The sequence below is a fragment of the Hemitrygon akajei genome, chromosome 5, assembly GCF_048418815.1.
Source record: "Hemitrygon akajei chromosome 5, sHemAka1.3, whole genome shotgun sequence".
Taxonomy (NCBI): Eukaryota; Metazoa; Chordata; class Chondrichthyes; order Myliobatiformes; family Dasyatidae; genus Hemitrygon; species Hemitrygon akajei.
In genome coordinates, this window is record NC_133128.1 from 34,913,093 (window position 1) to 35,201,450 (window position 288,358).

The window sequence follows — 288,358 nt, forward strand, 5'->3', positions numbered from 1 at the left end:
TATATGAATAAGGCATCATTTAAGATCCAGAGAATGACTGAGAGAAAGGAAAAATTGGATGGACATTAGCATTCTTATTACAGTAAAAAAAAAACTTGATGTTGCTGAATTGGAAGCTCAAATATGGGAGTTGAGACCTGACTCTGTTGAGTTAAACAAACAAGTGAAAATTTAACTGAACACGTGAAAAAGGAATAAGACAACTGTGATAAATTGCAAAATCAGTATGCCACAGACTTTAAAAAGTTTAAATTCAGATCATAAATAAAGTAGTTTCTGCAGATGCTGGAAATCCACAGTAGCATATACAGGCTGAAGGGTGTCTGCTCCGAACATTGCGTGTTTATACGTTTCCATAATCTGCTGAGTGCCTCCAGCATTTTCTATATGTTACAGTAACACCCTGGGAGAGGTTTCACCACTAATGCAATGGTCTGTCTGTAGAAGCAGTATTTGTGTTATGGTTAGAGAGAAGGGGTGCTATGGTATGTGAGCCGAGTCCTTCCTTCAGCTGGAGATGAAAAGGGAAGACCCTGCAGAGAACTGGCGGCAAGATTTGATCCGTTGGAGAAGGTGCCGCAGTCCATTTCCTTTTGGAAGAATTGAGCTCCAACTTGTGTACATTTGTCTGTATAATTATAACGGGCCAGTTTAGTTTTTTACTTTACTAATCCTTTAGTTAAGATTCATAAATATAATGCCTTTAATCGTATGCAGCGTACTGTTATTTCTTAGCACAGGGTAGCAAATTACACAGCATCCATAAAAACCGGGGTTTGGGGTGGGGGGGGGGGGGCATTTCAGTCTCGCTGGTTTGGCGGAACCGGAGTGTGTATTCTGTAGACTTACGCAGCCAAGGAAACCAGCGGGGTTTCATTTGTCGGGGTATCGTCCTGGATTGATTTTGTTGGATGCTGTGTGGTTGCTCTGAGCATTGATCCAGTTTAAGCCTCTGTATTGTCCGGTAAAGTGATTAAGATAAAAGGTTATGGACGCTGCAGAGGTTGAGCGTGGTGCGAGTCCATGGGGTTAGCGGTAACAAATGCGTGTACATTGAGTGGGGTGGACATTCGTAGTCCGAATGAATTGTTAATTCATACTTTAAGTGCCGTTAAAGCTATAGGAATAGTTACGGTCATGGAGTGGAGGTTTGACAAAATAGCGGGCAAAGACTTTGTTTTAGTTCAGATAAGCGCTCATGAAATGGCGGTGGATCTGCCTGGTATTATTGGGGTCCCGGTGGGGGGCAGAGGGCTGTCTATACTTGAGGAGGGGAGTGCAGGTGAGCATGCCGAATCGGAAGCCAAGTTTCCCATAACTGGGGCAGAGAAGTTGCTCTTTCTGCAGAACGAGGGGAAGATCTGGCCTGATGTGAAAGGTGTAATGAGTCCTCCAACGAGGGCTGAGTATTCTGTGTTGGAATCGCAAAGTGCCCAGGTTCGAAGTCCCAGTTTTCGTCGGCTCAACATGTTCTCGAGAATGAAGCCCAACCCTGAAGTGGACGAAGAGTTATGAGACTTGGGTGGAGCAGACTTCTCGGATGCTGGATGAGTGACAGTGCTTTGATGATGTAAGAAGACAGCGGTTGGTGGAGTTTGCGGAGGCTGGCTGCTGACGAATGAGATCCTTAAAGGTACAGAACCCGTTTGCTACCTCTGCAGGCTACATGCATGCAAGAGAAAATGTTATTGGCGTGAGGGGAAACCCAATGGAGCTTATGACAGGGTTTCAGAACATGTTTCAGGAGAAGGGGGAGAAACTTTCCTCCTACAATTTTCGGCTAGAGAGGCAGCTGAGTTGCTTGCGGCACAGGGGTGTGAGGTGGGCATTCAAACGGCTGAGGTGACTCAGTTAAGAATGGACCAAGTGGCGAAAGGCACACAGTCACAGGATAGGATTGCTTGGGGTCTCCCACTGTCCCGTAAGACACGCTCCACTCCCTCGTTTCTTGAGCTGATCGGAGAAGTAGGAGAGGTGGAGAATGCGACGGTGGCGCGGGAGGTCTCAGTCCACAGGGTACAGTCTTCAGTAGTCGTCCTCTTGGCTGAAGTGGGCACTGATAGCACACCCCGGGGAGTGGTAAAAAGCTCATGGCAGAGCTTTGGACTGGGATGTCCCGGTTGTTATCGGCGGTGCGGCCATCCCGCACGACAAAGTCGACAGGGAGTCGGACTCTTAATGGGACGGACAAAGCAGAGGCTGCAAGTGAACAGGGTCCCGCGAGAAGGGGAGCGACCAGTATTGTCTGTTATAACTGTAGGGAAGAGGGACATTTCAGGCTGGAGTGTGTAGGACGGGAAACCCTCGGAGAGTGGGCTCCCGGGTACCTCAGTGGAGAGATCCAATGAGGGAATGACCTGGCGTCTCGGGGAAGATGTTCCCAGCAATATAACAAGGAACACTCTAAAGCAAAAAAAAAATATTCCTGAAGGCGTAGTGGGGCCAAGCTCCAGTGTATTGCCACGATTTAGGGTATTTATGCTAGAGCCATATTTGACACCGGCTCTCAGGTTACTCTGTTGCACCGTTCGTTTTATACCCGGTATTTGACGCGTTTACCATTGATGCCACTCAGTGCACTAGAGATCTGGGGGCTTAGTACGGGTGACTATCCGTATGATGGTTACTTGTCGTTGACGCTAGAGTAATGGGAAACCCCAAATCTCCCAGAATGCCTCATGCTGAGGCCCTCTTGGTGGATGCTCTGGAAGACCAAGAAGAGGAGTCAGGCTTACCTGCTGGGGTACTGGTGAGGCCCAAACTGCAGAAGCCCTCTGTTGTACAGGTGAACAGGATGACAGTGATTGTCAAGTGCACTTCGGAGAGGGAGGTCAGCCTCAGACAGGGGATTCCAATGGCGCACTTCTTTCCAGTGACAGTAATGTCTAGTGCCCCTGTGAGACAGGCTGGGGAGAAACTCTCTCCTAAAAAGGGAAAGTTGACTGCCGAGCAGCTCAACTTTGGAGACTCACCGGTACCTGGAGGCTGGAAGAGAAGACGTTGAAGCTGGAAGATGTCTTTTCTACTGACGAGTTTGCTGTGGGTTGTTCCAAGGGTATATGCCACACCATCCAGGTGACAGAGGAAGGTCATGGCATCTAGCGCCTGCAGAGGTGGAGGATGTTCGGCGGCATCATGGGGAAGGCAGAAGAAAGGCAAGAGCAGAATCGAGCAGCAGATCATTTGGGAGCTTCTAAAGGTGCCATTCCACAAGCTTATTGAAGCCTGACTGCTCCGAAGACAAAGCAGTTACCAGAATTGTGGCAGCCGCACAGCAAGATGATCCTTGTGTTGGTACTGTTTGGTTAGCGGTTGCAAAAGGGGACATGGCCCAAGCAGACAAGATGGAACACTTTGCTCTGTCTCTACTGTTGCGAGAGTGGCCCAGATTGGAGTTGAGGAGCCAGATCCTATACCGGGTCACGTTGTCTCCAGACCGGCCTCGGCGTTCCCAGATGCTTCTGCTTGAGAAGTATCGGAGGATTGTGTTGAAGTCACTTCATGATGATTCCGGGCATTTGGGAGTTGACAAGACCTATGGATTGCTCAGAGATTGGTTCTACGGGCCCCGAATGAAGCCAGAGATTGAAGAGTACTATACGTAGTGCATTCGATGTACACGGAGGAAGATGCTGCTGCAAGGACCGCTTAGTTGTTCCACTTGCAGAGTGCGGGGTCGCTTGACCTGGTGAGTATGGATTTCCTGTCAATAGTAACAGATGCCCGCAACGTGGCGAATGTTTTGGTTATTACGAATCACACCACCAGATAAGCGCAAGGCAAAGATCAGAGGGTGTACTCCATGGCCAAAGTGTTATGGGAGAAGTATTTCCTTTATTATGGCCCTCCCAGCTGAATACATAGTGAAAAGGGGTGGGATTTCGAGAGTAGGCTCATACATGAGTTACTGAGCATGCTTTCTGGAGTCGAGAAGTCAAAGACTATGCCTTATCACCCACAGGGTGATCCCTAGCTTGAAAGGTTCAATCAGACCTTGCTATACATGCTCAGAACCTTGGAGATTAGTAAAAAGAACAAGTGGAGTCAACATATTGAACATCTGGTCCCCTGCTACAACGTTACATAGAATGAAGCTACTGGGTACTTGCAGTATTATCTGATGTTTGGGCATGAAGTGGGGTTGCCCATTAACCTCTGGTTTGGGACTGGTGGGGAAGATCTACAACAGAAGGCTTATTTGAAGTATGTATCTGACATGAGAAGGGAGGTGAAAAAGGCTTATGAACTAGCTAAGTCTCGGCTACCAAATAGAATGAAGGAATAAGAGGAGGTATTGTTGTTGCGTGAATGAAATTGCCGGAGAAAATTACTGCTGGATACAAAGCTTCTTTATTCAACAAAGCAAGGTACAGCAGGCATCATATGGAGATGCTTTCAGTGGAAAGGTCTGCTGGCCCAACATGGGGCTCAATATTTATGTGCTAAATACAAAGGTCAATTCCATGTTTACAAAGTATAGACAATGCTTTCTTTTGAAACTACATGCAAACTTCACACCTTCTGATTCACATCCACCCCACTGACGCCAGCATCGTCTGGACTGGGATTCACAGCTTTTAGAAATGCATTGTTCCAAATTATATCCACAATACATTTTGAAGGAACAGAAGACTGGTAGTCAAAACCATTTCTAAATGTAAATAACCTAAACCCAAAAATCACTCGTAACAGGCCCTCCTGGACAAAATAAATGAGTACCAGGAAAGGCCAACCTCGGAGGACCTACTCAAATAGGGCAGCAAAATGCACTGCCTTGAAATTCCACCGCCCCCCCCCCCCCAGTTTTGTGTGCCTCAATATCTATTCTAGCATTCCCTAACTGCTCCCTACCAAATGCTAAGCAGAGAGGACATTTGAACAAGTCTTCTTTAGTGTGCCTGTTGGCTCTTCCCCCGCAGGCCGATTGTAGCTTAATCACATTCCTTGTCTTCACTCCTTCATTCTCTGGTCGCTAAAACTCTCTCTTTCCAGGGGCACCAGCAAGATAAGTGCACTAGGCTCACAGGCCCTCTCATCGATGTACAGGATGGGGGTTGGGGTGGTCTCTACATCAATGTGATCTGATCGGCAGTCAGATTGGTCACACCGGGCACCAACGGGGTGAGAGTTGGTGTATGTGCTGAAACATTCACCTGTTTTTCTTTCCTTTTTTTTGGACACTGCTTCTAACCATGACCCAACAGGCCGCACCCAGAGCATATCAATCCTTTACCCTCCCACGTCTTTTCCAGTAGTTCCTTGCTTCATGTCCTGGTTGCCGGCAAACAAAACAAACTCTCTGGGACATCACAGCAGCTGCATCCACTTCACCATCTCTCTTGCACTTTCTTCGGTCTATCTCACTGGCCCACGAAACTAAGCAGTGTAGGTCGACCCCACCATTATGTCTACATCTAAAACTTCCTGGTGGGCTGAGCTCAGGCCTTCCTTCAACATCTTCAGGAAGACTTGGTCATTCCCTCCCTGGATTATCCAACCTGGAATACTTCTCATAGGATCGATATTTACTTTATGCATAATCCATGGCTGTCTCATCTGCTTCTTGATTCACTGCCATTATCATTCCCCAGTTACTCTCACCTCCCCCCAGTCACTGCCTCACTCCTCCTTCAAAACGATATCTTTATTCATTGCTGGTGTACCCGGTAGTTGCCCAGGTACCATCTCGCACCCCCGGGCCATCCTGTCCCACGTATTCCTCGGGCATTTCGCTTTTACCAACACGTGTATATCTTTAGGTTGCATCTGGTGAATTTCAACCATTTCCTCAAGCTTATGTCAGAATTCCAAATTCCCACATGTGACTTTAAGTGAGGGCAACTCTGACAAAATTCTCTGATTCTCCTCGGGGGTGAAGGGCTTATGAATGGTCATAATCAAGGTCAAGGTCTGGCTCCGATCATCAGGGTTCTCAACCTGACGTTGCCTGACCTCAATAGGTGCCATTCTGGCAGATATTTCTGAGTAAAACCTCTCCCTGAGATATCTCCACACTAATTCCCACACTATACAAATATAAAATATAAAAGACGGGTACCAGTTAAGCAGCACCTACTTAAAACTGCAGTCTTAAAACAATCTGTCACTTTTGAGCACCTGAACTCATGATGCCTGCGTTATTCCTTTGCATCACACTTGCAAAACATGTACGCTTAAAATCCCCAAATGAGTATACACCCCCGTCTCCAGTGTCCCGAACCGTCGGTAACCACCCTTAGTAACTGGTGGCTCCATCTCAGCAAATTAAAACCAAAATTTCATCTCTTACGTAACCACACATGCACACGCACACATTACTTTTATATTTACCAGTTCAGCTCTCCATGTTCGTGATACCTCGTTTTCCTGTTTACCACCGACCCGAACAGATCCAAATGTAAGTGCTATTTTAGAAAATACTCACCCATTTAGACTGCTGAGGTTGCTGGCCACACAATGGGTCACGAAGTCATCCCACTTTTGTTCCCGAATGCTGTTGTGTGAATGAAATCACTGGAGAGAGATATATTGGTAGATACAAAGCAGCTTCTTTATTCAACAAAACAAGGCACAGCAGGCATCATATGGAGATGCTTTCAGTGGAAAGGTCTGCTGACCCAATGTGAGGCTCGATATTACGTGCTAAACACAAAGGATAATCCCATATTTACAAAGTATAGACAATGATGCTTTCTTTTGAAACTATCAAATTTCACACCTCTTGATTCGCATCCATCCCACAGACGGCAGCATCGTCTAGTCTGAGATGCACAGCTTTTAGGAATGCATTGTTTCAAATTATATCCACAGTACATTTTCAAGGAACAGAAGATTGGTAGCCAAAGCCATTGACTAAATATAAATAACCTAAACCCAAAAATCATTCTAACAGGATGATCAAAAGGTTAGGTTCTCCCAACTAATGCCTGGAGAATGAGTCATAAGGAATTTGGGGCTACCTGGTAGCATAGATTGGCTAACCACTGGGCTGCTACGCCTGATGTAGTGGAGATTTATAATGTCCAACATACCAGTTTCCTGGGTGAAACCAGAGGATGGGAATGAGCTTGTCAAGATTCTCCATCAGAACCAACTTCTACCTCTGGGGCAAGAGGTACATGTTGACCCAGAGCCTGTGTGTGACCCAGAATCTACACCTAGTAAGAGGGCTCTGTGGTGATGTGGAGCAGCCAAAGGACCAGCAATGGGAAGGATTAGACTGGACCCCACCCCTGAATGAGATACGGGCTCGAATGATGAGGAAATGGGGGTGTGGCATATGCCGCCCCTTTGCAAACACCCCAACAACTGATGGAGGTTCCCAACCCTTCTCACACTGACGCAGGTGAAATGAAACAAACTAGCAGTGGGCAGGCAGGTTTATGGTTAGAAAATGATGGGAGGCTGGACTCTAAAGTAACTGGGCATGAGGATGAGCTCAGACAAGTGACGAGGGAACATGAGTTGTCAGGAGGCATGAGTAATGGACAGGCAAGGGTTTCCCCATGTGGGTAGGAAAGAGAGTCTGAAGCTGAAGAAGTCGATAAGGGGTAAGGAGGTCCCAAAGAGTCAGGAGACCCCCAGACAGACTGGTCTATGTTGCACATGGGGAAAAGTGTGTGGTACATATCTCCTTGGGGAGCTATGTCGCTACAATTTGCACCTAGATTGGACTTTGTGCTTTGAATGAAGGGGTGACAAATTATCTCAACGTCATGAGGACATGACTAATTTTGGTTCGGGGGGTGGTGGTGTAACACCCTGGGAAAGGTTTTACTGATAATGCAGTGGTTTCTGTGTATAAGCGGTGTTTGGGTTATGGTAAGAGATAACGGGAGATTTGGAATGTGAGCTGAGTCCTTTGTTCGGCGCGAGATGAAGAGAGAAGATGCTGGAGAGAACCAGTCATAGGATTCGACCTGGTGGGGGACCGTGATTCAATGGAGAATGTGCTGCAGTTGACTGAGGATTGGTTAATATTACTTTTGGAAGAGTTGAGCTCCAACCTGTGCACTATTTACTGTTTAATCATACAGTAATGGGCCCTTTTTTTGTTTCTTTTTAACTAACCCTTTAGCTAAGATTCATAAATATAATTCCTTTAATCGTATGCTGCGTACTGTCTGTTATTTCTTGGCACTGAGTTGCAACAGGGTAGCAAATTACACAGCATCCACACAAACCGAGGTTTGGGATGGGGCAGCCATCTCAATCTCATGGGTTTGGCGGGACGTAGATTTATTCAGCCAAGGAAACCAGCAGGGTTTCATTACTAAAGTACAAATGGCTGCATTAAAAGAGCAAATTAGAGAATAACAGGACAAGTGCAATCAGATTTAAATGTAGGTGAAGCAGTACCAGAAAACATAGCAGGGACCTCCTTTGGGTGATCCTGCCAGAGAATGTCCACTTTGGGAAATGCCCCCTACATCATACAGTACTCCAAAGCACCGCCAACATCTGAACTCTGGAGGAATTATGGGATGGGTGTGACTTGAGCTCTACAGCGACCTCCAGTAACTCGAGTGAGGATGGCAATGATGAAAGAATGTGGTTGGCAGCCATGTCACTGCTTGCCAAATAAAGACAGAGGAAGCAAAGAAATGCAGGACTGGAAATAAAACCTATGAAAGGAGGCAGATGGCTTTCTACTAGCCACCTAAACTGGAAAAGATTGATAAAAGATTTCACATTCTAAAAAAGGAGTTTTAAAGATTTAGGCTGAATTTAAACTTAATAAGAACATATACAACCTACACCCATATGATGGCATCCAAATTTTGGCTGCTATGCTGGCTCAATATGTCATGGTCTAGTCCATGAGATCCGGTCCAGGTTCCTTATTCCAGGTTATCCGGGTTTCCCCAGTTTCCGGTAAGGCAGCTGATTCTCGTTTGGGCTGGCTTCATAAATAGCTTCTGGATTCAGCCTCTGACTGCTGGATTGTTCCTGTCCAAACCCCTTGTTTGTATCCCTTTCTGCCTGGAGCTGTGCCTTGCCTTGCTTCGCCCTGCCTCTGCCTGGAGCCTTGCTTTGCCTCGCCCTGCCTCTGCCTGGAGCCTTGCCTTGCCTCGCCCTGCCTCTGGAGCCATGCCTTGCCTCACCCTGCCTCTGCCTGGAGCCTTTCCTCGCCCTGCCTCTGGAGCCATGCCTTCCCTCACCCTGCCTCTGCCTGGAGCCTTGCCTCACCCTGCCTCTGGAGCCATGCTTTGCCTCGCCCAGCCCAGGAGTACCTTGCCCGGCCTGGTGCTGGGATTCTCTCGTCCGGTGCTGGGGTTCCCTTGTCCTGTCCGGGTGTCTCACGTCCAGTCCTGTTGCTTCTCCTCGTCATGTATCCAAGTCTTGTCCTCGCCTGGTTCTGGAGTCCGGGCCCGAGTCAAGACCCAGGTTCCGGGTCCTTGTCCAGTCTCTGGCTCAGAGTCCAAGCCCAGGATCCTAGTTCTCAGTTCCATGTCCTCATTCCGCTATCCTTGTCAAGTCCTAGCCCAGGCCCAGATTCTTTGTCTCGTCCGGGGCCTGTGTCATGTCCAGCTTCCTTTCTTCCTCACTTCCCTTGCTTCCTTCTCATGCCTAGTCCTGTTCCTGGTAGTCCAGTGTCTGTGTCTTGCATTTGCGTCCTCTCCCAATGCCCACCCTATGACACAACAGCAAATCAGGCAGTTTGTTCGTGGAGTTGATGACAACATAGGAAATGATAAACAAGAACTACAGGGTGGCTGGGATGCTATTAAAAGCTGGATGGAAGAACAGACTCTGATAGAGACTGATTTGAAATAAGTGGCTGAGTGCATGTAAAAGACCGGAGGATGTTTCTTAACATCTGGAACGCTGAATATGAATGTGGTTGAGTTACTCAGGAGTTCCAGGAATAGATAAGGAAACATGGAGGAATCTACATATCGTACCTTGAAATTAGCTTTTATATACTTCTGGAAACCAAGATGATTAAGCTGACAAAACTGAATTGGAATTGAGCTAGCATTCCATATAGTGAGTTAGTGTATGCTGCCAAGCAAGTGGAGCAAGATATCAAGCTCCAAGAAAGATTATTACATGTGGGATTGTTACCTGTTGATTAACAACCAATGGTTGCAAGCTAACAGCCACATTTATTGCTGTTGAGTCAACAGCCATTACCTGTTGATCAACTCATTGTGAAAAAGCAAGAGTGGTGTCCACCATGTTCCTTGCAGCAACTTCAGTCCGAACCACACTGCAGAGACCAGCCCCTGAAGTAATATATTAATATTGTAGTAATAGAGAACATTATAATAGAAGCTGTGGCATAGGAAACAAGATGGACAACAGAGACAGGCTGAACGATGAATTTAAGCAGCTGCCCATGAATGTTGGGAGATCCTAACCTGACAACATGGATTCATCAAGCAGTTTTGGATGTATTGTTGAGGTTAAAGATGACTAAGCCCTTCCATGCAGCACCTACTTGTCTTGACAAAGCAAAAACCAGATGGCTTATGTGTTAACTTACTGATTAGAAATGAATGTGTTGAATGCTTATTGGATGCAGAAACTGACATAAGGTGCATATCCAAACCTATTATCAAAAAGTTCAAAATACCAATAACTAATATCTCCAAATGGTGCTGAAGAGCAGAAAAATATGCTAATCAAAAGCTAATCAGTTGAGGTACAGCTTGGTCCTCACCTATGGGAAATTCAGTTCTAGTTAGGAGATGTCTTGCAACCTCTTCCTAAAGTAGATGTCTTGTTAACTTTAAGCTCTACTCTTAAGTTTATGGAGGGTAAAGTCATCTGGAAATTTATGCAGTTGACCACATCTGAAATAACCATTCATCCCACATGATTAAAAGATGAAAATGACTGTAGTCTGAGTCTGCTGAAAATAAATCCTTTAAACTTTACTGGGAAGATGCCACCATTATCCTCTGAGCAGTACAACTGGAGAAGAAATTTTACCTATTGTCAACAAGGGTTTCTTAATACAGTCCATTGAACAGTCTTGTCTGGCCTGTTAAGGAAGTGAAATGCACCAGCATGAACATGAATGTGCATTATTTAATCCATTATCTATTCTCCAATGGTCACAAAGCAAATTTGGGCAAGGCACAATTGGAGCAAAAATAAGTTTTTACTTGCTACAGAAAATTTCCCAATGTAAGCAGAAAATCACTGAGAATTACAGGGTTGCTAATTAATGTCTCAGCATGCTATCTACTCTAGTGGCTGATCCATCAACCATTTTCAAAGCACTGAAGCTGTCACACAAGTAAGTACATTATAGTTGTTGATATGACCAATTGATTCTGGTCTGTACTACTGGTGGGTAAATGTCGACTGTGGTTGTCTTTTACAGCTAATGGGTAATAACACCTGTGGTTGAGGCTACCACAAGGGCTTGACAACAGTCCCACTGTCTACCACATAGCTCTGAGACAACATCTGATGGACTTACCAACTGTTAATTCAACTATCATACGGAATGTGAATGATGTCTTGATTGCATCTAAAGTTGTAGAACAGGACAAACATGATTTGCTATTAAATCAGCAAAAGCACCTGCAACATTCCAACAACTCTGATTATTTCTGGGTTTGTGTAATTACAATAGAGCATGTGTCAATTCATGTACTGAACAATCTGGGCAGTTTTGGGTGTAGTACTTAAATGGTGGCATCCATCAGTCTCGAGAGACCATGGATCTGCGCCTGGAGTTTCCAGGGCGCAGGCCTGGGCAGGGTTGTATGGGAGATCAGTGGTTGCCCAAGCTGCAGGCCTTCCCCTCTCCACGCCACCGATGTTGTCCAAGGGAAGGGCTCTAGGACCCATGCAGCTTGGCACCGGTGACGTCGCAGAGCAATGTGTTGTTAAGTGCCTTACTCAAGGACACAAACACGCTGCCTCAGCTGAGGCTCGAACCAGTAACCTTCAGGTTACTAGTCTGATGCCTTGCCCACTAGGCCATGCTCCAACACATTGTACTTAAATACCTGACAAGTTTGATCATGTTGATAAAGAAGCAACCAAGGTACATCAATCTGATGGAGGGGATTTATTTGACTGGATTGAATTAAAGCTAGGAAGCCGGGGATACTTGATATAATGAGTAATAATATTTATCCTGAGGTAACACGAGTGAATCTGCAGATGCTGGAAATAAATAAAAACACAAAATGCTGGCAGAACTCAGCAGGCCAGACAGCATCTATGTGAGGAGGTAGTGTCGTCACTACCTTCTCCCATAGATGCTGTCTGGCCTGCTGAGTTTTGCCAGCATATGTGTGTTTATATTTATCCTGATATGCCTTATCATAAATTATATTGCAATTATTTGTATAAGGCTATGGAAACATGTATTGAACTTTGTATTTTTTGTAACCATTTGATGTGAGGAATGGAGTTGCACAAACCCCAGAATGCTAAACAGTATATGTATTGTTTGTGGCTACAAGAAACGTACTTACTAGAATATGTGATTGCAAGCATGACTGAACATTGTGCAAGAATAAGGAAGCAGCAGAAGTCAATTAACCACAGATGACAGACTACAACAAATCTGTCAGAAAGTCTGAGCACGCTAGAAATAATAACTTTGTCTCTATGTATAAAAATGCTTCATAAACAGTGTGTTGGAAGTCCCTTATCATCCCTGGTGGGTATGGAGGTGAACTTTCCCCTTGCAATTATTTAAGGCACTTGATAATGATCCACTCGGTGGTCTTGTGTTTGTGAGATTTTGGGGAGAAATACTTGACATGACCGTCATTAATAGCCCAAACTCCTGTAGTGTACCTACTTATAAGGACAATTCAGCTGAGAATGAGAAAATCCTTTGAATACATTTTGATGTTTTCATACCTTGGGATGAATTTTTGGTTACTTTATATCTAATGCAGATACTGCAAGCTTCTCTGCCTTTGAGTTTTCAGATATAATGACTCTAGATGTATGATTTAGAATTGAAAGGGCACATGTTGGATTACTGCATAGAATTGTCATTTTTCTTGTAATTTAACTTCCCCCTGCTTGCTTGTATTTTTATATAATCACCTAAGTAAATTTAATTGTTCAGAGAATTTTCCAGCATTTACAGTATAGTTGCTTCTGTATTTTTCTAGAAACTTCTTCATTGTCAGTAGCAGGTATCACTACTTAAATCTGACTATTTTATAGGTTAATTGTTATCACTGAAATTTTTATCTCTGGTTTGAGTATGAGATGACCATAACTCCATAACTACTTTTTCCCTGATACATCTTTGTTCTTTCAGCTCTCTTGTTTGCTTTCTTGCTTGTAACATTTAATAATGTGGTCATAATCAACAACTTTTATGCCTCAAACTTGACTTCCAATGAACCTTTGGATCACAAAAGTATCAGTATCCTCATATCCATACTAGATCTTTTTGACCATTTGACTCAGTTAGTTACTCAGGAACTCTCATCTTTATGGTCTGCAAGCAAAATGTAACGACTACAGAGAAAATGCCGTGCAGGTAAACCATAAGGTGCAAGATCATAACAAGGTAGATTGTGAGGTAAAGAGGTCAACCTATTGTACTAATGGAAGTACTATTGGTACTAATGGAAGAACTATTTAATAGACTTCAAACAGTGGGATAGAAACTGTCATTGAGCCTGATAGTACGTGTTTTCAGGCTTTTGTATCTCCTACTGATGGGAGAGGAGGAAGTGAGAATCTCTAGGGTGGGTGGGGTTTTTGATTATACTGGCTGCTTTACTGAGGCAGTGAGAAGTATAGATAGTTAACAGAAAGAAGGCTAGTTTGCTTGATATGCTCAGCTGTGGCCACAACTCTCTGCAGTTTCTTGGGGGATATGTTCAGAGCATTGACATTCCAAGCTTGCCCCAGTAGTGTAAAAACAGGTCTACCATATGCTAACATGAGAAAAATGATTCTGCTTTTAATTTTTATCTATCTTTACACCTAGTTCATACAGTACCTGTGTGCTGAACAGCAACTTCGATATCAATGTGATCCTTGAGTTTGATGGTCTTTAGCAAGAGTTGAAATATCAGGTTCAAGTTGTGACAGCAAACACCTTAAGTCCCCGTGCATAATAATGCCCTAGCCATTTCTGTTTTTGTGAGTATGTGGTTCACTGCACTGAAGCCTGTTTTGACAAGGTAGGAGATGGAAATGCAATGAAGAGCAGTTTGGCTCTTCATCAAAGATCAAGAAACTTTATATGACAGAGTAGCCACATACCACAAATCTGACATTTTTGAAAAGCATTTTTGCTTCATGATTCTGAATTTTGACACTTTTAGCAAGCTCTCTTCTTATTCTTCTGCCTTGCAAATAAATGGGTTAATTACCTGGTCTGGAATTTCAAATTCCATTTGACCATTCAAATGGAATCCTTGAATCGATTCTGAAAATCCTTCTTTGGTGACTCCAGGTGTAAGCAGTACTCTTGCAAATCACCGCCTGTGAAAGAGAGTGTCAAACTTTCCATGCAGGGTAACAGTGAGAACATTCTTCTCCCGATGTTTTGTTTATATATTTCTAATTTTTCAATAAAACTGGACATTGCACCTTTTGTCTGATATTAAATTGAAATTCCCACTCTGCAAGTTCATATTTAGAATGTTCATTTTGTCATTCAGATCAGTTAGGCATGACACATTTCCTTTTTTTGTAATTTTTTTATTGAAGTACATCAAACAAGCATTTCCATAAGATGTATTTCAGACATTGTACATATATATCATATAATCATATATATCACAAATCTCCACAAAGTATTTATCTGGGGTACCACTCAGAGAAAAGAGTGGAAAGAAAAAACAAGCAAAAGGAAAGAACTTTGTATAAGTAGGGAGTGATCTTTTTTTTTACAACAGATTCATTGATTTGTGAGAATAAAATCAGGCCTATGAGTATGAATCAAATTGTTCCAGTTTATGATTAACAGACGCTGTTATCTTCTCCATTTTGTAAATGTCCATTGTAATTTACATCCATGTATTTAAAGTTGGGCTCTCCTGTGGTAACCATTTCCTAGTAAGAGTCTTTTTACCAGCCACTAACAGGATATTCATTATTTATCTCATTTCAACCATTCTTGAGGTATATATCCAAAATATATGGTATTACTCACTAAGGGTATTTCACATTCAAAGATGTCTTGTAGGACATTGTGTATCCCCCTCCAATATTTTTTGATAACAGGGCAGTCCCAAAAAATATGATAATGATTTGCATTTTGATGTCCACAATTTCTCCAGCAAACAGGGAGGTTACTATCATAATGGGATTTCTGAGAGGGTGTAATAAAATATCTTATCAAGTTTTTCCATCCAAACTCCCTCCATTTCTGTGAACTGGTACACTTCCATTGATATCTCCATATTGTTGTCCATTCTTCCTCAGATATAATTATCCCTCCTTCCTTCTCCCATTTTGTTTTAATGTATGAAGTTAAATGTGTTTTAAGATTTGACAACCCTTTATACATGAAATGAAATGATTCTAATACCATTATCTGAATTATATGCTTTTCTAAAGAGCTCTATCAAGCATGTATTTGCCTTAGTTACATTTTTAAGCATCTTATTAACATATTGTTGCATCTGTAAATACCGATAAAAATCTTGTTTTTCTAATAAGTGTTTCTCTTTAAGCATTTCAAAACTGTACAGTGTTCCTTCTTTCATTATGTTGCAAAGAACTGTTATTCCTTTAGCTGTCCAATCCTTAAATCTAGCATCCAATTTATTTGGTGTAAAATCCGAGTCATATGCACACCATGTAATTATCAGCCTTTATATGAAAAATTAAGGAAGATGTGGCAAGATGGAATCTGATTTATTTTTATAATTTTTTTAATTGAATTTTCAGATAGGTTACAGAAAGAAAAAAAAATTATCAACCCTTCCCCCCTCCCCTTAACCCCTACTCTCTAACATATCCCTATAGGAAAAGAAAGAGAAGAAAAAAGAAAGAAAGAATGCCTAGATATCGGAAGATCACCACATGCTCCATGGAGTTCTTAATAGCTTTAATATGTATATTTATTTCTTTCCCCAGATAACCAATAATTTTATGTTTGGAGCACCTATATATTTAATCCTATCTTTTGTAAATAAGGGAACCAAATATTCAGAAATATTTCATATTTATCCCTTAAATTATGTGATATTTTCAAGTGGAATGCTGCTAAAAATTGCATTCTTCCAACGATCTATACTTAAGTATGAATCCGATTTCCAAGTAACTGCAACAGCCTTTTTGGCTACTCCCAATGCAATTTTTATGAATTCTTTCTGACATTTATTCAATTTGGATTTTGATTTTATCCCTTCAATATCGCCTAGTAAAAATAATGTTGGATAATGTGGAAGTTGTATTCCAATAATTTGTTCCAGTAAAACTCTTAAATTTGTCCAAAAAGGTTGAATTTTAAAACAAGACCAACTAGAGTGTAAAAAAGTACCAATTTCTTGATTACATCGAAAACATTGATCAGATAAATTTGAGTTTAATCTATTTATTTTTTGTGGTGTAATGATAATTGATGTAAAAAGTTATATTGTACTAATCTTAGTCGAACATTGATTGTATTTGTCATACTGTCAAGACATAATCTTGACCAACTTGTTTCATCAATTTTAATATTCAAATCAGTTTCCCATTTTTGTCTTGACTTATGAATTCCTTGTTTAATTGCCCATTTTTGAATCAAATTATACATACCAGAAATATTTTTTAAAATTTTTCCTTTATGAATTAAAGTTTCTATTTCATTAGGTTTCGGCAATAACATTGTTTGACCCAGTTTTTCTCTTAAATAAGCCCTTAATTGGAAATAACAAAAAAGAGTGTTATTTGATATTTTGTATTTATTCTTTAATTGGTCAAATGACATTAATATACCTCCTTCAAAACATTCTCCTATATATCTAATCCCTTTGTGAATCCAGTTATATAAAAGTTGATTATGCATTGTAAAAGGAATAAGTTTATTTTGAATTAAAGTTCTCTTTGCTAATAAAGATTTCTTTATCTCATCATCAACATTTATCTTATTCCATAAATCAATCAAATGTTTTGGTATAGGAGATTCTTTCTTTTCCCATATCCATTTAGATTCACATTTATATATAAAATCTTCTGGTATATTTTCTCCTATTTTATCTAATTCTATTCTAATCCATGCCGGTTTATCTTCATCAAAAAAAGATACAATAAATCTAAGTTGACTTGCTTTGTAATAATTCTGAAAATTTGGTAATTGTAACCCTCCTAGGTCAAATTTCCATGTCAATTTTTCCAACGATATTCCTGACATCTTACCTTTCCAAAGGAACTTCCTCACACATTTATTTAACTCTTGAAAAAACTTCTGTGGTAATTGTATTGGTAGTGTTTGGAATAAATATTGTAATCTAGGGAATATATTCATTTTTACAGCATTGACTCTACCTACTAATGTTATTGGTAACATCATCCATTTGTCAAGATCCTCTTGAATTTTTTTTAATAATGGCAAATAATTTAGTTTATATAAATTCTTTATATCATTATCAACTCTTATACCTAAATACTTTATACCATTTATCGGCCATCTAAATTGAGTTATTAATCAACATTGACTATAATATCCTTTAGTAAGGGGTAGAATTTCACTTTTATCCCAATTTATTTTGTACCCTGATATTTTCCCATATTCTTCCAATCTAGAAGATAATTTATGCAACGAATGCAATGGGTTAGTTAGTGTTATAAAGGATGAACAGCTCTGATGGGCAGAAGGGTGCAGAGTTGCCCATGTTCTGCCCCCCCCCCCCGGGAGAATCACAAACCGTTACTGTTGCTATACTGCTAATGAGAGAGAGAGAGATGTAAAAGAAAACATACTGGAACATCTGCTACAGATAAGAGAGAGATAAAGCAGGGGAGTAAGACTTGTTGATTCACCGTATTATGACTTCTGAGAGACTCATGGCTTCTGAGAGGGTTATTTATCTTATACCATTCTGTTCATTAACATTCCTCAGTGGACAGCCGGAGTGGGCTGGTTTGATGGACACAGCCATTCAAAATTGATTGACAACTGAGACCCCGTGAGTAGGGATAAAAGTGAGGTCTGGGGAGTCACCCCTCAGACACACCAGGAGACGCACTATTGAGCACTGATTGAGTGTTGGAACCCATGGGAAGGTGTGGGGCATCGGAGACCGAAACAAAGAGATCGGTCAGTTTAACTCACAGTGTTATAGCAGGGCCGGTGGGGGCTTGTGTGTGTGTCCACTCACGCCAGAGTGACGAGTCCACCACAGAAGAACAGTCTAGCTGAAGGACAGAGGAGTCATACCTGAATGGCCACAACAAAACGACGGATCAAGTACGTAAAGGAAGGTTTGCCTGCCGGTAGCTGTTACCTCTCTCTCTCTCTCTCTCTGTCCAATGATTACAACACAACAACCAACATCTACCTCAGCACGTATGAACTGAACTGAACTTTATACTTGTATATGACAATTCATTATCCCCTAGACATCGATAGAGCTTGTTTATTATTGCTTATTATTATTCCCACACATTTAGGTTTATTATTGCTAACGTGTATTATCTATATATTTGCATTATTGAGATTAATTTGTGTATTTTACTAATAAACACTTTTGAATATAGTACCACCAGACTCCAACAGATTCTTCTATCTTTGCTGGTTAGACACCCAGTTACGTGGTAGTTAACAAATTGAGGCCTCGTCTTTCGGGATTTGATTACCAAATTGGGGGGCCAGTGAATTGGGCTATAAGTCCATTATCTGATCTGGTTGCGTGGGTAACCAGATGGGAAACCAGCAGATAGGAAATAGACAAATTTATAGGAAAGCCAACTTTGAAGGCGCTAGGGGGTGCCACAAAGACGTTCTTGGTGGATGTTGCGAAATGATTAGATCTCTCAGAGGTGAAGTCATCAATGAAAAAGTGGGAGATACAGAGGGCCATAGCCCAGCATTATATATTCGAGGATGTGTTCACGCCTGATGCATTGAGCCTGTTCCCTGAGAAGAAACCAGTTGATGGGGCAGCTCAGTTCCAGTTGGAAAAATTACGGTTGGATTATAAGATCCAGCTAAAGGAGTTGGAGGTGAAAAGGGAACAGGAAAGAGCTGAGTTGGAGGCATGGATGGAAAAGGAAAAAGCTGAAAGGGAGGAAAGGGAGAAAGAACGGCAGGAAAGCGAGACCAGCAGGGAAGAGACCGGCGGTAGGCTCAAGTGAGGGGTTCCAGATTGGTCGGGAGATCCAGTTGGTACCTCCATTTGAGGAGACGGATGTCGATAAGTTCTTCCTCCATTTTGAGAAAGTGGCACTGAACCAGAACTGGCCTAAGGAGAAATGTGCCATTCTGTTACAGAGCGTACTTAGGGGGAAGGCTCAGCAAGTGTATTCGGCATTGACCATGGAAGAATCTAAGAATTATGAGGAAGTAAAAAGGGCTGTATTGAGGAGTTACGAGTTGGTGCCAGAGGCATACCGGCAGAAGTTCCGGAATTTGAAGAAGTCCTGGAACCACACGTATTTAGAGTTTGCCCGTGAGTTAGAGATGTGTTATGAGCGTTGGTGCACCTCAAAAGGGGTTGTTGGAGATTATGATAAACTGGTGCAGTTAATGTTGATGGAGCAATTTAAAAGTTGTATCCCTGAAAATATGAAGACGTACTTGGATGAGAAGGAGACGGAGACTCTGTCTGCGACTGCCAAATTAGCAGACGAGTACGACCTAACCCACAAGGCAAAGTTTTCCTCAAATAAGAGTTACCAAAAAGACCGTAGGGATGGTAGAGAAAGTCCACCGGCTAAGGTAGAGAATAAGCTGGGAGCTAGTGGTAAAGGTAAGGAGGAGGAAAAGCAGGCTGGCAGGAAGGTTCCTAGCTTGACCTGTTACAATTGTGGATAAGTTGGTCATATTGCATCTAAGTGCTTTGCTCCGAAGAAGGAGACAGGAAAAGGGAAAACAGTGATCCCTACAGGTTGCTTTGAGTCGGTCAGCAGATCGATGAGGGAGGCCAAGGCAGATAACGAGAGGGGCGTGAGAAATTTATTTCGGAAGGGACGGTGTCTGTGAAAGAAGGAGAAACCACAGTTCCAGTGAAGATCTGGAGGGATACTGGGGCTGACCAGTCATTGATCCTAAGTGAGGTGCTAGATTTCGGTCCTGAAACTGGAGAGGTGGTATTAAGAGGCATAGGAAAAGGGACAGAAGCTGTACCTTTGCATAGGATCATTTTAAAATGTGACCTAGTATCTGGACCAGTCGAAATAGGGGTGTGGTCAGAATTACCGAGAGACGGCGTGGACGTCCTGCTTGCTAACGATTTAGCAGGTGGTGACGTGTGTACAGCAGTGAAATTAACAAGCAAGCCCGTGAGTTTAAGATCTATCCCGCATGCGCAATCACTCGCAGCATGTCGAGAAAGGCGGCTGAGAAAGGAGACAGTTTAAATGAGTCCAGTGTTGATTTGGCTGAGACGTTTTTACCAACCCTGTACCAAGAGGGGTTAGGGGATGGCAAAGCGGAGAATAGGGAGGTGAAAGAGGGTAAAGGAGAGGAGGTAGATCCACCCTTAGCCAGGAGGGAATTTATAGAGGCACAGAGTAAAGATGAGAAACAGATGAGGCAGTTAGAAGGTCCAGGGTTAGACACGGATGATCTGTCTGGCTTGACAGAGCAGTTTGCAGTTGAAGAATTTAAATGTGTTCCCGATAATGATGTAAGGGCTGTCCTAGATTAAAAGGATGCCACTACCTTGAGGGAGTCTGCTGGGTTGGCAGACGAAGTTGTCTTAACCCGCAGGGTTGAGTTTACTCCAGATGGGAGTTGCCCAGAGAGTAACTGGGAGGATGAGGGGAACTTGGAATTTGAAAAAGGGACTGGTATTGAAAGCCTGGAAGAGGTAGATGTCCCGTTTGAGTGTGTTCAGGATGTGGATGCACAGGGTGCTGAACCTAGTATTGAAACTCAGGAAAAGTCTGAGGTATCTGATTTAGTTGAAAAGGTATGCAGTCCTTTTGAGTCAAATGGACTTGGTTCAGTGAAGAAAGGGTTAACCTCAGTACCAGTGGAAAGTGAGAATTCTCAGTTGTTTGTGTTAGAAGGGATGTTAAAAGTTAGTGAGGAGATGAAAGCTGGTGATGTGAATATTATTGAAGGAGAAGGGAAAAGTGTTGTTCCTAAATTGAATAAAGAAGATTTAAAGTTTGAATTGGTTTTAGAAGAATTGACAAAAGGGAAGTTTTTGTTAACAGTGGCTTGTTAACAAGGTGCCTGTGAATCAATTACAGTTTGTTTTGGAATTTAAAGGTAAATAACTCGCTGATGTTATTCAAGGAGGTGATTTGGAGAGACAGAACCAAAAGTGTTGTTTTGACAAAGAGGGATCACTTGCAGATGTGAAACTGAAAACAAATAGAATGAAAGATCCTGAAGATAAAATTAATGACTTGTTTAAAATTAACGAATTGTGTGGAAGTTCAGGAAATGGGCTTAGTTTGGAAAACATTGGTGATAAGATAACTCCTATGAAAGGAATCTGTGAGGGCCTATTCCACACTGGTGTGCAAACTAAACACGTGAGAGTTAAGTGGAAAAGGAACAAAGGTTGACCAAATGCCACATTGAATAACAGGATCTGGTTTTGAGGGAATTTGACAAAGCATGTGAAAGATCAAAACACCATGGAAGATTGACTGTTTGAATGTTAAGTTTAAAAGTAAAATAGAGATCAGTATTTGCACAAACTTTTGTAATGTACCACAGTATAATCACACATGTATTGGTTCACACTTTGTAATAGACACCTAAGCTAAGAACACAACCCTTTAGTATTTTTTTTACCGAAAAGAAAAAAAAGGTGGTTATTAAATTGGAGTCTGATGCTACAGGAATTTGATATTAACATACAACATATTAAGGGGAGTGACAATGTAATTGCTGACTGTTTATCTAGATGCTAAGTTGAATGTATATCTGTATTATCTTTGTAGTTAAGAACACTTATGTATTTTGTTAGATTCTGTAATTCTGTAAGATGCTGTATTAGTTCATTTTCACCTTGGTGAAAATTCCCAGAAGGATGGGGGTGTTATGAAGGATGAACAGCTCTGATGGGCAGAAGGGTGCAGAGTTGCCCATGTCCCCCCCCCCCGGAGAATCTCAAACCGTTACTGTTGCTATGTTGCTAATGAGAGAGAGAGATGTAAAAATCTATATGCTCAAGCTTTTCAGTCCACTGTAAGTCATCCCTACAATCGCCAACATCCTTTTCCATAGTGAATACTGAAGTAAGGTATTCATTAAGTACCTCTGCTATTTCCTCCGGTTCGATACACACTTTCCCAATGTCACACTTGACAGGTCCATCAGAAGTCCATGCAAATATCCCCTGAATGTTTGCCGCATTTCTTCTGTATATTTCTGAGAACATCTGTTCCCAATTTATGCTTCCAAGTTCCTGCCTGATAGCCTCATATTTCCCCTTACTGCAATTAAATGCTTTTCTAACTTGTCTCTTCCTATCCCTCTCCAATGCTATGGTAAATGAGATAGAATTGTGATCACTATCTCCAAAATGCTCTCCCACTGAGAGGTATGACACCTGACCAGGTTCATTTCCCAATACAAAATCATGTACAGCCTCTCCTCTTGTAGGCTTATCTGCGTATTGTGTCAAGAAACCTTTCTGAACACAGCTAACAAACTCCACCCTGTCTAAACCCCTCACTCTAGGGAGATGCCAATCAATATTTGCGAAATTAAAATCACCCACCAGAACAACCCTGTTATTATTACTCCTTTCCAGAATCTATCTCCCTATCTGCTCCTTGATATCCCTGTTACTATTGGTGGTCTATAAAAATCACCCAGTAGAGTTATTGACTCCTTCCTGTTCCTAACTTCCACCCACAGAGGCTCCGTAGACAATCCCTCCATGACTTCTTGGATCCCATTGTCTAAAAATAGCTTTATTATGGTAAATAACTCTATCCCACTGTGCAGTAAAATGGGTGATAGTTAGAAGAGCAGGAGATACATATATAAGTAAGCCCTCAGCAGTATCATTGATATATACATTCATCTGACTGGATGGTTGTACAATTGGTTTGGGTATACTTGCCCAGCTAAAGCTAAGTTCCTCAAAACACTGGAATCCACAGCATTAGAGTTAATCAAAATGCAAACTGAAGATCTATTCTTGTAATACGTGCTTCAACTAGCAATGTAATACATAATACTTACTAAATAAAATTCCAGTCATGTCCTGTTATTGAGAGGCAAAATAGATACCTATAAAATAAAAACCTATCTAACTGTATCTTAAATATATTTAGTGAAGAAGCCTCAACTGCTTCCCTGGGCAGAGAATTCCACAGATTCACCACTCTCTGGGAAAAACAGTTTCTCCTCATCTTCGTCCTAAATCTTTTCCCCTGAATCTGGTCTCCCAACCAGAGAAACACCCATTTATACCAACTCTCTGCCTTCTATTGGTTAGCCAATCCACTATCCATGCCAATGCACTTCCTCTGACTCCATGCATCCGTATCTATTTATAAGTCTCTTGTGTGGCACTTTATCGAACGCCTTCTGGAAATCCAAGTATATAACATCCACCTGTTCCCCTCTATCCACTGCATTCATTCTGTCCTCACAGAATTCCAGTAAGTTTGTCGAACAGGACCTGCCCTTTCTGAATCCATGCTGCACCTATCTAATGGAACCACTCCTTTCTAAATGTTTCACTATTTCTTCCTTAATGACTGCTTCAAGCATTTTCCCAACTACAGATGTTAAGCTAACTGGCCTATAGTTGCCCATCTTTTGCCTACATCCTTTTTAAAAAAGTGGCGTGACATTTGCTGTCTTCCAATCCACTGGGATCTGCCCAGAGTCTAGAGAGTTTTGGTAAATGATTGCAAACGTGTCTACTATAACCTCCGCCAATTCCCTCAGCACCTTGGGATGCATTCCATCAGAACCAGGGGACTTATCTATCTTCAGGCCCTCTAGTTTGCTCATCACTATCTCTTTAGTGACAGTGATTTTATCAAGGTCCTCACCTCCCATTTCGTCCATAACATCATTCTTTGGCATATTAGACGTGTCCTCCACCATGAAGACCTACACAAAATAGTTGTTCAATGCCTCAGCCATTTCCTTATCACCCAATATGAATTTCCCATTCTCGTCTTCCAAGGGACCTATGTTGACTTTAACCACCCTCTTCCGCTTTATGTATTTATAAAAACTTTAGCTCTCTGTTTTTATATTTTGTGCTAATTTACTTTCATACTCTATCTTCCCTTTCCTTATTTCTTATTTAGTTGTTCTTAGTTGCTTTTTAAAGTTTTCTAAATCCTCCAGTCTCCCACTACTCTTTGTGACTTTGTACACATGAGGTTTTGATTTGATACTAACTTATATTTCCTTAATTATCCAAGGCTGGTTCTCCCCACACATACTGTCCTTACTTATGACTGGAATATACTTCTGTTGAGCACTGTGAAAAATCTCTTTGAAAGTATTCCGCTGTTCCTCAACTGTCCTACCAAATAGCCTGTGCTCCCATTCCACATTAGCCAATTCCTCCCTCATCCTTTTGTAGTCTCCCTTGTTCAAGCATAATACACTAGTTTTAGATCTAACTACTTCATTCTCTATCTGTATGCAAAATTCATTCATACTATGATCACTCTTTCCAAAAGGATCCCTGGCTACAAGATCGTTCATCTTACCTGTTTCATTGCACAGGACTAGATCTAAGATAGTATTTTCCCTTGTAGGTTCACGAACATGCTGCTCAAGAAAGCCATCATGGATGCATTCTATGAAGCCCTCCTCAAGACTTCCTTGACCAACCTGATTCACCCAATCTATGTGGAAGTTAAAATCCCTCATGACAACTGCCGTTCCATTCTTACAAGCCTCAGTTATCTCTTGATTAATCACCTCTGCCACTGCAATGTTTTTATTAGGTGGCCTATAGACAACTCCCACCAGTGATTTTTTTCCCTTTACTCTTCCTAATCTCTACCCACATGAACTCAACACTCTGCTCTGTAGATCTAATAGTCTATCACAATCGCCCTGAGCTCATCCTTAATTAAAAGCACCATCCCACCTCCTTTGCCTTCCTGCCTATCTTTCTGTATTACCTGAAACCATTGTATATTAAATTCCCAGTCCACTCCACATTGCAATCAGGTTTCTGTAATGGCCACTAATTCATATGCCTTGGTACTGATCTGATTTGCAAATTCACTAACCTTGTTTCTAATACTACAAGCATTTAGATAAAATGCCCTTATACTCATTGTCCTTTTAGAATCTAGTGAACTATACTTTTACTTTTTTCTTCACTAACTCTAGCTTTGGTCTCTGCATCACTTCCCTCTTCTTTTCTGCGTGGGTTCCCATCCCCCTGCCATATTAGTTTAAAGCCTCCCCAACAGCACTAGCAAACAATCTCCCTAGGACATTGATCCTCGTCCTGCCCAGATGTAACTAAACAAACTCAGAATGTGTTGACACATTCTTTACTAAATCATCTAGTCAAACCCAATATTTTCCTTTCTGATGACAGGAAGCTGAATTTACTCCCTTTGTGGATCCTTGCCACTCAATAGCATTAGTAAGTGAAATCCAATTTCCTTGATATTTCCCAACATTATGAACCATGTAGAGTGTGTATGTTCTGTTGTCACAATGGTAAGGTATAGGAACAATAGCTCTAACATACAGTAGTCCGGATCCTTTTTCACAATTTCCTAGGAGGTGATTTGTCAACATGAATTTCGGAATGTGACATCCTGGTGTTAGTACCAACCTATTACTTTAATTGGACATCTGAAATCTAATGGGGAACTGTATGGCTCTCTAATTGTATCATGTTAACGTCATCAGGAAGTATAGATTGTACAAACAGCATGTTAGCGTGTCAAGTAGTTTCATTATTGACTCTGTCAAAAATTTGGTTTGTCATATCTCCCAAGGGTTGTAAAATATGGAGCGTATCTGAAACTGCATTCTCTTGTGGCTTACCTAAGGTCCTGTCCTCAAGATCCTGATTTACAATTTCTTTCATCTCTTGCCTCAGAGAATTCAATTGAGAGTTTACCTCCACAATATCTAGTGTATTTACGGTGGAAACACCTACAGGGTAACCCAATCCCATAAGTTTAATAAGCCCCCTTCTTTGTCTCTCTTGTGTTATTAATTCAGAATGGTTAAGCTGTTCAATAATAAATGTTGGAAATGTTGGAAAATGTTGGAGGCTTATTCCATTCCAGCTAGGAATTTGGAGTGAGGTAAAGCTGAGTAACAAGGGCACAGGTCTATACATGTCTGAGGTTCTAAACTGGAAAAAGGCCAAATTTGAAGAAATGAGAAAGGATCTAAATAGCGTGGATTGGGACAGGTTGTTCTCTGGCAAGGATGTCGTTGGTAAGTGGGAGGTCTTCAAAGGAAAAAATTTGAGAGTGCTGTCACGTACCCTGTGACCGGGTTTAAGAACTAGCTGAAATGGAAAACACACTAGAGTCTGGTATTGCTATAAACTAATAGTGTTTATTAGTAACTAAGCAATACAGTAATATAAATGCAAATATATTGAACAGGTTAGCAATGATATATAGTGTTACGTACCCGTGACATGTGACAGTGGTACCCTTGTCATGTGACAGGTGTTGAAGCTATACTGGACTTGAGGTAATGGTCTTGTGATGGTGGAGTGACATCATTTTCCTGCCAGTGGAGGTCATGTGACAGGTTTTTTTTACAGGGTATAAAAGGAGGACCCCTCCCTGTGAGGAGGGGCAGTTCGTGGCTGGATTTGCCATGTTGACTTCATGCCACTGCGTGATTTAATGTTATGACGCAGTTTAGTTGAAAAATGAAATTTTATCTAATGCCTAAAGTTTAAAAGGTCATTGCCAGCAGTTTCTTTATAATACTGCTAGTTGAGAATCAGTGGAGAGTGAAGATTGGAGTTCGGGAGTTAAAAGATCGAGGAGAATTGATTTCGACGGTGAAACAGGTTCGACCTTGTTTGATCCTCATTCGGAAGGAATTCGTTGACTGTCCCCATGTTAATCCCTGTGAATAGCAGAAAGGATTGGGAACAGTTTTGTAAAGGAAAGGTCAGTGCCTTTAAGCCGTTTCATTTCATCTTCGTGGGAAAAGTGTGGTTTAACTGGGAATCACAACAACACGATGTGAAAAAGAATTTTAAATCATCTTAAAAAGTCTCTCCCTTAAATGGACTGTAAACATTTTGAACTTTTGCAATACTACTTTGAAGAACTGTTTTTGCGACATCGCTTTAAGAACTGTTGAAGCTTCATTGCTTTAAGAACTGTTCAAGCTGCCGCACAGCAGCTGATTTCCGGTTACGTGAGTGGTTTGTTTATTTTTGGGGTTTGTTTTTCAGTGTTTAATAAACGTGTTATTTGTTATAAAAACCCCTGCCTCACTCATATATTTATTGTTGCTTGAATCTGTAACAATAGATATATATGTGTGGAAATACGAACAAAACTAGGCTCTTTCAAACCTAGGGGTAAATAAGTAGAGTCTTACAATAATGGAGAGAGTTCAGTTCAGTTTGAGATAGTCAGTTGAGTAACGTTGGAGAGAGAGAGGTGAGAGGTGATGCCATTGATCTTCCCGTTGTCTTCCGAAGTCCTGTTGTGGTCACTGACTATGACCATGATACGTACGACCATTCTTCACTGGTGGAATTATCACTCAGGCAAGGATGGACACACGAATAATTCCCCACCAGTTGCACCTTTTCACACTGTGAGCCACTGATCGATTTCCCCAAATCGATCTTCCAAAACCCCCACCTTTTGGTGGGTGGAACAAAGCTCATTCAGTGTCCGAACTGTGTGTCTCGTGGTGTGTCTGTCTGTGTAACAGCGGACCTGGCTTTTATCTCTCCATGTTGGACACCAGCTGTCCATCAACCTGCTCCGCCCTGCTCTCTCTGCAGGAACTTTAACAAGCAGGCAAGTGACCTTGGGGAAAAGGTAAACACGCTGGCAGAGAAACCATAACATCAATCTTTTGAGCAGCTTCTGTCTCTCTCTCACTGCGCTGGACGCCTCCCTCTCTCTCTCTTAATAGCAGAACAGTTCATAGGTTCTATTCTGTACCCCGTTTCAAACTAGATTTTCCCATGACAGTGCAAAGTTTGCATGTTCCTGTCAGGATTAAAGGCAAAGTGAATAAGAATAAGGAACCTTGGTTCTCGAGGGATATTGGAACTCTGATAAAGAAGAAGAGAGAGATGTATGACATGTATAGGAAACAGGGAGCAAATAAGGTTCTTGAGAAGTATAAAAAGTGCAAAAAAAATACTTAAGAAAGAAATCAGGAGGGCTAAAAGAAGACATGAGGTAGCTTTGGCAGGCAAGGTGAAGGATAATCTAAAGAGCTTCTATAGGTATATTAAGAGCAAAAGGATAATAAGGGATAAAATTGGTCCTCTTGAAGATCAGAGTGGTCGGCTATGTATGGAACCAAAAGAAATGGGGGAGATCTTAAGTGTTTTTTGTGTCTTTATTTACTAAGGAAACTGGCATGGAGTCTATGGAAATAAGGCAAACAAGTAGTGAGATCATGGATCCTATACACATTGAGGAGGAAGAGGTGCCTGCTATCTTGAGGCAAATCATAGTAGATAAATCCCTAGGGCCTGACAGGGTATTCCCTTGGACCTTGAAGGAGACTAGTGTTGAAATTGCAGCGGCCCTGGCAGATATATTTAAAATGTCGGTATCCACGGGTGAGGTGCCAGAGGATTGGAGGATAGCTCATGTTGTTCTGTTGTTTAAAAAAGGCTCTAAAAGTAATCCGGGAAATTATAGGCCGGTAAGTTTGACGTCAGTAGTAGGTAAATCACTGGAAGGAGTACTAAGAGATAAGATCTACAAGTATTTAGATAGACAGGGACTTATTAGGGAGAGTCAATACGGCTTTGTGCGTGGGAGGTCATGTTCAGCAAATCTATTAGAGTTTTTTGAGGAGGTTACAAGGAAAGTGGATGAAGGGAAGGCAGTGGATGTTGTCTACATGGACTTCAGTAAGGCCTTTGACAAGGTCCCACATGAGAGGTTAGTTAGGAAGATTCAGTCATTAGGTATACATGGTGAGGTAGTAAATTGGATTAGACATTGGCTCAATGGGAGAAGCCAGAGAGTGGTAGTGGAGGATTGCTTCTCTGAGTGGGAGCCGGTGACCAGTGGTGTGCCACAGGGATCAGTGCTGGGTCCATTGTTATTTGTCATCTGCATCAATGATCTGGATGATAATGTGGTAAATTGGATCAGCATATTTGCTGATGATACCAAGATTGGAGATGTAGTGGACAGTGAAGAAGGTTTTCAAAGCTTGCAGAGGGATCTGGACCAGCTGGAAAAATGGGCTGAAAAATGGCAAATGGTGTTTAATACAGACAAGTGTGAGGTATTGCACTTTGGAAGGAAAAACCAAGGTAGAACCTACAAGGTAAATGGTGGGGCACTGAGGAGTGCAGTAGAACAGAGGGATCTAGGAATACAGATACAGAATTCCCTAAAAGTGGTGTCACATTGAGTAGTAGATTGAGTAGTAAAGAGGGCTTTTGATACATTGGCCTTTATAAATCAAAGTATTAAGTATAAGAGATGGAGTGTCATGGTGAGGTTGTATAAGGCATTGGTGAGGCTGAATTTGAAGTATTGTGTTCAGTTTTGGTCACAGAATTACAGGAAGGATATTAATAAGCTTGAAAGAAGGCAGAGACAGTTTACAAGGATGTTGCCGGGACTTGAGAAACTAGGTTACAGAGAAAGGTTGAATAGGTTAGGACTTTATTCCCCGGAGCATAGAAGAGTGAGCGGAGACTTGATAGAGGTATATAAAATTATGATGGGTATAGATAGAGTGAATGCAAGCAGGCTTTTTCCACTGAGGCTAGGGTAGAAAAAAACCAGAGGATATGCGTTAAGGGTGAAGGGGGAAAAGTTTAAAGGGAACATTAGGGGAGGCTTCTTCACACAGAGAGTGGTGGGAGTGTGGAATGAGCTGCCAGATGAAGTGGTAAATGCGGGCTCACTTTTAACATTTAAGAAAAACTTAGGATCCTGGACTTCCGGGTCATCAAGGGAATGGTGGTGTAGGGAGAGGTCTCTCGACAAAAAAGAAGGTAAACTGCCCCAAAGCTGAAATTAGACAAATACTTAAAATTGAATAACTATATTAATAAAAGGGGCAAGGATGTTGTCTAAGAACAAGAGTAAAATGTCCGCTCAGAAGGTTGATAAAAACAAAGAGGCGCAGCGAGACGACAGGCCTAGCTCCCCCACGGCTAGCCTAGATGGAGATAATGAGGAAGAATCAGTGAATTTGACTTTGATTCTCAAAGAGATTCACGAGTTCCGACAAGATAACAGCAAACAGTTGGGAGATATTAAAGGAGAATTAGTAAACACTAATTTGAGGTCAGACGAAGCTGAAGCGAGGATTGTAGCAACTGAGGAGAGGCTGCAAAAAGCAGAGGAAGTGATAGAAATAATGCTAAAGCTGCGAGAGCAGCTCCAGTGGAAGCTAAGGGACCAAGAAAGCCGTTCAAGAAGGGAAAATGTGAGGATCTACGGAGTTCCCGAAGGAGCTGAGGGTAAATCCGGATTGATGATTCCCTTCGTGGAGAAGCTGCTTAGAGAGAATCTTGATATACCGGATGCAGAAGACCTACAGATAGAAAGGGCTCACCATGCGTTAGCTCCTCTGCCCCCAGCAGGCGCCCATCCCAGATCAATTGTAGTCAGATTCCTCAGCTACAGAATGAAGGAAGAGGTGTTTAAACGTGCATGGCAAAAGAAAGGTTTCATGTTGAGCAACTGTAAAATCAGTTTAGATGACGATTACACACCGGAGATCCTTGCCAGATGGAAGGAATATGCGGAAACACGGAGAGTCCTGAAGGAAAACAATATCAGATTCCAGACCCTGCATCCAGCTCGGCGATGCACCATCAATAACTCTCGGAGATGTGAGGCGAGAGATAGGCTTTTATTAGCTGGAAGAGAGCACTGTCAGCAGAAAGAGACCATCACACAACATCCTGGAGACTGAGGGAGGAGCTGTGCCTCCAATCGCCTTTATACAGGGGTCTGTGGGAGGAGGTACGGGACAGTCAGCGGGGGGGCGTGTCCAGACAGGTATATGTAGTTCACCACATTCACCCCCCCCTTTGTTTTAAAAGAGAGTCCCCATGGGGCGAAGTTTCTTACAGGTATATTTACAGGTTAAGTCTATCAGGTGATTGAATCTGTTGCTGCGATCTACGTAGCACCGGCTGTGATTGCACAGGTGACGGTGGTGATTGCACCGGAGACGGTGGTTGTGCTGGTTCTGGCCTGACTGGAGGTGTCAGCCCATTAGGCGTCAGTGATCCCTCATGCGTGTGCGAGGTGCCCAGTATGGGAGTGTCGTGAGGAGTCTGTGTAGGGCTTGGTGTGCGCGGTGTCTGGTGGGTATACACCTCGGGTACAGGGTTCATAGTTACCATGGAGTGTTCGGGGTAGTGGTCTGCTGCTCCTGTGGGCGCCAGGTTGCGGATGGAGACCGTGTCCTCCCGCCCATCATGTAAGACCACGTAGGCATACTGGGGGTTCGCATGTAGAAGGTGAACCCTCTCGACCAGCGTTGAGTATTTATTGCTCCTCGCATGTTTCTGGAGCAGCACTGGCCCTGGGGACGTCAGCTAAGCTGGTAGGGTGGTCCCAGTGGCAGACTTCCTGGGAAAAGAGAATAGGCGTTCGTGAGGGGTGGCATTGGTGGACGTACATAACAGGGAGCGGATAGAGTGGAGTGCCTCAGGGAGAAACTCCTGCCAGCGAGAGACCGGCAACCCCTTTGACTTAAGGGCTAAATGTGTGGCCTTCCACACTGTGGCATTCTCCCTCTCCACCTGTCCATTTCCCCGGGGATTATAGCTCGTGGTCCTACTAGTAGCAATGCCCCTAGCCAGCAGGTACTGGCACAGCTCATCACTCATAAAGGAGGACCCTCTATCACTGTGGATATAGCAGGGATATCCAAACAGAGTGAAGAGCTGGCGCAGGACTTTTATGACGGATGTGGCAGTTGTATCGGGGCAGGGGATGGCAAAGGGGAACCGCGAGTACTCGTCGATTATGTTGAGAAACTAGACATTGCGGTCAGTGGAGGGAAGGGGGCCCTTAAAGTCAACACTCAGTCACTCAAAGGGGCGGGTGGCCTTGATAAGTTGCGCCTTTTCAGGACGGTAGAAGTGCGGTTTGCACTCAGCGCAGACTTGGCAGTTCCTGGTCATCAACCTGATGTCCTCAAGGGAGTAAGGCAGGTTCCTGGCTTTCATGAAATGGTAAAGTCAGGTGACCCCTGGGTGGCAAAGATCTGCATGGAGGGCGTACAGCCAGTCGAGCTGTGCGTTGGCACACGCTCCCCATGATAGGGCAACAGGGGACACATTGAGCCTTCCAGGCCAGTACAGAATGTCATAGTTGTATTCTCCACCTCAAAATTATATCAGTTTTGATTTTGCCCCACTATTGGTTGCTAAACATGAACGCAACTGAGCGCTGGTCGGTCAGCAAGGTGAACCTTTTGCTGGCGAGATAGTGCCTCCAGTGCCTAATAGCTTCCACTATGGCCTGGGCTTCTTTCTCCACCGCGGAGTGCCAAATTTCAGGGCCCTGAAGGGTATGAGAGAAGAATGCTACCGGCCTTCCTGCCTGATTGAGGGTAGCAGCCAGCGCGAAGTCGGAGGTATCACTGTCTACTTGGAAGGGAATGGTCTCGTCCACCGCATGCATCGTTGCTTTGGCAATGTCACCCTTAATGCGGCTGAAGGCCGCACGGGACTCAGCAGAGAGGGGAAATGCGGTGGACTTGACCAGGGGGCGGGCCTTGTCTGTGTAGTGAGGGACCCATTGGGCGTAATAGGAAAAGAAGCCCAGGCACCGTCTGAGGGCTCTGAGGGTGGTGGGAAGAGGGAGTTCTAACAGGGGGTGCATACGGTCGGGATCAGGGCCAATGACCCCGTTCTCCACAACATACCCAAGGATAGCGAGTCTGGTGGTTCCGAACACACACTTGTCCCTGTTATAGGTAAGGTTCAGAGCTTTGGCCACTTGGAAAAATCATTGAAGGTTGGTGTTGTGATCCTGCCAGTCGTGACCGCAGATGGTGATGTTATCCAGATATGGAAATGTGGCCTTCAGTTAGCACTGGTCCACTATCTGGTCCATTTCCTTCTAGAAGACAGAAACACCATTCGTGACACTGAAAGGGACGCGCAGGAAGTGATAGAGCCTGCCGCCCGCCTCGAAGGCGGTGTAGGGGCGGTCCTCCGGGCGGATGGGGAGCTGGTGGTAAGCGGATTTCAGATCTATGGTTGAGTACACCTTGTACTGAGCTATCTGGTTGACCATATCCGCGATGCAGGGTAGGGGGTACGCGTCAAGCTATGTGAACCTATTGATGGTCTGGCTATAGTCCACAACCATCCTATTTTTCTGCCCTGTCCGAACAACAAGCACCTGGGCCCTCCAAGGACTTGTGTTTGGCTCAGTGATCCCCTCCCTGAGCAGCCGCTGCACCTCAACTGAATGAAGGCCCTGTCCCCCGCGCTGTACCTCCTGGTTTTAGATGTCACAGGTTTACAGTCGGGGGTCAGGTTGGCGAATAGCAGTGGGGGAGTGATCTTGAGGGTGGAGAGGCTGCAAGTGGTGTCAATAGCGTGGCCGTTGGCATGGTGCTGGGTGGGATGTGCGGGTCGGTGTGTGTGTGGTCAGTAGCAGGGTATATGACGAAACCTCACAAAACTGAGGATTTCTGACAGTGATTGGTGTGAGGGGCCCGTCATATGCCATAGTCACACTTTTTAGGTGGCTCTGGAAGTCGAGCCCCAATAGCACAGGGGCACACAGTTGAGGCATGACCAGTAGCGCAAAGTTCCGATATTCTGTGTCCTGCACCACCAATGTCGCTACACAACTCCCCCTCCCCCGGGTGCCTGTGGAATGCGACCCAGAAGCCATGGTGACCCCCTGGCTTACCGGCTGTGTCACGAGTCTGCAGCATTGCACTGTGTCCGGGTGAATAAAACTCTCAGTGCTGCCCGTGTCAAACAGGCAGCTAGTCCTGTGCCCCTCCACCAGGATGTCCATCATTGACCTTGCAAGCTGATGTGGGGCACTTTGGTCGAGGGTTATGGAGGCCAGAGTTGAATCGCTGTCTTTGTGCCTGGTAAGAACCCGTGGGTTGGAGGCGGGGCGAGGTGGCGCCAACAAAGATGGCTGCCCCCATGCCTCGCACGAGGCGGGCAGGCAAGATGGCGGCGACTAAGATGGCGACCCCATGCCTTGCATGTGGCGCTTCTCGACCCCGCTCATGGTTTAGACTTACAGACCTTGGCGAAATGGCCCTTCTTTCCGCAGCTGGAGTAGGTAGCTTCTCAGGCCAGGCAGTGTTTTTGGGGGTACTTTTCGAGTCCGCAGAAGTAACACTGCGCGGACTTGCGACTGGCAGCAGCTGTGGTCGATTCGTCAGAAGGTTGCGGAGAGTTCACGGGCTCATGAGTGGCAGCAGCTGAGGTCGATTGGCCGGGTGGCGGGGTCTGCGGTGTCCACAGGGCCGGTGGGATATCGCGCGGCTGTACGGTGTCAGTGTTGTGCAGAGCAGCCATCAGTGTGTCGGCCAGCTCGATTGCTGAGCGTAAGGTAAGGTCGGCGTTTTCCAGCAGCCGCTGGTGCACGTACACTGACCTGATCCCCGTAATGAAGGCGTCTCATACCAGGAGCTCCGCATGCTGTTCCACCATCAGTCCCCTGCAGTCGCAGGCCCGCATGAGTGTCTGTTGGGCCCGGACAAACTCGGCGCTCGACTCTCTGGCCCGCTGCTGCCACGTTGCTAAATGATGTCTTGCATAGACGGTGTTCACTGGCCGAAGGTACTGTCTTTTGAGGGCGTCCAGTGCCCCTTGGTAGGTTGGCAGGTCTCTGATGAGGAAGTATACCCTCGGACTGACCTTGGAGAGGAGGATTTTGTGCATGATAGCAGGCTCAGTCACGGGAATCTCTTCCAGATACGATTGGAAGAATGCAAGCCAGAGTTCAAAGGCAATTGCTACTTCTGGAGCTTGAGGATCAATGTCCAATTTTTCTGGATGTAAAATATTCTCCATGTTTTAAAATTCCAGCTAATAAAATTGATGCACCATCAATAACTCTCGGAGACGTGAGGCAAGAGATAGGCTTTTCTTTTCTGGAAGAGAGCACTGTCAGCAGCAAGAGACCGTCACACAACATCCTGGAGACTGAGGGAGGAGCAGTGCCTCCAATCGCCTTTATACAGGGGTCTGTGGGAGGAGCCACAGGAGCAGTCAGTGGCGGGGGGGGGGGGGTGTCCAGACAAGTATATGTAGTTCACCACACTCGGTTAAGAGTCTTTTACAATGAAGGGATAAAAACCTATGCTACAGTAGAAGAGGCAACGATGGACATGGCGGACTGAGGACTACCTATAAAAGTTATCACCCAACCGGAGTCGTTACTGGAGAGGATTCGGCAAAAGTCATGGCAGCCAGCGCGGGGAGGATGCTACACGAGAACCAGAGTGTCAAATTACAAGGAAAAGCTGCAAATATCCAGACACGAATGTACAGAGAATATAGATTAATTAAGAGAAATGACAGAAAAGAGTAAATCGGACTTGAAGGTAAAGTGAAAGTTGGTAACTGAAAATAAACTAGACGGAATAACTTGAATATAGCAATACGGTCAAGACATAAAAAAGAGAGAATTCTCTATGATTATTCACACTGCGGAGGGCCCTCTAACACAGGGTGAAGATAGAGGTATTCCCTCTGAACTGAGGCGGGTTGGTGCTCAGGCCTCATTGTTGGAAGTCGGGAAAAATTTCAAATGTTATTTGTTCAAAAATGTCTCGGGTGTGTTTGTATGTTTTGGTTTATTGTTGACAAGGGATTGCTTACTGTTTGGTTATAAAAGGAGAATTTTTTTTATTAGAGAAAAATACAAACTGCACTGGTAAAAATAATTTCCTATAATGTTAATGGGGTTTTGAATCCAATTAAGAGAAATAAGATTATATCTAAACTGAAAAAAGAGAGGGCACAAATAGTTTTCCTTCAGGAAACACACATGAGCCAATCCGAACATGCAAAATTAAAAAGAATGGGTTTTAAACATGTATTTTTATTCATCATATAAACTGAGCCACAAGAGAGGGGTAGCAACTTTAATATCAAGTGCTCTTAATTATGAACATATTTCAGAGACTAAAGACAAGGATGGACGATTTGTAAAAATTACAGGAAGAATAGAAGATACAGAAATAACACTGCTGAATGTTTATGCTCCACCAGGTTGTGAATGGTCCTTCTCTGGGCACATTTTTGACCTAATGGTCAATTCTCAAGGAGTAGTAATCTGTGGAGGGGATTTTAATATTAGGTTTAATCCTGCATTAGATTCTTCAAGAATAGTCACTCAAAATAAACCTCTGACTAGGAAAGTGAATTCATTGATAGAGAAGTTGGGAATTATAGATGTGTGGAGGGAATTACACCCCACTAATAAAGATTATACACATTACTCTTTCTCTCATTCAGTTTATTCAAGAAAATACTTTTTTTTATATTTAACATAGATAGACTCAGGATAAAAGACTGTAATATTGCAACAATTGATTTGTCAGATCATAGCCCAGTCTCTCTGTCCCTAATCCTGGAAAGGACAATGAGGAAAACACTATGGAGATTAAATTCACATATACTCAATAATCCAGAAGTAATGGAGAGATTAAGGGGAGAAATTAAAGAATACCTAGACCTTAATGACATGGGGGAAACATCACCAGTGATTTTATGGGATGCATGAAAAGCTGTACTGAGAGGAAAAATTATTTCCATAACCACTCACGTGAAAAAATTCAATGCACAAAAATTAGCAGACCTTCAAGGAAAATTAAAACAACTTCAAGTTGTAGATAGCAATAAAATTAATTCTAATTTAAAACAGGAAATTAAGAAATTGCAAAGTGAAATTGATGATATTTATACATTGGAAACTCAAATAAATTTTCTTTATTTGAGACAAAAGAATTATGAAGTAGGAGGTAAATCAGCTAGATTATTAGCATATAAGTTACGTAAACAACAAGCAGATAATACAATTTACAAAATGAAGAATCCAAAAACAAAGCTGTTGGAGAGCACAATAAGGAAAATTCAAGAGAGTTTGGAAACATATTATCGAGAACTGTACTCTGAACCCCGGACCTCAAATGAGCCCTATATAGACACTTTACTGAATTCTTTAGATCTACTCAAGCTCACAGATTTACAAAACAAATGCCTATTAGAACCAGTAACTGTCAAAGAACGGAATGTGGCCATCTCTAGATTAAAGACTGGAAAGTCTCCAGGTTCTGATGCGTTTACCTCAGAGTGGTACAAATCGCTGAAGTCACAGTTAGTCCCATTGCTACATAACACCTTTAATTGGATATTACAGAGAGCAGAAGTTCCACCTTCCTGGAGAGAAGCGATTATTTCAGTTATTCCTAAAGAGGGTAAAGATAAACTAGAATGTGGCAATTACCGGCCAGTCAGCGTTCTTAATTTGGATTACAAATTATTTACATCTATATTAGCGCGCAGACTGGAAAAGTTTTTACCTGGCCTCATCCACTTGCACCAGACTGGATTTATTCAACAAAGAAAAACTCAGGACAACATAAGAACTTTACACATACTAGAACAGGTTACTAAGAGTGGGACAGAGACAATGATAGTGGGGCTAGATGCTAAGAAAGCTTTTGATTCAGTTAGTTGGGCATTCCTATATAGAGTGTTAGGAAGATTTGGCTTTCAAGAAAAGTTTATTAAAGTAATCCAGACTTTATATGACAGTCCCACAGCTTGAATTAAGACAAATGGGGTCCTCTCTGACTCCTTTAATTTAGAGAGAGGAACTAAACAGGGATGCCCAATTTCTCCTCTCCTTTTTGCGCTATACATTGAACCACTTGCCCAACTAATAAGACAGGGCAAAATTGTAAAAGGTATTCAGGTGGCAGGGATTGAACAGAAAGTGGCGTTATTCGCAGATGACATTTTAGTCTATCTGAGTGAACCAGAAAAATCATTTATAGGATTGTTTACACTGTTGGATGAGTTCAGGAAAGTATCAGGTTATAAAATAAATGTAAAGAAAATGCAGGTTATGTCCCTAAATTATACAGTATCCAAAAAACTGCAGGATACATATGATCTTGAGTGGGAAGCTAAATCATTAAAACATTTAGGAATAACCCTGCCAAAGGATCTTTCAACATTATCACAGGTAAATTATGGGCCATTAATTTCAAAGGTAAAAGCAGATATACATAGATGGAATATTATACCCTTTTAAAGTTTAAATTCAAGGATAAATACTATAAAAATGACCATTCTCCCTCAGTTACTCTATCTTTTCTGGTGGTCCTGTGCTGTGTAGCCATTTTAGCTAACATTGTCTTTAAAGTCATGTTCATCTGATCAACAACTCCACTGGATTGGGGTTGATAAGGAATATGGGAACTTCCTTTTACCCAAACAGTTTCAAGAAATTTTGCATCACCTGAGTGGTGAGGTGAGGAGCTTGATCTGATTCTAGACTCCTTTGGCAATCTCTAATGGGTAAAAACCCTCTTGAACAAAATTCTGTCTGTAACCTTAGTAGTGTTATTTAAGATCTAAAACTGCCTGAGTGTGTTTTATTTATCTTATTTATAAGTCTCTTGTGTGCCACTTTATCCAATGCCTTCTGGAAATCCAAGTATATGACATCCACCTATTCCCCTCTATCCACTGCACTCATTATGTCCTCACAGAACTCCAATAAGTTTGTCAAACAGGACCTTCCCTTTCTGAATCCATGCTGCGTCTTTCTAACGGAACCACTCCTTTCTTTCTTTCTTTTTCAATATTTTTATTAATTTTCACATATAATAGAGTACATAATATATATTATGAATAAAAAATAGAATAGTACCGAATACATTATATTTAAATCACACTTGCAATCGCAGTACCCTATATTCATAATCAAACACATACATTAATTAAATTGTAATTTGAACTGTAATAATTTTATTATTAAAAAATCTAAACCCACTACCAAAGTCTAAGCTGTTTGGTAAAGAAAGGCAGAAAAAAATCCTTATCACATAGTGACTTATGTTATTAGTAAACATTTGTACTTTAACACCAACTCAAAGGTTTTGTAAGTAGTTCAAGAATAGTCCCCACAATGTTTGAAAGCAAGTAGGCGGAGCAACATCCTTCCATTTAAGCAACACCACCTCCTAGCTATAGGAGAACTAAAAGCCAATATATGCAAATCAGATATCTCCAAAGTTATGCCTTTTTCTCCAACAATACCAAACAAGGCAGTCAAAGGGTTAGGCTTAAAATTTACTTAAAAAAGTACAGAAAAGGTTTGGAATACTTCCTTCCAGTATTTTTCAAGACTTGGGCATATCCAAAACATATGGATTAGTGAAGCCTCTCCATTGTTACATCTATCGCAATAGGGAGATATATCCAGATAAAAACAAGATAGCTTGTCTTTGGACATATGGGCCCTGTGGACCACTTTAAATTGTAGGAGGGAGTGGCAAACACATAGTGATGAAGTATTAACCAATTTAAAAATTCATTCCAAGTCTCCTCAGAAATTGAAATCTGTAAATCTGTGAACCAAGCATTTTTAGTTTTGTCTAAAGGAGCCTCTCTTATTCCCAACAACATACCATAAATATTTGATATTGAGCCATTGTGAAAAGATTTTAAATTAGAAATTATATCTAACAGGACTCATAGGAAATCTATGTAATTGAGATCGCAGAAAGTCTCTAATTTGTAGATGTTGAAAAAAATGGATTTTTTGGTAAGCTATATTTAGCTCACAGTTGCTCAAAAGAAAGGAGACTTCCTCTACAAACAGATCCTGGAAGCATTTAATACCCAATCTATCCCATTCTTTAAAAATTACATCGGTCATAGAAGGTTTAAAAAAGCAATTAGAAAAAATGGGACTAGAAAGAGAAAATCTCAATAATGTGAAGTATTTTCTAAATTGTAACCAGATCCTCAAAGTATGTTTAACTACCAAATTGTCAGTTTATTTAAAGATAACAGAAGTGAGGATCCAAGAAAAATGGTTTGGCACAGCCAAGAAGGGCCAGAAGGCCTGTTTCTGTGCTGTAATGTTCTATGGTTCTAAAATCAGGCAAAACAATAGTGATAGGAGATTCGATAGTTAGGGGAGTGAACAGGAGTTTCTGCAGCTGTGAATGAGAAGGCAGTTGCCTCCCAGGTGCTGGGGTTCAGCATGCTCCAGAGTGGCTGCAGAGATTTTCAAGAGGCCATGATGCAGATTGGCACCAATGGCATGGGTAGAAAAGGGAAAGAGGTCCTGCGCAGTGAGTATAGGGAGTTAGGGAAGAGGCTGAAGAGCAGGACCTCCATGATGGTAATCTCTGGCTTATTCCCACTGTCATATGCTAGTCAGAGCAGGAACAGGATGATGGTACAAATAAATATTTGGCTGAGGAAGTGGTGTAGAGAGCAGGGTTTCAGATTTGGGATCTCTTCTGGGGAAAGTATGACCTGTACAAAATGGATGGGTTACACCTGGGGGGAAACAACATTGTTGTGGGCAGGTTTGCTGGAGCTGTCGGGGAGGATTTAAATTTAAGTTTACAGGAGAATGGGAGCTGGAGGGATAGGGCTGAGGATGGGCAGATGTTATACAAGTAGATAAGATAAAACATCATTTATCCTAAAGGAAATTATTGTTGCAAGTTTGCTCAATCGGAAATATGCATTGAGTAGCAAGACTGAGGATGGACAGGCTGATAATAGGGCAAAATTGTTGTCAGTGAGATGAGGTAAAATGTAACCTGGGGGAAAACTCAAAAAGGGTGATGAATACAGGACTGAACGTGTTATATATGAATGCACGGAGTTTTTGGATAAGGTAGATGAACTTGTGGTGCAGTTAGAGATTGAAATGCATGGTGTTGTGAGCATCATTGAATTATAACCGAAAGAAGATAATAGTTGGGAGCTTAACATCCAAGGATACAAGGACAGGCCGATCGGCAGAAGGGGTGGGGTGACACTGTTGGCATAAAATGAAATCAAATCCATAGAAAGAGGTGACATTGTCTCAGAAGATGTAGAATCCACAGTAGCCAGTATTTGGGATATAAATTTCAGTGAGAAAAAGAAAAGGCATGTAATAAGGGCAATATTATGGTAGTCATTGGGATTTAAATACACAGGTAGTTTGAGAAAAATCAGGTAGATGCTGAATTGCAAAAGAGGGAATTTGTACAATGTCTCTCAAATGGCTTTTTAGGGCAGCTTGTGGTTGAGCTCACAAGGAAGAGGCTGTGGTGAACTACATATACCAGAGTGATTTGCTCCCAACAGACCCCTGCTGACTGCTCCTGTGACTCCTCCCACAAACCCCTGTATAAAGGAGAATGAGGCCTGAGGCCAGCCCTCATTCTCCAGGATGTTGTGTTGTTCATTCTTCCAGTCAATAAAAGCCGATAACTCACTTCTTACGTCTCAGAGTGAGTTATTGATGGTGCATCAATTTTATTGACTGGAAGTTTTTAAGCATGGAAACCGTTTTACGTCCGGAACGATTGGATCTGGATCCCCAGGACCCTGAAGCGGCTCTTGCCTTTGAACACTGGCTTGCATGCTTCCACTCATACTTGGAGGAGGTTCGTGCAACTGACCCTGCTGTTAGGCACAGGATTCTCCTCTCGCGAGTCACCCCAAAAGTTTATTCCTTCATCAGGGACCTCTCGACCTACGACGGGGCTCTGGCCGCCCTCAAACGACAGTACCTGTGGCCAGTGAACACCGTCTACGCAAGACATCGTTTGGCTACCAGACGGCAGCGGCCTGCGGAATCGTGCGCCGAATTTCTCCGAGCCCTACAGACACTCGTGCGTACTTGTGAATGCCAAACGCTCACGGCGGAACAGCATGCGGAACTCTTGGTACGAGACGCCTTTGTGACGGAACTGAGGTCAGTGTATGTGCGGCAGCGTTTGCTGGAAAATCCCGACCTCACCTTACACTCGGCGATCGAGATGGCCGAAACACACGAAGCTGCTCTACGCTATGCTGACGCCGTCCAGCCGCACGATTCCCCGTCGGACTCGTGGACACCTCAGACCCCGCCGCCGCCGGTTCCCACGAGCGAATTCGCCAACGCCGCTGCCAGTCGCGATTCCACGAACTCCCCGACTCCGTCCGCGTCCGCGGCGGCGTCCCGGCAAACGCCGGGGCTCTGTTATTTTTGTGGGCCGGAGAAACATCCTCGAAAACGTTGCACAGCCCACGAAGCGACCTGCTCCAGCTGTGGAAAACGGGGTCATTTCGCCAGAGTCTGTAAGTCTAAATCGAAAGCGGAGTCGAGCTGCGCTGCGTTTGAGCCGTGGGGGCCGCCATCTCGCATGCCCGGACGTGGGCGGCCATCTTTGCCGGCGTCACCATGCCCTGCCCCTACCTACCCGTGTGAGACGTGGGGGCCGCCATCTCGCATGCCCGGATGTGGGTGGCCATCTTTGCCAGCGTCACCGAGCCCCGCCCCCGACCCACCGGTGTTTACCGGGCACCAAGACGGCAGTTCAACTCTGGCCACCATAACCCTCGACCAAAGCGCTCCACACCAGCTTGCCAGGTCAATGATGGACATCCTGGTGGAGGGCCACAGGACTAGCTGCCTGTTTGACTCGGGCAGCACTGAGAGTTTTATTGACCCGGACACGGTGCAACGCTGTGGACTCGTGACATGGCCGGTATGTCACAGGATCACCTTGGCTTCTAGGTCGCATTCCGCAGACATCCGGGTGGGTTGTGTAGCGACATTGGTGGTGCAGGGCACAGAATATCGGGACTTTGCGCTACTGGTCATGCCTCTACTGTGCGCACCTGTGCTATTGGGGCTGGACTTCCAGAGCCATCTCGAAAGTGTGACTATGGCATATGACGGGCCCCTCCCACTGCTCACTGTCAGGAATCCTCAGTTTGGTGGGACTACGCCATATACCCCGTTACTGCACACACATACACACCGAACCACACGTCCCGCCCAACACCATGCCGATAGCGGTGCTACTGACACTACTTGCAGTCTCTCAACCCTCGATCCCTCCCCCATCGCTGTTCGCCAACCTGACCCCCGACTAAACCGGTGGCAACTAAAACCAGGAGGTACAGCGCAGGGGACAGGGCCTTCATTCAGTCAGAGGTGCAGCGGCTGCTCAGGGAGGGGATCATCGAGCCAAGCACAAGCCCTTGGCGGTCCCAGGTGGTGGTTGTTCGGACTGGGCAGAAAAGTAGGATGGTTGTGGACTATAGTCAAACCTTCAATAGGTTCACGCAGCTTGACGCGTACCCCCTACCCCGCATCGCGGATATGGTCAACCAGATAGCTCAGTACAAGGTGTACTCGACAATAGATCTGAAATCCGCTTATCAAAAGCTCCCCATCCGCCCAGAGGACCGCCCCTACACCGCCTTCGAGGCAGGCGGCAGGCTCTATCACTTCCTGCGCGTCCCTTTTGGTGTCACCAATGGTGTCTCGGTCTTCCAGAGGGAAATGGACCGGATGGTGGACCAGTACAAACTGAAGGCCACATTTCCCTATCTGGATAACATCACCATCTGTGGTCGCGACTGGTCAGATCACGACGCTAACCCCCAACGATTTTTCCAGGTGGCCGCGGCTTTGAACCTTACTTATAACAGGGACAAGTGTGTGTTCAGAACCACCCGACTCGCTATCCTTGGGTATCTCGTGGAGAACGGGGTCATTGGCCCTGATCCCAATCGTATGCGCCCCCTGATAGAACTCCCTCTTCCCACCACTCTCAAAGCCCTCAGACGGTGCCTGGGTTTTTTTCCTATTACACCCAATGGGTCCCCCATTACGCCGACAAGGCCCGCCCCCTGGTCAATTCTACCACTTTTCCCCTCTCTGCTGAGGCCTGTGCGGCTTTCAGCTGCATTAAAGGGGACATTATCAAAGCAACGATGCATGCGGTGGACGAGACCATTCCCTTCCAAGTAGAGTGTGACGGCTCCGATTTCGCGCTTGCCGCTACCCTCAAATAGAATGGCAGGCCTGTAGCATTCTTTTCTCATACCCTTCAAGGCTCTGAACTTCGGCACTCTGTGGTGGAGAAAGAAGCCCAGGCCATAGTGGAAGCTGTTCGGCACTGGAGGCACTATCTCGCCGGCAACAGGTTCACCTTGCTGACCGACCAGCGCTCGGTTGCGTTCCTGTTCAGCAACCAACAGCGGGGCAAAATCAAAAATGATAAACTTTTGCAGTGGAGAATGGAACTCTCCACCTACAACTATGATATCCTGTACCGGCCTGGCAGACTCAATGAGCCCCCTGATGCCCTATCCCGGGGAACGTGTGCTAGCGCACAGCTCGACCAGCTGTATGCCCTTGATGCACATCTTTGCCATCCGGGGGTTACCCGATTTTACCATTTCGTTAAAGCCCGGAACCTGCCGTACTCCCTGGAGGACATCAGGACGATGACCAGGGACTGCCAAATCTGCGCTGAGTGCAAACCGCACTTCTACCGTCCTGACACGGCGCAACTTGTCAAGGCCACCCGCCCTTTTGAGCGACTGAGTGTTGACTTTAAGGGCCCCCTTCCCTCCACCGACCGCAATGTCTATTTTCTCAGTATTATTGACGAGTACTCGCGGTTCCCCTTTGCCATTCCCTGCCCCGACACCTCTACCGCGTCCGTCATAAAAGCCCTGCGCCAGCTCTTCACTCTGTTCGGATATCCCTGCTATATCCACAGTGATAGAGGGTCCTCCTTTATGAGTGACGAGCTGCGCCGGTACCTGCTAGCTAGGGGCATTGCTACTAGTCGAACCACGAGTTATAATCCCCGGGGGAATGGCCAGGTGGAGAGGGAGAATGCCACAGTGTGGAAGGCCACACTTTTAGCCCTTCAGTCAAAAGGGTTGCCGGTCTCTTGATGGCAGGAGGTCCTCCCTGAGGCTCTCCACTCTATTCGCTCCCTGTTATGTATGTCCACCAATGCCACCCCTCACGAACGCCTATTCTCTTTTCCCAGGAAGTCTGTCACTGGGACCACCTTACCAGTTTGGCTGACGTCCCCGGGGCCAGTGCTGCTCCGAAAACATGTGAGGAGTAATAAATACTCCCCGCTGGTAGAGAAGGTTCACCTTCTACATGCAAACCCCCAGTATGCCTACGTGGTCTTACCTGATGGGCGGGAGGACACGGTCTCTGTCCGCGACCTGGCACCCGCAGGAGCAGCAGACCACTACCCCGAACACTCCACGGTAACTATGAACCCTGTACCCGAGGTGATACCGCGCACACCGTGCCCAGCACAGACTCCTCACGACACTCATGTACCAGACACCTCGTACGCGTATAGTCCGGATGCCTCGCACACACGTGAGGGATCACTGCCACCTCCAGTTAGGCCAGAACCAGCACAACCTCCGTCCCCTGAGCTATCACCACCTCCGGCATCTATGCAATCACCACCTCCGGCACCTGTGCAATCACAGCAGGAACTACGCAGATCGCAGCGACAGATTTGACCACCTGATAGACTTAACCTGTAAATATACTTGTAAGAAACTTTGCCACCTGGGGACTTTTTTTCCAACAAAGGGGGGGGGGTGAATGTGGTGAACTACATATACCAGAGTGGTTTGCTCCCAACAGACCCCTGCTGACTGCTCCTGTGGCTCCTCCCACAAACCCCTGTATAAAGGCGAATGAGGCCTGAGGCCGGCCCTCATTCTCCAGGATGTTGTGTTGTTCATTCTTCCAGTCAATAAAAGCCGATAACTCACTTCTTACGTCTCAGAGTGAGTTATTGATGGTGCATCAGAGGCAATTCTGGATTAGGTGTTGTGCAATGAACTAGATTTGATTAGGGGGTTTCAAGTAAAGGAACTCTTGAGAGACTGTGATTGTAATATAGTAGAATGCAGTTCAAGATAGAAAAGATAAAATCAGATGTATCAGTGTTACAGTGAAGCAAATGGAATTAAAGAGGCAGGATAGAAGAACTGGCCAAAGTTGATTGAAAGGGTACATTAGTAGGAGGTGATGGCAGAACAGCAATGGCTGGAATTTCTGAAGACACCTTGGAAGGCTTAGGATAGATTCATCCCAAAGATGAAGTATTCTAAAGAGAGCATGAGGCAACCATGGGTGACAAGAGAAGTAAAGACAGCATAAAATTAAAAGAGAGGACCTGCAATATAGCAAAAATTAATGGGAAATTACAGAATTGGGAAGCTGTTAAAAACCAACAGAATGAAACTAAAACCTATAGAGAAAAGATGAAATATGAAGGTAAGCTAGCCAAAAATATCAAAGAGGATATGAAAAGCTTTTTTAATTATAAAAATAATAAAAGGTGAGAATGGATATTGGACTGCTGGAAATTGATGCTGGAGAAATTGATTGCTCATTGTGGCCAAAATGTTCTATTTTAACTTCATCAGTCCACAGGACTTGTTTCCAAAATGCATTAGGCTTGTCTAGATCTTCTTTTGCAAACTTCTGACACTGAATTTTGGTAACAATGAGCAAGGTATGTTTGGAGAAAAAAGGGTGCAGAATTTCATGAAGAGAACACCTCTCCAACTGTTAAGCACGGGGGTGGATCGATCATGCTTTGGGCTTGTGTTGTAGCCAGTGGCACAGGGAACATTTCACTGGTAAGGAGAAGAATGACTTCAATTAAATACCAGCAAATTCTGGAAGCAAACATCACACCAATTGTAAAAAAGCAGATGACAAAAAGAGGATGGCTTCTACAACAGAATAATGATTCTAATCACACCTCAAAATCCACAATGGACTACCTCAAGGGGTGCAAACTGAAGGTTTCACCATGGTCCTCACAGTCCCTCGATCTAAACATCATTGAAAATCTGTGGCTAGACCTCAAAAGAGCTGTGCATGCAAGACACTCCAAGAATCTCAAAGCACTAGAAGTCTTTTGCAAGGAAGAGTGGGTAAAAATCCCCCAAATAAGAGTTGAAAGACTCTTAGCTGGCTACAAAAAGAGATTACAAGCTCTGATACTTGCAAGAGGGTGTTACTAAGTACTGACTATGCAGGGTGCCCAAGCTTTTGCCTCAAGCCCTTCTTTTCCTTTGTTATTTTGAAACTGTCACAAGGGGACATGGAGACTGGACCCAAATGCAGGACACAGGCACTGAAGTACTAGGGGCAGGACAGGAACAACTAAGGGATAGAACAAAATGGGGAGACCATAGCATGCAAAGGTGTTCCTGGGGTTCAGAGGGTTCATGGCAAAGGCAGGACCCTGGCTAGGCTAAAGGATGGGTCTATGGGACAAGGAATGCTGGGAGGATAGCCCCCTGGGTAGGCCACATTACATCTGGGCAGGGCCCAGCCTCCCAGGCAGGAACACAGGGGCCTGGGTAGGATGTAGGGCACAACCTATCAGGAGAGAGGGGTAGGAAAGTGCCAGAGTCCCCCCACCAGGCAACAGCAGTCCAGCCTGCTTACCCAACAGAGACAAGGGATCAGAAGGGAGCTCAGTCCAGGGTGACTACAAGAACAGACTTACAGAACTAGCTGATTAACAGTGGGTACTCCAAGCCAGGGTCAAAACAGGGTAGCCAGGCAAACCAGACAGGACAACCCCCAAGTAGACTCAGTCTCAGTCTCAGAGCCCCTTATATCCACCTGCAAGCCGATAGGTCTCAGGTGCACCTCCTTAAGCCAAGATGATTCTATTTGCTTAAGGGTGAAAGGAGGGACGGCTACAATACCCGGAGTCCAGAGTCCGCAGACCAGATCAAGACCCGGAAAGCAGGCTCCGGACCGGACCATAACAGAAACTGTAAAAGATGGAAATAAAAAAAAAGTAATCTTGCTTAAAACATTAAAGAAATGTGTCATCTTTAACTTTATCCCTTTTGGAAATCAGGTCATCTTTTACTCACTTAGCTATTCACAGTAACAGAAATTTTGACAAGCGGTGCCCAAACTTTTGCATGCCACTGAAGACAATATTAGAAGGGAAGTAAGAAGAACAGATAAAAAAATTACCTCAAATACCTGGGGTGCTCACAGGTGCACCTCAGGTACTTGTAGGTCCTCACCACATCATCGTTCTCACCATCAATAGTAACAGGGAGCAGGGCAGGCGTAGTCATCCTTTGACATACTGATGCTGAGCTGCAGATGATTCAGCTTGTACCATTTGACAAAGTCCAGTGCCAGAGCTCTGTATTCATCTTCCTGTCCTCCCTTTATATACGATCCAAAAAATATGATCCTCACAGTGCTGTCCTGCTTATACAAATGGGAGTAGGCTCTGTTCAGCAGGTAGATGACAGTATCGTTGACTCTAATGTACTCCCGGTAGACGAAGTGAATGGGATCGAGGGTTGATCTGCTCAGGGGTCAGAGATCAGCCAGGACCAGCCTCTCTAGGGTCTTCATGATGTGTGAGGTCAGGCCCACTGGATGGTGGTCATTCGAAACTTTCGGTCAGCCCTGCTTGGGTACTGGGATCACACATGATGTTTTCCACACAGCTGGGACCCTTTCCAGGCTGGGACTCAGATTGAGAATGAGTTGGAGAACTCCACACAGCTGCTCAGCACACTCCATCAGAGCCTTGGGGTTCACATCATCTGCTCCCAATGCCTTGCCATGTCTGAGTTTCCCCAGAGCCCTTCTCACCTGCTAGTAGTGAAAGTGAGTCCATGATGACCGGGGGGAGGGGGGGTGATAGAAGGTGGGGGCTGGGGAGGTGAAGAATGGGACAATAGCAGTTGGTATGTGGAGGTGTGGGTGGTAGGTGCAGGGGAAGGAGGGGATGTAGACAGTGGTACCCTGTGTTGTGCATCCATGTGTTGAACTGGAAGTGGGAGGAGGGAGGAGGGGAAGTGTTGGTACTGACGGAGGAGGGGAGGTGTTGGTACTAAGGGATAATTGGGTGCCTCAGAACCAGGACTGGTGTGCTGAGGAGGTGTGAACAGGAGGGCAACAACTAAAGAATTGGTTTAATTCACTAGCCCATTCACGCTGCATTCTGAGGCTCCACAGCTAGGTTGATTGATGACAGTGATGTTCTTCATGCCTCTCCATGCTTCCCATGTGCTACTCTGTACAAGCTTGTTCTCCAACTCTCTCCTGTATTGATTTTTAGCCACTTTAATCTTCTCCTTCAACACTCCCTGCACATATTTCAATTCCTCCATCTATCTTGATCTAAAGGCTTTTTTTTGTGATTGAGAAGAGCCTTCAGATCACTGCTGACCCATGGTTTGTTGTTGGGAAAGCAGCAAACAGTCCTTAATGGCATTTCAGTGTCCACACATGAGTTTACGTAGCCAGTGATGCAATCAGTAAGTCCGTTAATGTCCTCCCCATAAGGTTCACAAAGCACATTCCAGTCAGTAACCTTAAAGCAGCTCTTCAAGGCCTCGATTGCCTCTGGAGACCATTTCTTTACTACCTTGATAGCAGCTAGCAGTTGCAGTACTTTGGGCTTATACAAGGGCATGAAGAGAACCGGAATGTGACTTGTGACTGTCCACTTGTTGGAAACACCTGCGTACTTCAGCCTTAGAGATGACTAAGCCGCAGGTATCTTCAACGGCTCTCCTCGGGAGCTCAGTGTTGGCAATATCGAATTGAGCACAAAAGAGATTTAGCTCATCTGGGAAAAAGGCAGTGGATTTTGAAACTCCACTGGATTTAGCTGTGAAGTCTGTGATGGTGTGCAGACCCTGCCATAAGCTGCGTGTGTTGTCGGTGGAGAGTTGTGTCTGGATCTTGTCCCTGTATTGTTGTTTCAATGCCTTCATGACTTTGTGCCGATTGTAGCTGCATTCCTTGAGTTCCTGTTGGTTACTGACAATGTAAGCTTTGTGTCGTTTGATAAGTGCTGCTCACACATAACTGTTCATCCAGGGTTTCTGGTTTGGATAGACCCTGACCAATTTCTGGGGGACAACATCCTCGATGCACTTCTGGAAGAAACTCATGACCCCTTCCGTGAACTCAGAGACATCCGCATCATGGAAGACATTCCAGTCGATGTCATCAAAGCAGTCCTGTAGCATGGAGGCTGATTGTTTGGACCAACAGTGAATGGTTTTAACTGAGGCTGCCTCTTGTTTCAACTTCTGCCTGTACATCAGCAGCAGCCGGATGGAGGAGTGATCCAACTTTCTAAACGGTGTGTGGAGGAGTGCTTTGAAAGCATTGTGGAAGGGAGAGTAGCAGTGCTCAAGTATGCTATCTCCCCGTGTTCTCACCTGGATATGCTGGCAAAACTTCAGAGAGACTTTATTCAGTGTCACTCATTTAAAGTCACCAGCGACGATGAAGGCAGCTTCTGGGTATGCAGTCTCCAGGGTTCTGATGGTCTCCTACAGGTTCGTGAGAACCATGTCAGTATCAGCATGTGGTGGAATGTACACAGCTGTGATAATAACAGCCGAGAACTCCCTAGTCAGCCAGAAAGGTCCATCTACACAGTAGCACAAGGTAATCCAGATCCAGGGAACAAAGGATTTGAGGGCATGCACATCTGGGGGTCACACCAAGCAGTATGGACCATGAAACATACCCTACCTCCTTTACTCTTCCCTGAAAGGTTTTTAGATCTACTTACCCATAACAGGAAAAACCCAGAGGACTCGATGGCATGATCCGGGATCTCATCCATCAGTCAGGTCCCCATGAAGCAGAAAACGTTACTTTCTTTTGTTTCCCACTGATGGGAGATTCTGGCTCTCGGTTTGCACATATTATTGTCCAGGGAGTGAATGTTAGCCAGGAGTAGGCTGGGGAGCCACAGCCAATTAGCACGCCACCTGAACCTCACCAGGACGCCGGACATTCTCCCTTGCCTCCGGCGCTGATTCCAAGGTGGTGGCGGTGTAATAACTGAGCTTCCCATTGATCGCGCAAGCAGGGATCCCAGTGTAGAAAACGCATCACATGGTGGGTAAATGCCGTCTTCCTGATGTTCAGAAAAGTCAGTTTATGATATCTGATGTGACTATCAGCTACCTGAATAAGAAATGCGAAGGAAATCGCAGAAATTAGCGTACACTGTAAAGTTGGAACGGGGCTCGCAATACGACCACCATACGCAGCGCCATCTTGAATGATAACATTACAGATCAGTGATTTGAAGTTCCAATGTGGGGTTGGGAGACTGTTTCCTATCACCTCTGGTAGCAAAATCAACATGCTGGTGGAATTTAGGCAGAACTGTCTTTAGGTTCGCATGGTTAAAATCACCAGTTTTATTTGAAAGTCACTGATGGCACCGTAGACCTCATGCAGTGCCTCGTCAGCATTAGCGGGGGGGGGTGCGGGGTGGGGGGAGGGTGATATATACAGCTACCAACATAATTGCAGTGAACTCCCTTTGTACTTCACAAACATAAAAAAATGTCGAAAGTGTGACACCTTCCACTAAAACTAAGAATTTCTAAAAAAAAACAGAAGCAACTGTACCATAATTACTGGAATATTCACTGAAAAATTCAGGTATATATGCAATTGACTTGTGGACAGTCTCAGGAGAGACGAAGGCTATGGGAGTAAACCAAGACAGTAAATCTGGAGTGGAACCCCTAAGGTGGCTAAACGTCCTTCCGGCAGCTCCTGCGGCCAAGCTGGTGCCAAACGTATTGCTTCATAAGCTTTCCTTTGGACTACACCGGTGAGACTGAGAGAGGTATCTTGACGAGTGGGGATCACAGGATCTCCATACCTTCCACCCAGGCTTGTGATGATGATCGTCATCACTCATTCTCCTTTGAGACAGACAGATGCCAACCAAACATATGCAATTAGAAAGAAACACAAGCAATCGTAGGGAAGTTAGGTTAGGAATTCCAATTAGGAATCAGATGGCAGAGGAGAAGAAGATATTCCTGAATCGCAGAGTCTGTCTCTTCTGGATTCTGCACCCAAATCAAACATTGTAGAGGTTAGTTGCTTCCATTTAGGACAAATTAGACTCTTGCTGGTACAGATCCTTCCCCTTGACCTCACTGCTCACTGATCCAGCCATGACAGAAGACTGCAGAGATGAAGAAAACAGGAGATTACTGTCAATCAGAATAACAAGTGATGTTTGGTTTCAGAATGACAAGGTATGTGGATCAGATAGGGGCTGGGTAGGATAGGGAAGCCTGTCTTTGTTAACAGCTACCCACAACCGCATATTTTCCTTGCTACTCTGTCCAAGCGTGTTCTCTAGATCTCTCCTGTATTGATTTTTAGCCGATTTAATCTTCTCCTTCAACTCTCCATGCACATGTTTCAATTCTTCCCAGTCTCTTGATCTAACGCAAAACAGAAAAAATACTGGTGGAAAACAGCAGGCCAGAGAGCATCTATAGGGAGAAGCACTGTCGACATTTCGGGCTGAAACGTCGACAGTGCTTCTCTTCATAGATGCTCTCTGGCCTGCTGCATTCCACCAGCATTTTTTCTGTGTTGCTTGAATTTCCAGCATCTGCATATTTCCTCATGTTTGCTCTTGATCAAAAGGCTTTTTTTTTGTGATTGAAAAGAGCCTTCAGATCACTGCTGACCCATGGTTTGTTGTTGGGGAAGCAGCAAACAGCCCTTGATGGTATTTCAGTCCATAGAGAAGTTCATGTAGCCAGGGATGCAATCAGTAAGTCCGTTACTGTCCATTAGTGTCCTCCGGATAAGGTTCACAAAACACATTCCAGTCAGCAACCTCAAAGCAGCCCTTCAAGGCCTTGATTGCCACTGCAGACCATTTCTTTACTACCTTGATAGTAGGTAGCAGTTGGTGTACTTCGGGCTTATGCAAAGGCATGAAGAGAACCGGAATGAGATCTGATCTTTCAGTTATGGGAGGATTGTGGTGCTCTATACATCTTTAGAATTGCATACAAGAGAGCAGATGTTTTATTTCCTTTTGTATAACACTCAACAATCTGATGGAATGTGGGTAGGGTTGTTGTAAGAGAGACATGGTTGAAGTCTCCTGATACTGCAATGAACACAGTGGGGTTTAGTTTCCAGAGTCTTGCAATGGTATGAAGGTGATATTAAGGGATTTGGTGACGTAATCCATGATGTGAACTCTCAGGAACTTGGTGCACTTAAGTCTGTCCATGGAGGAGCCATGTATTCACAGAGGTGGATGGATTATCTGCATCTTCCTGAAGTCCACAATGATTTTTTTGTTTCTCCATATTCAAGATTTAGTCATTCTTCTCGCACCAATCCACCAGCCGCTCTACTTCCTCTCTCTACTCCAACCCGTCAACGTTCTTGATAAGGCCAACCACAGTTGCGGCATCCACAAACTTGATGACACGGTTTGAGCTGAATCCTGTGACACAGTCACATGTCAGCAGTGTGAACAGCAGTGGGCTGAGCACACAGCCTTGGGGAAATGCCGCCAGTGCTCAGCGTAAAGGAACAAGAGACATTGCTGCCCACAAGGATGGACTGTGGCCTAACTGTTAAGAACTTCAGTATCGAATTGCAGAGGGGGGGGGGGGTGTGTTGAGAACCAGCGAAGGCATTGTCCCCACCGGTTTCTGGTGTATGATGGTGTTGACCAGTGAACTCTAGTCTATAAACAGCAGTCTGGCATATGAGACCCCATTTTCCAAGTGGGACAGGACAAATGGAGGACAGAGGCTACTGCATTTTCAGGGGATCAATCTGAGCCATAGGTGAACTTGTAAGGGTCCAGTGTAGCCAGGAGAAAAGCTTTAATGTGCTCCATGACCAGCCGGTCAAAGTAATTGATAATGGTTGACGTTAATGCCACTGGACGACAGTCATTTAGGCAGGTTACTGTTTCCTTCATTGGCACTGGAATGAAGCTTGCTGCTTTGAAAAGCATGGGACAATGGTCTGTTTCAGAGAGATGTGAAATTTATCCATCAACTGCAGTGCGCAGTCTTTCAGAATCCAACCTGGTATATTATCAGCCCGCAGCTTTGCAAGGGATGTCTCTGGCCAGGGTCTTCCTCACCTCAGTTTCAGCTGGACAGAATATCTGCTCCCCTGGGGAAGGGGTGCCTTCCTCGCCAGCACTTTGTTCTGTACATCAAACCGGGCGTGGAAGACACTCAGCCTTTCAGCGAGTGAAACTTACTGGACACTGGCGCGCAGAGTAGACTTGTAGTCCGTAATCCTGTGAATTCCCTGACATGTGCCACACGAGACTCAGGTATTGCAGAAGTGGTTGTAAATTCTCTGAGAATGCTCCCATTTTGCCTTCCTGATGGAGCGGGAAAGCACAGTTCTTCCTTCAATGAGAGATGTCACATAGCAGTCTAACAGCAACATTATGATCTCTCAGACATGCACAGACCCCTGCATGGTTTTTCACTTGAGCTCACCCATATGCGTTTTGTGATGGTAGCATCCACAGTACACTTCTCTATGTAGCTGGGCACAGAATCACATATTCCTCGATGTTAACATGGTTGCCAAAGGTAACAGCCTCCCTGAATATTCTCCAGTTGATATTATCGAAGCTGTCCTACAGTGAAGAGACTGCACCCTCAGGGCAGGTTTTCACCTCCTTTAGAACTCATTTGACCCATTTGATCACTGGTTTGTATGCTGGAATTATTGAATTGAGTTGACTTTATTACTTACATCCTTCATAGACAAGAGGAGTAAAGATCTTTAAGTTACATCTCCCTCTAAATGTGCAATGTGCAATTTATAATAAATTCTATTACAACTGGACAGTCAATATAACAGAGAAATATTGTTGTATCAGCATGTTAATCATTCTGATGGCCTGGTGGAAGAAGCTGTCCCAGATCCTGTTGGACCTGGATATTATGCTGCGGTACTGTTTCCAGGGTGGTAGTAGCTGGAACAGTTTGTGGCTGGGGTGACATGTGTCCCCAAAGATAGTTTTTACACACCTGTCTTTGTAAATGTCCTGAATCATGGGACATTCACAACTACAGATGCGCTGGGCTGTCCGCACCACTCTCTGCAGAGTCCTGCGATTAAGGGAGGTACAGTTTCATACCAGGCAGTGATACAGCCATGTCAGGATGTTCTCAACTGTGCCCCAGCAGAAAGTTCTTAGAATTTTGTGGCCCGTACCAAATTCTTCAAATGCCTGAGTTGAAAGAAGTGCTGTTGTACTTTTTTCACCACACAGCCACTATGTGCAAATTACGAGATCCTCGGTGATGTGTATACCAAAGAACTTAAAGCTGTTCACCCTCTCAACCCCAGATCCACTGATGTCAATAGGAATTAACCTGTCTCCGTTCCTCCTTTAGTCCACAACCAGCTCCTTTTGTTTTTGCGACATCGACGGAGAGGTTGTTTTCTTGACACCACTGTGTCAGGGTGATAAATTCTTCTCTGTAGGCTGCCTCATTATTAATTGAGATCAGACTAATTAAAGTAGTATCATCTGCAATTTAATTAGCAGATTGGAGCTGTGAGTGGTGACACAGTCATGGGTACACAGAGAGTAAAGGATGGGGCTTAGGACACAGCCCTGAGGGGTAACTATTTTGAGAGTCAGAGGGGCAGAGTTGAGGAAGCCCACTCTTAACACGTGTTGGCAATCTGACAGGTAGTCCCGGATCCAGCTGCCCAAGGCAGGGTGAAGGCTGAGGTCCCTGAGCTTCATGTGGAGTCTAGAGGGAATTATGGTGTTGAATGCTGAACTGTAGTCCAAGAACAGCATTCTCACATAAGCATTCTTCTTCTCCAGATGTGTAAGTATGGTGTGTAGAGCAGTGGCTATTGTACTTTTAACCTCTACCAGTACATCACTAAGACCTGGACTGATGAGAACATCCCACAGCAATGGAGAAATGCAAATATTGTTGTCATTTTAAGAAAAAGGGTGACAAACTCATCCGCGACAAAAGTAGGGGCATATCACTCCTTTCTCTTGCTGGAAAGGTCCTGGTGAAGGTGATGCTTCACAGGCTCATTATCAACCTCACCGAGTCAATACTGCCTTAAATGGCAGTGTGGATTTAGGAAGAACAGGAGCACGATGAACATGATCTTCACAGCCCGGCACCTTCAGGAGAAGTGCTGTGAGCAACGTCAAGACCTGTTTATGGCCTTTGTCAGCCTCTCCAAAGCATTCGGCAGTGTGCAAAGAGAGCTTTCTCCTCTTTCCTTCTTCGACACTGGAATGATGTTCGCTGCTTTGAAAACTGAGGGGACAATGCATTGTTTCAGAGAGATATTTAATATATCTGATTTGGTCTCAGCCATTTGTGTTTCGTGATGGTAACGTCCTCCATACACTTCTCTATGCAGCTGGTCACAGAATCTATTTATTCCTCCATTTTATAATTGTTGCCAAAGCCGGCAGCCTCCCTGAACATGCTTCAGTTCATATCATCAAGCACTTTTAGAAATAGTTTGACTACTGGTTTGTGTGGTGGAATTTAGAGATAATGATCCGAGATACAGATAGGGGATTGGGAGACTATTTTCGATCACTTGGTATGTTCCTGTAAACCAAGTCGAGTGTATTTTCATCTCTGGTAGCAAAATCAACATGCTGGTGAAAATTAGGCCGAACTCTCTTTAGGTTTGCATGGTTAAAATCATCCATGATAATAATGTTGAACGCTGAACATAAGGCTATAAACAGCATTCTGGCTTATAAGACACCATTTTCCAGCTCAGACAGCACAAAATGGAGGGGAGAGGCTATTGCATCATCAGGGGATCAATTTGAGTGATAGGCGAATTGGTAAGGGTCCAGAGTAGCCAGGAGAAAAGCTTTAATGTGTGCTCCATGACATTAAAGCTCCATGCCGGTCAAAGCATTTCATAATGGTTGATGTTAATGCCACTGAATGATGGTCATTTAGACAGGTTACTGTCCCCTTATTTGGCACTGGAATGACAAGCTTTGAAAACCGCAGGGACAATGGACTCTTTCAGAGAGATGTCAGCTGTGATGCACAGTCTTTCAGAACCCAACCTGATATATTTTTGGCCCCACAGCTTTGCGAGGGTTGACTCTGGCCAGGGTCTTCCTCACCTCAGCTTCAGCCGGACAGAATCTCTGCTGACCTGGGGAAGGGGTGCCTTCCTCGCCAGCACTTTGTTCTGTACATCAAACCGGGCGTGGAAGACACTCAGCCTTTCAGTGAGTGAAACTTCCTGGTCACTGGCGCGCAGAGTAGACTTGTAGTCCATAATCCTGTGAATTCCCTGCCACGTGCCACCTGAGACTCTGGTATTTCAGACGTGGTTGTAATTTCTCTGAGAATTCTCCCATTTTGCCTTCCTGATGGAGCAGGAAAGCTTACATCTTGTTTCACTGAGAGATGTCGTATATCCTAGTCTAAAAGCAACCTCACGATCCCTCAGACATGCACAGACACCTACAGTAAGCCATGGTTTTTGATTTGCGCTCACCCGTTTGCATTTTGTGATGGCAACATCCTCAGTACATTTCTGTATGTAGCTGGTCACAGAATCACATATTCCTCGATGTTAACAAGGTTGCCAAAGGTAACGGCCTCCCTGAATATTTTACAGTTGATATTATCGAAGCAGTCCTGCAGTGCAGAGACTGCACCCTCAGGGCAGGTTTTCACCTCCTTTAGAACTCGTTTGACCCATTTGACCACTGGTTTGTATGCTGGAATTATTGAATTGAATTCACTATATTACTTACATACTTCATATACAAGACGAGTAAAAATCTTGTTGTTACATCTCCATCTACCTATGCAATGTGCAATTTATAATAAATAATATTACACCAGACAATATAACAGAGAAATATTGTTGTATCAGCATGAGTTAATCATTCTGATGGCCTGGTGGAAGAAGCTGTCCCGGAGCATGTTGGTCCTGGATGTTATGCTGCGGTACTGTTTTCGGGATGGTATCAGCTGGAACAGTTTGTAGTTGGGTTGATTTGCGTCCCCATTGATACTTTTTACACACCTGTCTTTCCAAATGTCCTGTATTATGGAACGTTCACGACTACAAATGCGTTGGGCTCTCCGCACCATTCTCTGCAGAGTCCTGCGATTAAGGGAGGTCCAGTTCTGATACCAGGCAGTGATACAGCCATGTCAGGATACTGTCAACTGTACCACTGCAGAAAGTTCTTAGAATTTGGTGACCCATACCAAACTTCTTCAAATGCCGGCATTGAAAGAAGTGCTGTTGTACTTTTTTCACCACACAGCCAGTATGCAAATCACGAGATCCTCGATGATGTGTATATCAAGGAACTTAAAGCTTCTCACGCTCTCAATCCCAGATCCATTGATGTCGATAGGAATTAGCCTGTCTCCATTCCTCCTGTAGTCCACAATCAGCTCCTTTGTTTTTGTGACTTTGAGGGAGAGGTTGATTTCTTGACACTGCTGTCACAGGGTTATCACTTCTTCTGTGTAGGCTGCCTCGTTATTAATTGAGATAAGTCCAATCAATGTAGTATCATCTGAAAATTTAATTAGCAGATTGGTGCTGTGAGTGGCGACACAGTGATGGGTATACAGAAAGTAAAGTATGGGGCTTAGGACACAGCCCTGAGGGGCAACTGTTTTGAGAGTCAGAGGGGCAGAGTTGAGGAAGCCCACTCTTACCAACTGCTGGCAATCTGACAGGTAGTCCCGGATCCAGCTGCCCAAAGCAGGGAGAAGGCTGAGGTCTCTGAGCTTCATGTGGAGTCTAGAGGAAATTATGGTGTTGAATGCTGAACTGTAGTCCAAGAACAGCATTCTCACATAAGCATTCTTCTTCTCCAGATGTGTAAGTACGGTGTGTAGAACTGTGGCTATTGTACTTTTAACCTCTACCAGTACATCACCAAGGCCTGTACTGATGAAAACATCCCACATCGTTGGATGCAAACATAGTTGTCAATTAAAAGAACAACGGTGACAAGGCCATCTGTGGCAATAGTAGGGGCATATCGCTCCTTTCTGCTGCTGGAAAGGTTTTGGCTAAGGTGATGCTTCAGGGGGTCATCATCAACATCACCGAGTCAATGCTGCCTGAATAGCAGTGTGGATTTAGGAAGAACAGGAGCACTAGCGACATGGTCTTCACAGACCTGCTGCTTCAGGAAATGTGCCCAGAGCCATATCAAGACCTATTTTCCGCCTTTGTCAACATCTCCAAAGCATTCGACACTGTGCAAAGAGAGCTCTTATGGGATGTCCTCCTCAGGTTTGGCTGTCCCATTAAATTTGTTACCATCCTCCGCCAGTTCCACAGTGGGATGACTGTTCGGATGACCATAGGAGGACAAGAGTTCGAGCCCTTTATTGTACGCACATGGGTGAGTCGGGGGTGTGTGCTAGTGCCAGTTTATTTAACGTCTTCCGCTTGTGTGTTACCACAAAGAAATTGAGTATGTCACTGGACGTCAGATTAAATGGCAACCGCTTTAATATCAGGATGTTCCACACAAGCACCAAACGCCATAGAGAACGGGTCCTGGAGCTGCAGTATGGCCCACTTGTGGCCAATATTGCAGAGGATCTTCAGACTGTCCTTGCTGTGGTGGTGAGAGCGTACAGCAGGATGGGGCTGACTGTCAATACCACCAAGACAGAACTGGTTTGTCAATGGAGTACTAATGTCCCACCCACCCTACCTGCCTTCACTGTTGGTGATGAAAAGCTGTCAGTAGTGCCATCTTCCGAATATCTGGGGAGCATTCTCTCTGAGGAGAAAGACATTCAAAGCCGCATTAAACAGGCATCAGCTGCCTTTGGGAGACTTCGGCGTAGTGTCTTTCAGAACAGAAGCCATGGTCCCTCCAGAAAGAACGCCGTATACCAAGCGGTCCATGTCACCGCCTTCCATTATAGCTGTGAAGCTTTGGTAACCTACATCCGTCACGTCAAATCCTTGGTGCGCTTCCACATAAGCTGCCTTCAGCCCATCCTGGGTATTACCTGGCATGAGCGATTGCTTCATACTGAAATGCTTGTAAAGACCAACTTCAGATGTATTGAGGCCATGATCACCCAGCGGCAGCTGTAGTGGCTAGGGCACGTGATAAGGATGCCCCTCCCCCCCCCCCCCCCGCATGCCGGCTACCCCGTAGAGTGTTATACGGCCAGCTACATTATGGTCGACGCTCAGCTGGAGGGCGGAAGAAGCGCTATGAGGATCAGATGAAGAATGCTTTAAGGGAGTGCAAGATCAGATCCGAGGACCTGGAGGATGTTGCTGCTGACCATAACACTTGGCGGCAGCTGTGTAGGGACGGGGTTCGTATTTTGGAGATGGAAAGAACAACCAGAAGACAGCAGAAGAGAGCCAGGAGAAATGCCGCCAGAGTTACCATCATCACCACCACTACCACATATACATGTCCCATTTGCAATAGAACTAGTGGGTCGAGGATAGGACTCTATAGTTATCAAAGGTCTCACCGTTAAAGGAGTGGACGTCGTCATCGGATTCCGAAGGACAACCGAAGAACGTGAAGGCTTTTGTGTCATCTGTTGATCAGTTTTGTTGAATTGTTGGGAGTCCAGTGTGGGTGGTAGCATGCTGCAGATGTAATCAGCAAGTATTTGCTTATTATTGAGGTGAGTTCCACAGTACGCCAGACGCTCAGAGACAATACCTTGCTGTTTTTTAGGAAGAGGAGCAATGGTGGAAGTTTTGCGGCAGAAGCGCACTCTACACTGGGAGGCGGAGAGAATAAAAATGTCTGTAAACACATCTACCATTTGTGCCGCGAACATCCTGAGTACCTACCCTGGGATGCCGTCTGATCCCATAGCGTTGTGACTGTCTACTCGTTGGATACTCCTGAGTACATCAGCCTCAGAGATGACTAAGCAGCAGGTGTCTTCAGTGGTTCTGCACTGGGGCTCAGCGTTGGCAATATCCGATTGAGCACAAAAGAGATTTAGCTCATCTGAGAAAGAGGCAGTGGTTTTTGAAACTCCAATGTATTTAGCTTTGAAGGCTGCGATGGTGTTCAGACCCTGCCATAAGCTCTGTGTGCTGTCGGTGGAGAGTTGTGTCTGGGTCTTGTCCCTGTATTGTTGTTTCAGTGCCATGATGACTTTGCGCAGATCGTAGCTGTATTTCTTGAGTTCCTGTTGGTTACGTACAATGTAGGCTCTGTGTCGTTCGATAAGTGCTGCTCACACGTAAATGTTGATCCGGGGTTTCTGGTTTGGATAGACCGTGACCGATTTCTGGGGGACAATATCCTCGATGCACTTCTGGATGAAACTCGTGACCCCTTCCGTGCACTCAGAGACTTTCTCATCATGGAAGACATTCCAGCCTCCGGGTGTGCAGTCCTTTATTCTTCCCAGAAAGGTTTTTTTGACCTTGTTGCCCGGAACATGATGAACCCAGAGGACTCGTGGCTTGATCAGATATCTCATCCATCAGTCAGGCCTCCACGAAGCACAACATTTTACATTCTTTTATTTCCCACTGATGGGAGATTCTGGTTTTCAGTTTGCACAAATAATTGTCCAGGGAGTGAACGTAAGCCAGGAGTAGGCTGGGGAGCGGCAGCCCATTAGCACGCCAACCCAACCTCACCAAGACGCCGCCCTTCTCCCTCGCCTCCGACGCCGATTCCAAGGTTGTGGCGTTGTAATAACTGAGCCTCCCATTGATCGCGCAAGTGGAGATCCCAGTGTAGAAAAGGCATCACATGGTGGGTAAATGCCGTCTTCCTGATGTTCGGAAGATTCAGTTTATGATATCTGATGTGACGATCAGTTTCCTGATCAAGAAATGCGAAAAACATCGCAGAAATTTGCGAATTTAGGCAGAACTTTGTTTAGGTTCGCATGGTTAAAATCAACAGTCTTCTTTGAAAGTCTTTGATAGCACTGTAGACATGCAGTGTCTCGTCAGCATTTGCGGGGGGGGGGGGCGGGTTGGGGAGGGTGATATATACAGCTAACAACATAATTGCTAAGAACTCCCTCTGTACATAAAACAGCTCGTACTTTACAAAAATTAAAGAAATGTCAAAAGTCCGACACCTTCCACTGAATGTATGGCTTCCTTGAAAAATCCAGAAGCAATTGTGCCATAATTAGTGGAATATTCACTTAAAATTTGACGTATATATGCCGTTGTCTTGTGGACAGCCTCGGGAGATACGAAGGCGATGGGAGTGTTTCAAGACAGTAAATCTGGAGTGGAACCCCTAAAGTGGCTAAACGTCCTTCCGGCAGCTCCTGCGGCCAAGCTGGTGCCAAACGTATTGCTTCATAAGGTTTCCTTTGGACTACACGGGTGAGACAGTGAGAGAGGGATCTTGACGATTGGGTACCTCAAGATCTCCATACCTTTCACCCAGGCTTGTGATGATGATCACCATCACTCATTCTCCTTTGAGACAGACGGATGCCAACCAAACATATGCAATTAGAAAGAAACAGAAGCAATCGTGGGGAAGTTAAGTTAGAAGAAAAATATCAATTTTCAGAATCAGAATCAGGTTTATTATCACTAGCATTAGTCGTGAAATTTGTTAACTAAGCAGCGCAGTGCAATAGAATGCTTAATAAAGAAGAGAAAAAAACAATAAAAAACAAGGATATCAGTTCCAGAACACGTACATGTAATAGATGAAAGATCATGCAAAAAACCAGAAATAATATATATTTAAAAAGTGAGGTAGTATTCAAGGGTTCAATGTCCATTTAGGAATCAGACGGCAGCGGGGAAGAAGCTGTTTCTGAATCGCTGAGTTTGTGCCTTCAGGTTGCTGTACCCAAATCAAACATTGTAGAGGTTGTTTGCTTCTATTTAGGACAAATTAGACTCTTGCTGGTACAGATCCCCCCTTCTTCACCTCACTGCATACTTATCCAGCCATGACAGAAGAGTACAGAAATGAAAAAAAAACGGGAAACTACTGTCAATCAGAATAACAAGCGATGTTTGGTTTCGGTATGACAAGGTATGTGGATCAGATAGGGGTTGTGTAGGAATGGGAATCCTGATGTTTGTTAACAGCCACCCACAACCACACATTGTCCTTGCTACTCTGTCCAAGCGTGGTCTCCAGTTCTCTCCTGTATTGATTTTTAGCCACTTTAATCTTCTCTTTCAACTCTCACTGCACATGTTTCAATTCCTCCCCTGTCTCGTAATCTAAAGGTTTTTAGTCATTGAGAAGAGCCTTCAGATCACTGCTTACCCATGGTTTATTGTTGGGGAAGCAGCAAACAGTCCTTGATGTTATTTCAATGTCCACATAGAAATTTGTGTAGCCAGGGATGGAATCAGTAAGTCCATTAATATCCATTAGTGTCCTCCGGATAAGGTTCACAAAGCACATTCCAGTCAGCAACCTCAAAGCAGCCCTTCAAGGCCTTGATTGCCACTGCAGACCATTTCTTTACTACCTTGATAGTAGGTAGCAGTTGGTGTACTTCGGGCTTATGCAAGGGTATGAAGAGAACCGGAATGCGATCTGATGTTTCAGTTGTAGGGGGGTGCGGTGGATGTGATGCTCTATGCATCTTCAGTATCTGCATACAAGAGAGCAGGTGTTTTATTTCCTCTTGTATAACACTCGACAATCTGATGGAATGTGGGTAGGGCTGTTGAACCAGAGACATGGCTGAAGTCTCCCGATACTGTAATGAACGCATTGGGGTGTAGTTTCCAGAGTCTTGCGATGGTATGAAGGTGATATTAAGGGATTTGGTGAGGTAATCCATGAGGTGAACTCTCAGGAACCTGGTGCACTTAACTCTATCCACGGAGGAACCATGTACTCACAGAGGTGGATGGATTATCTTCACCTTCCTGAAGTCCACAATGATTTATTTTGTTTTCTCCATATTGAGGATATGGCCAATCTTCTCGCACCAATCCACCAGCCGCTCTACTTCCTCTCTCTACTCCACCCCGTCAACGTTCTTGATAAGGCCGACCACTGTTGCGGCATCCACAAACTTGATAACACGGTTTGAGATATATCCTGTGAAACAGTCACGCGTCAGCAGTGTGAACAGCAGTGGGCTGAGCACACAGCCTTGGGGAAATGCCGCCAGTGCTCAGCGTAAAGGGACAAGCGACATTGCTGCCCACAAGGATGGACTGTGGTCTTACTGTTGAGAAGTTCAATATCTAATTGCAGAGTGAGCTGTTGAGACCCAGCGAAGACAGTTTCCCCACTGGGTTCTGGGGTATGATGTTGTTGACCACTGAACTCTATTCTATAAACAGCAGTCCGGCATATGAGACCCCATTTTCCAAATAGGACAGGGTAAATGGAGGGCAGAGGCAGAAGCAGATGTAAGGGCCCAGTGTAGCCATGAGTGAAGCTTTAATGTGCTCTGTGACCAGCCGGTCAAAGAATTTCATAATGGTTGTTGTTAATGCGACTGAACGACGGTCATTTAGGCAGGTTACTGTCCCCTTCTTTAGCACTGGTATGATGCCTGCTGCTTTGAAAACCGAGGGGGCAATGGATTCTTTCAGAGAGATGTTAAATATATCCGTCCGCTACGGTGCGCAGTTTTTCAGAATACAACCTGGCATATTATCGGCCCCGCGGCTTTGCGAGGGTTGACTCTGGCCAGGGTCTTCCTCACCTCAGCTTCAGCCGGACAGAATCTCTGCTCCCCGGGGAAGGGGTGCCTTCCTCGCCAGCACTTTGTTCTGTACATCAAACCGAGCGTGGTAGACACGCAGACTTTCAGCGAGTGAAACATCCTGGTCACTGGCGCGCAGAGTTGACTTGTAGTCCGTAATCCTGTGAATTCCCTGCCACGTGTCATACGAGACTCTGGTATTGCAGAAGTGGCTGTAAGTTCTCTGAGAATGCTGCCATTTTGCCTTCCTGATGGAACGGGAACGCACAATTCTTGCTTCCCTGAGAGATGTCGCATTCCCAGTCTAAAAGCAGCATCACGATCCCTCAGCCATGAACAGACCCCTGCAGTAAACCATGGTTTCTGATTTGCCCTCACTCTTGTTTGTTTTGTGATGGTAAAATCCTCAGTAAACGTCTCTATGAGGCTGGTCACAGAATCTACATATTGCTCGATGTTAACAAGGTTGCCTTATATAACATGCTCTCTGAATATTCTCCAGTTGATATTATTGAAACATTCCTGCAGTGCAGAGGCTGCACCCTCAGGCCAGGTTTTCACCAACTTTAGAACTAGGTTGATCCATTTGACCACTTGTTTGTATTCTGGAATTATTGAATTGAATTGACTTTATTACTTGCATCTTTCATATGAAAAAGGAGTAAAAATCCTGACGTTACATCTCTATCTAAATGTTTAATTTGCAATTTATAATAAATAATATTGGACTGATGAGAACATCCCACAGCAATGGAGAAATGCAAACATAATTGTCACTTTAAGAACATGGGTGACAAAGCCATCTGCAGAAATAGTAGGGCATATCACTTCTTTCTGTTGCTAGAAAGATCCAGACTAAGGTGTTGCTTCAGAGGCTCATCATCAACCTCACCGAGTCAATGCTGCCTGAATAGCAGTGTGAATTAGGAAAAACAGGAGCACGATCGACATGATTTCCACTGCCCGTCGGCTTCCGGAAAAGTGCTGGGAGTTACATCAAGACCTGTTTATGGCCTTTGTCGACCTATCCAAAGCATTCGACACTGTGCAAAGAGAGCTGTTATAAGATGTCCACCTCAGGTTTGGCTGTCCCAATAAATTTGTTTCCATCCTCCGCCTGTTCCATGATAGGATGACCGCTCGGGTGACCATAGGAGGACAAGAGTCCGAGCCCTTGTTTGTACGTACAGGGGTGAGGCAGGCGTGTGTGCTAGCGCCATTGCTCTTTAACATCTTCCTCGTGTGGGTTACCAAGCTTCTCCACAACGAGATTGAGTACAGCAGCGGAATGGCAGTGGACGTCAGATTAGATGGCAGCCTCTTTAACATCAGGAAGCTGCACACAACCACCAAACCCCGTAACGAACAGGTTCTGGAGCTGCAGTATGCAGATGACTGATCTTTGCGGCCCATACTCCGGAGAATCTTCAGACTGTGCTTGCCTTGGCGGTGAGCGCACAGCAGGATGGGGCTGACTGTCAATACCACCAAGACAGAAGTGGTTTGCCAATGGAGTACTAGTGTCCCACCCACCCTACCTGCCTTCACTTGGTGATGAAAAGCTGTCAGTAGTGCCATCTATCAAATATCTGGGGAGCATACTCTTGAGGATATCGGCATTGACAACGACATCCGAAGCCGCATTAAACAGCCGCCTTTGGGAAACTTCGGCGTAGAGTCTTTCAAAACAGTAGCCTTCGTCCCTCCACAAAGGTCGTTGTATACTAAGCGGTCTGTGTCACCACCTTCCTTTATAGCTGTGAAGCTTGGGTAACCTACAGTTGTCACATCCAGTCCTTGCAGCGCTTCCACATAAGCTGCCTTCAGCACATCCTAGGAATTACCTGGCGTGAGCGGGTCCCTCACACGGAAATACTTGTAAAGACCAAATGCAGAGGTATTGAGGCCATGATCATCCAGCGTCATCTGCAGTGGGTGGGGCAGGAGATATGGATGCCCCCATGCCGGTTACCCCGCAGTGTTATACGGCCAGCTACATCACGGTCGGCGCTCAACTGTAGGGCCGAAGATCCGCTATAAGGATCAGATGAAGAATGCTTTAATGAAGTGCAAGACCAGATCTGACGACCTGGAGGATGTTGCTGCCGACCGTAACACTTGGCGACAGCTGTGTCGGGACGGGGTTCGTATTCTGGAAATGGAAAGAACAACCAGAAGACAGCATAAGAGAGCCAGGAGAAATGCAGCCATGGTTGCCATCACTAGAAGCACTACCACATATGCATGTCCCACCTGCAATAGAACTGGTGGGTCGAGGATAGGACTGTATAGTTATCAAAGGTCTCACCGTTAAAAGAGTGGACGTTGTCATCGGATTCCGATGGAAAGAAGAAGAAGAAGAAGAAGAAGAAGAAGAAGAAGAAGAAGAAGAAGAAGAAGAAGAAGAAGAAGAAGAAGAAGAAGAAGAAGAAGAAGAAGAAGAAGAAGAAGAAGAAGAAGAAGAAGAAGAAGAAGAAGAAGAAGAAGAAGAAGAAGAAGAAGAAGAAGAAGAAGAAGAAGAAGCTATTGTGTCTTCTGTTGATCGGTTGTGTTGAATTGTAGGGAGTCCAGCGTGGCGTAGCATGCTGCAGATGTAAGCTGAAAGCATTTGCTTATTATTGAGGTGAATGTAACAGTACGCCAGACGCTCAGACATAATTACTTGTTCTTTTTAGGTATAGGAGCAATGCTGGAAGTTTTGAAGCAGGAGCGCATTCTACAGTGAGAGACGGAGGGATTGAAAATGTCTGTAAACACATCTGCCATTTATGCCGCGAACATCCTGAGTACCTGCCCTGGGATGCCGTTGGATACCATAGCCTTGTGACTGTCTACTCGTTAGATACACCTGCGTACCTCAGCCTTAAAGATGGCAACGCTGCGGGTGTCTCCAGCGGCTCCCCGCGGGGGCTCAGTGTTGGCAATATCGAATTGAGCACAAAAAAGATTTAGCTCATCTCGCAAAGAGGCAATAGTTTTTGAAACGCCACTTCGTTCAGGTTTGCAGACGGTGTGCAGACTCTGCCATAAGCTGCGTGTGCTGTTGGTGGAGAGTTGTGCTGGGTCCTGTCCCTGTATTGTTGTTTCAGTGACTTTGCGCAGATCGTAGCTGCATTTCTTGAGTTCCTGTTGGTTACTGACAATGTAGGCTCCGTGTCGTGCGATAAGTGCTGCTCACACGTAAATGTGAAACCATAGTTTTTGGTTTGGATCGACCCTGAACGATTTCTAGGGGACAACATCCTCGATGCACTTCTGGATGAAACTCGTGAACCCTCCGTGAACTCAGAGACATTCCTATCATGGAAGACATTCCAGCCTCCGGGTGTGCAGTCTTCAGGGTGCCGCTGGTCTTATACAGTTCCGTGAGAACCATGTCAGTATCAGCATGTTGTGGAATGTACACAGCTGTGATAATAACAGCCGAGAACTCCCTAGGCAGCCTGAAAGGTCTATCTACACAGTAGCATAAGGTACTGAAGATCCAGGGAAGAAACGATTTGAGGGCATGCAAGTTCTGAGGGTCACAGCAAGCATTATTGACCACGAAACATACCCCACCTCCTTTACTCTTCCCAGAAAGGTTTTTTTGACCTGGCTGCCCGGAACAGGATAAACCCAGAGGACTCGTGGCTTGATCAGATATCTCATCCATCAGTCAGGTCTCCACGAAGCACAACATTTTATATTCTTTTATTTCCCACTGATGGGAGATTCTGGCTCTCAGTTTGCACAAATAATTGTCCAGGGAGTGAACGTAAGCTAGGAGTAGGCTGGGGAGCGGCAGCCCATTAACACGCCACCCCAACCTAACCAGGACGCCGGCCCTTCTCCCTCGCCTCCGAAGCCGATTCCAAGGTTGTGGCGGTGTGATAACTGAGCCTCCCATTGATCGCGCAAGTGGGGATCCCTGTGTAGAAAATGCATCACATGGTGGGTAAATGCCGTCTTCCTGATGTTTGGAAGATTCAGTTTATGATATCTGATGTAACTATCAGTTTCCTGATCAAGAAATGCGAAACAAATCGCAGACATTTGCGAATTTAGGCAGTACTGTCTTTGGGTTCGCATGGTTAAAATCCAGTCTTCTTTGAAAGTCTTTGATGGCACTGTAGACCTCATGCAGTGTCTCGTCAGCATTTGCGGGGGGGGGGGTGTGGCGGGTTGGAGAGGGTGATATATACAGCTAACAACATAATTGCAATGAACCCCCTCTGTACATAAAACCGCTCGTACTTCACAAAAATTAAAGAAATGTCAAATGTCCGACACCTTCCACTGAAAGTATGACTTTCTTGAAAAATCCAGAAGCAATTGTGCCATAATTAGTGGAATATTCACTTAAAATTGACGTATATATGTAATTGCCCTGTGGACAGCCTCGGGAGAGATGAAGGCTATGGGAGTAAACAAAGACAGTAAATCTGGAGTGGAACCGCTAAAGTGGCTAAACATCCTTCCGGCAGCTCCTGCGGCCAGGCTGGTGCCAAACGTATTGCTTCATAAGGTTTCCTTTGGACTACACGGGTGAGACAGTGAGAGAGGGACCTTGACGATTGGGTACCTCAGGATCTCCATACCTTCCACCCAGGCTTGTGATGATGATCGTCATCACTCATTCTCCTTTGAGACAGACGGATGCCAACCAAACATATGCAATTAGGAAGAAACAGAAGCAATCGTGGGGAATTTAAGTTAGAAGAAAAATATCAATTTTCAGAATCAGAATCAGGTTTATTATCACTAGCATTAGTCGTGAAATTTGTTAACTAAGCAGCGCAGTGCAATAGAATGCTTAATAAAGAAGAGAAAAAAACCAAATAAAAAACAAGGAAATCAGTTCCAGAACACGTACATGTAATAGATGAAAGATCATACAAAAACAGAAATAATATATATTTAAAAAGTGAGGTAGTATTCAAGGGTTCAATGTCCATTTAGGAATCAGACAGCAGCGGGGAAGAAGCTGTTTCTGAATCGCTGAGTTTGTGCCTTCAGGTTGCTGTACCCAAATCAAACATTGTTTGATTGGTTGTTTGCTTCTATTTAGGACAAATTAGACTCTTGCTGATACAGATCCCCCTTCGTCACCTCACTGCATACTTATCCAGCCATGACAGAAGAGTACAGAAATGAAAAAAAAACCGGGAAATTACTGTCAATGAGAATAACAAGCGATGTTTGGTTTCAGTATGACAAGGTATGTGGATCAGATAGGGGTTGTGTAGGAAAGGGAAACCTGGTCTTTGTTTACGGCTACCCACAACCACACATTGTCCTTGCTACTCTGTCCAAGCGTGGTCTCCAGTTCTCTCCAGTATTCATTTTTAGCCACTTTAATCTTCTCCTTCAACTCTCACTGCACGTTTCAATTCCTCCCTCTCTCTTGATCTAAAAGCTCTTTTTTGTCATTGAGAAGGGCCTTCAGATCACTACTGACCCATGTTTTGTTGTTGGGTAAGCAGCAAACAGACCTTGATGGTATTTCAGTGTCCACAGAGAAGTTCATGTAGCCAGGGATGCAATCAGTAAGTGCGTTTATGTCCATTGGTGTCCTCCGGATAAGGTTCACAAAGCACATTCCAGTCAGCAACCTCAAAGCATCCCTTCAACGCCTTGATTGCCACTGCAGACCATTTCTTTACTACCTTTGATAGTAGGTAGCAGTTGGTGTACTTCGGGCTTATACAAGGGTATGAAGAGAACTGGAATGTGATCTGATGTTTCAGTTGTGGGTGGGGGGGGGGGCTGGCTGTGGTGCTCTAAGCATCTTCAGTATCTGCATACAAGAGAACAGGTGTTTTATTTCCTCTTGTATAACACTCGACAATCTGATGGAATGTGGGTAGGGTTGTTGAAACAGAGACATGGCTGAAGTCTCCTGATACTGTAATGAACACATTAGGGTGTAGTTTCCAGAGTCTTGCGATGGTATGAAGGCGATATTAAGGGATTTGGTGACGTAATCCATGATGTGAACTCTCAGGAACCTGGTGCAGTTAACTCTCTCCACGGAGGAGCCATGTACTCACAGAGATGGATGGGTTATCTGCACCTTCCTGAAGTCCACAATGATTTATTTTGTTTTCTCCAGATTCAGGTTTTGGTCATTATTCTCGCACCAATCCACCAGCCGCTCTACCTCCTCTCTCTACTCCACCCTGTCAACGTTCTTGATGAGGCCAACCACTGTTGCGGCATCCACAAACTTGATGACACGGTTTGAGCTGAATCCTATGACACAGTCACGCGTCAGCAATGTGAACAGCAGTGGGCTGAGCACACAGCCTTGGGGAAATGCCGTCAGTGCTCAGCGTAAAGGAACAAGCGACATTGCTGCCCACAAGGATGGACTGTGGCCTTACTGTTGAGAAGTTCAGTATCTAATTGCAGAGTGAGGTGTTGAGACAGCGAAGACAGTTTCCCCACCGGTTTCTGGGGTATGATTGTGTTGGCCACTGAACTCTGTTCTATTAACAGCAGTTTGGCATATGAGACCCCATTTTGCAAGTGGGACAGGGTAAATGGAGGGCAGAGGCAGAGGCAGAGGTAAGGGCCCAGTGTAGCCATGAATGAAGCTTTAATGTGCTCTGTGACCAGCCGGTCAAAGCATTTCATAATGGTTGTTGTTAATGCGACTGAACGACGGTCATTTAGGCAGGTTACTGTCTCCTTCTTTGGCACTGGAATGATGCTTACTGCTTTGAAAACCGAGGGATAATGGATTGTTTCAGAGAGATGTTAAATTGCGCAGTCTTTCAGAATACAACCTGGTATATTATCGGCACCGCGGCTTTGCGAGGGGTAACTCTGTCCAGGGTCTTCCTCACCTCAGCTTCAGCCGGACAGAATATCTGCTCCCCCGGGGAAGGGGTGCCTTCCTCGCCAGCACTTTGTTCTGTACATCAAACCGGGCGTGGAAGACACTCAGCCTTTCAGCGAGTGAAACTTCCTGGTCACTGACGCGCAGAGTAGACTTGTAGTCCGTAATCCTGTGAATTCTCTGCCACGTATCACACGAGACTCTGGTATTGCAGAAGTGGTTGTAAGTTCTCTGAGAATGCTGCCATTTTGCCTTCCTCATGGAGCGGGAACGCACAATTCTTGATTCCCTGAGAGATGTCGCATCTCCCAGTCTGAAAGCAGCATCACGATCCCTCAGCCATGCACAGACCCCTGCAGTAAACCATGGTTTCTGATTTGCCCTCACTCGTGTTTGTTTTGTGATGGTAAAATCCTCAGTAAACCTCTCTATGAGGCTGGTCACAGAATCCACATATTGTTCGATGTTATCAAGGTTGCCTTATATAACATGCTCTCTGAATATTCTCCAGTTGATATTATTGAAGCAGTCCTGCAGTGCAGAGACTACACCCTCAGGCCAGGTTTTCACCACCTGTAGAACTAGGTTGACCCATTTGACCACTGGTTTGTATGCTGGAATTATTGAATTGAATTGACTTAATTACTTACATCCTTCATGTGAAAGAGGAGTAAAAATCCTGACGTTACATCTCCATACCAAACTTCTTCTAATGCCTGAGTTGAACGAAGTGCTGTTCTCCTTATTTCACCACACAAGCAGTATGTACAAACCCACATGAGATCCTCGGTGATGTGTATTGCAAGGAACTTAAAGCTGTTTACCCTCTCAACCCCAGATCCATTGATGTCAATAGGAATTAGCCTGTCTCAGTTCCTCCTGCAGTCCACAACCAGCTCCTTTGTTTTTGCGACTTTGAGGGAGAGGTTGTTTTCTTGACACCACTGTATCAGGGTGATGACTTTTCTGTAGGCTGCTTCGTTATTAACTGAGATAAGACCAATCAATGTAGTATCATCTGCAAACTTGTTTGGCAGATTGGAGCTGTGAGTGGCGACACAGTCATGGGTATACAGACAGTAAAGGATGGGAATTAGGACAGAGCCCTGAGGGGCAACTGATTTGAGAGTCAGAGGGGCAGAGTTGAGCAAACGCACTCTTACAACCTGCTGGCAATCTGACAGGTAGTCCCGGATTCAGCTACAAAGGTAGAGTGAAGGCTGAGGTCTCTGAACTTCTTGTGGAGTCTAAAGGGAATTATGGTGTTGAATGCTGAACTGTAGTCCAAGAACAGCATTCCCACATAAGCATTCTTCTTCTCCAGATGTGTAAGTATGGTGTGTAGAACAGTGGCTATTGTACTTTTCACCTCTACCAGTACATCACTAAGGCCTGGACTGATGAGAACATCTCACAGCAATGGAGAAATGCAAACATCGTTGTCACTTTAAGAACATGGGTGACAAACCCATCTGCGGAAATAGAAGTGGCATATCACTCCATTCTGTTGCTGGAAAGGTCCTGGCTAAGGTGATGCTTCAGAGGCTGATCATCAACATCACCAAGTCAATGCTGCCTGAATGGCAGTGTGGATTAGGAAAAACAGGAGCACGATCGACATGATCTTCACTGCCCGGCTGCTTCAGGAAAAGTGCCGGGAGTAACATCAAGACCTGTTTATGGTCTTTGTCAACCTCTCTAAAACATTCGACATGTGCAAAGAGAGCTCTTACGGGATGTCCTCCTCAGGGTTGGCTGTCCCAATAACTTTGTTCCCATCCTCCGCCATTTCCACGATGGGATGACTGCTTAGGTGACCATAGGAGGACAAGAGTCCGAGCCCTTCATTGAATGCACAGGGATGAGGCAGGGTTGTGTGCTAGAGCCATTGCACTTTAACATCTACCTCTTTTGGGTTACCAAGCTTCTCCACAACGAGACTGAGTACAGCAGCGGTGTGGCAGTGGAAGTCAGATTAGATGGCAACCTCTTTAACATCAGGAGGGCTACACACATCCAACAAACTCCGTAGAGAACGGGTCCTGGTGCTGCAGCATGCAGACGACTGTGCTCTTGTGGCCAAACTCCGGAGGATCTTCAGACTGTGCTTGCAGTGGCGGTAAGAGCGCACAGCAGGATGGGGCTGACTGTCAATACCACCAAGACAGAAGTGGTTTGCCAATGGAGTACTAGTGTCCCACCCACCCTACCTGCCTTCACTAATGGTGATGAAAAGCTGCCAGTAGTGCCATCTATCAAATATCTGGGGAGCATTCTCTTAAGGATAGCGGCATTGACAACGACATTCAAAGCCGCATTAAACAGGCATCAGCTGCCTTTGGGAGACTGTGGCGTAGAGTCTTTCAGAACAGGAGCCATTTTCCCTCCAGAAAGGTCGCTGTATACCAAGCGGTCTGTGTAACTGCCTTCCTTTATAGCTGTGAAGCTTTGGTAACCTACATCCGTCACGTCAAGTCCCTGGTGCGCTTCCACATAAGCTGCCTTCAGCGCATCCTGGGAATTACCTGGCATGAGCGGGTGCCTCACACTGAAATACTTGTAAAGACCAACTGCAGAAGTATTGAGGCCATGATCACCCAGCGTCAGTTGCAGTGGGTGGGGCACGATATATGGCTGTCCCCATGTCGGCTACCCCACAGAGTGTTATACGGCCAGCTACATCATGGTCGACGCTCAGCTGGTGGGCCTAAGAATCGCTATAGGGATCAGATGAAGAAAGCTTTCACGAAGTGCAAGATCAGACCCGGGGACCTGGAGGATGTTGCTGCCGACCGTAACACTTGGCAACAGCTGTGTAGGGACGCGGTTCGTCTTCTGGGGATGGAAAGAACAACCAGAAGACAGCATAAGAGAGTCAGGAGAAATGTTGGCATGGTTGCCATCACTAGAACCACTACCACATATATATGCAGTATATACATACAGTTAAATGAGTGGACGTCGTCATCGGATTCCGATAGACAACCGAAGAAGAAGAATAAGAAGGCTATTGTTTCATCTGTTGATCGGTTATGTTGAATTGTAGTGAGTCCAGTGTGGGTTCGCGGGCTGCAGATGTAATCTCAAAACATTTGCTTATTATTGAGGTGAATGTAACAGAACGCCAGGCGCTCAGACATAATAGGTTTCTCTGACGGAGGGATAGAAAATGTCTGTAAACACATCTGCCATTTATGCCGCGAACATCCTGAGTACCTGCCCTGGATTGCCATCTGTTCCCACAGCGTTGTGACTGTCTACTCGTTGGAAATACCTGCATCCTTCAGCAGAGATGTCTAAGCTGCAGGTGACTTCAGCGGCTCCCCGCGGGGGCTCAGTGTTGGCAATATCGAATTAAGCACAAAAGAGAATTAGCTCATCTCGCAAAGAGGCAGTGGTTTTTGAAACTCCAATGTGTTTAGCTTTGAAGACTGCGAATGTGTTCAGACCCTGCCATAAGCTGTGTGCGCTGTTGGTGGAGAGTTGTGTCTGGATCTTGTCCCTGTATTGTTGTTTCACTGCCTTGATGACATTGCGCACATTGTAGCTGCATTTCTTGAGTTCCTGTTGGTTTCTGACAATGTAGGCTCTGTCTCGTTCGATAAGTGCTGCTCACACGTAAATGTTGATCCAGTGTTTTTGGTTTAGATAGACACTGACCGATTTCTGGGGGACAACTTTCTCGATGCACTTCTGGATGAAACTCATGACCCCTTCCATGATTTCAGAGACATCCGCATCATGGAAGACATTCCAGTCGATGTCATCAAAGTAGTCCTGCAGCATGGAGGCGGATTGGTTGGACCAACAGTGAACGGTTTTAACTGTGGATGCTTCTTGTTTCAACTTCTGCCTCTACTTCTGCAGCAGCCGGATGGAGGAGTGATCCGACATTTAACATACCATCTCAACCTCAACAGGACGCCGGACATTCTCCATCATCTCCGACGCCAATTCCAAGGTTGTGGCTGTGTAATAACTGAGCCTCCCATTGATCACGCAAGCAGGGATCCCAGTGCATAAAACGCATCACATGGCGTCTTCCTGATGTTCAAAAGAGTCAGCTTATGATAGCAGATGTGACTATCAGCTACTTGAACAAGAAATGCGAAGGAAATCGCAGAAATTAGCGATACACTGTAAAGTTGGAAACGAGATCGCAATACGACCGCTGTACGCAGCACCATCTTGAATGATAACGTTACAGATCAGTGATTTGAGGTTCCAATGTGGGGTTGGGGGACTATTTCCTATCAGCTAGTATGTTAGTGTAAACCAGTTCTGGTGTATTTTCACATCTGGTAGCTAAATCAACATGCTGGTGGAATTTAGGTAGAACTGTCTTTAGGCTCGCATGGTCAAGATCACCAGTTCTCTTTGAAAGTCACTGATGGTACTGTAGATCTCATGTAGTTCCTCGTCAGCATTAGCTGCTGTGTTGGGGTGGGGGGATTGGTGGGGAGTGTGATACATACAGCTACCAACATAATTGCAGTGAACTCCCTGTACATAAAGCAGACCGTACTTCTCAAAAATGAAAGAGATGTCAAAAATGTGACACCTTCCACTGAAACTATGAATTTCTAGAAAAATACAGAAGCAATTTTACCATATTTAGTAGAATATTCACTGAGAAATGCACGTATACATGCAATTGCCTTGTGGGCCCCCTCGGGGAAGACAAAATCTATGGGAGTAAACCAAGACAGTAAATCCGGAGTAGAACCCCTAAAGTGGCTAAACGTCCTTCTGGCAGCTCCTGCGGCCAAGCTGGTGCCAAACATTTTGCTTCATCAGATTTCCTTTGGGCTGCACTGATGAGACCAAGAGAGAGATCTTGATGAGTGGTGATCTCAGGATCTCCATACTCTCCACCTAGGCTTGTGATGATGATCACCATCACTCATTGTCCTTTGAGACAGACGGATGGCAACCAACCATAGGCAATTAGAAAGAAACAGAAGCAAGAGAAATATCAATTCTCAGAATCAGAATCAGGTTTTTTATCACCAGCATGAGTCGAGAAATTTGTTAACTTAGCTGCAGCAGTGCAATGCAATAAATAATAAATAAGAGAAAAAAATAAAACAAAAGGAAATCAATTACAGTACATGTATATTGAATAGATGAAAGATCATACAAAATAGCCAGAAATAATATATATTTAAAAAGTGAGGTAGCGTACAAGGGTTCAGTGTCCATTTAGGAATCAGATGGCAGAGGGGAAGAAGCTGTTACTGAATCACTGAGTCTGTGCCTTCAGGCCTCTGTACCCAAATCAAACATTGTAGAGGTTGTTTGCTTCCATTTAGAACAAATTAGAGCCTTGCTGGAACAGATCCCTCCTCTTCACCTCACTGCCCACTTATCCAGCCATGACAGAAGACTATAGAAATTAAAAAGAAACAGGAAATAATTGTCAATCAGAATAACAAGCGATGTTTGGTTTCAGTATGACAAGGTATGTGGATCAGATAGACAATAGGTGCAGAAGTAGACCATTCGGCCCTTCGAGCCAGCACCGCCATTCTGAGATCATGGCTGATCATCTACTATCAATACCCGGTTCCTGCCTTGTCCCCATATCCCTTGATTCCCCTATCCATAAGATACCTATCTAGCTCCTTCTTGAAAGCATCCAGAGAATTGGCCCCCACTGCCTTCTGAGGCAGTTCATTCCAGACCCCCACAATTCCCTGGGAGAAGATTTTCATTAACTCTGTCCTAAATGACCTACCCCTTATTCTCAAACCATGCCCTCTGGTACTGGACTCTCCCAGCATCTTGAACATATTTCCTGCCTCTATCTTGTCCAATCCCTTAATAATCTTATATGTTGCAATCAGATCCCCTCTCAATCTCCTTAATTCCAGTGTGTACAAGCCCAGTCTCTCTAACCTCTCTGCGTAAGACAGTCCGGACATCCCAGGAATTAACCTTGTGAATCTACGCTGCACTTCCTCTACAGCCAGGATGTCCTTCCTTAACCCTGGAGACCAAAACTGTACACAATACTCCAGGTGTGGTCTCACCAGGGCCCTGTACAAATGCAAAAGGATTTCCTTGCTCTTGTACTCAATTCCCTTTGTAATAAAGGCCAACATTCCATTAGCCTTCTTCACTGCCTGCTGCACTTGCTCATTCACCTTCAGTGACTGATGAACAAGGACTCCTAGATCTCTTCATATTTCTCCCTTACCTAACACTACACCGTTCAGATAATAATCTGCCTTCCTGTTCTTACTCCCAAAGTGGATAACCTCACACTTATTCACATTAAACGTCATCTGCCAAGTATCTGCCCACTCACCCAGCCTATCCAAGTCACCCTGAATTCTCCTAACAGCCTCATCACATGTCACACTGCCACCCAGCTTAGTATCATCAGCAAACTTGCTGATGTTATTCTCAATGCCTTCATCTAAATCGTTGATGTAAATCGTAAACAGCTGCGGTCCCAATACCGAGCTCTGTGGCACCCCACTAGTCACCACCTGCCATTCTGAGAAACACCCATTCACCGCTACCCTTTGCTTTCTATCTGCCAACCAGTTTTCTATCCATGTCAATATCTTCCCCCCAATGCCATGAGCTCTGATTTTACCCACCAATCTCCTATGTGGGACCTTATCAAATGTCTTCTGAAAATTGAGGTACACTACATCCACTGGATCTCCCTTGTCTAACTTCCTGGTTACATCCTCGAAAAACTCCAACAGATTAGTCAAGCATGATTTGCCCTTGGTAAATCCATGCTGGTTCAGCCCCATGCTATCACCGCTATCTAGATATGCCACTATTTCATCTTTAATAATGGACTCTAGCATCTTCCCCACTACTGATGTTAGGCTGACAGGACGATAGTTCTCTGTTTTCTCCCTCCCTCCTTTCTTAAAAAGTGGGACAACATTAGCCATTCTCCAATCCTCAGGAACTGATCCTGAATCTAAGGAACATTGGAAAATGATTACCAATGCATCCACAATTTCCAGAGCCACCTCCTTTAGTACCCTAGGATGCAGACCATCTGGACCTGGGGATTTGTCAGCCTTCAGTCCCATCAGGCTACTCATCACCGTTTCCTTTCTAATGTCAATCTGTTTCATTTCCTCTGTTACCCTATGTCCTTGGCCCATCCATACATCTGGGAGCCTGCTTGTGTCTTCCCTAGTGAAGACAGATCTAAAGTACTTATTATATTCTTCTGCCATTTCTTTGTTTCCCATAACAATTATATTGACTGTCCTATTGCAATACTATTTATTATAAATTGCACATTGCCCATTTAGATGGAGATGTAACATCAAGATTTTTACTCCTCTTGTATATGAAGGATATAAATAATACAGTCAATCCAATTCAATAATTCCAGCATGCAAACCAGTGATCAAATGGGTCAAACTAGTTCTAAAGGAGGTGAAAACCTGGCCCGAGGTTTTCATAAGAATTTCACCCAATTCATTCTTCAAGGGCCCTACATTGTTCTTAACTATCTTCTTTCTCTTCACATACCTAAAAAAGCTTTTGCTATCCTCCTTTATATTCCTGGCTAGCTTGCGTTCGTACCTCATTTTTTTCTCCCCGTATTGCCTTTTTAGTTAAGATCTGTTGTTCCTTAAAAATTTCCCAATCATCTGTGTTCCCACTCACCTTAGCTCTGTCATACTTCCTTTTTTTTTAATGCTATGCAATCTCTGACTTCCTTTGTCAACCACTGTGGCCCCTTTCCCCCCTTTGAATCCTTCCTTCTCCGGGAGATGAACTGATTTTGTACCTTGTGCATTATTCCCAAGAATACCTGCCATTGCTGCTCCACTGACTTTTCTGCTAGGATATCCGTCCAGTTAACACCAGATAGGGGCAGGGTAGGAATGGAAATCCTGGTCTTTGTTAACAGCCACCCCCAACCACACATTTTCCTTGCTACTCTGTCCAAGCGTGTTCTCTAGATCTCTCCTGTATTGATTTTTAGCCGCTTTAATCTTCTGCTTCAACTCTTACTGCACGTTTCAATTCCTCCCCTGTCTCGTGATCTAAAGGTTTTTAGTCATTGAGAAGAGCCTTCAGATCTCTGCTGACCCATGGTTTATTGTTGGGGAAGCAACAAACAGACCTTGATGGTATTTCAGTGTCCACAGAGAAATTTATGTAGCCCGCGATGCAATCAGTAAGTCCTTTAATATCCACTGGGGTCCTCCGGATAAGGTTCAGAAAGCACATTCCAGTCAGCAACCTCAAAGCAGCGCTTCAAGGCCTTGATTGCCTCTGCAGACCATTTCTTTACTACCTTTGATAGTAGGTAGCAGTTGGTGTACTTCGGCTTATACAAAGGCATGAAGAGAGCCGGAATGTGATCTGATCTTTCAGTTGTGGGGTTGTGGTGGGGGATGTGGTGCTCTATGCATCTTCAGCATTTGTATAGAAGAGAACAGGAGTTTTATTTCCTCTTGTATAACACTCGACAATCTGATTTAATGTGGGTAGGGTTGTTGAAACAGAGACATGGCTGAAGTCTCCAGATACTGTAAAGAACGCATTGGGGTGTAGTTTCCAGAGTCTTGCGATGGTATGAAGACAATATTAAGGGATTTCGTGAGGTAATCCATTGATGTGAACTCTCAGGAACTTGGTGCACTTAACTCTCTCCACGGAGGAACCATGTAGTCTCAGAGGTGGATGGATTATCTGCACCTTCCTGAAGTCCACAATGATTTATTTTGTTTTCTCCATATTCAGTATTTGGTCATTCTTCTCGCACCAATCCACTAGCCGCTCTATTTCCTCTCTCTACTCCACCCCGTCAACGTTCTTGTTAAGGCCAACCACTGTTGCAACATCCACAAACTTGATGACACGGTTTGAGCTGAATCCTGTGACACAGTCACGCGTCAGCAGTGTCTCTGCGTAAAGGAACAAACGACATTGCTGCCCACAAGGATGGACTGTGGCCTTACTGTTAAGAAGTTCAGTATCGAATTGCAGAGAGAGGTGTTGAGACCCAGCGCAGGAAACTTCCCCACCGGGTTCTGGGGTATGATGGTGTTGAACACTAAAGTCTAGTCTATAAACATTAGTCTGGCATATGAGACACCTTTTTCCAGGTGGGAGAGGGCAAATGGAGGGTAGAGACGACTGCATAATTAGGGGATCTATTTGATAGTTAAGCGACCTGGTAAGGGTCCAGTGTAGCCAGGAGGAAGGCTTTAATGTGATCCATGAACAACCTGTCAAAGCATTGCATAATGGTCGATGTTAAAGCCACTGAACGACGGTCATTTAGGCAGGTTACTCTCCCCTTGTTTGGCACTGGAATGATACTTACTGCGTTGAACACCGAGGGGACAGTGGACTGTTTTAGAGAGATGTTAAATATATCCGTCGGCTGCTGTGCGCAGACTTTCAGAACCCAACCTGGTATATTTACGGACCCGCAGCTTTGCGAGAGTTGACTCTGGCCAGGGTCTTCCTCACCTCAGCTGCAGCCGGACAGAATTTCTGCTCCCCTGGGGAAGGGGTGCCTTCCTCGCCAGCACTTTGTTCTGTACATCAAACCGGGCGTGGAAGACACTCAGCCTTTCAGTGAGTGAAACTTCCTGGTCACTGGCGTGCAGAGTTGACTTGTAGTCCGTAATCCTGTGAATTCCCTGCCACGTGCCACACGAGACTCTGGTATTGCAGAAGTGGTTGTAAATTCTCTGAGAATTCTCCCATTTTGCCTTTCTGATAGAGCGGGAAAACACAGTTCTTGCTTACCTGAGAGATGTCGTATATCCCAGTCTAAAAGCAACATCACGATCCCTCAGACATGCACAGACCCCTGCAGGAAGCCATGGTTTTTGATTTGTGCTCACCCGTGTGCATTTTGTGATGGCAACATCCTCAGTACATTTCTGTATGTAGCTGGTCACAGAATCACATATGCCTCGATGTTAACATGGTTGCCAAAGGTAACAGCCTCCCTGAATATTCTCCAGTTGATATTATCCAAGCAGTCCTGCAGTGCAGAGACTGCACCCTCAGGCCAGGTTTTCACCTCCTTTAGAATTAGTTTGATCAATTTGATCACTGGTTTGTATGCTGGAATGATTGAATTGAGTTGACTTTATTACTTACATATTTCATATACAAGAGGAGTAAAAATCTTGACATTACATCTCCATCTAAATGTGCAATGTGCAATTTATAATAAATAATATTACAACAGGACAGTCAATATAACAGAGAATTACAGTTTTATCAGCATGAATTAATCCTTCTGATGGGCTGGTGGAAGAAGCTGTCCCGGAACCTGTTGGTCCTGGAGTTTATGCTGCCCTACTGTTTCCGGGGTGATAGCAGCTGGAACAGTTTGTACTTGGGTTGACTTGCGTCCCCAATGTTACTTTTTACACACCTGTCTTTCCAAATGTCCTGTATTATGGAACGTACACATCTACAGATGCGCTGGGCTCTCCGCACCACTCTCTGCAGAGTCCTGCGATTAAGGGAGGTACAGTTCTCATACCAGGCTGTGATACAGCCATGTCAGGATATTGTCAACTGTGCCCCTGCAGAAAGTTCTTAGAATTTGGGGACCCATACCAAACTTCTTCAAATGCCTGCGTTGAAAGAAGTGCTGTTGTACTTTTTTCACCACACAGCCAGTATGTGCAAATCACGAGATCCTCGATGACGTGTATATCAAGGAACTTAAAGCTGCTCACCCTCTCAACCCCAGATCCACTGATGTCAATAGGAATTAGCCTGTCTCCATTCCTCCTGTAGTCCACAATCAGCTCCTTTGTTTTTGCGACTTTGAGGGAGAGGTTGCTTTCTTGACACCGCTGTGTCAGGGTGATGACTTCCCTGTAGGCTGCCTCGTTATTAATTAAGATAAGACCAATCAATGTAGTACCATCTGTAAATTTAGTTAGCAGATTGGAGCTGTGAGTGGCGACACAGTCATGGGTATACAGAGAGTAAAGGATGGGGCTTGGGACACAGCCCTGAGGGGCAACTGTTTTGAGAGTCAGAGGGGCAGAGTTCAGCAAGCCCACTCTTACCAACTGCTGGCAATCTGACAGGTAGTCCCAGATCCAGCTGCTCAAGGCAGGGTGAAGGCTGAGGTCTCTGAGCTTCATGTGGAGTTTAGAGGGAATTATGGTGTTGAATGCTGAACTGTAGTCCAAGAACAGCATTCTCACATAAGCATTCTTCTTCTCCAGATGTGTAAGTATGGTGTGTCGAGCTGAAGCTATTGTACTTTGTATGGTATTGTACAGGAGCACGATCGACATGATCTTTACTGCCCGGCTGCTTCAGGAAAAGTGCTGGGAGCAACATCAAGACTTGTTAATGGCCTTTGTCGACCTCACGAAAGCAATCAACACTGTGCAAAGAGAGCTCTTATGGGATATCCTCCTCAGGTTCGGCTGTCCCAATAAATTTGTTACTATTCTCCGCCAGTTCCACAATGGGATGACTGCTCGGATGACCATCGGAGGACGAGAGTCTGAGCCCTTCATTGTTCCCACACGGGTGAGGCAGGGGTGTGTGCTAGCGGCAGTTCTCTTTACCAATCTTTAGAGGCAGGGTGATATAGTTCTCATACCAGGCAGTGATATATTCCTAACAACTGAGCCTCCCAGTGATCGCTCCAGCAGGGTTCCCAGTGTAGAAAAGGCATCATATGGTTGGTAAATGCCGTCTTCCTGATATTTTGAAGAATCAGTTTATGATATCTGATGTGCCTATCAGCTACCTGAAAAAGAAATGCGAATGCAATCGCAGAAATTAGCAGCATACTGTAAAGTTGGAACAGAGCTCGCAACACGACCGCTGTACGCAGCGCCATCTAGAATGATAACGTTACAGATCAGTGATCTGAGATTCCAATGTGGGGTTGGAGGACTGTTTCCTATCACCCAGTATGGTACTGTAAACCAGGTAGTGTATCTTCACCTCTGGTAGCTAAATCAACATGCTGGTGGACTTGAGGCAGAACTGTTTTTAGGTTTGCATGGTTAAAATCACCAGTTTTATTTGAAAGTCACTGATGGCACTGTAGACCTCATGCAGTGTCTTGTCAGCATTAGCCGGGTGGGGGGAAGGGTGATCTATACAGCTACCAACATAATTACAGTGAACTCGCTATGAACTTCACAAACATAAAAATAATGTCAAAAGTGTGACACCTTGCACTGAAAGTATGAATTTCTAGAAAAATACAGAAACAACTGTTCCATAATTAGTGCAATATTCACTGAAAAATTCATGTATATATGCAATTACCTTGTTGGACAACCTCAGGAGAGACGAAGGCTATGGGAGTAAACCAAGACTGTAAATCTGGAGTGGAACCTCTAAAGTGGCTAAAGTCTTTCCGGCAGCTCCTGCGGCCAAGCTGGTGCCAAACGTATTGCTTCATAAGCTTTCCTTTGGACTACACTGGTGAGACCGAGAGAGGGACCTTGTCGATTGGGTACCTCAGGATCTCCATACCTTCCACCCAGGCTTGTGATGATGATCGTCATCACTCATTCTCCTTTGAGACAGACGGATGCCAACCAAACATATGCAATTAGGAAGAAACAGAAGCAATCATAGGGTTAAGTTAGAAGAAAAATATCAATTTTCAGAATCAGAATCAGGTTTATTATCACTAGCATTAGTCGTGAAATTTGTTAATTAAGCAGCGCAGTGCAATAGAATGCTTAATAAAGAAGAGAAAAAAACAATAAAAAACAAGTTATTGTCAATCAGAATAACAAGCGATGTTTGGTTTCAGTATGACAAGGTATGTGGATCAGATAAAGGTTGGGTAGGAAAGGGAATCTTGGTCTTCATTAACAGCTACCCACAAGCACACATTTTCCTTGCTACTCTGTCCAAGCGTGTTCCAGCTCTCTCCTGAATTGACATTTAGCCACTTTAATCTTCTCCTTCAACTTTCCCTGCACATGTTTCAGTTCCTCCCTGTCTCTTAATCTAAAGTCTTTTTTTTGATTCAGAAGACCCTTCAGATCATTGCTGACCGATGGTTTGTTGTTGGGGAATCAGCAAACAGTCCTTGATGGTATTTCAGTGTCCACACATGATTTTATGTAGCCAGGGATGCAATCAGTAAGTCCATTAATATCCTCCCCATATGGTAGACAAAGCACGTTCCAGTCAGTAACCTGAAAGCAGCTCTTCAAGGCCTTGATGGCCTCTGGAGACCATTTCTTCACTACCTTCATAGTAGGTAGCAATTGGTGTACTTTGGGCTTATACAAGGACACGACGAGAACCGGAATGTGATCTGATCTTTCAGTTGTTGGAGGGCTGTGGTGCTCTATGTATCTTTTCCACATTAAGAAAAGCAAATTCATCAACACAATCCTATTTGTATTGACCAACCAAGTAAATTCATGTTGCAACAAACAAAATACAGTATTTGTTTCTAATATGTTCCTAAAATTAATAAAAATCTATGTAAGGTATTAAATTCAGTTTAGGATATAAGAGAATCTTCAGCATGGAAGAACGACTCCCAACATTACTAACATAATTCCTCGTACACAAATCTCTAATTTGTTAAGTCAGTATATTAGTATTATCTTACCTGAATGAGGTGAAGGCTTTACAATTACATAATCTTGATCTTTGGGTAATATTGGCCTCTTGATATTTTTCTGACTGAAAATACATTATTATTTCTTAATCTACTGCACCCATGAAATGTGACATATAAATGTTTAATTTTGTAGGAAGCATAGAGATAAAAGAGGATAGTTTATCATTTGAACATATTGTTACCTAAAGACAGAGCCAGCAACAACTGATTGTTAATTCAAGGGGGTGGGTGAAAGCCAGAAGTTGTGGTACCAATGACATAACTAAGAAAAGGGATAAGGTCCTGAAGAAATAATATGAGGAGCTAAGGAAGAACTTGAAAAGCAGGACCTCAAGGATGACAATCTCTAGATTGCTGCCTCTGCCATGTGTCAGTGAGGGTAAAAGTAGGATGATTTGGCAAATAAGTATGTGGCTGAAGAACTAGTGTAGGGGACAGGGTTTCAGACTTGTGGATCATGGGTTCTCTTCAGGGGAAGGTATGAGCTGTATGAAAAGGAAAGTTTACTTCTGAACTCGAGGAGGACCAATATCCTTGCAGACAGGTTTGCTAGAGCAGTTGGAGAGGGTTGAAACAAGTTTGGTAGGGGGATGGGAAACTGAATGATAAGTTAGAGGATGGGGCAGTTGTTGTAAAGGTAGATTCAGTGTGCAGAGCGATTGTGAGGAAGGATAGGCAGTGAATAGGGTATTAATGCAGTCTGTTGGATGGGTTGAAATGTGTCTATTTTAGTGACAAAAATATGAGGAACAAGGGTAATGAACTTAGAGCATGGATTAATACATGGGGCTACAATGTTAAGGCCATTACAGAGACTTGGCTGTCAAAAGGTCAGAAATGGCTACTGAATGTTCCGGAAATTAGCTGTTTCAAAAGGGAGGAAGGTAAAAGAGATGGGGAATGGCATTGCTAATCAAGGATAGTTTCAAAGTTGTAGAAAGGGAGGATGTCCACTGAGTCAGTGTGGGTGGAAGTAAGGAATATGAAGGGAGCGATCACTCTACTAGGAACATTCATAGGCTATCCAATAACACTAGAGACACTAAGTCCAGATCAGGAGAGAGATTTTTGAAAATTGCAAAAGTAACATGGTTATTGTCATGGGTGATTTCAACTTTCCTAATATTAATTGACAGCACCTTAGTGTTTAGATAAGGTGGAATTTGTTAGATGCATCCAGAAAGGATTGCTTGCATATTATATATACAGGCTGATAGAGGCGGTCATAGTAGACTTGGTCGGGTGGGAGATCTCTCAGTGGAAAAGCAATTCAGAGTCAGTGACCACAACTTCATGAGCTTTACCGAGGCATTGGACAGGGATAGAAAGACCTGATAAATGGTCTCAGCCTGAAATGATGACTGTTTACTCCACTCCATAGACGCTGCCTGACCTGCTGTGTTCTCCCAGAATTCTGTGCGTGTTACCCTGGATTTCCAGCATCTGCAGAATCACATGTGTGTGATTTACTACACTGTCAGTTTTTTATTCTGTGAATTGTCAATAGTGATCAAAGGGGTCATGGGTACTTCTGCTAAGTCACATCTATTTACGAATAACCTAACCACCAATGCCCAAAGGCTGGCAATGGAACCAAGTCTTGCTCAGGTTTCAGACTACAGGAATCTTGCAACAGGTCAGATATTACTAGGCTCCAATAGAAATTGGTTTTTACAGACCATCTACAGCATTTCGTGGTAGGCAGATTGTCGTGATCTGAGTGTGATTATGCCCACTACCACCACAGTTTTGGAGGTTTTCCACATTAAAGTGCTTATACTTCCAGATCAACAATAATCTCCCATCCTCAGAAGGGATAAAAGAAAGCAAAAACCAAACAGCTGGAGGATGTGGGCATGCCAAGCAGCACTTGTGGAGGCAGAGGGCTAGTCAACGTTTCAGGCCGAGACCCTGCATCAGCAGCGACAGTTCAATATCTCTGCAGCACCTGCCACCCCTTGTATTCCTTAAGCTCAATGAGAATTTCAGCCAGATGCATGGTTTCAGCTTACAGAGATGAATCACACTGCTCTTTTAAAGAAATTAATTTGATTAGTTTATGAAACAAGTTTATAGATGTGAAGAAAATGAATGCTAGTATCTAATGAGAATGATTACCATACCTTTGAAAATAATGCAATTCTTCTCCAATTAAGAGGTTCTTCATATAACCTCCCATCGCATGGTTGACACGAGATGAGCAGGGAAGCTTCTCTGGTCTGTAACAGAACCAGGGCTCCCCAGTCCTGAGATCAGTAAAGTTACAGAGTGGTTTAGTTTGCGACAAACAGAAATTACACACAGTGATCTGCAAGGTATTCTCCGATTTGAAAGTGCTTTTAAAATACACTCTCTCTGGGTTTTCCTTCCGTATTCTTTTAAGGGCTTGAACCCCTTCACTGGGATGAACCAAAGAAACAGACATGTGGACTTCTCCTGGCCAGAATAAGGTAAAATTGATGTGATAAGTTCCATTTTGGAGATCTATAACCGTTCCTGCTGAACCGGCTTTCAACTCTGGAGTGTGGATCCGGGCTTGGAGATAGTCACCCCCGTATTGCTTCGGATTTTCTTCAAAATCGTACATACGCACCATCACCTGTAACTGATCTCCAACGTAGAAAGTCTTTCCAGAATTTAAAATAACAAAATATGCACGTGATGGGTCACTGCTTTTCTGAAAAGGCACATTAGGTCTGGGAGGCTTTGGCCATTCAATCATTTTGATCAGAACCACACCCTCTGATCTTTCTTCAGGGGTGAAGCTGTGATTCTGATAGCCACATTTTAAAAGTCTGTCAGTCCAAGATGACGGAGTTTCTTCCTTTCGCTGCTCTGCTGTGTGATTAAACTTTGGATCTGGATATTTCTTCCATGTTCCATCTGTTTCATCTCCAAACTGTAGAATGGAATATTTCAGTAAAATAACTATATTTGTACATAAGGTTCATCTTCTTAACTTACCAAATTGAAGCCTCAGAAAATGCAGGGATTTTAATACCCTAAGGGAGTTGTTCAGAATCTTGCCAGACGGGAGATAGAAGGTCAAAAATGAAGGAAAGAACTGAACTTAGAAAGTTATCTCAGAGTATAGATGTAAAATCGTATTACAGGGAAGAGATGTAGATGGACAGATGGCTGTAGTAAAAATAAGATCACAGAAACAGACTCATACGGAAGGAAGCAAGCACTTTGTCTCAGATACATCAATTCAGCCTAGATACCCTTTCTCCTATCACAAACGAGAAAATCTGCAGATGCTGGAAATCCAAGCAACACACACACAAAATGCTGGAGGAACTTAGCAGGCCAGGCAGTGTCTATGGAGAAAAAATACAGTTGACACATTGGGCTGACACCCAAAACCTGCTGAAGGGCTGCAGCCTGAAACGCCGACTGTATTTTATTTTCATAGATGCTGCCTGGCCTGCTGAGTTCCTCCAGCATTTTGTGTGTGTGTTACCCTTTCTCCTTAAATCTATGCCCTCTATGTCTTGATTCACTAACCTAGAGTAAAAGATTATATGCATTCATCCTCTCTATGCCCTCATGACTATATATACCTCTGGAAGATCACCCCACATTCTTTTACACTTCAGAGAATAAAGTCCTAGCCTGCTCAAGCTCTCTCTATGTCAGTCACACAAATCCTGACAACATCCTTGTACATCTTCCCTGCACCCTTTCCAGATCAATACCATCTCTCCTATAGCAGGGTGACCACATTTAAAAGCATTACTCCAAATCAGAATGAAAACTATGTTTATCACTCACCTACGCTGTGAAGTTTATTTTGGGGCAGCAATACGGTACACAACTGCAATATAACATGCTGGCTTCCATACTGAACGTTCGAGCCGATGAAAGCTATCATGCTAAATGCTCTTTTTCACCATCCTGCCCACCTGAGATACTGCTTTTAGTGAATCATGTACTTGTAATCCGAGGACTCTTTGTTCTACTACACTCCTGGAGGCTCTACCATTCATTGTGAGAGTCCTACCCTCCTTTGTCCTCGCAAAATTCAATATTTTTCACCTATCTGAACTAAACCATTTGCCATTCCCCAGCCTGCTTACCCAGCTGACCAAGATACCATCGAATTCTAGATAGCTATCTTCACTATCTATGATAACACACATTTTAGTGTCATCTGCAAACTGACTAACCAAGGCTTAGAAACATAGAAACATAGAAAACCTACAGCACAATACAGGCCCTTCGGCCCACAAAGCTGTGCCGAACATGTCCTCACCTTTGAAATTACCTAGGGTTACCCATTGCCCTCTATTTTTCTAAGCTCCATGTACCTGTCCAGGAGTCTCTTAAAAGACCCTTTCGTATCTGCCTCCATCACTGTCGCCGGCAGCCCATTCCACGCACTCACCACTCTCTCCGTAAAAAACTTACCCCTCTGTACCTACTTCCAAGCAACTTAAAACTGTGCCCTCTTGTGCTAGCCATTTCAGCCCTGGGAAAAAGCCTCTGAATATCCACATGATCAATGCCTGTCATCACCTTATACACCTCTATCTGGTCACCTTTATCCTCCGTTGCTCCAAGAAAAAATGGCCGAGTTCACGCAACCTATTCTCATGAGGCATGCTTCCCAATCCAGGCAACGTCCTTGTAAATCTTTTCTGCAACCTTTCTATAGATTCCACATCCTTTCTATAGCGAGGCGACCAGAACTGAGCACAGTACCCCAAGTGGGGTCTGTGATGAACTACATATACCTGTCTGGACACGCCCCCCCCTGCTGTCTGCTCCTGTGGCTCCTCCCAGAGACCCCGGTATAAAGGCGATTGGAGGCACTGCTCCTTCCTCAGTCTCCAGGATGTTGTGTGGTGGTCGCTTGCTGCTTGTGCTTTCTTCCAGCCAATAAAAGCCTACCTTAACTCACGTCTCCGAGAGTTATTGATGGTGCATCAATTTTATTGGCTGGAAATTTTAAAACATGGGAAGTATTTTACGTCCGGAAAAATTGGACATTGATCCTCAAGCCCCAGAAGCAGCTCTTGCCTTTGAACTCTGGCTTGCATGCTCCCAATCATACTTGGAAGAGATTTGCGTGACTGAGCCTGCTACCATGCACAAAATCCTCCTTTCCAGAGTCAGTCCGAAAGTATACTCCCTTATCAGGGACCTGCCGCCCTACCAAGGGGCACTGGACACCCTCAAAAGACAGTACCTGCGGCCGGTGAACACCGTCTACGCAAGACATCCTTTAGCGATGCGGCAGCAGTGGGCTGGAGAGTCGAGCGCCGAGTTTGTCCGGGCCCTACAGACACTCGTGCAGGCCAGCGACTGCAAGGGACTGACGGTGGAACAGCATGCGGAGCTCCTGGTATGAGACGCCTTCGTCACAGGGATCAGGTCAGTGTATGTGCGCCAGTGGCTGCTGGAAAACTCCGATCTTACCTTACACTCGGCGATCGAGCTGGCCGACACGCTGGAGGCTGCTCTGCACAACGCCGACGCTGTCCAGCCGCACAATCTCCCGCCGGTTCCGTGGACGCCGCAGACCCCGCAGACCCCGCAGACTCCACTGGCGAATCGACCTCAGCTGCTGCCAGTCACATGTCCGCACAGTGTTACTTCTGCGGACTCGAAAAGTACCCCAGAAAACGCTGCCCGGCCCGAGAAGCTACCTGCTCCAGCTGCGGAAAGAAGGGCCATTTCGCCAAGGTCTGTAAGTCTAAACCATGAGCAGGGTCAAGCAGCGCCGCGTGCGATGCATGGGGGTGGCCATCTTGGTCGCCGCCATCTTGCCTGCCCGCCTCGTGCGAGGCATGGGGGCGGCCATCTTTGTCGGCGCCACCTCGCCTCGCCTCCGACCCATGGGTGCTTATCGGGCACCAAGACGGCGATTCAACTCTGGCCTCCATAACCCTCGACCAAAGCGCCCCACACCAGCTTGCAAGGTCAATGATGGACATCCTGGTGGAGGGGCACATTTGACGTGGGCAGCATTGAGAGTTTTATTCACCTGGACACGGTGCAATGCTGCGGACTCGTGACATGGCCGGTAAGCCAGAGGGTCACAATGGCTTCTGGGTCGCATTCCACAGACATCCAGGTGGGTTGCGTAGCAACATTGGTGGTGCAGGGCAAAGAATATCGGGACTTTGCTCTACTGGTCATGCCTCAACTGTGTGCACCTGTGCTATTGGGGCTGGACTTCCAGAGCCACCTAAAAAGTGTGACTATGGCATATGATGGGCCCCTCCCACCACTCACTGTCAGGAATCCTCAGTTTTGTGGGGTTTCATCATATACCCCGCTACTGACCACACACACACACCAACCCGCACATCCCACCCAGCACCATGCCGACAGCTGCGCTACTGACACCACTTGCAGCCTCTCCACCCTCAAGATCCCTCCCCCAACGCTGTTCGCCAACCTGACCCTCGACTGTAAACCTGTGACAACTAAAAGCAGGAGGTACAGCGCGGGGGACAGGGCCTTCATTCAGTTGAGGTGCAGCGGCTGCTCAGGGAGGGGATCACTGAGCCAAGCACAAATCCTTGGAGGGCCCAGGTGGTTGTTGTTCAGACCGGGCAGAAAAATGGGATGGTCGTGGGCTATAGCCAGACCATCAATAGGTTCACGCAGCTTGACGCGTACCCCCTACCCCACATCGTGGATATGGTCAACCAGATAGCTCAGTACAAGGTGTACTCGACCATAGATCTGAAATCCGCTCATCACCAGCTCCCCATCCGCCCGGAGGACTGCCCCTATACCGCCTTCGAGGCGGGCAGCAGGCTCTATCACTTCCTATGCGTCCCCTTCGGTGTCACGAATGGTGTCTCTGTCTTCCAGAGGGAAATGGACTGGATGGTGGACCAGTGCCAACTGAAGGCCACATTTCCATATCTGGATAACATCACCATCTGTGGTCACGACTGGCCAGATCACAGCACCAACCTCCAACAATTTTTCCAAGTGGCCAAAGCCCTGAACCTTACTTATGACAGGGACAAGTGTGTGTTCAGAACCACCCGACTCGCTATCCTTGGGTATGTTGTGGAGAACGGGGTCATTGGCCCTGATCCCGACCGTATGCGCCCCCTGTTAGAACTCCCTCTTCCCACCACCCTCAGAGCCCTCAGACGGTGCCTGGGCTTCTTTTCCTATTACGCCCAATGGGTCCCCCATTACGCAGACAAGGCCCGCCCCCTGGTCAAGTCCACCACATTTCCCCTCTCTGCCGAGGCCCGCGCAGCCTTCAGCCGCATTAAAGGGGACATTGCCAAAGCAACGATGCATGTGATGGACGAGACCATTCCCTTCCAAGTAGAGAGTGACGCCTCCGACTTTGTGCTGGCTGCTACCCTCAATCAGGCAGGCAGGCCAGTAGCATTCTTCTCTCGTATCGTTCAAGGCCCTGAAATTTGGCACTCCATGGTGGAGAAAGAAGCCCAGGCCACAGTGGAAGCTATTAGGCACTGGAGGCACTATCTCGCCGGCAAAAGGTTCACCTTGCTGACCGACCAGCGCTCGGTTGCATTCATGTTCAGCAACCAACAGCGGGGCAAAATCAAAAATGATAAAATTTTGTGGTGGAGAATAGAACTCTCCACCTGCAACTATGATATCCTGTACCGGCCTGGAAGGCTCAGTGAGCCCTCTGATGCCCTATCCCAGGGAGCGTGTGCCAGCGCGCAGCTCGACCAGCTATACGCCCTCCATGCAGATCTTTGCCACCTGGGGGTCACCTGATTTTACCATTTTGTGAAAGCCCGGAACCTGTCTTACTCCCTTGAGGACATCAGGACGATGACCAGGGACTGCCAAGTCTGCGCTGAGTGCAAACCGCACTTCTACCGTCCTGAAAAGGTGCAACTTATCAAGGCCACCCGGCCCTTTGAGTGTTGACTTTAAGGGCCCCCTTCCCTCCACTGACCGCAATGTCTACTTTCTCAACATTATCGACGAGTACTCGCGGTTCCCCTTTGCCATCCCCTGCCCCGACACCACTGCCACGTCCGTCATAAAAGCCCTGCACCAGCTCTTCACTCTGTTTGGATATCCCTGCTATATCCACAGTGATAGAGGGTCCTCGTTTATGAGTGACGAGCTGCGCCAGTACCTGCTGGCTAGGGGTATTGCTACTAGTAGGACCATGAGCTATAATCCCCGGGGAAATGGACAGGTGGAGAGGGAGAATGCCACAGTGTGGAAGGCCACACTTTTAGCCCTTAAGTCAAAGGGGTTGCCGGTCTCTCGATGGCAGGAGGTCCTCCCCGAGGCACTCCACTCTATCCGCTCCCTGTTATGTACGTCCACCAATGCCACCCCTCATGAGCGCCTCTTTTCTTTTCCCAGGAAGTCTGCCACTGGGACCACCCTACCGGCTTGGCTGACGTCCCCAGGGCCAGTGCTGCTCCGGAAACATGCGAGGAGCAATAAATACTCCCCGCTGGTCAAGAGAGTTCACCTACTACAAGCGAACCCCCAGTAGTACGTGGACTAGTACGCTGTAGTAGTAGAAAATTCGCCCCATGGGGACTCTCTTTTAAAACAAAGGGGGGGGGGGGTGAATGTGGTGAACTACATACACCTGTCTGGACACGCCCCCCCAATGACTGCTCCTGTGGCTCCTCCCACAGACCCCGGTATAAAGGCGATTGGAGGCACAGCCCCTTCCTCAGTCTCCAGGATGTGGTGTGATGGTCACTTGCTGCTTGTGCTTTCTTCCAGCCAATAAAAGCCTATATCCTATATACCTTAACTCACATCTCCGAGAGTTATTGATGGTGCATCAGGGTCTGACCAGGGTCCTATACAGCTGCAACATTACCTCTCAGCTCCTAAATTCAATTACACAATTGATGCAGGCCAAAGCTCCGTATGCTTTCTTAACCACAGAGTCAACTTGTGCAGCAGCTTTGAGTGTCCTATGGACTCGGACACCAAGATCCCTCTGATCCTCCACACTGCCAAGAGTCTTACCATTAATACTATATTTTGCCATCATATTTGACCTCCTAAAATAAACCACCTCACACTTATCTGGGTTGAACTCCATCTGTCACTTCTCAGTCCAGTGTGCATCCTATTGATGTCCTGCTGTAAACTCTGACAGTCGTCCACATTACTCACAACACCCCCAACCTTTTTGTCATGAGCAAATTTACTAACCAATCCCTCCACTTCCTCTTCCAGGTCATGTATAAAAATCACAAAGAGTAGGGGTCCCAGGACAGATCCCTGAGGCACAGCACTGGTGACTGACTTCCATGCAGAATATGTCCCGTGTACAACCACCCTTTGCCTCCTGTGGGCAAACCAGTTCTGGATCCACAAAGCAAGGTCCCCTTGGATCCCATGCCTCCTTACTTTCTCAATAAGCCTTGCTTGGGGTACCTTATCAAATGCCTAGCTGAAATCCATATACACTACATCTACTGCTCTACCTTCATCAATGTGTTTAGTCACATCCTCAGAAAATTCAATCAGGCTCATAAGGCACAACCTGCCTTTGACACTGCCATGCTGACTATTCCTAAGCATATTATGCCTCTCCAAATATTCATAAATCTTGCTTCTCAGGATCTTCTCCATCAACTTACCTACCACTGAGGTAAGAATCACTGGTCTTTAATTTCCTGGGCTATCTCTACTCCCTTTCTTGAATAATAGAACAACATCCGCAACCCTCCAATCCTCTGGAACCTCTCCCATCCCCATTGATGATGCAAAGATCATCTCCAGAGGCTCGGGAATCTCCTCCCTCGCCTTCCACAGTAGCCTGGGGTACATCTCGTCAAGTCCCGGTGACTTATCCAACTTGATGCTTTCCAAATGCTCCAACACATCCTCTTTCTTCAGGGGTGTCAAACTCATTTTAGGTCACGGGCCGGATTGAGCAAAATGCAGCTTCATGCGGGCCAGATCAGTCGGACGCGTGCGAACGCAGCTTTTGTTGCCTCCGTTTTTTCAGCCTGCTCTCATGTATCTCAGTCTCTGCTATAACTACAAAGTGTTTCACTTTACAAATTCCGTTTCTTATGAAGAAGACTGCCGAATAAACACTAAAAACCCTGAAAACCTGGTACCTGAATAAACTCAGCATTAGCCATATCATACGCCATAGGTGCTTCGATTACTGGGGCCAGCTTTAATAGTAATTAGATATTATCTCGCGGGCCAAAGATAATTCCACCGCGGGCCGCATTTGGCCCGCGGGCCTTGAGTTTGACATATATGATCTACATGCTCAAGCCTTTCAGTCCACTGTAAGTCATCCCTACAATCACCAAGATCCTTTTCCTTAGTGAATACTGAAGCAAAGTATTCATTAAGTACCTGTACTATCTCTTCCAGTTCCGTACACACTTTTCCACTGTCACTCTTGATTGTCACTCCTATTCTCTCACATCTTGTCCTCTTGCTCTTCACATCCTTGTAGAATGCCTTGGGATTTTCCTTAATCCTGTCCACCAAGGCCTTCTTATGACCCCTTCTGGCTCTCCTAATTTCTTTCTTAAGCTCCTTCCTGCTAGCCTTATAATCTTCTAGATCTCTATCATTGCCTAGTTTTTTGAACCTTTTGTAAGCTCTTCTTTTCATCTTGACTAGATTTACAATAGCCTTTGTACACTACGGTTCCTGTACCCTACCATCCTTTCCCTGTCTCATTGGAACGTACCTGTGCAGAACTACATGCAAATATCCCCTGAACATTTGCCACGTTTCTTCCATATATTTCTCTGAGAACATCTGTTCCCAATTTATGCTTCCAAGTCCTTTCCTGATAGTGTCACATTTCCCCTTACTTCCAATTAAATGCTTTCCTAACTTGTCTGTTCCTATCACTCTCCAATGTTATGGTAAAGGAGACAGAATTATAATCACTGTCTCCAAAATGCTCTCCCACTGAGAGATCTGACACCCAACCAGGTTCATTTCCGAATGCCAGATCAAGTACAGCCTCTCCTCTCGTAGGCTTATCTACATATTGTGTCAAGTAGGCCCAAGTGCAGAGAACATAGACAGATGCATAACCAATTTTTAAGACATTAAGACATAGGAGCAGAATTAGGCCGTTTGGCCCATCGAGTCTGATCCGCCATTTAATCATAGCAGATCCTTTATCTCTCCTCCTCAATGCCATTTCCCCGCCTTCTCCCCGTAACCTTCGATGCCATGTCCAGTCAAGAACCTATCAATCTCTGCCTTAAATACACCCAACAACCTGGCCTCCGCAGCTGCACGTGGAAACAAATTCCACAAATTCACCACCTTCTGGCCAAAGAAATTTCTTTGCATCTCTGTTTTGAATGAATGTGCCTCTCTATCCTGAGGCTGTGTCCTCTTGTCCTAGACTCTCCCACCAATGGAAACATCCTTTCAACATTTGAAAGGTTTCAATGAGATCACCCCTCATCCTTCTAAATTCCAGCGAGTACAGACCCAGAGCCATCAAACATTCCTCGTATCCTGGAATCATTGTTGTGAACCTCCTTTGGACCCTCTCCAATGCCAGCACATCTCTTCCAAGATGAGGAGCCCAAAACTGTTCACAATACTCATGAGGCCTCACCAGTGCCTTATAAAGCCTCAGCATCACATCCCTGCTCTTGTATTCTAGAGCTCTAGAAATGAATATTAATGTTGCATTTGCCTTCCTCACCACTGACTCAAGCTGCAGGTTAACCTTTAGGGTGTTCTGCACAAGGACTCCCAAGGCCTCTTGCATCTCAGATTTTTGGATTTTCTCCCCATTTAGAAAATAGTCTGTGCATCTATTTCTACTGCTAAAAGGCACGACCATACATTTTCCAACATTATATTTCATTTGCCACTTCCTTGTCCATTCTCCTAGTCTGTCTAAGTCCTTCTGCATCCTGCCTGTTTCCTCAACACTATCTGCTCCTCCACAAATCTTCATGTCATCTGCAAACTTGGGAACAAAGCCTTCTATTTCATCATCTAAATCAATTATATACAGCATAAAAAGAAGTGGACTCAACACCGACCCCTGTGGAACACCACAAGAACACCACTGGTAACCAAGCAGACAAGGGTCCTTTTATTCCCACTCACTGCCTTCTTCTAATCAGCCAATGCTCTAGTAACTCTAGTGCTCTAGTAAGTCTTAGTAACTTCCCTATAATAGCACGGGCTCCTAACTTGGCAAGCAGCCTCATGTGTGGCACCTTGTCAAAGGCCTTCTGAAAGTCGAAGTATACAACATCCATTACATCCACTTTATCTATCCTACTTGTAATCTCCTCAAAGAATTCCAACTGGTTCATCTGGCAGGATTTTCCCTGAAGGAAACTATGCTGACTTTGTCTTATCTTGTCCTGTGTCACCAAGTACTCCAGTACCTCATCCTTAACAATTGACTCTAACATCATCCTAACTACTGAGGTCAGGCTAACTGGTCTATAATTTCCTTTCTGCTGCCTTCCTCCTTTCTTAAAGAGCAGAGTGACATTTGCAATTTTCCAGTCCTCTGGCACTATGCCAGAGTCCAATGATTTTTGAAAGATCATTTCTAATGCCATAACAATCTCTAATGCTACCTTTGAGCCCCAGGGTGCAGTTCATCTGGTCTGGGTTACTTATGTACCTTTAAGTCTTTTAGCATTTTGAGCACCTTCTCTCTTGTAATAGTAACTGCACCAGCTTCTCTTCCTTCACACACCATGTTAAGGACTGTACCAAAAAGGATAAACCAAAATCCACAAATGAACTGGGAGATACAACCCTACTAAAGTTCAGCTCTGCTGCATTCAAATCAACTAAACCTGACCTTTACAAGAAACCAAAATATGACCTCTGTAAAGCTATTAAAGATGACAAGTAACTGCACCAGACTAAAATTGAGTTCCAACACAGCTGTCAATTATGGCAGAGCTTACATGCTTAAAAGGCAACAAAATTAGATCGGACAGCATTGCCGACAACAGCATTTCCCTTCCTGATGTGTTTAGAACACATTCTGTGCTTGTTTTGGACAGAAGGGAATGAGTACGTCACCACACATCTTTACAGTGCAGCTGAACCCACATTCACCATTGCAGGTATTAGATTAGCCATCTGGAGAGTGAACCTGTGGAAAGCATTTGGCCCAGATGGTGTTCCTGGATGTGTACTTAGATCCTGTGCAGACAGCTGGTGGGGGTATTTGCAAACATTTTTAACCTCTCCCTGCTTCTTTCTGTTGTTTCCACCTGCTTTAAGAAGGCCATTATCAACCATGAGTCCAAGAAATACATGGCAATATGCCTAATGACTACCACTCAGTAATTCTAATATCCACTATCATAGATGCTCTGAGAGGCTGGTCATGGTATTTATTAAGTCAAGCTTTCCCTACAACCTCAACCCATTACAATTTACCCACTGCCAACACAGGTTAACAGTGGATAACATCTCCTATACTACATTCATCTCTGGAGTATCTGGGCAATAAAAACACCTTTGTCAGATTGTAGTTTATTAACTACTGCTCCACCTTCAGTACTATAACTCCAAGCAAACACATCTGCAAACTCTGAATTCTGGGGTCAACATTTACCCCTGCAAATGGATCTTTGACTTCCTGACCAACAGACCGCAATTAGTAAGGATAGGCAGACACATCTCTACCACAATTATTCTAAACACTGTTGCTCCTTAAGGTTGTGTCCTCAGCCCCTTCTTATACTCCCTGTGCACACATGACTCTATGGCCAGGTTCTTTTCTAACTTCATTGACAAATTTGCAGATGATACCACCATAGTGGGTTGTATCTCAAATAGCAAAGAGTTGGAGTCCAGGAAGGAGGTATAGTGTTTAGTGACATGGTATCCTGACAATGATCTTTCCTGTAGTGTCAGCAAAACAAAAGAGTTGGTCATTGACTTTAGGAAGCGGGAAGTGACTGAAGTCCTACCTATATCAGAGGTGTCAAGTGGGTTGAGAGTTTCAGATTCCAGAGAGTGAATATCACAAATGGCCTGTCCTGAATCAACCATGTAGACACCATGGCCAAGAAAGCTCAACAATTCCTTGATATCCTCAAGAAGTAAGAGGAATTTGACACATCCCCATCAGCCCTTATCAATTTAACCCCACGAGAAACATCCTGTATGGATGCATAATGGGGCAGCTGCTCTGCCCATGACAACAAGAAGATACAGAGATGTGGATGCAGCTCAGCACAACATATAAACCAGCCTCCCCTCCACTGACTCTCTCTGTACACTTTGCTGCCACGGTAAAGCAGCCAGCATTATCAAAGATCCCACCCAGCCCAAGTAATTCCTCTTCTCCCCTCTTCCATCAGACGGAAGATTTAAGATCCAAGAATGTTTAGCGTCATTCCTGAGTACTCAAATGTAAAGGAGAATAAAATGATCATTACTCTGGATCTGATGCAGCATAAAAAACATAAAGAACACAAAAATATTAAACTAAAAGACATGATATATAAAAATAAAAATAATTCCGTAAACATAATGTACAAGTGCTGTTATATACATAGACTGTATGCATACAAAGTGACATTGTTTTGTGATGTATAATCACTGTCCATGGCCAGTCAGCCTTTTTGCCAATCTCAGCTTTCTAACCTAGCAGCTGTGAGCTTCTAGAGATCAAAGAGCTGTTCTGAGTAAGTTAAATTTCTAACCAGTATTCATTGTTCAGCCTCTTGGCTTAAACAATAACCTGTCTTTGGTTCTTAAAGTAAGTAGCAAGCAATAATTGGTTTGAAGTTAAAAGGACTACTTTCCAAACAAAACAGCACTGTCTATTGAACACAGGATGCTGGCCCCCAGAACTGGGCTAGATGTTGTGGAAGTCAAAGGTGTTCTACTAATTGAACTTGGATCAAACCAGACAAGGAATTTGCTTAGAAAGGAAGCTTGCAGACCAGATTGATACCATCACATAGCACATCACATAACTAATCTGTCAATAGTTGGAAGGGTTGTGTACTCAGAGTCAGAATTCCCAGCATTAATTATGGGTACCTAGGAACTCTGTCCCCAGAAGCTTTCAGATCAGCTGCTTCAGCATTCACTACAGAAAAGGATCCTGGCAATTGAAGCGAAGACTTATAACAGATTGAAAAGCTTGAGCATATAGACATTACGAAACAGGATGTGCTGGAGCTATTGGAAAGCATCAACTTGGATAAGTCACCGAGATGGGACAAGATGTACCCCAGGCTACTGTGGGAGGTGAGCCAGGAGATTGCTGAGCCTCCGGCAATGATCTTTGCATCATCAATGGGGACGGGAGAGGTTCCAGAGTATTGGAGGGTTGCAGATGTTATTCCCTTATTCAAGAAAGGGAGTAGAGATAGCCCAGAAAATTATAGACCAGTGAGTCTTCAATGGTTGGTAAATTGATGGAAAAGATCCTGAGAGGCAGGATTTATGAACGTTTGGAGAGGCATAATATGATTAAGAATAGTCAACATGGCTTAGTCAAAGGCAGGTCGTGCCTTACGAGCCTGACTGAATTTTTTGAGGAAGTGACTAAACACATTGATGAAGGTAGAACAGTAGATGTAGTGTAAATGGATTTCAGTAAGGCATTTGATAAGGTACTCCATGCAAGGCTTATTGAGATAGTAAGGAGGCATGGGATCCAAGGGGACCATGCTTTGTGGATCCAGAAATGGCCTGCCCACAGAAGTGGTTGTAGACAGGTTATATTCTGCATGGAGGTCAGTGACCAGTGGTGTGCCTCAGGGATCTATTCTGGTACTTTGCTTCAGTATTCACAAGTGAAAAGGATCATGATCAGGATGAGATTGAAGTAGAGCGGTCCTGTGTGCTGGACAGTGTGGAGATTAAGGAAGAAGAAGTGCTGGTTCTTCTTAAAAACATTAAGATTGATAAATCCCCAGGGCCGGATATGATACACCCCAAGTTGTTGTGGGAATTGAGAGAAGAGATCGCAGGAGCATTAGCTATAATCTTTGAATCCTCTTTGGCTACAGGGGAAGTGCCAGAGGACTGGAGAATGGCAAATGTAGTTCCCTTGTTTAAAAAAGGTAATAGGGAGAAACCTGGGAACCATAGACCAGTGAGTCTTACGTCGGTGGTCTGCAAACTACTGGAAGGGATTCTCAAGGATAGAGCATTTGGAGAAGTACAGTCTACTCATGGATAGTCAACATGGCTTTGTGAAGGGAAAATCATGCTTCATGAGCCTGATTGAGTTTTTTGAAGAGGTAACTAAAGAAATTGATGAGGGTATGGCAGTGGATGTGTTCTACATGAACTTTAGCAAAGCATTTGACAAGGTCCCTCACGAGAGATTCATCCAGAAAGTCACGAGGCATGGGATAAGTGGAACCTTGGCTATTTGGATAAAAAATTGGCTTAAAGGAAGAAAGCAGAGGGTAGTTGTGGAAGGAAAGTATTCTGCCTGGAGGTTGGTGACTAGTGGAGTGCCGCAGGGATCTGTCCTGGGACCCCTGCTATTTGTGATTTTTATAAATGACCTGGATGTAGAGGCGGAAGGATGGGTGAGTAAGTTTGCGGATAACACGAAGATTGGAGGAGTTGTGGATGGAGCTGTAGGTTGTTGAAGGTTACAAGAGGATATAGACAGGGTGCAAAGTTGGGCAGAAAAATGGCAGATGGAGTTCAAACCAGACAACTGTGAGGTGATGCATTTTGGAAGGACAAACCAGAAGACTGAGTACTGGATTAATGGTCAGTTACTTAAGAGTGTGGATGAACAAAGGGACCTTGGGGTTCAAATCCATACATCCCTCAAGGTCGCTGAACAGTTTGATAGGGTAGTTAAGAAGGCCTATGGGATGCTAGGCTTCATTAACAGGGGGATTGAGTTCAAGAGTAGAGAGGTCCTGTTGCAACTCTACAAATCTCTGGTGAGACCGCACTGAGAGTATTGTGTTCCATTCTGGTCACCTCATTATAGGAAGGATGTGGAAGCTATGGAGAGGGTGCAGAGGAGATTTACAGGATGTTGCCTGGCTTGGAGAACAAGTCATATGAAGCAAGGTTAGCACAGCTGGGACTTTTTTCATTGGAGCATAAAAGAATGAGAGGGGACTTGATAGAGGTCTACAAAATTATGAGAGGCATAGATAGGGTAGATAGTCAGTACCTGTTTCCCAGGGCACAAATAGCAAACACCAGAGGGCATATGTACAAAATTAAGGGAGGGAAGTTTAGGGGAGACATCAGGGGTAAGTTTTTTACACAGAGGGTTGTGAGTGCCTGGAATGACTTGCCAGGGATGGTGGTGGAGGCTAAAACATTAGGGGTATTTAAGAGCCCCTTGGAGAGGCACATTGATGAAAGAAAAATGGAGGGTTATGGGGTAGTGTGGGTTTAGTACTTTTTAAAGGATTATATGGGTCAGCACAACATGGAGGGCTGAAGGGCCTGTACTGTGCTGCAGTGTTCAATGGTTCTATGGTATCCCTTCTCTTCGTGATTTTTATAAATGACCTGGATGAGGAAGTGGAGGGATGGGTTAGTAAATCTGCTGATGACACAAAGGTTGGGGGTGTTGTGGATAGTGTGGAGGGCTGTCAGTGGTTATAGCAGGACAATGATAGGATGCAAAACTGGGCTGAGAAGTTGCAGATGGTATTCAACCCAGATAAGTGTGAGGTGGTTCATTTTTGTAGGTCAAGTATGATGGCAGAATACAGTATTAATGTTAAGACTCTTGACAGTTTGGAGAATCAGAGGGATCTTGGGATCCAAGTCCATAGGACACTCAAAGCTGCTGCACAAGTTGACTATGTGGTTAAGGCAGCATATGGAGCATTGGTCTTCATCAACCATGGGTTTGAGTTTAAGAGCTGTGAGGTAATAAAAGACATTAAAAAAATTGAAGCTATGGAAAGGGTGCAGAGGATATTTACAAGGACGTTGCCTGGATTGGGGAGCGTGCCTTATGAGAACAGGTTGAGTGAACTTGGCCTTTTCTCCTTGGAGCGGCACAGGATGAGAGGTGTATAAGATGATGAGAGGCATTGATTGTGTGGATAGTCAGAGGCATTTTCCCAGGGCTGAAATGGCTATCACGAGAGGACACAGTTTTAAGGTGCTTGGAAGTAGGTACAGAGGAGAAGGCAAGGGTAAGTTCTTTTACACAGAGAGTGGTGAGTGCATGGAATGGGTTGCCGGCGATGGAGGTGGAGGCAGACATGATAGGATATCTTAAGAGACTCTTGGATAGATACATGGAGCTTGAAAAAAGAGGGATATAGGTAACCCTAGGTAATTTCAAGTGACAGGCTTTGGATGTTTCAGAAAGGACAGGGAGGAAGGCAAAGGAGGTGGGGGCATGGCACTGTTGATCAGAGATAGTGTCACGGCTGCAGAAAAAGAGGAAATCATGGAGGGATTGTCTATGGAGTCTCTGTGGGTGGAAGTTAGGAATAGCTCTACTGGGTGTTTTTCATAGACCATCCAATAGTAACAGGGACATAAAGGAGCAGATAGGGAGACAGATTCTAGGAAGGAGTAATAATAACAGTGTTGCTGTGGTGGGAGACTTAAACTTCCCAAATATTGATTGGCATTTCCCTAGAGTGAGGGATTTAGATAGAGTAGAGTTTGTCAGGTGTGTTCAGGAAGGTTTCTTGACACAATATGTACAAAAGTTTGTAGATAAGCCTACAAGAGGAGAGGCTGTACTTGATCTGGTACTGGGAAATGAACCTGGTCAGGTGTCAGATCTCTCAGTGGGAGAGCATTTGGAAACAGTGATCACAATTCTATCTCCTTTATCATTGCATTGGAGGGGGATAGGAACAGACAAATTAGGGAGACGTTTAATTGGAGTAAGGAGAAATATGAGGCTATCAGGGAGGAACTTGGAGGCAAAAATTTGAAACAGATGTTCTCAGGGAAATGTACGGAAGATATGTGGCAAATGTTCAGGTGATATTTGTGTGGGGTTCTGCGTAGGTATGTTCCAATGAGACAGGGAAAGGATGGTAGGGTACAGGAACCATGGTCTACAAAGGCTGTTGTACATCTAGTCAAGAAGAAAATAAGAGCTTACAAAAGGTTAAAAAAACTAGGTAATGATAGAGATCTAGAAGATTATAAGGCTAGTAAGAAGGAGCTTAAGAATGAAAATAGGAGACCCAGAAGGGGCTTTGAGCAGGCCTTGGTGGACAGGATTAAGGAAAACCCCAAGGTATTCTACAAGTATGTGAATAGCAAGAGGATAATATGTGAGAGAATAGAACCAATCAAGTGTGACAGTGGAAAAGTGTGTATGGAACCGGAGGAGATGGCAGAGGTACTTAATGAATACTTTGCTTCAGTATTCACTACGGAAAAGGATCTTGGTGATTGTAGGGACGACTTGCAATGGACTGAAAAGCTTAAGCATGTGGATATTAAGGAAGAGGATGTGCTAGATCTTTTGGAAAGCATCAAGTTGGATAAGTTAGTGGGACTGGACGGGATGTATCCAAGGCTGCTGTGGGAAACAAGGGAGAGGATTGCTGTGCCTTTGGCAATGAACTTTGCATCATCAATGAGGACGGTAGAGATTCTAGGGGAATGGAGGGTTGAGGTCCCTCATTCAAGAAAGGAAGTAGGGATAGCCCAGGAAACTATAAACCAGTGAGTCTTACTTCAGTGATTTGTAAGCTGATGGAGAAGATCCTGAGAGGAAAGATTTATGAGCATTGGAGAGGTGTAATATGATTAGAAATAGTCAGCATGGTTTGTCAAAGGCAAGTCGTGCCTTGCGAGCCTGAATGAATTTTTTGAGGATGTGACTAAACACACTGATGAAGATAGAGCTGTAGATGTAGTGTATATGGATTTAAGGAAAGCATTTGATAAGGTACTCCATGCAAGGCTTATTGAGAAAGTAAGGAGGCATGGTATCCAAGGGGACCTTGCTTTGTGGATCCAGAACTGGCTTGCCCACAGAAGGCAAAGAGTGGTTGTAGATGGGTCATATTCTGCATGGAGGCCGGTGACCAGTGGTGTGCCTCAGGGATCTGTTCTGGGACCCCGACTCTTTGTGATTTTTATACCTGACATGGATGAGGAAGTGGAGGGATGGGTTAGTAAATATGCTGATGACACAAAGGTTGGGGGTGTTGTGGATAGTGTGGAGTACTGTCAGAGGTTACAACGGGACATTGATGTGATGCAAAACTGGGCTGAGACGTGGCAGATGGAGTTCAACCCAGATAAGTGTGAGGTGGTTTATTTTAGGAGGTCAAATATGATGGCAGAATATCGCATTAACGCCAAGACTCTTGGCAGTGTGGAGGATCAGAGGGATCTTGGAGTCTGATTCCATAGGACACTCAAAGCTGCTACACAGGTTGATTCTGTGGTTAAGAAGGCATATGGAGCATTGGCTTTCATTAGATCTGAGATTGAGTTTAAGAGCTGAGAGGTAATGTTGAAGCTATATAGGACCCTGGTCAGACCCCACTTGGAGTGCTGTGCTGAATTCTGGTCGCCTCATTACAGGAAGGATGTGGAAACCATAGAAAGGGTGCAGAGGAAATTTACAAAGATGTTGCCTGGATTGTGGAGCATGCCTTATGAGAATAGGTTGAGTGAACTCGGCCTTTTCTCTTTGGAGCGATGGAGGATGAGAGTTGACCTGATAGAGGTGTCCAAGATACTGAGAGGCGTTGACCATGTGGATAGTCAGAGGCTTTTTCCCAGGGCTGAAATGGCTAGCATGAGAGGGCATAGTGTTAAGGTGCTTGGAAGCAGGTATAGAGGGGATGTCAGGGGTACATTTTTTACGCAGAGAGTGGTGAGTGCGTGGAATTGGCTGCCGGCGATGGTGGTGGAGGCGGAAATGATAGGCTCTTTTAAGAGACTCCTGGATGGATATATGGAGCTTAGAAAAATAGAGGGCTATGGATAAGCCTAGATAGTTCTAAGGTAAGGACATGTTCGGCACCGCTTTGTGGGCCAAAGGACCTGTATTGTGCTGTAGATTTTATATGTTTCTACGTATCTTATTTCTAATTAAGTATGTTATGTGTGATGAGCAAACCATGGGGAGATGGGGTCCAGAGTTGACCACCATGAACTATGCTGCTAACGAGAGCGAGATAAAGAGGGGGAGAGGCGCCATGCTACACATACTGATAATGAGAGAGACACAAGGATTTAAAATTATGGCTCCTTCGCTGATTGTTGACTTTACTTTCAAGGACTTTGCCTGCTTGTGTGAATCCTTGCTGACACAGCAGAGTGATGTCAGGTGCCTGCTGAGACAGGAGGGAGTGGCCAGTTTGATGGACATGATCAGTTGATGGATGGCTGGTACCCCGGCTGGGGAGATAAAAGATGGAGTCTGCTGAGACACAAGCAGACACACCACTGGACACTGAAAGAGTGTTGTGCACCCACAGGAAGGTGGGGGCTTGGAGGATCGATTCGGGGGAATCGGTCAGAAGCTCACAGTGTGTGAAACCAGGCCAGTGGGGGCTTGTGTGTGTGTCCATCCTCGCCTGGGTGATGAGCCCACCACTGAAGAATGGTCTGGCCGGGAACGGAGGGGTCATAATCGGTGACCACAATGGTACAATGGAACAAGAAGACAACGGAAGGTTTGCCTGCTGCACCTGCTCATCTCTCTCTCTCTCTCTCTCTCTCTCTCTCTCTCACTCTCTCTCACTCTCTCTCACTCTCTCTCACTCTCTCTCACTCTCTCTCACTCTCTCTCCCTCCAACGTCACAACAGCAACTACCTCAACCCAAACTGAACTGAACTGAACTCTGCATTATCTTAAGACTATTCATTTACCCCTAGACTATGATAGAGCTTGGTTTTGATTCTTATTCCTACACTTCAATATTTCTCATTGCTAACCTGTTTTATATGTATATTTGAATTTTTGATACTGTATTACTTAGTTTAATAATAAACACCTTTAGTTACAGTATCACCAGACTCCAACATATCATTCCATTTCTGCTGGGTTGGTAACCCAGTCACAGGGTACGTGACAAGTACATGTTCCACACAGCATTGTGGGCCAAAGGGCCTATATTATGTTGTAGGCTTTCCATGTTTCTATCATCAGTGTGAAAGGTAAATGCAAAAATATTATATGTGTAAGAAGTCATCCAAGGAGCAAAACAAAAAAAAAACAGTATAAATGTTAGAGTGCAGTCAGACTTGTTAAGAATGATCAAGTAACATCAAGAGGAATGACAGAAAGACAAGGAACAAAAAATCATTCCTCTACTTTCAATGTCTGTGATGGATGACTTATTCATCTGCAACTCATTAAAATGAGTTGAAGTCTGCTTAACCTATAGGAATTTTACCTGCGTTTTGGAAATGTTTTGTGTTTTGGGAATCTTTTATAAGATAGAAAATCTCTGTGAGTTTTAAATGTGTTTTAAAAATTTGTCTGGACTTAAAATTAATCCCTAAAATTAATGAACTGTGTTTAAACGACTTTGTTCGCTGGAAGTAGATGCTCCTTGGTAGGGAGGGGTGATCCACCGCTCAAATAGTGGGTGTTGACAGCTAAGCCCACAGTGGAGAATAAACAGGGACATGATCTAGACTTTAAAGAGTAGGGGGCTACTCTATAACCTCCCTTTTGTGAGTGTACCCGTAGCTATATTGGATAGGGCTTAAGATCTTAGTTTGAGTTTAGAATTTCATGGTCAGAAAACCCAATACCAATACAGGGTGGTGTGTAAGTAGATTTAAAAAAACTGATAGCATTTACCATCAGGGTCGAGGACAGCTTCTACTGCACATTAATAAGTCTATTAAATGATTCCCTGATATGGTAAGATGAACTCTTTGACCACAAAAATACCTTGTTCTGATCTTGCACCTTATTGCTTACCTGCACTGCACTTTCCCTTTACCTGCTACACTTTATTCAGCATTTCTTGTTCCAATTTGCTCTGTCTAAATGCACCATGTAATGATTTTATCTGTATGAACAGTATGTAAGACAAGCCTTTCACTGTATCTCAGTACATGCGGCAATAATAAACCGATTCCAATTCAACTACTGTCTCGGATACCCAGAAATCAAATGAACATGTTCTTTGACTGCCCTAGCTGACTGTCTTTGCTCAGCTATATTTTAGGAAACAAACTGGTTTAGGTAACCACTTGTTTGAACACTTGTTCAGTTATTGTAAGAAGTTGATATTTTGTTCCAATCATTGCACTGCTCCTGTTGTGAACAGTCGGCAGATACTGTATTTCAGCAAAACAACTCTAATGATCAAAGTTTGATTAAAAAATGCCATCATGACAGCACAAAAATTTACATTCAGTAAATTAAATGCAGCTTAAGAGGCTAGTTTTTCCAATATTCTCATATACCATTTTGGTGTACAAACCCATTGTTTAATAACATCCTTCAGAAAGTATCTGCTGTCCTTATGTGCTCTGTTTTATATGTCACTATGCAATTGATTTAACTCCTGGGTGTCAAGATCTCTGGGGATCTAACCTGGTCCCAACACATCGATATAGTCATAAAGAAGGCAAGACAGCGGCTATACTTTATTAGGTGTCTGAAGAGATTTGGCATGTCAGCAAATACAATCAAAAACTTCTATATTCCTTGGTATCTACATTTCTGAGGATCTCACCTGGTCCCTGAACTCCTCCATCCTAATCAAAAAGGTGCAACAGCACCTTTATTTCCAGTGGAGCATCAAGAAAGCTCACCCCTGTCCCAGGATACCGATGGAATTTTACCGCTGTACCATTGAGAGCATACTCACCAACTGCATCTCAGTGTGGTATGGCAATTGTCCCGTATCAGACCACAAAGAACTCCAGCGTGTGCTGAAAACTGCCCAGTGGATTATCAGCACCCAATTGACCACCATTGAGAACATCTACCATAAATGCTCCCTGGGCAGGGTGAAAAACATTATCAAGGATGCATCTCACCCTAACCATGGACTTTTTACTCTCCTCCCATCCGGTAGGTGCTACAGGAGCCTCTGCTCCCACACCAGCAGGCACAGGAAGAGCTTCTTCCCTGAGGCTGTGACCCTGCTGACCCTCACATCACAGTGCTAAGCAGTATTGCACTCGTATTGCACTGTCTCAGTACTTTCATATTTGTGTGCTGTAGCACTTACTTTTTATTCACAGTTATTTTGTTAGTAACACAATTCCTTGGAACACAAAGCTTTGGACACTACCTCACATTTTTATGTACAGTATTTCTGTTTTTGCACATTTTTATAAACTATTCAATATACGCAATTGATTTACTTGTTTATTTATTATTACTTTTTTTCTCTCTCTCTCTGCTAGATTATGTTTTGCACTGAACTGCTGCTGCGAAGTTAACAAATTTCATGCCACATAATAAACCTGATTCTGATTCTTTACTTAGTCATGGATTGATCATCCTCCTCGTACTTCATTTTATACACCTTCATTGAGATTTTATGTGAATACTTGCCCCTCCTTATTATTTTAATTATTTTCCCAGTCTATTTTAGGCAATTATACCTTACAACTTTGTAAATTTATTTCAATTTTAAATTATTAGTTTTAGAACTAATTTTATTATTCTCAAAGTGAAAATGAAATCCTTTTCTCTCCATGAAGACTCTTTACTAAGCAACCATCACTGATTCTGTATCATTGTAAAGTATATAGAATACTTGCAGATCTAAAATATTTCATACTGGGTTTGTTCCACAATGCATTGTACTAGGAATCATGAACACTTTGTAAAGTTACATCACACCATGTTTACCTTGCCAATTGATTGACATATATGAAGATTAAATTCACCCACAATTATTGCCGTAACTTTTCTTACCGTTCCTGTAATTGCTTGATTTATGTTCTGCCCTAGAGAGTCCATAGATCATTGCCATCAGTAGCCGCTTTCCCTTGCTATTTTTCTCTTTCATTCGAAGTGACTCTACAACTTGATCTTCCAAATGATCATCATTTTTCACTCATGCACCATCATTCATTGTTAACAGAAGCTCGCAACTTCCTTTTTATTTTTGCATATTCTTCAAAATTGTAAAATTATCCAAAATGTTCAGTATCCAGCTTTGTCATCTTGCTATTTTGTTTCTGTAATATCTATTCATTCATATTTATGCTTGTTTCTACCATCAGTTCACTTGTTACAAAATGTTGGTGCATTTAGGCAAAGAACTCTAAATTTGACCTTTTACAATTTTTCTTCATGTTCACACAATCGACTTCAGGCAAAAAACAGCTGAACAGCCAAACACATGAAAGAATTCTCATAGACAGGGATCAACGAAGAAGGAAAGGAAACTGATATTTTAAATATTTAAAGGAGCACTTAATTAAAACTGAATATTTGTATCATAAAAGCTTAAATACAGCCAACCTTACAATTTTTGTCTTTATAGCTATTTGTGTGAAGAAATTACAATACACATACATAGCGTCTCACTGTAAGCAGTAATTAAAGTCGCTCTGCAAAGTATACACTGCACTTGGAATCATGGGAGAGACAAGAAGAGGAGCCATTTCTACCACCACAGACGCAGCAGAGAAAGCGTCAAGATGACTCTGGATAAAGAGGGCAGATCCGCTGGGGCACAGGCTGGGATCTCATTAACCCCGGTCGGGTCGACTGGGTGAGGGTGAATGATGTTGAAAAACCCGAAACACCTGATGACCCCAGGTAATATCACTGATGATGTGTTCTAGCTTAGCATCATGCGGATGTTTCTGTAAGAAGAAAGCCTGTTGCTCTTACAGCATTTAAATTCTGAGACCTCACAACAAGCACCTAAAATATTCAGGATATTTTACAGCAAATGGCTCATAAAGACTTCTTTTTTGACAATTCAGATTATTTTTCTTTTGATTACAGTGGAGAAAGATTCAAAAGAGCATAATCTACTGAGGAACAATAAGCCTTTGGCTGAAACTTCAGGATTGTCAACTCAAGTTCATGAGCAGATATCCTGAAGGTGCTCACCATTTCACTGTGGAAGTATGGAAAATTGTATCATTACAACTGAAGAATCTGGGCCAATTATAGTAAAGAAGGGTGCATTCCGTAGACCAGTCGATTTCCAAAGACTTTAAAAAAGGAAATGAGAATATTGCATTCTGAATTCTAAATCCAGAGAACTTTAAGCAAATATATTTTAGTTACACCGTAATTTCGGGAAAGTGGAAACAGAAAGAAGGCACAGACCATGTGAATTTTGGAAAATCAAATATGCAAGTTTGGAATTTGCATAGGTGAACAGAGAGAGATATAAAGAAATATGGGCAAAAGACAGGTAACACATTTCAATCAGATATTAAGTTGTAGAAACAGTATGTGTAATTAAATCAGATATTCCAATGAAAAGGTTTAACACAAAGTCAAATATTCAGATTGCAGCAAGAAGTCACCATACATAAACATTGTATTGTTATACTCAACATGTCAAATTCTTGTTTCATCTATCTACATCATGAACATATTGTTGCATTTATTCTACACACCTTCATCCATTGAAAATTTAGAACCATCGTCATCAATCCCATGAGTAACAACAGGACAAAACCCCAACGGAAAGGTGAACAAAAGGGGGTGGACTTTTTTGAGTGTTGATCTTCCATGTTTGGAGCTCACAGTGAGCTTGTGTTAGTAATCACTTCTGGAGCTTAAATCTGCAATAGCACAGAACAAACATTGAAACCCAGTCTGACAACACTATAATGGTAATTCATATGCAAATTTTCATTTTAATTGGCAGCACCATTACAAACAAACATTCAAACAATTTTGTCATCCACGAATACTCTTGTCTTTTCTCAAATGAATCCAAGCATTTCTGTTTTTATTTTGGATTTCCAACATTTGCAACATTTGCTTGTTGAATCCCATACTCTGTTTATTCCTTGTGCCCTTCAATATCTCACATGGTCTAATCCTGCACCCTCTCTCTCTCTCTCTCTCTCTCTCTCTCTCTCTCTCTCTCTCTCTCTCTCTCTCTCTCTCTCTCTCTCTCTCTCTTCATATTTGCAGGCACATAATAAAATAGGCCAAAGTCAGCATAGTTTCCTTAATGGGAAATCTTGCCTGACAAATCTGTTGGAAATCATTGAGGAAATAACAAGCAGGATATGTTGTGTATTTAATATCAGTAACATTTAAGTAATATTGTAAATATATTGTTTGATTAAGCATTCTTTGTTGTTATACATAATTTTATATGTTATACATTATTGGTTATCTGTAAGAGGAGTGTGAATGGCATACGTAATTACGCCACCCTGTTGTATGTGCACACCCACTAAAATAAATAAAACAAAGTAGACACGTTATCCCTGGACTCCTGTGTTTTTCTTTTGATTAGTTTTTGGAATTACAAAACATAATGACGGCAACAAGGTCGTTTTAAAATGAGCCCGAGGTTACTACCTATGTTTCATTCTTCAGAAGGAGAAGGAGAGGGAGTGATGTTAGAGTTTAAAATAGTATGCATATATGTCTTTGGATGGGGAGAAAGATGGTTGAGTTAAAAAATAGGCATAAAATGGACAAAATTCATGAGTTCATAAACAGTGAGTACTGGATGATAATAAAAATAATAAATAAATAAAGTAGAAGTGGCTGGCTGCATCATAAAGAAAGACGTGTTTGATTGCACAACAGATAAATGGATAATGTATACTGAACAAGCTGAGTAATATTTTTGAAGTAAATGAAATAGCTGATGAAAAGCAAATGCCAGTTTTGCTGCATACAATAGGTGGAAAAATATACAGTTTGCTTTGAAGTTTAACTGCTCCAACAAAACTAGCTGAAATATGCTTTGCTAATATCATGCGGGAACAAAACCATTGCTGATTGTAGAATGCTTCAGGTTTCGTAAGAGGAATCAAAAGGAAGGGGAAGTATATTTCAACTTACTAGGCTGAATTGAAGAGATTGTCAGAGCATTGTCAGTTCAGTGATGGGCTTAATGATGCACAAAGATATCGTATAGTTTGTGTAGTCTTACAAGAAAGCATTCTTAAATGCTCCTAACTGAAGAACAACTCACATTTAAAAGAGCAGTTGGAATCAATGTATCAATAGTAATAGCAGTGAGAGACACAACTGAGTTGCAAACAGGAATGGAATTGAGTGTGAGCAAAATTGCAACATCTAAACAGAAATCTGCCTGGTTGAACAATTGTGTTAGCTTACAACAAACAGATGTAGGTTTAAAGGCAAAACTTGCAGAAATTAAATAAAATAGGAAGAATATTTTGGGCTGACAAAAATATATGGACTGCACAGTGAAGACATAAAGATAAAATGTCAAGTTGCAGTTTCAACAACAGCACTAATCAGCATGCTGTTGATAAAAATCTGATAATGATGAGAGTGACACAGCACTGGGTAGCCTTATGATTTATAAGTCCTATACCTATATATATACCTTGATAACATTTTGCTCCATTCATTGGATTGATTTTGATTAATCTCTATTGGTATGATCTGAAAGAGATATAATAGTCTGGGCAGTATATTTATTTTAATAGATTCAATCATTGAACTGAGACTAAAAAAGGGAATTAGGATCCTTCTTGTTATATCTTCCTTAATTTCTTTTATATAAAGGCTGATAATTGCATTCTGATAATGTTGCCAAATTTTTTGGCATAATGATGCCCAAATATTTGAAAGACTCTGTTTGCCATGCCCAGGGATATCTACTTTAAATTTCTCTTGGTGGGTTATAGTTATATGAAGAGTAAGTTGATTGTCCTAGATAGATCAAAATGTCATCTGCGTAACAAGCCAATTTATGCTCTGCCCCTTTAATAGTAATTCAGCTGATATCTTCATTTTGTCTGATGTATTGAGCTAATGGTTCCAGATATAATGCGAACAGTAGCAGTGACCATGCACAGCTCTGTCTCATGCCCCTTTCTAGGTTAAGACTATTTGATAAATATCCATTGATTTTAATCCTAGCAGTAGGGTTGTCATATAGTGTCTGTATAGTTTTAATAATTGTGTCATGGAAAACAAATCTATGTTAAATTCTGTAAAGAAATTTCCAATTAACCACATCAAATGCCTTTTCTGTGTCCACTCTTATCGCTATTGCTTTGATTTTATTTTTTTTTGTATATAATCCTTAATGTGACGTGGCCTTCATATATTGTCTTGTGTTTGGCATTGCTGTATAAAACCAGTCTGATTGTTATGTATCAGTATGGGTAGAAACTCTTCTAATTGTTTGGCCATGATGGAGGTAAATAATCTACATTTCTAAATCTACATTAAGAACAGATATTGGTCTAACTGACCCACATTCCATTTTATCCTTGCCTTCTTTCATTATAGCTGAGATTATCGCTTTCTTCCAGCTGGTTGGCATTTGTGCCTTTTTTAGAGCCCAGTTCAGTGTGGGGAGTAAAACAGGAATTAACTAATTTTTAAATTCTTTGTACCAGTCTGCGATATACCCATCTGATCCTGGTGATTTGCTTAATTTAAGCATACTAATTGCAGCTTTTAGCTCAACTTCAGTTATGTCAGCAGTCATCGTTCTATTTTGTTCTTTGCTTAAAGTGGGTAACTCTAGAGAATTCAGAAAGGTGTCAATTTGGGTTATGCTTCCCCCTGGAACCTTAGAATTCAGAGTTTTGTAAAACACTTCAAAAGCTTCTTGAATTTCACTTAGCTTATCTTTTATTGCTTTCGTTCTTGGGTACCTAATTCTATGAATTGCATTTTCTGCTTTTTTTTTCAGTTTCCACACCAGTATTTTCATAGATTTTGATCCACTTTCATAATCTCTCTGTTTCAGAAACATTAAATTTTTCCTAATTTCTTGTGTAGCCAAACTATTAATTTCATTCCTAATTTTAAAAATTTCCTCTAGTGTATCCTGTGCCAAATTCAATTTGTGTTTTTTCTAGTTCCTTCAGTTCCTTATTTTGTAATTCCTCTAATGTTTTATTCCTTATTTTTTTCTTAAATGAAAATATTGCTATAATTTTCCCTCTTAAAATAGCCTTCAGAGTATCCCGTAGAATGGGAGGTGAAACCTTTCCATTATCATTGAATTCTATGTAAAGACCAATTTCTTTTTTAATTTGTTCCTTTAAGTAGGGATTATTGAGTAGACTTGAATTTAGTTTCCAAATAGTATTCTTTAGTTGTAGGTCAAAATCAACAGATAAATATATAGGTGCATGGTCACTTACATCTATTGTCCCAATTCCACAGGTGTTTATTTTGTCTTTGTCTTTTCCAAATAATCTATTCTTGTATATACAGAATGTGGGGGCAGAAGAATGAGTGTAATCCCTTCTGTTGGGGAAGAGGTCCCTCCATATATCATTTAGACCAACACCCTCAAAAGTGTATTAACTTTCTTATGTAAGGACTTTGTTTCATAGGTTTTTCTATTTGAAGAGTCTAACTTTGGTTGTAATTGTAAATTTAAGTCTCTCCCACATATCGGGAGACCCTCTGTTTCTGTTACTATAATATTAGTAATTTTCTGAAAGAAACTAATATCACTTCCTAGGGTGCATACATATTCAACAGAGTAACTGAATTTCCATCTATATTCCCCCTTACCAGAATATATCTGCCCTCATCTCCCATTTCAAATACTTTTTCAAAATTTAGCTTGCTTGAGATCAGAATAGCAACTTCTTTCCTATGTCCTGATTTATATGAGGAGAAAAACAAATTAGTGAAGCCCATTCTCTTTAGTTTTCCATACTCATTATCACTTAAGTGAGTTTCCTGTAAATATACTACATGGGCTTGTTCTTTTTTCATCTTGGATAGAATTCTACTACATTTGCTTGGATTTAATAGCCCATCAACATTAAAAAATGAATTTTACTTCATCCTTAGCCATGTGTATTTATCTGTCAATATATCATTTAAATTAGCAGAATAAAACTTAATCGATCTACTCCCTGAACAAATAAGAACCAAGAAATGCGAATAATTAAAAAAAGGCAACGAAGGAGTTATTCCAAGCCTGAAGTCTCTAGTATATGACCCTGGGTTGAGCTGGATGAAATGTCTAGCTGTGGGGGATAGCCCCTCCTACCTGTGAGTTGAGGGCCCCCATTGCAGTACCCATAAAAATAAGTGAATAAATTTATATCCATTACACAGAAAAGATTTCCCAGTGTATTCCCGTCATATATATATTCTCATTTGGGTGAGAATAAAAGGAGTGAATGAATGAATAAAAAAGAATAATCGAGTAATATAAAATCCACATTGTAATAAGTATTTCTCCAGATAGGTATATCACCATCTATTTTTGCTTCTGTTTAGCTTCTCAACACTTTTAAAGTTAGCCAAACCTTACGGCTCTTCTGGAGGGGGTGAGTGCTGTATTCGGAAAACTCACAGTCTCTTCCTGATATACTTTTCTCGCCCTCCTCCCATCCCCTGCTTTCTTGATTCTCTCACTATTTCCCAAGCAGATCGGGATAACTGCTCAGCTAGGCTTTCCTTTGGTTTGATCCCACTAACAGGCAACTCTCTGGCCTTAACGTCTGTACTCACCTCTTCCACTGTCCGATATAGTTGCATCCCATCTTCATAAAACACTCGCAGTTTAGCAGGGTACAGGGTTTGGAATCTATACTTCCCTTGCTTTAATATTCAATTTACTTCACAGTATTCTTTACATCTCTGCAGGACCACCGGGGGGTAACTTTGATCAAAGTATATCAATTTCCCATCTAAAAACACCCATTTCTTTCCCCAGGCCCTTTGTAGAATCTCTGCCTTGGTATTGTCTTGAAGGAATCTAATTACTATTGAGCGTGGCTTATCTTCTCTGTCTCCAGTAGGCCACGGGGCGAGCGCATGATGTGCCCTCTCAATTTCAAGCTCCATAGTCAAAGGAATCTGTAGCGTGTCCTGCAGCAACTTTCGTAAAACTCCATCACGGACAAACACTCCGCTCCTTCGGGAACATTGTATATCCTGATATTTTTCCGTTGTGATCTTCCCTCCAGGTCAAGCAGTTTACTTTCTTGTTGATTTAATATTTTTATCATCTTACTTAGTATCTGTTCCATGCTTTGCACGTGATCTTCCACCTTCTCAATTCATGTCTCTGCCACCGCTATTTTTTGATTGATGTTGGCGAGCTCTGACTTGATATCATTTAGTTGCTGTTTCATCTCGTCCATAGGCTCCACAGTGACACTTTTTTATCTCCATTCTTGCCCCCTTTATCAATTCAGATATTTTTGAAAGATCTTATATTTGATGGATTAACGGGGCAAAATATGCATTTTTCTGGAGGAGCTATTGACTTAAGCTGCTATTCTGGACAATGACATCACCGCAACCCCTCGATGAGGAATTTCTTTAGCCAGAAAATAGTGAATCTGTGGAATTTGTTTGTCACAAGCAGCTGTGAACACCAATTCTTTATATATATTTAAGGCAGAGGTTGATAGATTCTTCACTGGTCAGGACATGAAGGATACGGGGAGAAGGCAGGAAATTGGGGCTGAGAGGAATAATCATCAGCCATGATGAAATGGCGGAGCAGACTCGATGGGCCAAATGGCCTAATTCTACTCCTATACCTTATGGTCTTAAACATGGAAGGAGTTGACTTATTAAAAGGGTCTTTGCTGAAATAAGCACAATTTATCTCAGAATTATGGACAATTGCTATAAGATATGGTTTAATTTACAGAGAGGGAGGGATAGGCAGTTAATAAATTATTCAATAAATTTTTGAATGGAGGTAGGATGAAAGTAGTGCTGCTATTATGATAAGAGATTAAAGAAAGCCATAATACCCAAATTTTTCTTTATAGTATATGAGAACAGGATGTAAATGCAAAATCAGATAAGACATCAAACTTACTTACCTGCACTGCACATTGTTGGAAGTAACCTTATCTAGTGACACTGGCATTGGATGAAAATTATCAGTAAAGAACATTGTATTTGAAGTAAACATTGGGGGAGCTGACTTCTTAATAGCACGGTTGCTGAAATAACCAACAATTTTCTCAGAATTGTACACGGTTAATGGTAGCAGTAAGCAGTTAGTACATTACTCAGTTATGTAGTGATCCTTGCATTGGATAAAAGTTATAGGTTAAAGTTCCATAAATGAACCAGAGTGTTAAGATTTTGCAATAGTAATTTTTAAATACAGTTTAGTCTGGTTATGGAATTGATATCAAGCGAGTACCTTAACAAATGATAACATCAACTTCACTAGCTGGCACATTTATTTCTTCTGCCAAAGTGAATGACCATGCATTTTCCAACATTGTATCATGGTTGATCCTTTTCTCCCCCTCCTCAGCCGCAGCCCCCGTTCTTCTCCATGTAACCTTTGAAGCTGTGTCCAATCAAGAACCTATCAAGCTGTCTTAAATACACCCAATAATCTGGCCTCCAGAGCTGCCTCTGGTAATAAATTCCATGAATTCACAACCTTCTGGCTAAAGAAATGTCTTCCCATCATTTCAAATGGATACCCCTCTGTTCTGAGGCTGTACCATCTTGTCCCAGACTCCCCAACCACAGGAAACACCCTTTCCAAATCTACACTGTCTAGCCCTATTAACATTTGAAAGGTTTCAATGAGCTCTCCATCATCCTGCTAAATTCTAGCAAGTACAGACCTAGAGCTGTCAAATGTTCCTCGTATGATAACTTTTAATTCCCAGAATCATCCTGTGAACCTCCTCTGAACCCTCTCCAATGCCAGCAAATCTTTTCTTAGATGATGGAAGCATTTAATCAAAAAATCAAGGTGAGGCCTCACTAGTGCCTTATAAACTAATGGTCACCAACCTTTTTAAGCCCAAGATCCCCTGCTTCAGCCTTAGTGAATACAAGATCGACTCCAAATCTATTAGTTTCACGCATGCACACTGGGGCAGAAAAGACCGGAAGTAAAACCCTGCAACCCAGAAGCAGAAATAATGTATAAACACCAGGGGTCACCATCCTTTTTTTTTGCACCACAGACCAGTTTAATATTGACAATGTTCTTGTGGACCGGCTGACGGGGGGGGGGGGGGGTTGGTGTTAAACGCAACGGGAATACAGCAATACTCGAAGCACGCTCCTTATGTCCAGTCTATTCTGCAATTTAGTTGACGTGGCTCTCAGCTGCTGTCCCGTTTGCTCACGTTTTTTCCACTGGAAAAAAAACTCAATGGGTTTGTCTTTCAGTGTGGGGTGCTTGGACTCAAGGTACCGAAGCTGTTTTGAGGGCTTCATTGTCTCATTAGACAGCCTCCCACCCTCTCGCCCGCCGCCTTGTCCAGGTGCGTCTGTTCCTGTACCGGGGCCGCGGCGATCACAGTCCGGAGAAAGAACGACCGACCGACCGAGCGAGGAGTGCATTTGGACGTGCACTCGCCCCCCTTGTAGGATCTATTGGCCGACAAAAGTTTGTTTCAGTAGATCACAGCGAGGTAGCTGCTCTGCTGCATATGAAACCCTGAGTCTGAATGAGGTCTGTGAATATTTTAGTACCGGGTTCCCCACGAACATTCAGAGGGCTAAACAGGTTCCGAGACGGCGCCCGTCTGTCCGCACTCCGGGCCGGTAGCATAGGCACTTCTCACCAGCCGGTTACCCGAGGCCAACCAGTGATCCCTGACTCGCTTGGGTAATGACCTTGCGTGTATTCAAGTTCAACAGTGGGCATGACAGGGAATGAGGAAAGGAGCAGCTGACTCATATTGTTTCCTCCGGCCCGGTGGTTGGGGACCACTGTGTAGTGCGGGGGTGGGGGAGCTACACGCATGCGCACTGGTCGGAAAGAACGGAACTAAAACCCCGCAACCCGGAAACAGTCTCTCAACAGTATTTATGTATTTATTTTTCTTTTTTTTCGAGATCTACTGGAAAAGTCTCCAAGATCGACTAGTCGATCGCGATCAACGAGTTGGCGACCATTATTATAAACCTTCGGCATCACATCCCTGCTTTTGTATTCTAGACCTCTTGAAATGAATGCTTACATGGCATTTGCCTTCCTCACTACTAACGCAACTTGCAAGTTAACCTTTAGGACTCCAAGTCCCTTTGTATCTCAGAGTTTTGGATTTTCTCCCATTTATAAAATAGTCTGCACATTTATTTCTTCTACCAAGGTACATGACCATGCATTTTCCAACATAGAAACATAGAAAACCTACAGCACAATACAGGCCCTTCGGCCCACAAAGCTGTGCCGAACATGTACTTACTTTAGAAATTACCTAGGTTTACCCATCGTACTCTATTATTCTAAGCTCCATCCATCCATATTGCAATCTCTAAAAAAACCTCCTCCACTGCTGACAGCACCCATTCCACGCACTCACCACCCTCTGTGTAAAAAATGTACCCCTGACATTTCCTCTGTACCTACTTCCAAGCACCTTAAAACTATGCCCTCTTCTGCTAGCCATTTCAAGTCAACTCACTTTTATTGACATTTCAACCATAACTGCTGGTACAGTACATAGTAAAAATGAGACAATGTTTTTCAGGACCATGCTGTTACATGACACAGTACAAAAACTAGACTGAACTACGTAAAAAAAAAACAACACAGAGAAAGCTATACTGGACTACAGACCTACACAGGACTGTGTAAAGTGCACAAAACAGTGCAGGCATTACAATAAATAATAAACAGGACAATAGCGCAAGGTGTCAGTCCAGGCTCTGGGTATTGAGGAGTCTGATAGCTTGGGGAAAGAAACTGTTACATCGTTTGGTCGTGAGAGCCTGAATGGTTTGCAGCCTTTTCCCAGATGGCAGGAGGGAGAAGAGACTGTATGAGGGGTGCATTGGGTCCTTCATAATGCTGTATCCTTTGCGGATGCAGCGTGTAGTGTAAATGTCCATGATGGCGGGAAGAGAGACCCCGATGATCTTCTCAGCTGACCTCACTATCCGCTGCAGGGTCTTGTGATCCAAGATGTGCAATTTCCAAACCAGGCAATGATACAGCTGCTCAGGATGTTTTTCCCAGCCCTGGGAAAAAGCCTCTGACTATCCACACAATCAATGCCTTTCATTATCTTGTACACCTCTATCAGGTCACCTCTCATCCTCCGTCGCTCCTTGGAGAAAAGGCCAAGTTCACTCAACCTATTCTCATAAGGCATGCTCCCCAATCCAGGCAATATCCTTGTAACTCTCCTCTGCACCCTTTCTATGGTTTCCACATCCTTCCTGTAATGAGGCGACCAGAATTGAGCTCAGCACTCCAAGTGGGGTCTGACCAGGGTCCTATATAGCTGCAACATTACCTCTCAGCTCTTAAACTCAATCCCAGAACTAATGAAAGCCAATGCTCCATATGCCTTCTTAACCACAGAATCAACCTGCGTAGCAACTTTGAGTGTCCTATGGAATCAGACTCCAAGATCCCTCTGATCCTCCACACTGCCAAGAGTTTTGCCGTTAATGTGATATTCTTCCATCATATTTGACCTACTAAACTGAACCACCTCACAGTTATCTGGGTTGAACTCCATCTGCCATGTCTCAGCCCAATGTCCCACTGTAACCTCTGACAGCCCTCCACACTATCCACAACATCCACAACCTTTATGTCATCAGCAAATTTACAAACCCATCCCTCCATTTCCTCATCCAGTTCAGTTTTCAGTTCAGTTTCAGTTTATTGTCATTTAGAAACCACAAATGCAATGCAGTTAAAAAATGAGACAATGTTCCTCCAGAATGTCATTTATAAAAATCATGAAGAATAGGGGTCCCAGGACAGATCCCTGAGTCACACCACTGGTCACCGACCTCAATGCAGAAAATGAACCACCTACAACCACTCATTGCCTTCTATGGGCAAGCCAGTTCTGGATCCACAAAGCAATGTTCCCTTCGATCCCAAACCTCCTTACTTCCCTAATAACTCTTGCATGGGGTACCTTATCAAATGCCTTGCTAAAATCCATATACACTACATCTACGACTCTACCTTCATCAATATGTGTAGTCACATCCTCAAAAATTTCAATCAGTTAAAAAATGAGACAACGTTCCTCCAGAATGTCATTTATAAAACTCATGAAGAATAGGGGTCCCAGGACAGATCCCTGAGTCACACCACTGGACACCGACCTCAATGCAGAAAATGACCCACCTACAACCACTCATTGCCTTCTATGGGCAAGCCAGTTCTGGATCCACAAAGCAATGTTCCCTTCGATCCCAAGCCTCCTTACCTTCCTAATAAGTCTTGCATGGGGTACCTTATCAAATGCCTTGCTAAAATCCATATACACTACATCTATGGCTCTACCTTCATCAATGTGTGTAGTCACATTCTCAAAAGTTTCAATCAGGCTTGTAAGGCATGACCTGCCTTTGACAAAGCCATGTTGACTATTCCTAATCATATTATGCCTCTCCAAATGTTCATTAATCCTGCATCTCAGGATCTTTTCCATCAACTTAACAACCACTGAAGTAAGACTCACTGGTCTATAATTTCCTGCACTATCTCTACTCCCTTTCTTGAATAAGGGAACAAAATCTGCAACCCTTCAATCCGCTGGAAACTCTCCCATCCTCATTGATGATGCAAAGATCATTGCCAGAGGCTCAGCAGTCTGCTCCTTCATTTCCCACAGTAGCCTGGGGTATATCCTGTCCGGTCCCGGTGACTTATCCAACTTGATGCTTTCCAAAAGCTCCAGCACATTATCTTCCTTAATATCGACATGCTCAAGTCTGCTGCAAGTCATCCCTACAATCGCCAAGATCCTTTTCTATAGTGAATACTAAAGCAAAATATTCTTTAAGTACCTTTTCCATCTCCTCCGGTTCCATACACACTTTTCCACTGTCACACTTGCTTGGTCCTATTCTCTCATGTCTTATCCTCTTGTTCTTCATAGTTGTAGAATATCTTGGAGTTTTCCTTAATCCAGTCCACCAGGGACTTCTCATTGGCCCTTTTGGCTCTCCTAATTTCATTCATAAGCTCCTTCCTGGTAGCCTTATAATCTTCTAGATGTCTATCATTACCAAGTTATTTGAACCTTTCATAAGCTCTTCTTTTCTTCTTGACTAGATTTACAACAGCCTTTGTACACCACATTTCCTGTACCCTACCATCCTTTCCTTGTACCTTATATCCTGTGTAGAACGTATCTACACAGAACCCCACACAAGTCCAGGTGTCCCCGGTTTACGAATGTTCACTTCACGCCACTTCGATTTTACAAAAGACCTTCATTAGTCACCTGTTTTCACATTACAATGATGATTTTCACTTTTAAGAATATTTTTCCCATATAAATTAACGGTTCTTCGCTTTACGCCATTTTGGCTTAAGAAAGGTTTCATAGGAACACTGTACCTTTGTAAAGGGGGAGACACCTGTATCCCCTGAGCATTTGCCAAATTTCTTCTGTACGTTTCCCTGAGAACATCTATTTCCAATTTAAGCTTCCAGCTTCCTGCCTCATAGCCTCATATTTCCCCTTACTCCAATTAAAAGGTCCCCTAACTTGTCTGTTCCTATCCCTCTCCAATGCTATTGTAAAGGAGATAGAATTGTAATCACTATCTCCAAAATGTTCTCCCACTGATAGACCTTTCACCTGACCAGGTTCTTTCCTCAATTCCAGATCAATACAGCCTCTCCTCTTGTAGGCTTATCTACATATTGTGTCAAGAAAACTTCCTGAACACACCTAACAAACTCCACCCCATCTAAAACCCTCACTCTAGGGAGATGCCAATCAATATTTGCGAAACTCAAATCTCCCACCACAACAACCCTGTTATTACTACTCCTCTCCAGAATCTGTCTCCCTATCTGCTCCTCGATGTCCCTGTTACTATTGGGTGGTCTGTTAAAAACACCCAGTAGAGTTATTGAACCTTTCCTATTCCTAACTTCCACCCACAGAGACTCCATAGACAACCCCTCCATGACTTCTTCCTTTTCTGCAGCAGTGACACTATCTCTGAGCAGCATTGTATTTCATTTGCCACTTTCTTGCCCGTTTCCCTTCTGCAGCCTACCTGTTTCCTGAACACTACCTGTCCCTCTACTAATCTTCATATCATCTGCAAACTTGGCAACAAATTCATCTATTCCATCATCTAAATCATTGATATATAGCATAAAAAGAAGCAGTCCCAACACCAACCCCTGTGGAACACCACAAGTGACTGGCAGCTAACTAGAAAAGGATGCTTTTATTCCCACTCGCTGTCTCCTACCAATCAGCCAAATACATGAAGCATGCCAGTAACCTTCCTGTAATACCATGGGCTCCTAACTTCGTAAGTAGCTTCATTTGTGGCACCTTGTCAAAGGCCTTCTGTAAGTCCAAATATTCAACAATACAACTGCATCCCTTTTATCAATCCTACTTGTAATCTCCTGAAAGAATTCCAACAGGTTCGTCAGGCACGATTTTCCTTGAAGGAAACCATGTTGACTTGGTCCTATCTTGTCCTATGTCACCAAATACTCTATAACTAAATCCTGAACAATTGACTGCAACGTCTTCCAAACCACTGAGGTCAGGCTAATTGGTCTATAATTTCCTTTCTGCTGCCTTCCTCCTTCCTTAAAGAGTGGAGTGATATTTGCATTGTTTCAGTCTTCTGCCACCATGCCAGAGTCCAATGATTTTTTGAAAGATCATTGCTAATGCCAGCACAATCTCTACCACTACCTTTTTCAGAACTCTACGGTACAGTTTATTTGATCTGGGTGACTTGTGTACCTTTAGGTCTTTGAGCTTTTTGAGCACCTTCTCCCTTGTAATAGTAACCACACTCACTTCTCTTCCCTCACACCCGTCAATTTCCGGCACCCTGTAGTTTCTTCCAGAGTGTCCACCGTTATTATTTATCTGGCTTTATTTTCTGGCGGTCCTATGTCCACTCTCACCTCGCTTTTATTTTTCACAAATTTGAAAATGCTTTTAGTATCCACTTTGATATTGTTTTCTACCGTGCTTTCAGATTTCATATTTTCCCTTCAAATGATTCTTTAAATAGCTTTCTGTAGGGTTTTAAAAGTTTCCCAATCCTCTGACTTCGCACTTCTTTTTGGCTTTTACATTAACTTTGACTTCCCTTGTCAGCCATGGTCGTATTATTTTGCCATTTGAGAATTTCTTTTTTGGAATACATCTATCTTAAATTCCAAATATTCCCCAGAAACTCAAGCCATTGCTTGTCTGCTGTCATCCCTGCCAGCACCTCCTTCTTATTTACTTTGGCCAACTCCTCTCTCATACCAATGTAATTTCCATTACTCCACTGAAAAACTACTAGTCAGACTTGACTTTCTGCTTATCAAATTTCAAGCTGAACTCAAACATATTGTAAACAGGGGAAAATCTGCAGAGAATCTCCACAAAATGCTGGAGGAACTCAACAAGCCAAGCAGCATCTATGGATAAGAGTACAGTCGATGTTTGGGGCTAAAAACCTTCTTGGAAGATTTAATCTTATTCAAGGTGGGCATCCCTGGAAGAGGCTTCACCGTGTAGTAATTCAGTGACAATTGATTCTTGCTGACACAACTGTATTTCTATGTTATATTGACTGTTCTGTGGCACATTCTATTTATAATAAATTGCACATTGCACATATAGACAGAGATGTAACGTAAAGATTTTTTACTCCTCATGTATATGAAGGATGTAAATAATAAAGACAATTCTATTAAATTTAATAAGTAAAAACGTAGAAACATAGAAATCGACAGCATATTACAGGCCCTTCGACTCACAATGTTGTGCCGACCATGTAACCTACTCTGGAAACTGCCCAGAATTTCCCTAGTGCATAGCCTTCTATTTTTTCTAAGCTGCATGTACCTATCTAAGAGACCCTTAAAAGATTTTATTGTGTCCTCCTGCACCATTGTCACTGGCAATACATTCCACGCACCCACCACTCTATGTGTGAACATCTAGCTTTCTTTAAACATCTGTGAGCATCTAGCTTTCTTTGTATCGACTGCAGATTTGGCCACGAAGCCATCAATTTCATCACCCAAAGCATTACTGTATAATGTGAAAAGTAGCAGACCTGGCACTGACCCCTGGGAAACAACACCAGTCACTGGCAGCCAGCCACAAAAGATCCTCATTCCCATTCTGTGCCAGTCAGCCAATCTTCAATCCATGTTAATATCTTTCAAGTACCAGATTGTTTAATGTCATTTCCAGTACACGAGCGTAGAGGAGAACAAAATGATATGTAAACAAATAAAAACTCAATTAGATGAAGAACACAAAAATAATAAAAACACAGTAAATGTAAATATATAAGATAATTACACATGTACAATGTACTGTGTATGTTAATCAAAATGGCTTCTTTGTTAAGAGAAGGAATGCTTCTTTGTATGATAAGTGCTTTCTCTCGCAGTCGTTTAGCTTTAGACTTGCAGATATCGGGGTTGTATTCATTTGTTAACCAATGGGGGAATGTTATTTTGTCTTGTGGGGCTCGAAGCTTGGGGGTTTTCGCGGTCTTTTCAGGGGAGTCGGGAAGAAGACGCTGAGGAAGGTGGACGTGCGCTGCACTGCTCGGTCGACCACCGGGGTGGTCCCAGGTGCGAGGACGTGGAGGTCGGAGGAAAGTGACGAGGGGTCGAATGGTTCGATGGTTCAGCTCCAACGATGTGCACTAAACTGACTGAACTTTGATAAGTTGGCGCCTTTTACTTTATTTTCTTTTCCTTCATATATACTGTATTGCATAGTACTCTTTTAGTAAAATCTTTAAAGGGTATTCCATAACGGTATCTGGTGTGAGTTTGATATGGTGTGTGTGCACGCGGCATAAACTTGATTCTCACAGCACCTGCGTGTACGGGAGGTGGGGTTGGTGAGTGGCTGGATCTCCTTTTCCCCTAGACATATACCAGTCTGTTGGGTAAGTGTTACATACATATGTTAATTCTATGTCCACAGAGAGACCCGAGGCACAGGAGTGTCCGTATATAAGGTGACTCTGACAGGAAATGATATAGTGCTGCTGGGGTGGGTGTGGGGGTTGGTTAATGGGTGGAGGTGGAAATCAGTTTTACTGCTTGGGGAAAATAACTCTTCGTTGAGTCTGGTGGCCCTGGCATAGATGCTATGTAGCCTCCTCCCTGATGGGAGTGGGGCAAATGGTCCAAATGGGCGGGGTCCTTCATGATGTTGCTGACCCTTTTCAGGCATGTGTTTGAAAATATGTCCTTGATGGTGGGCAGGCTGGTGCTGGTGATACCTTAGGCAGTTTTGACTACCCGTCATACAGCCTTCCTGTCTGCTGCACTGCAGCTTATGCCTTGTGTAGTGATCCACCATCCTAGGATGCTCTCTACTGCACATCTGTAGAATGATATGCATATAGATGTGCATAGTCCAGCTCTCTTCAGCCTCTTCAGAAAGTAGAGGCAGTTGTGAGCTCTCCTGATTGTGAGGCATGTCTTCTGGGACCATGAGAAGTTGTGTGAGATGTGCACTCCCAGGAGGTTAAAACTGCTCACAGTTTCCACTGCTGTGCTGCCGATGTAAAGAGGGGTGTGAGTGTTGCGAGTTCTCCTGAAGTTGACAACCATCTCCTTTGTCTTGTTGACATTGAGAAAGAGGTTATTTGCCTGCACCAGGCCTCAAGCTCGTCCACCTCCTCTTCGTAGGCAGTTTTATTGTTGTTGGTGAAGAGTCTCACCACTGTTGTGTCATCAACGAACTTGACAATGTGACGAAGGATCTAGTGCTTTCCCAGTGTATATGTATATAAACCCTTCTCGGGCTTACAGCTGGGTGCAGTTATCAGTTTTAACCAATGTTTCAATGAAAAACAGAGTTTGTTATCGAAATGTCATTTAAAATCGATGGCCATATCTAGCTGGAAGCCTGAGAAAAGCTTATTTGTTGACAATTTGATTACTCGGGTAATAGCATTACCCAGGACCTCCTGTAATACCATCGGCTCTTATCATGTTTAGCAGCCTCATCTGGGCATCTTGTCAAAAACCTTTCAAAATTCAAGAAAAAATTATCCACTGACTGTCTATACTTCCTGTTACTTCCTCAAAGAATTCGACAGATTTGTCAGAAAATGTTTTCCTTTAAGGAAACTACACTGGTATTACTTTAATTTAATTTTCTATTTGAAGTTTGATACACAATTTTCGATTAGGGCACATGGATAACAGAGCGGCTATCTACCATCGCCAGATACTACTACAATACAGAGATCGCTCAAAAACAAACGTCCACAAAGACCTGCTGGCTGAATTACGGGACGTCGGCTTGCTGAGGGGAACGGGCCTACCTTCCTCAGACTTGCCTGATGCTGGGAGCCGGAGATGGAGATGTTGAAAGCGATGTGCGAGGAAGCAGAAGCGAGGCAAACAGGCAGGGGTCCGTGCCAGGCTAAAAGCAAACCCTAGCCGGCCGGCTCTCCCGTCCATTCTGCTCTCCAAAGTCCGCTCCCTGGACAATAAAATGGACTACATCTGTGAACTGTACGGAGCTATTAGCGAACTGCAGAACGCACACCCTGATGGTCTGTTTATTGTCGCCGGTGATTTTAACCACGCGAACCTTAAGACAGTGCTCCCCAAATTCCATCAGTATGTGGACTTTGCAACAAGGGGGGAGAACGCATTGGACCTGGTTTACACAAACATCCCCGACGCGTACAGGGCAGAGCCCCGCCCCCACCTCGGATACTCAGACCACATCTCTGTTATGCTAATCCCAGCATACAGACCGCTCGTCAGGCGCTTCAGACCAGTTCAGAAGCAGGTGAAAACCGGGCCAGCAGGAGCCATCTCTGCTCTTCAAGACTGCTTTGAGCACACTGACTGGCACATGTTCAGGGAGGCTGCAACTGATGGCGACTCTACCAACTTAGAGGAGTACACAGCATCAGTGACCAGCTACATCAGCAAGTGCATTGATGATGTTACTCTGTCCAAGACCATCACTACACGTGCCAACCAGAAGCCATGGATTACCGCAGAGGTGCGTGCGCTGCTGAGGTTCCACGACTCTGCCTTCAGAGCAGGCGATAAGGCAGTTCTAACAACGGAAAGGGCCAAATTGTCCCGAGCCATCAGAGGGGCAAAGCATGCACACGCCCGGCTAATCCACAGTCACTTCCAGGACAGCGGCGACACGCGGCGCATGTGGAAGGGCATCCAGGACATCACCAATTACAAGACAACATCACCTGACTGTGCAGGTGATGCCTCCCTCCCAAATGCGCTGAATAACATCTACGCCCGGTTTGAGGTGGAAAATGACGTGGCAGCGAGGAAGTCCACCCCTCCTACAAATGACCAGGTGCTGTGTCTCACCATGGCCAATGTGAGAAGAACCCTGTGCAGGGTCAACCCACGGAAGGCTGCTGGACCAGACAACATCCCTGGTAGAGTGCTCAGAGGATGTGCAGACCAGCTAGCAGATATTCTCACTGACATCTTCAACATCTCCCTGATCAGCGCCATCATTCCAATGTGCTTCAAGGCCGCCACCATCGTCCCCGTGCCGAAGAAGTCTTCAGTGTCCTGCCTAAATGACTACCGTCCCGTTGCACTTACATCCGTCATCATGAAGTGTTTCGAAACACTCATCATGAAGCATATCAAGACCCTGCTGCCTCCCTCACTGGACCCCCTGCAGTTTGTGTACTGTCCCAGCCGCTCAACAGATGACGCCATTGCCACCACCCACCTGGACAAAAAAGACACATACGTTTGGATGCTGTTCATAGACTTCAGTTCAGCATTCAACACAATCATCCATCAGAAACTGATTGGAAAGCTGAGCCTACTGGGCCTGAACACCTCCCTCTGCAACTGGATCCTAGACTTCCTGACTGGGAGACCTCAGTCAGTCTGGATCAGGAGCAGCATCTCCAACACCATCACACTGAGCACGGGGGCCCCCAGGGTTGCGTGCTCAGTCCACTGCTGTTCACTCTGCTGACCCACGACTGTGCTGCAACACACAGCTCGAACCATATCATCAAGTTTGCCGATGACATGACCGCGGTGGGTCTCATCAGCAAGAATGACGAGTCAGCTTACAGAGAGGAGGTGCAGCGGCTAACGGACTGGCGCAGAGCCAACAACCTGTCTCTTATCGTGAACAAAACAAAAGAGATGGTTGTTGACTTCAGGAGGGTACGAAGCGACCACTCCCCGCTGAACATCGATGGCTCCTTGGTAGAGATCGTAAAGAACACCAAATTTCTTGGTGTTCACCTGACGGAGAATCGCACCTGGTCCCTCAACACCAACTCCATAGCAAAGAAAGCCCAGCAGTGTCTCTACTTTTTGCGAAGGCTGAGGAAAATCCATCTCCCACCCCCCATCCTCATCACATTCTACAGGGGTTGTATTGAGAGCGTCCTGAGCAACTGCATCACTGCCTGGTTCAGAAATTGCACCATCTCGGATCGCAAGACCCTGCAGCGGATAGTGAGGTCAGCTGAGAAGATAATCGGGGTCTATCTTCCCGCCATCACGGACATTTACACTACACGCTGCATCCGCAAATTAAACAGCATTATGAAGGACCCCACGCACCCCTCATACAATCTCTTCGCTCTCCTGCCGTATGGGAAAAGGCACCGAAGCATTTGAATCTCACGACCAGACTATGTAACAGTTTCTTCTCCCAAGCTATCAGACTCCTCAATACCTGAAGCCTGGACTGACACCTTGCCCTACTGTCCTGTTTATTATTTATTGTAATGCCTGCACTGTTTTTTTGTGCACTTTATGCAGTCCAGTGTAGGTCTGTAGTCTAGTGTAGCTTTCTGTGCGTTTTTTTTAATTACGTAGTTCAGTCTAGTTTTTGTACTGTGCGATGTAACACCATGTTCCTGAAAAACGTTGTCTCATTTTTACTATGTACTGTACCAGCAGTTATGGTCGAAATGACAATAAAAGTTGACTTGACTTGGCTTGACTAATATAGGGCTTATTTTATCACATACTGAATCTCTGAGTATCTGAAAACCTCATCCCCAGTAATGGACTATAATATTTTGCCAATCACTGAAATTAGGTTAACTGGCCTAGATTTCCCTGTCTTTTGCCTCTCTCTCTTCTTAAAGAGAGGAGCATTGGCAAATGTTAATTTAAATGTTGCACTAGCGAGATGCCTCAAGAAGAAGGTATGAAAATGTTGTTCTGTTGTTTGATCTGGAGATGTTCAGAAGTTTCAAGAATGAGAGATAAATTTTGTTATTACAACTATTTCATTAGATGTTCATAATGATTAAAATAATGATCATCAACTTACGCTTTCAAACAGTGAAATGTCTTGTTTGTGTCAGTGACCGACATGGTCCAAGGATTGTGCTGGGGGCAGCCAGCAAGTGTCACCAAGCTGTCATCATAATGGAGTGTGCCCACAACTCAGTGACCCTAACCACATGGATCTGAAATGTGAGAGGAAACCGGAGCAGCTGTAGGAGAGCCACACGCTCATGGAGAGAATGTGCAAACTCCTTACAGACAGCATTGGGAAATGAAGCCTGATTTGTGATTACTGGGGCTGTGAGACAGAGATAGAGAGGGAGACGGTGGAGGAATTCAAAGGGAAAGAAAGGAACAAAGCAGCTGTGGTTGTCTTATGCTAAAAACTAGCTCAGACTAGAAAGCTAAAGCACATTCCAATGATAAGAAATAACCTATGAAATAATCTGATTTTGTGGCATGACAGATACTGCAGGGAAACTTCCAGCCAAATACAGAATCAGCTATATTCCAATTACTGAAGCTTCATTGAACATTTACACACATATAGGTGATTATATAAAAAATACACTCAATGCTAGGTTATTAGGTACCTTCTGTATCTGATAAAGTGGCCACTGTGTGCATGTTTGAGATCTTCTGCTGTTGCAGCCCATTCCGTGATTCGAAACGTTGTGCAGTCAGAGATGCTCTTCTGCACACCACTGTTATAGCACGAGGTTATTTGAGTTACTGTTCCCTTCCAGTCAGTTTGAACCAGTCTGGCCATTCTCCTCTGATCTCTGTCATTGACACAGCATTTTCACCCACAAACTACCACTCACTGGATATTGTTTGTGGTTTTTTTTGCACCATTAACTATAAACTCTAGAGAATGTAGTTTGTGAAAATCCCAGGAGATCAACAGTTTCTGAGATATCAAACTGCCGTGTGTGGCACCAACACAGTTACTTAGATCACATTTCTTTCCCATTCTGATGCTTTGTCTAAACAACAACTAAACCTCTTGGCCATGTCTGCATGCTTTTATGCAGTGAGTTGCTGCCGCGTAATTTGTTGATTATATATTTGTATTAGAGGTGTACCCAATAAATTGGCAATGGAGTAAATAAACAAGCATAGCAAAGTTAAACTAGAAGATAAATATAAGAAAATAACAATTTTACACTCTAATCCAACAAACTTCAACACAAGTTCTCATTTCCTTTGTGCAGATATCAACAGATCAATTTGTTCAAGGTTGGGGGACAATGTCAAAAATACAAATGTTTAGTCAGTAGGTTATGTGGATTTCCCCAATCCCTCTTCCAGGGCTTCCACAATTTCTTCTCAACTTCCCAGTCTTTTTGGAAATAACTGGTCAGGATCTTCCTTCAAGTGTTTTAAGACATTTAGTACTTCCTTTGCTGTAATGCAGGCTATCTCCAAGACATCTTCATTAACTATGTCAAGGTCTGAAGTACCCTGGAAAATATAGGTCCAGCACAGTACATGCCCTTTGGCTCATAATGTTGTGTTACCCTTTTAATCTACTCCAACATCAATTTAAACCTTCTCTCCCACACAGCCCTTCATTTCTCTTTGACCCATGTGCCTATAAGCAAATAAGATCATAAGATCCAGGAGCAGAATTAGACCATTTGGCTTATTGAGTCTGTTCTGCCATTTCATCACGGCTGATCCAATTTTCTCCTCAGCCCCAATCCCTTGCCTTCTTCCCCTATCCCTTCACGCCCTGACCAGTCAAGAATCTGTCAGTCTCTGCCTTAAATATACATAAAGATTTGGCCTCCACAGCTACCTGTGGCAAAGGATTCCACAGATTCTCCACTCTCTGGCTAAAGAAATTCCTCCTTATCTCTGTTCTAAAATGACACCCTTGTACTCTGAAGCTGTGTCCATAAGACCATAAGACATAGGAGCAGAATTAGGTCCTTTGGCCCATTGAGTTTGCTTGGCCAGTTAATCATGACTGATCCCTTTTCCCCTCCTCAGCCCACTTCCTGGCTTTCTCCCTGTAACCTTTGTTGCCATGTCCAATCAGGAACCTCTCAAAGCTCTGCCTTAAGTACACAAAACGACTTGGCCTCCTCAGCTGCCTGTAGCAATAAATTCCACAAATTCAGTACCCTCTGGCTAAAGAAAATTCTCTGCATTTCTTTTTAAAATGGACACCCTTCTAACCTGAGGCTGTGCCCTCTTGTCCTAGACTCCTTCACCATAGGAAGTATTCTTTCCACATCTACTCTGTCCAGGCTTTTCAACATTTGAAAGGTTCAATGGGATTCCCCCTCATCCTTCTAAATTCCAGCAAGTGCAGACCCAGAGCTATCAAATATTCCTTGTATGATAACCCCTTCATTTCCAGAATCATCCTTGTGAACCTCCTCTGAATCATCTCAAATGGCAGCACATCTGTTCTTAGATGAGGAGCCCAAAACTGCAACAACACTCAAGGTGAGTCCTCACCAGCATTTTATAAAACTTCAGCATCACATCCCCGTTCTCGTATTCTAGGCCTCTTGAAGTGAATGCTAACATGGCATTTGCCTTCCTCATCATTGACTCTACCTGCATCAACCTTTATGGTGTTCTTGCACAAGGACTCTCAAGTCCCTTTGCAGCTCAGATGTTTGGATTTTCTCCCCATTTAGAAAGCAGCCTGCACATTTGCTTCTTCTACCAAAGTGCACGGCCATGCATTTTCCAACATTGTATTTCATTTGCCACTTTCTTGCCCATTCTCCTAATCTGTCAAAGTCTTCCTGCAGCCTTCCTGTTTCCTCAACACTACCTGCCCCTCCACCAATCTTCGTATCATCTGCAAATTTGGCAACAAAACCATCTATTCTATCATCAAAATCATTGATATATAGCATAAATAGAAGTGATCCCAACACCGACCACTGCAGAACACCACTAGTCACTGGCAGCCAACCAGCAAAGGATCCTTTTATTCCCACTCACTGCCTCCTACCAATCAGCCAATGCTCTAACCATGACAGTAAGTTTACTGCAATACCATGGACTCTTAACTTGGTAAGCAGCCTTGTGTGTGGCACCTTGTCAAAGGCCTTCTGAAAATCCAAAATCGACTGCATCCTCTTTGTCTATCTTACTTGTAATCTCCTCAAAGAATTCCAACTTATTTATCAGGCAAGATTTTCCCTTAACTAACCATGCTGACTTTGTCCTATCTTGTTATGTGTCACCAAGTACTTCTTAACTTCATCCTTAACAATTGAATCTAACATCTTCCCAACCACTGAGATCATGGTAACTGGTCTAGAATTTCCTTTCTGCTGCTTTCCTCCTTCCTTAAAGAGTGGAGTGACATTTGCATGTTTTCAGTCTTCTGCCACCATGCCAGAGTCCAATGATTTTTTGAAAGATCATTACTAATGCCTCCACAATCTCTACCACTACCATTCTCAGAACTCTACGATACAGTTTAATTGGTCTGGGTGACTTGTGTACCTTTAGGTCTTTGAGCTTTTTAAGCACCTTCTCCCTTGTAAGAGTAACTGCACTCACTTCTCTTCCCTCACACCCATCAATTTCTGGCACCCTATGTGGTGAACTACATACACCTGTCTGGACACGCCCCCCCTGCTGACTGCTCCTGTGGCTCCTCCCACAGACCCCGGTATAAAGGCGATTGGAGCCACAGACCCTTCCTCAGTCTCCAGGATGTAGTGTGATGGTCACTTGCTGCTTGTGCTTTCTTCCAGCTAATAAAAGCCTACCTTAACCCATGTCTCAGAGTTATTGATGGTGCATCAATCCTGTAGTGTCTTCCAGAGTGTTCACTGCCATTATTTCTCCGGCCTCATTTTCTAGCGGTCCTATGTCCACTCTCACCTTGCTTTTATTTTTCATGTTTGAAAATGCTTTTAGCATCCACTTTGATACTGTTTTCTACCTTGCTTTCAGATTCCATATTTTCCTTTTTGTGGTAATTTATTTTTTTATTGAAGTTCATCATCAAACAAACATTTCCATAAGATGTATTTCAGACATTGTACATATATATCATATAATCATATATGTCACAAATCTCCACATAGTACTGATCTGAGGATACACTTATAGAAAAGAGTGGAAAGAAAAAACAAGCAAAAGGAAAAACCATGTACAAGTAGGGGGTGATCTTTTTTTTTACAACATATTCATTGATTTGTGAGAATAAAATCAGGCCTGTGAGGCATTTTGTAGTTCAACCATTTTTCCCAGTATGAATCAAGTTGTTCCAGCTAATGGTTAACAGATGTTGTTATCTTCTCCATTTTGTAAATGTCAATTGTAATTTCCATCCATGCATTTAAAGTTGGGCTCTCCTGTTAAAACCATTTCCTAGTAAGAGTCTTTTTACCAGCCACCAACAATATATTCATTAAATATTTATCTCTTTTCAACCATTCTTGAGGTATATATCCAAAATATATGGTCTTACTCTATAAGGGTATTTCACATTTAAAGATGTCTTGTAGGGCATTGTGTATCCCCGTCCAATAGTCTTTGATAACAGGGCAGTCCCAAAAAATATGATAATGATTTGCATTTTGATTTCCACAATTTCTCCAGCAAACAGGGAGGTTACTATCATAATGGGATTTCTGAGAGGGTGTAATAAAATATCTTCTCAAGTTTTTCCATCCAAACGCCCTCCATTTCTGTGCACTGGTACACTTCCATTGATACCTCCATATTGTTGTCCATTCTTCCTCAGATATAATTATCCCTCCTTCCTTCTCTCATTTTGTTTTAATGTATGAAGTCGAATGTGTTTTGAGATTTGACAACCCCTTATACATGCTTGAAATGATTCTACTACCGTTATCTGAAATATATGCTTTTCTAAATAGCTCTATCAAGCATGTACTTGCCTTGGTTACCTTTTTAAACATCTTATTAACATATTGTCGCAACTGTAAATACCAATAAAAATCTTGTTTTTCTATTAAGTGTTTCTCTTTAAGCATTTCAAAACTGAACAGTGTTCCTTCTTTCATTATGTTGCAAAGAACTGGTATTCCTTTAGCTGTCCGGTCCTTAAATCTGGCATCCAATTTATTTGGTGTAAAATCCGAGTCATATGCACACCATTTAAGAATTGCAATATCTCCCTCTAGATTATACTCTTTTATAGTAGTTTTCCGTATTTTAGGAGTCAATTTCACCCATGGGTTATCAATAGTATTTATGTACCTTTGCAGGTTGTTATTGGCTGAAATTGCTTATATGGGGATGGGAAGTACCTGCTCCTCAATGTTTTTCCATTGAGCGTCATATGATGGGTTGCACCAACATATCACAGCCCAAATGCCCAAATCATATGCCCAAATATTTGAAAGACTTTGTTTGCCATGCCCAGGGATATCTACTTTCAATTTCTCTTAGTGGGCTATAGTAATATGACAGTAATTGGGTTTTTATCTATGTTGATCTTGTATCCTGATAATTGACCATATTACTCAAAGGATTGCATCAATTTAGGTAAAGAGTATGATGCTTGCCCTAGATAGATCAAAATGTCATCCACGTAACAAGCCAATTTATGCTCTGTCCCTTTAATAGTAATTCCCCTGATATCTTCATTTTGTCTGATGTATTGTGCTAATGGTTCCAGATATAATGTGAAGAGTAGTGGTGACCATGCACAACCCTGTCTCGTGCCACTTTCTAGGGTAAGACTATTTCATAAATATTCATTGATTTTAATCCTAGCAGTAGGGTTGTCATATAGTGTCTGTATAGTTTTAATAATTGTGTCTTGGAAACCAAATCTATGTAAAACTCTGTAAAGAAAATTCCAATTAACCGAATCAAATGCCTTTTCAGCGTCCACACTTATCACTATTGCTTCGATTTTACTTTTTTGTATATGATCCATAATGTGAAGTGTCCTTTGTATATTGTCTTGTGTTTGGTGTTGTCATATAAAACCTGTCTGATCGTTATGTATCAGTATGGGTAGAAACTCCTCTAAATCGTTTGGCCATGATGGAGGTAAATAATCTATAATCTACATTAAGAACGGATATTGGTCTAAGTGACCCGCATTCCATTTTATCCTTGCCTTCTTTTGGTATAGCTGAGATTATCGCTTCCTTCCAACTGAGTGGCATTTGTGCCTTTGTTAGAGCCCAGTTCAGTGTGGGGAGTAAAACAGGAATTAACTCATTTTTAAATTCTTTGTACCACTCTGCCATATACCCATCTGATCCAGGTGACTTGCTTAATTTAAGCCTACTAATTGCAGCTTTTAATTCAACTTCAGTTATGTCAGCAGTCATCATTCTATTTTGTTCTTCGCTTAAAGTGGGTAACTCTAGAGAATTCAAGAAGGTGTCAATTTGGATTTTGCTTCCCCCTGGAACTTTGGAATATAGAGTTTTGTGAAACACTTCAAAAGCTTCTTGAATTTCACTTAGCTTATTTTTTTTTAATCATTTTCGTACTTGTGTCCCTAATTCTATCAATTGTATTTTCTGCTATCTTTTATTCAGTTTCCACGCCAGTATTTTCATAGACCTTGATCCACTTTCATAATGTCTCTGTTTCAGAAACATTAATTTTTTCCTGATTTCTTGCATAGCCAAACTATTAATTTTATTCCTAATGCTTTTAATTTCCCCTAATGTATCCTGTGCCAAATTCAATTTGTGTTTATCTCTAGTTCCTTCAGCCTAATATGTAATTCCTCTAATGTTTTATTCCTTATATGGAGATATCGCTATAATTTTCCCTCTTAAGACAGCCTTCAGCGTATCCCATAAAATGGGAAGTGAAACCTCTGCATTATCATTAAATTCTAAGTAGAGACCAATTTCTTTTTTAATTTGTTCCTTAAAGTATGGATCATTGAGTAGACTTGAATTTAGTTTCCAAATAGTATTCTTTGGTTGTAGGTCAAAATCAACAGATAAATATATAGGTGCATGGTCAATTACATCTATTGTCCCAATTCCACAGGTGTTTATTTTGTCTATGCCTTTTCCAAATGTTATGAAATAGTCTATTCTTGTGTATACAGAATGCGGAGCAGAATAATGAGTGTAATCCCTTCTGTCGGGGAAGAGGTCCCTCCATATATCAATTAAACCAACATCCTCAAAAAGTGCATTAACTTTCTTATGTAAGGATTTTGTTTCATATGTTTTTCTATTGGAAGAGTCTAAGTTTGGTTTTAATTGTAAATTTAAGTCTCTTCCACATATCAGGAGACCTTCTGTTTTTGCTACCATAATATCAGTAATTTTCTGAAAGAAACCAATATCACTTCCTGGGGGTGCGTATATATTCAATAGAGTAACTGAATTTCCATCTATATTCCCCCTGACTAGAATATATCTGCCCTCTTTATCTCCCATTTCGAATACTTTTTCAAAATTTAGCTTACTTGAGATAAGATTAACAACTCCTCTCCTATGTCCTGATTTATATGAGGAGAAAAAACAAATTAGTGAAGCCCATTCTCTTTAGTTTTCCATGCTCATTATCACTTAAATGAGTTTCCTGTAAATATACTACATGGGGTTGTTCTTTTATCATTTTGGATAAAATTCTATTATGTTTGATTGGATTTAATAACCCATTGACATTAAAAGAAATGAACTTTACTTTGTCCTTAGCCATCTGTATCTATCTGTCAATGTATCATTGAAATTAGCAGAATAAAACTTAATCGATCTACTCCCTGAATCAAATAAGCACCAAGAAATACAAATAATGACAAAAATGCAACGAATGTGTGATTCCAAAGCTGAGGTCTCTGCTAGATGACCCTGCATTGAACTAGAGGAAATGTCTAGCTGTGGGGGATCACCCCTCCTACTTGTGGGTTGAGAGCCCCCATTGCAGTATTCATAAAAGTCAGTGAACAAATCCATTACACAGAAAAGATTTCCCTGTGTACTCCTCATATATATACATATATATGCACACACACACACACACACACACACACACACACACACACACATATATATATATATATAGATATCCTCATTTTGGTTGGGAAAAAGGAGTAAGTGAGCGAATAAAGTACTTTTGCTTCTGGTTAGCTTCTCAACATTTTTAAAGTCAGCCAAACCTTACGGCTCTTCTGGAGGGGGTGAGGGCTGTCTTTGGAAAACTCCCAGTCTCTTCCTGATATACTTCTCTCGGTCTCCTCCCATCTCCTGCCTTCTCGATTCTCGCATTATTTCCCAAGCAGAGCGGGATAATTCTTCTGCCAGGCTTTCCCTCGGTTTGATCACACTGACGGGCAACCCTCTGGCATTCATGTCTGTAGTCGCCTCTTCCACTGTCTGATACAGTTGGATCCCATCTCAATAAGACACTTGAAGTTTAGTAGGGTACGGAGTTTGAAATCTAATCCTTTCTTGCTTTAGTATTCGCTTTACTTCAGAGTATTCTTTTCGTTTCTGCAGGACCGCGGGGCGTAATCTTGGTCAAAATATATTAATTTATCATCTAAAACCCCCCTGTTCTTACCCCAGGCCCTTCATAGAATCTCCACCTTGGTACTGTATCGAAGGAATTTAATTATTATTGAGCATGGCTTATCTGCTCTATCTCAGGTAGACTTCAGGACTAGCGCACGATGTGCTCTCCCAATTTCCAGCTCCATAGTCGAAGGAAGCTCCAGCACCTCCCACAACAACTTTCCGACAAACTCCATCATAGACAAGCCCTCCGCTCCTTCGGGAACGTTATATATTCTGATATTTTTCCGCCATGATTTTCCCTCTAGGTCAAGCAGTTTACCTTCTTGGTGATTTAATATTTTTATCATCTTACTTAGTATCTGTTCCGCGTTTTGAACGCGATCTTCCACCTTCTCAATTCGAGTCTCTGCCACCCCTATTTTTTGATTGACGTTGGCGACCTCTGACTTAATATCATGTAGCTGCTGTTTTATTTCTTTCTGGAACTCCCTTATCTCTTTCAGAATTTTGATCATATTTGCCGCTTCGCCTGAACGAGGCCCAGCTCCCGCCTCGCTAACACGTTCGTAGGGTAGGAGAGCCGCTCGCTGCACTCCTCTCGGCCGCAAGTTCCGCAGTGTTACTTTCTTTATTTCCATTCTTTTTTCTCCATTCTTGCCTCCTTATCAAATACTTTCGAAAAATACTATATTTGATGGGTTAACGGGGCTTAATACACGTTTTTCCAGAGGAGCTAGTGACTTAAGCTGCCATTCTCGATGATGACGTCACCGGAACCCTCCAGATTTTCCTTTCTAATGATTATTTAAGTAGCTTTCTGTAGGGTTTTAAAAGTTTCCCAATCCTCTGTCTTTGCATTAATTTTTGCTTTGTTGAATGGCCTCTTTTTGCTTTTACATTAACTTTGACTTCCCTTGTCAGCCATGGTTGTACTGGTTTGCCAATTGAGATTTTCATTTTTGGAATACATTTATCCTTATTTCCTAATTTTCCCCAGAAACTCACGCCAATGCTTGTCTGCTGTCATCCCTGCCAGCACCTCCTTCTTATTTACTCTTCTTTCATATCAATGTAATTTCCATTACCCCACTGAAATACTACTAGTCAGACTTGACTTTCTGCTTGTCAAATTTCAAGCTGAATTCAAGCATATTGTAAACAAGAGAAAGTCTGCAGATGCAGGAAATCTGACCAACATGCACAAAATGCTGGAGGAACTCAGCAATCCTAGCAGCATCTACGGAAAAGAGTTCAGTTGATGTTTGGGGCCGAAAACCTTCTTGGAAGATTTAATCTTATTCAGGCTGGGCATCTCTGGAAGAGACTTTGGTGTGTAGTAATGTAATCACAAAGAAGAGAAAATCTACAGGTTCTGGAAATCCAAGTAACACACACAAAATACTGAACAAACTCAGCAAGCCAGGCAGTATCTATGGAAAAGAGTACAGTCAATGTTTAGGGTTGTAACCCTTCAAGTGTATTGTGATCATTGCCTCCTAAGGGTTCTTTCACCTCAAGCTCCGGATTCCGGAGCGAAGGTTCCTGAGTTCGAATCCAGTTGGGCTGCTCCCAGAAAAGCTTTCCATCCATGCCGGGTTGAGTGTTGAGCTTCAGGAACAAATAACTCTTTATTTTCAGTGTTCCAGCCTTTGTTCCCTTGAGGGACAACTCAATCCCCTTCCTTTCTGATGACTCCAATTCTGCTCATAATATCATATTATGCCATAATTTAGAAGGTTTTTTTTATAGAAAACGGTACCCTGGGGTCCAATTGAGCATCATGAATTTTGCTTCTGTATGTTAATTGCATGCTGTATTTGATTTTAATGTCAATTTATGTCAGGTTGAAAGCTCATGCTGTAGATGTTTAAGATAAAGCCCTCACTGAGGATGTAGATCTGACTGTGACTTTAATACAGTTCCATTGATGGACAGATTGATCAAGGTTTATTGATCCAGGCCTACAGACGGACGTGCCTAAACATTCAACTTACAGTGGAATATAATTTATCAAAACCAGAATGCACTGCTGAGTGTTCAGTCTGAGGCAGGGAGGAAGACTGGCCATCTCCCGCCCACTGTGTCTTTCTCAGGTGGCAACATCAAAGCTGAAATATCTGAGAAATCTGAGATACGTTTGTAACGTTTGCAGTTGTGGTTGTCACAAGTGTGTGAATGTTCCACATTCTGAACTTCATTGTCAGAAGTGGAAAGTGCCCATGCATGTTCTTTTTTGATATGGGCTGGATGATGCACGTTGGTGGTCACATGGACTTAACAGAGTGAGGTCTTGACCCATTGGCTTGAGAATCCAAGAGAATTAGAGAGCAAACCCTGCTACTAAGTTCCAAATTGTGCCATACCCATAAGCACACATATCTATTCTGGCATACATTGAAAGCACAAAGATTTAACGCTTTCTTCAAGATCCTGCTCATACCTCAGAGTTTCCTTCTTCATTCTCACCCTGTGTCTGCCCTTTAGTCTCCACTGAACAGGGAGAGAATGAGGGTGTGGGAGTTGGAGTTTTGGACAGATGCTGAGGTGGAAGGGTTGGAAGTGAGGGAGGATGGAGGGTGTATTATGAAGGATCCTTTGACAGCACTGTGTTAGATAGGGATAGTTACTTGTAACTCATATTTATAAAATCAACCTCACTCACGTGGCTTGATTGATAGTGGATTTTCCCAATGCTCAGAATTCTGTTGGAACTACGTTCTCGCTTACTAAAGCAACACACACAAAATGCCGGAGGAACTCAGCAGGCCAGGCAGCATCTATGGAGAAGAGTAAAGTGTCTATGTTTCAGGTAGAGGCCCTTCATCAGGACAGAATGAGTCTTGGCTGTTTCTTCTGCTGCTTCAGTGGTCTCAAGGGAGAGAGGATGACTTGCTTTTGTGGGTCTGAGGTGGTTGATAAGGTCAACATGGAGACTGAAGATGAGGTAGGGGGAAGCTTACTGGGATTGCTGATCTTAACTAAGGTGGTGGTAGAAGTGCTGTAACTCACCGAGCAATTCAGGAGGTGACAGAAGGGGTTGCCTTGTGAACACCTTATAGTAACTCCATCACAAACATGTGAGTGCTTAAGGGTAGAATATTAGGCTGAATTATTGTATCCTCCATGGTACAAATGCATGCTCAAAGAAATTCAAAACTGTACTTAATCAAGGGCTGATAGGAGGGCAGAAAATCAGCAGAGAAAATTAACCAGGAAAATGATTCCGGGAAGTTGATACTCTGCAGTTAAAGCAGCAACTGTATTTTGTGACGTATTTGGCCTGCCTTGCCTTTCTTTAGACTGTGATGTGTGATGAGCAAAGCAGGCTGAGATGGGGTCCAGAGTTGACCCCCCTGTGAACTATGCTGCTAACGAGAGAGAGAGAGAAGAAGAGTGGGGGAGGCACCCAGCGCAGATGTGAGCGAGAGAGAGAGAGACAAAGATTTAAAGTTATGGCTCCATGGATGATTTAGTATTATGGCTTCTTCGATAATTGTTTACTTTGCTCCCAGGACACCCTCTTTGCCTGCTTGTGTGGATTCCTGCTGAGACAGCAAGGCGGTACCAGGTGATGGACAGCTGATGGATGGCTGGTACCCCGGCAGGGGAGATAAAAAGCAAGTCTGCTGAGACACAGGCAGACACGCCACTGGACACTGAAAGAGCATTGTGCACCCACAGGAAGCTGGGGTTTTGGAGGATCGATTCGGGGGAATCGATCAGAGGCTCACAGTGTGTGAAGGCAGACCAGTGGGGGCTTGTGTGTGTCCACCCTCACCTGGGTGACAAGCTCACCACTGAAGAACGGTCTGGCCTGGTACGGAGGGGTCACGGTTGGTGACCACAACAGGACAAGAAGACAACGGAAGGTTTGCCTGCAACTGTATCACTTCTCGCACTCTCTCTCTCTCTCTCCCCAATGATAGAACAGCAACTACCTCGACCTAAACTAAACTGAACTGAACTCTGCGCCATCATAAGACTATTCATTTACCCCTAGACTTCGATAGAGCTTGGGTTTGATTCCTATTTCCACACTTATGTATGTATCATTGCTAACCTGTTTTATATGTATATTTGCATTTTATAGTACTGTATTACTTAGTTTACTAATAAACATTTTTAGTTACAGTACCACCAGACTCCACCGTATTATTCCAATTCTGCTGGTTTGGTAACCTGGTCACGGGGTATGTGACAAGTCCCTCGGTTCTCTTTTGGTATTTGTTTATCTGTGCACTTATAATGCTACCGTGACACTATGATTTCCTTTGGGATCAATAAACTATCTATCTATCTTTGCAAAAGCAGACAGTGATGCAGTGATGAATGTCTTGGGTCACAAACCAATTCTCCTCAAACTCCTAATGAAATATATCCATGTCTTGCCTTCTTTATAGCTGCTTCGATATGTTGGGACCAGGTTAGATCCTCAGAGTTCTTGACGCCCAGGAACTTGAAATTGCTCACTCTCTCCACTTTTGATCCCTCTAAGATCGGGAGAAAGAAAGGTTGGGGGAGGGGGGGAAGCACCAGAGGGAGATGGAAAACAGGCAGAGTGATGGGCAGAGAGAGTTTTCCTTCCCTCTTTCTTTCTCCCGAGGACTCCCGTCCCATGATCCTTTCCCTTCTCCAGCTCTGTATCACTTTCGCCAATCACCTTTCCAGCTCTTAGCTTCATCCCACCCCCTCCGGTCTTCTCCTTTCATTTTGCATTCCCCCCCCCCCCCACTACTTTCAAATCTCTTACTATCTTTCCTTTTAGTTAGTCCAGATAAAGGGTCTCGGCCTGAAACATCGATGGTGCTTCTCCTGATAGATGCTGCCTGGCCTGCTGTGTTCCACCAGCATTTTGTGTGTGTTGTTTGAATTTCCAGCATCTGCAGATTTCCTCGTGTTTGTTCATTATCCACAATGCTACCTACCTTAGTATCATCTGCATACTTATTAATCCAATTTACCACCCCATCATCCAGATCATTAATGTATATGACAAACAACATTGGACCCAGTACAGATCCATGAGGCACACCACCAGTCACTGGCCTCCAACCTGACAAACAGTTATCCATCACTACTCTCTGGCGTCTCCCATCCAGCCACTGTTGAATCCATTTTACTACTTCAATATTAATACCTAACCTTTGAACCTTCCATGTGGGACCTTGAAAGGTGCGGAACCTTCATCTCTCCTTTATTTTTTACATACTTGAAAAAGCTTTTCCTATCCTCTTTGATATTGTTTGCTAGCTTGCTTTCATATTTTATCTCTTCCCTCAGAATGATTCTTTTAGTTGTTCACTGTAGGTGTTTAAATGCTTCCCAAACCTCTAATTTTCTCACCACTAATTTTTTTTTGCTTTGTTGTATGCTCTTTCTTTAGCTTTTACAGTTGCTTTGACTTCCCTATACGCCACAGCTGTACTATTTTGCCATTTGAGTATTTCTTTGTTTTTGGAATACATCTATCCTGCACCTTCTTCATTTTTTCCAGAAACTCACACCATTGTTGCTCTGCTGTCGTCCCTGCCAGCATCTCCTTCCAAGTTACTTTGGCCAACTCCTCTCTCAAACCTCTGCCACTGAAATACTGCTACATCAGGCTTTAATTTCTCCCTATCAAATTTCAAGTTGAACTCAATCATGTTGTGATCACTGGTTCCTCAGGATTATAGTACCTTAAGCTCCCTAATCCCCTCCGGTTCATTACATAACATCAATCCAGTATAGCTGATCCCCAGTAGGCTCAACGACAAACTGTTCTAAAAAGCCATCTCTAAGGCATTCAACAAACTCACTCTCTTGAGATCCATTATCAACCTGGTTAACCCAATTGACTTACATGTTGTAATCTCTCACGACTATCATAACATTGCCGTGTGAAATGCCTTTTCTATTTCCTGTTGTAATCTATGATCCACATTGCAGCTACTGTTGGGTGGCCTGCAGTTTCTTAACTCAACCCACACGGATTCAACATCTTCCAATCCAATGTCACCTCTTTTTACTTTGATGCTATTCTTTACCAGTAGAGCCACGCCACTCTCTCTGCCTACCTTCCTATCCCTCCAATACAATGTGTAACCTTGAACATTCAGCTCCCAACTACAACCATCCTTCAGCCACGATTCAGTGATGGCCACAACATCATACCTGACAATTTATAACAGTGCAACAAGATCATCCACCTTATTTATTATACTTCATTACAAGAGTTCAGGTGTGCTTTGATTTTCTTTTAACTGGTGTACCTGATTGTAACTGCAATGGTAGATCCACAGACCAAACAATTGTAGCACACCATGACTTTCAGGGACAATCCTGACAAATTGTGATGTCTGGACCACAGAGACTATGTAACAGTTTCTTCCCCCAAGCCATCAGACTCCTCAATACCCAGAGTCTGGACTGACATCAACTTACTGCCTCTACTTTCCCTATTGTCTTGTTGATTATTTATTGTAATGCCTGCACTGTTTTGTGCACTTTATGCAGTCTTGGGTAGGTCTGTAGTCTAGTGTAGTTTTTTTTCTATGTTGTTTTTACGTAGTTCAGTGTAGTTTTTGTAATGTTTCATGTAGCACCATGGTCCTGAAAAATATTGTCTCATTTTTACTGTGTACTGTACCAGCAGTTATGGTCGAAATGACAATAAAAAGTGACTTGAGTTGACTTGAGTGGGCTAGTACTATTTATCTAAACTGAACAATTGTATTAATATACACCATAAGGCTGTAGTGTTACTCATGAATTTATGAAACTTACAAATCTCTGGGTACTGTGTCCAGTTACCCGAGGATGTATGAATCCTTATCTACAGATGTTATTGGTAAAGCAGCAGAAGCAACATGAGGAAATACAGAGGAGTAAAACAGGGCAGGTGACACTTTGCAGTATTTATAATCAATGGATGGTTGTTCACCAGTAGCACAAACCCGTGCAAATCAAAGCAGTGGAGGTAGGGAGAGGGTGACCACCTGTAATAAGAGTACCAGTCACAGAGATATGGCCAAAAACTCAATGCCATGAAAGCCTATATCTTTAATGATAAAGGCATATCCATTGGGTCAAGAGTGCACTGCACAGTAATGTACATAATACTAGCCATCCAAGTAGCTGCATCTAACATTGCTCTAGCAGATATAAAAGAATGGTCTAGTCTGAAGGGAAGCAAATCTCTGGAATATTGCCTCATTGGTTCATTTGCCAGACAGAAGATAAAAGTGGTGCATGGCCTATCACTGGTAGCATGCAATGAAGAGTAGTTTTGATTCTTATTGGGAATTGTTACCCAGCGTGGGGGAATGAGATGAGGTATGAATGAATGCAGGTGCAACTGAGTGAATGGGTGCATGCTAGCAATTGCTAACAAATGGTATCACTGTACTCAGCTTGGGTGTAAGAGCGATTGCAGATACCTTATCAGCATGATTACAGGAGCATGTATTTACGAGGGACTTGTGTAATATTGCAGACTCCAGTTGTTGATCTACACCCTTCTTGCCACTGACTTTGAAGTGATTCCACATGATCTACATATATTATGGATATCAAGTTTTCAACATTGCCACAGACAAGATCCAAGCTAACCCACAAATATGAACCACAGAAAGAAGCTCCTATCCCTCATGAAATTGTAAATACAAGGGCTCTAACTGAAGAGTGATTTTTAGAAGGTAGTCGGACAATGCATTATTTGTGGATCAAGTGGACAGGAAGCAGAGGTGAAAGCAAGCAAAAAAAATGAAAATCTATGATAAAATGTGATGGGAAGGATTTTAAAATTGGGGTCTAACAGTTCATATTCAACCCAGATTAGAATTGTATTTAATATATACTGTAGGTAGTCAATTGCCTTAGTAATAGCTTGGGTCATAATGGTTTTAGGATATATAGTGGTAGCAAGAAAATATGGTCACAATGGTTTCTAGAAAGAAAAAAAGTGGAATAGAATGATGACAAGCCAATTCATCCAAATAGAAATTAAAGGGTTAACTGAATGTGGAGCACAGAATTGTCAACAATACAAAAGGCACACATGCAGTCTCAATTTTTGTCTGGGACTGGGGTCCAGATGAAAGACAAACATACTCAATTGCTAGGAAACACAGAAAGCAGCTGAGAAGCAAATGAGTGATTTATGAATAAACCTTACTGTTTTGCATTAGGCAGCAAATGTGGTTATCAGTGATGCAATTCGTCAAAGGTAATTCATTCACCCATGTGGGATAGGTAGCTGTATCTTCTGTATCAAATTTTAAGTATTTCATTATAAGTATGAAAATGAATGAAATGACTGTTTATTCATTTCCATAGATGCAGCCTGACCTGCTGAGTTCCTCCAGTGTTTTGTGTCTGTTGCTCTGGATTTCTGGTATCTGTAAAATTGTGTGTGTTTATGACTACTGTATTTATATTTCAGTGGAAAATCTTTTGAGTAGCTCCTTCCTACTGCTACTTCTGACATGCATGTAAATAGACTCTTGAGATGGGGCTGATAAATTTTGATTATTTATTAAGCATCATATGTTTAGTTCAATAGCTACCAGGAGAAAATGGGGAAATAGAACAGGTGAAATTCCTTTCCTCAGAGCCAATATGAGCCAATAAGGCTGAATTTTCTTCTCCTGTGCCACAAATCTATGATTTCAAATTCCAGGTATTTTTCTTAACACAATGTATCCTTATTATTCAAATGTTGTAATTCCAATCTAATTCTGCAGTGGTCTATGGAAAGCATATTTATAATTAATATTCTACAAGGTTAATTTTGCAATGACTATTGCTGGGAAAGCATCAACTATAATTTAAAATGCTGTCTGATCCTTATTGACCTCGCGTTAGTAGGATGCAATTACAGTAAATAAGATTCAGCCTTTTACACAATATTCCCAGCAATGCAGCATCCATTTACCAGATGTGTGCACTAAAGCTAGTTTAAGGAGGATTCCACAACCCCCCCCCCCCCCCCACCTGGTTCAATAACAAAATTATAGATAAAGAGGAGACCATTTGTCTTGCCTCTGATCGTTACTTAGTTCATGTTCAGTTCCACATTGTGCTTTACCTGCACCTCTCAATGCAGAAGTACCCTCCCTATTCCACAAATGTTTGAAGGGGAAGTATTTTCTATCAGTTTGTCAGGTAGGCCATTTCAAACGCCAACAAAATTCTCCTCATCTCCTCTAGATTCTATACCAATAACTAAATATATTAACTTGGGCCACCAAAGGTTACAACATTTCTTCTATCAATAGCTCTCACTGTCTTGAAAAGCAGGGTCAGGTCTGAAATTAATCTCAAGGTGACAAATATGTACTTTGAATTAATAAATTTACATTGAGCTTTGGTTAGATCTTCAACTTAAATGTATTTGTTCAAGAGCAAACCTAATTTTTCCAAATTTCCCTCATAGCTGAAATTCCTTGTATCCTTTTACAAGGATTTCTGCTGATTCCTTCATGGCTGTGTGCCTGTGAAAATGACACCACTTCCCACACCCACCGCGACAGCATATTTCAGCTGACACACACAGAATGCTGGAGGAGTTCAGCAGGTTAGGCAGCATCTATGGAAATAAACTAACAATCAATGCTTCAGACTGAAACCCTTCTTCAGGACTGAGAAGGAAGGGGGAAGATAACAGAGTAAAAAGTTGGGTGGGGGGGGAGGTGAAAGAAGATAACTGGAAGGTGATAGGTGAAACCAGGTGGTGGGATAGGTCAAGAGCTGGAGAAGAAAGAATCTGATAGGACAGGAGAATGGATCACGGGAGAAAGGGAAGGAGGATGGGACCTAGGGGAAAGTAATAGGCAGATGAGGTCAGACTGGGGATTAGAGGAAGGGGGGAGCGGTAGAATTTGGTTACCAGAAGGAGAAATCGATTTTCATGCCATTAGCTTCGAGGGCACCAAGACAGAATATAAGGTGTTGCTCCTCCACCCTGAGTGTGGCCCCATCTTTGCACAAAAGGAGGCCATGGACTGACACATCAGAAAGGGAATCGGAATGGAAATTAAAATATTTGCCGACTGGGAAGTTACACTTGTGGCGGATGGAGCAGAGGAGCTCGATGGAACGGTCTGCCGATTTACGATGGGTCTCACCAATGTAGAGGAGGTCGTATCGGGAGCACTGGACAGAATAGACGACTCCAGCAGATTCACAGGTGAGGTGTTGCCTCACCTGGAAGGACTGTTTGGGAGCCTGAATGGAGGTGAGAGAGGAGGTGAATAGGCAGGTGCAGCACTTAAGCTGCTTGCAGGGTTATGTACCTGGTTGGCGATTAGTGGGGAGGGAGGAACGTTGCAAAATTACAATAAGCTAATGAGTTTGCTTGCATTTTTTCCCGTTCTGCCTTTTGTGCCATACTCAGAACATTGAAAAGTACTGCACACAGCAGGCCATTTGCTCCATGATGTCTGTGTACTCAGATCTGTTCTCCGCTAGCATTACTCCAGGTTTTTATTTTGTTACAACTTTAAGAACTGTAGCATGTGACCAACTGTTCCCATGTACATTGCTACAATGTTGCAACAAAGAAACTGGTAGGAGTTGTCTGCCTCCGTAGGGAAGGGCATCAAGGAATGTTGCTTTACATACAATACTCTTTCATGGCGGGGAGAGGAAGGTTTATTAGTTTACCTTCAAGAATGAAAGATACGGAAACTTTGTTTCATTTGAACTCCTTGGCACAATGAAATTTGGGCAAAATGTGTGATTTTGAATACTGAATTGCTAAGGACTTTTCTAAAAATTGAGATATTATGCGGCAAGAGAGAACAAGTTGTACAAGTCAATTGAAAGATTACTCAATGAGAATAAATAAAATGTTCAAGCAGCGGATTTCTAAGCAACCAGCTGAAGGAGACAATAGGGAGGTGAAATTATATGTCCTTCAGTTACCTGTTCTGTATATAAACTAAACCATATGAAATCAAAATTTTTTAGTAAGCTGTTGGACTCGGGAAACAATTGTATCATATCAAAAGGCCATCAAAAGTGACCCTGGAGAATGCATTAGGACAACAGAAGACTATAACATCATGCGTGTTGATGTATAAGACAAGCCTAAAGCAGACCAGGTGAATTGTTTTTAAATAGCGGTGTTGATTCCAAAAAAGCAAGGGCGATAAGGTGTGAGTTTCATTATTGTATATCAGTTAGATGCCATGCTTATATTGTGAAGTACAGGTGACAGCAGGTTACACAATGACAGAATCACGAAGATTACGATGTGTTAGCAATCACTTCAGCTGCATAACTCAGGTTAGTATCATTTTTCTCTCGACAGGCAGCAATCAGCACAAGAGGTTGATTGTTGGTGACGCAGTGCGTGACTGAAAAAGAGTTTGAGTGCTTTCGGGTTATTTCTCGGTGTGTGGCAATCAGTGCAGGGTCAATAATGAAAAACAGGTGTAAGTGGAGCATTGTTAGAGTGGTCCAGCTTTGCCTCAACAGGCTTAGGTGAGTATAGGCTTGGCCAAGCACAGGCGGAAGTTTAAGTAAGTAAGAAAGTTTCTAGCACTAAACATGAGAAAATCTGAAGGTGCTGGAAATCCAAGCAACACACACAAAATACTGGAGGAACTTTGTAGGTCAAGCAGCACCTATGGAAATGAATAAACAATCGACATTTTGGGCTGAGACCCTTCTTCAAGACTGGAAAGGCAGGGGGAAGATGCCAGAATATGAAAATGCCAGAGGGGAAGGGATAGGTGAAGCCAGGTGTGTAGGAAAAGTAATGGGCTGGAGAGGAAGTAATCTGATAGGAGAGGAGAGTGGACCATAGGAGAAAGGGAAGAAGAGAATCTGTATGGAGTATTCTGGTTTGGTTTATTTGCCTGTGCCCCGTCCCAGTGAGGTAAGAATAGGATGATATGGCAGATCAATGTGTGGCGGGAGAATTGGTGCAGGGCCAGGGTTTCAGATTTCTGGATCACTGGGATCTCTTCTGGGGGAGGTATGACCTGTACAAAAGGGACAGGTTACATCTGAACCCCAGAGGGAACCAATGCGCTTGTAGGCAGGATTGCTATAGCTGCTGGGGAGGGTTTAAATCAATTTGGCAGGGGAATAGGAACTGGAGTGATAGGTCTGAGGATGGGGCAGTTGGTATACGAGTAGAAGTAGTGGAATGATAGTTTGTGCCACAGGGTGGTTTGAGACACTGCTGATCTTCTGGGATTTTCATGCACACAGTCTCCAGAATTTACAGAAAATGGTGCAAAAATCAATACAAAAAATCTAGTGAGGAGCAGTTCTGTGAGTAAAAATGCCTTGCTAATGAGAGTGATCTGAGGAAAACAGTCATACTGATTCAAACTGACAGGAAGGTGGCAGTAATTCAAATACCCACACACTAGAACAGTGATTTGCAGAAGCGAATTTATGAACTTTGAAGTGGATGGGCTACAGCAGCAGAAGATCATGGACATACACTAAGTGACCACTTTATTCAGCACAGGAGGTATCTTTCTTTCTCCTTCAATCTTTTTATTAAGTTTCCAATAAGCAATATTAATACTAATACATAGAGATCAGGAGTACGTTAATAATGATTAACATGTAGAAACACATATTCCAAGTAACAAATAGTGTCCAACCTCCCAATCTCTTAGTAATTAACCATGAATAAGATAATTATAATTATCTGAAAAGAGAAAAAGAAAAAAAAACAAACAAAAAACAAACTAACCTAAAGAAAAACAAAGATTGGGCTGCCATAATTCATCGGTTAAAAGTCAAGTCAAGTCAAGGCACTTTTATTGACATTTCGACCATAACTGACCATAACCATAGTAAACATGAGACAACGTTTTTCAGGACCATGGTGTTACATGACACAGTACAAAAACTAGACTGAACTACGTAAAATAAAAACAGAGAGAAAGCTACATTAGACTACAGACCTACACAGGACTGCATAAAGTGCACAAAAACAGTGCAGGCATTACGAGAAATAATAAACAGGACAATAGGGCAGTAAGGTGTCAGTCCAGGCTTCGGGTATTGAGGAGTCTGATAGCTTGGGGGAAGTAACTGTTACATAGTCTGTTCGTGAGAGCCCAAATGCTTTGGAGCCTTTTCCCAGACGGCAGGAGGGAGAAGAGATTGTATGAGGGGTGCATGGTGTCCTTCATAATGCTGCTTCCTTTGTGGATGCAGCACTGTTATATTAGAATTATATTTTAATGTATTTGCAAAATATATATGCAAAATTATATTTTGTCGTTAACTCTACTCCTCTATACATAAAAATAAATTACTGAAAAAATGATTCAGTAAGGGTCAACTTACATCATATGAAAATATTGAATAAATGGCTTCCAAGTTTCTTCAAATTTAACCCAGGGGTCCATAGTACTGCTCCTAATCTTTTCCAAATTTAAACATGCAATTGTTTGGGAAAACCATTGAAATGTGATAGGTGGGTTGGAATCTTTCCATTTAAATAAAATGGATCTTCTGGTTATTAATGTCACGAAAGCAATTAAACGACAAGCTGATGAGGATAAGTGACTAGAGTCTATCACTGGTAGTCCAAAGATTGCAGAATAGGATGAGGTTGTAAATCAACAGGCAGAACTGCTGAAATGATATCGAAAATATCTTTCCAATATTTTCTTAACAGAGGGCACCACCAGAACATATGTGTCAAAGAAGCTACTTCAGAATTACATCTATCACAAACAGGGTTTATATGACAGTAAAAATGTGCTAACTTATCCTTGGACATATAAGCCCTATGAACCACCTTAAATTGTATCAAAGTGTGTCTGGTACACAGTGAAGAAGTATTAACTAGTTTAAGAATTTTCTCCCATTTCTCTGTAGATAAAGATATTTGAAGTCCTCTGTCCCAATCATTCTTAATTTTATCAGAAGTATCTAGATGTATTTCCATAATTAAATCATAAATAATTGCTTATAAACTCTTCTGAAAGGGGTTTAAACCCAAAAAATTTTCTGTAACCTTGATTGGATGTGATATCGGAAAGGTAGGTAAAGTAGCATTCAGAAAGTTTCTAATCTGTAAATATCTGAAAAAGTGTGATCTAGGCAAATTATATTTATTAGACAACTGTTCAAAAGACATAAAACAATCATCCATAAATAAATCACGAAAGCATGTTATTCCTTTTGTTTTCCATAACAAAAAGACTTGATCAATTCTAGATGGTTGGAAGAAAAAGTTAGATATAATAGAGCTTGACAGGATAAATGTATTCAATCCAAATATTTACAAAATTGAAACCATATTCAAATTGTATGTTTAACTATTGGATTTATCATTTGTTTATTCAGTTTAGTAAATAGAAAGGGAAGCACAGCTCCTAGAATAGAAGCCAGTGAAAACCCCTGTACAGACTCCTGCTCGAGGTTCATCCATTGTGGACATTGAGTTTCATCCAACTCTTGTGTCCAAAACGGTAAATATCGTATATTAATTGCCCAATAATAAAATCTAAGATTTGGCAAAGCCAAACCACCTTCCTTTTTTGATTTCTGTAAATATTTCTTACTTAACCTGGGATTTCTATATTGCCACATATATATGAAGAAATGTTAGAATCGATAGTATCAAAAAATAGATTTAGGAATAAAAATTGATACTGCCTGAAATAGATACAGAAATTTAGGTAAAATGAACATCTTAATAGCATTAATTCTACTGATCAAAGATAAGGACAGTGGGGACCATTTAGTAAACAGTTGTTTAGCATGATCAATTAAAGGTAAAAAATTAACTTTAAATATATCCTTATACTTCTTAGTAATTTTAACCCCCAAATAAGTAAAAAAATCAGTAGCCAATCTAAATGGTGATTGTCTATAAATAGGGATTAGCATATTTAATGGGAAAAGCATACTCTTATCAAGATTGAATTTATACCCAGCAAAACTACTAAACTGGGCAAGAAGAATTATTACTGCAGGAATGGATTTCTCTGGGTTAGAAACATATAATAACAGGTCATCTGCATATAATGATATTTTATGCATCCTGTCCCATGATTAATGCCAAATATATCAGGTGAGTCACAAATAGCAATTGCCAAAGGCTCCAGGGCAATATCAAATAATAAAGGATTTAAAGGACAGCCCTGTCTAGTACCTCGGAAAAGCCTAATAAAAGGGGATCTCTGATTATTGGTAAATACGGCAGCAAAAGGTGTATGATATAACAGTTTAATCCAAGATATAAATTTTGAACTGAAATTAAATTTCTCAAGTATATTAGATAAATATTCTCATTCAAGTCTATCAAACGCCTTCTCAGCATCAAGCGAAATAACACATTCTGAAGTATTAGATGAAGTAGTGTATACAATGTTCATTAAACGCCTAGCATTAAAATGTGAATAAAATTTTTTAATAAATCCTGTCTGATCCTTAGAAGTAATCTGAGGCAATACCTTCTCTAATCTAATTGCTAATATTTTGGAAAAGATTTTAGAATCCACATTCAACAAAGATATGGGCCTATATGATATACATTCAGTGGGATCTTTATCTTTTTTAGGAATTAAGGACATTGATGCTTCATAAAATGATTGTGGTAATTTACCTACTAATAAAGCATCTTTAAAAACTTTACATAACCAGGGAGAGAGTAAATCTCAAAAAGGTTTTTAAAAATTCAGCTACACCAGGTGCTTTACCCGAGTTTATCAAAAAAATTGCCTTCTTTATTTCCTCTTCAGTAATGGGTGCATCTAATACTAAACGTTCATCAACTGGTAATTCTGGAAAATTTAGTTTCCTTAAAAAAATCATTCATTATAGTAGTATCATCAGGAAATTCTGATTGATATAAATTAGTATAAAATTCTTGAAAAGATTTGTTAATTTCATCATGACTAACTGTCAAGACACCATCCTGTCTACGAACTTTATTAATCTGACGTTTTGTCAAAGCTGCTTTCAATTGATTAGCCAACAATTTATTCGATTTATCACTATGTATATAGAACTGACTCCTAGATTTAAATAATTGGCTTTCAATCGGAGATGTTAATAACAAACTATGCTGTATCTGAAGTTCAACTCTCTCTTTATAAAGCTCCAAAGTGGGAGCAATAGAATATTTTTTTATCAATATCTTTAATCTTATCAGCCAATGCACGTATCTCATTAGTAATTTGTTTTTTCAATCCAGCGGAATATGAAATAATTTGTCCAGTGATATATGCTTTAAAGGTATCCCATAATATCCCACTGGAAATTTCTTCCGTTGAATTAGATGAAAAAAAATGCAAACTGTTCTTCAATAAAATTAACAAAATTTAAATCCTGGATGAAAATAGAGTTGAGCTGCCATTGTCTAGTACTAAAAGTTATATCACTCAATTTAATTGATAATTTCAGAGGTGCATGGTCGGAAATGGTGATTGCATCAGACTCACAGGTAGTGACGGACGAAACTAAACGAGAGTCAATAAAAAAGTAATCGATTCTAAAGTAATTGTGATAAACATGGGAAAAAAGGAGAATTCTTTATCATTGGGATGTAGAAACCTCCAAATTTCTAAAATTCCCATGTCAACTAAGAAGGAATTAATAAAAGTTGCAGATTTATTTGGAGGTACTGATTGGGTGCAGACCTATCCAACATCGGATTCAAACAATAATTAAACTCTCCAGCCATTATTAACCTATATTGATTTAAACTGGTAACAGATATAATAGCTGCCTAAAAAAATCAGGATAGTCGGTAATAGGTGCATAAACATTAGCCAGAACTACTTTTTTGGTTATAAAGTAAACCAGTAATTAATAGAAATCTACCAAATGGATCTGAAATTATGTCATAATGAATGAATGAGATTGAAGGTTCTATAAAAATGGAAACACCCTTCACTTTGGTCCAAGAATCAGAGTGAAACTGTTGACCTTTCCAAAACCAAAAAAAACGCTGATTATCCTCCTTCCTCACATGAGTCTCCAGCGCAAAATATAATCTGAGCATTGAATCTATGAAAAGCCTTAAAAATCTTCTTCCATTTAATTGGGTGCTTCAAACCATTTGTGTTCCATGAAACAAAATTAATAATCTTATCCATTTTCCTTAAATAAACCATATGGTATGTAAAGGGTTAACCAAGTTGCATAGGAAACTCATGAACCAGGAAGAGGAAAAAAGTTTAAAGAGGAACTGGAAGTTACGACAATAGAGACATTTTTGTAGTTTCAAGACAGCCCAAATGAAAATACCTAGAGTAACAGAAAACTCTGCCCCCTCCCCCAAAGCCAAGAAACCTGGCAAATAGACAGCCAGGAAGCTATCTAAGACCTGCCCAACCCCCATCTCTCTTGATGGCAAGTCTCCAAATTTTACGAGAAAGAAAACTCCCATTGTCAAAATATTATGAAAAGGATGCCAAACACAGACCAAGCGAAAAAAACTTTTGTTGACCATTTTAAAAAACAAGCTCTTAAAAATAAAACAGAGTACATTCTTCATAGTAATTAATCACCATGTAAAAGTCTTAATAATTTTCTGAAATGAACAATTAAAAACAAAAGTGTAAAATAATAAAGGAAAAGGAAGAAAGCTTTAATATAAAACAGACGTGAGCCCAAACAAAATATCCAAAACATCAGCCCAAGGACATGGTTTCACAAACTTAAAATGTCCGACTAAATAAGCTAATTATTAACTAACACACCCGATGTATATAGATATATAGAAATGGAAAATTGATTAAACATCCGAGTGCTCTTCGAGAAATTGTTTTGCAGCCTCCACTGATTTGAACCATTTAAACGATTTATCGGGTAAGACCACTCTTAAGCAAGCGGGATGCAGCAGAGCGGGTCGAAGATTCCTTTGATAACATTGCGACATGACTTCTTTAAAACGCACTCTTTCTTGCATTAACTTGGGGCAATAATCTTGAACCAAACGAAACTTGAGATTCTGATATTCAATAATTCCTTTACAACGAGCAATTCAAATTAAGCGCTCCTTCGTACTCACATAGTGAAACCACAGAATAACATGATGTGGTTTTAACTCTTTCAGTGGTTTAGATTTTAATGATCTGTGTGCTCTATCAAGTTTCGGAGGTGAATTAAAAACCTCCGATCCGAAAACATCCAGTAAGAATTTAGAGAAAGGTTTCCGGTGACGTCATCGTCGAGAATGGCAACTTAAGTCACTAGCTCCTCCGGAAAAACGCGTATCAAGCCCCAAATATAATATTTTTTGAAAAATATTTGAACTGAGAAGAGGGGCAAGAATGGGGAGAAGAAATGGAAATAAAAAAAGCGACACTGCGTAGCCTGCATCCAAAAGGAGTGCAGCGAGCGGCTCTCCGATCCGACCGTGTGCTAGCGAGGCGGCTGCTGGGCCTCGTTCAGACGAAGCAGTGAATATCTTCAAAATCCTGAAAGAGATAAGGGAGTTCTGGAAAGAAATAGAGCAGCAGCTCCGTGATATTAAGGCAGAGCTCGCCAGCGTTGATCAAAAAATAGCGGTGGCAGAGACTCGAATTGAGAAGGTGGAAGATCGCGTTCAAAACGTGGAATGAATACTGAGCAAGACAATAAAAATAATACATCACTAAGAAGGTAAACTGCTTGACTTGGAGGGAAGATCATGGCGGAAAAATCTCAGAATCTACAACGTTCCCGAGGAGCGGAGGGCCTGTCTATGATGGAGTTTGTCGGAATTACTGCGTGACGCACTGGATCTTCCCCCAGCTATGAAGCTGGAAGTCGAAAGAGCCCACTGCGCGTTAGTCCCAAAACCTACCCAGGATAGAAAGCCACGCTCAATAATAATAAAATTCCTTCAGTACAGCACCGAGGCGGAGATTCTACAAAGGGCCTGGGGTAAGAAGAGAGTGTTTTTAGAGGATAAATTAATATATTTCAACCAAGATTACCCACCCCCCGCGGTCTTCCAGAAATGCAAAGAATACTCCGAAGTAAAGTGAGTATTAAAGCAAAATAAGATTAGATTTCAAACTCTGTACCCTGCTAAACTTCGAGTGTTTTATGACAACGGGACGCGGTTGTACCAGACAGTGGAAGAGGGGACTACAGACATGAAGGCCAGAGGGTTGCCCATCAGTGTGACCAAAACGAAAGGAAGCCTGGCTGAGGAATTGTCCCGATTGGCTTGGGAAATAGTGCGAGAAACGAGAATGCAGGAGACGGGAGGAGGCCGAGAGAAACATATCAGGGAGAGACTGGGAGTTTCCCAAAGACAGTACTTACCCCCTTCAGTAGAGCCATAAGGTTTGGCTAACTTTAAAAATGTTGAGAAGTTAAACAGAAGCAAAAGTACACGGTGATATACCTATCTTGAGAAATACTTATTATAATGTTAATTTTATATTATTTAGTTATTATTCTTTATTCTCTCACTTACTCCCTTTTCCCCACCAAAATGAGAATATATATATATATATACATATATGAGTATATATGTGTATGTGTATAGAGATATATAGTAGGAGTACACACGGAAATCTTTTCTGTGTAATGGATTTGTTCACTGACTTTTATGGAATACTGCAATGGGGGCCCTCAACTCACAAATAGGTGTGGTTATCCTCCACAGCTAGACATTTCCTCTAGCTCAACGCAGGGTCATTTACTAGAGACCTCAGCCTTGGAATCACACGTTCATTGCCATTTTTGTTATTATTTGAGTTTCTTGGTTCTTATTTGTTCAGGCAGTAGATCGATTAAGTTTTATTCTGATTTCAATGATACATTGACAGATAAATACAGATGGCTAAGGACAAGGTAAAATTCATTTCTTTTAATGTAAATGGGCTATAAAATCCAATCAAACGTAAGAGAATTTTATCCAAAATGAAAAAAAGAACAAGCCCATTTAGTATATTTACAGGAAACTCGATTAAGTGATTATGAACATAAAAAGCTAAAGAGAATGGGCTTCACTAGTCTGTTTTTCTCCTCATATAAATCAGGACATCGGAGAGGAGTTGCTATTCTTATCTCAAGTAAGCTAAATTTCGAAAAAATATTCAAAATGGGAGATAAAGAAGGCAGATATATTCTGGTAAGGGGGAATATAGATGGCAATTCAGTTACTCTATTGAATATATATGCACCCCCGGGAAGTGATATTGGTTTCTTTCAGAAAATTACTGATATTATGGTAACGGAAACAGAAGGTCTCCTAATCTGTGGGGGAGACTTAAATTTACAATTACAACCAAACTTAGACTCTTCCAATAGAAAAACCTATGAAACAAAATCTTTACATAAGAAAGTTAATACATTTTTTGAGGATGTTGGTTTAATTGATATATGGAGGGACCTTTTCCCTGACAGAAGGGATTACACTCATTATTCTGCTCCACATTCTGTATATACAAGAATAGAGTATTTCATAACATTTGGAAAAGACAAAGACAAAATAAAAACCTGTGGAATTGGGACAATAGATGTAAGTGACCATGCACCTATATATTTATCTGTTGATTTTGACCTAAAACCAAAGAATACTATTTGAAAACTAAATTCAAGTCTACTCAATGATCCATACTTTACGTAACAAATTAAAAAAAGAAATTGGTCTCTACTCAGAATTTAATGATAATGCAGAGGTTTCACCTCCCATTTTATGGGATACTCTGAAGGCGGTCTTAAGAGGGAAAATTATAGCGATATCTTCATATAAGAAAAAAATAAGGAATAAAACAGAGGAATTACAAAATAGGCTGAAGGAACTAGAGAAAAAACACAAATTGAATTTGGCACAGGATACATTTGGGGAAATTAAAAGAATTAGGAATGAAATAAATAATATGGCTACGCAATAAATCAGGAAAAAACGTAATGTTTCTGAAACAGAGACATTATGAAAGTGGATCATAATCTATGAAAATACTGGCATGGAAACTGAAAAAAACAGATACCAGAAAATACAATTCATAGAATTAGGGACTCAAGAATGAAAATGATAAAAAATAAGCTAAGTGAAATTCAAGAAGCCTTTGAAGTGTTTTACAAAACGCTATATTCCAAAGTTCTTGGGGGAAGCATAACCCAAATTGACACCTTCTTGAATTCTCTAGAGTTACCCACTTTAAGCGAAGAACAAAATAGAAGGATAACTGCTGACATAACTGAAGTTGAATTAAAAGCTGCAATAAGTAGACTTAAATTAAGCATGTCACCAGAATCAGATGGGTATACGGCAGAGTGGTACAAAGAATTTAAAATGAGTTAATTCCTGTTCTACTCCCCACACTGAACGGGGCTCTAAAAAAGGCACAAATATTACCCAGTTGGAAGGAAGTGACAATCTCAGCTATACCGAAAGAAGGCAAGGATAAAATGGAATGCAAGTCATTTAGGCCAATATCCATTCTTAATGTAGATTATAGGTTATTTACCTGATTCATTGCCAAACGACTAGAGGAGTTTCTACCCATACTGATACGTAATGATCAAACAGGTTTTATACAACAACGCCAGACTCAAGACAATATACGAAGGGCACTTCACATTATGGATCATATACAAAAAAATAAAATCGAAGCAATAGTGATAAGCATGGACGCTGAAAAAGCAATTGATTCGGTTAATTGGAATTTTCTTTACAGAGTTTTACATAGATTTGGTTTCCAAGACACAATTATTAAAACTATACAGACACTATATTACAATCCTACTGCTAGGATTAAAATCAATTGATATTTATCAAATAGTCTTATAGAAGTCAAATAGTCTTACCCTAGAAGGGGCACGAGACAGGGTTGTGCAGGGTCACCACTACTCTTTGCGTTATATCTGGAACCATTAGCTCAATACATCAGACAAAATGAAGATATCAGGGGAAGTACTATTAAAGGGACAGAGCATAAATTGGCTTGTTACGTGGATGACATTTTGATCTATCTAGGGCAACCAACATACTCTTTACCTAAATTGATGCAATCCTTTGAACACTATGGTCAATTATCAGTATACAAGATCAACATAGATAAAACCCAATTACTTTCATATTACTATAGCCCACCAAGAGAAATTGAAAGTCGATACCCCTGGGCATGGCACACAGAGTCTTTCAAATATTTGAGCATCATTATGCCAAAAGATTTGGTAAAATTATCAGAATGTAATTATCAGCCTTTATATAAAAAGATTAAGGAAGATGTGGCAAGATGGAGCCTGATTCCATTTTCAGTCTCAGTTCAAGGATTGAGTCTATTAAAATGAATATACTGCCCAGACTGTTATATCTCTTTCAGACCCTACCAATAGAGATTAATCAAAATCAATTCAATGAATGGAACAAGATGCTATCAAGGTATATTTGGCAGGGTAAAAGGCCTAGAGTTTGTCTCAAAACTTTGCAATTAGCAAAGGAAAAGTGGGGATGGGGCTTGCCTTCTCTTAGAGATTATTATTTTGCAGCGCAGTTGAGAGCTGTGATATGTTGGTGCAACCCATCATATGACGCTCAATGGAAAAACATTGAGGAGCGGGTACTTCCCATCCCCATACAAGCAATTTTGACTGATAACAACCTGCAAAGGTACATAAATACTATTGATAACCCATGGGTGAAATTGACTCTTAAAATATGGAAAACTACTATAAAAGAATATAATCTAGAGGGAGGTATTGCAATTCTTAAATGGTATGCATATGACTCTGATTTTACACCAAATAAGTTGGATGCTAGATTTAAGGACTGTTAAACCATCTGTTAACCATAAGCTGGAACAATTTGATTCATACTGGGAAAAATGGTTTAACTACATAATGCCTCATAGGCCTGATTTTATTCTCACAAATCAATGAATCTGTTGTAAAAAAAAATCACTCCCTACTTGTACATAGTTCTTTCCTTTTGCTTGTTTTTTTCTTTCCACTCTTTTCTATAAGTGTATACCTCAGATAAATACTTTGTGGAGATTTGTGATATATATGATTATATGATATATATGTGCAATGTCTGAAATACATCTTACGGAAATGTTTGTTTGATGATGAACTTCAATAAAAAAAATTACAAAAAAAAGAGAATACTCTGCATTACTCCAAATTCTCCAACTAATTAGACCTAGTCTTATTCTCTATTTAAATTTTTACAGGCAACATTTGCCTTTTTGCTTATTCCTAGTTAGTTAGGAAACTAACTGAATTCCTGTATTTTAGTATTATGGTTAACCTCAGTTTCAGTTTCAGGTCAGTATGTCTACAAATTGAAATTCAACCCCAAAATATATATATTTACAGCTCAACACCTTTCATGACAAATTCCCAACATCACAACTTTTAAACAAAGTTAATCTCGTTCAGTAACTTATCAAAGCCTTAGTTCTTCCAGAAAATCAAATTGAGATCCTTTGAATAAAAAATAAACTTATACACCCAACAATATTAAATCCTCTACATCATGAAACATTTTGTTCCCACGCTGGTTCTTCGATCTTGGGTTGCTCGCCATCTTGTTTCTTGGTTCATAGGATGAAATGGTGAGTCATCTACAGAAAGTCGATTCACAATACTTACACAAAAAAACTTGACCAAATCCCTTGGTATGATTTAACACTACTAATTCCTTATTACACAGTAGAGATCCTGGACACTATTCTCTGCTGCTATTGTCTCATTATAACCATAGCTTCAATAAATCTTTTATCAATATTGTCTCTCCTCCAGGGGTTTCACCCTGCGGTTTTCCAGTAAGTCGAGTAGAGATACTCACTACTATCATGACTTTTAATAGTTTATATCTTTAGTTAGTTTTCTACAGTTTGCTGCATTTCTGTTGCTTCTCCATGCCTTGTCAGCACGCCCTCTTTCTCACATAGTTACTTTTTCAAGTTATTTTTATTAATTTGGTAACCCTCATTTTCATCCCTCCATAGGTGGTGCTTTCTAACATTACATCTTCGGGCTTACACGCTAGGGTTACACAAATCCCTCCAACTCTTAAAGTTTTGTAGATACTCACTATTTATGCCATTTGCTTATTTTATTTTCATATTGAGAAAGGAAAATTTCAGCCTTTCACCTGGCACTTCACTTTGTGATCAGCAAATTTAGAATCCCTTTCTTCAGTGCCTTCATCTAAATCACTTACTAAAAGCTGAAAAAAATTATCCACACAATACATCTTGTCAAAAATAAAAGCGGTAAGAAAAAATAAGCAAACACATAATGAATGAATAAACTGTTCTTGGGCTTCCAGCCAGGTACAGGTATCAATTGTAACTGATGTTTGATAACAAACTGCCAACTTAATCTCTGTCGGTTTTAGTTAATACCTAAACCTGGCTGGAAGCCCGAGAAGAGTTTATTCGTTATGCCAGGAAAGCATTTGATCCTTCTTTGAAAATATAATGATTGTCAATGTGCAATTCATAACATTTTGTTACTTCCTACAGCGTGAGCTTTTTGCAGAAACTTTTAAAGTTTCACCTTATCAAATGATTTCTGGAAATCTAGCTATGGTGTACCTGTACTACATTTTAAAATAATTCCAATAAATTAATCGACACAGTTTCCTTTTCACAACACTATGCTGACTTTGCTTCACTATCTTGAATATCCCAAAGTGCTCTGGTGGTGTTTTTAGTACTTTTTAGATTTAAGTAATAGCTTCATACACTTTTCAATCACAGTTGTTAAAGTAATTGGCCAGTGGGTTTCCTGTTTTCTGACTCATTTTTTGAATTAACGAGCGTACTTTGCTACCTTCCAATTTAAGGAAACATTTTTCAAATCTAATCATTTTGGGAAATTAAAATCAAACATCAAATATATGAATCTTTTAAGACCGAAGATGAAAATTGTCAGGATCTGAGGACTGATCAAAATTGGCTCCAACAATTTCCCTGGTAGCATTGCCCTGATGATGGTAATTTTCTAGAGTTCCTTGCTCTCTTACAATTCTCTATTTATAGCTATTTATAGGATACTATTATAGACTGTGAAATGTATTGCAACACAGCTGTTTCATTCAACTGCTATGTCTTTGCTGTTCATTACAATTCCTTTCTTCCTTTCTTTACAAAGATTACTCATTTTTGTACAAATATTCATAGAAGCTTAACTTTTTAAAAATCTATTTCTGATAAACTTTTTCATACTCTTATATTCCTTCCTATTGAATTGTTCGGTCATTCATTGCGAGTAACTGTGATTTATTTCCAATTTTCTGATCTGTCATCTATCTTTGAATAATTAGATTCAGATTCATTTATTTTTCACGTGTACATCAAAATATTCAGTGAAATGCATCATTTGCATTAAAGGTGTACTGAAAGCAGCCCACAAGTGTTGTCAGGCTCTCCCGAGGCAATATAGCATGCCAAATGTTCGGCAGAACAACAGCAACAAGCTCCTTTCCTCCCTCACATCCACCTACCCACTCACACGTACATACAGTCCTCCAACCCCAGGACAGGCTGCCTCCAGCCTTTCAGCCTCCATTAGACTTGCAGACATCGGACCTCCAACTTTCCCAGTGAGCTTACACATTTTTTCTTCAATATTGATGCTATATTTTAATTTTTTTTATTTAACTGTGGATGGTAGAAGCTCCCAATAAAATGAATTTCTTGTTGGGATGTATCTATTGTTTACATTATGTAAGTTACTGCAAGTATTTGCCACTACAACTGAGCTCACTGATACCATAACGTAAAATGCTAATTCACTTAATTAGTGTGCTGGATATTCACTACCTAGGATCAGGATGTTTTTTGTTAAACTCATCTTTTTACCACAGCAGAAGAAAATGCCAAAGATGTTTATCGTTAACCTCTAACTTGTACTTTAGAGAAACAATCCCTCCAGGCTCAGGAAGCCTTCTGTTGATTTGACTGAGGGTGCAGTATAAATCAGAAGAAACAGCATTGTCCATAATAATCTGATCAATGCAGTTTATGAAAACATCACATGCAGATAATGTTTTTACCAGATAACTGGCTAAATAAAAGATAAATATTTTTATATAAAGCAGTAAGGGTGGGCAGGAGTTAGATGGAGTCCATTCCTCACCCTTGACCTGAGATGGATCTCTTTCCAGAGCCACCTTCATCTTGTGACTGATGATACGTTTCTCTGCAACTCATTAGTCATATTATAGGTCATAGTATGTGTTCGGTGTCCCGGTGTGGCCTCCTGTATATCAGTGAGACCCAGCGTAGATCGGGAGACCAGTTCAACAATCATCTACACTCCGTCCGCCAGAACAAGCAGGATCTCCCAGTGGCCACCCATTTTAATTCCAATTCCCATTCCTATTCCAATATGTCCATCCATGCACTCCTCCACTGTCGGGATAAGGCCACACTTAGGTTGGAAGAACGCCACCTTGTATTCCCTTTGGGTAGCCTCCAACCTGATGGCATGAACACTGATTTTTCAAACTTCCGGTAATGCCTCCACCGCCCCCCTTCACCATTTCCCATCCCCTTGTCCCTCTCTCATGTTATCTCCTTGCCCACCCATCGCCTCCCCCTGGTGCTCCTCCCCCCTCCACTTTCTTCTTTCTTCCATGGCCTTCTGTCTCTTTCACCATTCTACTTCTGAGCTCTTTGCTTCATTCCTCCCCCTCCAAGTTTCACCAATTACCTGGTGTTTCTCTCTCCCCTCCCCCCACCTTTCAAATCTACTCCTCAGTTTTTTTTCTCCAGTCCTACCAAAGGGTTTTGGCACAAAATGTCGACTGTGCTTTTTTCCAGAGATGCTGCCTGACCTGCTGAGTTCCTCCAGCATTTTATGTGTGTTGCTGGGATTTCCAGCATCTGCAGATTTTCTCTTGTTTGGCATTATTATGTATTTTTTAGTCTGTGTTTGGAAATCCTTTGTGGAATGATCATCTCTATTAGGATTTGCCCCTTAAGTAAAATAAATGCATTTAATCTGATTTGTTAGCTGGAAGCATCTTGTCCTTGGATGGGAATGGAGACTCAGCTGCTTGAAATGGTGACTATTGACAGCTAACCCCTTCAGAAAAGACACTGAAATAGTTAAATAAATTAGTCTTTTAATTATAGTAGTATTATTTCCCTAAGCTGAGGGTAGTTTTAGACACCTATAAGACTTAGGGCCTTGGTTTAAGTTTAGGACTCTAGAACGGGTACACTTAATATCATCACACTACCTTCAGTTTCATACCCTCACAATTCGCTTGATTTAAATTTAAAATACTAGTCTGGAACTCATTCTTCTCTCCCTTCATCTGAGTGTAAAATTCAACATATTATGATAATTAGTGTTCATTCATTAATTCTGTCTCAATATCAGTCTGGTTTAGCCTGCTCTTTTATACCCCTATGTCTTCTGCTGGACTCTCTGACTAGCACCCGCAGTTTCTTCCTCCCTATGTTCTGTCCAGCCATGTCTGTCAGGAGGACGGTACCCCAGGCCCACAAGAGACTTAATTCCTTCTTTACTCCTCATCTTCACCAGTCTGAAACGAGCAGTACAGTGACACTAACTGTAGACCTGCTGCCTCTCAGCACCTGCAGCCCAAGTTCAGTCATGACCCGGTCTGTAGGCAAGTGATGGAAACTGGGGAAACTGTGGGGAAGATACAAAGGACTGGGTTAGGAAAAAAGGTGGCTGCCTGATAATAACAACCAAGTCCCACCGGCAGGTGGATCTCAAACAGGAGGCAATATGTGCGTCTAAGCAAGTGTCTCTTGATATCCTGCTCACTTAGTACTGGAGGCATCACAGGGGTGAGTTATCTCCACTCTCCTCTTTTTCTAGACATCACATTCAGTGATTCATCAGTTAAACTGATAAAGTTTGCGGATGACAGCAGTGTCACTGAACCAATCACCAGAGGTCATGAATCCAAGTACCACCAGGAAGTGAAGAAGCTAGTATCCTGGTGCAATCACAACAGCTTGAAGCTGACTGCCCTCACAACCATGGAGATTCATGTTGACTCCTCCTTTCCATCCTCTCACCATCAACAGCTTTACAGTTAGCACCGTTTCAACATTCAGGTTCCTGAGCAGGACCTCATGTGAAAGAACCATATCTCCTTCATCAACAAGAAGCCTCATCAGAGGATGTACTTGCTGCAGTTGATAAAATTCCACCTTTCCCAGAACATACTGGTGTGCTTCAACAAACCATTATAAAGAGCATCCTCACATTGGCCATAACTGTCTGGTTTGGTGCAGCATCCTTTCACGATATACAAAATACAGTGAATGGTCAAATCAGCAGAAAGGGTCATTGGCTGCATCTACCATCATTGCAGGAGTTGTATGTAGGAAAAATCATTGCAGACATGAGGAAATCTGCAGATGCTGGAAATTCAAGCAACACACACAAAATGCTGGTGGAACGCAGCAGGCCAGGCAGCATCTACAGGGAGAAGCACTGTCAACATTTTGGGCCGAGACCCTTCGTCAGGACTAACTGAAAGGAAATTTAGTAAGAGATTTGAAAGTAGGAGGGGGAGGGGAAAATGCAAAATGATAGGAGAAGACCAGAGGGGGTGGGATGAAGCTGAGAGCCAGAAAGGTGATTGGCAAAAGGGATACAGAGCTGGAGAAGGGAAAGGATCAAGGGACGGGAGGCCTAGGGAGAAAAAAAAGGGGAGGGGAGCACCAGAGGGAGATGGAGAACAGGCAGAGTGATGGGCAGAGAGAGAAAGGAAAAAAAAGGGGAGGGAAAAAAAACAAAAAAAAAACAAAATATATCAGGGATGGGGTAAGAAGGGGAGGAGGGGCATGAACGGAAGTTAGAGAGGTCAATGTTCATGCCATCAGGTTGGAGGCTACCCAGCTGGTATTTAAGGTGTTGTTCCTCCAACCTGAGTGTGGCTTCATCTTGACAGTAGAGGAGGCCGTGGATAGACATATCAGAATGGGAATGGGTCGTGGAATTAAAATGCGTGGCCACTGGGAGATCCTGCTTTCTCTGGCGGACTGAGCGTAGGTTTTCAGTGAAACTGTCTCCCAGTCTGCGTCGGATCTCACCCATATATAAAAGGCAACACCAGGAGCACCGGACGCAGTATACCACACCAGCCGACTCACAGGTGAAAATGGTGGTGAGGGAGGCAGTGTAAGGGCATGGGTAGCACTTGTTCCGCTTGCAAGGATAACTGCCAGGAGGGAGATCGGTGGGAAGGGATGGGGGGAATAATGGACAAGGAAGTCGCATGGGGAGCGATCCCTGCAGAAGCAGAATGGGGGTGGGGGGGGAGGGAAAGATGTGCTTGGTAGTGGGATCCCGTTGCAGGTGACAGAAGTTACGGAGAGTTATACATCGGATCCGGAGGCTGGTGGGGTGGTAGGTAAGGACAAGAGGGACCCGAAACCGAGTGGGCTGGTGGGCGGATGGGGTGAGGGCAAATGTGTGGGAAATGAGAGAGATGCGTTTGAGAGCAGAGTTAATGGTGGAAGAAGGGAAGCCCCTTTGTTTAAAAAAGGAAGACACCTCCTTCGTCCCGGAATGAAAAGCCTCATCCTGAGAGCAGATGCAGCGGAGACGGAGGAATTGTGAGAAGGAGATAGCATTTTTGCAAGAGACAGGGTGGGAAGAGGAATAGTCCAGGTAGCTTTGAGAGTCTATAGGTGTATGGTAGATATCAGTAGATAGGCCGTCTCCAGAGATGGAGACAGAAAGATCAAGAAAGGGGAGGGAGGTGTCAGAAATAGACCAGGTAAATTTGAGGACAGGTTGAAAGTTGGAGGCAAAGTTAATGAAATCAATGAGCTCAGCATGCGTGCAGGAGGCAGCGCCAATGCAGTCGTCGATGTAGCGAAGGAAAAGAGGGGGACGGATATCCGTATAGGCTTGGAACATGGACTGTTCCATAAAGCCAGCAAAAAGGCAGGCATAACTGGGACCCATGCGGGTGCCCATGGCTACACCTTTGGTTTGAAGGAAGTGGAAGGAGCCAAAGGAAAAATTATTGAGAGTAAGAACTAATTCTGCTAGACAGAGGAGAGTAGTGGTAGGGGGAATTGGTTAGGTCTGGAATCCAAAAAGAAGCAGAGAGCTTTGAGACCTTCCTGGTGGGAGATGGAGGTATATAGGGTCTGGACGTCCATGGTGAAAATAAGGCGGTGGTGGCCAGGGAACTTAAAATCATTGAAAAAGTTCAAAGCATGAGAAATGTCACAAACATAGGTAGGAAGGGATTGAACAAAGGGGGATAAAACAGTGTCAAGATATGCAGAAATGAATTTGGTGGGGCAGGAGCAAGCTGAGACAATGGGTCTACCTGGACAGGCAGATTTGTGGATCTTGGGTAGGAGGTAGAAACAGGAAGTGCGGGGTGTGGGAACTATGATGTTGGTGGCAGTGGATGGGAGATCCCCAGAGCTGATAAGGTTGGTGATTGTATAGGAGACAGTGGCCTGGTGCTCCTTAGTGGGATCATGATCAAGGGGCAAATAAGAGGAGGTATCAGAGAGTTGCTGCTGTGCCTCAGCCAGGGAGAGGTCAGTACGCCAGACTACAACAGCTCCCCCCTTATCAGCGGGTTTTATAGTGAGGTTGGGATTGGTGCGGAGGGAGCGGAGAGCAGAGCGTTCGGAAGGAGAGAGGTTGGAATTGGAACACGATGTGGTGAAGTCGAGATGGTTGATGTCCCATCAGCAACTAGCAATAAAGAGATCCAGAGCAGGCAGAAGAGCAGAGCAGGGCGTCCATGAAGAGGAGGAGGGTTGAAGGAGAAGGGGTCATTGGTCGGGATAGGAGAGTCCTTGCCAAAGAAGTAAGCTCAGAGATGGAGCCGGCGGCAGAAGAGTTTGGCATCATGGCTTACGTGGAACTCGCTGAGGTGTGGGTGAAGGGGGACAAAGCTGAGACCCTTACTGAGGACAGAGCACTCTGCGTCAGAGAGTTGAAGGTCGGAGGGAATGGTAAAGCCCCGGCACGAATGAGAGATGGGATCAGAGGGGGGAGGGGGATAGTGGTGTCGGTGGAGAGGGGAGGGTTGGGGTGAGAGGAAGATGGAGCCTCTGAGGGCTCAGGAGCTGACAATGGGATCTGAGAGAGAGGGGATTGCAGAGTGATGGTGAGGGAAGGGGAGACGGGAGTCGCAACCGCAGCATTTGAAGACCCGGCCTGGAGTTCAAGGCTGGAGTTGCAGACACCCTCCACCCAGCAGTCTGCCTTTTCCAAAAACACCCTTCTGGAAAGCACTACCCTGACTAACATACTGCAGCAAATGCCCAATACATGCAAATATATATGATGAACAATGTTGATCCTTCATCCCATTTGATCATCAATGGTCTATGTGAACATGTATACATGAAAGGCCCATTTCCATGCTATCTCTTTTTTCTGGACATCCCTTTGCTTTATGAAACATGGTTGTCCCTCACTATTGCTCTAAGTTAATTAACAGAACCATTCCTGCAAACTTTCTTAATGTCCTGTGCTTTCTATATGCATGCTTCAATATTTGAACTGGTTTTCAGATCATACTTATCTGTTGATATTTGCATTCTCAGCTCAAAGGCACAGAGTCATAGAGACATAAACCAATACAGCATGGATACAATCCTTTTGGCCTCATGAGTTCATGCTAAATATGCTGCCCACCCATCTTGTCCCAATACTCTGCATTTGGCCCATATCCCTCCAAGTCCCAGACAAGCATGTTTTTCTTAAAAACCATTGAACCTTTCACTTCCTTTATCTTTAAATAAACTATCTGAAAATTTGGTAGCTAGACATACTTTGAGGATCTGGTTACAATTTAGAAAATAGTTTGCTTTATCAAGATTTTCTCTTTCTAGTCCCATTTTCTCTAATTCTTTTTTTAAACCTTTTATGACCGATGTAGTTTTTAAAGAATAGGATAGATTGGGTATTAAATGCTTCCAGGATCTGTTTGGTGGAGGAAGTCTCTTCTCGTTTGAGCAACTGTCAGCTAAATATAACTTACCAAAAACCCACTTTTTTCGATATCTACAAATTAGAGACTTTTGGCGATCTCAATTTCCTATCAGTCCTGATAAGAACTTATTAAATGTAATTTCTAATTTGAAACCTTTTCATAATGACTCAATATCCAATATTTATGGTATATTGTTGGGAATAAGAGAGGCTCCTTTAGCCAAAACTGAAAATGCCTGGGAACAAGATTTACAGATTTCAATTACTAAGGAGAATTGGAATGAAATTTTTAAATTGGTTAACACTTCATCACTATATGCTCGCCACTCCCTCCTACAATTTAAAGTGGTTCACAGGGCCCACGTGTCTAAAGCCAAGCTATCTTGATTTTATCCGGATATATCTCCCCATTGTGATAGATGTAACAATGGAGAGGCTTCACTAATCCATATGTTTTGGACATGCTCAAGTCTTGAAAAATACTGGAAGGAAGTATTCCAGACTTTTTCTGTACCTTTCAATGTAAATTTTAAGCCTAACCCTTTGACTGCCTTGTTTGATATTGTTGGAGAAAAAGGCATAACTTTGGAGACATCTGAGTTGCATATATTGGCTTTTATTTCTCCTATAGCTAGGAGGTGGTGTTGCTTAAATGGAAGGATGTTGCTCCACCTACTCACGGTCAATGGTCACATGATGTTATGTCATACTTAAATTTAGAGAAGATCCGTTGTTCAATTTCTGATTCTAAGCAAGACTTTCAAACATTGTGGGGACCATTTTTGAACTACTTTCAAAACCTTTGGTTTGGTGTTAAAGTACAGATGTTGGCTAATAACATAAATCACTATGTGATAAGGAGTTTTTTCCGTCTTTCTTTCTTTACCAAAGAGCTTCGACTTTGGTAGTGGGTTTAGATTCTTTTTTATAATAAAATTATTACAATTCAAATTACAATTTAATTAATGTATGTGTTTGATTATGAATATAGGGTACTGTGATTGCAAGTGTGATTTAAATATAATGTATTCAGTACTATTTTATCTTTTTTTGGATTCATAATATATATATCCTCATATATGTTCTATGTGAAAATTAATAAAAATATTGAAAAAGAAAGAAAAGAACCTTTCTCAGTCGCATTCCATATACTCACCATCCTCTGCAAAATGAAGTTGTCCATTATGTCTTTTTTAAATGTTTCCCTTCACACCCTAAATACATGTTTTGTTTTGAAGGCTGATGCATGCCAAGTAAAAAGCTTAATCATATGATAACTATTTTTATAACCTCTAGCTTCATCTCCTGATTAGCTTTAAAAGTTGTACTCTATGCCTTTCTCTTACAGAATGTTTATCATTTACCCATACTCTAACTTTATCCTCTCACCCTATCTATTCTCTAGATCAATGCAACTTTGTAACTATGACACCCTATCTCCTGAATTGCTACGTCTGCTGGAGCATTGGATATTCTTGGACATTTCAGGTGTACACACTCCCAAAAGTACAGCTCCTATTTTTCAATTACTGATGCCAGCATTTCTTAAGAATTATACAAGGAGGAGATTCCAGCCACAATCTGTGGTTTTTCACTTAATATTATTTTTTTTAAAAATCATTATGTCAACTTTATGTTTCCAGTAATCAGTTAATCTACCGTTCACACCAATATGTTACCTCCTACAACAGGATCACTCAGCGGAGAAGATATCGATATCAAAAGCCCTGTTCATCACCAGAGTGAAGAGAAGAGCTGAAAAAATCACTGCTAATTCTACTCACCCTTGCACTCACCTATTCACCAAATTGCCATCAGAGAGACAATGCAAATCAACCACCACCAGGGCTGCACATCATCCCTGAAGCTTCTAAACAAAAGTCACTCAGGTGTAGTAACCTAACTGTACCTGTACAATGTCCATTATATGGTCCTTCCTGCTCTCCTTGTTCTGCTGATAATCATTGAGTCCATTCATATGTTAATACTGTATATTTAATTAAGTTTGTGGACATTTGTAGTTATAACTGTTCTGCTAATTGCAGATTGCTCATGACTGCACTATTGTGTTGTAAGTTGTTGGTTGCTATTGTGTTGTCTGTTATGGTATTGTCCTGTGTTTTATGCTTAACACTGAACCACAATCAATTCTGGCTTGATTCACATACTGGCAGTAAAGTGATTCTGATGCCCTATACTTTCTTGATGTGTCACCTCATCAAGTAATTTGTGGAAAATCCAGGTATAGTATACATAATTTAGGACATTTTATTTTAAATAACTCCAATAAATCAATCAAACACATCTTCCTTTTCACACCATGTTGTCTTTGCTTCACTGCTTTGAATTTTCCAAAGAGTGCCATGGTACAATATCTTTAACTTGGAATCACTATCAAGTTAACATTAAACGGCACTAAACGGTGACTCCTTTGCTTGCATCTTCGGATACAGCTCTGTTTCTATCTTTAATATCTCTATTTTTTTCCTTTCAGGGTTCTTTTGAAGACCCTGACCTGGAGTTACACGCTGACTTCGGTTCTTTGCAGAAATGAGACCTGCTCTCAGGGCTTCACGACTGGTCATTATCCGACATGCCAAGTGTGCAGCCTAAGAGGCTTGGGATCTCGAGGTTCTGGAGATGGGTGGATTGAAGGTCAGTGTCCTGACAGACCGATGTGTCATGGGAGCTGGGAGAGCTTTGGGCACAGAGCTTGGAAAAAGCAACGCAACAGACTTTTTTTATTCATTATGTCTCCCTTCTCGCTGTGAAACGGAGACATCTCTTTCTCCCTTATTGGGGAGAGAGAGAACCTGTGGAATGTCGAATATTGGGTGAACGTGTAGTCTTTTGGGTACTGCATGTCTGTGTCTTTGCTGTTGTTTTTGCTGCACACTTGAGTGTTCGGTGGCAGGTGCCCGTACTTTTTTTTGCTGGTGGGAGGGAGGTGGGGTTGTTGCTTACTGCCACTTATGTGTGGGAGGGAGGGGAGCTGGGGGGGACTTTGGGCTCTAACATTTAGCTGTCATTTATTCTTTGGGGCCACTCCTCTGTTCTTGTGAATGGTTGCGAAGGAAAAGCATTTCAGGATGTATATTGTATACATTTCTCTGATATTAAATGTACTTTGAAACCTTTGAAACTAGCATACTGTATGTTGTGAAATCTGATGCGCATTTTAAAAAAATTACTAATAGTTTTTAATAAATAAGGAAGTCATGCAAAAAGGGAATAGCGAGGTGGTGTTCATGGGTTTATGGATTGTTCAGAAATCTGGTGGAGGAGGGAAGAATATGCTCTTAAAACATTGAGTTTGTTTCTTCAGGTTACTGTACATCCTCCCTGAAGGTAATAAGGCAAGCAAACATGCCCTGAAGGATGGGGATCTTTAATGATGCATGCTCCCTTCTTGAGGCACCACCCCTTAAAGATATCCTTGATGGTGGATATTTTATGCTTTGTGATGGATTTGGCTGAATCTGCAACCTTCTGTGGCTTCTTGTGATCCTGTGCACTGGGGGCTCCATACCAGGCTGTGAAGCAACCAGGCATTTTGTATGCCATCTACTAGAAATTTGCAAGAGCCTTTGGTGACATACCCAATCTCTGCAGACTCCTAATGAAGTAGAACTGCTGGCGTGCGTTCTTTATGATTGCATCAATGTGTTGGGTGGGTCCAGAATAGATTCTCTGAGATGTTGACACTCAAGACTTGAAGCTGCTCATCTTTTTTTTAAATCTCGCTTTTCAATTAAAAGAAGAGAAAATTGCTGTTTCCCAACTCAATAAACTTTTTCCAAATCTTGTCAAAATAGAAAATTAAAATCAAACATCAGATATACAATTCTTCTAAGACCTGGGATGTTAGTTCTCAGTATCTGAGGACTGGCCATATAGTGATCCAAAAATTTGCTTTGAATCACCGCTCTGGTGCATGTAATTTTCCGTGTTCTTCCTTTCATTTCCATTCCCAGTTTATTGCTGTTTCTGAGATGCTATTTGCATCATCTTCATTGAAGACAGATGCAAAATAGCATTTCATTCAACTGTCCTTTCTTTGTCCATTCTTACCTCCTTTAAGATTTCATTGTTATACATAGAACAGTACAGCACAGGTCCTTTAGCCTAGGATATCTCTGCTGACCATGATGCCAAATGAAACTAATCCCATCTAGAATGATGCAGTCACAGAAAAGTACAAACAGAAACAGACCATTCAGTCCATCTAGTCTGTGCCAAACCATTTAAACTCTCAACTCCCATCGACCTGCACCAGGACCATAGCCCTTCATATCCCTACCATCCATGTACCTATCCAAACTTTTCTTAAATGTTAAAATCAAGCTTGCATGCACCACTTGCACTGGCAACACATTCGACACTCTCACCACCCTTTGAGTGAAGAAGTTTCCCCTCATGTTCCCTTTAATCTTTTCACCCTTAACTGATGCCCTCTGGTTGTAGTCTCACACATCCTCAGTAGAGAAACCCTGCTTGCATTTACCCCATCTATACCATTCATAATTTTGTATACTTCAATCAAATCTCCCCTCAATCTTTTACATTCCAAGGAATAAAGTCCTAACCTATTCAGTCTTCCCTATAGCTCAAGTCCTCTAGTCCCAGCAAAGTGCTTGTAAATTTTCTCTGTACTTAGTCAATTGTATTTACATCTTTCTTGTAGGTAGGTGACCAAAATGGCACACAATATTCCAAATTAGGCCTCACCAATGCCTTATACAACTTCAACAAAACATCCCATCTGCTGTACTCAGTACTTTGATTTATGAAGGCCAGTGTGCCAAATGCTTTCCTTACAATCCAACCTGTGACACAACTTTCAATTAATTATGCACCTGTATTCTCAGATTGCTTCATTCTACCACACTCCTCAGTGCCCTACCACTCACTGTGTAAGGTCCTCCCAAACTGCAACACCTTGCACTTGTCTGCATTAAGTTCCATCTGCTATTTTTCAGCCCATTTTTCCAGCCAGTCCAGATGCCACTGCAAGCTCTGATAATCTTCCTCGCTGTCCACTACACCCCCAATCTTGGTGTGATCTGTAAATTTACTGATCCAGTTAACCACACTATCATCCAGATCATTGATATAGATGACAAGCAACAAGGGGCTTAGCATCACTCTCTATGATACTCCACTAGTCGCAGCCTCCGGTCAGAGAGGCAACTGTCTACTACCGCTCTCTGGCTTCTCCCACAAAGCTGTTGTCTACCTCATCTTGTAAATCTGTCTGCACCTGATCCCAATAGGTAACGTCTCACTCGGTAAACTCCAGCACTTCTCCAACCATATCTGCAACTGATCTATAGTATATCCCAATACATCCTTTCAAAATCTTCTTCACTACCCACAATGTCAATTTGTCTGTCATCTGTAAACATACTAATCAGTCCATCCACATTTTCATCCCACTCTTTTATCTAAGATCACAAACAACAGAGGTTCCAGTAACAATCCTAGTGGAACAGTATCCTTTGCATACTGTTAAGGGGGATGACCTATCAGGTGGGGTAGCCACAGTGACTGAGTCTCTGGCACTGAGTCGGGTGCTGTGGCTCAGAAGAGAAGAGAAGTGAAGAGGACTACAGTAGTGATAGGTGATTCCCTAGTTAAAAGAATAGTGATGAAATCCTGTGGATCTGATGGAGACACACAGATGGTATGTTGCCTCCCAGGTGCCAGGATCAGCGATGTCTCGGATTGGGTCCACAGCATTCTAAAGGAGGAGTAGGAGCAGTCAGAAGTCTTAATGCACATTGGCACCAATGGCATATGTAGTGTTACGTACCCGTGACACGTGACAGTGGTGTACTTGTCACGTGACAGGTGTTGAAGATATACTGGACTTGAGGTAATGGTCTTGTGGTGGTGGAGTGACGTCATTTTCCCACCAGTAGAGGTCATGTGACAGGTTTTTTTACAGGGTATAAAAGGAGGACCCCTCCCTGTGAGGAGGGGCAATTCGTGGCTGGATTTGCCATGTTGACTTCATGCCACTGCGTGATTTAATGTTATGATGCAGTTTAGTTGAAAGATGGAGTTTTATTTAATGCCTAAAGTTGAAAAGGGCATTGCCAGCAGTTTCTTTATAATACTGCTAGCTGAGAATCAGTGGAGAGTGAAGATCGGAGTTTGGGAGTTAAAAGATCGAGGAAAGTCAATTTCGACAGTGAAACAGGCTCGACCTTGTTTGATCCTCATTCGGAAGGAATTCATTGACTGTCCCCGTGTTAATCCCTGTGAATAGCAGAAAGGATTGGGAACAGTTTTGTAAAGGAAACGTCAGTGCCATTAAGCTGTTTCATTTTCCATCTTCGTAAATTCTTCGTGGGAAGTAGTTCAACTGGGAACTGAAGCAACACGATGTGAAAGAGAATATAAATCGTCTTAAAAAGTCTCTCCTTAAATGGACTGTAATCATTTTGAACTTTTGCAATACTACTTTGAAGAACTATTTTTGCAACATCGCTTTAAGAACTGTTTAAGCTTCATTGCTTTAAGAACTGTTTATGCTGCCGCACAGCAGCTGATTTCTGGTTACGTGAGTGGTTTGTTTACTTTTGGGGGTTTGTTTTTCAGTGTTTAATTAACGTGTTATTTGTTATAAAAACCCCTGCCTCACTCATATATTTATTGTTGCTGAATCCGTAACAGTAGTAATAGTTAGGAGATGAAAGGACAATGCTACGGTCGTAGATTGGGAAAATTAGGTTGGTGCAGGATCCTAAGAGAGGGAGCTTGTAGACTCCTGGCCAGATGGACTTTTAGATAATAATGACAAATATGCATAGGATGGTCAAGGATGATGCAACAACAATGATAGGAAAGGGAAGAAAACGACCTGAGTTTAAGATGTAGATGACACAGGACATAATGACAAGATTGCAGAAGTACCTCTGGAAGTTCGTCAGTATAGAGAGATGAGGAGAAAAGATGGGGGAAGATTTAGGGGAATAGGTGGATCCAGGTGAGATGCAGTGATAGGTAGATGGAACAAGGAAGAGTTCAGTCTGGACCAGGGACTGGAGTTAGGAGGCCTGATGTCTGCTAGTCTGAGAATCAACAGCCAAGACCTGGATGTGGTCTGTCCTGAGGTGGAGCCTTGTCTCTGTGTGAAGTAGCAACAAAAGCCAGGGGTTAGTAGATGGAGGGAACAAAGGGTTGCAGATGATGGAATCTGAAAGAACAGAAAGGTGGAGCATGGAACCACATAATAGTAGTGGGGCAAATGTCTAGGAGGAACTGGGTAGTTGGAATAAATGGAGTGGGAAACAAAATTATGGACAGGCATAGGTGACGCTAGAAATACAACCATCTGCACTGATGGAGCCACGCTTATGATAGGGCAAATAGTGCAGTGAGAACAGAAAATGTTACTTGGATATTCTGGAATTGTAGTGTTTGGGGTTGGCTCCCAGGAGTTTTAAAAAAGGGAGACACAAATGCAATTTATTATGCCTCACAGTGACTTCAGATCCCATCATGGTAATGTGTGGAAAGCAACATTTCTTGATCTGTATCTAACTTATCTCCTTCTAACCAGCCTGACACCCTGTAATGAGGATATTAATGTAGGTAGTGGATAATCATGGGTTTATTAACTCAAAGAAGACAGAATGACCCCTTGTTCCTTGTCACTGTCACATTCAAATGATGCTTAAACTTACAGAGTCAGATGTGACTGAATGATACTCTATACTTGTGAAGAAATTATTCCATCTGCTGCCAATGGGAACAGCACAGAAAAAGGACCTTCGGCTCACAATGCTGTGTCAAACTAGCTGAAAAGCAAATCAAAAACACCCAAACTCCGATCCCTTCTACCTATACAGTGTCCATATCCCTCCATTGTCCTACATCCGTGTGCCTCTTATCACTGTGTGGCTAGGCATAGCTCAAATACCATCTATAATTTTACTGAAGATACAACCATTGTTGGTAGAATCGCAGATGGCAACAAAAGGGTGCACAGGAGTGAGATATGCCAACTAGTGGAGCGTTGTCACAGCAACAACCTTGCACTCAACATCAGTAAGATGAAAGAGCTGATTGTGGACTTCAGGAAGGGTAAGATGAAGGAACACATACCAATCCTCATAGAGGGATCAGAAGTGGAGAGAGTGAGCAGCTTCAAGTTCCTGGGTGTCAACATCTCTGAGGATCTAACCTGGTCCCAACATATTGATGTAGTTATAAAGAAGGCAAGACAGTGGCTATACTTTATTAGGAGTTTGAAGTGATTTAGTATATCAACAAATACAACAAAACTTCTATAGTTGTACCGTGGAGAGCATTCTGACAGGCTGCATCACTGTCTAGTATGGAGGGGCTACTGCACAGGACCGAAAGAAGCTGCAGAAAGTTGTAAATCTAATCAGCTCCATATTGGGCACTAGTGTACAAAGTACCCAGGATATCTTCAGGGAGCGGTGTCTCAGAAAGGCAGTGTCCATTACTCAGGACCTCCAGCACACAGGGCATGTCCTTTTCTCACTGTTACCATCAGGTAAGAGGTACAGAAGCCCGAAGACACGCACTCAGTGACTCAGAAACAACTTCTTCCCCTCTGCCATCTGATTCCTAAATGGACATTGAATCTTTGGACACTACCTCACTTTTTTAATATACAGTAATTCAGTTTTTGCACATTTAAAAATTCTATTCAATATAGGTAATTTATTTATTTATTTATTTATTATTTTGCTTTATTTTATTTGTTATTATTATGTTTTTCTCTCTGCTAGATTATGTATTGCATTGAACTGCTGCTGCTGCTAAGTTAACAAATTTCATATCACATGCTGATAATAATAAACCTGATTCTGCTTCTGATAAAAACTTGTAATGTATTTGCTTCTGCCACCATACCAGGCAGTGCATTCTAGGCATCCCTAATTTTGATAGTGAATTTAATGAACAAATCTATCAGAATACTAAAATAAAGCAAGCTCTGAGGGTGATGTTATATTTATGGGAGACTTTAATTTCCCAAACATTGAGTGGGAGAACCTGGTGACTAATGGATTACAGGAACGTGAATTCATTGAGTTATTGAGTGACTGTTTTTTGACCCAGAATGTTAAGACACCAACATGGGGCGAGTGGCCTGTCCAGATTAGATATCCCGTAACAATCAAAATAGAATTTTGAGTATGGAAATTGTTGAGACTTTGGGAACGTGATCACAACATGTAAGTCTCACAGTTCTTTGGGAGAGTATATCAGTAAAATCTAAAGTCATTAACTTGAATTTCAGAAATGCAAAGCTGGTGCAGATTGGCAAAAACTTCAGAGGTAAACTAGAAGAATCTGCTTGATGTTGAGGAACAGTGGAGTTGATTTAAAGAGGTAACGTATGCAGTTTAAGAAATGTTCATACCCAACATCATGAGAAGCCATAAAAACAATGGATCAACTACATGGATGAATAAAGATATACATCAAAATTATTGAAGATACTATAGAAGGAATACAGAAAAAATAATAATGGTATTAACCGTAGGGCCTATGAAAATATGAGAGCGATAGTCAAGAGGAATATTTGGATTACCAAAGGCAGGTTGAGAAGGACATTGCTGATAATGCCAAGATTGACTCTAAGAGATTTTTCAAATACTTTAGTAATAAAAGTAAAGTCAAGGAGGAAGTGTATTAGGAATAATAGTGGGGTGTTAAATAATGCAGAGGAGGACATAGCAGATGCACTTAACTCATATCTTGTAAAGTATTCAGCTGCAAAGATGTTAGCAATATGTCAGTAAGTGTACAGAAAAATAAGATTGTTTTAAGTGACTGAGAGATCTTAGAAAGTGAGGTCCTGCTTCAGCTGAAAAGGCTGAATCTTAATAAATCTCCAGGGCCTGACAACAAATATCCAAGGGTACTTAAAGAGGTCTGTGATTATAAAGATAAACCCCTAATGTGTATTTTTCAAAAGTCATTGAAGACTGGTGAAATCCCTAAGAACTGGAAGTGGGCTAATGTTGTCCCAAGGGTGACAGCACTGGCCCTGGTAGCTGTAGACCAGTAAGCTTAATGGGTATCACATGCAAGGAAATGGAAACAATAACAAAGAATGAGAAGGAAAAGCAGCTGATAAGAACAGGCATGTTAGCAGAAAACCAGCATGGGTTTAGAAAGGGGAAAATCAAGTTTTGCTAATATGCTGGAGTTCTATGAAGAGGCAACTAAAAATTATAACAATAAAGAGGTTGGTATCATCTACTTGTACTTTCAGAAAGCATTTGCAAGTTCCCCTACAAGCGGTTAATACTCAAATTACAGGAGGTAGGGAGGTAAAGTGTGTGAATGGGTGTAGAATTAGCTCAAAAACGGAAAACAATGAACTATGGTGAGAGGATCATTTTCACACCAAGAAGAGGCTTCTTCAAGGATTGGTTCAGGACCACTGTTGGTTTTAATTTACATGAATAATTTGGATAAGCACACAACAAACATATTAGTAAAGTTTGCTGATCACAAAAAAAATTAGAGGTGGGTTGATAGCATTCAGGGAGCAGAATCAATACAGTGAGATCTAACCGAAATCCAGATATGGCCAGATAAATCGCAGATGAAATTGAAATTAAATAAATGTGAAGTATTACATATAGGAGGTAGAAATATTAGATACAGTATAAATATACAATGGAGCATGTTGAGTTAGAAAGTGTACTGTATGTAAAGAATTTGGGTGTCCTGGGCATTTGGGCAATATCAGTATCAACATCTAGACAATATACAGAAGCGATTCGGAAGGCTAATAGAATGTTGGCCTATATAATGCACTCAGCTGAGTTCAAGTCAAGAGACATTCTCCTTAAACTGCATGATGCACTTGTGAGGCCATGCCTTGAATACCGTGTACAATTTTGGTCTCCACATTGTATGAGGGATAAGAAGGCACTGGAGAGGGTGACTAGACTCATTCCAGGTCTGCAGGGTATGAGATATGAAGAAAGATTGAAAGAATTAAACCTTTTTAACCTAACTAGACACAAAATGAGAGGAAACATGATAGAGGTGTTCCAGATGATTAAGGGTATAAATCAAGTGGATGCCAGCTGCTACTTCAAAATTAATCCATCTTCAAAGATACGGGACCATTGCTGGGGACTGTTTAAAGGGATATTTCAGACCACCATCAGGAAGCATTTCTTTACACATCAAGTCGTGGATACTTGGAACAAACTACCTAGTTGTGTAGTTTAGATTAGTACCTTAAGAGACTTTCAAATCTAAACTTGATAGTTATTTCAACACACTATGTGAATAGGAATTTGGCAAGCTTTGTTGGCCCAAATGGCAGGTTGTCAAAAACTTTCTATGTTCTAATGTTCTCACATCCTTTTGAACCTACTCCCTGTCACTTACAATGCATTCTCTCTGGTATTAAACATTTCAACACTGGGAAACAGACACCCTCTGTCTATTCCATCTATGTCTCTCATAATCTTATAAACCTCTATCAGATCTCCCCTCAGCCTCAGCCATTCCAGAAAAAAACAACACAAGTTTATCCAGCCTCTTGTGATAGCACTTGCTTTCTAAACCAGACAGCATCTTGGTAAATCTCTTCTGCACCCTCCCTAAAGTCTCAACATCCTTCCTATAGTGGGGCCAGCAGAACTGAATGCAAAACTGTAGAAATGTCCTAACTAGAGAATTTGCACATAACCTCTTGACATTTGAACTCAATGTCTGGCTGCTCTCCCTCCCTCTCTAAAATGCTGTGGACACAATCTGAGATGTCCCTGACCCTGACACCTGAGACGCAGATACCATCCGGGTGTCCTGTTCTTGTTCACAGAATCCCCTGTCTGGTCCTCTGACCATTGCCCCTTATCACTACTGCTCCCTTGCTCTTATTCTCTTGCTCTTGATCTATGTATAGAATGCCTTGGGATTCACTTTGATCCTAGTTGCCAAGGACTTTTCATGGCCCCTCCTGGATTTCCTAGTTCCCTTCTTTCTTCTCTTCTGCCTTCTTTTTACTCCTCATATGCTTCCTTTGATCCTAATTTTTGAAGCTTTACATACTTTTCCTTTATCTTCTTTTTATCACTTCTCTGGACATCCAAGATTCTTTCTATCCCCATTCTTCCTTCTAACAGGAGCATACCTTTCCTGTTCTCTGTGCAACTGATCTTTAAACAGCCTCCACATGTCTAATGTGGTGTTGCCAGAAGAAAAATGTGTTCCCAAAGACAAATAGGACCAGAAATGGCCGAGTAGAGATAGCAGGAATAAGAAATGCAGCTGGATGATCTACAAGTGATACAATAGACCTAGTGGGACTAAGGGAACAGATTACTGAAGAGTGGTAGTTGCAGTAATGGGATTTATTGTTGCTAAAATGCTCAAGAAGGCAAAGGAGGAATCAGTACAAGTATTCATTAAGGAAATTAAAGTACTTAAGCTGTATGAGGTGACGATAAGTATAATTCTAGACAGAATAAGCAACATTTCTTAAGAAAAACATATGGAACAGACAGTTTATGGTTTTCTTTCCAGTTGTTGGCTGTTGTTCTGCAGTAACCAACCACCAAGTCCATATTTAGATAATGATGCAGCAACTGGAAACAGTGCAATGCAGCCTGATTGCCAACTGTGATCATTGTTTATAGACAATCAACCTTTGTATGCAAGGATGTTCCGGGAGCATATAGTCTAGGGCAGCCTTTCTCAACCTTTTTACCCTGGAGGAACCCCTGAAATAATTTTTATGTCTCAGGAGTCCCCTACATAAAAAAATATTATATCTACAGCTCAGGGTACCTTAATGTGATTACTAAGTTGTAGATATGATAATCCAAAAATAATTGTCGATGCTCTTTTGAGTAGAGAGTGAATTTTTAGCCAACCCGTCTTGAAAAAAGAAACAGATAGTTAAGCTTAGTTTACCTTTCTTGAAATCAATTTCTTTCTTTCCCCTTCATAAATTTTAAAAACTCATAAGGCAAACATGATAAATTTCTCAATTCCAGGTTAAACTTGAGATAAGCACACACAGAGTTCACCTTCAATGAGATGATTGCTATCATCTCATTTGATACTAGATACTTGTTGGCTTGTTCACACATGTAAGACATTGTAAACTGCAGCAAAATGTTCATTGCTTTCCTATGAGTAGCAGGATGCTCTTCTTTCACAGAACTTACCAGGAGCAGGTCAGCAAATCTCATCTTGAGTGCACGATCTCACAAACTTCTTCCTTTCTCTCAATGTCAAGTTCTCAAGCTGAGCAGAAGATTCAGAGAAAAGGTCCCTCACCTAGTCATACACTTCTGCTGAAAGGGAGGAAAACACTGTTCAATTTTGTTCTGCTGTTCTTCCAGGTGGTTTTCAATAAGACTCGAGACTTTGATATCCTTCCTCACTCTCAAGCCCAAGCAGTAGTGGAAAATTTTCAGGATTTCCTTTAGCAGCATGATTTTTCCAAAGATTTGATTTTCTTTTAAATCCAAGAATCTTGACACTTGAAGTCAAAACATTTACTTCAGGGGCTTGCAGAGACTTGTTCAACTGGTTCATATGATGAAAAATGTCTGCTTAGTAGGCTAGTTTCGGCAGCCATTCTTCATCTTCAAAGCACTCAGCAAAATTTGGCCTACTGTTTTCTTAAAAGTACTCCTGCAATTCACCTTTCAACTCAAACACCCCGTTGTGAACTCCTCCTCTGTTAAGTCACCGGATTTCTGTCTGTAGTAGAGATTAGTGTGCTCTTTGTACAGGTTTTCACACTTTTTTCAACATTCTTGAGTGAACAGGTATTGAAGCTACTAAACAACTTGCTTCATTTTTTCCTTTTACTGACTGTAACTTTAGTTTTAAAAACTTTAATCAGTTTGTTTTGAGATTCCAATAGTCATTAAAATATTCAGCACTTGTATGTGTCATATTGCTGTGATTTGTAGTTAAGTGGCTTTTCAATTTTGCTGGAGCCATTGCTGCCTTTTTAAATAGTTTGCCACGGACTAGACGCAATGAGGTGGGACAACTTAGATCACCAGTCCATGTAAAACCCGTTGACAAGTAGCTTTCATTGTAAAGAAATGGTGCCTGTGATTACTTTAGTCGCACCCATAGCTTTTGTCTCCAGGACCCAGAAGAGGCTGGTGGACTTCTTCTGGAGCAACGGGAGGCACTGGGTCTCTGCTGAGATCCAGAGTCTTTCCATCGCGGAGAACGGTCAGTCATTGGTGTGTCCACATCCAGTCAGCGGCTCTCTGCCTCAGAGATGCCTGTATAGCGACCACTCTCCAAGACACCATGTGCTGACGACGCCCCTCCAATGGGGACACTCCCTTCCAGCGGACAGCATTGGCCGCACCGCTTTGACGGAATTCCCCGCTTTTACCGAGAGCTGGTGATGGTATGGGCTCTAGTCTCATCCGGACAGGGTGCTCCTGTGCTGATGGGGGACGGTGCTTGAGCTGCGAGAGGGACCGGTCCCCATCCTGTCAAGGTGGGTGTCGAGAGGGCTCGGGGAAATGGAGGGGTTCCGACTACACCAGCACCTGATGGGCCGGGAGTCTCGCCAGACCCAGGCCCCAGGAGAGGGTCCCACATAATGTCAACCATTCACGGGGATGCCCACCATGCCCTTCCGTGCCACTCCAAAACATTTCTTGTACAGGCTGCTCTTGCACACCTTTCACTTCCTTGCCTTCGTTTGCTGACCAGGCTCATCTTAGCAGTTTGTTTTACCATCTGGCAGTGGAGGAGGCCCCCAGTGGAAATCTCTTTATGCAGGGGCCCTTCCCCTGTACACTGGGACGTGCGGTGTTGCATAGGGCAGTAAAATGCAAGAGGTTTTTTAAGCAGGTTCACTGACACCTCGTCCACCTGTCCATTCTGTGGTTGTGAGGAGTCAGTGTACTATGCTGCGATGGAGTGTGAGAGGTTGCAGCCCCCATCTGGGCATCTCAAGGAGCTGCTGCTTAGGTTCTGGTTGCAATTCTGCCCCGCACTCCTTATATACGGGCACTCATTACGGTAGGGGTTGGGTCACAAGGAGGATCTACTGGTGGGCTTGCTCCAGGACCTGGTCAAGACGGCCATTCTTGGGTCGAGCGGTGGAAAGTCGAGGGCTCAGCCAGGGCTGACTGCCTGCCTCTTTTCCAAGGATACCTTCTTGCCCGACTGTCCTTGGAGAGGGAGCATGCTGTCACAATGGTTTCAATGGGGGATTTCCTAGAGCGGTGCCCCCACAACCCCAGGGGATTTACTACTTTATAGACTGTTTTAGAGACAGCTTTAATTTGAATTTATTCAGGGGGATGTCAGAGAGTGATGGGTGCGTGGAATGCACTGCCAGTAACGGTGGTAGAAGCAGATATAATAGGGTCTTTTAAGAGACTCTTAGATAGGTACATGGAGCTTAGAAAAGCGGAGGGCTATGCGATAGGGAAACTCTAGGCAGTAACTAGAGTAGGTTACATGGTCGACACAACATTGTGGGCCGAAGGGCCTGTAATGTGCTATAGATTTCTATGTTCGAAACACTTAATGTTTGTACTTTGTGTATTTGTTGTGTAAATAAACTTTTATAGTTTTGTTTAAAAAACAGACCTTTTTGTGGCTGTTGTTACACTTGTGCAGTGAAATGACTCAGAAAATTGTAATTCTTCATCATTAACCCTATCAGAATTGTCCATAAGCCCAGGCATAGAATCCTTCTCTTCTATCTCACACCTCCTCTTCAAAAATCACCAGCCTGGACCATGTTTAGAATGAAAATTTCCTTCCAATTTTCTACTACACTGATAGAGTTTGTTAGCTCCCATAAGTCAGTCGGCAGCACATAAGGGGAAGTTGGGGGAGGTAATTCTCCTATCTCGCATCAAAAGCTGAGAATACTGCACCCTGCCATACTGGGCTGAGATTGCTACTGGAGCTGCTCGGCCACGATCCACAACTGCGAGCGCTAGCAGTTTTATTTTAGTCACAATCGCTTGCAGAACACCTAGCGACCTCTTATGGAATCCTGGTTGAGAAACCCTGGTCTAGGGGTTGTTCTCCACATCCCACATCAGCTGCAGAATAAGACATTTGTTGAATACTAAGTGCATAATATAAGCAGGGAGCTTGAATAGTGATGAATAGTGATCCAGACCTGTTATACTAAATGACAAATAGCCAAAGACAGCTGTCACCATGAAGGGAATCATTGCGCCTGCTTAGCCCACTCCGCCATTAGATTTCTGAATGCTCCATGAACACTACCTCACTATTTTGCTCTCTTCCTGCACTATTTATTTTTTATATACTTTATTGCGATTTATAGTAATTTTATACATATTGCACTGTACTGGTACCACCAAACATCAACTTTCACAACATATGTCAGTGATAATAGGCTTAATTCAGATTCAGAAGAGGAAGCAAATGCATTGGAACTTAGTTGTGGATTTACAAATCAGAACCTGCTTGCGATTGATGTAAAGGCTGATGGTTCCTTTATCAGTGATGATGGAGGATTTTAGCCCAGACTGCACAGTTAGGAAAATTAGACTCTATACAAATTGCTGTGGGGTAGAGGAACCAAACACATTGCAGGTTTACACATGTCTAATCTTGACACAGGCTTTGGCTTCCCTTTGCACACCACAGAGGCTACTTGACCTGCTGAATTCCCTCACTCTTCACTCAAAGGGTCATATGTGCTGTACTTTTCTATGACTCTATAATAAGCAAATAATACTGAGAATCAGTTCAGTGTTGAGTTGAATGAAATTATCCATGCTGGTTCGGGAGCTTGATGGTTGAACGGTAATAACTGTTTCTGAACCTGGTGGTGTGAGACCTAAGGTGCCTGTACCTCCTTTTCAAGGCTGAAGTGAGAAGATAGCATGGCAAGATGGTGGGGTCCTTGATGATGGATGCTGCTTTCTTGTGCCGGCTTTCTTTGAAGATGCACTCAATACTGGGAAGAGCTTTCCTGTCAGGGATTGGACTGTATCCACCATTTTCATAGGCTTTTCCATTCTTATGCTTTGGAGTTTCCATACCTGGCCGTAATGCAAACAGTCACAGTACATCTATAAGATTGTCTAACTTTTAGACGACATGCTGAACCCACACAAACCTTTAAGAAGGTAAATGGGTTATCATTCTGGTCTTCCAGAGGACTATTTTGTCCCTAGCTATTCTTTTGCTCTTAACATATCTCTAGAACCCCTTGGAATTCTCCTTTACATTGTCTGGTAGGTAACGTCATGCCTTATTTTAGCCTTCCAGCTTTCTTCCTTAAGTGTTATCCTGCATTTATTATATTTCATAAGTACCTCATTTGTTCCTACCTGCCTATACCTGCTAATCATCTCATTTTTTTTCTTAAACAGGACCTCAGAATCGCTTGAAAATCCATGTACCCTACATTCATTATCCTTACCTTTCATTCTGACAGGCACATGCAGGCTTTATACTCTCAAATTTTCCCTTTTGAAGGACTCCTACTTACCAAGAACACTTTTGCCAGAAAATAGCTTGTCCCAATCCACACTTGCCAGATTCTATCTGATACCATCAAAATTGGCCTTTCTCCATTTAGAATCTCAATCTGTGGTCCAGACTTATCATCTTGTACATTTACTTTGAAACCAATAGCATTGTCGTCATTAGATGCAAAGTGCTTCCCCCTACTCAAACTTCTGTCACCTGCCCTGTCTCGTTCCTAATAACAGATCAAGAATCACACACTCTCTTGTTGCGACTTCTAATTGCTGATACATATTTGACAAACTCTATCCCTTTTGGTCCTTTTATAGTATGGGAGTCCTAGTCATTTGGTGGAAAGTTAAAATCACCTGCTATAACAAGTTTATGTCTTTTGCAGCAGTCAGCAATCTCTTTGCAAAGTTATTCCTCTAAATCCCTTACTGTTGGGTGTTCTGTAATATAGACCCGATTAACATGATCATGCCTGTTTTATTCTTCAGTTCCACCCAAAATGCCTAACTGGGTGAGTTCTCCAGTCTGTTCTGACAGAGTACTGCTGTGGGATTTTCCCTGGCTTGTAACACCACTCCTCCTTTAATCCTTCCTACTCTGTCACATCTAAAACAACAGAACCCCAGAATATTGAGCTGTCAGTCCTGCAACCAAGTCTCACTAGGCTACAGTATCATACTTCCAGGTGTTAATCCATGCCCTCAGCTCTTCTGCCTTTCCTATGATATGTCGTGCATTGAAACATATGCAACTCAGGATATTAGTCACAACATGCTCAACTTTTTGATTTCTGGCTTTGTTTCCCAACCTCTGCACTAACTGTTCAGGCACCCTCGCCCCCAAACCCCTACAGCACTAGTAAACCTTACTGTTAGGATGTTAGTCCCCTTCCAGTTCAGGTGCAAGGAATACTCCTTGCATGGAGTATTACAGGAAAGGCAGTTGATCAGCATGTAGAGATATGACATTGTAGCCATTAGTGAGACTGGGTTGCAGAAGGGACAGGACTGGCAACTTGCTGAACAGGGGGCTCTGTTGTTTTACACATGATAGAGCAGGAGGGATTAAGATTAGATTAGGAGGGATTATTGTTCAGGAAAAATGTCTCAGCAGTTAGCAGTCAGGACAAACTATCGATCCTGTCTATTGAGGCTCAATGAGTACAACTGAAGAATGAGAAAGGTGTGGCCACATTAATGGGTTTGTATTATAGACCACCGACAGTCAGTGGGATTTACAGCAGTAAATTTGTAGGGAGATCACAGACTGTTGCAAGAAACATAAGGTTATGATTGTAAGTAATTCTAAATTTCCACATACTGACTGGGACTCCCATGCTGTAAGAGTGCTGGATGGGAAAGAGTTTGTCAAATGTGCCCAGATGTGTTTCCTTGATCAGTACATAGAAGTTGGAACAAGAGAGTGTGTGATACTCAATCTGCTATTAGAGAATGAGACAGGGCAGGTGACAGAAGTTTGAGTAGGGGGAACACTTTGCATCTAGTGATCATACTGCCGTTAGTTTCAAGGTAATTTTGGAAAACAATAGGCCTGGCCCTGAGGCACAAGAAGTTCTGGTAATTCTGAGACCATTCTCAGATAAGAAGTTGATTATTGTGTAAAATGGCAGGTTTCCAGAAGTAATTTCATCATCTCTGCTCAGTGCCTGGATGACTCAGTTTGACTGGTTTGAAACAAGTCACCAAAGGCATGGAGTTGAAGGCCCGGGCCATAAAACAATATTCCTTGTAGACCTGAGCTATGTCCAATGGGAATCTGACACACCAGTCAGATGACCTTGACCCAGTGAAATTGAAACATCACAGATTAACCTGATGAGGAAAAATGTTAAAACAGAGAATTTTGGAAGCTCAGGCAGCAACAAATCTCCGGAGACCAACCATCACAAATATGGAGAACCCTTCAACAGACTCACAGAGATCACATGAGGATCATGAGGAATGCCTGACATCTTTTCCCCAGGTAATACCTTGTCTATTCTTTGAACGTTCATGGAGAGTCAGGGAAACCTAGCAGGTGGGCCCACAGCTATTCAGTTTTGTAAATCCATGTACCTGTGAATTGAGCCAAATTAGGAACTTGTCAGATACACTCTGTGCCTAACTGACCCTTTACAACACTTCTCCTACTAGTTCTCTGCTTCTCCCTATTTCCATTTCTCTTTGTTCTATTAATACTTAATAAATGATTATGAAGCAACAAGTTTTATGACTCTTTCTTGACTTCTGAAAGAACCTTAGATCAAAAACTCCAGCACTCTGCACAGGAAGGTGCACTGTGAGAATGGCAACAAATATGGTCGGAGATGGAAGCATGATGAGTGAGATGGAAGGTGAGAATACTTGGAACTCTATCCTTGCTCCGAGTGGAAGGCGAGGGGGTGAAAACAAAATGATGGGAATGGAACAGGTATAGTTGACAAATACACTCAGTGCCTTCTTTGTTGTGTACACATGATAGTTAATGCAAGTATCATGTGGCAGCAACTCAATGTATAAAAGCATGCAGGCATGGCCAAAAGGTTCAGTTGCTGTTGGTCAGACCATACAACAGAACAGGGAAGAAATGTGACCTAAATGACTTTCACCATTGTTGTTGCCAGATTGGGAGGGGGAGTACTGAGCATCTAAGAAACTGCTGATCTCTTGGGATTTTCATGCACAAGAGTTATCTGGAGTTTATAGAGAATGGTCCAAAAATCCAAAGTAAAAAAGAAACACATCTAATGAGCAGCAGTTCTGTGTGTGAAAATTCCGTCAGAGGAGAATGGCCAGTCTGGTTCAAGCTGACACAAAGGTGACAGAAACTCAAATAACCACGAGTTCCAACAGTGGTGTGCAGAAGAGCACCTCTGAATGCTCAACACATCAAACCTTGAAGTGGATGGGCTACAGAAGTAGAAGACCATGAACATGCACCCAGTTGTCACTTTATTAGGTACAGAAGTTACCCAATAAAGTGACCACTGAGTGTATACTGGAAGTAAAGCAGGAAAAGGGCATTATTTACTTCAAAAGTTCAAAGCAACTTTATTATCAAAGGATGTATTTGTATTGTGGGGACCATTTGGCCCATAATGACAGACAAAAAAGCTCTTTAACTCAACAACAGTTTTATTGTGATAGAGACAAACAGACCGGACACCATGACCTGGAGAATAAACCCCAACCAGTCTCACACCGATGGGGGCAGGTGACCATCAACACCCCGGTTACAGTCAGGGTGACCCACAAATACACAAGCAAATAACTGTATAACCCAATGTAACAATAAATGAACTCAAACTTTCCACTATAATCCCATAAAAGCATTTTAACACAAGAACAATAAACAGTACTGGTCATTAGAAATGCAGAGGCAGGCTGTCGACCACACCCCACCCAGAGCATCACATTGCCCCCACCTAAGGGGTCAGCCATCCCCGGCAAACCCAGAGTTCATAGCAAGGTCCAAAGTTCCGGTGGGCGTTGACACTGCCAGCTGTTTGTGTGATGCAAGAGCCAGGGCACTCGGAGTGTCATTTCCTTCCTTCAGCCTCACTGGGTTAGTGGTGGCCAAGGGCTGATTCGGTGCCAGCCAGTCCCAGTGAAGTACGACTGCCTTCCACCGCTCAGGACACCGCACCCGAGGGATGCGATCGAGCACCTCTCCCAGTGTCTTCCATGCCTGGGGGATTGTCCCTACTTCCAGGAGGGGCAGTAGACCCATACTGGGGCCCCCACCATGTAATGCTGCAATGGCACCTTAGACTGGTGGCCCAGTCCCTTCAGCGCCTTGCAGGTGTCGCAGCCGTGCACAAACAACTCCACATTCTGCCTGTACCCAGGCCAATAGAAGTGTTCACGCAGCCTGCCCAATGTCTTTGCAACTCCGAGATGGCTGGCGCCTACCAGCCCGTGCACCGACTGCAGCACCGTGGCGCAGAGCCCTCGGGGGAGTCTGTCACCGTCGGACAACTGCCACCGCCTGAACAGCAACCCATCGTGGACCTCCAGCATCCTCCACTGTGAATATTGGGCCTTGGTCTCTGGATCCAGGAAGGAGACCTCTGGCTAGTCCGGCCTTCGTCCCACAGTCAGCCATTCCCTCACCCGGGCCAGCACAGAATCGCTCACCTGCTCGTTGCTGGTCCATGGTGGGGAGGTGGTCGCTGGCAGTCAGTGCCAGCAAATGACAAATATATTTGAGTTGCACAAAGAAAAGAGACACATCTTTTAATCTGGACCACACTGTTGTTGCACCCAACTATGTTTGATGCACCATTGGATGCAAAACCAATGCAATTTGCAAGTCTCTGGCCACATCTTTTGATTTCCTTGTCAATCAAATTGAATATGTTTTCTCCTGTAGCCTCCTGTACCGGAATTAAACCTAGAAATCCAGTTACAATTTCCTTTGTCCTATCACTTAAAAATCAAAATAAAATGCACAAATATTTTTGTGTTGAAATGTCAGTAGATTCATCTATACTGATGGCATATTTCTTGTTCTGAAAGTCATCAATGAGATCAGTTTTCAGTGCAGGCGAAGTGGTTTTTGATTAAGCATGCACATTTAGTTTTATGTAACTTTATGTGCTCCACTGTACTCCCATGCCCATGTGCTATCATGATTTCACTAAAGTGGTCAACTGTACATATTGCACAATGGCAGGTTATGCTTACAGCAATTTGCAGCTCCACTGCCTTAACTTAGAAAAAGGATGGCATGTAGTTTTCGTGCAGATAATTTTAGCATATAAAAAAGCCAGGAAAGCGCCAAAAAGCCAAATGAATTTTCTGAAGCCAACCAAATTGGGGGAAAAAGCCAATTTTCTGGAATTTTGCTCAGAAAAAGCCAATCTAGTAGCCGTGCACCGCACCGGTCTCAGAGGTTGCTTCCTGGCTGGCGGCGCTGGTCGGCAGGTCCTCGTCAGACAGGTACCTGTCCTCGTCAGTTTCCTCTTCCGCCTCGATGACAGAAGCCCGGGCTCGCTGCGTGTGGGGCGATGCTGGACCACTGGTGTGCTAAGATCGCTTCTGCTCTCCCCGACTCGTCCAGCGAAGATATACATTTCCACACTTTCAGCTACTCACGTGGCGCTCCGTTGTTTCATCTTTACACACCATTGTTGTGGAGTATACTCCCTGCCACCCGACCCCTCCCACGGGACAAAAACTCAAAATCGTGGTCCTTCCCCATCGGGTTCTTGCGGTGAGGTTTGAGTGCGTCCCTCAGCGAGTACTCATGCAGCCGAGAATGTGCAATTCGGCAGCATTCTCTCACGGACATCTCCATGTGCTGGTAGACCAACAAGTTTCGGGCTGACCAAAGAGCGTCTTTCACCGACTTGATGATCTGCCGGCAGCACCGGATTCCGGTCTCCGTGTGCGTGCCCGCGAACAGCCTGTAGATCGCAGAGTCCTCTGTTACGCAGCTGCTGTGTATGAACCGTGACACTAGCCCTTTCATCCTCCTCCACACCTTCTCCGCGAACTCAGTGTGCAAAGTTTCATTGTGATAGACACAAAAACAGACAGGACACCATGACCAAGCTAGAATGAACCCCATCCAGCGTCACACAGACGGGGGAGGTGACCATCACACACCCCCCGGTTACAGTCAGGGTGACCCACAAATACACAAGCAAATAACTGTATAACCCAAGCTAAAATGTAACAATAAATGAACTAGAACTTCCCACCATAATCCCATAAAAGCATTTTAACACAAGAACAATAAACAGTACTAGTAATTAGAAATGCAGGAGCTGGCTGTCGACCACGCCCCACCCAGAACGTCACAGCATGCTACCATTACAATATTGGGATTAATTTTCTTGCAGGCATTTACAGGAAAAATGAAATACAATGGACTTTACAGAAAACGGCATTAGCAAAAACTAACAAACAACCAATATGCAAATAAAAAACAAAATACTGAGAATGTGGGTTGTAACGTACGCTTGAAAGTGAGTTTGTAAGTTGTGGAATCAGTTCAGAGTAGGGGTGAATGAAGTTATCGTCACTAGTTCAAGAGCCTGATTGTGGACTTCAGGAAGGGTAATACGAAGGAACACATACCAATCCTCATAGAAGGATCAGAAGTGGAGAGAGTGAGCAGCTTCAAGTTCCTCGGTGTTAAGATGTCTGAGGATCTAACCTGGTCCCAACATAACGATGTAGTCAGAAAGAAGGCAAGACAGCGGCTATACTTTATTAGGAGTTAGAAGAGATTTGGCGTGTCAACAAATAAACTAAAAAACTTCTATAGTTGTACCGTGGAGAGCATTCTGACAGGCTGCATCACTGCCTGGTATGGAGGGATTACTGTAGAGGACCGAAAGAAGCTGCAGAAGGTTGTAAATCTTGTCAGCTCCATCTTGGGTACTAGCCTACAAAATATTCAGGACATCTTTAGGGAGCGGTGTCTCAGGCAGCGTGCATTATTAAGGACCTCCAGCACCCAGGGCATGCCCCTTTCTCAATGTTACCATCAGGTAGGAGATACAGAAGCCTGAAGGCACATACTCAACGATTCAGGAACAGCTTCTTCCCCTCTGCCATCCGAATCCTAAATGGACATTGAATCTTTGGACGCTGCCTCACTTTCTTAGTATACAGTATTTCTGTTTTTGCACGTTTTTTAATCTATTCCATAAACGTAATTGTTTTTATTATTAGTTTTATTATTTTATTTCATATTTTTTCTCTGCTAGATTATGTATTGCCTTGAACTGCTGCTGCTAAGTTGACATGCCGGTGATAATAAACCTGATTCTGATGGTTGAAGGGTAATAACTGTTTCTGAACATGAGTTTGTGTGGGTAAAGGGTTCTGTACCTGCTGTACATTTCAACCAGAACAATTAAGTGCGGACACAAGGAGTTCAGCTAATGATATTCCAATATTCCAAGTGTAGCTTATCCAATGTGATTTAAACCTGTAACATGATGTCCCAAATCTTACACTCAATTGCCCAGCCTATGAAGGCAAACCAACTAAATGCCCTGACTACCCTATCCATCTTTTATCCTGCCAGCAATAGTTATTACGGAGTTGGAGCCTGTCCAACAGTTTGTCAAATACTTTGCTGATGTATTGCTTGGGAATGTTAACTACCACTAACTTGTTCTAAGGATTATGAGTAAGTATAGTGGTATGCTCGGCACAGCGAATGATGGTAACACAATGTCCCGATTTTTTCATTGCATATGTTATGAATAAAGTATGTATCTGGGAAAGAATTACCCCCTTTTACTCATGTTAAGTATAGCTTCTCATTGTGTATCAGCACCAAGATGAACCTAAAAAAGAATAAGTTCTCCAAGCGTCGCTCCCTCCTTCATTTTCCTTGTCAGTTTCTCACCCCGCCCCCACCTTTTTATTCTGGCGTCTTCTCCCTTCCTTTTCAGCCCTGAAGGACGGGCTCGGCCCAAAACATTGACTGTTAATTAATTTCGATAGATGCTGCCTGAACTGTTGACTTCCTGAAGTAGTGTGTGTGTGTGTGTGTGTGTGTGTGTGTGTGTGTGTGTGTGTGTGTGTGTGTGTGTGTGTGTGTGTGTGTGTGTGTGTGTGTGTGTGTGTGTGTGTGTGTGTTGGTTTGGAATTCTGGCCTCCGCGTACATTCTCGTATTTCTAATCCTGCAGTTGCATTGATTTAAACACATTCAAAAGGCACGAACAGATACATTAAGATAGGAAAGGTTTTGGAGTCGGGGCACCCACCATTTTTTATGCCATGGGCCAATACCTTTAAGCAAGGGGAACGTGCTTGGGAACCTCTGTTGTAGAAGGCTATGGGCCAAGCGCGGGCAGGTAGGACTAGGTTAGAGGGGGGACCCTGGTTGGGCCGAAGGGCCTATTTCCGTGCTCCATAAAACATACAGAGCACATACTGTGTCTTACATACAGAGGAGTGCAAAATGTCTGTGTTGGGGAAGCGGTGGGAGGAGTGAGCTAAGTGTGATTTTACGAAGGCAGAACAAAAGCTGTGCCTTGGATCTGATTTGCAGGTGGACAGAAAGACTTGGAGAAAGGATTTAAAAGACTTTGAATAATCGGCCAAAACTGGTTGAATGTTTGGCTGACGAAGGAGTCTGGAATCTAGGAGGAGCATTTATGGAGATTATGAGATAGTGCGGCGGGGCAAGGAAAGTGAGAGTTAGGACTTACTGACCAAGACATGCTTTCGATGTGCTTCACGTGAATAGAATAATGGAGGGTGGGAGAGCGAAGCTAGAGCGCAGCCAGCAGACGGTAAGAGTGGGTATGGGCTTTATGTGACAAAAGGGCTTCTACAACAGCGGCAGCAGCTCTCGCCAGTGGTGAACGATGTATAGGTAGCTGAAAAAAACGTTTATTGGTTAATGTAAACTAAAAAAATGTTGATCACATCTGTCGATCTACAGTTAAAAAAAAGGCAACACGAGTGAATCTGCAGATGCTGGAAATAAATTTTAAAAAATAAAAACACAAAATGCTGGCAGAACTCAGCAGGCCAAACAACATCTATGGGAGGAGGTACTGACGACGTTTCGGGCCGAAACCCTTCATCAGGAGTGAAGTAACATGTGATGGTCGAGGGGGGATAAGAAGTGGGGGGAGGGATAAAGTAGAGAGCTGGGAAGTGATAGGCTGGAGGGAAATGAGCTAGGGGGAAGGTGGAGAATTATGGGAAATAAAAGAGAAAGGAAGGCAGGGCTGGGGGGGGGGAGATTATAGTGAGGGGGGAAGAGAGAGAAAGAGAACCAGACTAAAATAATAGATAGGGATGGGGGTAAGGGGGGCAGGGGTATCAAGGGAGGTCTGTGAGTTGGATGTTCATGCCGGCAGGTAGGAGGCTACCTAGGCGGGAGATAAGGTATTGCTCCATCGACCTGCGTGTGGCCTCATCTTGACGGTAGAGGAGGCCATGGACAGACATGTCGGAGTGGGAGTGGTCTGTGGAATTGAAGTGTGTGGCCACAGGGAGATCCCGCCACTGCTGGAGGACTGAGCGCCTGTGTTCGGCGAAACGGTCTCCCAGTCTGCAGCGGGTCTCCCCAATGTATAAATGGCCACATCGGGAGCACCGGATACAGTATATCACCCCAGTTGACTCGCAGAGTGGTGGTAGAAGGTGACTGGCTGGGTCTGGAATCCAGGATGAAACGGAGAGCTTGGAGACCTTCCTGGTGGGGGATAGAGGTATATAGGGACTGGACGTCCATGGTGAAAACGAGGCGGTGGGGGCCAGGGAACTTGAAATCTTTGAAGAGCTGTAAAGCATGGGAAGTATCACGGACATAGGTGGGAAGGGATTGAACAAGGGGAGATAAAACAGAGTCGAGATAGGCAGAAATGAGTTCAGTGGGGCAGGAACAAACAGAGACAATGGGTCTGCCTGGACAGGCAGGTTTGTGAATCTTAGGTAGGACGTAGAAACGGGAAGTGCAGGGTGTGGGAACTATAAGTTTGGTGGCCGTCCATGGGAGATCTCCCGAGCTAATGAGATCGGAAATGGTTTGGGAGACAATGGACTGGTGAGATCGGAAATGGCTTGGGCCATCCCATCCCAGGCCCCAGACAGTCCTTTCAGGTGAGGCACCACTTCACCTGCGAGTGAACTGGGGTGATATACTGTACCCGGTGCTCCCGATGTGGCCATTTATACATTGGGGAGACCCGCCGCAGACTGGGAGACCGTTTCGCCGAACACCGGCGCTCAGTCCTCCAGCAGTGGCGGGATCTCCCTGTGGCCACACACTTCAATTCCACAGACCGCTCCCACTCCGACATGTCTGTCCACGACCTCCTCGACCGTCAAGATGAGGCCACACGCAGGTCGATGGAGCAATACCTTATCTCCCGCCTAGGTAGCCTCCTACCTGCCGGCATGAACATCCAACTCACAGACCTCTCTTGATACCCCTGCCCCCCTTTACCCCCATCCCTATCTATTACTTTAGTCTGGTTCTCTTTCTCTCTCTTTTCCCCCCTCACTATAATCTCCCCCCCAGCCCTACATTTATTTCTCTTTTATTTCCCATAATTCTCCACCTTCCCCCAGCCCATTTCCCTCCAGCCTATCACTTCCCAGCTCTCTACTTTATCCCTCCCCCCACTTCTTATCCCCCCTCGACCATCCCATGTTACTTCACTCCTGATGAAGGGTTTCGGCCCAAAACATCGTCACTACCTCCTCCCATAAATGCTGTCTGGCCTGCTGAGTTCTGCCAACATTTTGTGTTTACAGTTTAAAAAAAACATTCTTTTGCCTTCCATCCATGCAGGTCATTTCATTACAACAGTGTACTGAGGCAACAGGAGGCAAAGGTAACAACAGAATAGAGTATCACTGTTACAACGGAAGTGCAGCGCAGTCAGAAGATCGTGTGTGTGGACAATCAAGGTACTGTAAATTGTGGGGTTAAAAGTCCGTTTCACCTTACAAGGGCACTGTCTATAAAACTGTGAATGATGTCCGCGAGCGTGGTTTCAGAGGTTTAGGACCGAGTGGAAGTCAGCAGCCAGGGTTTCCGAAGGGTGAGAGACGAAGACCCGGGAATTAGTGAGAGAAATGACGGAGAACTGAACCCATAATTGTTCACAAAATACAGAGGAAGTGCAAAGGACAAGATAATGCTCGGAGCCTTCCGCTAGTGGAATAGTACTTGTGTTAGGAAGAGATGATTACCTCCACAAAGCTGACAGCCCAATCCTATTTTCAAATGGCTTGCTGTACGTGGAGTTGAACTTTAGAGTACAGAAATTGGCCATATCTGAACATGAGATACGTGAGAAAGTAATCAATTTCTGTTCCTTTACAAAATAAATGTTATTTCATCGAGGGATCGAGGAAAACGGGGAGAAGGCAGGGGATTGGGGCTGAGAGGAAAATGGAATTAATCATAATGAAATGACGGAACAGAATCGATTATCTAATTCTGCTCCTATACCTTATGGGCTTATTATTGTCTAAAGGTGTTTCTCGAATCTAAACCGAGGTTATGTATACTTTTGATTTTGTTTTCGACCCAAAAATCAAAATCAGAACGATGGAAGTCCGGAAGGATGGTGCCAGTAATACCCGGTCTAACCATAATATATCAAAGTTAAATATTACTTGCAGCAGCAATCATATAAGCAGAAGAAATAAAACATATATCGCCTGAAGGGCTTTTCTCAAACGGAATTATGTTTCGATCTATATCTAAGTCTCATTGTACTTTGATGCTTCATTGAGAAGTTACTGTCAACAGCAAACAATAATAACAAAAAACAAACAAACACCGGATTAAGTTGAAACAAAATACCTCCGTGATGATCTTGTCGCCGAAGGGCACTTCTTATTTCATATAGTAACACTTGGATGTATTGGGAGAACGAAAAGACTAGCAAAAATAAAGCGGCGACGGCAGCGTCGTTACAATTTACAGCCTGGCAGCCTTACAGAACTGGACGAGTCAACGTGGAAGTGCGAAATTCACTGCGGTAAAGAGTCCTATTTGCTGTCACTTTGAGCCAATTGCTTTGATGGAAATTTATTCTTGTTACGTTTATGGTTTGCGCTAGTTTGAAATTGGCTATTTTGTCAGACTGCTACAAAATATCACTGCATGGTTTTTGAAAACTTTGTTTCGTTTGGCGAAATTTAAATCGAAAGACGGCAATGTGGCGGCATACAATTTACAAACTGCAGACTTAGAAAGGCGTGGTCGCTAGAGGGGACTGTGGGATGGGGGGTGTTGCTTAGTGTGAAACTGCTTGTTGGTTTTTTATTTTCTTGTTTTATTTGACAACTGCTTTCGGGATCAAGAGGGCAAACTCGGCATTTCCCCAACTACTTTCAACAAAGGATGCGAGAGAGCATTGAAGGGGTTTGAAGACGGGGAGCAGGAATTGCGATTGTCAGTGGACAACCTTTCACGCTCTCTAGTTGTAGCGAGAGAAGGATCGGAATTTCTAGAGTCTGCTGTGGGTAATTTTAGATAACTGGCTGCCAAAGATAAAAAAATACTAAGCGTATATTTGGTTTAAAATAAATATCAGATCAATTTAGCGCCCTTATACGTCGTGGGCTGGGCACAATAGTGATTATAAAGTGATTGACCCGGCAAACAAATGCCTTCATTCCTTGTCACAGAACCCCGCCACATTCTGATGCTCTCTCCTGTCATCCATTTTCTTGGATACTTTTATATTCCTTTCTTTTCAAAAGGCACTTTATTAGACACAGGAGTGAAACCAGGTGTGGTCTTCCGCTGTTGTGGCCAATTCGCTCCAAGGTTCGATGTGTTCGGAAATGCTCTTCTGCGCAACACTGCTGTACTGCGTTGAGTAACTATAGCCTTCCTGTCAGCTTGAACCCGTTTAAATAATCTTCACTGATCTCTTTAATTAACAAGGCGTTTTCGCTCACTGAACTGCCGTTCTGTTTTTATAACAAACACAAGAAAATCTGCAGATGCTGGGAATGCAAAGCAACACACACAAGATGCTGGAGAATCTCAACAGTCTAGGCAGCATCTATGGAAAAAGAAGCAAAAAGTGGACGCTTCGGGCCGAGACCCTTCATCAGGACTGGACAGGGAGGGGCGCAGTCAGTGTAAGAATGGGGAGGGGGAGTGGTTGGAGAAGAAATAGAAGGTGGCAGGTGCTGAATGAAGCCAGGAGAGGGGGAGGGGTGAAGCGCTCCTACGAGTCTACCTTGCCCTTGTACACTCCCTTGATCTCCCTCTTGGTACTTATCCTTGCCTGCAGGGGCGTATCTACGGAAAATAGCACCTATGGCAAGCACTGATATTGCGTCCCCGTCCGAACATCTGACACCCATCTTTTAGATAACTTTACCATAATATCAGCTCAAAAGTACAAGTCAAGCTGGTTAATCTTTTAATTGACAAATTATAGCACTTATTATGACTGCACCTTTCTTGCTTTCACTGATGCAAATTGGTCTATGATGTGATCAAAGTCAGTTTTCTTTCAGTTTTTTCTCTTTCTACACTCAGCAGAGAAAGAGCACAGACTCTGCCTTGACCCATGGAGGCTCTCAAATAGGAAAGTATTAGTTTTAACTTGCTGAATTATCTCTCACAGATGGCGATGGAAACTGCGATGGTTAGCATTATCTGAATAGCAATGCGAAGATTGGGGAAAACGCTCTCATCTCCATACTGAACAATAAATTCAAGAAGCTCTTCAGGTCTTGATATTTTCACGTTGACCCGCCTTGATAGCAACATTCTGCAATCCAAAATTTCTTCATATAGCTGCTGTCCATCGACATCAGAGCTGTAAAATTCACCCAAATGTTCGCACTTCTTTAGGTCGTTACTTTCGGCGCCGTAACACAATCCCTCGACTTTGAAAAGGAACGTAAACTTGGCGTCAGTGTCGTGCAAACGAGCGAACCTTTCGTCCATTTCTCTGTGAAGACAGTCGGGTGATCCCTTCATGGCTCTTTCCATTTCCTCCTTAGCTGTTAACTCAGCGTCTCTCAAGTTCTCATCAGCCAATCGTTTCTTTCGTCTCTGACGTCTTTCAAGTTCAATATTCCATTCTTGACAGAGAACGGCTCCTTCTTCGAGTGACTCACTGACCAACACTTCTCTTTCATCATAAAAATGATCTCGGAGGGCTTTCAAATCCAGTGCTGTATCTTGGAACTTCATGCTAGGATCCTGCAGCCTCTTTTTTTATATATAAATTTTTTTATTAGTTTTTCAAAACATTTTACAAAATTAAAAACCCCAAATCCCAATGAGGAGCATTAATACAGAGCAAGGTTAAGCATACAATAACAATATGCTACAAAGGAAGAGAATTTCACAAAAAATCACCTAAATTAAAGACAAGTGAGCTTAGTGTCCTCCCCAAACCCCACAACACAAGAAAAAAAACAACAATTCCAGACCAGCCACCACACAATATAGAGAGTATAAGTCCGGACAGTCAAACTCCCAGACTGTGAATACACTTAGCAACAGAGGATAATAATGCCTACTACCAGGAAAAAAAGGGAGCTGAAAGCAAGGGACCGAAAAGAAAAAAAAACCCTAGTCAAGAGGAAGGTTATGAAAGTACTCGATAAAAGGCCCCCAGATCTTATGGAACTTTAAATCCGAATTGAGAACTGAATAATGAATTTTTTCGAGGTCCAAGCAGGCCATAATGTCGTTAAGCCATTGCGCATGAGTGAGCGGGGCAACATCTCTCCATCTAAGGAGGATCAAGCGTCTAGCCAGGAGAGAGGCAAAGAATAGTATTCGGCATTTGGTCGGACCCAGACATAAATCTGTCTCGCCCCAAAAACCGAACAGAGCAATTAAGGGGTTAGGTTCAAGGTGCTGATTCAGGATACCCGATAGTGTAGTGAAGACATCTTTCCAGAATTTCTCCAAGCTAGGACAGAACCAGTACATATGGAAGAGAGAGGCCACGCCCCTCTTGCATTTATCACAGAGCGGACTAATGCCAGGGTAGAATCGAGATAGTTTAGATTTAGACATATGGGCTCTATGAACAATCTTAAACTGTAAGAGACAATGGCGAGCACAAAGAGAGGTTGAGTTAACCGATTTGAGAACTGAGTCCCAGCTCTCCTCGGATAAGGAGATATTTAAATCCTGCTCCCTGGCCATTTTAATTTTATCCACAGGGGCCCGTCGTAAGGCTGCTAGTTTATCTTGGATAATTGAAATTAAACCTTTACCTAGTGGATTAATGGAGAGAAATAGGTCCATAGCATTTTTCGCAGGCATTTCAGGAAAGTTAGGAATTAAAGGAGCAGTAAAGTGTCGGATTTGGAGATATCTGAAAAAGTGAGCGTTAGGCAGGTTGAACTTAACAGAGAGCTGTTGAAAAGAAGTGAAGCGGTTATCAATGAAGAGATCTTCAAAATGTCTAATGCCCTTCCTGTACCAAACATGGAATGCTGAATCGAACGTGGTAGGTAAAAAAAGGTGATTGCGTGCGACAGGGCTGGAAACAGAAAACCCCTGGAAACCATAGCATTTCCTGAACTGAGCCCATATACGCAAAGTGTGTCTAACAAGAGGATTGGCTATTGATCTGGGCAGACTGCTAGGGAGTGCAGAGCCAAGAAGTGCAGATATAGATAATTCTTTAGTGGAGCTCAACTCCATTGCCACCCAGTTTTGGCACTCAGGTTGACCGTGGAAGAAAGACCAGAAGGCAGCACAACGTATATTAGCTGCCCAGTAATATAAGCGAAAGTTAGGTAAAGCCATGCCACCCTCTTTTTTAGATTTTTGGAGGTGGATTTTATTAATTCTAGAGCGCTTATTCTGCCACAGATATGACAAAATAATAGAGTCTAAGGAATCAAAAAAAGATTTAGGAATAAAAATTGGGATAGATTGAAATAAGTATAAAAATTTGGGGAGAACATACATTTTGACAACATTGATACGACCTACCAAGGACATAGATAGAGGTGACCATTGTACCAGACTCTGTTTTGTAGCATATGAAAGATTGACAAAGTTTTCACAAAAGAGATCTTTAAACTTCCTTGTGACTGTAATTCCAAGATAAGTGAATTGATTATGGACTACTTTAAAAGGGAGATCACGAAATATTAGTTCTTGTGCTTCTTTATTAATTGGGAAAAGTTCACTCTTATGTAAGTTGAGTTTATAGCCAGAGATCTGGCTAAACTGGTCAAGAAGTGAAAACATTAGAGGTAAGGATGTAGACGGGTATGAGAGAAAGAGTAGTAAGTCCTGCAGCCTCTTTTGAATACGGTCAATGCGAATGAGTACTCTGCTCCAAAATCCTAGCAACATCAGAAAATCGTAACTCAACATACGGTTGTAAGCTGCCTTGCATCACTCCTCGTTTCACTGGTCTCGTTTTCATTGTCTATCATGCCCTGGAGAACTTACTTGTTGACGGGCTTCACTGCTTCTGTCCTAACAAACACAGGCACGGCGTTTTTGAGTTTTTTCCCAGCACTGTGTTGAACGAGAGAAAAACACGGAGAGCTTTGATGGTTCCAAAAAACGTGACCATCATTGTATCCTGCTTGGCTGCATGTACACCCATCAAGTTGAGTGAGTGATTGTCGCAATTCACAAACACTGCCAGGTTGTCTTTCTCACTTATTCTTTGATGAACAACACTTCTCTGTCCAGCCATCACAGCAGCATTGTCATAGCACTGTGACCGACAATCTTGCAGCTCCATTTCGTCCTTCTCTAGCTGTTTCAAGATGTCTTCAGTCAAGCTCACAGCATTTTTCTAGCTTGTCTGGATAAAACCAAGGAAGGACTCTCTAATACGGACTATTTTCCTCTCAAGATCAACTTCCACATACCTCACTACTTCTGACATCTGCTCAAGGGGTGCCTGATCAGGAGTCGAGTCGAACATGAGACCATGGTTCTTGGCTTTACAGATCGGCGATTCTGTGGACGCGTAAAAGAAACACAAATGGTAGTTTGCCTCCTCGGTGCCAGGGTCCGCGATGTTTCTGAACGCTTCCACAGTATCCTGGAAAGGGAGGGTGAACAGCTAGAAGACATGGTATATATTGGTACCAACGACATAGGTAGAAAAAGGGAGGAGCTCCTGAAAACAGAATACAGGGAGTTAGGAAGGAAGCTGAGAAGCAGGACCTCAAGGGTAGTAACCTCAGGATTGCTGTTTGTGCGACGTGACAGTGATGTTAGGAATAGAATGAGATGGCAGATAAATCTATGGCTGAAGAACTGGAACAGGGGGTAGCGATTCAGATTTCTGGATCATTGGGACCTCTTCTGGGCAGGTGTGGCCTGTATAAAAGGGAAGGGTTACACTTAAATCTGAGGGGGACCAATATTCTTGTGGACAGATTTGCTAAAGCTGTTGGAAATGGTTTAAACTAATATGGCAGGGGAATAGGAACTAGTATGATAGAGCTGAGGATCAGTCAACATGTTTACAAGTAGGTGATGGTTGTAATATGAATGTTAAGGAAGGGCAAGCCAATGACTGGGTACAAATGCAGACAGTGCAAAGAGTTAAATTGTACCACAGAGGCAAAATGCCAAAGGGTGAAGAATACAGGACTGAAAGTGCTGTATTTAACTGCATGTACTATTCAGAATAAGGTGTATGAATTTGTGCAATTGGAGATTGGTCCATATGACATTATGGACATCTCTGAGTTGTGATTGAATGAAGGTCATAGTTGGGAATGATATCAAAGGATGTAGTTTATATGGAAAAGACAGGCAGAGAGGCATAGGCGGTCATGTGGCTTCATTGATAAGAGATGAAATTACATCTTTTGAAAGAGGTAACATAGGATCACAGAATGTCGAATCTTTGTGAGTGGACTTAAGAAACTGCGAGGGTAAAAAATCATTATAGAATCATATATAGGCCTACAAATCGTAGGCTGAGATTGCAAAGGGCATGTAATAAGGGTAATGTCATGGTTGTAATGGGGGACTTCAATATGCAAGGAGATTGGGAAAATCAGGTTGGTGTCAGATCACAAGAGGAAATTTGTTGAATGCCTACAAGATGCCTTATGAAAACAGGTTGAGTGAACTCGGCCTTTTCTCTTTGGAGCAATGGAGGATGAGAGGTGACCTGATAGAGGTGTATAAGATGATGAGAGGCATTGATCATGTGGATAGTCAGACGCTTTTTCCCAAGGCGGAAATGGCTGCCACCAGACGGCACAGGTTTAAGATGCTTGGTGGTAGGTACAGAGGAGATGTCAGGGGTAAGTTTTTTACGCAGAGAGTGGTGAGTGCGTGGAATGGGCTGCTGGCAACGGTGGTGGAGGCGGATACGATAAGGTTTTTTGTTGGAATCTGTTGGAATTCTTTGAGGAAATAACAAACAGGATAAAGAAAGGAGAATTGGTGGATGTTGTGTACTTGGATTTTTCAGAAGCCCTTTGACAAGGTGCCACACATGAGACCACTGAACAAGTTAAGAGTCCATGGTATTACAGGATGCATGGGATAAATCTTTGGCTGATTAGCAGGATGCAGAGTGTGAATATAAGGAGCCTTTTTTTGGTTGGCTGCCAGTGACAAGCGGTGTTCTAGCGAGGTCTGTTTTGGGATGACTTCTTTTTACTTTACATGTTAATGACTTGGATAACAGAATTGATGGCATTCTGGCAGCTTTGTGGATGATATGTAGATAAGTGGAGGGGAAGGTAATTTTGAGGAAGTTGAGAGGCTACAGAAGGACTTAGACAGAAAAGGAGAATGGGAAAAGAAGTATCATTTCGAATACAGTGTCAGGAAGTGAATGGTCAGGCACTTCGGTAGAAGAAATAAAAACATAGACTATTTTCTAAATGGATTGAAAATTTGAAAATGTGAGGTACAAAGGGACTTGGGAGTCCTTGTTCAAGTTTCCTTAAAAGTTAATTTTCAGGTTGAGTGTGTGGTGAGGAAGGTAAATGTGCTGTTTGCATTCATTTCAAAAGGAGTAGAATATGAAAGGAAGGATGTAATGTTTAGGCTTTATAAAACACTGGTGAGACCTCACTTGGAATATTGCAAGCAGTTCTGGGCCCCTTATGTAAGAAAGGATGTGCTGACATATGAGAGCTTTCAAATGCTTATCATATGAAAAGCATTTGGTGGCTAAGGTCATGTGCTCACTTGAATTCGGAGAAATGAGTGGGGACCACTTAGAAACATTTTGAATGTTAAAAGGCCTCAATAGAGCGGATGTGGGGATATCCAAGACCAGAGGACCCAGCTTCTGAACAGAGTGGAATCCATTTAGAAAGGAGACAAGCAGGAATCTCTTTAGCCAGAGAATTGTGAACCTGCGGAATTTGTTGCCACAAGCAGCTGGGGGTGGGGTCAGATTGTTCTTCTTCTTTCTGGTGCCTTGTGGTGCATTGGGTCGTAGTTTTTGCTGTTTTCTTAGCATTTGTCTGTTTTTTGCCAGGCTGGATTGCTAGCATGAAGCTCCACCCAGCATGGATGGAAAGCATGAAAGGAGCAGACCGAATTTGAACTGGGTCCATTGGTCCCAAAGTCCAGTGCTGATGCCACTGTAGTATCGAGGAGGCCACACCATTGGATATATTTAAGGCTGAGGTTGATAGGTTCCTGATTAGTCGGGTGATGAAGGGATACAGGGAGAAGGCAGGAGATTGGGGCTGAGACGGAGAAGTGGATCAGCCATGATGAAATATCAGAGCAGACTTGATGGGACAAATGACCTAATTCTGTTCCTGTATCTTACGGTCTTATAGTCAATGCAGTCATCAATGTAGTGAAGGGTGAATTGGAGAACATTACGGAGGAAGGTTGGAACATGGACTCTTGTATTTAGCCAATGAAGTGGCAGACATAACTGGGGCCCATGTAGGTGTCCATGGCTACCCCTGAGTCTGCAGAAATTGTGAGGAGCTGAAGGAAAAAATGTTGAGTATGAGGGCAAGTTCTGCCTGACAGAGAAGGGAGGTGATGGAGGGGAGTTGAGTGATTCTTTTAATGAGAAAGGAGCCGGCAGCTTTAGGACCATCTTGATGGAGGGGATAGAAGTGAATGGCAGCCTCTATTCCTTCAAGGGCATGGCAGGAACAAATACACCAGGTTTGTCTACTTGTACTGTCCTTGATCCATTCGAGTTTGATGTTTTCTTCCATATTTTAAATTCTTATGGCCAGCATCTTCCCCTTTTGATCCAGAGAAAATTCTGGGTATCATACTACTGTTTATATGTATGAGTGAATAGAGTACAAAAGGAATACCAGCATTCATGGCTACTTCAATTAATGCCGATAAAGATACTAACATAATATCATAGACTGTAAAGCAGAGATAAAAGGTAAAATGAAAACACCAACATATTTAAAAGTATTATTGGTACATAGGCATTCAAAGGAAACAATAAAAATATATTAATTTCCAAGCCATGTATTGGGACATTTAACAACAATTAATAGATATAATGAGGTCGAGGTACACAATACACAAAGACAATATCATGTTATAAAGTTAGATAACATCACCAAAAAAAGATTTGGAATGTTATTTTGCACACAAACTCTTACCTTGTTTTACTTGCCATTGATAAACACTTAAGAAAATAGAATCAGGATCAGAATCAAATTTAATTTCACTGGCATTTCTATATCAAATTTGTTGTTATTTGGTATCAGTACATTGCAATACATAATAATAAAATTGTAAATTACATTCAATATATATCTAAAACATTAAATTAACTAAATAGTGCAAAAAGAGAAAAAGAAGTACTGAGGGAGTGTCCATGGATTTAATGCCCATTCAGAAATCTGATGGGAGAGGGGTAAAAGCTATTCCTCAATCATTGAGTGTGTGCCTATACGCTCCTGTACCTCCTTCCTGATGGCAGTAATAGAAAGAGGGTATGTTATGGATGCTGCCTTTTTTGAGGTTTCGCTACTTGTAGCTGTCCTGGATGCTGGGCAGGCTAGTTCTCATGATGGAAATACGTTGGATAATCATTAGAACAAAGAGTAGAGCGATAATACTGTGAAAAAATATGGATCCAAGGATGTATGCTAACATTCAGACCCCAGGTAAAAACTTTAAAAGGGCAGATTCTACAAAACACCATTAGCTAAATCTGCATGATCTTTAATAGAACATAGAAAACCTACAGCACAATACAGGCCGTTTGGCCCATGTAGCTGTGCCAAACATTTCCCTTACCTTAGAAATTATCTAGGGTTACCCATGGACATCTATTTTTCTAAGCTCCATGTACCTATCCAGGAGTCTCTTAAAGACACTATCATATCCGCCTGTACCACCATCGGCGGCAGCCCATTTCACGCAAACACCACTCTCTGAGTAAAAAAACTTAACCCTGACAGCTCCTCTGTACCTGCTTCCAAGCTTCTTAAAACCGTGCCCTCTCGTGCTAGCCATTTCAGTCCTGGGAAAAAACCTCTGACTATCCACACAATCAATGCCTCTCATCATCTTGTTCACCTCTATCAGGTCATCTCTCATCCTCCGTTGCTCCAAGGAAAAAAGGCCGAGTTCACTTAATCTATTACCATAAGGCATGCTCCCTATTCCAGGCAACATCCTTGTAAATCTCCTCTGCACCCATTCTATGGATTCCACATCCTTCCTGTAGTGAGGCGAACAGAAGTGAGTACAGTACTCCAAGTGGGGTCTGACCAGGGTTCTATATAACTGCAACATTACCTCTCAGCTCCTAAACTCAGTCCCACGTTTGCTGAAGGCCAATGCACCGTATACCTTCTTAACCACAGAGCCAACCTACGCAGCAGCTTTGAGTGTCCTATCGACTCGGACCCCAAGATCCCTCTGATTCTCCACACTGCCAAGAGTCTTACCATGAATACTATATTCTGTCATCATATTTGACCTATCCAAATGAACCACCTCACACTTATCTGGGTTGAACTCCATCTGCCACTTCTCAGCCCAGTTTTGCATCCTATCAGTGTCCTTCTGTAACCTCTGACAGCCCTCCACAGTATCCACAACATCCCCAACCCTTGTGTCATCAGCAAATTTACTGACCCATCCCTCCACTTCTGCATCTAGGTCATTTATAAAAATCACTAAGAGTAAGGGTCCCAGAATAGATCTGTGAGGCACACCACTAGTCACCAACCTCCATGCAGAATATGACCCATTCACATACCACCAGTATCTCTATCGCACCCTCAGAACATCATTTCTGATCCTGTAACTAAGGAATCCACCATCAACACTGCAGTCCTCTTCACGTCTCAGCTCTTCTGTGCCACAACACTATACTCTGTGCCAGAGATCCATTCACTGTCCCCCCCCCCCCCCCCCCCCCGGTTGCTCATCCCTCTCAATGCTGAGGAGAATGGCCACAGATGTACTCTGCTCTGGTTGTGCATTTCCCCTCTTTGTCCTGATACTCACACAGTTATCTGTCTCCTGCAATCTAAGGGTAGCTCCCTCCCTGTAGCTCCTGTCTATCATCTTCTCATTTTCCCTGATGGGTCGCAGGTCATCGAGCTGCAGCTCCAGTTCCTTAATACGTTTTCCCAGAAGCTGCAACTCAGTGCACCTGGTGCAGATGTGTTTCCCATTCTTCCCAAGTCCCACACACAGAACAAAACACTGTAAACACAAAGTACACTGCAGATGCTGTGGTCAAAGCAACACGTACAACACATTGGAGGAACACAGCAGGTCGGACAGCATCTGTGGAAAAGAACAGTCAACGTTTTGGGCTGACCCCCTTTGTCAGGACTGAAGAGGGAGAGGGCAGGGTGAGAAGGAGAAGGCTGTTAGGTGCCAGGTGAAAAACCAATCAAATTGAAAGATCAATGGGTGGGGGAGGGGAAGCAGGGAGGGGATAGGCAGGAAAGGTGAAGAAGGAATGTAAGGGGAAAGCACTGTGTAGTAGAAGAAGGCAGAATCATGAGAAAGCTAACAGGTGGAGGAGGAGGCAGAGTGAAACTGGTATGGGGAAAGGGAGAGGGAGGGAATTACCAGAAGTTGGAGAATTCAATGTTCATGCCAAGGGGCTGACTACCCAGACGGTATATGAGGCGTTGCTCCTCCAACCTGAGTTTGGCCTCATTATTGGCATTAGAGGAAGCATTGTATGACATGTCCGAGTGGGAATGTGAAGCAGAGTTGGTGGGTGGCAACCACGAGATCCTGTCTGTTGTGGTGGACAGAGCGGAGGTGCTCGACGAAGCGCTCCCCCAATCTGTATTCAGTTACGCCGATGTAGACGAGGCTGTACCGTGAGCATCGGATACAATAGATTGGTGTTCTTCGGGCTTATACAAAGGCATGAAGAGAACTGGAATGTGATCTGATATTTCAGTTATGGGAGGATTGTGGTGCTCTATGCATCTTTAGAATTGCATACAAGAGAGCAGGTGTTTTATTTCCTTTTGTATAACACTCAACAATCTGATGGAATGTGGGTAGGGTTGTTGAACGAGAGACATGGTTGAAGTCACCCGATACTGCAATGAACACAATGGGGTTTAGTTTCCAGAGTCTTGCGATGGTATGAAGGTGATATTAAGGGATTTGGTGACGTAATCCATGATGTGAACTCTCAGGAACTTGGTGCACTTAACTCTCTCCACGGAGGAGCCATGTACTCACAGAGGTGGTTGGATTATCTGCACCTTCCTGAAGTCCACAATGATTTTTTTGCTTTCTCCATATTCAGGATTTAGTCATTCTTCTCGCACCAATTCACCAGCCGCTATACTTCCTCTCTCTACTCCACTCCGTCAACGTTCTTGATAAGGCCAACCACTGTTGCGGCATCCACAAACTTGTTGACACGGTTTGAGCTGAATCTTGTGACACAGTCACGCGTCAGCAGTGTGAACAGCAGTGGGTTGAGCACACAGCCTTGGGGAAATGCGGCCAGTACTCAGCGTAAAGGAACAAGAGACATTGCTGCCCACAAGGATGGACTGTGGCCTTACTGTTAAGAAGTTCAGTATCTAATTGCAGAGGGCGGGGGGGGGGGGTGTTGAGAACCAGTGAAGGCATTGTCCCCACCGGCTTCTGGTGTATGATGGTGTTGACCAGTGAACTCTAGTCTATAAACAGCAGTCTGGCATATGAGACCCCATTTTCCAAGTGGGACAGGACAAATGGAGGGCAGAGGCTACTGCATTTTCAGGGGATCAATCTGAGCCATAGGCAAACTTGTAAGGGTCCAGTGTAGCCAGGACAAAAGCTTTAATGTGCTCCATGACCAGCCGGTCAAAGTAATTGATAATGGTTGACGTTAATGCCACTGGACGGCAGTCATTTAGGGAGGTTACTGTCTCCTTCTTTGGCTTGGAATGATGCTTGCTGCTTTGAAAAGCCTGGGACAATGGTCTGTTTCAGAGAGATGTGAACGATATCCATCAACTGAGGTGCGCAGTCTTTCTGAACTCAACCTGAAAAATTATCGGCCCTGCAGCTATGCGAGGGGTAACTCTGGCCAGGTTCTTCCTCACCTCTGCTTCAGCCGGACAGAATATCTGCTCCCCTGGGGAAGGGGTGCCTAACTCGCCTGCACTTTGTTCTGTACATCAAACCGGGCGTGGAAGACACTCAGCCTTTCAGTGAGTGAAACTTCCTGGTCACTGGTGCGCAGAGTAGACTTGTAGTCCGTGATCCTGTGAATTCCCTGACATGTGCCACACGAGACTCGGGTATTGCAGAAGTGGTTGTAAATTCTCTGAGAATGCTCCCATTTTGCCTTCCTGATGGAGCGGGAAAGCACAGTTCTTCCTTCAATGAGAGATGTCACATAACCCAGTCTAACAGCAACATCAAGATCCCTCAGACATGCACAGACCCCTGCAGTAAACCATGATTTTTAATTTGTGCTCACCCATGTGCGTTTTGTGACTTTATTAATAATTGACTTTATTACTTCCATCTTTCATATGAAAGAGGAGTAAAAATCCTGACGTTACATCTCTATCTAAATGTTTCATTTGCAATTTATATTAAATAATATTGGACTGATGAGAACATCCCACAGCAATGGAGAAATGCAAACATAATTGTCACTTTAAGAACATGGGTGTCAAAGCCATCTGCAGAAATAGTAGGGGCATATCACTTCTTTCTGTTGCTGGAAAGATCCAGACTAAGGTGATTCTTCAGAGGCTCATCATCAACCTCACCGAGTCAATGCTGCCTGAATAGCAGTGTGAATTAGGAAAAACAGGAGCACGATCGACATGATTTTCACTGACCGTTGGCTTCCTGAAAAGTGCTGGGAGTAACATCAAGACCTGTTAATGGCCTTTGTCGACCTCTCTAAAGCATTCGACATGTGCAAAGAGAGCTGTTACAGGATGTCCACCTCAGGTTTGGCTGTCCCAATAAATTTGTTTCCATCCTCCGTCTGTTCCAAGATAGGATGACTGCTCCGGTGACCATAGGAGCACAAGAGCCCGGGCCCTTGTTTGTACGTACAGGGGTGAGGCAGGCGTGTGTGCTAGCGCCATTGCTCTTTAACATCTTCCTCGTGTGGGTTACCAAGCTTCTCCACAACGAGATTGAGTACAGCAGCGGAATGACAGTGGACGTCAGATTAGATGGCAGCCTCTTTAACATCAGGAAGCTCCACACAACCACCAAACCCCGTAACGAACAGGTTCTGGAGCTGCAGTATGCAGATGACTGATCTTTGCGGCCCATACTCCGGAGGATCTTCAGACTGTGCTTGCCGTGGCGGTAAGAGCGCACAGCAGGATGGGGCTGACTGTCAATACCACCAAGACAGAAGTGGTTTGCCAATGGAGTACTAGTGTCCCACCCACCCTACCTGCCTTCACTATTGGTGATGAAAAGCTGCCAGTAGTGCCATCTATCAAATATCTGGGGAGCATTCTGTTGAGGATATCGGCATTGACAACGACATCTGAAGCCGCATTAAACTGCCACCTTTAGCCTTCGTCCCTCCACAAAGGTCGTTGTATACTAAGCGGTCTGTGTCACCACCTTCCTTTATAGCTGTGAAGCTTGGTAACCTACAATCGTCACATCCAGTCCTTGCAGCGCTTCCACATAAGCTGCCTTCAGCACATCCTGGGAATTATCTGGCGTGAGCGGGTCCCTCACACTGAAATACTTGTAAAGACCAAGAAGTATTGATCATCCAGCGTCAGCTGCAGTGAGTGGGGTACGAGATATGAATGCCCCCATGTCGGCTACCCTGCAGAGTGTTATACGATCAGATGAAGAATGCTTTTATGAAGTGCAAGATCAGACCTGAGGAGCTGGAGGATGTTGCTGCCGACCGTAACACTTGGCGACAGCTGTGTAGGGATGGAGATCGCATTCTGGAAATGGAAAGAACAAACAGAAGACAGCATAAGAGAGCCAGGAGAAATGCAGCCATGGTTGCTATCACTAGAACCACTACCACATATACATGTCCCACCTGCAATAGAACTTGTGGGTCGAGGATAGGACTGTATAGTTATCAAAGGTCTCGCCGTTAAATGAGTGGACGTCGTCATCGGATTCCGATGGAAAGAAGAAGAAGAAGAAGAAGAAGAAGAAGAAGAAGAAGAAGAAGAAGAAGAAGAAGAAGAAGAAGAAGAAGAAGAAGAAGAAGAAGAAAAGAAGGAGGAGGAGAAGAAGAAGAAGAAGGAGAAGAAGAAGAAGAAGGAGAAGAAGAAGAAGAAGAAGAAGAAGAAGAAGAAGAAGAAGAAGAAGAAGAAGAAGAAGAAGAAGAAGAAGAAGAAGAAGAAGAAGAAGAAGAAGAAGAAAAAGAAGAAGCTATTGTGTCTTCTGTTGATCGGTTGTGTTGAATTGTAGGGAGTCCAGCGTGGCGTAGCATGCTGCAGATGTAATCTCAAAGCATTTGCTTATTATTGAGGTGAATGTAACAGTACGCCAGACGCTCAGACATAATTACTTGTTCTTTTTAGGTATAGGAGCAATGCTGGAAGTTTTGAAGCAGGATCGCATTCTACAGTGAGAGACGGAGGGATTGAAAATGTCTGTAAACACATCTGCCATTTATGCCGCGAACATCCTGAGTACCTGCCCTGGGATGCCGTCTGATACCATAGCCTTGGGACTGTCTACTCGTTAGATACACCTGCGTACCTCAGCCTTAGAGATGGATAAGCTGCAGGTGTCTCCAGCGGCTCTCCGCGGGGGCTCAGTGTTGGCAATATCGAATTGAGCACAAAAGAGATTTAGCTCATCTCGCAAAGAGGCAATGGTTGTTGAAACGCCACTTCGTTCAGGTTTGAAGTCTGCGATGGTGTTCAGACCCTGCCATAAGCTGCGTGTGCTGTCGGTGGAGAGTTGTGCTGGGTCTTGTCCCTGTATTGTTGTTTCAGTGCCATGATGACTTTGCGCACATCGTAGCTGCATTTCTTGAGTTCCTGTTGGTTACTGACAATGTAGGCTCCGTGTCGTGCGATAAGTGCTGCTCACACGTAGATGTGAAACCATAGTTTTTGGTTTGGATCGACCCTGAACGATTTCTGGGGGACAACATCCTCGATGCACTTCTGGATGAAACTCGTGAACCCTCCGTGAACTCAGAGATATCCTCATCATGGAAGACATTCCAATCGATGTCATCAAAGCAGTCCTGTAGCATGGAGGCTGATTGGTTGGACCAACAGTGAACGGTTTTATCTGTGGCTGACTCTTGTTTCAACTTCTGCCTCTACTTCTGCAGCAGCCGGATGGTGGAGTGATCCGACTTTCCAAACGGTGTGTGGAGGAGTGCTTTGTAAGCATTGTGGAAGGGAGAATAGCAGTGCTCAAGTATGCTGTCTCCCCGTGTTCTCACCTGGATATGCTGGCAAAACTTCGGGGAGGCTTCAGTCAGTGACGCTCAATTAAAGTCTCCGGCGATGATGAAGACAGCTTCTGGGTGTGCAGTCTCCAGGGTTCTGATGGTCTCCTACAGGTTCGTGAGAACCATGTCAGTATCAGCATGTGGTGGAATGTACACAGCTGTGATAATAACAGCCCAGAACTCCTTAGGTAGCCAGAAAGGTCTATCTACACAGCAGCACAAGGTACTCCAGATCCATGGAACAAAGGATTCGAGGGCATACTGGTTCTGAGGGTCACACCAAGCATTATTTACCATGAAACATACCGCACCTCCATTACTCTTCACAGAAAGGTCTTTTGACCTGGTCGTCCGGAACAGGATGAATCCAGAGGACTCGTGGCTTGATCAGATATCTCTAATTGCAGTGAACTCCTTCTGTACATAAAACAGCACGTACTTCTCAAAAATAAAAGAAATGTCGAAAGTGTGACACTTCTAGAAAAATTCAGAACCAATTGTTACATATTTAGTAGAATATTCACTGAAAAATTCACATATATATGCAATTGCCTTGTGTACAGCCTCGGGGGAGTCGAAGTCTATGGGAGGAAACCAAGACAGTAAATCTGGAGTGGAACCCCTCAAGTGGCAAAACATCATTCCGGCAGCTCCTGCGGCCAAGCTCGTGCCAAACATTCTGCTTCATAACCTTTACTTTGGACTACACTGGTGAGACCGAGAGAGGGATCTTGACGAGTGGGGATCTCAGGATCTCCATATTTTCCGCCTCGGCTTCTGATGATGATCACCATCACACTTTGAGACAGACGGATGCCAACCAACCACAGGCAATTAGAAAGAAACAGAACCAATCGTAGGGAAATTAAGCTACAAGAGTAATATCAATTCTCAGAATCAGAATCAGGTTTATTATCACCAGCATGAGTCGAGAAATTTGTTAAATTAGCAGCAGCAGTGCAATGCAAAACATCATAAAGGAGAGAAAAAAATAATGAAAAACAAGGAAATCAATTACAGTACACGTATATTTAATAGATAAAAGATCATACAAAGAACAGAAATAATATATATTTAAAAAGTGAGGTAGTGTTCAAGGGTTCAATGTCCATTTAGGAATCAGATGGCCGAGGGGAAGAAGCTGCTCCTGAATCACTGAGTCTGTGTCTTCAGGCTTATGTACCCAAATCAAACATTGTAGAGGTGTTTGCTTCTATTTAGGACAAATTAGACTCCTGCTGGCACAGATCCTCCCTTTCTCTTCACCTCACTGCCCACTTTTCCAGTCATGACAGAAGACTACAAACATTTTTTAAAAACCTGGAAATTATTGTCAGTCAGAACAACAAGCGATGTTTGGTTTCAGTATGACAATGTATGTGGATCAGATAGGGGCTGGGTAAGAAAGGGAAGAATGGCCTTTGTTAACAGCTATCCACAACCGCACACATTTTCCTTGCCTCTCTTTCCAAGCGTGTTCTCCAGCTCTCTCCTGTATTGATTTTTAGCCACTTTAATCTGCTCCTTCAACTCTCACTGCACATGCTTCAATTCCTCCCTGTCTCGTGATCTAAAAGCTTTTTGTGATCGAGAAGAGCCCTCAGATCACTGCTGACCCATGGCTTTTTGTTGGGGAAGCAGCAAACAGTCCTTGATGGTATTTCAGTGTCCACAGAGAAATTTATGTAGCCAGGGATGCAATCAGTAAGTCCATTAATGTCCATTGCTGTCCTCCGGATAAGGTTCACAAAGCACATACCAGTCAGAAACCTCAAAGCAGCGCTTCACGGCATTGATTGCCACTGCAGACCATTTCTTTACTACCTTTGATAGCAGGTAGCAGTTGGTGTACTTCGGGCTTATACAAGGGTATGAAGAGAACCGGAATGTGATCTGATGTTTCAGTTGTAGAGGGAGGGGCGGGCTGTGGTGCTCTATGCATCTTCAGTATTTGCATACAAGAGAGCAGGTGTTTTATTTCCTCTTGTAAAACACTCGATAATCTGATGGAATGTGGATAGGGTTGTTGAAAGAGGGACATGGTTGAAGTCTCCCGATACTACATAGAATGCAGTGGGGTGTAGTTTCCAGAGTCTTGCGATGGTATGAAGGTGATATTAACGGACTTGGTGAGGTAATCCATGAGGTGAACTCTCAGGAACTTGGTGCACTTAACTCTCTCCACGGAGGAGCCATGTACTCACAGAGGTGGATGGATTATCTGCACCTTCCTGAAGTCCACAATGATTTCCTTTGTCTTCTCCACATTCGGGCTTAGATTGTTCTTCTCGCACCAATCCACCAGCCACTCTACCTCCTCTCTCTACTCCACCCCGTCAACGTTCCTGATAAGGCCAACCATTGTTGTGGCATCCACAAACTTGATGACATGGTTTGAGCTGAATCCTGTGACACAGTCACGTGTCAGCAGTGTGAACAGCAGTGGGCTGAGCACACAGCCTTGGGTAAATGCCGCCAGTTCTCAGCGTAAAGGAAAAAGAGACATCGCTGCCCACAATAATGGACTGTGGCCTTACAGTTAAGAAGTTTAGTATCTAATTGCAGGGGGGGGGGGTGTGTTGAGATCCAGCGAAGGCAGTTCCCCCACCGGGTTTTGGGATATGATGGTGTTGACCACTGAACCCTATTCTATAATCAGCAGTACGGCATATGAGACACCTTTTTCCAAGTGGGACAGGACAAATGCAAGGGAGAGTCTACTGCATCAGCATTCGATCAATCTGAGCGAAAGACGAACTGAAGCGGGTCCAGTGTAGTCAGGAGAAAAGCTTTAATGTGTTCCGTGACCAGCCGGTCAAAGCATTTCATAATGGTAGTTGTTAATACCACTAGAGAATGGTCATTTAGGCAGGTTACCGTCTCCTTCTTTGGCACTGGAGTGATGCTTGCTGCTTTGAAAACCGAGGGGACAATGAACTGTTTCAGAGAGATGTTAAATATATCTGCCGGCTGGGGTGCGCAGTCTTTTAGAATCCAACCTGGTGTATTATCGGCCCCGCAGCTTTGCGAAGGTTGACTCTGGCCAGGGTCTTCCTCACCTCAGCTTCAGCCGGACAGAATCTCTGCTCCCCTGGGGAAGGGGTGCCTTCCTCGCCTGCACTTTGTTCTGTACATCAAACCGGGCGTGGAAGACACTCAGCCTTTCAATGAGTGAAACTTCCTGGTCACTGACGCGCAGAGTAGACTTGTAGTCCGTAATCCTGTGAATTCCCTGCCACGTGCCTCACGAGACTCTGGTATTACAGATGTGGTTGTAAATTCTCTGAGAATGCTGCCATTTTGCCTTCCTGATAGAGCGGTAAAATACAGTTCTTGCTTCCCTGAGAGATGTCGCATCTCCCAGTCTGAAAGCAACATCACGATCCCTCAGCCGTGCACAGATCCCTGCAGTAAGCCATGGTTTCTGATTCGCCCTTACTTGTGTTTGTTTTGTGATGGTAACATCCTCAGTACACTTCTCTATGCAGCTGGTAACAGCATCCACATATGCTCGATGTTAACATGGTTGCCAAAGGTAACAGCCTCTCTGAATATTCTGCCGTTGATATTATCGAAGCAGTCCTGCAGTGCAGAGACTTGCACATTCAGGCCAGGTTTTCACCACCTGTAGAACTAGGTTGACCCATTTGACCACAGGTTTGTATGCTGGAATTATTGAATTGAATTGACTTAATTATTTACATCCTTCATGTGAAAGAGGAGTAAAAATCCTGACGTTACATCTCTATCTAAATGTTTAATTTGCAATTTATAATAAATAATATTACAACAGGACAGTTAATATAACAGAGAAATACCGTTGTATCAGCATGAATGAATCAGTCTGATGGCCTGGTGTAAGATGCTGTCCCAGAGCCTGTTATTCCTGGATTTTATGCTGCGGTACTGTTTATGGGGTGGTAGCAGCTGGAACAGTATGTGGTTTGGGTGAGTGGGGTCCACAAAGATACTTTTTACACACCTGTTTTTGTAAATGTTCTGAGTGATGCGAAGTTCAGAACTGGAGATGCGCTGGGCTGTCCGCACCACTCTCTGCAGAGTCCTGCGATTAACGGAGGTACGGGTCTCATAACAGGCAGTGATGCAGCCATGTCAGGATGCTCTCAACTGTGTCCCAGCTGAAAGTTCTTAGAATTTGGGGGCCTGTACCAAACTTCTTCTAATGCCTGAGTTGAACGAAGTGCTGCTCTCCTTATTTCAACACAGAGCCACTATGTACAAACCCACATGAGATCCTCGGTGATGTGTATTGCAAAGGAACTTAAGGCTGTTCACCCTCTCAACCCCAGATCCATTGATGTGAATAGGAATTAGCCTGTCTCCATTCCTCCTGTAGTCCACAACCAGCTCCTTTGTATTTGCGACTTTGAGGGAGAGGTTGTTTTCTTGACACCGCTGTGTCAGTGTGATGACTTCTCTGTAGGCTGCTTCGTTATTAATTGAGATAAGACCAATCAATGTAGTATCATCTGCAAACTTCATTATCAGATTGGAGCTGTGAGTGGCGACACAGTCATGGGTATACAGAGAGTAAAGGATGGGACTTAGGACACAGCCCTGAGGGGCAACTGATTTGAGAGTCAGAGGGGCAGAGTTAAGCAAACCCACTCTTACCACCTGCTGGCAATCTGACAGGTAGTCCCGGATCCAGCTACCGAGGTAGGGTGAAGGCTGAGGTCTCTGAACTTCTTGTGGAGTCTAGAGGGAATTATGCTGTTGAATGCTGAACTGTAGTCCAAGAACAGCATTCTCACATAAGCATTCTTCTTCTCTAGATGTGTAAGTATGGTGTGTAGAGCTGAAGCTATTGTACTTTTAACCTCTACCAGTACATCAATAAGGCCTGGACTGATGAGAACATCTCACAGCAATGGAGAAATGCAAACATCGTTGTCACTTTAAGAACATGGGTGACAAACCCATCTGCGGAAATAGAAGGGGCATATCACTCCTTTCTGTTGCTGGAGGGGTTCTGGCTAAGGTGATGCTTCAGAGGCTCATCATCAACATCACCGAGTCAATGCTGCCTGAATGGCAGTGTGGATTAGGAAAAACAGGAGCATGATCGACATGATCTTCACTGTCCGGCAGCTTCAGAAAAAGTGCCGGGAGTAACATCAAGACCTGTTTATGGTCTTTGTCAACCTCTCCAAAGCATTCGACAATGTGCAAAGAGAGCTCTTACAGGATGTCCTCCTCAGGGTTGGCTGTCCCAATAACTTTGTTCCCATCCTCCGCCATTTCCACGATGGGATGACTGCTTGGGTGACCATAGGAGGACAAGAGTCCGAGCCCTTCATTGAATGCACAGGGGTGAGGCAGGGTTGTGTGCTAGAGCCATTGCACTTTAACATCTACCTCTTTTGGGTTACCAAGCTTCTCCACAACGAGATTGAGTACAACAGCGGTGTGGCAATGGACGTCAGATTAGATGGCAACCTCTTTAACATCAGGAGGGCTACACACATCCAACAAACTCCGTAGAGAGCGGGTCCTGGAGCTGCAGCATGCAGACGACTGTGCTCTTGTGGCCCACACTCCGGAGGATCTTCAGACTGTGCTTGACGTGGCGGTAAGAGCGCACAGCAGGATGGGGCTGACTGTCAATACCACCAAGACAGAAGTGGTTTGCCAATGGAGTACTAGTGTCCCACCCACCCTACCTGCCTTCACTATTGGTGATGAAAAGCTGCCAGTAGTGCCATCTTTCAAATATCTGGGAGCATTCTCTTAAGGATAGCGGCATTGACAACAACATTCAAAGCCGCATTAAACAGGCATCAGCTGCCTTTGGGAGACTGTGGCGTAGAGTCTTTCAGAACAGGAGCCATTGTCCCTCCAGAAAGGTCGCTGTATACCAAGCGGTCTGTGTAACTGCCTTCCTTTATAGCTGTGAAGCTTTGGTAACCTACATCCGTCACGTCAAGTCCCTGGTGCGCTTCCACGTAAGCTGCCTTCAGCGCATCCTGGGAATTACCTGGCGTGAGCGGGTGCCTCACACTGAAATACCTGTAAAGACCAACTGCAGAAGTATTGAGGCCATGATCACCCAGCGTCAGTTGCAGTGGGTGGGGCACGATATATGGCTGTCCCCAAGTCGGCTACCCCACAGAGTGTTATACGGCCAGCTACATCATGGTCGACGCTCAGCTGGTGGGCCTAAGAATCGCTATAGGGATCAGATGAAGAATGCTTTCACGAAGTGCAAGATCAGACCGGGGGACCTGAAGGATGTTGCTGCTGACCGTAACACTTGGCGACAGCTGTGTAGGGACGGGGTTCGTCTTCTGGAGATGGAAAGAACAACCAGAAGACAGCATAAGAGAGCCAGAAGAAATGCTGGCATGGTTGCCATCACTAGAACCGATAGACAACCGAAGAAGAAGAATAAGAAGGCTATTGTTTCATCTGTTGATCGGTTATGTTGAATTGTAGGGAGTCCAGTGTGGGTTAGCGGGCTGCAGATGTAATCTCAAAACATTTGCTTATTATTGAGGTGAATGTAACAGAACGCCAGACGCTCAGACTTAACAGCTTTCTCTGACGGAGGGATAGAAAATGTCTGTAAACACATCTGCCATTTATGCCGCGAACATCCTGAGTACCTGCCCTGGGATGCCGTCTGATCCCATAGCGTTGTGACTGTCTACTCGTTGGAAATACCTGCGTACTTCCGCAGAGATGTTTAAGCTGCAGGTGACTTCAGCGGCTCCCCGCGGGGGCTCAGTGTTGGCAATATCGAATTGAGCACAAAAGAGATTTAGCTCATCTCGGAAAGAGGCAATGGTTTTTGAAACGCCACTGCGTTTAGCTTTGAAGACTGCGATGGTGTTCAGACCCTGCCATAAGCTGCGGGTGCTGTTGTTGGAGAGTTGTGTCTGGATCTTGTCCCTGTATTGTTGTTTCAGTGCCATGATGACTTTGCGCACATCGTAGCTGCATTTCTTGAGTTCCTGTTGGTTACTAACAATGTAGGCTCTTGTCGTGCGATAAGTGCTGCTCACACGTAAATGTTGATCCGTTGTTTCAACTTCTGCCTGTAAACCGACATTTAGCATACCATCTCAACCTCAACAGGACGCTGGACATTCGCCAACATCTCCGACCCGGATTCCAAGGTTGTGGCTGTGTAATAACTGAGCCTCCCATTGATCACGCAAGCAGGGATCCCAGTGCATAAAACGCATCACATGGCGTCTTCCTGATGTTCAGAAGAGTCAGCTTATGATAGCAGATGTGACTATCAGCTACTTGAACAAGAAATGCGAAGGAAATCGCAGAAATTAACGATACACTGTAAAGTTGGAAACGAGATCGCAATACGACCGCCGTACGCAGCGCCAGCTTGAATGATAACGTTACAGATCAGTGATTTGAGGTTCCAATGTGGGGTTGGGGGACTATTTCCTATCACCTAGTATGTTAGTGTAAACCAGGTCTAGTGTATTTTCACATCTGGTAGCTAAATCAACATGCTGGTGGAATTTAGGTAGAGCTGTCTTTAGGTTCGCATGGTCAAGATCACCAGTTCTCCTTGAAAGTCACTGATGGTACTGTAGACCTCATGTAGTTCCTCGTCAGCATTAGCTACTGTGTTGGGATGGGAGGATTGGTGGGGAGTGTGATACATACAGCTACCAACATAATTGCAGTGAACTCCCTCTGTACATAAAACAGCCCGTACTTCTCAAAAATGAAAGAAATGTCGAAAGTGTGACACCTTCCAGTGAAACTATGAATTTCTAGAAAAATACAGAAACAATTTTACCATCTTTAGTAGAATATTCACTGAGAAATGCACGTATACATGCAATTGCCTTGTGGACCCCCTCGGGGAAGACGAAATCTATGGGAGTAAACCAAGACAGTAAATCCGGAGTGGAACCCCTCAAGTGGCTAAACGTCCTTCTGGCAGCTTCTGCGGCTAAGATGGTGCCAAACATTTTGCTTCATCAGCTTTCCTTTGGACTACACTGGTGAGACCGAGAGAGGGATCTTGACGAGCGGGGATCTCAGGATCTCCATATTTTCCAGCCAGGCTTGTGATGATGATCACCATCACTCATTGTCCTTTGAGACAGACGGATGGCAACCAACCATAGGCAATTAGAAAGAAACAGAAGCAATCGTAGGAAAATTAAGCTACAAGAGAAATATCAACTCTCAGAATCAGAATCAGGTTTATTATCACCAGCATGAGTCGAGAAATATGTTAACTTAGCTGCAGCAGTGCAATGTAATAAACAATAAATAAGAGAAAAAAATGAAACACAAGGAAATCAATTACAGTACACGTATATTTAATAGATGAGAGATCATGCAAAAATAACCAGAAATAATATATATTTAAAAAGTGTGGTAATGTACAAGGGTTCAATGTCCATTTAGAAATCAGATGGCAGAGGGGAAGAAGCTGTTCCTGAATCACTGAGTCTGTGCCTTCAGGCTTCTGTACCCAAATCAAACATTGTAGAGGTTGTTTGCTTCCATTTAGGACAAATCAGAGCCTTGCAGGAACAGATCCCTCCTTTTCACCTCACTGCCCACTTATCCAGCCATGACAGAAGACTACAGGAATTAAAAAGAAACAGGAAATTATTGTCAATCAGAATAACAAGCGATGTTTGGTTTCAGTATGACAAGGTATGTGGATCAGATAGACAATAGACAATAGACAATAGGTGCAGAAGTAGACCATTTGGCCCTTCGAGCCTGCACCGCCATTCTGAGATCATGGCTGATCATCTACTATCAATACCCGGTTCCTGCCTTGTCCCCATATCCCTTGATTCCCCTATCCATAAGATACCTATCTAGCTCCTTCCTGAATGCATCCAGAGAATTGGCCCCCACTGCCTTCTGTGGCAGTTCATTCCAGACCCCCACAATTCCCTGGGAGAAGAAGATTTTCATTAACTCTGTCCTAAATGACCTACCCCTTATTCTCAAACCATGCCCTCTGGTACTGGACTCTCCCAGCATCTTGAACATATTTCCTGCCTCTATCTTGTCCAATCCCTTAATAATCTTATATATTGCAATCAGATCCCCTCTCAATCTCCTTAATTCCAGTGTGTACAAGCCCAGTCTCTCTAACCTCTCTGCGTAAGACAGTCCGGACATCCCAGGAATTAACCTTGTGAATCTACGCTGCACTTCCTCTACAGCCAGGATGTCCTTCCTTAACCCTGGAGACCAAAACTGTACACAATACTCCAGGTGTGGTCTCACTAGGGCCCTGTACAAATGCAAAAGGATTTCCTTGCTCTTGTACTCAATTCCCTTTGTAATAAAGGCCAACATTCCATTAGCCTTCTTCACTGCCTGCTGCACTTGCTCATTCACCTTCAGTGACTGATGAACAAGGACTCCTAGGTCTCTTTGTATTTCTCCCTTACCTAACTCTACACCGTTCAGATAATAATCTGCCTTCCTGTTCTTACTCCCAAAGTGGATAACCTCCCACTTACTTACATTAAACGTCATCTGCCAAGTATCTGCCCACTCACTCAGCCTGTCCAAGTCACCCTGAATTCTCCTAACATCCTCATCACATGTCACACTGCCACCCAGCTTAGTAACATCAGCAAACTTGCTGATGTTATTCTCAATGCTTTCATCAAAATCGTTGATGCAAATCGTAAACAGCTGTGGTCCCAATACCGAGCCCTGTGGCACCCCACTAGTCACCACCTGCCATTCGGAGAAACACCCATTCACCGTTACCCTTTGCTTTCTATCTGCCAACCAGTTTTCTATCAATGTCAATATCTTCCCCCCAATGCCATGAGCTCTGATTTTATCCACCAATCTCCTATGTGGGACCTTATCAAATGCCTTCTGAGAAACGAGGTATACTACATCCACTGCATCTCCCTTGTCTAACTTCCTGGTTACATCCTCGAAAAACTCCAACAGATTAGTCAAGCATGATTTGCCCTTGGTAAATCCATGCTGGCTCGGCCCAATCCTATCACCGCTATCTAGATATGCCACTATTTCATCCTTAATAATGGACTCTAGCATCTTTCCACCCACCGATGTCAGACTGACAGGTCGATAGTTCTCTGTTTTCTCCCTCCCTCCTTTCGTAAAAAGTGGAATAACATTAGCCATTCTCCAATCCTCAGGAACTGATCCTGAATCTAAGGAACATAGGAAAATGATTACTAATGCATCCACAATTTCCAGGGCCACCTCCTTTAGTACCCTAGGGTGCAGACCATCTGGACCTGGGGATTTGTCATCTTTCAGTCCCATCAGTCTTCTCATCACCGTTTCCTTCCGAATGTCAATCTGTTTCATTTAACTGTTACCCTATGTCCTTGGCCCATCCATACATCTGGGAGATTGCTTGTGTCTTCCCTAGTGAAGACAGATCTAAAGTACTTATTATATTCTTCTGTCATTTCTCTGTTACCCATAACAATTTCACCCAATTCATTCTTAAAAGGGCCCTACATTGTTCTTAACTATCTTCTTTCTCTTCACATACCTAAAAAGGCTTTTGCTATCCTTCTTTATATTCCTGGCTAGCTTGCGTTCGTACCTCATTTTGTCTCCCCGTATTGCCTTTTTAGTTAAGATCTGTTGTTCCTTAAAAATTTCCCAATCATCTGTCCTCCCACTCACCTTAGCTCTGTCATACTTCCTTTTTTTTAATACTATGCAATCTCTGACTTCCTTTGTCACCCACTGTGGCCCCTTCCCCCCTTTGAATCCTTCCTTCTCCTGGAGATGTACTGATTTTGCACCTTGTGCATTATTGCCAAGAATACCCGCCATTGCTACTCCACTGACTTTTCTGCTAGGATATCCGTCCAGTTAACACCAGATAGGGGCAGGGTAGGAAAGGGAATCCTGGTCTTTGTTAACAGCTACCCACAACCACACATTTTCCTTGCTACTCTGTCCAAGTGTGTTCTCTAGCTCTCTCCTGTATAGATTTTTAGCCACTTTAATCTTCTTCTTCAACTCTTACTGCACATGTTTCAATTCCTCCCCTGTCTCGTGATCTAAAGGTTTTTAGTCATTGAGAAGAGCCTTCAGATCACTGCTGACCCATGGTTTATTGTTGGGGAAGCAGCAAACAGACCTTGATGGTATTTCAGTGTCCACAGAGAAATTTATGTAGCCAGCGATGCAATCAGTAAGTCCATTAATATCCATTGGTGTCCTCCGGATAAGGTTCACAAAGCACATACCAGTCAGCAACCTCAAAGCAGCCCTTCAACGCCTGGATTGCCTCTGGAGACCATTTATTTACTACCTTTGATAGTAGGTAGCAGTTGGTGTACTTCGGGCTTATACAAGGGCATGAAGAGAGCCGGATGTGATCTGATCTTTCAGTTGTGGGGTTGTGGTGGGGGATGTGGTGCTCTATGCATCTTCAGTATTTGCATACAAGAGAACAGGAGTTTTATTTCCTCTTGCATAACACTGGACAATCTGATGGAATGTGGGTAGGGTTGTTGAAAGAGGGACATGGTTGAAGTCTCCCGATACTATAATGAACGCATTGGAGTGTAGTTTCCAGGGTCTTGCGATGGTATGAAGGTGATATTAAAGGATTTGGTGACGTAATCCATGATGTGAACTCTCAGGAACCTGGTGCAGTTAACTCTCTCCACGGAGGAGCCATGTACTCACAGAGGTGGATGGATTATCTGCACCTTCCTGAAGTCCACAATGATTTATTTTGTTTTCTCCATATTCAGGATTTGGTCATTATTCTCGCACCAATCCACCAGCCGCTTTACTTCCTCTCTCTACTCCACCCTGTTAACGTTCTTGTTAAGGCCAACCACTGCTGCAGCATCCACAAACTTGATGACACGGTTTGAGCTGAATCCTGTGACACAGTCACGCGTCAGCGGTGTCTCTGCGTAAAGGAACAAGCGACATTGCTGACCACAAGGATGGACTGTGGCCTTACTGTTAAGAAGTTCAGTATCGAGTTGCAGAGAGAGGTGTTGAGACCCAGCGCAGACAGCTTCCCCACCGGGTTCTGGGGTATGATGGTGTTGAACACTAAAGTCTAGTCTATAAACAGCAGTCTGGCGTATGAGACACCTTTTTCCAGGTGGGAGAGGGCAAATGGAGGGTAGAGACGACTGCATAATTAGGGGATCTATTTGATAGTTAAGCGAACTGGTATTGGTCCAGTGTAGCCAGGAAAAAGGCTTTAATGTGATCCATGAACAGCCTGTCAAAGCATTGCATAATGGTGGATGTTAAAGCCGCTGAACGACGGTCATTTAGGCAGCATACTCTCCCCTTCTTTGGCATGGAATGATGCTTGCTGCTTTGAGCACCGAGGGGACAGTGGACTGTTTTAGAGAGATGTTAAATATATCCGTCGGCTGCTGTGCGCAGACTTTCAGAACCCAACCTGGTATATTTACGGACCCGCAGCTTTGCGAGGGTTGACTCTGGCCAGGGTCTTCCTCACGTCAGCTTCAGCCGGACAGAATATCTGCTCCCCTGGGGAAGGGGTGCCTTCCTCGCCAGCACTTTGTTCTGTACATCAAACCGGGCGTGGAAGACACTCAGCCTTTCAGCGGGTGAAACTTGTAGTCCGCAATCCTCTGAATTCCCTGCCACGTGCCACCCGAGACTCGGGTATTGCAGAAGTGGTTGTAAATTCTCTGAGAATTCTCCCATTTTGCCTTCATTTTGCTGGTCACAGAATCACATATGCCTCGATGTTAACATGGTTGCCATAGGTAACAGCCTCCTTGAATATTCTGCAGTTGATATTATCGAAGCAGTCCTGCAGTACAGAGACTGCACCCTCAGGCCACGTTTTCACCTCCTTTAGAATTAGTTTGACCCATTTCACAACTGGTTTGTATGCTGGAATGATTGAATTGAGTTGACTTTATTACAAACATATTTCATATACAAGAGGAGTAAAAACCTTGACATTACATCTCCATCTAAATGTGCAATGTGCAATTTATAATAAATAATATTACAACAGGACAGTCAATATAACAGAGAATTACAGTTTTATCAGCATGAATTAATCATTCTGATTGGCTGGTGGAAGAAGCTGTCCTGGAACCTGTTGGTCCTGGAGTTTATGATGCCCTACTGTTTCCGGGGTGATAGCAGCTGGAACAGTTTGTAGTTGGGTTGACTTGCGTCCCCAATGTTACTTTTTACACACCTGTCTTTCCAAATGTCCTGTATTATGGAACGTTCACATCTACAGATGCGCTGGGCTCTCCGCACCACTCTGCAGAGTCCTGCGATTAACGGAGGTACAGTTCTCATACCAGGCAGTGATACAGCCATGTAAGGATATTGTCAACTGTGCCCCTGCAGCAAGTTCTTAGAATTTGGTGACACCTACCAAACTTCTTCAAATGCCTGCGTTGAAAGAAGTGCTGTTGTACTTTTTTCACCACACAGCCAGTATGTGCAAATCACGAGATCTTCGGTGATGTGTATACCAAGGAACTTAAGCTGCTCACGCTCTCAACCCCAGATCCACTGATGTCAATAGAATTAGCCTGTATCCATTCCTCCTGAAGTCTACAATCAGCTCCTTTGTTTTTGTGACTTTGAGGGAGAGGTTGTTTTCTTGACACCGCTGTGTCAAGGTGATGACTTCCCTGTAGGCTGCCTCGTTATTAATTAAGATAAGACCAATCAATTTAGTACCATCTGCAAATTTAGTTAGCAGATTGGAGCTGTGAGTTGCGACACAGTGATGGGTATACAGAAAGTAAAGGCTGGGGCTTACGGCAGAGCCCTGAGGGGCAACTGATTTGAGAGTCAGAGGGGCAGAGTTGAGGGAGCCCACTCTTACCACCTGCTGGAAATCTGACAGGAAGTCCCGGGTCCAGCTGCCCAAGGCAGGGTGAAGGCTGAGGTCTCTGAGCTTCATGTGGAGTCTAGAGGGAATTATGGTGTTGAATGCTGAACTGTAGTCCAAGAGCAGCATTCTCAGATAAGCATTCTTCTTCTCCAGATGTGTAAGTATGGTGTGTAGAGCTGAAGCTATTGTACTTTGTAAGGTATTGTACAGGAGCACGATCGACATGATCTTTACTTCCCGGCTGTTTCAGGAAAAGTGCCGGGAGCAACATTAAGACCTGTTAATGGCCTTGGTATACCCAGCGGTCGATTTCACCGCCTTCCATTATAGCTGTGAAGCTTTGGTAACCTACAGCCGTCAGGTCAAGTCCCTGGTGCGCTTCCACATAAGCTGCCTTCAGCCCATCCTGGGTATTAACCGGCATGAGCGGGTGCCTCACACTGAAATACTTGTAAAGACCAACTGCAGAAGTATTGAAGCCATGATTACCCAGCGTCAGCTGCAGTGGCTGGGGCATGTGTTAAGGATGCCTCCCCATGTCGGCTACCCCGCAGAGTGTTACACGGCCAGCTACATCACGGTCGACGCTCAGCTGCAGTGCCGAAGAACCGGTGTAAGGGTCAGATGAAGAATGCTTTAAGAAAGTGCACGATCAGACCCGAGGACCTGGAGGATGTTGCTGCCGACCGTAACACTTGGCGACAGCTGTGTCGGGAAGGATTTCGTATTCTGGAGATGGAAAGAACAACCAGAAGACAGCATAAGAGAGCCAGGAGAAATGCCTCCATAGTTGCCATCACGACCACCACTACCACATATACATGTCCCACCTGCAATAGAACTTGTGGGTCGAGGATAGGACTGGATAGTCATCAAAGGTCTCACCGTTAAAGGAGTGGACGTCGTCATCGGTTTCCGAAGGACAACCGAAGAAGCTGAAATCTATGGTGTCATCTGTTGATCAGTTTTGTTGAATAGTTGGGAGTCCAGTGTGGGTGGTAGCATGCTGCAGATGTAATCTGCAAGTATTTGCTTATTATTGAGGTGAGTACCACAGTACGCCAGACGCTCAGACACAATTCCTTGCTCTTTTTTAGGAATAGGAGCAATGGTGGAAGTTTTGCGGCAGGAGCGCACTCTACACTGGGAGGCGGAGAGAATAAAAATGTCTGTAAACACATCTGACATTTGTGCCGCGAACATCCTGAGTATCTGCCCTGGGATGCCGTCTGATCCCATAACGTTGTGACTGTCTACTCGTTGGATACTCCTGCGTACTTCAGCCTCAGAGATTACCAAGCAGCAGGTGGCTTCAGTGGCTCTGCACTGGGGCTCAGCGTTGGCAATATCCGATTGAGCACAAAAGAGATTTAGCTCATCTGGGAAAGAGGCAATGGCTTTTGAAACTCCAATGTGTTTAGCTTTGAAGACTGCGATGGTGTTCAGACCCTGTCATAAGCTGTGTGCGCTGTTGGTGGAGAGTTGTGTCTGGATCTTGTCCCTGTATTGTTGTTTCAGTGCCTTGATGACTTTGCGCACATCGTAGCTGTATTTCTTGAATTCTTGTTGGTTACTGACAATGTAGGCTCTGTGTCGTTCGATAAGTGCTGCTCACACGTAAATGTTGATCCAGGGTTTCTGGTTTGGATAGATCCTGACCGATTTCTGGGGGACAACATCCTCGATGCACTTCTGGATGAGGCTCGTGACCCCTTCCGTGCACTCAGAGACATCCTCATCATGGAAGACATTCCAGCCTCCGGGTGTGCAATCTTCAGGGTGCCGCTGGTCTTATACAGTTCTGTGAGAACCATGTCAGAAAAGAGGACGCTGTCCAAGTTACATGCCATCTTGGACAATGACTCCCATCCACTTCATAATGTACTGGTTGGGCAGAGGAGTACGTTCAGCCAGAGACACATTCCACCTAGATGCAACACTGAGCGTCAGAGGAAGTCATTCCTACCTATGGCCATCAAACTTTACATCTCCCCCCTCAGAGTGTCAGACACCCTGAGCCAATAGGCTGGTCCTGGACTTATTTCCACTTGGAATAAATTACTAATTATTATTATTTAATTATTTATGGTTTTATATTGCTATATTTCTACACTATTCTTGGTTGGTGCGACTGTAACAAAACCCAGTTTCCCTTGGGATCAATAAAGTATGTCTGTCTGTCTGTCTGTCTGTCTATCTTTATCTGCATGTGTTGGAAGGTACACAGTTGTGATAATAACAGCTGTGAACTGCCTCGGTAGCCAGAAATGTCTGTCTACACAGTAGCACAAGGTACTGCAGATCCAGGGAACGAAGGATTTGAGGGCACGCTTGTTCTGAGGGTCACACAAAGCATTATTGACCAGGAAACATACCCCACCTCCTTTACTCTTCCCAGAAATGTTTGTTTCTGGTTGCCCGGAACATGATGAACCCAGAGGACTCGTAGCATGATCAGATATCTCATCCATCAGTCAGGTCTCCACGAAGCACACAATCTTACTTTCTTTTATTTCCCACTGATGGAAGATTCTGGCTCTCAGTTTGCACAAATTATTTTACAGGGAGTGAAGGTTAGACAGGAGTAGGCTGGGGAGCGGCAGCCAACTAGCACGCCATCTCAACCTCACCAGGACGCCAGACCTTCTCCCTCGCATCCGTCGCCGATTCCAAGGTGGTGGTGGTGTAATAACTGAGCCTCCCATTGATCGTGCAAGTGGGGATCCCTGTGTAGAAAAGGCATCACATGGTGAGTACATGCCGTCTCCCTGATGTTTAGTAGAATCAGTTCATGATTGACTATCAGCTACTTGAACAAGAAGTCCAAAGAATATCGCAGAAATTAGCGGTACACTGTAAAGTTGGAACGGGGCTCGCAATACAACAGCCGTACGCAGCTCCATCTTGAATGATAACGTTACAGATCAGTGACCTGAGATTCCAATGTGGGGTTGAAGGACTATTTCCCATCACCTAGTATGTTACTGTTATCCAGATCTGGTGTATTTTCACGTCTTGTAGATAAATCAACATGCAGGTGGAATTCAGGCAGAACTGTCTTTAGGTTCTCATGGTCACAATCACCAGTTTTCTTTGAAAGTCACTGACGGCACAATAGACCTCACGCATTAGCGAGGGCGGGGATATATATACAGCTACTAACATAATTGTAGTGAACTCCCTCTGTACATAAAACAGCCCGTACTTCATAAAAATAAAAGAAATGTCAAAAGTGTGACACCATCCACTGAATGCATGAATTTCTTATACAGAAGCAATTATACCATAATTAGTCGAATATTCACTTAACAATTCACGTATATATGCAATTGCATTGTGGTAGCCTCGGGCGCGACGAAAGCTATGGGAGTAAACCAAGACAGTAAATCTGGAGTGGAACCCCTAACGTGGCTAAACATCCTTCCGGCAGCTCCTGCGGCCAAGCTCGTGCCAAATGTATTGCTTCATAAGCTTTCCTTTGGACTACACTGGTGAGACAGAGAGAGAGAGAGAGAGAGGGATCTTGCCGATTGGGTATCTCAGGATCTCCATACCTTCCACCCAGGCTTGTGATGATGATCGTATCAATTCTCAGAATGAGAATCAGGTTTATTATCAACAGCACTAGTCGTGAAATTTGTTAAATAAGCAGCGCAGTGCAATAGAATGCATAATAAAGAAGAGAAAAAAGACAATAAAAAACAACGAACTCAATTACAGTACACGTACATTTGATAGATGAAATATCATGAAAAAAACTGAAATAATATATATTTAAAAAGGGAGGTAGTGTTCAAGTGTTGAATGTCCATTTAGGACTCAGATGGCAGAGGGTACGAAGTTGTTCCTGAATAGCAGAGTCTGTGTCTTCAATCTTATGTACCCACATCAAACATTGTAGAGGTTGTTTGCTTCTATTTAGGACAAATTAGATTCTTGCTGGCACAGATCCTTCCTTCCTCTTCACCTCACTGCCTACATGTCCAGACATGACGGAAGACTACAGAAATGAAAAATAACAGGAAATTATTGTCAATCAGAATAACAAGGGGTATTTGATTTCAGTATTTCAAGGTATGTGTATCAGATAGGGGCTGACTGGGAAAGGCAAGGCTGGTCTTTGTTAACAGCTACCACAACCACACATGTTTCTTGCTACTCTGTCCAAGCGTGGTCTCCAGCTCTCTCCTGTATTGATTGTTAGTCACTTTAATCTTCTCCTTCAACTTACCCTACACGTTTCAATTCCTCCCTGTCTCATGATCTAAAAGCTCTTTTTTAGTGATTGAGAAGAGCCGTCAGATCACTGCTGACCCATGGTTTGTTGTTGGGGAAGCAGCAAACAGACCTTGATGGTATTTCAGTGTCCACAGAGAAGTTCATGTAGCCAGGGGTGCAATCAGTAAGTCCGTTAATGACCATTAGTGTCCTCCGGATAAGGTTAACAAAGCACATTCCAGTCAGCAACCTGAAAGTAGCCCTTCAAGGCCTTGATTGCCTCTAGAGACCATTTGTTTACTACCTTGATAGTAGGTAGTATTTGCAGTACTTCGGGCTTAGACAAGGGCATGAAAAGAACCGGAAAGAGATCTGATCTTTCTGCGGTGTGTGTGTGTGTGGGGTGGGGGGTGGGGGGTGGATGCTGTGGTGCTCTATGCATCTTTAGGATTTGTATACAAGAGAGGTGGTGTTTTATTTCCTCCTGTATAACTCTCGACAATCTGATTGAATGTGGGTAGGGTTGTTGAAACAGAGATATGGCTGAAGTCTCCGAAACTGCAATGAAAGCATTGGGGTTTAGTTTCCAGAGTCTTGCGATGGTATGAAGGTGATATTAAAGGATTTGGTGACGTAATCCATGATGTGAACACTCAGAAACTTGGTGCACTTAACTCTCTCCACAGAGGAGCCATGTACTCACAGAGGTGGATGGATTATCGGCATCTTCCTGAAGTCCACAATGATTTATTTTGTTTTCTCCATATTGAGGATTTAGTCATTCTTCTCGCACCAATCCACCAGCCGCTCTACTTCCTCTCTCTACTCCACCCTGTCAACGTTCTTGATAAGGCCAACCACCGTTGCGGCATCCACAAACTTGTTGACACGGTTTTGAGCTGAATCCTGTGACACAGTCACGCGTCAGCAGTGTGAACAGCAGTGGGCTGAGCACACAGCCTTGGGGAAATGCCGCCAGTACTCAGCGTAAAGGAACAAGCGACATCGCTGCCCATAAGAATGGACTGTGCCCTTACAGTGGAGAAGTTCAGTATCTAATTGCAGAGGGAGGTGTTGAGACAGCGAAGGCAGTTTCCCCACCGGTTTCTGGTGTATGATGGTGTTGACCACTGACTTCTATTCTATAATCAATAGTCTGGCATATGAGACTCCTTTTTCCAAGTGGGTCAGGGCAAATGGAGGGCGGAGGCAGAGGCAGAGGCAGAGGTAAGGGTCCAGTGTAGCCAGCAGAAAGGATTTAATGTGCTCCATGACCAGATGGTCAAAGGATTTCATAATGCTGTTGTTAATACCACTGAACGATATTCAGGTCATTTAGGCAGGTTATTGTCCCCTTCTTTGATACTGGAATGATGCTTGCTGCTTTGAAAACTGCCTTGGAGTTTATGCTGCCCTACTGTTTCCAGGGTGATAGCAGCTGGAACAGTTTGTAGTTGGGGTGACTTGTGTCCCCAATAATACTTTTTACACACCTGTCTTTCCAAATGTCCTGTATTATGGAATGTTCACAACTACAGATGCGCAGGGTTTTCTGCACCACTCTCTGCAGAGTCCTGCGATTAACAGAGGTACAGTTCTTATACCAGGCAGTGATACAGCCATGTCAGGATACTGTCAACTGTACCCCTGCAGAAAATTCTTAGAATTTGGGGACCCATACCAAACTTCTTCAAATGCCTGCGTTGAAAGAAGTGCTGTTGTACTTTTTTCACCACACAGCCAGTATGTGCAAGTCACGAGATCCTCGGTGATGAGTATACCAGAGAACATAAGCTGCTCACCCTTTCAACCCCAGATCCACTGATGTCAATAGGAATTAGCCTGTCTCCATTCCTCCTGCAGTCTACAATCAGCTCCTTTGTTTTTGCGACTTTGAGGGAGTGGTTGTTTTCTTGACACCGCTGTGTCAGGGTGATGACTTCTCTGCAGGCTGCCTCGTTATTAATTGAGATAAGGCGAATTAATGTATTATCATCTGCAAATTTAATTAGCAGATTGGAGCTGTGAGTGGCGACACAGTGATGGGTATACGGAAAGTAAAGGCTGGGGCTTAGGACAGAGCCCTGAGGGGCAACTGATTTGAGAGTCAGAGGGGCAGAGTTGAGAGAGCCCACTCTTACTACCTGCTGGCAATCTGACAGGTAGTGCCGGTTCCAGCTGCCCAAGGCAGGATGAAGATTGATGTCTCTGTTCTTCTTGTGGAGTCTAGTGGGAACTATGGTGTTGAATGCTGAACTGTGTCCAAGAACAGCATTCTCACATAAGCATTCTTCTTCTCCAGATGTGTAAGTATGGTCTATAGAGCTGAAGCTATTGGAACTTTTAACCTCTACCAGTACATCACCAAGGCCTGGACTGATGAGAACATCCCACAGCAATGGAGAAATGCAAACATCGTTGTCACTTTGAGAACATGGGTGACAAACCCATCTGCGGAAATAGAAGGGGCATATCACTCATTTCTGTTGCTGGAAAGGTCCTGGCTAAGGTGATGCTTCAGAGGCTCATCATCAACATCACCAAGTCAATGCTGCCTGAATGGCAGTGTGGATTAGGAAAAACAGGAGCACGATCGACATGATCTTCACTGCCCGGCTGCTTCAGGAAAAGTGCCGGGAGCAACATCAAGACCTGTTAATGGCCATTGTCGAATTCACGAATGCAATCGACACTGTACAAAGAGAGCTCTTATGGGATGTCCTCCTCATGTTTAGCTGTCCCAATACAATTGTTACCATCCTCCGCCAGTTCCACAATGGGATGACTGCTCGGATGACCGTTGGAGGACTAGAGTCCGAGCCCTTCATTGTACGCTCACGGGTGAGGCAGGGGTGTGTGCTAGCGGCAGTTCTCTTTAACATCTTCCGCTTGTGTGTTACCACAATGAGATTGAGTACAGCAGCGGTATGTCACTGGACGTCAGATTAGATGGCAAACGCTTTAGTATCAGAATGCTCCACACAAGCACCAAACGCCATAGAGAACGGGTCCTGGAGCTGCAGTATGGCCCACTTGTGGCCAATACTGCAGAGGATCTTCAGACAGTCCTTGCTGTGGTGGTCATAGCGTACAGCAGGATGGGGCTGACTGTCAATACCACCAAGACAGAAGTGGCTTGCCAATGTAGTACTAGTGGATTATGATCAGAGATTAAGGGAGCTCGGGCTTTACTCTTTGGAGAGAAGGAGGATGAGAGGAGACATGATAGAGGTGTACAAGATATTAAGAGGAATAGACAGAGTGGATACCCAGCGCCTCTTCCCAAGGGCACGACTGCTCAGTAAAAGAGGACATGGATTTAAGGTAAGGGGTGGGAGGTTCATGGGGGATATTAGAGGAAGGTTTTTCACTCAGTGGTTGGTGCGTGGAATGCACTGCCTGAGTCAGTGGTTTAGGCAGATACACTAGTGAAGTTTAGCAGACTACTAGACGGGTATATCGAGGAATTTAAGGTGGCGGGTTTTACGGGAGGCAGGGTTTGAGGGTCAGTACAACATTGTGGGCCGAAGGGCCTGTAATATGCTGTACTGTTCTATGTTCTATGTCCCACCCAGACTACCTGCCTTCACTGTTGGTGATGAAAAGCTGTCAGTAGTGAAATCTTCCGAATATCTGGGGAACATTCTCTCTGAGAACAACGACATTCAAAGCCCCATTAAAAAGGTATCTGCTGCCTTTGGGAGACAACAGCGTAGTGCCTTTCAGAACAGGAGCCATTGTCCCTCCAGAAAGGTCGCCGTATACCAAGCGGTCTGTGTAACCGACTTCCTTTATTGCTGTGAAGCTTTGGTAACCTACATCCGTCACGTCAAGTCCTTGGTGCGCTTTCACATAAGCTGCCTTCAGCCCATCCTGGGAATTACCCGGCATGAGCGGGTGCCTCACACTGAAATACTTGTAAAGACCAACTGCAGAAGTATTGAGGCCATGATCACCCAGTGTCAGCTGCAGTTGCTGGGGCATGTGTTAAGGATGCCTCCCCATGTCGGCTACCCCGCAGAGTGTTACACGGCCAGCTACATCACGGTCGACGCTCAGCTGCAGTGCCGAAGAACCGGTGTAAGGGTCAGATGAAGAATGCTTTAAGGAAGGGCAAGATCAGACCCGAGGACCTGGAGGATGTTGCTGCCGACCGTAACACTTGGCGACAGCTGTGTCGGGAAGGATTTCGTATTCTGGAGATGGAAAGAACAACCAGAAGACAGCATAAGAGAGCCAGGAGAAATGCCGCCATAGTTGCCATCACTACCACAACTACCACATATACATGTCCCACCTACAATAGAACTTGTGGGTCGAGGATAGGACTGGATAGTCATCAAAGGTCTCACCGTTAAAGGAGTGGACGTCGTCTTCGGATTCCGAAGGACAACCGAAGAAGATTAAAGCTATTGTGTCATCTGTTGATCAGTTTTGTTGATTTGTAGGGAATCCATTGGGTGGTTGAATGCTGCAGATGTAATCTGAAAGCATTTGCTTATTATTGAGGTGAGTACCACAGTACGCCAGACGCTCAGAGACAATACCTTGCATTTTTTAGGAAGAGGAACAATTGTGGAAGTTTTGCGGCAGGATCGCACTCTACACTGGGAGGCGGAGAGAATAAAAATGTCTGTAAGCACATCTGCCAGTTGTGCCGCGAACATCCCAAGTATCTGCCCTGGGATGCCGTCTGATCCCATAGCGTTGTGACTGTCTATTCGTTGGATACTCCTGCGTACATCAGCCTCAGAGATGACAAAGCAGCAGGTGTCTTCAGTGGCTCTGCACTGGGGCTCAGCGTTGGCAATATCCGATTGAGCACAAAAGAGATTTAGTTCATCTGGGAAAGAGGCAATGGTTTTTGAAACTCCAATGTGTTTAGCTTTGAAGACTGCGATGGTGTTCAGACCCTGCCATAAGCTGTGTGCGCTGTTGGTGGAGAGTTGTGTCTGGGTCTTGTCCCTGTATTGTTGTTTCAGTGCCTTGATGACATTGCGCAGATCGCAGCTGTATTTCTTGAGTTCCTGTTGATTACTGACAATGTAGGCTCTGTGTCGTTCGATAAGTGCTGCTCACACGTAAATGTTGATCCAGTGTTTCTGGTTTGGATAGACCCTGACCGAATTCTGGGGGACAACATCCTCGATGCACTTCTGGATGAAATTCGTGACCCCTTCCGTGCACTCAGAGACGTCCTCATCATGGAAGACATTCCAGCCTCCGGGTCTGCAGTCTTCGGGGTGTCGCTGGTCTTATACAGTTCCGTGAGAACCATGTCAGAAAAGAGGATGCTGTCCAAGTTGCATGCCATCTTGGGCAATGTCTCCCATCCACTTCATAATGTACTGGTTAGGCACAGGAGTACGTTCAGCCAGAGACACATTCCACCAAGATGCAACACTGAGCGTCATAGGAAGTCATTCCTGCCTATGGCCATCAAACTTTACAAATCCCCCCTCAGAGTGTCAGACACCCTGAGCCAATAGGCTGGTCCTGGACTTATTTCCACTTGGAATAATTTTCTTCTTATTATTATTTAATTATTTATGGTTCTATATTGCTATATTTCTACACTATTCTTGGTTGGTGCGACTGTAACGCAACCCCGTTTCCCTCGGGATCAATTAAGTTTGTCTGTCGTCTGTCTATCTGTATCAGCATGTGGTGGAATGTACACAGCTGTAAACTCCCCAGGCAGCCAGAAATTACACAAATTATTGTCAGGGAGTGAAAACTGTAGACCTCATGCAGAGTTCCTTTACGCTGAGCACTGGCGGCATTTCCCCAAGGCTGTGTGCTCAGCCCACTGCTGTTCACACTGCTAACGCCTGACTGTGTCACAGGATTCAGCTCAAACCGTGTCATCAAGTTTGTGGATGCCGCAACAGTGCTTGGCCTCATCAAGAACGTTGACGGGGTGGAGTAGAGAGAGGAAGTATAGCGGCTGGTGAGTTAAGTGCACCAAGTTTCTCAGTGTTCACATCATGGATTACCTCACAAATCCCTTAATATCATCTTCATACCATCGTAAGACTCTGGAAAATAAACCTCAATGTGTTAATTACAGTATCGGGAAACTTCAACCATGTCTCTCTTTCAACAACCCTACTCACATTCCATCAGATTGTTGAGTGTTACACAGGAGGAAATAAAACACCACCTCTCTTGTATGCAAATCCTAAAGATGCATAGAGCACCACAGCATCCACCCCCCCCCCCCCCCCCCAAAAAAAAACACGCAGAAAGATCAGATCTCATTCCGGTTCTTTTCATGCCCTCGTCTAAGCCTGAAGTACTGCAAATGCTACCTACTATCAAGGTAGTAAATAAATGGTCTCCAGATGCAATCAAGGCCTTGAAGGGCTACTTTCAGGTTGCTGACTGGAATGTGCTTTGCTAACCTTATCCGGAGGACACTAATGGTCATTAACGGACTTACTGATTGTACCCCTGGCTACATGAACTTCTCTGTGGACAATGAAATACCATCAAGGTCTGTTTGCTGCTTCCCCAACAATAAACCATGGGTCAGCAGTGATCTGAAGGCTCTTCTCAATCACAAAAAAAGAGCTTTTAGATCATGAGACTGGGAGGAATTGAAACGTGTAGGGTAAGTTGAAGGAGAAGATTAAAGTGACTAACAATCAATACAGGAGAGAGCTGGAGACCACGCTTGGACAGAGTAGCAAGAAACATGTGTGGTTGTGGTAGCTGTTAACAAAGACAAGCCTTCCCTTTCCCACCCAGCCCTTATCTGATACACATACCTTGAAATACTGAAACCAAACATCCCTTGTTATTCTGATTGACAATCATTTCCTGTTATTTTCCATTTCTGTAATCTTCTGTCATGGTTGGATAAGTAGGCACTGAGGTGAGGAGGAGGGATCTATACCAGCAAGAGTCTAATTTCTATTGCACTGCACTGCTTATTTAACAAATTTCACGACTATTGCTGGTGATAATAAACCTGATTCTGATTCTGAGAATTGATACGATGATCATCACAAGCCTGGGTGGAAGACCTCATCTTTGTGTCATGTGTCCACAAAGATAGTTTTACACACCCCTCTTTGTAAATGTCCTGAATCATGGGAAGTTCACAACTACAGATGCGCTGGGCTCCGCACCAGTCTCTGCAGAGTCCTGCGATTAAGGGAGGTACAGTTCTCATACAAGGCCGCGATGCAGCCATGTCAGGATGCTCTCAACTGTGCCCCTGCAGAAAGTTATTAGAATTTGGTGGCCGTACCAAACTTCTCCAAATTCCTGAGTTGAAAGAAGTGCTGTTGTCCTTTTTTCACCACACAGCCAGTATGTGCAAATCACGAGATCCTCGGTGCTGTGTATACCAAAGAACTTAAAGCTGCTCACCCTCTCAACCCAAGATCCATTGATGTCAATAGGAATTAGTCTGTCTCCATTCCTCCTGTAGTCCACAACCAGCTACTTGTTTTTTTGCGGCATTGAGGGAGAGGTTGTTTTCTTGACGCCGCTGTACCAGGGTGATGACTTCTTCTCTGCAGGCTGCCTCGTTATTAATTCTGATCAGACCAAGCAATGTAGTATCATCTGCAAATTTAGTTAGCAGATCGGAGCTGTGAGTGGCGTCACTGTCATTGGTATACATAGAGTAAAGAATGGGTCTTAGGACACAGCCCTGAGGGCCAAATGTTTTGAGAGTCAGAGGGACAGAGTTGAAGGAACCCACTGTTACCACCTGTTGGCAATCTGACAGGTAGTCCCGGATCCAGCTACCCAGGCAGGGTGAAGGCTGAGGTCTCTGTGCTTCTTGTGGAGTCTAGAGGGAACTATGGTATTGAATGCTGAACTGTAGTCCAAGAACAGCATTCTCACATAAGCATTCTTCTTCTCCAGATGTGTAAGTATGGTGTGTAGAGCAGTGGCTATTGTACTTTTAACCTCTACCAGTACATCACCAAAGCCTGTACCGATGAGAACATCACACAGCAATGGAGAAATGCAAACATCGTTGTCATTTATAAGAAAAAGGGAGAAATAGTAGGGGCAATAGTAGGGGCATGTCAGTCCTTTCTGTCGCTGGAAAGATCCAGACTAAGTTGATGCTTTAGAGGCTCATCATCAACATCACCGAGTCAATGCTGCCTGAATCACAGTGTGGGTTTAGGAAGAACAGGAGCACCATCGACATGATCGTCACTACCCGGCAGCTTCAGGGAAAGTACCGCGAGCAGCATCAAGACCTGGTTATGGCCTTCGTCAACCTCTCCGAAGTATTCGACACTGTGCAAAGAGAGATCTTATGGGATGTCCTCCTCAGGTTAGGCTGTCCCAATAAATTTGTTACCATCCTTCGCCAGTTCCACGATGGGATGACTGCTTGGTGACCATAGGAAGACAAGAGTCCGAGCCGTTCGGTGTACGCATGGGGCTGAGGCAGGGGTGTGTGCTAGCGCCAGTGCTCTTTAACAACTTCATCTTGAATGTTACTAAGCTTCTCCACAACGAGATTGAAGACTGCAGCGGTGTGGCAGTGGACGTCAGATTAGATGCGAAACTCTTTAATATCAGGAGTCTTCATACAACCACCAAACTCCATAGAGAACGGGTCCTGGAGCTGCAGTATGCAGATGACTGTACTCTTGTAGCCCATTCTCCTGAGGAAGGAGTACCATTGTCCCACCTACCCTATCTGCCTTGACGGTTGCTGATGAAAAGCTGTCAGTAGTGCCATCTTTCAAATATCTGGGGAGTATTCTCTCTGAGGAAAGCGACATTGAACACGACATCTAGAGCCGCATTAAACAGGCATCAGCTGCCGTTGGCAGACTTCGGCGTAGAGTCTTTCAGAACAGGAGCCTTCGTCCCTCCACAAAGGTCACTGTATACAAAGCAGTCTGTGTCACTAACTTCATTTATAGCTGTGAAGCTAAGTAACCTACAGCCGGTACATCCTATCCCTGGTGCGCTTCCACATAAGCTGCCTTTAGCGCATCCTGGGAATTACCTGGCGTGAGCGGGTGCCTCACACTGAAATACTTGTAAAGATCAACTGCGGAAGTATTGAGGCCATGATCACCCAGTGTCAGTTGCAGTGGCTGGGGCACGTGATAAGGATGCCCCCATGTCGGCTACCCCGAAGAGTATTATACGGTCAGCTACGTCATGGTCGACGCTCAGCTGGAGAGCAGAAGAATCGCTGTAAGGATCAGATGAAAAATGTTTTAATGAAGTGCAAGATCAGATCCGAGGACCTGGAGGATGTTGCTGCCGACCGTAACACTTGGCGACAGTTGTTTATGGACGGGGTTCGTATTCTGGAGATGGAAACCAGAAGGCTGCAGAAGAGAGGAGAAATGCCGCCATGGTTGCCATCACTAGAACCACTACCACATATACATGTCGCACCTGCAATAGAACTTGTGGGTCGAAGATAGGACTGTATAGTCATCAAAGATCTCACCGTTAAATGAGTGGACGTCGTCATCGGATTCCGATGGACAACCGAAGAAGAAGAAGAAGAAGAAGAAGAGGCTATTGTGTCATCTGTTGATCAGTTGTGTTGAATTGTAGGGAGTCCTGTGTGGGTTGTAGCATGCTGCAGATGTAGTCTGAAAGCATTTGCTTATTATTGAGGTGAGAGCAACAGTACGCCAGACGCTCAGAGATAATACCTTGCTCTTTTTAGGTACAGGATCAAGGGTGGAAGTTTTGAAGCAGGAGCGCACTCTACACTGGGAGACGGAGAGATTAAAAATGTGTGTAAACACATCTGCCAGTTGTGCCGCGAACATCCTGAGTACCTGCCCTGGGATGCCGTCTGATCCCATAGCGTTGTGACTGTCTACTCGTTGGAAGCACCTGCGTACTTCAGCCTCAGAGATGAATAAACTGCAGGTGTCTTCAGCGGCTCCCCGCGGGGCTCAGCGTTGGCAATATAGAAGTGAGCACAAAGAGATTTAGCTCATCTCGGAAAGAGGCAATGGTTTTTGAAACTCCAATGTGTTTAGCTTTGAAGACTGCGATGGTGTTCAGACCCTGCCATAAGCTGTGTGCGCTGTTGGTGGAGAGTTGTGACTTGATCGTGTCCCTGTATTGTTGTTTCAGTGCCATGATGACTTTGCGCAGATCGTAGCTGCATTTCTTGAGTTCCTGTTGGTTACTGACAATGTAGGCTCCGTGTCATGCGATAAGTGCTGCTCGCACGTAAATGTTAATCCAGGGTTTTTGCTTTGGATGGATCCTGACCGATTTCTGGGGGACAACATCCTCAGTGCATTTCTGGATGAAACTCGTGAACCTACGTGAACTCAGAGATATCCTCATCATGGAAGTCATTCCAGTCGATGTCATCAAAGCAGTCCTGTAGCATGGAGGCTGATTGGTTGGACCAACAGTGTACGGTTTTAACTTTGGCCACCTATTGTTTCAGCTTCTGCCTGTACATCAGCAGCAGCCGGAATAGAGGAGTGATCCGACTTTCCAAACGGTGTGTGGAGGAGTGCTTTGAAAGCATTGTGGAAGGGAGAGTAGCAGTGCTCAAGTATGCTATCTCCCCGTGTTCTCACCTGGATATGCTGGCAAAACTTCAGAGAGACTTCAGTCAGTGACGCTCAATTAAAGTCTCCGGCGACAATGTAGACAGCCTCCAGATGTTCAGTCTCCAGGATGCCGATGGTCTTATACAGTTCCGTGAGACCCACGCCAGTATCAGCATGTGGTGGAATATACACAGCTGTGATAATAACAGCTGTGAACTCCCTAGGTAGCCAGAAAGGTCTATCTATACAGAAGCACAAGGTACTGCAGATCCAGGGAACAAAGGATGCACGTTCTGAGGGTCACACCAAGCAGTATTGACCATGAAACATACCCCACCCCCTTTACTCTTCACAGAAAGGTTTTCTGACCTGCTCTCCCGGAACAGGATGAACCCAGAGGACTCGTAGCATGATCAGATATCTCATCCATCAGTCAGGTCTCCACGAAGCACAAAATGTTACATTGTTTTATTTTCCCACTGATGGGAGATTCTGGCTCTACGTTTGCACAAGTTATTGCCCAGGGTGTGAACGTTAGCCAGGAGTAGTGTAGGGAGCGGCAGCCAATTAGCACGCCATCTCAAGCTCACCAGGACGCCGGCCATTCTCCCTCGCCTCGGATGCCGATTCCAAGGTGGTGGCGGTGAGATAACTGATCCTCTCATTGATCATGCAAGAAGTGATCTCAGTGAAGAAAAGCCAACACATGGTGGGTACATGCCGTCTTCCTGATGTTCAGAAGAGTCAGATTATGACATCTGATGTGACTATCAGCTAGTTGAACAAGAAATGCGAAGGAAATCGCAGAAATTAGCTGTACACTGTAAAGTTGGAACGGAGCTCGCAATACAACCGCCGTACGCAGCACCACCTTGAATGATAACGTTACAGATCAGTGACCTGAGATTCCAATGTGGGGTTGGGGGACTATTTCCCATCACCTAGTATGTTAGTGTAAACCAGGTCTGGTGTATTTTCACCTGTGGTAGCTAAATCAACATGCTGGTGGATTTTAGGCAGAACTGTCTTTAGGTTCGCGTGGTTAAAATCACCAATTTTCTTTGATAGTCATTAATGGAACTGTTGACCTCATGCAGTGCCGCGTCCGCATTAGCGGCGGGGTGGGGGGAGTGTGATATATACAGCTATCAACATAATTGCAGTGAACTCCCTCTGTATATAAAACAGCCCGTACTTCATAAAAATAAATGTCAAAAGTGTGACACCTTGCACTGAAACTATGAATTTCTAGAAAAATACAGAAGCAGTTGTACCATAATTAGTTGAATATTCACTGATAAATTCATGTATATATGCAATTGCCTTGTGGACAGCCTCGGGAGAGACGAAGGCTATGGGAGTAAACCAAGACAGTAAATCTGGAATGGAACCGCTAAAGTGGCTAAACGTCCTTCCGGCAGCTCCTGCGGCCAAGCTGGTGCCAAACGTATTGCTTCATAAGCTTTCCTTTGGACTACACGGGTGAGACAGACAGAGAGAGAGGGATCTTGACGAGTGGGGATCTCAGTATCTCCATAACTTCCTCCCAGGTTTGTGATGATGATAACTATCACTCATTCTCCTTTGAGACAGACGGATGCCAACCAAACATTGGGAATTAGAAAGAAACAGAAGCAATCGTAGGGAAGTTAAGCTAAAAAAAAAATTCTCAGAATCAGAATCAGGATTATTATCACCAGCATGAGTCGAAAAATTTGTGAACATAGCAGCAGCAGTGCAATGCAATACATTATAAAGAAGAGAAAAAAAAATAAAAAGCAAGGAAATCAATTGCAGTACAAGTATATTTAATAGATTAAAGATCAAGCAAAAAGGAAATAATATATATTAAAAAAGGGAACTAGTGTTGAAGATTTCAAAGTCCATTTAGGAATCAGATGGCAGAGGGGAAGAGGCTGTTCCTGAATCACTGAGTCTGTGCCTTCAGGCTTCTGTACCCAAATGAAACATTGTAGAGGTTGTTTGCTTCCATTTAAGACAAATTAGACTCTTGCTGAAACAGATCCCACCACTTCACCTCACTGCCCACTTATCCAGCCATGACAGAATACTACAGAATTTTTTTTTTAAAAAACAGGTAATTACTGTCAATCAGAATAACAAGCGATGCTTGGTTTCAGTATGACAAGGTATGTGGATCAGATAGGGGCTGGGTAGGAATGGGAATCCTGGTCTTTGTTAACAGCTACCCACAACCACACATTTTCTTTGCTACTCTGTCCAAGCGTGTTCTCCAGCTCTCTCCTGTATTGATTTTTAGCCGCTTTAATCTTCTCCTTCAGCTCTCACTGCACATATTTCAATTCTCTCTTGATCTAAAGGCTTGTTTTTGTGATTGAGAAAAGCCTTCAGGTCACTGCTGACCCATGGTTTGTTGTTGGCGATGCAGCAAATAGTCCTTGATGGTATTTCAATTGTCCAAACAGAAGTTTATGTAGCTAGGAATGCAACCAGTTAATTCATTAATGTCCATTAGTGTCCTCCCGATAAGGTTCACAAAGCACATTCCAGTCAGCAACCTCAAAGCTGCCCTTCAAGGCCTTGATAGCCACTGCAGACCATTTCTTTACTACCTTGATAGTGGGTAGCAGTTGGTGTACTTCGGGCTTATACAAGGGAATGAAGAGAACCGGAATGTGATCTGATCTTTCAGTTGTAGGGGGAGGGGCGGGCTGCGGTGCTCTATGCATCTTTAGGATTTGCATACAAGGGAGCTGGTGTTTTACTTCCTCTTGTATAACACTCGACAATCTGATGGAATGTGGGTAGGGTTGTTGGAACAGAGACAGGGTTGAAGTCTCCCGAGACTGAAATGAGCGGATTGGGGAGTAGTTTCCAGAGTCTTGCGATGGTATGAAGGTGATATCAGACAGACAGACAGACAGACATACTTTATTGATCCCGAGAGAAATTTGGTTTCCTTACAGCCGCGCCAACCAAGAATAGTGTAGAAATATAGCAATATAAAACCATAAATAATTAAATCATAATAATAATATGTTAATCATACCAAATAATTAAATAATATTGATGAATTTGCTGAGGTAATCCATGAGGTGAACTCTCAGGAACTTGGTGCACTTAACTCTCTCCACGGAGGAGCCATGTACTCACAGCGGTGGATGGATTATCTGCACCTTCCTGAAGTCCACAATGATTTATTTTGCTTTCTACAGATTCAGGATTTAGTCATTCTTCTCGCACCGATCCACCACCCGCTCTACTTCCTCTCTCTACTCCACCCCACCGGCGTTCTTGATAAGGCCAACCACCGTTGCGGCATCCACAAACTTGTTGACACGGTTTTGAGCTGAATCCTGTGACACAGTCACGCGTCAGCAGTGTGAACAGCAGTGGGCTGAGCACACAGCCTTGGGGAAATGCCGCCAGTGCTCAGCGTAAAGGAACAAGCGACATCGCTGCCCACAAGAATGGACTGTGCCCTTACAGTGGAGAAGTTCAGTATCTAATTGCAGAGGGAGGTGTTGAGAACCAGCGAAGGCATTTTCCCCACCGATTTCTGGTGTATGATGGTGTTGACCACTGAACTGTATTCTATAAACATCAGTCTGGCATATGAGATCCCATTTTGCAAGTGGGACAGGGCAAAAGGAGGGGAGAGGCTTCTGCATCATCAGGGGATAAATTGAGCAATAGGCGAACGGGTAAGTGTCCAGTGTACCGGGAGAAAAGCTTTAATGTGCTCCATGACCAGCCAGTCAAAGCATTTCATAATGGTTGTTGTTAATACCACTAGACGACGGCCATTTAAGCAGTTTACTGCCTTCTTCTTTGGTGCTGGAATGATGCTTGCTGCTTTGAAAATCGAGGGGACAGTGGACTCTTTCAGAGAGATGTGAAATATATCCGTCAACTGCGGTGCGCAGTCTTTCAGAACCCAACCTGGTATATTATCGGCCCCGCAGCTTTGCGAGGGTTGACTCTGGCCAGGGTCTCCCTCACCTCTGCTTCAGCCGGACAGAATATCTGCTCCTCCGGGGAAGGGGTGCCTTCCTCGCCAGCACTTTGTTCTGTACATCAAACCGGGCGTGGAAGACACTCAGCCTTTCAGCGAGTGAAACTTCCTGGTCACTGGCGCAGAGTAGACTTGTCCGTAATCCTGTGAATTCCCTGCCCCGTGCCACACGAGACACTGGTATTTCAGATGTGATTGTAAATTCTATTAGAATGCTCCCGTTTTGCCTTCCTGATGGAGCCGGAAAGCACAGTTCTTTCTTACCTGAAAGATGACGCATCTCCCAGTCTAAAAGCAACATCACGATCCCTCAGCCATGAACAGACCCCTGCAGAAAGCCATGCTTTCTGATTTGCCCTCACCCGTGTGCGTTTTGTGATAGTAAAATCCTCAGTACACTTCTCTATGTATGTAGCTGGTCACAGAATCCAGATATTCCTCGATGTTAACAAGGCTGCCAAAGGTAACAAGCTCCCCGGATATTCTCCAGTTGATATTATTGAAGCAGTCCTGCAGTTCAGAGACTGCACCCTCAGGCCAGATTTTCACCTCCTTTAGAACTCGTTTGTCCCATTCGTTCACTGTTTTTTATGCTGGAATTATTGAATTGAATTGAATTGACTTTATAACTTACATCCTTCATATACGAGAGGAGTAAAAACCTTGACTTTACATCATCTAAATGTGCAATGTGCAATTTATAATAAATAATTTTACAACTGGACAGTTAATATAACAGAGAAGTACAGTTGTAGCAGCATAAATTAATCAGTCTGATGGGCTGGTGGAAGAAGCTCTCCCGGAGCCTGTTGGTCCTGGATTTTATGCTGCGGTACCATTTCCGGGGTGGTAGCAGATGGAACAGTTTGTAGTTGGGGTGACTTGGGTCCCTAATGATACTTTGTACACACCTGTCTTTGTAAATGTCCTGAATCATGGGAAGTTCACAACTACAGATGCGCTGGGCTGTCCGCACCACTCTCTGCAGAGCCCTGCAATGAAGGGAGGTACAGTTCTCATACCAGGCAGTGATATAGTCCTAACAACTGAGCCTCCCATTGATCGCTCCAGCAGTGATCCCAGTGTAGAAAAGGCATCACATGGTTGGTAAATGCCGTCTTCCTGATATTTTGAAGAATCAGTTTATGATATCTGATGTGCCGATCAGCTACCTGAACAAGAAATGCGAATGAAATCGCAGAAATTAGCAGCATACTGTAAAGTTGGAACAGAGCTCGCAACACGACCGCCGTACGCAGCGCCATCTAGAATGATAACGTTACAGATCAGTGATCTGTGATACCAATGTGGGGTTGGAGGACTGTTGCCTATCACCTAGTATGGTACTGTAAACAAGGTAGTGTATCTTCACCTCTGATAGCTAAATCAACATGCTGGTGGACTTGAGGCAGAACTGTCTTTAGGTTCGCATTGTTAAAATCACCAGTTTTATTTGAAAGTCACTGATGGCACTGTAGACCTCATGCAGTTTCTTGTCAGCATTAGCCGGGTGGGGGGAAGGGTGATCTATACAGCTAACAACATAATTGCAGTGAACTCGCTATGAACTTCAAAAAAATAAAAATAATGTCAAAAGTGTGACACCTTGCACTGAAAGTATGAATTTCTAGAAAAATACAGAAGCAACTGTACCATAATTAGTGCAATATTCACTGAAAAATTCACGTATATATGCAATTACCTTGTTGGACAACCTCAGGAGAGACGAAGGCTATGGGAGTAAACCAAGACTGTAAATCTGGAGTGGAACCTCTAAAGTGGCTAAAGTCTTTCCGGCAGCTCCTGCGGCCAAGCTGGTGCCAAACGTATTGCTTCATAAGCTTTCCTTTGGACTACACTGGTGAGACCGAGAGAGGGACCTTGACGAGTGGGGATCTCAGGATATCTACATACCTTCCACCCAAGGAATAAAGCAAAAATAATATATATTAAAATAGTGTATTCAAGGGTACAATGTCCATTTAGGAATCGGATGGCAGAGGGGAAGAAGCTGTTCCTGAATCTCTGACTGAGTGCTTTCAGACTTCTACACCCAAATCAAACATTGCAGAGGTTGGTTGCTTCCATTAGACAAATTAGACTCTTGTTGGTACAGTTCCCTCCCATTCACTTTACTGCCCACTGATCCAGCCACGACAGAAGACTACAACAATGAAAAAAAAGCAGGAAGTTATTGTCAGTCAGAATAACAAGCAATATTTGGTTTCAGTATGACAAGGTATGTGGAGCAGATAAAGGTTGGGTAGGATAGGGAATCTTGGTCTTCATTAACAGCTACCCACAAGCACACATTTTCCTTGCTACTCTGTCCAAGCGTGTTCCAGTTCTCTCCTGAATTGACATTTAGCCACTTCAATCTTCTCCTTCAACTTTCTCTGCACATGTTTCAGTTCCTCCCTGTCTCTTAATCTAAAGCCTTTTTTTTTTATTCAGAAGAGCCTTCAGATCATTGCGGACCGATGGTTTGTTGTTGGGGAATCAGCAAACAGTCCTTGATGGTATTTCAGTGTCCACACATGATTTTATGTAGCCAGGGATGCAATCAGTAAGTCCATTAATATCCTCCCCATATGGTGGACAAAGCACATTCCAGTCAGTAACCTGAAAGCAGCTCTTCAAGGCCTTGATGGCCTCTGGAGACCATTTCTTCACTACCTTCATAGTAGGTAGCAACTGATGTACTTTGGGCTTATACAAGGACATGAAGAGAACCGGAATGTGATCTGATCTTTCAGTTGTTGGAGGGCTGTGGTGCTCTATGTATCTTTAGCATTTGCATACAAGAGATTGACTGTTTTATTACCTCTTGTATAACACTCGACAAACTGATGGAATGTGTATAGGTTGTTGGAAGAGAGACGTAGTTGAAGTCTCCCGATATTACATTGAATGCAGTGGGGTGTAGGTTCCAAGAGTCTTGCAATGGTATGAAGGTGATATTAAGGGACTTGGTGAGGTAATCCATGATGTGAACTCGCAGGAACTTGGTGTACTTAAATCTCTCTAAGGAGGAGTCATGTATTCACGGAGGGGGGTGAATTATCTGCACCTTCCTGAAGTATGCAATGATTTATTTTGTTTTCTCCACATTCAGGCTTTGGTCATTCTTCTCACAACAATCCACCAGCTGCTCTACTTCCTCCCTTTACTCCACCCTGTCAATGTTCTTGATAAGGCCAACCACCATTGCGGCCTCCACAAACTTGATGACATGGTTTGAGCTGAATCCTGTGACAAAGTCACACATCGGGAGTGTGAACAGCAGAGGCCTGAGCACACAGCCTTGGGGAAATTTCGCCAGTGCTCAGCGTAAAGGAACAGGAGACATCACTGCCCACAAGGATGGACTGTGGCCTTACTGTTAAAGAAGTTCAGTAACTAATTGCACAGGGAGGTATTGAGACCCAGCGAAGACAGTTTCCCCACCAGTTTCTGGGGTATGATGGCATTGAACACTGACCTGAAGTCTATAAACAGCAGTCTGGCATATGAGACCCCATTTTCCAAGTGGGACAGGGCAAATGGACGGCAGAGGTTACTGCATCATCAGGAATCAATTCCAGCAATAAGCAAACTGGTAAGGGTCTAGTGTAGCCAGGAGAAAGACTTTAATGTCTTCCATGACCAGCTGGTCAAAGCATTTCATAATGGTTGTTGTTAATGCCACTGAATGACGGTCATTTAGGCAGGTTACTGTCCCCTTCTTTGGCACTGGAATGATGCTTGCTGCTTTGAAAACCTAAGGGAAAATGGATTGTTTTAGAGAGAGATGTGAAATATATCCATCAGCTCCGGTGCGCAGTCTTTCAGAACCCAACCTGGTATATTATCGGCCCCGCAGGTTTGCGAGGGTTGACTCTCCAGGGTCTTCCTCACCTCAGCTTCAGCCGGACAGAATCTCTGCTCCTCTGGGGAAGGGGTGCGTTCCTCGCCAGCACTTTGTTCTGTACATCAAACCGGGTGTGGAAGACACTCAGCCTTTCAGCGAGTGAAACTTCCTGGTCACTGGCGCAGAGTAGACTTGTAGTCCGTAATCCTGTGAATTCCCTGCCACGTGCCACACGAGACTCTGGTTTTGCAGAAGTGGTTGTAAATTATCTGAGAATGCTTCCATTTTGCCCTCACCCGTTTGCATTTTGTGATAGTAACATCCTCAGTACACTTCTCTATGTAGCTGCTCACAGAATCCACATGTTCCTCGATGTTAACAAGGTTGCCAAAGGTAACAGCCTTCTTGTTACTAGCCTCCTTGTAAACAGATTCCTTGTATTCTTCAGTTGATATAATCGACCCTCAGGCCAGGTTTTCACCTCCTTTAGTACTAGTTTGATCAATTTGCCCACTGGTTTGTATGCTGGAATGATTGAATTGAGTTGATTTTATTACTTACATCCTTCATATACAAGAGGAGTAAAAATTCTTTACGTTACATCTCCATCTACATAAGCAATGTTGAATTTATAATAAATAGTATTACAACAGGACGGTCAATATAACAGAGAAATACAGTTGTATCAGCTATGAATTAATCAGTCTGATAGCCTAGTGGAAGAAGCTGTCCTGGAGCCTGTTGGTCCTGGATTTTATGCTGCAGTACTGTTTCCAGATAGTAGCAGCTGGAATAGTTTGTTATAGACAATAGACAATAGGTGCAGAAGTAGACCATTCGGCCCTTCGAGCCTGCACCGCCATCTTGAGATCATGGCTGATCAATCCCTATCAATACCCGGTTCCTGCCTTGTCCCCATATCCCTTGATTCCCCTATTCATAAGATACCTATCTAGCTCCTTCTTGAAAGCATCCAGAGAATTGGCCTCCACTACCTTCCGAGGCAGTGCATTCCAGACCCCCACAACTCTCTGGGAGAAGAAGTTTTTCCTTAACTCTGTCCTAAATGACCTACTCCTTATTCTCAAGCCATGCCCTCTGGTACTGGACTCTCCCAGCATCTGGAACATATTTCCTGCCTCTATCTTGTCCAATCCCTTAATAATCTTATATGTTTCAATCAGATCCCCTCTCAACCTCCTTAATTCCAGCGTGTACAAGCCCAGTCTCTCTAATCTCTCTGCGTAAGACAGTCCAGACATCCTAGGAATTAGCCTCATGAATCTACGCTGCACTTCCTCTACAGCCAGGATGTCCTTCCTTAACCCTGGAGACCAAAACTGTACACAATACTCCAGGTCTGGTCTCATCAGGGCTCTGTACAAATGCAAGAGGATTTCCTTGCTCTTGTACTCAATTCCCTTTGTAATAAAGGCCAACATTCCATTAGCCTTCTTCACTGCCTGCTGCACTTGCTCATTCACCTTCAGTGACTGATGGACAAGGACTCCGAGATCTCTTTGTATTTCTCCCTTACCCAACTCTACACCGTTTAGATAATAATCTGCCTTCCTGTTCTTACTCCCAAAGTGGATAACCTCACACTTATTCACATTAAACGCCATCTGCCAAGTATCTGCCCACACACCCAGCATATCCAAGTCACCCTGAATTCTCCTAACATCCTCATCACATGTCACACTGCCACCCAGCTTAGTATCATCAGCAAATCTGCTGATGTTATTTTCTATGCCTTCATCCAAATCGCTAAAGTAAATGGTAAACAGCTGTGGTCCCAATACCGAGCCCTGTGGCACCCCACTAGTCACCACCTGCCATTCTGAGAAACACCCATTCACATAGCTACCCTTTGGTTTCTATCTGCCAACCAGTTTTCTATCCATGTCAATGCCTTCCCCCTGATGCCCTGAGCATTGATTTTACCCACCAATCTTCTATGTGGGACCTTATCACATGCCTTCTGGAAATCGAGGTACACTACATCCACTGGATCTCCCCCGTCTAACGTCCTGGTTACATCCTCGAAAAACTCCAGCAGATTAGTCAAACATGATTTTCCCTTGGTAAATCCATGCTGGCTCGGCCCAATCCTATCACTGCCATCTAGATATGCCACTATTTCATCCTTAATAATGGACTCTAGCATCTTTCCCACCACCGATGTCAGGCTGACAGGTCGATAGTTCTCTGTTTTCTCCCTCCCTCCTTTCTTAAAAAGTGGAATAACATTAGCCATTCTCCAATCCTCAGGAACTGATCCTGAATCTAAGGAACATAGGAAAATGATTACCAATGCATCCGCAATTTCCAGGGTCACCTTCCTTAGTACCCTAGGGTGCAGAACATCTGGACCTGGGGATTTGTCAGCCTTCAGTCCCATCAGTCTTCTCATCACCGTTTCCTTCCGAATGTCAATCTGTTTCATTTCCTCTGTTACCCTATGTCCTTGGCCCATCCATACATCTGGGAGACTGCTTGTGTCTTCCTTAGTGAAAGCAGATCTAAAGTACTCATTATATTCTTCTGCCATTTCTCTGTTTCCCATAACAATTTCACCCAATTCATTCTTCAAGGGCCTAACATTGTTCTTAACTATCTTCTTTCTCTTCACATACCTAAAAAAGCTTTTGCTATCTTCCTTTATATTCCTGGCTAGCTTGCGTTCGTACCTCATTTTTTCTCCCCGTATTGTCTTTTTAGTTAAGTTCTGTTGTTCCTTAAAAACTTCCCAATCATCTGTCCTCCCACTCACCTTAGCTCTGTCATATTTCCTTTTTTTTAATGCTATGCATTCTCTGACTTCCTTTGTCAACCACTGTGGCCCCTTTCCCCCCTTTGAATCCTTCCTTCTCTGGGGGAATGAACTGATTTTGCACTTTTTGCATTATTCCCAAGAATACCTGCCATTGCTGTTCCACTGTCTTTTCTGCTAGGCTATCCTTCCAGTCAACTGTGGCCAGCTCCTCCCTCATGGCTCCATAGTTTCCCCTGTTCATCTGCAACACTGACACCTCCGAGCTGCCCTTATCCTTCTCAAATTGCAGATAGAAGCTTATCATATTGTGATCACTACCTCCTAATGGCTCCTTTACTGCAAGATCGCTTATCAAATCCTCTTCATAACATAACACTAAATCCAGAATAGTCTTGTCCCTGGTCGGCTCTCGTACAAGCTGTTCCAAGAATGCATCCCGTAGGCACTCTACAAACACCCTATCCTGTGGTCCAGCACCAACCTGATTATCCCAGTTCACCTGCATGTTGAAATCCCCCATAACTACTGCGACATTACCTTTGCCACATGCCAATGTTAACTCCCTATTCAACTTGTTGTTGGTGTGACTTGGTCCCCAATGATCCTTCGGGTCCTTTTTAATGCCTGTCTTCGTAAATGTCCTGAATCATGGGACGTTCACAACTACAGATGTGCTGGGCTGTCCGCACCACTCTCTGCAGTGTCCTGTGATTAAGCGAGGTACACTTACCAGATCAGACAGTGATGGAGCCATTCAGGATGCTCTCAATTATGCCCCTGCAGAACGTTCTTAGAATTTGTCAGCCAATACCAAACTTCTTCAAATGCCTGAGGTGAAAGAAGTGCTGTTGCACTTCTTTCACCACGCAGCCAGTATGTACAATCCACATGAGAACCTCTGTGATGTTTATGCCAAGGAACTTACAGCTGCTCACGCTCTCCACCCCAGTTCCATTCATGTCAATAGGAATTAGCCTGTCTCCATTCCTCCTGTAGTCCACAACCAGCTCCTTTGTTTTTGTGTCATTGAGGGAGAGGTTGGTTTTGTGACACCACTGTGTCAGGGTGGCGACACAGGTTTGGGTATACAGACAGTAAAGGAGGGGGGCTTAGGACACAGCTCTGAGTGGCACCTGCTTTGAGAGTCAGAGGAGCAGATTTGAAGGAGCTCACACTTACCATCTTCCAGCAATGTGTCAGGAAGTCCAGGATCCAGCTACACAAGGCAGGGTGAAGACGGAGGTCTCTGAGCTTCTTGTGGAGTCTAGAGGAAATTATGGTGTTGAATGCTGGACTGTAGTCCAACAACAGCATTCTCCATAAGCATCCCTCCTCTCCAGATGTGTAAGTATGGTGTGTAGAGCTGTGGCTATTGTCTCATCTGTTGAACGGTTGTGTTGAATTGTAGGGAGTCCAATATGGGTGGTAGCATGCTGCAGATGTAGTCTGAAGTCTGGTGCCAAGTGTATTGCTTCATCAGCTTTCCTTTGGACTACACTGGTGAGACCGAGGGAGGGATCTTGACGAGTGTGGATCTCAGGATCTCCATACCTTCCACCCAGGTTTGAGATGATGATCACCATCACTCATTGTCCTTTGAGACAGACAGACGCCAACCAACTATAGGCAATTAGAAAGAAACACAAGCAATCGTGGGGAAGTTAAGCTGCAAGAAAAATATCAATTCTCAGAATCAGAATCAGGTTTATTATCACCAGTATGAGTTGTTTAATTTGTTAGCATAGCAGCAGCAGTGCAGTACAATACATAATAAAGAAGAAGAAGAAAATAATAATAAATAAACAAGTAAATCACTTACAGTATACGTATATTGAATAGATTAAAGATCATGGAAAAAACAGAAATAATATATATTTAAAAAGTGAGGTAGTGTTCAAGGTTCAATGTCCATTTAGGAATCAGATGGCAAAGGGGAAGAAGCTCTTTCTGAATTGTTGATGCTTTCAGGCTTCTACACCGAAATCCAACACTGTAGAGGTTGTTTGCTTCCATTTAGGACAAATTAGATTCTTGTTGGTACAGATCCCTCCCCTTCACCTCACTGCCCACTTATCCAGCCATGACAGAAGACTACAGAAGTTAAAAAAAAGCAGGAAATTATCGTCAATCAGAATAACAAGCGATGTTTGGTTTCAGAATGACAAGGTATCTGGATCAGATAGGGGCTGGGTAGGATAGGGAAGCCTGTCTTTGTTAACAGCGACCCACAACCACACATTTTCCTTGCTGTATGTTGATCCTGATTTGGATGCTTTCATGCTATAATAGATTCAGAATAGCAATTCAAATGAGATTTATTATCACTGGTATATGCTGTGAAATTTATTAACAGCATGTCACAACCACGGATTTGGCAGCACGGTAGATATGGCAATTACGCCTGTGAATTTGCACGTGGCAGGTAATTATTATTTAATTGTGATAATATTTAACTCCATTCTTGTCATCGTTGAGACTTGGACAGAGCATAGCAATGCTTCGCTTCTGGTTTGTATTCGGCCTTCCCTGAGATATTGGACTTTCAAATCAACTGACTCTGAAGACTAGAGGTATTCATTTAATGTGTAACACTTACCCAAAAGGCTGGTATATGTCTAGGGGAAAAGGAGATCCAGCCACTCACCAACCCACCTCCCGTACACGCAGGTGCTGTGAGAATCGAGTTTATGCCTCGCTCCTCCCACTGTATCAACTTCACACCAAAAACCGTTATGAAATACACTTTATAGAGTTTAATAACATTAACTAAAGAAGTATTAGGCAATACTACATATATATATATATATAAGGAAAGAAATAAACAAAAGGCGCCAACTTATCAAAGATCAGTCAGTGTAGTGCACATCGTAGGAGCTCAATCAACGAACCATCCGACAGCCACTCGTTGCACCTGGGACCACCCCGGTGGTCTTACGAGCAGTCCAGCGCACGTCCACCTTCCTCGTCCGTCTTCCTCTCGACTCTCTTCACACCAAAAAGCCCGCGAAACCCCTCCCCCAAGTTCCCAGCCTCACAAAACACAATAACATTCCCCATTGATTAACAAATGAATACAATTACCATATCAGCCATTCTAAAGCGAAACAACGGCGAGAGAAACACTTATCAGACAAAGAAGCATTCCTACTCGTAACAACCCAAAGAAGCCATTTTGAGTAACATACACAGGACCTTGTACATTCTCTTCCCATCAGCAAATGTCATGCCCTCATGGCATTACTAGAGTTCCCCAAAGCTTCTTGCAACACACAAAACCCAACCCAGGTGCAGAAAGCAGTGACATAACTACCCAGAGCAGTAGAAATCACACTCGGTTCTCCTGGTACCATATATGTCAACCGCTCCGGGGGGCGCCTAATCCTCTGAGATCTCCATACCCCTTCTGCCCCACTGGGCTCCCTCTTCACCTGCGACGCCACTGTCTCGGACACCCCAGGTCTACCTGACAGACCCTCACCCCCTTCCTCACAGGGGTCCTCCCTCACGCTCTCCGGCTCACGCTCGGGCCCCAACCTCTCTCCCACCAATGTTGGCTGCCTCTCCATCTGACCCTCAAGACCTTCCCTCCTCTCACCCAATTCAGTATGGGAAGGGCCAGGAGCCTTCTCTCGCTGGTACTGGAGCACCAGCGAATGGGAACAGGGGCCACTCATCTGAGTCTTCCTCTTCCGAATCGGTAGCCATTTCCGGGTGAGGGACCCGTCCCCGCTCTTCAGCAGCGGGCTCTTCCCTTTCTCCGCGCCCTCGCAGAGTCCTTGTACTACGCGTAACCTCCCACTCTGGCTCCTTATCCACCTGCACCACTTGACCCAGGGGCAGCAGGTGATTCCGATGGAGTACCTTGATAGGCCCTTTCCCATCCTCAGGTTTCACCCGGTAAACTGGCAGGTTCGGCATCTGGCTCTCTATTACATAGGGGCTGGCCGCCCATCGGTCTGCCAATTTGTGCTTACCAGGGAGTCCCAAATTCCATAAAAGGACCCGGTCGCCCGCAATAATTGAACAAACTTCACCTTTCGATCATACCACATCTTATTCCTCTGATTTTGTTTGGTAGCCGCCGCCTCGGCCAATTCGTACGCCCGCTGTAACTCCCTCTTCATGTCGGACACATACTTTAGATGCGACTTCCTGGGTAATTCACCCCCTTCACCCCCAAAACACAAGTCAATGGGCAACCTCGCTTCCCGCCCTAACATCAGATAATAGGGCGAATACGCTGTAGCATCATTGCGAGTACAATTTTAACAGTGAACCAATTGTCCAATATGACGACTCCACCTGCTTTTCTGCCCAATCTCCAGCGTCCCCAGCATATCCAACAGGGTCCTGTTGAACCTCTCTGGCTGAGGATCTCCCTGTGGGTGATAAGGGGTAGTCCTGGATTTCTGAACCCCAAGCATAGTCAGTAATTCATGGCTAAGGCGGCTCTCAAAGTCCCGCCCCTGATCACTATGGATTCGCCTGGGAAGGTCGTAATGAACAAAATACTTCTCCCATAACACCTTCGCCACTGTCGTCGCCCTCTGATCCTAAGTGGGAAATGCCTGAGCATAGCGAGTGTAATGATCGGTGATGACTAAGACATTCGCGGTGTTGCTGGTGTCAGGCTCAATCGACAGGAAATCCATACATACCAGGTCCAGAGGTCCCGCACTCTGCAAGTGCGACAGTGGAGCCGCCGACGCAGGCAGGGTCTTCCTCCGGATGCAACGACTGCATCCCCTACAGTATTCTTCGACTTCCCCCCTCATCCGGGGCCAGTAGAACCGGTCTTTGAGTAATCCATAGGTCTTTTCCACACCCAAGTGTCCAAAATCATCATGTAGGGCCTGGACTACAGCCTGCCGATACTCCTCCGGCAGGACCAGTTGCCAACAGTGGGGTTGATCCGGAGGCGCAGTTACCCGGTACAAGATTTGTTTCTTTAACTTCAACCGAGACCACTCCTTCAACAACAGAGGCACGAATGGGTGTTTCGCCTTCTCAGCCAACGTCCCATCCCCCTTCTCGACCGCTCTCCACACTGTGCCAATGCCCGGGTCATTTTGCTGAGCAGCTGCCACTTCCCCTGGACTCAGTTCCGGCAACTGTTTAGTCCGCAGTGCGGTCAGGTCACAGTAAGCTAGGGTTATGGCGTCGTCAAAAACCCCCAAATGGTCCACGGCTCGTTCCAGCCTCCCTCTTCCCTCGGCCTTCACGGTGATAGCAAACTGACACATCGCCTTCACTCCAGGGGCAGGGACACTCTCCCACTCCTCGTCACTCTCCTGTTCCCCCGGCTCCCGACGTGGCAAAGCATCCGCATCGACATTCTTGCTTCCGGGGTGGTACCTCAGGCTGAAATCATATACCGACAAGGCCGCCAGCCACCGATGTCCTGTGGCATCCAGCTTCGCCGAAGTCAAAATATAAGTGAGAGGATTGTTATCCGTTCTCACCTCAAACTTGGCTCCATATAGGTAATCGCCCAGCTTGTCCACCACCGCCCACTTCAGCGCCAGGAACTCCAACTTGTGAGTGGGATAGTTTCTCTCCGATGGCGACAAGCTTCGGCTGACAAAGGCTACCGGCCTCAATGCTTTGCCATGCTCCTGGTACAGAACAGCCCCGAGACCCTCTCGGCTGGCATCCGTGTGCAGCACATATGGCTTCTGGGGATCGGCAAAAGCCAACACCGGGGCCTGGGTCAGTGCCCTTTTCAAAGATCGAAACGCCTCTTCACATTGATCATCCCATCTCGAGCCAAAAGGTTCCACCGGGTTCCAGTATCCTGCCTCTGGTCCCCCTTCCTTTTCTTTCCCACCGGGGGATAGCCACACAACAGCTGAGTCAACGGGTGACACACTTTGGCGTATCCTTTCACAAATCGCCGGTAATACCCACAGAACCCCAAAAAATGAGCGCAGAGCGCCCACTTTCTGGGGTCTCGGCCAGGTGGTCACGGCCTCTATCTTGGTTGGATAAGCAGCCACTCCATCTCGCAAAATGATATGGCCAATGTAGCTAACCGACGACTTGCAGAACTGGCATTTGTCCAGGGAAAGCTTCAACCCTTCTTCATTAAGCCGGCCCAACACCTTCAACAACCTCTCCTCATGTTCCTCCAAAGTCGATCCAAACACTATCAAATCGTCCAGGTACACCAGCACCTCTGACAGATTTATATCCCCCACAGTTCTCTCCATGAGCCTCTGGATAGTGGCTGGGGCTCCCGATATGCCTTGGGGCATTCGTTCGAACTGAAAGAACCCCAGCGGGCAGATAAAAGCGGTCTTCTCTTTATCGCCCGCACTCATCGGGATCTGGTAATACCCACTTCTTAAATCCAGCACACTGAACCACTTCGCTCCGCTCAGGCAGGCCAGCGCATCCTCGACTCTTGGGACAGTATATTGATCAGGGACAGTTCGCCGATTCAACGTCCTGTAGTCAACACATATGCGCAGTCTCCCATTCTTCTTCCGTGCCACCACTATTGGGGACGCATAAGGACTTCGAGACTCAGCTATGATTCTGGCCTCCTTCAACTTGCACAAGTGCTGCCGCATGTCCTCAACATCTGCGGGAGCCAGCCGCCAGGATCTCTCTCGAAACGGGGTGTCCTCCGTCACCCGGATGGTGTGGCGAGTGCTTTTGGAGCAGCCAACATCAAACTCGCCCCGAGAAAAAACAGCTTCCATCTTCAGCATCTTCTCCACTAGCCTGCGTTTCCACTCCGGCGACACAGGGGAATCCCCGAAGTTAAAGACTTCAGCGGTCAGCTCCCTTCGATGCTCCGATCCCTCCCCGTTAGGGGTCCTCACTGGTGCGCTAGACATTACCATCACCGGGAACGGATGTGCCAGTGGCATTCCCCTCTTAAAGGTGATTTCTCTTGCCGTGGTGTTCCTGACACTTATAGCTATACGCCTCGCATGTACCATCCCTTGTCTCTGCACTTCGGGCCTCACCAGCGCCCCCGCCGGAAATCGTGTCTCCCTTTCAAGATCGTCCGAGGCGTCTACTAACAGGGCTTCGCCCGTCGGCACTCCTGGGAATCTGGGGGTCCCCATCACTAGTGCTACCTCCCCTGGTCGGATCACCTTGGGCCTCGCCTGCGTACACCACACCGTCCCTCGTTTATACTCCGGGTCCAGCCCTAGGGAGGCAACCCCTTCTTCGAACACTGCTCGAAACACTGGATGCACCGAGAGGGTCTCCAGAAAGTCTTCCCCCCCTTTCTCCTTACAAGCTCCCAGGAGCCGTCGCACAACGGAGGAGTTAGTCCCCACCAGGAGAGCAGCACCACCGGTTTCCACCGGGTCAGGACACACCAACACCAACGTCTCAATAGCTTTGGACACTCCCACATCGCCCTCCGAGAACTCCAATCTCACCGATAGGTACCCATCGTACGGGTAGTCACCCTCGCTCACATCCCAAATCTGCAGGGCGACAAATGGGGTTACGGGCAAATGCTTTAGATATTGGTTGTAGAAAGACCGGTACAATAAGGACACCTGCGATCCCGTATCAAGAACGGCTTTTGCGTAAACTCCCTCTATCCGTAGACCCACACTGGCACGGGGTCCTACCAGCCCATCCGGAATAGAGGCATGGGCACCCGGTGGTTCCCTGGCTGATCTCTGGGTACGTGTTCCTCCAGAGGCTCCAGTCCGTTCCCTCACTGAGCCTCTCCTAAGTTTCCGGACACCTCTCCCTTCTTAGACGCAGGGGGGCTTGTCCTCCGCGGAACACCTTGTCTCTCACAATCCCACCTAAAGTGTCCCTCCTCTCCACAGCTATAGCACACCCTCGGCCGCCCACAGTCCCACCTGAAATGCGCCTCTTTCCCACAGTTAAAGCACACGCTGCCTGCCGCCCCTCCTCTCCCAGGATGACTCCCGCTCCCAACCCACTGCACTGGTCGCCCCTGAGAGTGGGTACCTCCCCTGTCCCTCCCCTCCAGAGGGGGTTCCCTACTCCCTGGGGTGTTGTCATTCCTCCACCCAGCCACCACTTCCTGTATCGCTGAGGATTGCTCCCGTAGGCCCACGCCCCTTTTCCGCCCCAACGCTCTCTCTTCCTCCTGCACTTCTCTAATCAGTTGCCCGAACGATGGAGGGGGGCCTTTCCTATAAGCCTGCCGGATAGTCCACGCCACCTTGTCCTCCTCCAGAGAGCCACTGAGTATCTGACTCATCCTCACGCTAGCCACGTCAGGTGCCTTCACTACCCCCCGGCGCCGCAGCCCCGAGAGCATCCCCTCCATCCTAAATATGTACTCGGAGAGCTTTTCCCCTCTCCATTGTTCCAGGCGTTGGAACTCTGCCAAAAGCAGCCAGGGTTCCCCTGACAACCCAAACGCTCCCTCCAAACTTCTATACATTCCTCCACTGAGGCCCCAGGCTTCTCAGCTTTCAACTCCCGGACTGTTTTGGCTGCTAAACCCCTCAAACTTCCCACCAATCGCTGCCTCTTCTCCTCCTCCGAGCCTGGCCACTCCTCTAACATCAAGGACGAATGCTCGATCCAGGTCTCATAGTCCACCTCCCCATTCGGAGTAGGCTTGGCTCCAGAGAACACCCCCAGCTTCAGCCGTGACCTCTCGGCCACTCCCACCAGGGAGTTAAGTGGGGCTGCCAGCTCCGAGGCTTCTCCCCTACCTGGGGGGCGGGGCCTAGTCACGACTCCCTCCTCCCTCCTCCCTTTGCTAGTGCCGGCCACCTCTTGGGGGTCCACCTCTAGCTGTAGCTCCTCCTCCGATGTCTCCTCAGCCTCATCCTCGGAGTGAGTGTGGAGCCCCCACAGCCCCTCCTCCCCCGGTACACTGACCGTCGCCGGCAGTTGCAACGTCCTGACGTCAGCACTCGTACGAACCAACACCCAGCTAGACTCCTCCTCTTTACCACACCGTCTAGCTACCAATTCTACCTGCCCAATACCCTTCACCAAACTTAACCCCCGCACTAACGCATCTCCCGAAACTCGAAAATCCACTCCACTCACTACGCATGCATACTGCACCGGTACACCTTCAAATTCGCACCAGCTAACAATCTTATCTCTGTCCATCTCCGCTCTGCTGCCTGCGTGATTCCACAGCCCCCTGACAATCCAATCCGGGATGAGCACCCCACAAATGTAACACTTACCCAAAAGGCTGGTATATGTCTAGGGGAAAAGGAGATCCAGCCACTCACCAACCCACCTCCCGTACACGCAGGTGCTGTGAGAATTGAGTTTATGCCTCGCGCCGCCCATCGTATCAACTTCACACCAAAAACCGTTATGAAATACACTTTATAGAGTTTACTAACATTAACTAAAGAGGTATTAGACAATACTATATATATATGGAAAGAAAAAAACAAAAGGCGCCAACTTATCAAAGTTCAGTCAGTGTAGTGCACATCGTAGGAGCTCAATCAACGAACCATCCGACAGCCACTCGTTGCACCTGGGACCACCCCGGTGGTCTTACGAGCAGTCCAGCGCCCGTCCACCTTCCTCGTCCGTCTTCCTCTCGACTCTCTTCACACCAAAAAGCCCGCAAAACCCCTCCCCCAAGTTCCCAGCCTCACAAAACACAATAACATTCCCCATTGATTAACAAATGAATACAATTACCATATCAGCCATTCTAAAGCGAAACAACAGCGAGAGAAATACTTATCAGACACAGACTATTTACTAGGATGTTACCTGGGTTTCAGCACTTAAGTTACAGAGAAAGGTTGAACAAGTTAGGTCTCTATTCATTGGAGCGTAGAAGGTTGAGGGGGGATTTGATCGAGGTATTTAAAATGTTGAGAGGGATAGATAGAGTTGACGTGAATAGGCTGTTTCTATTGAGAGTAGGGGAGATTCAAACGAGAGGACATGATTTGAGAGTTAGGGAGCAAAAGTTTAAGGGAAACACGAGGGGGTATTTCTTTACTCAGAGAGTGATAGCTGTGTGGAATGAGCTTCCTGTAGAAGTAGTAGAGGCCAGTTCAGTTGTGTCATTTAAGGTAAAATTGGATAGGTATATGGACAGGAAAGGAGTGGAGGGTTATGGGCTGAGTGCGGGTAGGTGGGACTAGGTGAGATTAAGAGTTCAGCACGGACTAGGAGGGCCGGAATGGCCTGTTTCCGTACTGTGATTGTTATATGGTTATATGGTTATAAAGACACATTCCTACTCGTAACAACCCAAAGAAGCCATTTTGAGTAACATACACAGGACATTGTACAAATGTTTAGATGTTCTTTTCAGCCTCAGTGTGGGCTTCCTTTTTCTTTGAGAGTTTTAGTTAATGACCCTGTTTTGGCCTAATGCTTATTGTTTAATTTTCCTTTTAACACTGTTTGTATTAAAGTCTGTGAACTATCGACTTGCTTCAGTGTCTCTCACTCTGCACTTGGGCCATATCGAACCGTGATGACAGTGACAGCAGTACAGTCCAATACATGATAATATAGAAAAAGAACTGTGAACTGCCTTGTGTGTGTGTGTGTGTGTGAGAGAGAGAGAAACCCCTCTTGACTGAGCATTTCTAGAGATGTGGCTCGTTTGCACCTCACTAACAACCACCGGACTCAGCTGCGAGGTAATCTACCTTGTCCAGGGTTGATACGATCCGGGTCCCGCCAGGCTGGGATGTCGTGCTTACCCAAACCCCAATTTGTGTGAGTACTGTGTAACTTGCTGCTCCCATGCAATCACCCTTTGGCTAAAAATAACAGACTGTACACTGCATACAGTTATAAGAAAGTATATTTAAGAAAATTAGCTTAACCAAATAGCTATTAAAGAAAAGAACAAAACAAAAGGGCCCATTATAATGAAACAGTCAAATGTGCACATGAGTCAGAGCTCATCTTGAAGTTGTCTGTTGCTCAGACGCTGGACCCACGGGCTGCGTGAAAACACACACCACCTTCTGAATGTTGTTCACAATCCATCTTGAATAAATGGACTCCCCCACAGGAGTACTGGACCTTCCTCCTTGAGGCCATTCATCTGCACAAAACAACTTGTGCCACAGGGACGGCATCCTCAGTCACCTTCCCACCTGTCTTGTCCCAGGTCCCGTCAAAAAGACCTCAAGCCACACCAGTGTCTGTGACAGAAACCTCTCTGCCAGGTGTTCTCTAGAGGCTTCTCCCAATTCCACCATCCTGACTGGCTGACACCACATTCCTAAGTTGAGCAATAAAGCCCCCTATCTTAGATCAAACCCTGATAAGCTGAAAGCAGACAGACCCTAAAACACAGCAGTGAAATTTTTACATTGGTGTTACATATGTATATTAAATAGTTAAATTTAAAAGTGCAAAAACAGAAATAATAAAAGTGAACACAAGGAAATCTGCAGATGCTGGAAATTCAAGCAACACACACAAAATGCTGGTGCAACACAGCAGGCCAGGCAGCATCTATAGGGAGAAGCACTGTCGACGTTTTGGGCCGAGACCCTTCATCCTGACGAAGGGTCTCGGCCTGAAGCGTCGACAGTGCTTCTCGCTATAGATGCTGCCTGGCCTGCTGCATTCCAATAACAAAAGTGAGGTGTGTTCATTGATTCAATTTAGGAATTGTATGGCAGAGGGGAAGAAGCTGTTTCTGAATCACTGAGTGTGTGGTTCAGGCTTCTGTACCTCCTCCATGATGGTAACAATGAGAAGACGGTATGTCTTTAATGATGGATGACGCCTCCTCTCTGAGGCACCAGTCCTTGAAGACATGTTGGATACTAAAGAGGCAAGTACCCAAGGTGGACCTGATTAATTTTACAACTTTCTGTAACTGCTAGCAATCTTTTGGACTTTAGATACAACAGTGAGTCATTTCATCTGCAGAAATTCTCGGATGACTCAGCAGTAGTTGGGCGTATAAAGGGTGAAGAGGAGGCTGAATTCTGGTGGAGTACTTCGTTGAATGGTGCAAGCTGAATCGACTGCAGCTCAGCATCAGTAAGACAAAGGAGATGGGTGTGGACTTTAGGAAGACTAAGCCTGCACTGCTCTCTGTTACTATTGATGGTGAGCTCATGGATGTGGTGAGGACCTACAAGTACTTTGGGGTGTACCTGGATGACAGAGTTGAGTGCAGCACCAATACTGAGGCTGTGCACAAGAAGGACCAGAGTCACCTCTACTTCCTGAGGAGACTGAGGTCCCTTGGAGTGTACAGACCTCTCCTTCACATGTTCTACCAGTCTGTTGTTGGCAGTACAATCTTCTATGCAGTGGTGTGCTGGGGCAATGGCATCAACACATGTAATGCCAACAGGCTCAATAAACTGATTAGAAAGGCTAGATATAGGAGTCAATCTGGAAAGACTGGAGGCTGTGGTAGAACAAAGGACCCTATGGAAAATCCTTGCAAATCTGGGCGATGTTTCTCATCCTTTGCATGTTACCTTGGCTGAACAGAGGAGCACTTTTAGTAATAGACTGAGACAACTGCGCTGTTCCAAAGAGTGCTATATGAGGTCATTCTTACCTCGGCCATTAGGCTCTATGAGTCAACCTATAGCTGGGGAAGTGATGACCCACTTGTGACAACCAGGAGTGCAGTCTTCTGGACAATTTTATTCTATAATTAGGACCTGGTCTATTAATTAATAATTAATATACTTTTAATTAATTAATAATTAATTAATGATTACTTATTAATTAAGTCTCCCTGTAGCCACCATTATGTTAGTAAATTATAGTTTTACAGGTAATCTTGTTAACTGAGAATGTAAAAACTGTACCAAATTCCTGCTCAGGTACATCATCTTGAACTGGTTTCCTGGTGTGCACCAGATTTTCAATAAATCACCTGCTATTTTGGACACCAAATGCATGTGCGACCTTTCAGTTAGCTCATACACCACCCTTTCCATATCAGCCATACATAATTAGTTACATGACCAGGTCACCAAGAAATATCAAGGAGCATGTATCATTATTCCACAGTTTTCCAATCTGTTGGTGAAGTAAATGTTTTTTTTGGAAGTACAGAGAGGCTGGTTACAAAAATGATCTAACTGGTTTTCGTAAGTGTATGTCAGTACAATGAAATAACTTGCCATAACCATTATTAGTGACAAATAGGAGAGGGTTTTAAAAGATATAATTGTGGCTAAGATTGAATGTATGAATCTAAATCTGACATATTTTGAAGGACAGTTTAAACTACACAAGCACATAGAATGTCTCCATGCATAATGTGCTATATCAGTGATTCTCAAACATTTCTGTGCAATTCAACTTTAACACACCCACACTACCCAATAAAAACAAGCCAACTATAAATCAAACTGTAGGTACAAACAAGCTACTTTAGTTAGCTAGAATTTGATCCTTCACTGGAGGTTATTGACTAGAACCTATCGAGATACACATAGAGCACTATAGTACTGGAACATGCTCATTGGCTGAACAGTAAGTGCTGAACTATTATTCTTCCTAGTCCTGTCGAGCAGCACCTTGGCCTTAACCATACATACCCTGCCCATCCATTTACTTATCCAAATTTCTCTTAAATGTTGCAATCAAACCCACATTTAGGTCTTCTGGTAACAGCTCAATCCACACTCTCACCACCCTCATCAGCGTGAACAAAATCATCCTTAAAATATGATCTCTACTCCCTCCCAACCTCAGAGGAAAAAGCCTGTTTATATTTACCCTGTCTATACCCCTCATAATTTTGTATACCTCTATCAAATCTCCCCTCATTCTCCTACGCTCTAGGGAATAAAATCCTAATCTGTTCAAGCTTTAACTCAGGTCCTTAAGTCCTCGAAACCCTCTTGCAAATTTTCTCTGCACTTTTTCAAATTTATTTATATATTTCCTGTTGGCAGGTGACCAGAACTGCACAACGTACTCCAAATTAGGCCTCACCTACATTTTATACAACTTCAAGATAACATCACAGCCCCTGTAACTCAGTGCATTGATTTACAAAGATAAATATACCAGAAGTTTTTTTATATATATATCTATATGTCCCAATTTACATGTGACACCGTGATCATGGAATTATAGATCAGTGTATCCAGATCACTCTGTGCACTGCACTCCTCAGTGCCCTACCGCTAACCGTGCAGTCACTATCCTTGTATGTCCTCCTGTGTTGTATTTAATTTTGTAACACATTGAATGAATGTCTGAACAGTTCAAAATAAAATGTAACTCTTTCTGAACTTGCAGCATGTAGAGTGTCAGTGCAAAGTAAGCACTGCAGGTTTGTTAATGTCTAATGTTGCTGATAGCCACTGGATTCTTTCCTAGACTCTGGCATCATTAACATGAGGATGTTTGGTAATGACAAAATGTCTGTAGGGAGCTGAGTTGATGCATTCTTTCTTAGTGTCTGTCAAATTGACTTGATGGACTGTTTTTTGGATTCGGGCTTATTGATTATATGTAAATTTAATGTATTTCTCTAAGTCCAAGGAATATTGTGTCCAGAAAAATAGTGAATAATGAATGAGCAGTGTCCTTTAAAGTGACTATGGATTTATAAGGCTATGCTGAACATTGTGTTAATGAACACATGTTGTTTGAATGAAAGAAGCTGGGCTGAGTTAATGTGTTAGAACAAAGGATCAAAGAGTTTGCTTGTCTCTGTGCGACTCTCTATGCTTGTGGAACTCATATTTACTGGGCTTGTTGGACTTCAACCTTGGACCCAGGGTGGTTTCAGTCGAGGATAGCCAGTCGATGTTTCAAGCTGAAACCCTTCTTCGAGACTCTTTTCCATGGATGCTTCTTGACCTGTAGAGTTCCTCCAGCATTTTGTGTGTGCTAATTCTTGTTCTAGTCTCACAGAACCACGGTGGAAATACCCTGCTTATAATTATGCTATCCATATCCCTCATAATTTTGTATACCACTATCAATCAATAAGACTACATATTAAGCCTAAGAAGAGAGACTGTACTTGATTTGGTATTGGGAAATGAACCTGGTCAGGTGTCAGATCTCTCAGTGGGAGAGCATTTTGAAGATAGTGATCAAAATTCTATCTCGTTTACAAAAGCATTGGAGAGAGATAGGAACAGATAAGTTAGAAAAGTGTTTAATTGGAGTAAAGGGAATTATGAAACTATCAGGTAGAAAATTAGAAACTTAAATTAGGGACAGATGTTCTCAGGGAAAGATACGGAAGAAATGTGGCAAATGATCAGGGGATATTTGTGTGGAGTTCTTCATTGGTACATTCCAATGAGACAGGGAAGTTATGATAGGGTACAGGAACCGTGACATATAAAGTCTGTAATAAATCTAGTCAAGAAGAAAAGAAAAGCTTACAAAAGGTTCAGAGAGTTAGGTAATGTTAGGGATCTAGAAGATTATAAGGCTAACAGGAAGGAGTTTAAAAAGGTAATTAGGAGAGACAAAAGGACCCATGAGAAGGACTTGGTGGGCAGGATGAAGGAAAACCCCAAGGCATTCTACAAGTAGAGCAAGAGGATACGGCGTGAAAGAATAGGACCTATCAAGTGTGACAGTGGGAAATTGTGTATGGAACCGGAGGAAATAGCAGGGGTACTTAATGAATACTTTACTTCAGTATTCACTAGGGAAAAGGATCTTGGTGATTGTAGTGCAGACTTGCAGCATACTGAAAAGCTTGAGCATGTTGATACTAAGAAAGAGGATGGTTCTGGAGCTTTTGGAAAGCATCAAGTTGGATAAGTCGCCGGGACCTGATGAGATGTACCCCAGGCTACGGTGGGAGGTGAGGGAGGAAATTGCTGAGTCTCTGGTGATAATCTTTGAATCATCATAGGGACGGGAGAGGTTCCAGAGGATTGGAAGGTTGCGAATGTTTTTCCTTTATTCAAGAAAGGGAGGAGAGCTAGCCCAGGAAATTATAGGCCAGCGAGTCTTACTTCAGTGGTTGGTAAGTTGATGGAGAAGATCCTGAGAGGCAGGAAATGTGAACATTTGGGGAGGTATAACATGATTAGGAATAGTCAGCATGGCTTTGTCAAGGGCAGGTCGTGCCTTACGAGCCTGATTGAATTCTTTGAGGATGTGACTAAACACATTGATGGAGGAAGAGCAGTAGATGTAGTGTATATGGATTTCAGCATGGCATTTGATAGGGTACCCCATGCAAGACTTATTGAGAAAGTAAGGAGGCATGGGATCCAAGGGGACATTGCTTTGTGGATCCAGAACTGGCTTGTCTACAGAAAGCAAAGAGTGGTTGTAGATGGGTCATATTCTGCATGGAGGTCGGTGACCAGTGGTGTGCCTCAGGGATCTGTTCTCGGACCCTTACTCTTATGATTTTTATAAATGACCTGGATGAGGAAGTGGAGGGATGGATTAGTAAGTTTTCTAATGACACAAATGTTGGAGGTGTTGTGAATAGGGTGGAGGGCTGTCAGAGATTACAGTGGGACATTGATAGGATGCAAAACTGGGCTGAGAAGTGGCAGATGGAGTTCAACCCAGATAAGTGTGAGGTGGTTCATTTTGGTCAGTCAAGTATGATGGCAGAATATAGTATTAATCGTAAGACTCTTGGCAGTGTGGAGGATCAGAGGGATCTTGGGGTCCAAGTCCAGAGGACGCTCAAAGCAGCTGTGCAGGTTGATGCTGTGGTTAAGAAAGCATACAGTGTATTGGCCTTCATTAATTGTGGAATTAAATTTAGGAGCTGAGAGGTAATGTTGCAGCTATATAGGACCCTGCTTAGACCTCACTTGGAGTACTGTGCTCAGTTCTGGTCGCCTCACTACAGGAAGGATGTGGAAGCCATAGAAAGGGTGCAGAGGAGACTTACAAGGATGTTGCCTGGATTGGGGAGCAGGCCTTATGAGAATATGTTGAGTGAACTCGGTCTTTTCTCCTTGGAGCAACAGAGGATGAGAGGTGACCTGATAGAGATGTATAAGAAGATGAGAGGCATTGATCGTGTGGATAGTCAGAGGCTTTTTCCCAGGGCTGAAATGGTTGTCACAAGAGGACACAGGTTTAAGGTGCTGGGGAGTAGGTACAGAGGTGATGTCAGAGGAAAGTGGCCAGTGAGTGAGTGGGTCAGTGAAGGAGTGGAACTTTGCGGCTTTGACTCGAGAGGCTTCGACGGGAAGAGGCGGAGGACAAGCTTGTTCCCTATTAGTCTTTACAATGCCTCCTGAGACGGTGATGTGCCTGTACTGTGAGATGTGGCAGTCCTGGGGGAACTCCCCTCTCCTGCAGAGTCACATCTGCTAGAAGTGCATGCGGCTGGGTGATCTGGAAGACCATGTGAGGAATCTGGAGCAGCAGCTGGATGACCTTCGACTCATAAGGGAGAATGAGGCAGTCATAGATGAGAGCTACAGGGAGGTAGTCACACCTAGGCTGCCGGAAGCAGGTCATTGGGTGACAGTCCGAGGGGGGAAAGTGAAGTTGAGTAGACAGGTAGTGCAGAGCACCCCTGTAGACATTCCCCTGAATAATTAATTTACTGTCCTGGATACTGTTGGTGGGGACGACCGACCAGTTGTGAACCACTGTGGCAGGGCCTCTGGCACTGAGTCTGACCCTGTGGTGCAGAAGGGTGGGATGGAGAAGAGGAGAGCTGTCGTCATTGGAGACTCTATAGTTAGTGGAGCAGACAGGAGATATTGTGGATGTGAGAAGGACACCCGCATGGTTTGTTGCCTCCCGGGTGCCAGGGTCCGGGATGTCTCTGACGGGGTGCATGACATCCTGGTACTAGAGGGAAAGCTACTAGAAGTCGTGATACCTGTTGGTACAAACAACATAGTCAGGAAGAGGGATGAGGTCCTGAAGTGTGAGTTTCGGGAATTAGGCAGAAGGCTGAAGAACAGGACCTCAAGGGTGGCGTTCTCAGGATTGCTGACAGTGCTATGTGATAGTGATGGTAAGAATTGGAGGAGATGGCAGTTGAATGTGTGGCTGAGGAGTTGGTGCAGGGGGCTTGATTTTAGATTTTTGGATCATTGGGATCTCTTCTGGGGAAGGTGGGACCTGTACAGTTTGGATGGGTTTCACCTGAACTCGAGGGGGAGCAATATCCTTGCTGGTAGGTTTGCTAGCATGATTCGGGAGGGTTTAAACTAATTTGCAAGGGGAATGGGACCCGGAGCGATAGAGCAGTGAAAGAAGTGCATGGAGTAAAGCCAGATCTAACATATATAGAGGCTTTGAAGAAAGAGAAGCAGAATAAAGGGTATAAAGGTAGTAAGGTAGAAGGGCTAAACTATGTGTACTTCAATGCAAGAAGCTTCAGGAATAAAGGTGATGAACTGAGAGCTTGGATACATACATGGAATTATGATGTCGTGGCCATTACAGAGACTTGGCTGGCACCAGGGCAGGAATGGATTCTCAATATTCCTGGATTTCAGTGCTTTAAAAGGGATAGAGAGGGGGGAAAAGGGGAGGAGGGGTGGCATTACTGGTCAGGGATACTATTACAGCTACAGAAAGGGTGGGCAATGTAAGCAGGATCCTCTTTTGAGTCAGTATGGGTGGAAGTCAGGAACAGGAAGGGAGCAGTTACCCTATTGGGGGTATTCTATAGGCTCCTTGGTAGCAGCAGAGATACCGAGGAGCAGATTGGGAGGCAGAAAGGTGCAAAAATAACAGGGATGTTATCATGGGTGACTTTAACTTCCCTAACATTAACTGGCACCTGATAAGTTCCAAGGGTTTAGATGGGGCAGAGTTTGTTAAGTGTGTCCAGGATGGATTCCTGTCACAGTATGCTGACAGCCAACTAGGGGGAATGCCATACTAGATCTAGTATTAGGTAACGAACCGAGTCAGGTCACATATCTCTCAGTGGGTGAGAATCTAGGGGACAGTGATCACCGCTCCCTGGCCCTTAGCATTATCGTGGAAAAGGATAGAATCAGAGAGGACAGGAAAATTTTTAATTGGGGAAGGGCAAATTATGAGGCTATAAGGCTAGAACTTGCGGGTGTGAATTGGGATGATGTTTTTGCAGGGTAATGTACTATGGAAATGTGGTCGATATTTAAGGATCTCTTGCAGGATGTTAGGGATAAATTTGTCTTGGTGAGGAAGATAAAGAATGGTAGGGTGAAGGAACCATGGGTGACAAGTGAGTAGGAACATCTAGTCAGGTGGAAGAAGGCAGCATACATGAGGTTTAGGAAGCAAGGATCAGATGGGTCTATTGAGGAATATAGGGTAGCAAGGAAGGAGCTTAAGAAGGGGCTGATAAGAGCAAGAAGGGGGCATGAGAAGGCCTTGGCGAGTAGGGTAAGGGAAAACCCCAAGGCATTCTTCAATTATGTGAAGAAGAAAAGGATGACAGGAGTGAAGGTAGGACCCATTAGAGATAAAGTTGGGAAGATGGGCCTGGAGGCTGTGGAAGTGGGTAAGGTCCTCAATGAATACTTCTCTTTGGTATACACCAATGAGAGGGAACTTGATGATGGTGAGGACAAAATGAGTGAGGTTGATGTTCTAGAGCATGTTGATATTAAGGGAGAGGAGGTATTGGAGTTGTTAAAATACATTAGGACGGTAACTCCCCGGGGCCTGATGGAATATTCCCCAGGCTGCTCCTGGTGACTAGAACTGCACACAATACTCCAAATTAGGCTTTATCAACATCTTATAGAACGTCAAGATCATAACATTGTAAACAATGGAACCCTGAAACAGTCTTGTCCCTCCTGCAACCAATTCTCACCAATGTCTACAATATCACAATCTTGTGTGCTGATCCTTTTTCTAAGCTCATCTGCCTCACCTACAGTACTCCTTGTAATGAAACTCAGAACATTATTCCCACCATGCTTAACTTTTTAATTCCTGCCTTTGCATATAGGTTTAATAACATCTTTTCTCACAATCACTTCACTGTCTGCTCCAGCACTCTGGTTCTGATCCCCTGTAACTCTAGTTTCAGCCCCGCTGGAGCAACACTAGCAAACCTTTCAGCAAGGATATTAGTTACCCTTCAGTTTGCTGTGCAGCCTGCAACATCTCTACAGGTCCCACTTTCCCAGGAAGAGAGCCCAATGATCCTCATGTCTGCACTATCTCTTTAGCAACATGTTAAACTGTATTATCTTTCTACTTCAGGCCATACGTAGCATGGGTAGTATGGTTGGGGCAGCACTGTACTCCTTGGAGTTTAGAAGAATGATGGGGGGACCTCATAGAAACATTTCAAATGTTGAAAGGCATGGACAGAGTGGATGTTGCAAATTTGTTTCCTGTGGTGGGGGAGTCTAGTATGAGAGGACATGACTTGAGGATTGCAGGGTGCCCATTCAGAACAGAGATGCGAAATAATTTTTTTAGCCAAAGGGTGGTGAATCTATGGAATTTGTTGATGTGGGCAGCTGTGGAGGCCAAGTCATTGGATGTATTTAAGGCAGAGATTGATAGGTATCTGAGTAGTCGGGGCATCAAGGGTTATGGTAGGAGGACGGGGGAATGGGACCAAGGGGGAGATTGGATCAGCTCATGATGAAATGGCGGCGCAGACTCGATGGGCTGAATGGCCAACTTCTGCTCCTTTGTCTTATGGTCTTATGGTCTATGGGTATCAATCCTGAGATCAGAACCCTGGACGTCGTATCCTTCAAATTAGTACCTAACACCCTGAAGAAATTGTGGAATCCAGAACTGGAGGATTTGTGTTTAAAATGAAAGGGGAAAGATTTAATAGGAACCTGATGTGTAACTTTTTTTTCACACGGAATGCAGTCAGCTTATGGAATGAGCTGCTAGAAGAAGTGGTCGGGGCAGGCACAATAACAACATTTAATAGGGACCTGGGCAAGTACATGGATAAGAATGGTTTAGAGGGATAAGGCTAAATCCAGGCCAGTCTGGGTTAGTATAGACCAGAGGAAGAAGGACCTCTTTCTATGACAAGTGCCTGTATGACTCCGAGTGTTTCACTTGGGAGCTCAAACGTAAAAGGAAAGTATAAAAGAATGGTAAAAGCTTCAGTTGTATTATCATATATCCTGTTTGTCCAGCAGAGGGGACTGTTTGATATCCTACCAAGCAGATCACAGAATGAATGTTGGCAAAACAAAGATACTTCATCTTGTGAAACCGTTTATCAGCTGTGTAACTTGTTAAAGAATATTTATCCTGTAAAAATATATCAAAGACAGAGGTGTGTGTGTCTGTGTGTGTGTGTGTGTGTGTGTGTGTGTGTGTGTGTGTGTGTGTGTGTGTGTGTGTGTGTGTGTGTGTGTGTGTGTGTGTGTGTGTGTGTGTGTGTGTGTGTGTGTGAGAGAGAGAGATCTAAATCTAACACATTTTTGAAGGACAGTTTAAACTATACAAGTACCCAGAATGCTTCCATGCATAATGTGCTCTAAGTGTTTCTTCAACACTGTGTAACTCAACATTAACACACCCAGACTACCCAATAACAACAAGCCAAAAGTCAGAACAGTCAATAGTCAAAACCCAATAGTTGTTGATGACAGTAAGTTGTTTAAGTGAAAGAAAACCTTGTCTTTGTTGTTTGAGTGTTAACAGTGGTAGCAGAGGATGGTTTCCAATTCTAGGATCCTGCCAGAATTCGAAGAGAGCAAGCCTTACGAAAGCTGGAGAAATGAAATTGGAATATGGACTCTTGTTACGAAGCTCAAAAAGAACAAGCAGGCCCTTACCGTTGTGCTGTTGCTTTTGGGAAGAACAAAAGAGACCAGGATGAGAATTTTGGTGGAAGACTTGAACAAAGATGATGGTATGAATATGCTAATAAATATACTTGACTATGTTTTTTTGAAGGAAGAAAAGGATCAGATTTATGAGTCGTATCTAGACTTCAACACAACTTACAGAGACAATTCTAAAAATATGACTGATTATATTATTGATTTTGAACTGAAGTCCAGTTGCATGTATAAATATAAATGGAACTTCCTGATACTGTATTGCTTTTAAATTGTTGGATACTGCATACATAGACATAATGGACAGACAGTAAGTGTTAACTGCATGTACAGAACTTGCAGTTTTATCTCTGAAGTCAGCATTGAAGAGGATTTTTTCGGAGAAAAGGCTGCCAAGACAACAGTCAGAATTAGTTTGAGTCAGGAAACGACATACTTCACTGAATAGAAACGAGAGTATAGCAAGCGTAGGTCTCAGAGGGACCAGACAAGGGCACCATTACCTGGCACAAGTATAATAAACAAGTACGGCAGAAGATCAAAATGTGTGGTATATCAAAGTATTTACCACTGGGCAAGAAACTCTCTGCACAGGATAGACAACTTAGGCTAGCTGAAGAAAATAGCAAATGTGAAGATGTAGAAGAGTGCCGTATCACAAAGGAATCACTTACTAATGCAGAGAAATCTGAGGCAGAGATTTTGATGATAGAGTCTCTAATATTGATATTGCATATGCATGCACAGTGTGTGGAGAAAAATGGCTTGAAAACTATGTAAGTGAACTAAACCAGAATGAAGTGCAGAAACTGTTGAACACAGATACACTTAGTATCAAAGCATTCAAATTTAGAGATGGAAAGCATATACATTCCAGCGAAAGAGTGAAAATTCCCACAAAAATAAGGCAGACAAAATGTTACATCGAAACAAAGGTGGTAACAATGAACATTCCATTATTCTTGAGTAAATCCTCCCCAAAGAAAGCAGGGGCAATCCTGGGTATGGAGAATGAGCAAGCAAGTAATGGCCAGGTCTGGCAAACTGAAGAGACTTAACAACCAGTGTCTCTTGAGCTCACCAGCCCTGGACATTACTGTGTGATCATTCAAGATAAAGACATTGCTGAGAATCAATGTGAGAATGAAGTACTGTCACAGAAAACATGAACGTAGATGAGAAATACAAACTGTTCTCAAACTTCACAAGCAGTTTGGACACACTTCGATTGCTGGACTTCAGGAACTGCTTAAGAGTTCCGGGGATAAAAATGCAGATTATGTTTCCATTCTAAAGCTATCAGACATGCCAAAAGTTTGGAAAGATCAAGCCTGAGGTTGGTCTGCCACCAGCATCTGAATACGATGAAACAGGAGCCATAGACCTACATGAACTGGAGCAGGGAGTGTAGTATCTTCACATCATTGATGAGTTCATACGTTTCAGTGCTGGTAGCATTGTAAACACAAAGAGAGCTCAGATATAGTTAAAAAAAACTTCATCCATTCGTGGACAAGTGTGCAAGGCCCACCTTGGAAAGCATTCAGTGATAACAGCGGTGAATTTAACAATGATGAATTCAGAAATACAGCAGAGAACTTTAACATTGAAACAAAGACAACAATAGCATACAGTTCTTGCAGTAATGTTCCCACTGTACTGGTTGACAGGCCACCTACTCTAGAGGGCCCTACAGGGAGTGAATAGGTTGGGAAACATACTTCAGCACTGCATGCACTAATGAGGTGTTGCTTGAATCTGCAAAACAGGATGAAATCAGTAGTACAGAAGTAATGGAGTGTTTGAGGAAGCCAGATTCAAATGACAATGTCTACAAGATGGGTGTGCACCCTGATAGTGACTCCAAAAGGAATTACACTAGCATGGCGGCTAGTGGTTTTGAGGAACTGAACATAAAAGAACTCTGAAAAGACTCACAGACATGTGCAACAGAGTCTCTCCGTGTACTTCTCTCAGTGATACATCAAAAGCATTGGCAACCCCATTGCATGGACATAGAATCTGCATTCTTACAGGGAATGGTCTGTCAAATTATATTTACATTCAACCCCTACGTGAAGCCAGAAGTGAAAGAACACTGTGGAAACTCAAAAAGTGTGTATATGGTCTAGCAGATGTGTCACTCTGCTTGTATAAAAAGATCAAGGAATTAAGGTTGAAAACAGGAGGAAGGATGCCACAAGTAGATCTAGCTGGTTTTTAGTGTTGAGATTCAGAATGTCATGTGATTGGAGTACTTGCCTGTTATATAGATAACTTCATATGGGGAGGCTCAGAAAACTTTGCCACAACAGGTATCTCTCAGCTAAAGTCCGCCTTTTAGGTTGGACATGAGGAACATGAAATGCTATTTGGGGACAGACAGCCTTGCTATGAAAGAACAGTACAACTGCACCAAGAAGGAATCTTCATACAATCCGCATGGAATCCTCACGTGCCATACGTTGAAGCTAAAGCTGAGCAACTTCAGTCAAAGATGGGTCAGATTCCTTGGACGGTAAGACAGAGCAGACCTGACATCATCTTTGATGCCTGCAACTTGACATCCAGCACAAAAATGCCACAGTGCAAACTTCACACGAGGCAAACAAAGTAATGTGCAGAATTCAATCTGAAAAAGTAGTCTTGAAGTTGCAACAGCTTGGAAAAGATAGCTCACTGAGGCTCGTTGTCTTCAGTGCTGCCTTGCTTGGGAGTCTTCCAGATGGAGGGACTCAAGGGGACATTTTATTGTACTGATGGGAGAAGAGGGAAGATTGTTGACAATCAAAAAGGATTGAAAGAGTTGTAGGAACAGTAGTACACTGGCAGGAGAAACCCTCACAAAATCTGAAGGTATTAACAATACTGTTTATCTGGCCACACTCTCTTCTGAGCCTTTCCATGGTGAACCAAAGGACGGTCTACAATTAACTTGTGTCATAGACAACTACACTTTACCATCAAATCCACCCAGTCAGTTACAGAAGAGAGGTTTTGGCAAGAGATGAGCAGCATCAAAGAACTTGTCTAAACACAGAAAATCTCTCACGCACTATAGTCAACTACAAAGGAAAACTTGCTGACCATCTCATAAAGAAGGGAGAGCCAGCTCTTGTGCCATTAAAGGCACTTAGTGAAGACATTTGGCACCTCAGGAATTGTATCAGCATCAAGGGCTAGAACTAGATCTCATGTCCTAATGGATATCTGAATTATTTTTAAATTGTCTTTAAATTGTTTTTAATTTTAAAAAATGAATATACGAAAAAGGATAGGAGATTGTTCAGTTCTGTTCATTTCGGCTATCTAAGTATTAAGTAGGCATGTGCACTTTCCCTGTTATGGGCATGCACAAGAGGGGGAAAGGGGGTATTGTGGGTATAAAAGATGGCACCCCTATTGGAAGTTGTCGATGAAAGTAAAGTTGTTTAAGCGAAAGAAAACCTTGTCTTTGTTGTTTGAGCATTAACTAGCCCATTATATAAGAAAGAAGATATACAAGAACGATTCATCAAAATGATTCCTAGATTGAAAGGCCAATTGTATGAGGTGCTTTTGATGGATTTGCGCCTGTACTCACTGGAATTCAGAGGAATGATGGGGGATCTCTATGAAATTCATCGAATGTTAAAAGGCCTCGATAGAGTGGATGTGGAGAGGATGATGGGGGAGTCCAAGACAAGAGGACGCAGTCTCAGAATAGAGGGACTTCCTTTAAGAATGGAGATGAAGAAGAATTTCTTTAGCCATAGGGTGGTGAATTTGTGGAATTCATTGCCACAGGTGGCTGTGGAGGCCAAGTTTTTGGGTATATTTAAGGAAAAGGTTGATAGATTCTTGATTAGTCAGAGCATGAAGTGATACAAGGAAAGGAAAAAGCAGGAGATTGGGGCTGAGAGGGAAATGAACCAGTCATGTTGAAATAACAGATCAGACTCAATGGGCCAAATGGCCTAATTCTTTCCCTATATCTTTTGGTTTTATGGTCTTATATATTGCTAGGGTGCCTAAGACTTTTATACAGTACTCTAGTAATTTCATGTATTTCACTCTAAAGCTGCCACACATAAAAAAATCATAACACATGTGAATGCTGATGATGCACCATCAATAACTCACGCTGAGACTTAGGAAACGAGATATCGGCTTTTATTGACTGGAAGAATGAACAACACTACATCCTGGGGAAAATGAGGGAGAGCAGCAGCCCACAGTCGCCTTTATACAGGGGTCTGTGGGAGGAGCCACAGGAGCAGTCAGACAGGTATATCCAGTTCACCACATTCACCCCCCCCCCCTTTGTTTTAAAAGAGTCCCCAAGCATATTTACAGGTTAAGTCTATCAGGTGGTCGAATCGTTCGCTGCGATCTACGTAGCTCCGGCTGCAATTGCACAGGTGCCGGAGGTGGTGATGGCACAGGTGCCGGAGGTGGTGATGGCACAGGTGCCGGAGGTGGTGTTTGCACCGGAGGCGGAGAGTGGGTTGGTTCTGTCCCAACTGGAGGTGTCAGGGATCCCTCGCGTGTGTGCGAGGCCCCCGGAATAGACGCGTACGAGATGCCCGGTACATGAGCGTCGTGAGGAGTCAGTGTGGGGCACGGTGTGTGCGGTATCACCTCGGGTACAGGGTTCATAGTTACCGTGGAGTGTACGGGGTAGTGGTCTGCTGCTCCGGCGGGCGCCAGGTCGCGGACAGAGACCGTGTCCTCCCGCCCATCAGGCAAGACCACGTAGGCATACTGGGGATTAGCATGCAGGAGGTGAACCCTCTCGACCAGCGGGGAGTATTTATTACTCCTCGCATGTTTACGTAGCAGCACTGGCCCCGGGGACGTCAGCCAAACTGGTAGGGTGGTCCCAGTGACAGACTTCCTGGGAAAAGAGAATAGGCGTTCGTGAGGGGTGGCATTAGTGGACGTACACAACAGGGAGCGGATAGAGTGGAGTGTCTCAGGGAGGACCTCCTGCCATCGGGAGACCGGCAACCCTTTTGACTTAAGGGCTAAAAGTGTGGCCTTCCACACTGTGGCATTCTCCCTCTCCACCTGGCCATTCCCCCGGGGATTATAACTCGTGGTTCGACTAGTAGCAATGCCCCTAGCTAGCAGGAACCGGCGCAACTCGTCACTCATAAAGGAGGACCCTCTATCACTGTGGACATAGCAGGGATATCCGAACAGAGTGAAGAGCTGGCGCAGGGCTTTTATAACCGACGTGGTAGTAGTGTCGGGGCAGGGAATGGCAAAGGGGAATCGCGAGTACTCGTCAATAATACTGAGAAAATAGACATTGCGGTCGGTGGAGGGAAGGGGGCCCTTAAAGTCAACACTCAGTCGCTCAAAAGGGCGGGTGGCCTTGACAAGCTGCGCAGTTGCAGGACGGTAGAAGTGCGGTTTGCACTCAGCGCAGATCTGGCAGTCCCTGGTCATCGTCCTGATGTCCTCCAGGGAGTACGGCAGGTTCCGGGCTTTAATGAAATGGTAAAATCGGGTGACCCCCGTATGGCAAAGATGGGCATGAAGGGCATACAGCTGGTCGAGCTGTGCGCTAGCACACGTTCCCCGGGATAGGGCATCAGAGGGTTCATTGAGTCTGCCAGGCCGGTACAGGATATCATAATTATAGGTGGAGAGTTCTATTCTCCACCGCAAAATTTTATCATTTTTGATTTTGCCCCGCTGTTGGTTGCTGAACATGAACGCAACCGAGCGCTGGTCGGTCAGCAAGGTGAACCTTTTGCCGGCGAGATAGTGCCTCCAGTGCCTAATAGCTTCCACTATGGCCTGGGCTTCTTTCTCCACCGCAGAGTGCCGAAGTTCTGAGCCTTGAAGGGTACGAGAGAAGAATGCTACTGCCCTGCCTTCCTGATTGAGGGTAGCGGCAAGCGCGAAATCGGAGGCGTCACTCTCTACTTGGAAGGGAATGGTCTCGTCCACCGCATGCATCGTTGCTTTGATAATGTCCCCTTTAATGCAGCTGAAGGCTGCGCGGGCCTCGGCAGAGAGGGGAAAAGTGGTAGACTTGACCAGGGGGTGGGCCTTGTCTTTGTAATGGGGGACCCATTGGGCGTAATAGGGAAAAAAAACCCAGGCACCGCCGGAGGGCCTTGAGAGTGGTGGGAAGAGGGAGTTCTAACAGGGGGCGCATACGGTCGGGGTCAGGGCCAATGACCCCGTTCTCCACGACATACCCAAGGATAGCGAGTCGTGTGGTTCTGAACACACACTTGTCCCTGTTATAAGTGAGGTTCAAAGCTTCGGCCACTTGGAAAAATCGTTGGAGGTTGGCGTCGTGATCCGACCAGTCGCGCCCACAGATGGTGATGTTATCTAGATAGGGAAATGTGCCCTTCAGTTTGTACTGGTCCACCATCCGGTCCATCTCCCTCTGGAAGACTGAGACCCCATTTGTGACACCAAATGGGACGCGCAGGAAGTGATAGAGCCTGCCACCCGCCTCGAAGGCGGTGTAGGGGCGGTCCTCTGGGCGGATGGGGAGCTGGTGATAAGCGGATTTCAGATCTATTGTCGAGTACACCATGTACTGAGCTATCTGGTTGACCATATCCGCGATGCGGGGTAGGGGGTACGCATCAAGCTGCGTGAATCTATTGATGGTCTGGTTATAGTCCACAACCATCCTATTTTTCTGCCCAGTCCGAACAACAACCACCTGGGACCGCCATGGGCTTGTGCTCGGCTCAATGATCCCCTCCCCGAGCAGCCGCTGCACCTCTGAATGAATAAAGGCCCTGTCCCCTGCGCTGTATCTCCTGCTTTTAGTCGCCACCGGTTTACAGTCGGGGGTCAGGTTGGTGAACAGCGATGGGGGAGGGATCTTGAGGGTGGAGAGGCTGCAAGTAGTGTCAGTAGCACAGCTATCGGCATGGTGCTGGGCGGGATGTGTGGTTCGGTGTGTATGTGCGTGTGGTAACGGAGTATATGGCGAAGTCCCACCAAACTGAGGATTCCTGACAGTGAGTGGTGGGAGGGGCCCGTCATATGCCATAGTCACACTTTTGAGATGGCTCTGGAAGTCGAGCCCCAACAGCACAGGTGCGCACAGTCGAGGCATGACCAGGAACGCAAAGTTCCGATACTCTGTGTCCTGCACCACCAATGTCGCTGCACAACCCACCCGGATGTCTGTGGAATGCGACCCAGAAGCCAAGGTGATCTTCTGACGTGCCGGCCGTGTCACGAGTCCACAGCGTTGCACTGTGGCCGGGTCAATAAAACTCTCAGTGCTGCCCGTGTCAAACAGGCAGCTAGTGGAGCAGTCAGCAGGGTCTGTGGGAGGAGCCACAGGAGCAGTCAGACAGGTATATCTGATAAACCACAGCTGATAAACCTGATTCTGATATGGGTCTCTACTGTGGACAGAGAGTGGGAAGGTGACAGGGAGAGGGGAATCGTGGTTGGGAAAAAGAGAAGGGAAAAGGAAGGGAGCAGGAAGCACCAGAAAGACATTTTATGATGATCAATAAAACAATTGTTTGGAATCAAATGACTTTGCCTGGTGTCTCAGGTCTGGGTGTGTCTGCACCTGCACCAACGCCCCCGGAACTCCTTCTCTGCCACCTGTCCCACACCTCTCCTGTGGGACTCCACCTTTGCCATTCCGGACATGTTTTGCTCCCGCCAGATTAACAATGCTCCTCATTGAGAAATACAGTACTGTGCAAAGTTAGCAATATATATATGTGCCTAAGATTATTTACCCAGTACTGTACAGAAGCCGAAAGAGCCACGCTCATCCAGTCTTTGATCATAACCTCATTATTCTTTTTACAATATTTATTTATTTTGTAATTTATAAAATGTCTTTGCACTGTACTGCTGCTACAGAACAATAAATTTCACATCATGATTCAGTAATAATAAACCTTAACCTGATTCTGATTCCATTCTGTATTAACTTGATTCAGCTACTTTTTCCCAATAGATTCACAATGTCCCATACTCCTATTGTTTCACCTAAGTCCTGATCAGAATGTGGAAAATTATTAATTTTAAAATCAGTACAGAAAGGGAAGAGTTTACAATTTTTTTGATTATTTTAAAATACCTGAATGACATAATTTTTTATAAAAAATTGTTCTTGGAATTCAATTTATAAACATATAGCATTCTCAGGATGAAAAAGGTTCAGGTAGCATTTAACCCTTTTTCAAAGGACACACATATGAAAGGAACACAGATACTTCATTCTTGATGATGATTTCCTTGGGGTGTAGTTCATGTGGCAGATAGTGGGCTATAGTCATCTCCCATGCATCCACAAATGCCACATTGATGCTCTCAAACATCCTTCTCATCACTAAATCAAGCTGGTAGGAGAACCAGTCACTATTATAGAGACTAATCCCTTGTGAAAGGGCCTGGACATTGGCTGTCTTTATTACAATTACTGTATCAGGACTTCTACCCAGCAAGCGTAGAATTGACTTCCGAATGTTCTGTAGTCGTCGGATGTAATGCTCCACCGGAAAAGTATTGAAATGGCACCAGATAGTGAAGGCTATAACTGTGTTCTGTCCTCCTTGAATGTCATCCAATTTATTTGCAATGAATTGCAGGTCCTGACTCGATATGGGCTCGATGCGCATTGGTTTCCCATGCGCAAAATAATCTATCTTGATCTTGTTGTCCACATCCAGAGCAAGATGGGGTCCAGTTTTCAATGAGTGGCCCAGATCGAACTTTCTGAGGCCTGAAGAGAAAATGATTTAAACAATTCTGAGTAATAATTTATTAAGTGACAACTAAAACAATATTTTACCAGCATAACCTTTAAAAGATCAATGTGTCAAACTAGAGCTACAGTGCTGTGTAAAAGTCTTAGGCTTAAATATATACCTAGGGTGCCCTAGACTTCTGCAAAGTATTGCATATTGTTTAACACAGAAGGTTGGTTGGAGAACTGGGATAAGAGTACTTATCTTTATATTAGCTCAGTGGTAGTAAGTGCTATTTAGTAACTGGAAAGACAATGTATACTGTACTGAAAAGAGGATGCTGTCCAAGTTGCATGCAATCTTGGACAATGACTCCCATCCACTCCATAATCTACTGGTTAGGCACAGGAGTACATTCAGCCAGAGACTCATTCCACCGAGATGTAACACTGAGCGTCATAGGAAGTCATTCCAGCCTGTGGCCATCAAACTTTACAACTCCTCCCTCGGAGTGTCAGACACACTGAGCCAATTATCCTGGACTTATTTCCACTTGGCATGAGTAACTTATTATTATTTAATTATTTATGGTTTTATATTGCTATATTTCTACACTATTTTTGGTCGGCTGTAAGGAAACCCAATTTCCCTCGGGGTCAATAAAGTATGTCTGTCTGTTTGTCCCTAGCTATATATACATGCCTAAGACTTTTGCACAGTAGTGTACACCTTTCATTCTATGTCCAGTACTGGAGAGGCTGAAAGCATTGATCTTCAGCAGTGATGTTAAACTTCATGTAACCTCTTCAGAAAATTTCATCAACATATCTCGTGTTGAAGACAAAGATGGTCAATGACAGCGATATGAAAGATTCCACAATTATATAGTTGTTATTTAAAGAGAAACTGCAGTGTTGTAAGTACTCTGGCTATGGTTGGATTGCCAAGGATGAGACATGGCTAGGATGAATTATGGAGTGAAATACATTGTCAAAAACTAATCAACCATGGCAACTTTCACAGAGGATGTCATTGGTGAGTAATTAATTTGAACCAAATTCAAAATAATTTCAACCATTTGTTACCTTCTGTTTGTGGTAATACTTAGTGCATTGAAATAATACGACGATTTGATGCTGAACTTTGCTTGCATGCATCTCATGGAATTCTGTCGTGTAAAATTCAGATTTTTACATCTGCTTTTGAGAGGTCTTAGATTCTCAGAATGGAAGAGGCAGTGAGCATAACTATTTCCAGGCAGAACAGCTGAAGATGCGGTCAGGTTGAAGTTGTTGGGCAGCAATGAATGTCTGCTGGAAGTATGTTTATTGAATTAGCAGAACATGCCATTTACCAGCATGATTACAGAACTGTTCAACTGAAATTCAAGTTCTGGCTTAAACTTTAACCACATATAGAGCAACACTTGCTCAACAGGAGGAAGGGACCTCTACCTGTACCATTTAAAGGAATCAACTCCCTACAGGTCAGTTACTAGTTAATTTATTTCTTCAGGCTGCTGCATAAACCATTTACCCTATGATGTGTAGTCTTCCCTGCAGGAAACTGTTACGTACCCATAACTGGGTGTCTGACCAGCAGAGAAAGAATCCATTGGAGTCCGGTGGTACCAAACTAAAGGTGTTTATTAGTAAACTGCACAATACAATATCAAAAATGCAAATATACATATAAAACAAGTTAGCAGTAATAAACCTAAAAGTGTAGGAATAATAATAATCAATAATAAACAAGCTCTATCGATGTCTAGGGGTAAATGAATTGTCATAGGAAAGTATAGAGTTCAGTTCAGTTCCTAAATGCTGAGCTGGTTATGGTTGTTGTATTGAAATCATTGGAGAGAGAGAGAGAGAGAGAGAGAGAGAGCGAGTGAGATGTAACAGCAACAGCAGGCAAACCTTCTATTTCTTTCTTAATCCATCGTGTTGTTGTGGTCATTCAGTTATGACCCCTCTGGTCTTCAGCTAGACCATTCTTCTGTGGTGGACTTGTCACTCTGGCATGAGTGGACACACACACAAGTCCCCACCGGCCCTGCTGTAACACTGTGAGATTTACTGACCGATCTCCTGGTTCGGTCTTCGAAGCCCCCACCTTTCTGTGGGTTCCCAACACTCAGTCAGTGTCCACTGGTGTGTCTGAAGGGTGTCTCTCTAGACCTGTCTTTTATCCCCACTCACGGGGTCTCAGCTATCCATCAACTCTGAATGACCGTGTCCATCAAATCAGGCCACTCCTGCTATCTCCTGAGGAAAGTTAACGAGCAAAGTCCTTGTAGTGGAAGGTAAATAATCCAGGAAGAGTCATAGTACAGTAAATCAACAGTCTCTCTCCCCCTCTTATCTGCAGCAAATGTTCTTGCCTGGGCTTTATCTCTCTCTCTCATGAGCAGCATAGCAACAGCAATAGTTCG

General features: G+C 43.7%; 1 protein-coding gene and 1 long non-coding RNA gene across 2 annotated transcripts in view; both read right to left on the minus strand.

Annotated features, from left to right (window-relative positions):
* Positions 1–87,828: 87,828 nt before the first annotated feature.
* Positions 87,829–200,753, minus strand: LOC140727634 (uncharacterized). The gene is made up of 3 exons (XR_012098887.1): positions 200,411–200,753; positions 111,612–111,779; positions 87,829–88,067 (listed from the first exon to the last, which is right to left on the minus strand). It is a non-coding gene; the product is annotated as an uncharacterized lncRNA (long non-coding RNA).
* Positions 200,754–285,383: 84,630 nt separating this feature from the next.
* The window catches only part of LOC140727287 (NXPE family member 3-like), a 131,116-nt gene continuing 128,141 nt past the window's right edge, over positions 285,384–288,358 (minus strand). Inside the window, 1 exon segment of the mRNA XM_073044548.1 lies at positions 285,384–285,959. Coding sequence (XP_072900649.1) covers positions 285,406–285,959 — 554 coding nt within the window. The 3' untranslated portion in view covers positions 285,384–285,405.